This window comes from Lepisosteus oculatus, chromosome 9 (genome assembly GCF_040954835.1).
Source record: "Lepisosteus oculatus isolate fLepOcu1 chromosome 9, fLepOcu1.hap2, whole genome shotgun sequence".
Classification (NCBI taxonomy): Eukaryota; Metazoa; Chordata; class Actinopteri; order Semionotiformes; family Lepisosteidae; genus Lepisosteus; species Lepisosteus oculatus.
In genome coordinates this window covers 19,156,985-19,417,357 of record NC_090704.1, presented here as the reverse complement: position 1 = coordinate 19,417,357, position 260,373 = coordinate 19,156,985, and the positions used below count along the sequence as shown (strand labels likewise).

At 38.2% G+C, this 260,373-nt stretch overlaps 11 protein-coding genes across 18 annotated transcripts; 8 read left to right on the top strand and 3 right to left on the bottom strand.

Moving 5' to 3' along the window:
• Positions 1–8,010: 8,010 nt before the first annotated feature.
• Positions 8,011–14,809, bottom strand: serpinc1 (serpin peptidase inhibitor, clade C (antithrombin), member 1). 2 transcript variants are annotated; one of them, XM_015339303.2, is made up of 7 exons: positions 14,684–14,809; positions 12,603–12,951; positions 11,690–11,905; positions 11,153–11,290; positions 10,279–10,672; positions 9,902–9,966; positions 8,011–8,417 (listed from the first exon to the last, which is right to left on the bottom strand). In XM_015339303.2, exons 1-7 carry the CDS (start codon positions 14,761–14,763, stop codon positions 8,235–8,237), a joined length of 1,425 nt encoding a protein of 474 aa, XP_015194789.1. In that variant the 5' UTR covers positions 14,764–14,809; the 3' UTR covers positions 8,011–8,234. The 2 variants fall into 2 exon arrangements, with proteins under 2 accessions (XP_015194789.1, XP_006643149.1); XM_006643086.3 differs by having other exon boundaries at positions 14,689–14,809.
• Positions 14,810–17,419: 2,610 nt separating this feature from the next.
• Positions 17,420–76,466, bottom strand: rc3h1a (ring finger and CCCH-type domains 1a). Of its 3 annotated transcripts, none has more exons than XM_015339292.2 (20): positions 76,313–76,466; positions 62,091–62,473; positions 59,671–59,791; positions 58,142–58,381; positions 57,251–57,426; positions 55,032–55,232; positions 52,211–52,343; positions 51,339–51,457; positions 50,798–50,910; positions 49,624–49,890; positions 44,890–45,113; positions 43,295–43,656; positions 36,002–36,160; positions 35,488–35,649; positions 31,007–31,235; positions 29,389–29,479; positions 29,181–29,277; positions 27,481–27,642; positions 25,549–25,649; positions 17,420–25,021 (listed from the first exon to the last, which is right to left on the bottom strand). In XM_015339292.2, the coding sequence occupies exons 2-20, from the start codon at positions 62,319–62,321 to the stop codon at positions 24,880–24,882; spliced, it is 3,330 nt and encodes a 1,109-aa protein (XP_015194778.1). In that variant the 5' UTR covers positions 62,322–62,473; positions 76,313–76,466; the 3' UTR covers positions 17,420–24,879. The 3 variants fall into 3 exon arrangements, with proteins under 3 accessions (XP_015194778.1, XP_006643142.1, XP_015194781.1); XM_006643079.3 differs by having other exon boundaries at positions 35,488–35,646; XM_015339295.2 differs by lacking the exon at positions 27,481–27,642.
• Positions 76,467–82,139: 5,673 nt separating this feature from the next.
• Positions 82,140–96,739, top strand: dbt (dihydrolipoamide branched chain transacylase E2). Its single transcript, XM_015339299.2, has 11 exons — positions 82,140–82,248; positions 82,978–83,104; positions 83,229–83,304; positions 86,135–86,316; positions 87,402–87,529; positions 89,650–89,893; positions 90,179–90,345; positions 91,980–92,057; positions 93,004–93,195; positions 93,406–93,477; positions 95,554–96,739. Exons 1-11 carry the CDS (start codon positions 82,198–82,200, stop codon positions 95,719–95,721), a joined length of 1,485 nt encoding a protein of 494 aa, XP_015194785.1. The 5' UTR covers positions 82,140–82,197; the 3' UTR covers positions 95,722–96,739.
• A 100-nt stretch (positions 96,740–96,839) lies between these two features.
• Positions 96,840–107,322, top strand: lrrc39 (leucine rich repeat containing 39). The gene is made up of 10 exons (XM_069194257.1): positions 96,840–97,476; positions 97,922–99,950; positions 100,769–100,951; positions 102,004–102,109; positions 102,291–102,447; positions 102,854–102,990; positions 104,093–104,238; positions 104,822–104,974; positions 105,425–105,564; positions 107,235–107,322. The coding sequence occupies exons 3-10, from the start codon at positions 100,824–100,826 to the stop codon at positions 107,306–107,308; spliced, it is 1,041 nt and encodes a 346-aa protein (XP_069050358.1). The 5' UTR covers positions 96,840–97,476; positions 97,922–99,950; positions 100,769–100,823; the 3' UTR covers positions 107,309–107,322.
• On the bottom strand, positions 106,930–121,582 carry trmt13 (tRNA methyltransferase 13 homolog). The gene is made up of 11 exons (XM_006643089.3): positions 121,273–121,582; positions 120,821–120,870; positions 120,219–120,285; positions 119,845–119,907; positions 119,688–119,757; positions 118,674–118,780; positions 117,523–117,690; positions 117,268–117,340; positions 116,238–116,312; positions 115,285–115,687; positions 106,930–107,637 (listed from the first exon to the last, which is right to left on the bottom strand). The coding sequence occupies exons 1-11, from the start codon at positions 121,405–121,407 to the stop codon at positions 107,460–107,462; spliced, it is 1,389 nt and encodes a 462-aa protein (XP_006643152.2). The 5' UTR covers positions 121,408–121,582; the 3' UTR covers positions 106,930–107,459.
• A 1,084-nt stretch (positions 121,583–122,666) lies between these two features.
• On the top strand, positions 122,667–145,705 carry sass6 (SAS-6 centriolar assembly protein). Of its 2 annotated transcripts, XM_015339297.2 has the most exons (17): positions 122,669–123,013; positions 124,255–124,315; positions 124,808–124,887; positions 125,299–125,403; positions 125,770–125,941; positions 126,603–126,680; positions 127,713–127,832; positions 129,358–129,549; positions 129,981–130,175; positions 131,716–131,805; positions 131,922–132,101; positions 132,334–132,415; positions 134,853–134,989; positions 136,778–136,915; positions 138,932–139,029; positions 139,110–139,204; positions 144,403–145,705. In XM_015339297.2, exons 1-17 carry the CDS (start codon positions 122,949–122,951, stop codon positions 144,477–144,479), a joined length of 1,965 nt encoding a protein of 654 aa, XP_015194783.2. In that variant the 5' UTR covers positions 122,669–122,948; the 3' UTR covers positions 144,480–145,705. The 2 variants fall into 2 exon arrangements, with proteins under 2 accessions (XP_015194784.2, XP_015194783.2); XM_015339298.2 differs by lacking the exon at positions 136,778–136,915 and having other exon boundaries at positions 122,667–123,013.
• An 11,317-nt stretch (positions 145,706–157,022) lies between these two features.
• Positions 157,023–162,475, top strand: LOC138241204 (galectin-1-like). Its single transcript, XM_069194255.1, has 5 exons — positions 157,023–157,089; positions 157,411–157,457; positions 158,711–158,790; positions 159,444–159,609; positions 162,164–162,475. The coding sequence occupies exons 1-5, from the start codon at positions 157,038–157,040 to the stop codon at positions 162,308–162,310; spliced, it is 492 nt and encodes a 163-aa protein (XP_069050356.1). The 5' UTR covers positions 157,023–157,037; the 3' UTR covers positions 162,311–162,475.
• Positions 162,476–179,767: 17,292 nt separating this feature from the next.
• Positions 179,768–186,719, top strand: LOC138241205 (galectin-1-like). Its single transcript, XM_069194256.1, has 5 exons — positions 179,768–179,818; positions 181,731–181,781; positions 184,135–184,214; positions 184,647–184,818; positions 186,409–186,719. Exons 2-5 carry the CDS (start codon positions 181,776–181,778, stop codon positions 186,553–186,555), a joined length of 405 nt encoding a protein of 134 aa, XP_069050357.1. The 5' UTR covers positions 179,768–179,818; positions 181,731–181,775; the 3' UTR covers positions 186,556–186,719.
• Positions 186,720–204,824: 18,105 nt separating this feature from the next.
• On the top strand, positions 204,825–213,737 carry LOC138241203 (galectin-1-like). Of its 2 annotated transcripts, none has more exons than XM_069194253.1 (5): positions 204,825–204,887; positions 208,677–208,723; positions 209,973–210,052; positions 210,706–210,871; positions 213,426–213,737. In XM_069194253.1, exons 2-5 carry the CDS (start codon positions 208,718–208,720, stop codon positions 213,570–213,572), a joined length of 399 nt encoding a protein of 132 aa, XP_069050354.1. In that variant the 5' UTR covers positions 204,825–204,887; positions 208,677–208,717; the 3' UTR covers positions 213,573–213,737. The 2 variants fall into 2 exon arrangements, with proteins under 2 accessions (XP_069050354.1, XP_069050355.1); XM_069194254.1 differs by having other exon boundaries at positions 204,842–204,907; positions 208,679–208,723.
• A 20,545-nt stretch (positions 213,738–234,282) lies between these two features.
• LOC138241202 (galectin-1-like) lies at positions 234,283–241,249 on the top strand. Of its 2 annotated transcripts, none has more exons than XM_069194251.1 (5): positions 234,283–234,348; positions 236,261–236,311; positions 238,665–238,744; positions 239,177–239,348; positions 240,939–241,249. In XM_069194251.1, exons 2-5 carry the CDS (start codon positions 236,306–236,308, stop codon positions 241,083–241,085), a joined length of 405 nt encoding a protein of 134 aa, XP_069050352.1. In that variant the 5' UTR covers positions 234,283–234,348; positions 236,261–236,305; the 3' UTR covers positions 241,086–241,249. The 2 variants fall into 2 exon arrangements, with proteins under 2 accessions (XP_069050352.1, XP_069050353.1); XM_069194252.1 differs by having other exon boundaries at positions 234,290–234,348; positions 236,264–236,311.
• A 9,920-nt stretch (positions 241,250–251,169) lies between these two features.
• Positions 251,170–260,101, top strand: LOC138241201 (galectin-1-like). 2 transcript variants are annotated; one of them, XM_069194249.1, is made up of 5 exons: positions 251,170–251,240; positions 255,024–255,068; positions 256,321–256,400; positions 257,068–257,233; positions 259,790–260,101. In XM_069194249.1, exons 2-5 carry the CDS (start codon positions 255,063–255,065, stop codon positions 259,934–259,936), a joined length of 399 nt encoding a protein of 132 aa, XP_069050350.1. In that variant the 5' UTR covers positions 251,170–251,240; positions 255,024–255,062; the 3' UTR covers positions 259,937–260,101. The 2 variants fall into 2 exon arrangements, with proteins under 2 accessions (XP_069050350.1, XP_069050351.1); XM_069194250.1 differs by having other exon boundaries at positions 251,180–251,220.
• The last annotated feature ends 272 nt before the right edge of the window (positions 260,102–260,373 follow it).

Below are 260,373 nucleotides of genomic sequence, written 5' to 3'. Positions count from 1 at the left end.
AAGAGAAATGAGCTTCAGAGCCTCAGCCAGGACTTCATGGCTTATCTCTGTCCCAGTCCAGATATGCCAGTGCTGCTGTGTGGCCTCTGCTCAAAGGTGGGGCCTTCTTAAGGTGAGTGACAGTTTCACTTTAAAGTCCTAAAAGGACATTTGCCAAAACCTTAAGCACCAAGGAGCTTACCACTAAAGTAAACATAAAAAGAAGATTGGAAATAAACCATTCTTTTTTGTAACCTTGACTTTTATATAATCCTGATTTAAATGGATTTTTTAATTTAGTAAATACAAAAACAAGTATTTATTAATTTAAGTTGACCTCACCTTTTGCCTTGAGACAATCTTGTTGAGATTGCCAGAAATACGTTCAGTTTCAAACGGACGTGCTGCTGGAATATTTCAATATATTAACGGCGTACTTTTTTAAAGCTTGAAAACACTGACGCAGTTATTGTAGGGTCAGGTTTAACACAACAGCTGTTAAGCTGGATAAAATGAAAGTAGTTGGCTACATAAAGAAACTGAGGTGCAGTTTGCAGTGGGGATGATAAAATGACTGAGACCATTAGCTGCTGATCTTGCAGCTCTGAAGTCAGATAGGAGAGCCATCTGCTAAGTTTTCTGAACACCAGCTTACTTATGGTTGCTTCTGATACGCTGTAATCCTTCTGGCTCCTCCTGTTTCCTAGGATCCCACATTAAATGAGTGAATTAATTTTCTTTGCTCACCACTGGGCATTTCCATCTATTTGAGCATCTGATCACATTTCTTAAGACTATTTTTACTGCGGAACCTGCACTGAGGCCTTCCCTAGCCTACAGCCTAAGATCCAAGTGTCCCCCTCCAATCCAAATCTCTGACAGAGCACAGAGGATAAGCTCCAGATCCAGTGTATTTGGAGGAACCTGGATCACAAGATCTTCCACAGGAATCAGGATTAATTCCCGGTGCTGACTTTGTGCATTGTCTTTCATTACAGTCCGTTCTCATTGGGCAGTTTTGCAGCAGTGAATGCATGCACCACAGTCTCTGCTGAAATGATCTCCCACAGACAATAACAAGACATTGCTATGAAAGCAACAATGATAACACCACTCCTTTAGAATTCCACAAATGTTATGATATTTCTTGGTCCATTTAATTTCTTGTTAAATCAGCTGCTCATTTGCTATATTCAGCACAGTCAATAAGCTCATGGAGTTGCTACAGGAGCCCTGGCTTCAGTTCCCTCCTTTCAGTTTTTTTCCAGTTTTTAAAAGGTTGGGATCATGCCGGATGCTATGTGACTTTTTTTATTTTCTGTCAAAATCGTCCTCGGTTTGCGGCTGCCCGAGTAGGGCAGCTGATCTTCGCTCATCCTACAGACAGAGCCAAACTACAGGATGGGTTTAATCGTGCCAATTGGAGGAAGATGCTCTTAAGAACGTTTAGTTCTCTTTTGCGTTGACAAAATAAAGGAAGCACACTTGAACCAAAAAAGAGACCCTACAAATCCTAAAGCAATGAATTCTTTTTGCATAAAGAAATACTACAACTGTTACGCCATTGAAACCTCCACTGATGTTTTTTTAAGACTGTATAGACTTTTGATTAATGTCCAGGCGGGTTGTGCAGGAAGATTTCTCAACACGAGTGGGTAAGCAAAGGAGACTTTCTGCACTTGATAGAGCTCTAGTACAGATACACTGCCGGGAAATATGGGGGTGTGAGAGCTGTGCTCCCAGAGTGCACACAGCCACTGCGTCATTTCCCTGAACAAAAACTAAGGAATGAAGGGTCTTTTCATTTTTCCTCCATCATGGAAGTAAGATCACGACAACGAGCACTTATAAAAGAAAATGGGACTATGAAACACTAGCTACTTTAACAAAAGGTTTTTATTTCTATAAATATATACAAATATATTTAAGCTAAATTCTATTTGTACAGCAAATAAGCCTATATTATCTAAAAAGCTAAATTTAGCAAAGTGAGAAATGCTTATTTGGACTGTTAGCAGGATTTCATTTACTTTGGCAATGGGCTGTGAATTATAAATGGGTGTGCGCCAGGTTTTACATGGTGTGTGTTCAGACGGCTACTGATTTTTTTTTTTGTTCTGTGTTTGTTGTCTTCTCCATTTTTACATTAATGTAAGAGTCAGAGCCTCAAATCAGTAAGAAACCTTGTTCCCATATCAAATGAATATTTGTGAGTGAGAGCGAGCAGACAGCTGCTGCAGGTTTTGGTCTATTTTTAGACATCCTGGGAGAGATTTGAGCTGGTTTCCAAGCTGCTGTTACATGCTGGGGGATCCGGAATTATGTGGGAGAGCTTCCGTGTTCTAGTCCAGTGCATCTGCCCATGAGCTGCGGAGCAGCTTGGAAGATGATTCTTAGTGCTAGATTTCTTTCAGAGAAGCAGGCGGCTGCTGCAGTGTGAGAAAAAGAAAACTGAATGCCTTCCACGCGGCGGTAGTGTCAATCAAAAGTGACCAGACTGCTGGCAACTGTGCTTGGGTCTGTGTTCCACTTGTGTGGAAGGGTGAGCAGTGATAGCTTTGTTACACATTACTGTCACATTAATAGCACTTTCTGCACCATGTTTTAGCCATCCTGCTGTTGATTTACACAATGACTTCACTGTGAAGGGCAGCCCTTCTTAAAGGTATCTTCATGTTCCGTTTTACTACATGTGCAAAGCATTGATCTGAAATACTATAATGACACCCTGGAAAGCAGAAAAATATAAACTGTAAGCATTTATATTTATTGTAAATCTGCAGATGCTTCATCATTATCTATGCTGGGTGTGTTTGATACAGATTTAGACTGCTTTTTAAAAGCTTTAATAGGAAATGTGAGAGCCAAATTTCTATTTACTGTGTAAATAATGAAAAGTAGTTTTAATGCAGAAGAGAATTGTGTTAACAACTTTTTAGAGAACATCGTGCACCTTTTACAAATTATAGCACATGGAGACTTTTGTCAATAAAACGCAAATAGCTAAAATTCCCATTTTTATTGTTGATTTTCATTTTAGTTCACATATCTCCATTGGTATCTCATTGGAATCAGGACATTTGCCACTATTTTTTTTTTCTGAGTGCAGGTATATTGGTACCTGCTATATTATTAAACCATTTAAAATAGAAGTTTTAGTTATTCACCGTTTAGGGCAGGGTGAAATAATGCAACTGTCCTTTAATTGTTATTTTGGAGGTTACCAGGTTTATTTTAACAAAGATGATACATCCAGGCATAATACTAGGTAGTCATTAAACGATGACTACACAGTGATATGATATCTTCATCTGCCTTGTGCCTGTGACCAGTACTGGCTTGCTTGAAGAGTGTAATGTTGCACTTGCCACTTCTTTCAGTTAAGAACAGTTTCAGGATGAATCCCACATTCATAGTGGCTGTAGGAGAGATTGAAATAGAATTGTTTTTAAAGAGAACAGAGCCCTGTTTTAAGTGATATCTTCCCCAAAGTCTATGTTAAGTTTTTCCTCCTGTGTAAAGTTGGATTACAAAGAGCAGTCAAGCTTTTCTTTTGAGGGTGAAAATTGTGCATGTAGATATTTTGCTTTGTTTGTTTGGTCACTACAGGATTTTAACAGCATGAAATAATCAAGGCAGATGCTCCAGTCCAAGATTTTCAAAAAAGAAAACATGGGAACTCATACAGCAACTAAATTGCTGTATAGTGACAGGGACACTGTACTGTAAACAGGCACCATTCTTCGGATGAGACGTAAAACCAAGATCCTGACTGTCTGTGGTCATTAAAAATCCCAGGGCGTTTCACGAAAAGAGTAGGGGTGTAACCCTGGCGTCCTGGCCAAATTTCCCATTGGCCTTTACCAATCATGGTCTCCTAATAATCCCCAATTGGCTTAATTACTCTGCTCTCCTCCCCACTGATAGCTGATGTGTGGTGAAAGTTCTCACGCACTATGGCTGCCGTCGCATCATCCAGGTGGATGCTGCACATTGGTGGTGGTGGAGGGGAGTCCCCATTACCTGTAAAGCGCTTCGAGTGGAGTGTCCAGAAAAGCGCTATATAAGTGTAAGCAATTATTATTATTAAGAGAAGCAAAAGTCCGTATATTGCAGCCTTGAGCCCCTAGACACATGGAATACAAAAAGACAGGTATATTTGAGTAACTTTCAAGTATGCTAACAGCAGTTTTCTGTTGTGTGCTTTGGGGACTTGCATGGGTGCACCTAATTTAAATGACAGGATTCAGGGACGACCTTAAATGCTGTACATTATAAATATTTACATAGCAGTTTTCTTTATAGTGGTCTGTAGTAAGTACACTTTCAGTTTACTGTACTTCAAAACATAGCCTTCTGTAACACACTTTTTGTTTACTTTTACACTCTGGAAACCATTGATGGAATTCTTTAAACAAGAATCACTTGAAATCTTCATAGAAGAACGTCTTTTGTGGGGTAGTATAGTAAGCATTGCTGCTTCACAGCTGTTGGGTCCTTGCTTCATTTTCGCACTGAAAACGCATGTTTTCCCCATTCTTGCATGAGTTTTTGCTGAGTGTTCTAATTTTCTTAACTTCCAAAGCTTTACTGGATAGGTTAATCGAAACCTCTAAGAGGTGCCTGTATTTGTGTACCCTGTAATTGACTGGTGACCCTCATATCCTTACAGGAAAGACTGAGTTAACACATGAAACTGAAATTTTTTAACTTAAATTCTGGTAAGTTTATGGAGGTGTGATTAATAGAACATTTTATTTTCTCTGCTTGTTCCTATTCATTATTGTTTTCAATAATGTTTTTTAGATAGATGTGTTTCTCTTTACACTAATGTGTAAGATATCTGCTTTCTGCTATAGGTTTTGGTAGCTTAACCTACCCTTAAACAGCACAGTTTCAAAAATAGTGTTATACTAGATTACAAAATACTGCAGCTCTTTATGCAACATGCCAGTATTTCTTAGTAAAAGATTGATCTCCGTTCTACTCCATTTTCAACGTTATTACATGTGTCTGCTCTCTCAGTATGCCATTCACCCTCTTTTGCAATAACAAAATACAACTTGTTTTTTCCTGTGGAATCATAATTTTTAGCAGTTCATTTGGGCAGCAATAACAGCTAAAACAGTTGTAAACCTTTTGTTGTGAGAGATGGTGTGAGAATGTGAAAATGGAAAACCTAGTCACTGGTATTGTTTTTGAAGTCCATATCTGCCTGTGAGTAAAATATGAGACTCTGAACCCTGTGTAGCCCTTATATTCCTCCCCTTCACTTCCTGTCAATAAGAGAGTTCTTTCAGATGGTGTGTCTGGAATAAACTAGTATGACCATTTCACTCAATGTGAAAAACCCACAACTGCTTGCTATTGAAGATGAATGTTGTTGTATGGATTTGCTAGGCTCTCTTTACAAAAAAATGCACCAGTAGAGCAAATTAAATCTAATTTGGAGTCTCATTTGTCAGTTTTTTCTGTTGCATTTTAGCACTCAACTATGTATTTGCAGATATTTGCATCTTTTACTATAGAATATTTTCATCCACACTAAACTTGTGTAACAGGAGCAGTAAATTCCTTAATGTTATGAAAACTTGAAGAAAAAGAACTGTAGAGACTCTTAAATGACCCTAACATGTAATAGGTTATTTTCTGTGTTATCTTTAATAAGGTGGAACAGATTAATAGCAGTGTGGTGGGGGAGGCTTTATCAACACAGCCTTGTGGAACCTGCTTCAGTTGTGATTCTTCGCAAACCCTGAGCTGCCCAGTCAATGATAATTTATAAACAGTAGGCTATTTTCATTTTGTATTAACATAGTTAATAGAAAAAATTGTTGCTTCAGTACGAAAAGGCATATAAGCCTATTCCTCTGGTTCCACAGCAGAACATTTTTCCAAACATATCTTTCTGTCAGTCTGTCTGTTCATTGTGTGGATGCTGTATTCCTGTGTGTCATCAGATTGCATTGGGATCTTCCACAAGGAAAGGTTAATTTGGAATCCTTGTAAATATGTATCAACACAACAACCTATACTACCACTACATCAGCATCAATAGCTACAATTACAGTATTTCAACTCATTTTAACACCTCAGTCAGTTTATTTACAAAACCAAGCACTTTAAGTGTTACTGTGAAGGATAGGTTATATAATTATTTTTATTCACGTTTTCACAGAAGGCCAAAGGCTTTCCTAATAATGCTGATTCTGGGCACTCCTTGTGTGAAATATATCTTGCGGTTTTTAGCCAGTGAAACGCCCCACTGTTGCCCTGGGACACTCGTGGGATTGATTTTTAAATAAATGCATGGGTTATTAAGCTTTAATTCTACTAAAATATAATAATAGTAAGGGGGTGGCCCTGATCAGTGCAATCAGACTGTATTATTAACCTCATTAAAGGAAGGCTTTGTTTTAGCGGTAGAGAATTAAAGACATGCATGTGATCCTGTAGGTGTTCGACTGTGTCTGAACTGAAGGGGGACAGTAAAATCCCACTCCAGGTCCCACTGACTTGAACCCTGTCCCTTTGTATTTTGTGTTCAGAGTGAATACATATTTACCTGTTACAGGGTTTTTCTAAAGCTTTTAACAAGCCCCTTTCCCTGATATATTTTTTAGCTGTGTATTTAACTCAGTGGTGCTGAAACACGTAAGAATGCTGTATGGTGTTCATGTTTTTTTTCCTTTGTTACTAAAGTTGTGCATTTTTTATTTAAACACTGAATATAAAATAAAAACAGAAAACCCTTACTACATCCTGAGTTTTCTGTGGTTTTATTGAATACAAAACTTGTGAATAAGGTGAAATTTGATTTATGATTTAACAAATTAGTGCCCTCTGTTCCTTCCTCTACTATGAAGTTTCTGTCCAGCCCATTCACTGCTGCACGTTTGACAATAGTGAATACTATTTGTGCATTGACAGGATAGGCCTTTTAGCCCATAAAGCCCAGAGTACTGGCAAGAACTAAAACAGGCCTCTCTCACCTCCCTTACTCACAAGTTCCCAGGCTGCAGTATAGTGACAAGGACTTCTGCCTCCATACCAGAGCTTCCTGAACAGCTTTGCACTGCCCTGTTTAAGCGTCCAATGATCAGACTGTCACGCAGTTGTCTTCTACGCTTAACCTGGAAAACCCCAGTCTTATTTTAAGTCATGGATTTAATTCACTGAGAACAGAGCTCAGTTACAGAGAACAGATGTCTTCTTGTAGCTCTCCAGGGCCAAAACAGGATGCACCTTCTCCACTTGAGCCAGAAAGGAACAATAGACCTATCCATACTGCAAAAAAGACCTTTTCATCCCTAAGAAAAAGCAGAGTTCTCAGATCATTATATAGAAACATATCATTAGAGTTTAAGCTCATATCCATGGTAACAGTGGTATCAGGTATTGTCTAGAGCTGCACTGTAGCTTTATCTAGTTTATAACAGTATCTCCACATACATTGTATCCTGTCAAACAGACTACAGTCACCGGTTAATTGTTTAGGATTCTCAAAACCTTTAAACAAGTGCCAAACAGGCAAATGAGAAAACTCGCAAGAGATTGTGGTGTGGTAAAGAATGTATTTAATCCAAAGCAACTGGATTTCATTTGGTGCAGAAATAGAGCAAATAGTGCACAAGGGCAAAAGTTACTGAAAGTCACCCCACTGTTGCAGGGATCCCTGACACTAGTTCAGGAGAGCTCATGATCCAGCAGGTATTATAGGTCACTGTTAAATCATCACTTTCTGAAGACTGATCAATTTGTGATCAATTAAATGTGATTTAAAATACAAAGATTAAACTTTATTAGACATTGTGTAATTGACTGACTACACAGATACTGTGCAAAAGCCATGTGGGGCCAAAGGATCTTGCAGTCTTTTCAGAAGGATGCCAGCATTTCTTGGGTTTAGAAGTATTTTCTAATGAGGTTTTTGTCTTCTGTAAAAATTTCACAAAGGAACAGCTATGTGAAATACATCCCTTTACCATCACATTCAAAATAGTAATAAAATATTAACCTACATAATAGAAATCTGGGAACAGTAAAACTTTAATTCACAATGTGGTACATTCACAATGTGGTTAAGAAAACTGGGGTGCGTGGGCTCTCTTTTTGAGTGTAAAAGATAACAAAACTTCAACACAGCAGGCAGAAAAGCCCTCCACAGATGAAGATTGTTGTGTGTGGACTTCAGATGGTGTACAGTCACTGTTTGCGATAGCCATAGACTGGGATCAAGGGCTCCGCTATGAGTTTTATTCGCTGCTCCCGCAAGGGTCTGCTACACGACCCATGAAGATCATGGCATTGATGGAGGCCTCCCGGATCATCAGCAGGAAGGGCTTGTTGGCAATGAACACCTCCCGGTTCAGGTTGATGGAACGGCCCATAGCAATGAGTACTGTGCTGGCTGCAGCCTCGCTGCCTTCCTCATTCACCTGCAGCACAGAAACAGCCTGTTAGGATCACAACCCAGAGAGGCACAGCCCGGAGAGACACAGTGCCTCTTTGAGGTCACAACCCAGAAAGACACAGCACCTCCTTGAGGTCACAACCCAGAGAGAAACAGGACTTTCTTGTGGTCACAACCCAGAGAGACACAGCACCTGTCAAAACCTAGAGAGAAACACCACCTCCTTGAGGTCAGGCCACAGAACAGCACAGCACCTCAATCAGTGCCCCAGTAATCAAGGAACACTTCAAGTAATTCTCCATCAGAAGTCATTCCAAATTTTTTAACCACATACTGAACAAATAGCCCTTTTTTTTTGTCTGAGATATTCATCTCAACTCATTACTTAATAAGAACACTAAAAGAATGATCCTTACAATATTCAAGACCTACAAACTGAAATCAAAGTCACAATTACATCAACATGAATATAACTAATTATTAATTACATTAATATAATTTAAATTAGTCAGTTGCAGATTTTCCATACAAATTCATAATACCACATCAACTGCCTGGGTTTTATTTTTTTAGGTTTGAGGTTGACTGAGAATTCTAAAGGGAATTTCTATCATTTTTTGGTGATTACCCATGCTGAATGTTGAATAATGTTGGTTAGTGATTAAGGAACAATGAGCTTTTAAATCAAATTAGTACAGATATAGGTGTAATTGAGTAATTTGAAACAAAACTGGACTATAGCTTATGAGCTTTGGTGTTCTCAGCTGGCAAATTTGCTTGAATCTTTTGGAGGTCATTCACTTAGCATTTGGTGAAATGAAGACTTCATATTTTTAAAATACTATTTTTCTAAAGGCTGTTTCACATATGCAGTGGAATTCTCTGTTTTAAAGCAATTTTAAATCGGAACCTCCTCCTTGAAGAACTGGATGGCACAACAGTCCTGAATATTTGCTGCCTGTACTTTCAGAATCAGGATTGTTCTGTTTGGAACTCTGCTCATCCAGTACATAGGTCAAACATGGTCATAACCCCCTCTGAGCATGTACAGATTCTGCATCAGGAATGAACAGGAATCCCACACACAGAATATTATTAACCTGGAACTTACTTGTATAAAGTAAAGGACACTTAAAATGTTATCTACCTTTCCCAACATGCATGTCTTTTAACTTCTGACTATTTTCATGTACAAATGTCTGCTTTCATTCAAAGACTATGACTATATTTGATAATCAAGTACCAGCACATGAATGGACATGCAAACAGTGAATGGAGCTCCTCTGTCTGCAACCAGAGTGTTCATCACTGGTGTTGAATATTAAGATATTAGCTCTAAACATTCAGCAAACCTTTAATTTAATTTAACCTTTAAAATGCTTTACTTTTATGAAGGAGATAAAAAAGGAATTTTCAGTTATTTTATTGAAAAGAATTATGTAATAAAATTACAGAAGTTTATGTTATCTGTTACTAGAGTGTCTTAAGGAAAAATCCTAGTTTACTTACTTCTAAGAAGGCTTTATGGAAAGCTTCTGAGATGAACAGTTCATCCCTTCCATTTTCAAGAATACCTGAAAAACAGAACATATGAGATAAAGACACAAATATATAAGGCAATCATATAACAAACTAATTGTTATTAGTTCCAACACCTATTTGATGCATTTTTTATGTCTTTCAGTATAGATATGTAATTGACTTGCTTAACAGATACAGTTTAAAAAGACTAAGGTTCAGAATGACTTGTAAAAAATGCATTTTGTTTTTCAATACGTGTTGAATATATATTGGAGGATCTCAGGGATATTCTGCAGGTAATCATGGACCCCTGGTGATCCAACCTCATTTGACTTAGACGTGGGATATTCTCATAGCCACCATACCTGGTAAGCTGGCCTTGTTACTGTCAAACAGGTCAACCAGGCCCATTTTCTGGAGCTTCTCCTTCAGACTGAAGCTGTCCTCGATGCGGAAGCGAGGGATCTGTGTGGCCACTGTGATCTCCTTCATGGTGTCCAGCCAACCCATGAGCCTCTTCAGACTCAGATCCTTCTCCACCTCGGCCAGGGAGGTGCCCGTCATGGGGAGGATGAGCACCATTGTGATTGCGTTGCCCTTATAGGGCAGCTCCAGCACTTTGACCTTGTCTTTCTGGAACTTTCCATAGCGGAACTTATTCTCCTGGTACATCATTGACACAGAGCAGGATTCCTTATCGGTCTTGTGGAAGTCGGCCTTGAAGACGCTTTCCTTTTCAAACTTGTTCATCCATTGCCCCTGCCAGGAAGGGAAGAAGACAAAACACAAAAGCAAAAGAAATGAGAACAGAAGGAGAAGAAAAAAAAGTAAATAGACAAGAACTCGGGAAGAGCTGAACCTAAGTGGATACAACAGAGTGCAGGTCCTGGTGTGATGTGAAAAAAGAGAAAGAAAAATGTGGTAATATCCTTCCATTATCAGAAGACAGCTTATTCAAGGACCATGGTGACCTTGAACTGCAGTATAGGGCTCAAAGAGATCACCACCAGGTCCCAAAAGCTGTGCAGCCCACATGACGTCATTTATTACATTAAACCTGTCATCCTTGAAGAAGCTGAAGTCACGTGTAGAAGCAAAGCAAGACTGATACAGTTAGTAAGGAATGGAACAACAGTAAAGAATAAAAGTCAAGACAATTATCTGACCCAAAGAACATATTGTTCACTCGCAGGATTCTCACTCTGCAAATCTATCACTATAGCTTGCACTTCATCTCACCTTGAAGTAGATGGTATTGACGAGCACAAGAACTGTGTTTTCATTCAGAACCCCCTCAGGAATAACATCTGTGATCCTGTTCTCAGTTTTGTTGGAAACCCAGTCATTGATGGTCTTCCGGGACAATTCAGGTTTCTCCTAGAAGTTAACACAAAGACTGTATTGGATTTATTGCTTTTAAGACATGCAAACAAGTCACTTTTGTTGTTAAAATATTTATTTTTGAGAAATGCTACAACAATATTAAGAAATTTGGTTATTTGGATTTTTCAACCAATAGAAACAACACACATTTTAATTTCGATGTATTTGCTGGCTCTATGCCCTTATGACACTCAAGATGACTTGGGCCTGAAAGAACAGCATTCTCTATTTCCTCAACCAGTTTTTTTAAACCATCTTTAGGTATAAAAATATATAAATTGTACCATTTATATGTAGAGTGCAGAAGATTAAAACTCATCAATTGAAGTCGTTTTTTTTTGTTCAATCGAAGGGGATACAGGTAAGCTCAGTGCTGTGAGAGACATAACTTACTTTGAAATTGAGGGGCATGAGTTTGGCACCATAGACCACTTCACTGATGTTCTGGTAGGTCTGGTTAAAGGCCAAAGATTTTTCCCCAAAGAGTCGGTTGGCAGAAACCAGTTCGGCAGTCGTGTCGGCTTTACGGTACAGTCTACAGTTAAGCTTGGCAAAGAAGAAGTGCACCTGGTCAGAGGTCTTCTCCTTGATGGAGTCAAACTGGAACACCTGCAAGAACGGAGCTGGAGTGAGTTTGAACCACAAAGCTGGAGAAAGTTACACACAGCATGGGTAATGGTATTCCCTTAATGATAGCAGGGAACAGAGATTCAAAAGGCACTGAACAAATGTAAATATAAAACTCCAAATGGTTATGCATATGTAAAAATAGCTATTTTCATACTAGGTCTAGAACATTAGGGTTCTATGCAATCAATCAATTGGAACTCTATTTTTGAGAAAACAAGAAAGCATGTTAAAATCTCACAGGAGGCAATGCTCCATTTGGGTTCAAACAGAATCCTCTTTTGTGCTGAATTGTATTAATCCTGTACACAGCTGATGGACAAATTAACAGAAACCATTATTCTGAATAGAAAAAAAACATTGCAGTCTGCAGTGTAAGTCTGTCTTCTTAAAAACATAGCAAACATCAGCAAGACATGTTACAAACATGGGGGAAGAACAAAATGTGGGAAGCTGCAAAATGACCACAAGAACGTACCTTGCTAAATGTTTGTAAATGAACGGCAATATAATTCTACACATCATACTAACTTTTGCCATCACCTCTCTTTTTTTTAGCTTGACAGGTACTTCTGCCATTAAAATGCAGGAACTGAACTCTGATGGAGATGCTGTGTATAAGATCCTGAGAGTCTGGAAGCCCCGATGCAGGAGCTTATGCCCCATTTCAGACACACACCTGCATGATCTCCGCAAGCGTCTTGTTGCAGGCGCCCAGCTTGGTCATTGCGAAGGCAGTGGAGATGCTGATTGGGGACATAAAGATATTGCTGGTAGCTGACTTGGAGTCAGCCATGTTTTTGTACAGGGCCAGGGCAAAGCGGCTGTTGGCCTTTGACAGCTCCCACACACGGGGATTGGTGAGTTCTGGGATCTTGTCTGGTTCTGCAGCTTCATCTCCTGCTGTGTCTTGGCTGCGGTAGATGCACATGGGCTCCAGTGGAAGGTCCTTGGGCTTTGCTGTGCAGATATCATCCACAGCCAGAACGCCACACAGGCACGTAGCCAAGACAGCCAAGAGCCTCATCCTGGGGGCAAAATGCACGTCAGGGCCCAGGTTGGGTCAGTCACTAAAGCAGATAGTCTATATGTTCATGCATGTCACGACCATCAAGACTAGGTACAGCAACATCTTGACACAGTCACAGTGAGTGTAGACAAAACCCCATTATCTAAAGGCTGTCACACCAGATACAACTTGTATTTATACCAGTTATAACATTTCTAAAGGGCAACACTGAATGTTTTCCATAGGAAACTCAGATTCCTTAACATAGAAAGAACTATTTCAACACTTTGCTACAACCTTTTATTGAAAGTGTTTTAACATACTGTCTCTCTGGTTCATTCAGCAACATCAGTGCTGTTAATAGTAATAGGTTGGGAAAAATGAAGAAGGTAATATCAAAATCATTGGGGTAAACCATCTAAATGCCCTCTACAAACTGACATAGATGTCTAAGAGCATTATGTAGAGTTGTGTGGCCCAACCTTTGCATGGTAAATTAACAGTACTCCCATCTGAGAGACACCTCTTGTTTCTGCAGGTATAATGGACTCAATACATCTTTCATCCACTCTGCAATCTCCCTCTCAAACAATGTAAAATAAGTTTCTGATCTCCTGAAACACTGTTGTTCTGAATTCTTTGCTTGTGATGCTTGTTTTTTCTGTTGTTGTTATTTTGGAGCATTCTTTGACATTACTTAGACATTGTAGAGCTCACATATCATTGTTTCCAATGAAACAACTTCTACAACTTTCTACAACTGGCCACCTCAGACTGGATCGAATGTCCACAACTTGAATTGAAAATCAGGAAGCAGATGTTACTCAAACAAAAGGGCTAAAAACTGAATGGATCAAGACTAGGAATTTCACCCTAGTGAAGAAACCCAGGAGTTTCTAGATAAAATTCCCCAGTGGCCTTAGCAATGATTAAGGAAAAAGAGACCTATGAAGGGCATTGCTATTGGACATTGTTTCTCAATAGAAAATATTTGTAAAAGACACCTATTGATTTCTGTCCATGTTATTTGCTGGTGTGCAAAAAAATGTTGGATTGCCCAATGTTGCCTGCGATTGCACAGTGCAGTGTATTCCAACGTCACTGAAATGTTCCACACCTTATTTCCAAGCTGGCAGAGGAAAAGCAGAATCAGATCAAAGGATCTACCTTACCTGTAGTGTTCATGTAATTTGAGGTTAATCAATGAAAGATCATATTTTGATGCAAAATATATGAAACAAAAAATATCAGAAATTGATATGCAGTTTAGAATTCCACAATCTACTTTATGTGTGAACATCTCAATTTCAATTAAAGTGATCTACAAGCCAACAACAGAAACAGAGCAATTTTAAACTGGCAATTTAAGGGGCCCCAGCTGATAAATTGAAGCATGACCAACATATTTAGCCAGGATTAAAAATATGAACACTGATTCAAGAAAGTGTTAGGTTAAACTGAAATAAGAAAACAAACTTTCTTAAGATAATTAGAATGCTGCCATTAAAAAATATTTTAATTAAATATAAGAATGGCTTTGTATAAAAACTTTTAAAAATTCAAGATTTGAAGAGCACAGAGACCCCATAGCATAATTGTTTAGTCCTAGAAGCAAAACGTAGAGGAACGTAGGGTTTCTGTTGAAAAAGGACTTTTGGTTACCTTATACAACTTTACTGAAAAATTCCACATATTTGCAGCAACACTTAAGATTTTAGGTTGCCCAAAGAAAAGCAGCAGTGAGATCCTACCTTACCTGTAGTGTCCGTCTTCCTTCAGTTAACAAGCCAAGCTGGAGCAGCAGTGAGACAGAATGTGGACGGGAGACCATAAACTCGATAAAACGCACTATGATGAACACAGCGAGGAGTTCACTGGCCGCCAGTGCAGAGACAATCAATCAGATCATCGTTTACACAGGATAACTGGTTTGGTTAATCTTTGAACTTTTGGGATTAAACACGGAGAAAAAAGATTTTTTGCATTACTAATGTGGTTCTTTAACATTGTGAAATGAGCAGCCTTGCCTTCTCACACATAGAAAATACACTCACAAATCCCGAAACACCTTCGGGAGCAACCAACCCAAGAATATTTTTCATCTGCCATTAAATTTCCATACTTTAAAGACAATTTAGCTCCTATTTCAATATCAACAGTTTGCTCACATACTAATAAAATTAGGGTGCTGCTGCGATCTACTTTTCTGCAGGGAAGTAGCAGTAAGAAGCAAGACGTTTACTGCTGCACTGTCCTTGGCATTACTGTGCTTGGCTGCGGTAATTAGTCTGTACCAGGGTTCACAGTTGAAATGATTAAAGCAACAACTGCACAGGTGTGGCCAGAGAAGCTGAATGCTGGGAAAATGGGGGTTTACTTCACAAAGTTTCAGGGGCAGCAGACCTGTGAGCGATCAGGTGTCTAATCTGTATAATTTAATCTCTAATAAATAAATCGATTCTTCTCAAGCTGTGTTTCTGGTGCATATTTATGTTCTCAGAATGACCCCATAAATTAAAGCTTGGCTGCTAAAGGAAAATCAGAGAAGTCTGGTTCTGGCATTCCTCTATTATCTCAGTGTTTTGCTAGGAATAAACAGTTTTAGATATATTAAAAACAGTACTGATCTAATGAATTTGCTTTTCAGCATGGAATAAACCTCTACTTGTTCACATGCAGCTTATGCATGCTGCACAGCTACCTAACAAACCTCTGTAAAGCATGGCACTTTATTAGCAAGACTGTGGAAGCCAACTATCCAACCCACTGAGCACAGAACATGAGGTTTCCGTTGTTCTATTTAAAAATCTAAATCCTGAGACAATCATTGGATATGTCCAAAAAGTTGAGCCAGAAGACATTCTTGGGAAGAGTTGGGTTATCCATTTTAGAAACCCTTAGCTCATGTTCAATGAAAAAATGGCATTCAGAAAGAGACTGACTGGTCGGAAACCGTGAAAACCCTTTAATTGAGCAATGTAAGAGGAGCTCAGTATCACTTGGATGTCAGTCACCAATGCTCTAGATCTAATACATTTAGAAGCTTTTGTAAAGTGATGCTTGGAATGGGGAGACTGAAGAGTACAGATCCCTCCTAAAAATGTATACAACATCAGAACATTAATCCCACATTTAGCTTCAGAAGGTCTGCAATCTAGACCCAAATATTAAGGGCTGAAACTGGCACTCCCTGGGTCTGCAGTCTTAGCGAACATTTCATGTAGCATCACATTACAACAAATGGCAATGTTGTGCATCACACGTGATAACATCCCAAATAATATGAGGAAGCTAAGGTGAATTCCTCTATTTGGCAGTGTGACCCATGGCTAGCGCAGTCAGCACAAGCCTGAGTAATCTGTGCCATTTCCTTACAAAAGCAGGGTGCTATCTGTGTGGAGTTATGTTCTCCCCACGTTTGCATTGGTTTCCTCCCATGGAAAGTTCAAAGACATCCAAGTAGGTCAAACAGCTTTTGCGAAAACTGGTCCTGGTGTAAGTGTGTGTATATGCATGCCTTGCGATGGCTAGCATCCAATCCAGGAAGTATTCTTTCTTGTATCCATTGCTTGCTGGGATAGGGCTCTGGCTCCCCCACAACCCTATATTGGATTAAATGGTTAGAAAATGGATGGTATTGGCTTCAACAACATGGCATCTTGTTCTAAACACCCACCACCATTTTTTAAGACAATGGACTCGACTTTTGTTTTTCTATGCGCCCCCTGGTTCGCATTTCATTGTTGTAGTGCATCCCTTTTCTATCAAACTGAATGCAGGAGTATTAAACCCATCGATGCAGAGAATTCCTGTAAGGTTAGTAATGTTCATAACCCAAGTGTTATTACTCTATTCCCGGAAAGAACCACTTCAGCAGATATCATAGGCCACCATTAAATACTTAAGACTTGGAACATCTTCATTGTAAGTTCTCTTACTTGAACACATGACTTGCTGAATTTATCAACAGCTTTAAGGTGATCCCAATCTTTAGTTTAGGTAGCTTATAAGACTTAACAGATTTGAGGTTCTCTTTAATGATAGGAGTCCCTTTACCTAATAACTCTTAACTTCCCCTACTCATTTTAGCACAACTGAAAAAAAAAAACAGATCTGCAATTTTAAGATCTGCTACTGCCTTTAACAATTCTGAAGCTTTGTCATTCATGAAGCAGTTTCTGACCATGCAAATCCCTCCATGAAAATCTGCCTGAAACAGCACAGTGCACAATGGGACTATCAACACTTTCTCTCAGGATCACTATAATACCATGTGGAATTTAATACTGAACTCCATGGCACCAGACAGATGTCTGCCTGACAAGCAGCTCACCAGTCTGCCAGTGTACGTGTTGTTCCAAATATGAACCCGTACCAGTTAAATCCCCGATTGCTCAAATGGATAGTCTTAAAAGAGAAAGGAAAAAATGTTGTGTGGTAGCATGCAGAGGTTTATCATTGGAAATGAATGCAAATGAGACAGAAGATTTACAATATTATTTAATCACAGTCCCTGCCAGTAAAGAATCACTGTTGCACATAAGTTACATTAATTTCACAGGTTTTTTTTGTTTTTTCTTCTTCAAACTTCCAGTTACTCCCTCCTGACTCAAGGAAAAAAGAAGCGGATTGTATTATACAAAAATGCAAACCAATTTTCACACAGTGAATTCTTTTTATATGAAGAAAAAAGTATAACAGCTACATCCATATTGGAGAAAGATAATTCTAAACATTCCTTAATGGAGTATAATATAAAAACAAACAATTTTTGAAGTTAAACTTGTACCTTAATTTAAGCAATCTATTACAAGACAATTTGGGAGTAATCATCGAAAGCAATTACGTTCCCAATGTTAGGAATAAAATCAAAACAATGCAGCAAGAGCAGCCCAGTCTTGTTACAATAAATGCAGTTTGTATGGAGGCAGGGGAACATTCCTGGTGCCCCTCAAGAGTGCTGCCAGTGCTCCATTTGGGAGGCAAATTTCACTCAAGACCCTGTCACTATGTTTCAAACTACAAGCTGAGTAACTGTTGTGTTGCTAAGAGCTGTCATCTCCCCAAACTGAACAGAACACACTGTACTACTGATACAGTGACCAACACAGATCTTACAAAGATCAAAAAAAAAAATAACCCATCACTTTTCAAGGACCAAGAGACCGGCAATGCTTTCATAGCAAAATAAGTGGTCAAATACAGCTAGAATCAATGCTTCCTCTTTTATTTTTCCCTTCTAGAATACACTGGTAAAGTTTTATCTACCTCACATCAAAAACAGTAACAGCAGTGTGACAGGTCTCAGATCTCTGTTAGAACCAACAACAGTAAATATTTAGTCTAAAATGGAAACGTATTTGAAATTGCAAAACCATTGGAGTTACAAAATGTGTTTTCCTTCCTGCTTTCCAGTGTCTCCCAATTTGAGCAAAAACAGACACTCTATACGAAGCTCTCAGTCAGGGACTTGGGGGTAAAGACAAACTTGTTGTACTGTCATCAGTTAAGGAATCCAGTTGCAAACTGACGGCAAAAGGTAAACAGTAAATGCTCCACTATATACCTACCCTGATTTCCCTTCGTTTTCTAGAGTGTGAAGGGGTAGATGAGGATATGCTGAATGAAAAGAAAAATGGCCATTATAGCTACAAAGTAAAATGAACAATTCTATAATTTTTTAAGAATCTGGGTTAAAGAATAATACCTAGTCACAAGAAGAGGAGAAATATGGCTGCACTATTATTCTGTTGTCCTATGGTGACTTGTAACCTTTCAGGCCATACAGTGAGAAGGCAACGTGACAGCCTGTCAAATACAGCACACTGTACTTTCTGAGCTTGAAATAAGGTTTGGTTTATTCTTTGTCTAGATTTGCCTAAATGTTTTGAAAGGTGAGCTGGATTTTCATTCTATTTCTGCCAATTGTCAATACTGTTTACCCAATGCATGCATTTTTATCATTTCAGCATGAAGTTTAAACAATCAAAACTAAACAATGTAAAAGACAATGTGTATGTTTTTACCCACAAACCCACCCCTGAGTGAACTGCAAGCTTGGTGAAAACACACAAACATGTCCTCGGCCATAGCATGGTTTATCAGAAACAGTGTAGCCACGGCGAGTCCCCATCAATACCTGAAAACACAGAACATTCAATACAGTACAACCTTACATTAAGCTAATTTTTTTGGACATTGTTTTTCTTTGAACAGACACAAAATGGCTAAGTAAACAAATGTTACAAGTCTGGCACTGAACTCCTTTGACTAAGAAAGGATAAGAGTTGTTCAGTTGTGCATTGGCAACCAGATACAGATCATTGCATTACTGATTTGTAGAGATCATTTAATATAAATGCTGACTCCAAGCGAGTGTATTAACAGTTGCACATTATATCTTTATTTACAGGTGTTATGTACCCAAACCTTAAATATATTCAAGAACCCGCCAAAAGGCACATTTATCAGGGGTGATCGTCTGGTGTGTGACACCAGGATCTGTCATAGTCCAGCCTGACTGGGTTGGCTTTGCTGATTATTACTGCCTGAAATGCCTGAAGTGAAACACGCATGGACACAGCATCCAATTACCATGCAAAGCTGCTATTGCTATTAAAGAACACCACTGCTATAGAAGAATAATGCAAAGTCTTTTAAAAGGATTCTTCACACAACAGCCAAAACCATTCTTGAACATTCACACACTTGAACCCAGGAGTTCCTGTGGCTCCAGCCCTCAAGAGCTACAATCCAGAAGGGATTAAGGCTGAACCAGACAAAGTTTACTCTTTTAGATTTTACACACTTAAAACAATCGCCCAGTGGTGACACTTGAGGAACAAGACAAGAGACCCCCGGTGTCTGCAGATTACACAACTCCACTTGGGGTGAATTTTCGTACAAGTGACATGCTGTATTAAGGTCACTTTATATGTAGAGACCTTGGCAAGTCTGGTGCATTCCACACGATCACCCCTGCGGTGCAGCGTGCGGCTCAAAACACGAGCCTCTTCAAACCCAAGGAAGGAGAGGCATTCTTCTCAACTGTGTCTTAGCAAGGTTCTTTCATAGCCAATCTTGACGATTGCTTAAGTGTCAATAGCTCTGTCTCAAGCAATAATAATCATAACAATATTAATAATTATCAGAATATTACATAGAGATTAGACGTTAAAAGAAGTTTCACCAAAAACGGTGCTTTAAGATCGCACACTGTCTCGAGAGACCAGTATATGTCGGTCTACAAAAAGTACAAACGCGTCAGAAAGAAGCAGAACTGGAAAATGTACCGATAACGTACATTTGGTTTTAATGTCTACTCAGTCTATCAAAGCTCTTTAAGTCACAGGTCATCTCAGTATATAGTGACGTTTGGGGAAAAGTATTTGGAACTAGGCAAACTCTTTTAATGCTACATCACAAGGACTCCACTGTGACTTCAAAAGCTCTGGTGTCTCTTTCCTAATGTGCAGGCACATCTCTCAAGAGTTCTGTGATGATAATCAGCCTGTGTGTCACAAACAGCTGGATGAGCACAATGGTCAACTTCACCAAGACCAAGTGCAAGGGAGGAAACCTATTTTGTTTTGTTTGATGTTGACTAAAATCCAATGGCATCTCAATCCTCAAAAGACAAAATCCTCAAAATATAGTACTGTATCTTCAAAAGGTGGCACTGTCCACAGTTTTACAACTTTATTCTCTTGCTCAACTAAAACAAAATCTGCCAGGTGTTGCAGTGCATACCTGCTTACCTGGTTAGCTGTTATAACTAGCAGGGAATTTCAGACCTTTTGGACACATTAGGGTGTCAAAACCAATTGCAAAGCAGCTGCACAGCACCAGGCAAAGGAAACATAGAACTGAAACAGAGCAAGGAGAAATAGTAAAGCCCTTATCTTTTTCTACATGACAAATGAATCTGATGTCTTCTTGAATTTGGGGTTGCAGAAACAGAACACACACTTTATGCCGTATACAGAACAAATGATGCTTGCACATTTCTGACAGTACAGTCTTTCAGTTCTGCAATGGATCTGAATGTCAGTTCTTAATGGTGCAACAGACCACGAATTTGTGTCATTCCCTGAACCATCACTTCTTAGGCAGAAGAAAAAACAGCACTGGAAGTAATAGAGGAGGTACACTTAACCTGCTAGATGGGACATTTTTGTCCAAATACCCTTTATCAAATAAGAAAAGCCAGTATCACAAGGAATGCAGGAGCTGTATAATTGTTCAATGCACAGTGCATCACAATCTAGGTTTTGTAAATGAAAATCTCCAAATTTAATTTTCAGGCTTTCCAGTTAGCCTACTGAATAAAATATTCCTTTTCTTACTGTCCCATTGTTAACTGTTCGTAACTCCCATTTCACAAAATGAGACCTCTGTGACAATTATACAGGTATTCATAGATATTGTATGAATTTGCACCGTTCAGTAGAGCAGATATTCCCAAGGGCCAAACTTTCAAGGATTTTAAATGGTATGTGCAAACCTCAAGAAATTACATTTACTTTTCTTTGATTTAGCAGTCTGAAATACACACATAAAAACTGCATCTCAAAATTGACGCTTAAGAACTAAAAGGCCAAGATTATGCATTTAAATAATGTTGATCTTGATAAAAATTATTTTAGTTCTTGAAGAGGAATAAAAAGGGGATTAAGCCATACTTTCACAAAATCTAAAACTTTTGGGCCTCATTTACCGTAGAAGTGATATTCCTGCTTTTTTTTCTGGAAAAGACACAAAGTCCATATCTTTAGCCACCACCTGTTTTATACTCTGTATAAAACAGAAGTATTGTATTTAGTACTGGAAACCCTCATGCTCACAGCTGCCAGCTAATAGATTGCTCATCCTCTAAAACTCCCAAAACAAATGATAACCAAATCTGTAAAAACATGGCAAAAATCATCATGCAACTTCACAGAAGTTATCAAAAAAAAATTCATTCCGATTAAGAGCTCAGTGCAAAAGGCAGCTATCAGTGTACTGTGATCACAGGCTCAAAAATGTTCTGAGGAATAAAACATTTCCACTATACTATAGTGCTTCCAAAAAATATAATTTGGTTTTAAATTGCAAGACTCCAGCATTTCCTATAAGAAGTCATTGCTTCTAAGAATTTAGCGAGTTTAGCTAATTCAAACTACGCATAATACATAACCAATAGAATCCAATGTATTGATACTCAAGCACAGGTGCTAGATGATTTGTGTGGAGGTCGGGTGTATGCCAGTGCTGTAACTATGCTGCATCGTGTGAGACAGAGCACACAGTGTGCTTTGTGCCCCTTATGGGTGACGAAACCTTGTATATCTGAGAACAGAACCAGAGGTTGTTCACCTGCATGCATGCCACTGAACTGGACTGGAGGATTTGTTACAGTATTTTTCTAGATTTTTTGTAGATGTTGAGCTCCCCCCCATTTGCTGTAAAATAGAGAAATCATTTAATGGCACCAATCCCCTGCTTCACCAGAAGGTGATTAGAAAACTAATTGAAGTTCCACCTATAAAACAATTGTTCCAGATTTTTATTTTCTGTTTAAATAGAAATAAAAATGAAGTTAAGATAAATGGCTGGCAGAACATTCCACAACTCAAATTCCCAGATAAGATATTTTACTGAACTTCTTTGGCATCAGTGTCAGCCTGTCTATGGTTTGCAAGTACTGGAGTAGGATACTGTTTAACTGGAAGTCCTTTGTCCCGTTTCTCAGTACTACATGAGCAGATCATTCTATTAATTAGAAGTCGATGTTCAATGGGGAAACAATCCCACCTGGTACTCAGTGGGTTTTCAGAGCCTGCACTATAGTTTTACACATTCTCCATGTGGTTTTGAAGATACATTTTAAACATATGATCACAGTATTACTAATAGCATAGTTTTTTTAAATGGTTTTAAGGCCAATATTTTTAATGAAAAAACAAACAAACAAAAAAGCTCGAATTCCAAGCCAATACATACTGCAAATGTGCAGATCAGCCAGGCCTGTTATATCTAATTCAATGTGAAACAGTATTTTGCCCTGCCTGGTCAGTATATACTTTAGAGGAGACTTTACTCAACGTAGAGCCCTACCAGCTGGCAGACTGCTTCACTACTGAGGGACATCTGCACTGTGCGCAAGTCACTTAACTAGGATGGGTTCAGTTCTCTGCAAACTTACAGGTACCACAGACTACTTCAGCCAGTTTATACAACACAAGTCATTATAGCCACATTAAGAGCTATTATAAACATTCTGCCAGGTGTTAAAGAACTTGCAACAATCCAACATCAGACTAATATCCGCTTGCCACCAGTGTCCGTGCGGTCAGAGAGAGATTTCTGTACTGCTTAACAACTGGATGCCTGAGATTCTAGACTCTCACATCCTTGTGTATCAGTTACTGCAAAAACGCAGTACACACAGGAGCCAATTAGGAGACAGTAATAGTCACTCAAAGTAGCTGGGCTCTGTCTAGTTCATGTTTTGTGCACAGTGCAGTAGATAACAAAGGCTCGTTAAATTCAACCAGACTAGATTAAAAAAAAGCCACATATAGCAGTTACTTATTATATGCCTTCTTGTTTTCTGGCAAGAGCTTCCTTCCATTATCAGGTGTGTCTGTGTAGTAACAGGCCACTAAACCAGTAGGATACTTCCAGTTGGCTGGCTGCCCTTTGATCTCACATTTGATGTGGCTGCTCAGACTCTTATGACAAGTTGCTAATGAACATGACGATGTTCTTTCTGTAGTTCAATTCAATTTTTGCACATTTTCAGATCATTCCGAGAGCCCCACATCACATTCACAGCTTTTTCACATGATCAAAATAACAAACTGAGATGTCAATATTGATCAAAATTGGAAAAAGTACTGAGAATTGAAAGGTAATTTGCTCATTAAGGGGCCTAATGATATTCCCCATCAACTTCATGATACCTAATGTGAGATTCCTAGGGTTAACATGAAAAACACTGAAAAGATTAAGTGGAAGGTTTCAGTGAATTGTCAGTATATTGAAATGGAATCACAATACAACTCTGCAACTCCAAGAAATAATGCCACCCACTAGTTTAATTACTCTAAACAGTATTAAGGTTTGAGTCTGATAGCACTTTGGACTATAGGTTTCATATACCCAAAGTCAATGCATAATGCTTCATAAAAAATTACTTTTCTGAGACACTCGAGAAACTGCTGTTGTTTTGCTTAGTGCACACAAAAAGTACAGAAAATAATCCTAAGCGTTTTCCTAAGTATTTAAATTTAACAGCAAACAGTCAATACAGGCAACCAGTTCCCATTTTGTTTTCCCACCAGGAAGCAGACCTGTTAGGTTTTTAGAAAACTGAAGTGGCTTGAAGTACAGCAACACACTGTTTCTAGTGCAACACCTCTCAGCTCAGGCATATAATAAAGTAACCTTGGAAATTGTTTAATCATGGTTTTCCTAGATTTCATTGCATCAATCAACTAAACAGTGTGGTATCAATTGCCCTGGCACCCAAAGCATTTAATGTTATATTTAAAAAAAAATTTAAAGTTCATTCACAGAACAAAAAAAGAAAAATATTAAATTCACTGCAGATACTGCTCATCTCTAAATAAAACATGGAACAGGATGGTGAGTGATTTGTGTACTGTACTGTCAACACATTCCACCCATATAAAAAAACTGGAGCAACTGAATCCTCATGCAAAGACCTCTTGGCTTAGTAACTCAGAAGCCATTACAAAGACTTTGAAGGCAGGGCTTCTTTAATGCAAGCACACTGCTGGGAGGCTCCCAGTTCAGTTAATCAAGGTGGATTGTATTGGGCTTTGTGTACATGACCAGAAAGCCTGCTGCTCCAGTGGCCCTGCTCCAAGAGGGCTGGCTGGGGATTTTCTCTCCAGCTGCAGGAATATGTGCTACCCCACTCTGGTGCTTCTGGGGTGGTCTAGGAACAGGAGTGAACCACCCCATTCTTCTGTAGATCAGTGGTGCTCCCCGAGTCGGCAGACAGGCTGAGGGAGGAGGTCTTGCTGGCCAAAGAGGAGATGCTGTTCTCCTGGACCAGGCTGGATCCATTTGGCCCTTCACTGTAGACAGCAGTAAAATGCTTGGTCAGCAACAGCTCCAGGATGGGGGGGTTTGTGTTACTGTCCCCTCCCTCTTCAGCTAATCCTCTAATCAATCACCTCTGTCACAAAAAGATCACACCACTTTACACATTACAATAGGACACAAATATTGCACTGCAGGAAGGCCACGCTAAACACAAATAATAGTGCTTTAAAATAAGAGGTACATGTAGGAAAATTACAAATCCCAAAACATTGGGTAGAAGGTAACTACTGACCCTCACAGGGTCCAAACCTAGCATAGTGAACTGGTTAACAAACTCATAAATAAGGGACAGCAATGTAAAACACTGACTGGACTGATTTAAGACACTATGCAATTTCCAGTGTGCATGAGTTAATGCCAGAGAGTATCATATGTACACAATTAGCAATCACTCACTGCACAGGCTCTGAAGTCCCCAACCCTGTGAGGGAATGTGGGTGACTGATTATGACCTTGCAGACAGATAAACAACTATCAGATCTTTTTGTTTTGCACACACCTGAGGGCGAGAGAGAGGTCCTCCAGAGGTACCTTGTGATCAGGCTGTCCATTTTCAGACGTCTTCATTTTAAACTGCACATCATGAGGTCCTTGACTCTCCTGCCAGGAACAAAGGAACAAATTCTTGGCCTGAACATCAGAGCCTACATGAAACACTATTAGGTTTTCACCAGAGCCTGCAGCAACACTGATTGCTGAACACTTTCAATAACAGTAACTTCTCTTTTGGTTTGAGAATATCAAATGGACACACAGTTATCAAAGTAAGTTTGCAAGATTGTTAGGAGTTTAAATAGTTTGAAGCAAGAACTGACTGCATAAGCAAAAAGACAAAAACAGCGGGAATCTAGGGACAGGTATATTAGTGAAAATAACATTACTGTGACACCACAGCAAGTGGGCTGAATTTTAACCTCTCTGTTCTGATCTTCATCTATCACTGCATTAGTTCATCTACCAAAGCAGCACCACACAGCAGCCACAAGGATGCCGGTGAGTGACCAAGCACTGCAAGGGTAGAAAAAGTGTACCCCCTCACTAGAACCTAACAGCAGAGGTAGCCATTGCAATAGCAGCAGTTCCACCAGAATTCATGATATGAAGTTAATTGGGGGTGTAACAGAAGATTTGTACAGCCAGAAGCAATCAAATGGATTGAATGAATATGCAATTGGACACTTACAAATTTGATTTTGAGTAAACAATAGAATATCAATTTTCTACTTTTTTTTACCCAATTACTGTTTCATTACAATAATAACATATTAAGGTGACTGGTTTCATGACGTGCAGCCTTTGAGATGTATCGCTTATAAGATGCAGGAAAACTGCAGGAAACATCTACCAGCTGTTACTTAGTCAGCAATTAACCATATAGGACTCCCAAAGGCTGCTGTTCCTTACAAACCAAGGCTATATACAGGTAGTGCCAAAAACCTGAAAGTCAGAATACTGACAAAATCCTTTGAAAACAATAGTACCGATACAGAGGAAGCCAGGGTACAACTAGACATTCATTCACTTACAAATATGAAAGCCCAAACACTTTAGCCATCTCTTAACAACCATCTAATGGAGCATAACCTAACCGTTATATTTCAAACCTAAACAGATCATAAAAGATGGCCTGATTGGAAACTTCACTCACCTAAAGCATTCAAAATCAATATAGGGAAAACTATGACCAACATTATAGGAAATACACCAGGCCAGAGAACTTAAATCTTTCAATCTTACTCCTAAACAGCATTCCACATAGGAAGATTCTATGTGAAATTAATCAAGCCTATTAACAGGACTGATCTCAAAATTTCTGAAGACTATCAAACTAATAATACAGTTGTCTTTACATCCACAAGGTTTAGCTTGAATATTGACCTTGTAAAGAAAAGAGACAACAAACCCTGTTTCACTGGTATTGGTAAATATCCAAAATTCAGTATAGGGGACAGATTAAACTCCCCCCCCCCCCCCCCCAAGTTTAAAATTGTCAAATGTGTTTGTCTCAGCTCACAACTATGGTCCCCAACGCCTCATGCAGGGGAGAATGTGGAAGTGTAAGCACACTCCTCACTTGCCTCTAAGCCACTTGTATTTTAATCACGGTCAGTTAGTGAAATGTGCCCTGGCCTGGGACCTGTGATCATATTGCTCAACCTGGTTAGGCGAGCAGCTGTATCAGTTGAGTCACTCAAGAGGCTCATTAGCTTCAACTGTTTCTGACTACTTCCAGTTCATACAGCTCTCCTTGAAACTGACCATCACCATAATATCTTGCTTTTTCATAACATCTTTCTGAATAAAAAGGCCTGAGATGTGCTTTAATGATGGATGACATACTGGGCATCGTGCAACGTTTTTGGGATCTGCATGTCAAGATTATGGCTGAGACACTGTTTACCTCTCCTCCTACTGCAACCTCACAACTCACCATGGCTATCTCCCGTGTTCTCTTGCCAATCTCCCGCTCCACCTGGTGCAGCTCTAGGCTCAGCTGCTCACTGGACAGGGGTCCGGCTGCCCACTTTGCCGGGATGGGCTGAGTGGCCAAGGTGCTCGGCTCTCTTTGCAGCAGCATGGTGTTACTAGCAGCCTAAAGCAGGGGAGCCAACCACACATGATACCTCATGGCATCTCACTCAGGGACACAGTGCCAGATTAGATGGGACCACAGCAGCAGCACTACAGTTCCAACACACACACACCTCAGCAGGACAGGGCAGGCCAAAAATCAACACGGCCACTGGCTTCCACAAGATGTTTGCAGCTTGACAGAAACCGTGAACTAGAAGATGAAGCATAGCTTCTTGTTCACAATGCAATAATGTAATTGCTTTTCTATAACACTGTAAACTAGGAACCTGTCACAGGTGACCAAGAATGATGGGACTGGAGCAGAATTCCCTTTGCAATAATGGACACCCGCTACCAGCACACATTGAAAAAGTACCTGGCCTTTTAGTGGATCTTAAAATTGGAAAGTCTGCTATGCTGCATGAATGATTAGTCTTTAGTTTTACTCCTAAATGAGCTGGGAATCTTCAGACTCTATTATGTTTTGGTGTGAAATACTAAACATTTATTTCCAAATCTCTAGCCAGCACTGGTGTTGAAGAAACTCAGGAAACTTATACAACTGTAGCTTTCCTGAACTAGGACTGGATAACACTATGGTGATGCTGGAATATCCCAAAGAGTTCCTGGGAAGAAGATGTAGAGATTTTATGGAGAAAACACGCTAATTGGTTTGCTGTGAGACTTTGGGTGCATCAGTTCCTTGAGGATAAAAGATGGTCACACATCATAAAAGAAACTCAGTCGGAAACAACTAACACTTTAAAACTGATGCCTTGCCCTTTTATATAATTTCTTGTGTAAACTGAAGTAAAGAAGGCTGTGGTTCCCTGTCAATGAAACGGAGACTGTGGCAGTGTTAATCATCGGGCCATTTAACACAGCAACATTCTTCAGCTTTAGGATCAGGTTGCATAGCAAATATATACAGCATGAGGCATGATCTAAACTTAAAAAGATTTGCAATCGATAAAAGTGAAAACGAAGATGAAGTCATTTGCTCATCTTTACACAAAGAATTTAGGGAGTTTGTAAGCCACTGTTCAGCCATGCTGCTGTGACTGTCAAGGACTTTTCAACAGTTAGAAATTGATCAGATATCAGCAATAGAAAATGACCTTTTTCATGGAGCTTTTGCAGTATTTTTATATTACTGATTTTCAACCTTTTCAACTGCTGAATATATATTGTTGATCTGTGCTGTCTATAACTGTTAAACAATCATTTTTTCATGTGTTCACTTCTAATAGTACTATACTCACTGTGGTTCCAAAAACTCTCAAAAACTGCTAGTAAGAATTTTAAATTTGGGGAAATGAGAATGTGCCAGAAACGTTTGTAGACTGCAATTCTTAGAATTTCAGAAAAGGACCCCTCGAGAAGGTGCAATACAGAGATGACTGATGTGTGTCGGTTAGAAGTAATGGGCCCAATTGTGACATGGTAATATCAAAGGAGGGCAAAATATCTACTTCAACTTTTCACCTACAGTCTTGAAAGTCATTTTAAGAAAGCAAAAGTAGCTGGGCTTTCAGCGACTTCTGCACGAGTATATACCTCCAGTCCACGGATCTGCGTCTGCTGGCTGATCTGCTGGTTGACTTGCTGGAGCTCCATCTTCAGCTGCTCCCTGTCAGGTGGAGGCATTGGTGGCCTGATAATCACACACAAGAATAATGACTTCTTCAAGTACAGATAGCAACTCAGAGTCTAAGGGTTTCTTGTCTCAGACAGGACTGGTGCTAAGGAAATATTGCTCCCCTACCTTTCACTGAAGTGTCCCTGAGACGTCACGGTTTGGTGTTGTTGGTAAGAGGCTCCTCCCCACCCTCTGTGGTTCTCATACGTGTAGTCAGCTGTAGGAGAGATGCAGTGACACCTCAGTGACAAACATGGCAGTGTGAGTGCATACTGGTGCTCAGGCCATTTCCTCTGTATTCCTGCTGATTCCACTGAAGTCCATCTGTCCCTCAAATATACAGTTAACATCTTCCACTACTCTTCTTCTTTTAGACATCAACTTCTCCATTAACTACCCCCAACTCTCTACTTCAGTCTATTACAAACCCACTGATTCACACAACTATCTCCTGTATAGTTAATTTCACCCCAAACACTAAAAACTCTCTCCCTTTTTCACAGTTCCTTCAGCTACGGTGACTCTGCAGCGACGACATCGATTTCCTGAACCAAGGCCTCAAAATGTACTTTTTCCATCAACAGAGGATACCCTAGCAGTATTACTGACAGGGCCCTTGCCTGAGCCAAAAACAGCCCTCGGACAATCAACTTGAGCAGGAACTCCCGCCATAAGAACCGCATTCCTTTGGTGCTTCCATACCACCCCATCACACTTTCTATACTCAGGACTATTAACTACACCTTTTCCATCCTACAGGATGATCCCTTCATTGGGGCCCTCTTTTCTGACCACCTAATCTGCATAACCTTCTTGTTCACAGCTCGCCCATCATCCACACCAGGCACTTTCCCCTATAACAGAACTCGCTGCATCACCTGTAAATATATATATCTAACATCACGCTCATTCAAGGCGCCTCAGGACAATTTCGGATCACTCAGATGGCATCTTGTACCTCTAGCAACCTTATTTACTGGAACTCGTGCAAAAAAAGCCAAGCTCTACATTGGTGAAACAGGAAGGAGACTCGGAGACCACTTCAGAGAACATGTTCGGAATGTGAAGATTAAAGATTTCTAAAAGCCTGTTGTCACTCATTTTACCTCTGACGGTCATGATCACGCTAATCTCTCCGTCTGTGTTCTCAAAGATGGTTTGCCTAACTCCTACATCAGAAAGACTACATAAATTAAAATTACCCTGCAGCTAGGATCACACCTTTCCCCTTCTCTCAACAACAAGACTAATTTTCTTCTAAATTCTCTCTATTCATGGTAGGTTTCATTTCACATCTCACCTCACCTTTCCTGACTTCACACTACCCGATTGGCCACTCTGTCTGTCCCCTGCTCCTGCCTTTCGCTCCTCTTCTCTCCCAGCTTTTGTTCTCCTGCTACATTACCTTTGCTTACTGCCCTGTCTTTCTCACACCTGAAGAAGACTCCATGGCCAAAACGTGTTTTTTTTCTTGTCTTTTCAGCATGGAATAAACCTATTACTCGTTCCTTTGCAGACTGAAATTAGGCATTATATACAATGGCTGAGTTATAAAAGCTATCCTTGACATGATGTGACAGAGCTGTTCAAGCAAGACTATTTGGAATTACATGGCCTGGCTTGCCTTCTTAAACTGAAACTTAGTCATTTACTCAAGAGGGGCAAAAGGATCCCGCTTGCCTCTGTGAGCAGAAATTACATGCGTAGTGAAACAGTCAGCAGGGGAAGGTGGTCTCAGGCCTACCTGCCACAGGGACGTGTTTGGTAGCTGCGCTACCATGGGCCTGGGTAGAGGTCATGGCTTGTACTGGCCCGGTGGTCTGGTAGCCTGTTTTGGAGGTGCGTGAGATAGCCCCAAAGCGAGAGACGGTTGGCAGGGGGCCAAACGGAATGATGGGGTCATCGTCTTTGGCCTCAGCTGACCTTCGCTGCATGTCCAACTGCTGCTCTCTCAAACCCTTGCTGTCCACATTCTGCAGGAAGACAGGATAGATAGGAGGTTGTGAAGTCAGTTCCATTATTCTCCTTTTTTTCCCCAAGCACAAATACCAATAGCTGAATAAAATAAACTTTCTTTTCTAGAATGATCCTTAAACTAAAGGTGGACTTTCATTCATAAAATAAAAAAAAACATTTAAATACAAAAAGAAAGTGCAGCTCAATGGAAAAGTAGATACAGATACTGCACAGAATTAAGTATTAATGAGCAACTACATGTTAGAAATGTAGTATGTTGGAATTTTGAATTGTGTACTAGTTGGAGCATGATGTCCATTACATACAATGAAAACATCTGACCTTCATATGACAATTGGTTCAAAAGACAGCAGAGGACCTGCATCTGGGTTCACCAAATCTCCTTCCATCTCTAGGTATTTTCATGGCTGGTAAGGTGGATTCAGAATTCTTCCCCTGGCAGAAACTAAACCCCTAGGTTCCTAGCACTCTGCTGGTTCACACCATCACCATAGGCCTACCATGCTGTTCCTCTGGCTTTCCCTACAATGATAGCACTTCTTGGCCTGCAACAGGCATCTGAGACTTCTTCAGTTCTAATACAGCTGGAAGCCTGGGGCTAGGTTCAGTTAAAATTCTTCTCATTAAAAAGATTCTGACATCATCAACAATGTAATTGATATTAATATAAAAATTAACTTATTATTGGCCTTCTTCAGAGTATTTAAATTAGCTCAGATTGTTAGGCACAGATGTGTGCATCATAATTAAGTTTAGGAATGAATATTCTTGACTCAGTGACAGAAACCAAAAACATAATTTGCAGTAATATTAAGATTTCTCAGTATTTCTCCTGAAGTTACTAATGGAGACATGCATCAGTAATCACTTTGTGAGATGATGAGCCCAAAAGATTAAAATGGAGAATGTGGGCTAAATATACCTCTTTTTCTGTCCCAACTTACCTCCCATTACATTCAAAGGCAAAATTAAGAAAGGATAGGGCAGTCTAAAGTCTGTAAAAGGCCCAGATAGTCAAAAAGAGAAAAAGAATACACCAAGGAACAGGCAGAACTAAAAACAAATCACAGCTACAGGGAGAGAGAAAAACTGCAGCAGAAAAAAAATCAACAGTGGAATGGCAGTAGTATTGTAAAGATTTGAGTTAACAGGTTTTGCAGAAGAAAAAAGTAAAATGTACTTAAAGGTTATCAGCAATGCAATGCAACAAAACATCTGGTAATGTGGCCTCATTACATTGTAAAGAAGCAGGTTTGTTAATACATTTCTTTACATCTAGTAGAAATATTGCTTTCAACTTCGAGAATGTTTTGCCAACAAATACTACTTAACTGGATTGCAGATCATGTTGGAACATTTCTGGAGTGAAATGTCTGCTGTAAAACCTGTACTTATTTGCTCTTGCATTGCATTACATTGGTCATTACAGTGACTAGTGAACGGGAAGGGCCACACCGCGTTGCAATTCATGGGAGCTTGAACGCGACATTACAACATATAGTACTTTCACAAAGTTCATGATATTGTGCTGAATTCGAAATTTGTAATTTTTTTCTATAACAAATTAATTTTATAGAGATTTAATAACCGGTCTAAGAAACTGGGACTGCAATTCCCCCATTAAGGAATATTTCAGGTTTTTACAAAAGATATTGACATCCATGCCCCACTTTTAAAAAGGAGCTCTACAAGTATTAAGTAATTTTAGCATACCTGATACTTGGAATTACAGTGACTAAGGATGAGTTAGAACTCAGATCGTCAAAGGCTGACAGGATTTTTTCCTAGTTCTACCTAAGGAGACTGAAAGATGTTATTCACAGAACTTAAAACAAGGGTACTTCAATGGCCATGAGGAATGGAATATCACAAGGAATACAACACCAGTTCACAGAAGTAAAGTCTGCACACAGGTCAAAAACTCATTATGAACAAGAACTAATTAGGCCTCCTAAGGGGCATAATCGGGTATGCAGCTCCTCCAGACAAACTGTATATTCCCCAACACTAAGCAAACTAAATACGCAGATGACGGACAAAAAGTGTGAAAAGTGTGCAAGTTAAATTCTTGGAAGTTATGCTTTATCAAGTTAAGCTTTAGAAAATTTAGCTTTGGTAACCATAGCACGAAAAAGTTAGTCTACAAGCTGTAACTATTGCAACAAGGTTCCCATTGCAATAGGTTCCCTCCAAGGTCTTGGAGGATTTTCCCTTGGCCAGATTAAGAAAGCTAAGTCTAATCTAGAGAAGAAATCTGATTCAAGAATATACCATTCATGGAGAATCCCCAGGGAACTGTTTCCATTTGTGACCCCATGTCCTTATTCTGCTACTACGTCTGAAGCAAAGACGGAATTAATTTAGCACGTTTTCTTCCTCATGCTCTAATTGAGATGAACTTTTGAAGCAGGGTCTCCTCTAAGATTTACCTTTACTGCAGTCTATCCTTTTTCAATCGGGACAGATTTTTGGAGTTTCTTTTGAAGTAAGCTAATGGCTTCCTTCCATAAAGGCCAGCTGTGACTCATGCATATTTGTCCCTTATTAGCCATGATACCCCGTAGCTCTTAAGGTTTCTTTGCAGTTCTAATGAAATTCAACATGTTCCACACCGTTGTTTAAGCATTACAATTTAGATTTGAAATATTAACTTTATAAAATGTGTATGCATTATTTGTAATTCAACAAAATGGGACCTTACCGGAAGGGGATGAAAACAGATGCACGGTTGCTAAAAATCACAAGATAGAAATACTGTCCACCTTAGGTGAGATCACAAAATGTGAAGTGAATGATAGCACTATGCAATGGATGACACTTAAATGTACAAACTGCACTTTATTTTTTTGTCTACTTGCATCAGATGGAGCCTTTATATTTTCAAGCCTTAGAGACTAAGTTAAAAAGTAAACATATGTCTCTGAAGAAAATAAATGTGATAATTTACAAAAACTAAGAGCCAGAGAACCTTATAACCTTTTAATGACTGGAGTTGAGTGAATGTGCTGAACGCATCCCTGTTAATGGAGTTGAACAGCTACACCTCATAAGAGTATCGCTCTTGTTAGACAAGTTGTGCTACTAGTAAACGGGGATGGATTACAAATTACACGCCTGGGAGGCTGGCTACTGGCATACTGGTTTTGTTACCACAAGAGAACATCCCAAGGGAATTCTCAGCCATTGGATGGACCAGTGACAATTATTCCAATTAAATTTAGATATCACCGGAGAACACCACTGTGACCTTATGACCATCGTTTTAGTTTTCAGATCTGAGGTTAGCACTAAGTGTGTTTAAGGATGAGGGGAGAAAAAATAAATCTGTCCAAATGGAAAAATCAGGGAAACAGTCCCATGTGGTGATAGAATAATATTCAGTGAACCATCAAAATCACTGCAGTAAATCAGTGTTCACTAACAAGCAATAAAAGGCAAATATTCCACCAAATCGCTTCTGCAATTAAAGCTACAAGATGAGCATTGTTTTTACAGCAAGAATTGTGTATTTTTCACCAGACAGCAATCTTTGTCCGTATTTGTTTCCGATGTCACTGTTCTGTCTATAGTAATATGAAGAATACCACTTGTTGCTACAATTTCAGTCAAAATCTATGCTTGTGCAAAACAAATCACAGCTTGTATGGAGAGTTGTCAATCATAACATGCAATACAAAAGACTGGGATCACTAAATAAGAGGATCTCTCCCTTTCCTTTAGTAGGATCTCTACAAATTAGAAGCTGCTGTAAAAATCAAGTCAAAAGTTTTGTAGAAACATGTCTGTCAGTCTTATAATGTTGAAAATCTGCACTGACACTGTAATCTTCTCAAAGAAAGTTCAAGAGGAAAATAAATGCAGCACAGTGAAATTTAGTTTGGATTAAAAAATAAGCCACTAGTTTCTAAAAAACAAAAGGGCTGTTGGTGAATTATTTACGCTTGTCAATCAATAGTGCCAAAGGTAGTAAACAAGGAGTGAGAGTAAACAAAGATAACCTTCGGCTGATGAGCAGTTATCTGTTGTTCCCTGTAAAGTTAGAGCTGGGAAAACAGAAGTGAAATGAAATCGCCCCCACCCCCTCAGTTTCTCATGCACAACTTTTCACCACTCTTAAAACCATGTAATGTTTTTTTTCTCATTGTTGTCTTTTTGCATTAAACATACATTCATAAAGACAAGACAGGAGGTAGTATGTTGTACCAGAATTTACAGTACACAACTCAGCAATCCCAGAACCTAACTCACCATCATCTCCATGGTGCCTGATGCCATGATTTCTTTGGGCTTCAAGTCCTTGGTGCCAATGTAGGAGCCAATGGTATCGCACGACCAGGGTGAATACTGGCCAGTGAGGTCATGTTCACGTGTGCATTTCCCAAAAGCCTTGGAGTTCTCCTCCATGTACTGCTATCAGGGGAGAGAAAGTTACAGTTCTATTGTTATTTTAGGTTTTGATGCTATGCAGCGCAAAACCTTCATAAATGCACTACAGTGCTGACCAGAAGCCAGTACTGTGAGCAGACAGTGTCTCACTGACTTGGTAGTTACAAGCACATCTTAACTACCACAAGTGGGGAAGCTTAATAAACATAGGAAAGGTCTAGCAATCAGGTAAACAGATTAAACAATATCAGAAAAGTTTTACAGTTTAAATAACCTGTATAAGAAGTAAACAGCTCGGGCATGCAGTCTCAAATGTGTCTACACCACAGACTCGGAAAAGCAGCTGCTTGAAGAGCTACAGGGTTTTGTGCCGTACCTCCTGGGGGAAATCCGGGGGGAAGGAGTGGGGCAGCGTTGGTGATGGGGCAAAGGGAGGGGGAGAGATCACCTTCCTCTCTTCCAGCTGGGCCATGATCTCCTTACGGCGGCGATGCAGGTAATCGAGGCTAGGCTGGGATGTCCTGTTGTAAGGATCCTGGGAAGAAAGACAACGAATAAGAGACATCTTGTGAACAGCGTGGAGCTGCCAACTGTCACCTCTTCGCAGCAAAGGCAGAAAAAAGGAGAATGGGACAAGTATGGAATTAGTAGAAAATAGATGGCAACTTTGTGAACCAGTTTTTCTAAATATAAATGTTAAAAAAAGTATAACATTTCCTCCCATCCCTCATGTCATTTGGACACAATGACCAAGCAAAGAACCTCTAAACAAGAAGGCAAAGCAAGCAGCTCACGTGCTTGCTGGGTCAACTAACGAAATAAGAAATCTTGGAGACGGGACTTCCGGTTAGGATGCAGACGGGAATGGCAGCGTAATACGGATCACCTCCCAACAATTTTGCAATAAAGCCCTGAAAAAAGTTATTTTTGTACATTTTACAAGGGGCTGTCAGGAGAAGCAGGAGAAAACTACCGACCGTGGAAAATATTGAAACTGCAACTCCTGACTGCAGTCAGAGCAGCTCAGCGAGTTCTGAACGAGATGGTGCAGACGCCAGTCTTCAGAAAATATTATACGAACTTAGAGACTTCAGACAGGACAATAAACAGCAGCTTGCAGCTATTAAACAGGAGTTGAGCACGGTAAATAAGAGACTGAATAAGGAAGAGGGACAGGTCGAAGAAGTGGAAACAAGGGTCTTAACAACAATAGATATTTGGTGACTACGACTAGTGTGACTTATTTCTTTATTTTCTTGGTTACCCTCTTTTTTCTTTTTGGAAAAAAAGGTTTGAACTTGCCATTGCGCCACCTGCTCCAGAGAAGGAGGACTTTCCTAATGGACTTTCTTTTTTTTTTAAAGAGAAGCCCATACAGAGTTCATTTGAAAAGAACCCCACAGTTGGAAGAAAGTACTGTGAATGAGAGGGATATGGATATAGTTTTGTTTAAGATTGTTCAGTTAATTTTTTTGCTTATTGTGATTGTTTGTGATGTATTGTTAGAGAAAACTGATGGGAAGATGATGTTTAACAATGTGAAACATAGGAACAAGTAATAGGTTTATTCCATGCTGAAAAAAAGAAGAAAGAGAACACAATGTTTCGGCCGTGGAGCCTTCTTCAGGTGTGAGAGAGACTAACCCTGTCTCTCTCTCACCTGAAGAAGGCTCCACGGCCGAAACGTTGTGTTCTCTTTCTTCTTTTTTTCAGCATGGAATAAACCTATTACTTGTTCCTTTGCAGCCTACGCATGCTGACGCAGCTACCCACCTGAACTACTAATGTGAAACATATGTCTTGTGGGAAAGAGTTTGAAAGTTCTACTATTTACATCACATATGTTCAAGCAAGACCATAAAATAGTTACATTTAATGTTATTGGAATACTTAACCCTATTAAGAGAAATAAGATTGTCTAAAATGAAGAAAGAAGGGGCTCATATTGTTTTGTTTTTTTTACAAGAAACACATCTGAGTGTATTGGAGCATGAGAAATTAAGAAGGATGAGTTTATCAAAAATCTATTTTTCCTCATATAAATCTGGCCATAGGAGAGGTGTGGCTATACAGACATCTCAAAAGGCTCAATTTGAGTTGCTTACAGTTAAAGATAAGGAGGGGAGATATGTATTAGCATTGGGAAAAATGGAAGGGGAATTACTAACATTGCTTAATGTACAGTCATGTGAAAAAGAAAGAACACCCTCTGTTAATAAAATGGCTTTACATTTCAGGGCAGAAATAATCATCTGGTACCAACTTCTATAATTAGACAAATCAACTTCAGATAACAGACAACACATAACAGATTTCACTAGGTCATTATTTATTCAACAAAAAGTAAGCCAAAATACAGAAACTATGTGGGGAAAAAACAAGCACACCCCTACTGCTTCCACAGGAATTAAGAAGGTAATTAGCAGCCAGGTGCACTTGATTAGTTGATCATCGGGAAGTGTGACCACCTCTATAAAAGCAGAACTTTTGGCAGTTTGATAGTCTGGAGCATTCAGGTGTGTGTTAACACCATGCCAAGGAAAACAGACATCAGCAATTAACTCAGAGAAGCAATTGTTGCTGCTCATCAATCTGAGAAGGGCTGTAAGGCCTTTTCCAAACAATTTGAAATCCATCATTCTACAGTGCGAAGGATTATTTACAAATGGAGAACATTCAAGACAGTTGCCAATCTTCCCAGGAATGTGCGTCCCAGTAAATTCACCCCAAGGTCAGACCGTATAATGCTCAGAGAAATCGCAAAAAACCCAAGAGCTACATCTAGGGATCTACAGGCCTTCGTTAACATGTTAAATGTTCAGGACAGTATGATCAGAAAAAGACTGAACAAGTATGGCTTTTATGGAAGGGTAGCCAGGAGAAAGCCCTTTCTCTCCAAAAAGAACAGCACGGCTGCATGGCACTTTTTCCAAAGTTGCATCTAAGCAAACCACAAGATTTCTGGACCTATGTCCTTTGGACAAACGAGACCAAAGTGGAGATGTTTGGTCATTATACACAATGCCATGTTTGGCCAAACCAAACACAGCGTATCACCACAAACACCTCATACCAACCGTCAAGCACGGTGGTGGAGGGGTGATGATTTGGGCTTGTTTTGCAGCCACAGGACCCGGGTAACTTGCAGTCATCGAGTCGACCACAAACTCCTCTTTATACCAAAGTATTCTAGAGGCAAACGTGAGGCCATCTGTCCGACAGCTAAAGCTTGGTCATACAACAGGACAATGATCCCAAGCACACCAGCAAATCTACAACTGAATGGCTGAAAAAGAAAAGAATCAAGGTGTGGAATGGCCAAGTCAAAGTCTAGACCCCAACCACATTGAGATGCTGTGGCGGGAACTTAAGAGAGCTGTGCATAAACGAATACCCTCAAACATCAATGAACTGAAGCAATGTTGTAAAGAAAAGTGGGCAACATTTCTCCAAAACGAGTACAGAAAATGATTACATAAAGTTATTGCTGCTGAAGGTGGTTCTACAAGCTACTGAATCATGGGGTGTACTTAGTTTTTCACACATGGCTTCTGCATGATGGCTTATTTTTATTAAATAATAACATAGTGGAATCTGTTATGTGTTGTTTATCACCTGAGGTTAGATTTACCTACTTTTAGGACCTGGTAATGACCAGATGATGTTTTATGTCCTGATATATAAAACCATAGAATTGAAAGAGGGTGTACTTTCTTTTTCACATGACTGTATATGCCCCACCTGGTAGTGATTTTTGTTAAATGTTTAACTCGATGGCTAATGCACAGGGGATACTGATTTGTGGAGGTGATTGGAATGTGCGTCTTAACCCCAGGCTTGATTCTACAAATATATCTTCTCAGAGGGCTAAGTCATTGCATAAAAAGATTAATTTACTGCTGGGGGAAATGGTCATAATAGATCTTTGGAGAGATTTCTATCCAAGCGGGCGTGATTACACCCACTATTTCTTCCCTCATTCAGTATATTCAAGGATTGATTATTTTTTTATATACAAGAGAGATAGATATAGGATTCAACATTGCGATATTGGTAGAATTGATTTTTCAAACCACGCTCCTATGTCATTGTCCATACGATTAAGTAATAATCATGGAAATACAACATGGAGGATGAACTCCAGTCTTTTGAACGATCCACAATGTAAAGCACAGATAAAACAAGAAATACAAATATTTCTGGAGAAAAATGATGTTGGGGAAGTGGGACCAGAGAAGATCTGGAACAGATTAAAGGCAGTTATAAGGGTGAAAATTATTGCTCTGAGCAGTCATAAGAAGAAGGTAAAGCAATTACAATTATCTAATCTGGATATAAAGTTAGTCGTGGCCAAAATCACTAAAGCTGTTGGCAAGAAAATTAAAAAAACAGGGCAATAATACAATATATAAAATAAGGGACCAGAACTGTAATGATGTATTCTATAAATGGGAAGAAATCCAAAACACTTTTACAAATTACTGAAAACTATATACACAACCCCCTTCAGAAAGTGAAGAAAATATGTATGCTTTTTTGGAATGCCCCCATCATGGAGAGAGGCTATCATCTCAGTTATCCCTAAGGAGGGAAAAGATAGATTGGATTGTGGATCATTCAGACCAGTCTCAGTCCTTAATGTGGATTACAAAATATATACAGCAATACAGGCTAAACTAATCGAAAAGATTCTCCCTCATTTGATATATATGATCAAACAGGGTTTATTCAAGATAGATAAACCTATCATAACATTTGACGAACATTGCATATCATGAACCATATTCAACAATATAATTTAGAAGCTTCTTTAATGAAATGCCGAGAAAGCTTTTGACTCCGTTAGTTGGAAATACCTCTATAGGGTCTTAGGTAGGTTTGGTTTTTGTGAAAATATTATAAAAGGTATTCAAACTATAGATATAGATAGACCAACAGCATGGATTAAAATAAATGGTTATTTATCCGATAGCATAACTTTAGAACAAGTGACGAGACAAGGCTGCCCTTTGTCTCCATTGCTCTTTGCTCCATAGAGCCACTAGCCAGTGGATATGACAAAATAGCAAAATAAAAAGTATTTCTATACAAGAGAATGAGCACAAGATAGCACTGTACGCAGATGACGTTTTATTATATCTGGAGGATCCCAGTAGTTCACTTCCAGAACTAATGAAACTCTTAGATAGCTGTGGCTTGCTGGCAGGCTATATCTTAAATGTAAAAAAATAAGTTCTAACCTTTAATTACAACCCTCCCCATTCTTACAAAAGCAAATACCACCTTAAGTGGGACCAAAAGTTCAATACGATATCTAGGAGTCTATTTACCAAAAGATATTTCTACATTAGCAACAATTAATTATGGACCCCTTATAATTACAATTAAAGCAGATATACAGAAATGGAACCTAATCCTCTTTATGAGTTTTAGTTCTAGAATTAAACCTGAAAAATGAATCTATTGCCATGATTACTCTTCCTATTTCAAGCTCTTCCTGTAGAAGTCACTGCAAAACAACTTAAAGAATGGTATAAGATGATTTCTAGGTTTATTTGGTAGGGGAGAAAACCTGGAACAGATTCAAAACATTGCAACTTTCAAAGATAAAGGGGGGATGGCTTTATCAAATTTGAAAATTATTATTATGCATCTCAAATTAAACCTCTCATTAATTCTTGTAATCCAGAATATCAAACCAGGTGGGAAAATATTGAATTATCCCTTTTAAATAACGCCACGATTCATTTTATTAGTTAATAGGAATTTAGATAAAATTAGTGAAAAAATATTCAATCCATGGATAAAGTTTCAACTAAGGGCATGGAATAGGATTACAAAAGAGTATCACTTAGCTGAAGAAGTAAAGATACTCAGATGGTGCCTATGATACAGTTTAAACCAAATAAAGTGGATAATGATTTAAAAAGGAATAACTGCATTTTGTAATATAATGGATAAGAATCAGTTACAAAGTTTTCAGTATTTAAAGGAGAAACTATTTGGAGAATTCAGATTTTTATAGATATCTTCAAATGCGCCACTATTTTAATAAGGAGATTATAAGGGGAGATTTAGATATTGTTAATGATGGGGTATTGAAAGTAGTTACAGAAGCCTACAAATCAGAATAAAGTAAAGGCATTATATCTAGATTATATAAAGGTTTTATGGAAAAGAAATCACATTCAACAAAGTATATAAAAGATAAATGGGTGAAAGAAAGTGAAGTTAGAATTTCGAATGAAGAGGGTACTAACTTGCATTTATGGGGAGAGTTTTGCTGGAAAAACATTGTTAGGTTTTTCATTATTCCGAGTCAGAAGGTGCACCATACTGAGGAAAACTCTAAATGTTGGAGACAGTGCGGAAACCAAGGTGATCATTGGCATATATTCTGGAACTGCCCTAAAATAAAGCTATTCTGGAAGGAGTTACATGAGGCCCTGGAAACTAAATTTGAAAGCAATGTACCCTTTACATTTGAGGCTTTATATTTTGGCAAACTGGATTTTGATTGGAGGGGAACTGATGAATATTTGTTGGGAATCCTTTTATCAGCAGGGAAGAAAGCTATAACAAGAAAGTGGCTTCTCCCAGATTTACCAACAATGAATGACTGGATTGAATTAATAAATGAAATATATATAAAATGGAAAAATCAACACTTTCACTAAAATTACCAATGAATACATTTGTCAAATATTGGTCCAGAAGGGTTCAGTACATTAAACCTTTAAGGTTTGAATATGTTGAGATACAAAATAAACTTAAGGTACATTTATATAGTCTCCTCCCTTTTCATATTCATAAAAGTATACATCTTCCTCATTTGGAATGTATATGCTTTTGTGTAAAAGTTATAATTGTAAATACTAAGGGAACAAACAGGGATAGACAATTTTTGCTTGTGATGTATAGTTGAAAGTGTATTGTAAAAGTAAGGCTAAGTAATGGAAGTATGGTTTTGCTTTCTCTAAAATAAAAATAAAAATCTTGGGAGACAAAAAAAGCATATAAAAATGGATGAAAATATCCAGATAGGAAAACAGTAACACATAATGAAATCTAAATTAAAGAAATATTAAAAAGGCCCAGAAACAGAAAAGAGAATTATCTCAAAGATAATGAGAAACATTTAGATGTTGAAGGGAAAATGAGATTTTACCAATGAGAAGACATGTCTGAAGCTGAGAAAAGATCAAGCTGTATATTAAATAGCATAAGAGAAGAGTCAAGTTTAATCACTACAGAAACATCAAGATAAACCAAGAGCCTAATGGTATTCTACCAACTGCACATACATCAACTAAATATATTTAAAGATTTGTGAAAATCTTATTACTCACTGAACACAGGAGCAGTACCCAGGGACTGGGGAATTGCTCAAATATTACCCATGTAAAGAATATATGGGCAGAATTACCTCTCCTTTGTAAACGTTAAGTTATTGCATCCTCCAACACCCATTTGAGACAAATTAACTGATTTTACTTAAAGCAACACTCGCTAACTCAGTCCACAATACCCCTAAAGCTGCTTGTCAGTTTTTTTCACAGATTTGGTCTTTAGTCTTCATGGTGGTCTGGGCTACTTTGAAGAAGGATTGTTTGAATACTACATAGCAAGTGAAATTTGTTTGTCATAATCCAAACTGTGCAATACTCACCCTAGGATAGGACCTCATCTGGCCTGGGTGCGGGCCCACTGGACAGTAGCCTTCGGGGAGGTACCGCTCTCGGGAATCAGTCAAGTATGGTGAGCCAGCAGCAGGAGGGGGCATGTCCACAGGCACAGGGCTGTGCCTCACCATGTCGTCACGCTGGTAGGACTGTGTGGATGCGTAGGGGCGGCGGCTATCATAGTGCGTCTGGTACACTGGCTGGGCTGGGTACTGGGCAGGAGGGCTGGGGTACTGCCTTTCTGGCACATAGGGGTAGGGATCTTGGTAGGGCATGCCCGGCTCACTCTGTCCAGGCTGCACATAGCGTGGCTGAACATACTGTGGAGGCTGGTATGTGTACGGATTACCTGGGGACAGAGGAAAACCACCTCATGTCAGCAAACAGGGAAGCATCTGTGCCATAGCTGGCCACTCTAAGCAAATACAAATTACACTCCTGGAAGAGGCAGAAAGAAGGCAGTGTAGCTGCTCCAAGGAAGAACGTTTTTTTTACTAATCTTTTCTTTACTTAAATAGTTTTTTTTAATTAGCAAAGACTAGTTAAATTGCTAGTAGAAAAATAGAGATTTTTCCTCTACCTACTACTACTTTGGGACCAACAATGGAACAAAACCCTCCAGGAACTGGTTTTCCACCAGTTGCAGATTTTCTTAAATTAACAACACTCTTGCAGCAGTCACTCCAGATATGGACAACACCCAATTACTGGGAAATTAATGTAGCACCCATCACTAAAAATGAAAACAAAACCAAATCAAGTCATTACACACTGATGTCTATTACATGCAAAGTGTGATTAGAACTAAATGATCTTCTGTGCGGAAACAGGATTCTTTTGAGTAGTCAGGACAGATTTACATTAAGTCTTTTTAACAAAGTTCTTTGAAAAGCAGCAATTGATACAAAAAGATTATACAACATTTAGATTTTTAGAGGCCTTTGGAAAAAAATATACTCCTAAAATATTATTTCTCATACTGCACAAATATATCTATATATGATATAGATTCTGATATAGTTAATAAACAAGTTAAAGATGATACCATGGCAGGAGAATCAACAATTCCTATTAAAAACTGCAAGAGAACTGCACACTCACCAGAACAATTAAAGCATCAATAAAAACTTAATCAGTTATAACTGGAACAATACAAAAAAAGAAATCTAACACACAGCTCTAGCATGCTATTTCAGTTCCCACCCCTGCCCTCCTCTTGTTACACCTTTGAAAATGTATGTGTAAACGTTTAATGTCTACATAGAGCCTAGAAAGTATTTTAAAAAATAGGCATGAGCACAACGGAAACTCCTGTGCATTTAACAGCATTTTTCATCTACATAAAATGACAATTTACAGATCCACAGCATGGTGAAGATATGTTTTATCCTTGTTATAGGACTCTGTCATTTTGGGAGAGCCACCCAGATATTTTGTGTGCATTCATAACCACCAACCTCTGGTATGTGGATTGTTTTGGTCATGCAAGCACTTTTTCTGAACAAGGCTGTTCATCTGAACACTGGAAGAGGCAGAGTGAGCAGGTAACTCCCAGGGATGGCTGACGTGTCAATACTCTCACCTGTGCGGTACTGTGCAGTGGTTTCGTACTGGGACGAGGAGGGAGGTGGCCGAGGCTCTTGGTAGAAAATTTCAGGTTGCTGCTGTGGGTACATCTGAGGGGCCCTGGGCACTACGGACACTTGCTTGTGCATTGAGGGGTGGTCTGTGGGCATCCGGGCATGCGTCATGTGCTGAGGATTCATAGGTAGGGTCGACAGAGTATTCTTGGGGACAGAGTCCAACCTGAAAAATACCAGGGTCCTACTTTCATTACAAAATAAAATGAAAACTAAAGGCTTTGGTTTTGCCCCATTCCGGCCCTTCAGGATGTAGGCTGCTGCTCTGAAATACAGATGTGGCCATTCAAAATGCACAATAACACCCCGCACCCTGGCAAATAATCTGTGGCCTACTGCGGTATGTGATTGACTGGCCAAAATAACAGACAGGTGGCACTTGTGGTGCATTAGTTCTTAGTGAAACGATTGCTTCTCTTTACTGTGCATGTTTAAATCCACTTAATATGGAATATCAATATGGAATTGTACAACTTAAGGGAAATTTTAGCAGCTGAGCATAAAAATAAGAGGACCAGAAGTCTATGAAAGTCATAAACTATATTAATTTAGGAATATATACAATATTATACAAATATATGGGTGGTACTGATAGTTTAAATAAAAATACACAACAGTATTCCGCTCTGAACCTTATTGTGGTTATTTAGGAACTGTTTTGATGTACTCATTCTGACTATATTAAGTTTATATGCTTTATAAAAAGCTATATGTTTTAACCTTTTCTATGAATACTTGCACTCGTTGCAGTAAAAAAAACTGTAAATTTTAGAATCCACTTAATTGGGAACATAATCTGGAACAGCACATCTAAAGACATTAATAATATTTAATTATCTAAATATAATATAGCGCTCAAAGTATTATCATATTCCACTTTCTTTATAAACATCTGCATCAACTTCTTTGATTCATTTGCTAGTGATTACTTTGGAAACATTTTACTTGTCTGTTTCGGCACTAAATGACTATCTACAAATGACAGTTTGGTATAGCGGATTAGGCGCTTGACTTTCAAAAGGGAGGTCAGTGTTTGAATCCCGGTCAAGGCATGTGTTTTTCTTGCACCAAAAAAGACTAATTGTTTAACAAAGTAGTGAATAGTATGTACATTATATTGACATCTCATTTTATATATCACAATGAGCTCAATTGAAAATATGAATGAGCAAATGTGAATACTGTTAGCAGTGGGAGTAAAAAAATAGTTAAACTCGTTTAATTCAATTAAAAAATACTCCATCCCAATGGGGCGATTCAAGACAAGCTTTTACAACAAGGCTTAAAATAAGAGTATATATTACAATTATAATCAAGAATAAAGCGATATTAAAAACTCCACTGCGACCGAACTATAATAACATATCTGATCACTATCAACAATATTAAATTATTAATAATTACAAACTGTTTGCATTTTACTCAGGGTCATTTGTCGCCGTTTCTACAACCTTTGCTTTCTTATTGAAACTCCAATTTTTAAGACAGGATGCTTCAGATGTCAATAACTCCACCAACAAATGACAGATCCTTCAAACCACAGGCATTTTAAAGATCGCAATTTGTGAAACCTTTCACAGCTTTTATTTAAACAATATCTAGTACCTGGTTGCATTTTTTGAAACCTTAGTTTGAATAAAGCTGATCCCAGGTGTAAAATTATTTAGCATTATACTACATTTTTATGCATCAGTCAAAGCATTCTGAAGTCTCTTAAAAACATAAAAACGTAACATAATATTGAATGGCACGATGGGAAACTGATTCTTTTTATTTTAAAGAAAAACAAAAATAAGAAACAATAGCGTGTCCCTGCCTAGATTAGACATAGCATGACCTTAAAATCCATGAAAAAACGGGTTTAGATAGCACAACAAAACGGGTGCATTTTCTTCCTTGCGATCAGCTAAGAATCTTTGAATAAGATGCACATTTTTTACTTTAAACATTTTAAACACTTTGATTTTGTAAATGCAAAACACATATCGCACAGATTAAATCACATTCATTCTCCACTCTTCTTATAGTGTGAAGAAAATCAGCAGGTCACTGAGGAAACAGCACACTGCCCGCTGATCTCCATTAGAGAAGAGGGGCACTGAGAGGAGGCTTGGAGCTCAGCAATACATTATAGATCCTTCTGCAGCTTGCAGTGGCACTGAGCATGTCTGCCTTTAAAATTTAAGAATGGAACATAAATAATTTCTTTTAACTTGAAGTCTTTTAATTATCATTTAACATAGCTTTTTCACCAGTTTTATATTTGAAACCATCATCAAAGCAGGTGCTTACTGCACTTCAAAATGACATTACATGTGGAAATACATTTTAACCATTTTTTTAATTTATACTTCAGAAAAGTTTCATCTATACAAACACCACAGACTTTTCTTGATTGTATGATACCGTATGGTTTCAAAGTATGTGGGAAATATTTTTTCTTAATCCATTAATCCAATCTATTTGTAATCATCCGGCTATGTAAAAATATAGGCAAAATGATCGTTCAAAAAGTTAAATTCAAACTGAAAAGACAAGACTCAACGTGTCTTCTCTAACTCTTCAGTTTACAACTCATCCAGGGTCATTTATTATTAATATTATCAATGATATATTACGTACTGCATTTAAATTGGAACATTTTTACAAATATAAAAAGAGGCGATACACAACATCAAAATATAGTTAACAACTGTGGCTGGCTCATTTAAAGGCTCAACATTAAAAAGCTGTTCTCCAGTTACTGGCAATTGTAAAAATAACCTTCTTCCCTCCTTTGTTTAACTTAATTCCACAAAAAGAAATCCTTAATCAATAAATTATCACTTATAATTCATCCAGATACACACGCTCACACCTGAGTCGACAAGCTAGAATAGTGGACTACTTTTATGTAAGAAACAAACCGAAGTAATTCTCTGAACAGGCTTTGAATTCCTACAAAGACTAAGTTTTTTTAAATGTCAAAATGTTTCCAAAATGTTCACTTGTGATATTTTAGCTGCTTAGTTACACGATTCCATATTAATATTACTATCAAGTGGGATTAAACTTTTTTTTACGATAACAGCAAGAGCTGTTCTTACTACTTAGTCTTAGAAAAGGTTAAAACATTATAACTTTTTATGAAGTACAGTATATAAACTTCTATAATGCTAGAATGAGCATGTTAAAACCACAACCCACTATAAATTACCAAATTAAAGACTTTGATGCATAAAACATTTCTAAAGACGGTGGAATACTGTTGTTTACTTCTGTCCAACTGAGCAATCTTGCTTTTATAAAATATACCTACTTTTTAACCAGTTTAACATATAACATGCTGCAATACCGCTTAAAATTATTAAAAGTCTAAACAGTATACAACTTAAATTCTATAATTGGAAAAAGATTGTCCCTCAGCATTGACTGGGATTCAAAACCAGGTGGTTTCTGGCAACAGCCCAAATGCTGCATTTTCCCAGCTCCACCTGGCAGTTTTACAAGGTATTTAAAAAAACATGCGGTACCCTGGGGACGGTGCACTGTGAATTACCACAGCATCCCTTGTGCTTTTTGAATGGCTTGATCTGTATAAAACCCAATATATCAATCCCAGACAACTGCAGTGTAGTGCTTCAAAAGCGCAAACTTTTTTTTACTTTAAAATAAATTTGCTGTCCTAACTTCATGGTTCCTTAATTACCAACTATGGTACTAAGCTATCAATTAATAAAAGGACAAGCCATTATATTATTTGCATTTCAAAACAAGTAAAACCAAAATTAATTTAAAGACCAAAAGGGCAAGATGCACTGAATAGCCTACTTTCTTTTACATTCTAAAATGTCCCATTAAAACAAGCTTGTCATCGGGCCATTGGGAATTTGGAATGTTTCAAGGAAACTTGATTTAGCCTGAAAGAAGATACTCTTTGAATTTGTGAAGGAAAAAAATAAATCATGTTTAACACTAATGTACCATAATTCCATGCACACTAATCTTGTTTTATTTAAATGCAGAAAATACATGACAGATTAGTGAATTAGTGAAAAATAGTGAATTCCAAATGGAATTAAATTAATTTAGCTGAGAGAATTGTTAATTCTACTTCTAGTTTCTGTTTAATAATGAAAACTTGTGTTAAAATAACAGATGACCATTCCCTAGTGTGACTGGAACAGAACCCCCTCTGTCCCAGGCTGAGCTGGAGAAAATATTTGGTCTTTATTTAACCTTAAGTGTGTACATTTGGCACACTTTTTTGTCTCAATAACGTTTAAAATAAGTTCAGCAAAAAAACACTTCACAGCTTCAATGCATATTTGGAATAAATGGCGTAACATAATGCAGGCAGAAGTTTATTCTGTATAAGCTCAAGTCGATTTTACCCACCTGAAAAGATAAAAATGAATCAAGACAAAAAAACAAGTTTGCTTCATTAATAATAGTACTCTGAAAATGTAGTGTAGATCTGACATGGAGACAGCATGCTTCTGAGAAAAGGACATTTTTCTCAAAGGGCAGAGGTTCAAGTAACAGAAAAGAGGTCTTAAAAGAAGATGCCAAGAGCTTATAAAATTTAAAAAGGTCCTCTTTTTTGTAGGATACACAGGGTTCTGAATTTTCTGAAGAAAATCCACACCCAGTTCCCTTTCTGCTGCTACAATTTGCAAAAAAGGAGACAGTCTTACGAGTCAGGGGGGGATCCTGGGGCACTGAGACTGTCCATCTTTCCTGGCTTGCGCCCAGGGTCATAGGGAGGCTCTGTGCCACGGGAGATGAGCTGTGTGAGGGTGCTGCCTGAGCCCACTGCTATGATGCCGTTGGCCATAGGTGAGGATTTCCGCACACTGCCGTCTAACCCCCCATCGTCGGGCAGTAGGGATGAATCGTTCAGCTGGGTGAGCGACTGGCTGATGTTCCGCCGTGCAGCCAGACGCTTGTTCATCTTCCGATACCTGCAGGACCCGAGCACAGAGCTGCTAAACTCGCCACACTGTGTCACATGTATGTGACATCTGAGCAGGCACAAAGCAGTCTTTAGCCTGTTCGCACTGCATCTTTTCCCTTATACGAACAGGTACAGAGCTCTTTTAAGTCTTTTCTTTGAATTTATACCCTGAACTAGGTCTGTAGTGTCAATACTTTCCAAAATCATGCCAGATATTTAAGGGCACACCTTTCCAGGTGGAAATGGCCTGTGAAGGGCTCGGATATTAACATTTTTTACTACACTGGGTCAATTTCTCATCCGAACAGACACAGAGCTGTCTTAAAAGTGACCATACTGTGTCCAGGTGACTATGTTCTCACCTGAGAGGACAGAGAGCTGTCTTAAACTTGGCCACACTGTGTCCAAATAATAAGTCTCATTTGACCCAATCTTCAAAAACAAGGCTAATTTGACAAGTACTTCAATTGTAACAGGTTTATTCTTGGAGGATTTTTACCATGATTTCTGAGACAGGCAATTTTAGTCAGAGCTAAATTTGGATCTCACTGCTTTTGCAGCTCCTCCAGAAACTTAAATGTAAACAATTACAAAAAAGGATTTTAAGTTCTCTATTTCAAACAAAAAAGGAAAGCGTTCCATTTTGAGAAATGAATTTTAAACTGAAAGTCAAAATGTTACCTAGTCTACCGTCCAGATCTTTCAATGGCTGACCAGGATGGCTCAACTTGACACCTCTTCTCTTTTGTATCACATACCTGTCACTATGCGGTCCTCAGGGACTGGTTACAGCAGGACTAAAGGTCAACAGATGCTTAGCAGATACTCTTGAAAGGGAAGACTACAGTACATCATTTCTGTACCCCTTGGGTGAGCGGCTCAACTAAACAATAACTTCTTTCTGACTGACTTACTTTTCCAGCTCCTCCTGAGAATGTGCGAAAGTGCAGCTTGCTCCACGAGGGCACCCCCCTTTCTGCTTCATATCTCGGCACATATAGGTCTTGTATTTACTGTGCTGAGGCGGCTAGACAACAGGAAGATGACAAAAATCAATGCTACAGCCCTGAAACAGGGCTCACTGGATTGCAATTCAATAAATAAACTGCTTGCAAGATAAACATAAAAAAGTACTGAAATCAACTCTGAAGTTACTACACAAAAATAAGCTTGAGGACAGGACAAAATGTAGTACAACTGGTGGAGTGCAGTCAAGGATTGGGATTAGTTGTCCAGGTTTCCTCAGCTTTCAACAACACAACAACCTCTATGGCCTCGCAAGCACATGCAGACTCACGAGGGTGTTGGGAGCAGTTAGTCTGTAAGTCTACACCTCACCATTCTCTGTGTGTGTGATCCTGGGACTTGTTGCTAAGAGCCAAGTTATGAAAAATACATAATGGGTGATTTCAATCCCAGCTTTTGATGTCAGAGATCAAAGAAAGCATGGGATACCTGCTGCTGGTCAGTGCCTTTCTTGCTGTGGTTCTGGATGAAGTCCACTAGCCCATGTACCACTGTCTTCACAGCCACCAGACCCTTCTCCAGTTGCTCCCATGTTGGAGGAGGTGCATCTATAGAAGAGACACAGAATGTGATTCTCAAAGTCACTGTAGTTGACAGTCAAAACAAAAAAGTTTGTATTACACAAGAAAAGTCTCAATCATAATTTACAATTACAAGTTAAATAATCTAGTTTACTATAAGGCTTCCAAGAGGATCACGAGGAGATAGTTAATGACAAGACATTCTTTAACAGCCAAGAGATCACCAACTCCACTCCAACCTGGAATCCAGTCAGAAGCAGTACAGACATGAGTGGATGCTGGCATGACTAGATGGAGAGCAGTCAACTGATAAATCATAGGCTTAGTGCTGACCACTAAGTACTACAGCTGGAAAGGCATCTATTTACAGTTTTCAGAAAAGGCTATTTACCAGGCTGACCACCACACATTACAGATGGTGTATGTTTACAGTCCTTAACTCCCTTGGCTGACAAAAGAGATATAAAGTCCAGGCAGATTAAATATTAAGTTTTAGGTCCTTGCCGACTCCAGACACAGCATACAGTGATCCTGGCGGAGTCCAGACAAGCTGGGCGCACATGTATATGTAGCTCCTGGCAGAATCCAGACTCTCTCTCTCTACTAATAATAGTAATAGTGATATTTAAAAATAATAGTGTGTGTGTGTGTGTGTGTCCTGGCAGACTCCGACCACAAGATGTGTGCGCATCTATACAGCGATCCTGGCAGAATCTGGACAAAGGTTGTGTGTACACATGATTAATCATCCTGGCACACCGTGGTCACAGCCTCACTTACCTGGGCTCGGATCAATATTAGCCAGCAGTTCCAGGTGTGGTCTGAGGCGGTTGAGGTTAGCAGGGTCCCCAGTCCGCTGCAGTGCAATGGTCAGCTCCTGAACACTCTGAGCAAATGATGCTGGCGTCTGCAACTTAATCACAAGCATTTCCGGTAAAATAGGGAAACATCTGTCTAGTCCCATTAAAGGCAAACTTCAAAATAAGAAAAAAAAACATTTGATGGCCTGAAAGCTAAATTTAACAGTTTTTACCATAGTTAAAAATAGACCTTTACAAAGTTCTTATCATGGCAGAAAAATATCACAGAAGAAAAACAATGTATCAGCACAAACTACAAGACTGAAGTGAAATGCACATTTTGTTCATGTTCATTTTAAAAATATAGGCAGCACTGAATCAAGACACTCTGGGAATGGACAATGCTAAATCTTTATACTGCAATGTGTAAACAGAAGTAAATGGCAGTGTCAGTTCCAAAGGAGAGGTGTCGGGGTCACTCGAAGGGAGAAATGGTGGCATTCACTGTCCACAGAGCTTCTTTTAGCATTGCAAGCTAACAAATTAATTTGCATAAGATGTGTGTTGCATGCCTACCAGTCTTGTAAAGGCAGTATCAGAAAGCTTACAAAAGGGTCTTACTACAAGTGATTGAAATTATGGACTCTGTAAAAGTAAGACCTATCTCCTTCAGCACCACAGTAGAGAGTTCTCCTTGATTAGTTTAAGAAGTGCAATACCAGGCAGAGTATATTGTTACGCAACACTCAACTTAAACTGTAAATTAGACTTTACATAAAAACCTCTTATGGGTCTTATAATAAAAATTTAGAGTTAAGGAGAGGTTACGTTACATCCATAAAGAGTTAACATAATGAGATCACTGCCAGCATCCACTCCACTCTTGCTTTGCTTTCACATGTGCATGTGAACCTCTGAATATTTTCTAACACTATTCAAATCAAAATCGTAACTGATAGTACAGTTAGAGAATACAAATCATTTTATTATTTCGATTTACTGTTTGTGTTTTTAATTGATGAACATTGCAGGGTCAGTAACGAAATGTACAGTATTCATGAATTTGTTCAAATGGCTTAATTTATAGTATTGTATATTTTCAAGCAGATTTTATATTTTAATTATTCTGATAAGATTTTAAAATGTTTTTATTCATTTCCATTTAATTTCTATCCCCAGGTATAAATGAAGTTTCTCCTAGCAGCAGCTAGCAGAAACCTCACTATATATGGGGATACTACAATCTCTTGCTCTCTACACCCTTTGGAATACTTATTATCCATTAAAGGACAATGAACACTGGTGAGCCTGCAATTCTCCTCTCCTGTTCCACCTTCCCCACTCACCCACACAGCTAGGGGCAATAAGTGAGGATTACCACAATATCCATCCATTTTCAAACTGCTTTATCTGGTATAGGGACACAGGTGGAACTGGAATGTTTCTAGAACCCTTACATAGCCCAGGGGGTCTGCATATGTTGCGTATTTAATACCAAGACTACAGCAATCCTGCATTATTCTAATTATTTTAAAAAGACTTTAGGCTGCAATACCAGAGAACAACTTTTTACGTTTGTTATCCATTATACATGGTACACTGCAATAATGCTTTTGCAGATATTCTATAGTAGAAATGTCTGTGGGCCACACTTCCATGACAGTTCACATATAGCCGAGATGTCACTCCTGTGAGCAGTGATAATTACCAGTTAATCAGTGTACTTTGATAACCAGCATTTTAAATTTGATTTATATTGCAGCTGAAGGTGCTTCTGTGGACAGGTTTGACCACGGAACAGCTACACAACCTTCACTGAAAAGCCCTTAAAAACTAAGACACTACAGAGGCTAACACAAAGCTGATCAATGAAGAGTGGTCCTGAGCAAGGATATGTGGACTGAAGAATGTCAGGCATCAGTACTGTGACGTACTACTGACAATACACTCACTGTAGAACTAGGTATGAAAGTTTGGAACTTGCAGACTTTTGTATGCAGTTTTTGTGTCATATGAAATACAGCTTTCACATTATTTTTACAGATTTATTTTGGTCAGATAGCCTATTTATCTGACATCGTTTGGTCACTCCGTCTTGGTATATATATATAAAATATAAATATTACAATGTGATCTATACAGTATTTTCATTGCTATTGCACATTAGTTGATAATAATGAATTTATTTTTAAGACTATTATGGGTTAATTTCTGTTCACTGTAATATTAACTACTGAAGAGGTGGATCTACACAACTAGAAAATATTCCAATAGATCTAAAAATGTGTAATTGCCTGACAAATTTAAAGCATGTCCCAGATGTCCTTAAGAATTCTTGCCAACATGGAACCTTTTTTGAAAGAAACTGTCATTGTTTATTCTTCTGTACAAGTCTTTCATACCTTGAAAGGAGAACCAAAGAGCTTTTGCACCACCTAGTGAGTGTAAGTTTTTTTCTTGTTTCTAATGCAAAAGGGAACATCTCTTTTGGTTATTTAACCCCACCTTGGAGCACAAAGATAAAAATCCAAAAATTACTCTACCCATTGCTAAAACTGCCTTTCTCTAGTGTCCTGTTTCATGTGTACAGGAAGGTCATATTCCTTAATGTTTTTTATTGTCCCAACATGCATGTAAGTGTAATTGTGTTACACCTTCTGAAGAAGGAAGAAAAATGGTCTAATTTCTATGTTTACTTAAGAGAAGACTGCCCAGTTGTGATGGACAGTCTCAGAACTCCAGAGAGTTTAAACAGAGACAATACAGGACAGCCTAGAGCCACTTTATCACAGTCCTCCTACCTTGTCTATGATAGACTGCATGTGGGATTTATGGGACTGGTCCCCATATAGCAGTGAAGACCACTGGTCTGGGGCGATGCGCAGTCCACCTTCCATGGCTATCTGGACGATCTGGGAGTCATGCTCGCGCCGAAGGGCCTCATACGTCCTGAACTCCTCCTTCAGCTGCATCAGTGAGGAGTCTTCATCTCTCTTGGTTACCTGTGGGTGACAGGAAAGGTGCTCAGGAGCTGCCACAGGAGTCACAGAATTAAAAGGTCCTGAATCATTAAATGATTCTGAGAGATGAGGCAGAATATTCACCTAGACAAAAAGCAATATTGGTGTTTTCATGAGATAATTGAGTAAGTGAGCTTCTGCATGGGGATGTGAATATAAATGCAGATGTCCGGGATCAAATCCTGCAGATAAAATAGCTAAAGAAAGCTGGAAATGCTGTCAGCCAGGAGACTCAAGTATGGTCAAGTATGATTGGTAAAGAAATGAAGTAAGAAATGATTGGTAAAGCTCCACAAAAACAACCTACCACATACTGAAGCATTGTGCCAATTCAAAGGTTCTGTCAGTTCAGCTAGTTTTCTAAAAAGACGTAGTGTAGATGTGGTTTACATTCTCAACCAGTAACTGCAAGGTTGTGGGTTCAAATTCCAGGTGGGGTAAGGCTGCTGTACCCTTGAGCAAAGCACTACATTTAAGAGTTCTTCACTCACTACAAATGGATACATTTACATCATATGAAGGCTGCCCGATTAACATTGAGCACACTGACTAATGCATTATTACACATTTAAAAACATAAAAAGATTTAGACAAAGGTATGCTATGTGTTTCAATTTCACAGTATTTACCATGCGGCCTTTAATAAGTGAATAGACTATTTTTGTGTTACAAAAAATAAAATGTGAAAACTTGATAATTTAGCTAGTTATTGACTACATGTATGTACTAGGATACCTGTACTGAAAACCAGAAAGGCCTACGATTTTGCAGGAGCAAGGTGAGGACCCCTGTCTAAAAATCTCCTGCAGTTGTCAACAAATTCTCAAACATACAAGAAAAACTCACAAAATACAGAAGAGCAGATTCAAAGGTTTGTCATTCTGTCCAGGCCATTCCCACAGAGCTCCATTACTGTGAAAATGCAATCCTGGCATTTTCCACCAAAAAGAACCCTACTGCGAATCAAATCCCGATTAGCCAGAAGGGTCCTCATGACAAGTCTTTAATGTGGACTGCAAAGTCTGGACTAAACTCACAGTGTAGAATTTTTCAATTCAATCAAATGTAAGTTGTTTCTTGTGAATTCTTTGTGCTCTGCTCCCTTCTTGTCATATTAGAAATGAAATGCATTTAACTTTTGAAAAAGAATGAGAAATTCTTTAAACACGATAAGGGTTAAACTTGAACAAGGAATACAAATTGCAAACTGTTGGGCTCATAACAGGGATTCATCCATAGGAAACAATTAAATAATCCAGACTTTGCAACCAGAAAAAAATCCTAAACAGCCAACACCACTCGGATATTCACCTCTTTGCACTACTTTTAACAAATGAATTTTTACATGTAGCTGACACTCAGCACTTGAAATATTTGTTCCACAATGCTCTGAACCCATGTTGCAGGGATGTGGTAATTGTGAGACGATAAAAACATTGCACATGTTCACCAATAACTGAGAAGCGCACTAAGAGAGTACTGGAGACAGGCAATGGTGCAGGGGATCCAGGGCGGATCTGTAAGATGACAGAGTACGTGGGAACTTCCCATATTCTACTGCAACTTACAACACACAATACATGCCTGTACAGTTCACACATGCAAACAATTAAAACAGTACGATAGTACTGTATATGACAAGGCTAAATTTATTTTATTACAAAGGACATTTACAAGAATTTTAGCAATTTTTTTGTTCTTTTCAATGCTCATTTTTGTGAGAATTTTGCATCCAGAGCACTTTGTAGGATGTATTGTTTCCGTTCCAGTTAACAAAAATCAATGGTGTAACTGCAAGGACAATTGCATAGTGGGGATAGTTATAATGGGGGCTGTCTGTATATACCACCCTATCTGTAAACGGTTTGCTGGCATTCATTGCCACAATACAACACTGATAAGAGAAACATTAAAATTGTACCTGAAATGTAACAAACAAATGCTGCAAAATCCAGAATACATCTTCTCTAGACTTTGCTAGACTGTAACTTTGCCCTTACTTTGAAACAGGACGCCCGATAAAGGAGCTGCACAACATGGCCAATGCTCGTCTTTGAGGCCTGAGGGAAGCGTGGCTCTAGCCTCTGAACCACAAACAGAACCAGGACCTTCCGGGACAGAGCTGAGCCGTCTTCCAGGGCGAGCAGAACCAGCTTCAGGGCCTCTTCCTGCATTGCTGCAGGAGGACACAAGATTTACTGAGTATTATTAAGCGATACAGCAGTTGCATGCAGGACTATACAGATAATGTACATGACAAATACAAAAGCAGGTCAGACATTGCTTGCTTAAGTACTTGAAACTGTAACCCATCTTGGAGTTTTTGGTTTACCTATACATGTAGTTATGCCACGTCTGACCCTTTTAGTGAGAGCTAGCACAGGCGTCAGTTTGCTTGTAGAGATGCATACAATTCTTCAAATGATGCTTTCTCTCTAATGTGACAATATATCTTGAGTATATAACACTTGATATAATAGCACTGAATGAAAAGGTACCTAACAATGGCAAAATCTGTAGACTCTGAGCTCGACCCACCCCCATATCGATACTTAAAGTGTGTTAATAGGTGCCACACTTCAGAGATTATAACCAGTGACTATTCCAAGGTTACATTTATTTGCAGCTTTCACTAATGCTAGTGATAAGTGAATGTCTGGCATTCAAAACAAGGCTTACTGGTATAGATACATTTTCAGTTCTCCCTACCGCTTAACTGATATGTTTAGTTAGTACAGTCAATATGAAGGAGAATATAGTTCCTAAAGAAGTTTCAGCTTGTGTTATTCAAAAATGGACAATCTGGTGTAGGCTCTATATGTGCATTCTAGAACCTGCAGAATGCAGACCAGGTCTGACAGAACATCATGTTTTGGACAGGTGCACTTTACCAGGCCCGAGGAACTGGCAGCCCCTTGCACGGACAGCTGCCCACAGGTTGGAAGATAGCTGCTGTGGATTTTGGTGCTGCAGGATGAGCTCTGTTACTGTCCTCTCGCCAAGGGAACGGGCAGCCCGCATGGCTCTGATGCGCCCCTCCTCCTCCACCAGCTGGCAGTGCACTAGCGTCACCAGTTTCCTCTGCATGGGGCGGCTCAGCATGCTCTGAGTGGTGCTGTTCAGCCCGACACCTGTGAGGCACGCAGTGCTCATCAACACAGAGCCAAAGTTCAAAAAACCACTGTGCATACAACACATTAATGCAAAGAGTTGCTTAACTACATTTAAACAGTAAGGGAAAGGGAACCCACAAATCGTAAAATCCTTAAGATGTGCTCCCCCTTAGCTCATAGAATCGGTGTTCAGGAGAAACAAGACTGTAGGTACTTACCCCAAAAGACTAACAGCTGTAATTGCTACAAAAGGTGCTTCCACCAAATATTTGATAACCTCTTACCCTTAGTAGTCTTCAGTTGAGCTTTCATATTTTAAATAACTAAATTTAAAGTTTCAAAAAGCTGATACAGCTGAAACTCATTTGAACAAGTCTGATTGCAGATTTGGTATAACACATTACAAGGTGATTTTGCTCATCATTCTATACAGATATATACCTTTATAAGTATTTAATGTCCTGCAATCACTATCTCATCCGTTAACTATAACTTTAATGATTCTATTGCTCTATTAGGGTATAGAACTGGTCCAGGAGAGCATAACAGCCATTAAATTTTGCAATGATGACAGCAGGCCAACATCTGACTCTGCTGCTTGTGAAGCATTTCAGATATCATGGTATTGATATTTCCTCTTCTTTACACACTATCACAGTGAACAACTTTAATTCCTTTATATCCCTTAATAATTCTAGAAACCTCCTCTAGATCTGAGTATTTTTAACAGAAATTGGGATTGCTATTATATTAATTACATAAACTTCAAACATTCCTTGTTCTTAAACTAACTTTTTGATCAGTTTTTATGAAGGACACTATCTTATCTCCACAAATAAGGAAGAAAAATTAAAACAACCTTACATACCCAATTCAAAAACATCAAAGGTCTCTTTGGAAATAAGTATGGCATAACAGGTGCACTTTCTTTTTCAATATATCATACTTATCTAAAATAGTAATTTTTGTTCTTAGCAATATTTCTCTTCCTTGAAATTCCTGTATTTCACACACATCAATGTCTGAGGCAGACTGAACTGTCTCCTTGTCATATGAAATAATTATCCTCTTGTAGGTAGTAAAAGAAACATGAGGCGAAATTCACCAGACACAGGTCATTTCTGTTGCCACTTCCAGTGGCCTGCTGACATTAATATCAAATCCCTACTGCAGCAGCAAGAGCTTATTTTAAGGGTGGTATGGAAGGAAACAACTGGGGTGTCCACAACGAAATCTCAGTTGACAAGGTGACCACAATGACATGGCTAGAAAAGAGCTTATGTCTAGAAACCAGCAGCATGTCTTACCTCGGGTGCTGCTGAGAGGTTTGAGGTAGAGAGCGAGCTCCTCCACACACTTCCGTGCTTCATCATAGTGTTTGGTGTCTTCTGCTCCTGTTAACAGCGTGATGGGCTGCTGTTTGGGCACCTGTTGAAGGAAAAAGAGAAAGACATTAAATCAGAGCTAGGTGATCAGAGCAAGGCTTACTCGGCTGCACAGTGCTGCACATTAATCAGCACATCTCCCTGATGGAAAACAAGGATTTGAGGTTTAACAAAGCCAAATCAGAATTTCAAGAATCAACCTGATTGTAACTGAAAAGTGTTGGACCTTGATTCAAAGAAACATGGGTCATAATAGCCACAAATATTTTTTGCAGTGCTGAAGAAAAACTATTTAAAAGCATCCTTATTACAGAGATGTGGATCTTACTACTGCTTGCCCAGCAGATTACTACTGCTCTTTAAATTTCATTTAATTAAAGACTTGTATAACAATTATTAGTATTTTATAATATTTTCTGAGTACATTTACTGAGAAACACTTTGCTGTAAATACCTGTTTTTAGATATGTTTTCCAGAGAAAAAGAACTAGGTTGCACTGAGGTGGCTCTATCTGAAATCCTAGTCATTTTCTGCCTTCCAATCGCACAGAGAATTGTAAAAAACACTGACCAACTTGATATTTTAAAGCCACCCATGCTCCAATGAATTTCAATCCCATTTTAACACTGCAAGTCAGAGCAGGAACAACAAAGTGTAAATCAGAAACAGAACACTTCTAATGAACACCTTGTATACACTGTGGAACTCTCACGGTGTGGTAAACTTTGACACCTAGCTCAAGTTATTTTGTGCAGGATCTGGATCCAAGACTTTGGGCCTGACAAGCACTCTGCATTGTATTGAAAAAGTCCTTCAGCAACTACTGCTACTATAAACTACTGTCTGTGCTGTAACTCTGCCTGGCAACTCAAGGTTTCAGCTGCCATTGTCTTCAGCCCTGAGATACCAGCTCATAACATCTACACTCAGAAAAATACCAAATTCACTTTTATTACTGAAAACAATCCAGAAACATCACAGCTATCAAATATAATTGTATTCACATATCTACTATAAATCACATGGATATTTTATCTTTCAACCTTGAACTCTTATTCCTTGCTTTCTACCTGTATGTTAACACAGGCATCCTTCATGTTCCATACCGTCAGCTGCGTACAGCAGTTACATACTAGATATAGACAGCCTTCCACTGTGTTTTGTGATTATTACAATTGCTAAATAAAGGATTTCATCTGTAAAAATAATCTGCCAGAAAATGAAAATGTTTCTACTCTGCAAGGAAAAAGCTGAAAGGAACTAACAGACCTTGCTAACTGATTCAATTTTTAACAGGGATTTACATCTATCTTGTTAGCTTAATCCAAGCAAGCACATGGTGAAACAACTCAGTATAATTTAAGTCACACTTCATCAGAGACAATTTTATTGTCTCTGATTAGCAAGAGCTAATATGAATCCCCAAATTATCCTAACCCAATCTTCCCTGAGACTTAGAGCCACAGGGCTGCAAGCCAACACAAGATCTTCCACATGTGAGGTTGTTCTTGCTGGAACTCCAGGGGAATGCAACCTGGGCTGGCTACTGTCCATCATAGCAAATAATGACTCAGCGTTCCACTATGGCCTAGTCTGTTGGGTGACATGACTCAGCATGCCTGGACTCAGCACTAGAGGTGCAAGGAATGACCAAAGAAGGACAAAGGCGCAGGCTGCAGAGACCGAGTGTCAGCTTGGCTGGAACAGAAACTATGCAGACAGACCTCCTCACACTACTTGCTCCAGCAGCTTCAGTCATTTCTTGTTCATGACTGTGCAGATTTGAACAGTTTAACAGATTATAGACTAGCACTGCTTATATTAACTGGTGATGAGGTCATCTTTAAAACTTTTGTGATTAACAAAATGCTTTTCAAATGAAAATATCTGGATTTCTACAGGCATATCGCTCTGAAGCAATTTCAGCTTTTCAAGAGAAAAAAAAGATGCCGACAGAGCTAGAAACCCCCCTCGATCCCCATTTTAACAAAGTTGTTTGGCAACAGAAGTTCAACACAAAGGAGATTGGACAAGCTGTATAAGTAAAACCTGGAAAAACCCACAGCTGTAACTTTCTGCAATACTATGTTAAAGCAACTTAAATTATAGAAAAAGAGTGAGAAAAAAGTTTTAAAACTAAAATGGTACAAACAGTATTTTATATTGACATAAGAACCAGCCACTTATTAATTTTTACACCACGGCATTTAAATGCTACAAATGAACTGCATGTATTGCTGATGGAAATCATGCCTGAATTATCATTTCAAAATGTTAAATGATAACAGTAGACGCAGCCTGTGTTAGAAACACATTAGCAGCACCTCAATGTGCCCCCTACCTGTCCGCCCACCAGCTGCAGCAACGCAGAGTTGACAGGCAGCTGCTCGATGTCGGTGTTGATAGTGGTCTGGTCGAAGGGACAGGCTTTGCGGTGCAGCTTGTTCAAACACATCTTGCAGACCGTGTGGCCGCAGCCCAGACTGATGGGCTTGCGGATGGTTTCCTCAAAGGTCTGCGTGCAGATGGGGCACAAAAGAAATTCCGTCCATTGTGGAGCTTGTACGGGCATTGTAGCAGAGTACAATTTTCTTTAATTTTCTTAAAAACAAAAACAAAAAAGCCTACAGATTCCACTGGAATCAAAAAACTCTTCCAATCATCAATATTCTTAAATATTTTCAGACATCATGGACATTCAGCACATAGTGTGAAATACATAACCTGAAAGAGAAAAGGAGAGAGAGAGAAAAAAAAAAGATTTAGTATTTTTGTCAATTCAAAGCCAGTAACAGTGGTTTCAGAGACAGTATCAGTGGATGCTGCGTAAGAGACTCCTAGGGACATCTGCTGCTTCTCTGCGACTACCGATACCAGTACTGCAGTGTCCCCACAATATTTTTTTTTAATAAGACACCAAAATACTTGGTTGCAAAAAGGTTTCTTTAATTAAATGGAAGATACCATTTAATACCATGGTTGAGGGGAAACAGAAAGGATCTGGAAAGTCAACACAATCAAGAGAACATGGGTCAGAAACAAGATTTGTGTTTGGACGTGTATCCTGGGCCCCGAACCAGCAGCTCCTCTGGAAGAAACGGAAAAGTGGTTTCTATTTAAACTGAACATGTTGTTAATTCTGAAAAGAACCATTACAAAATTCAAACAACAGCCTCATGCTGTACCAGAACAGCCTGAAGAAGGAAACTCCGACATTTAGAGACAGAAGCTAAGTTGCCACTGCAAAAAAAACCCATGGCAACCCACTGAAGCTAAGCAGGTCAGTACCTGGATGGGAGACCTCCTGGGAAAACCTAAGGTTGCTGCTGGAAGAGGTGTTCGTGGGGCCAGCAGGGGGCGCTCACCCCGCAGTCCATGTGAGTCCTAATGCCCCAGTATAGGGATGGGGACACTATACTGTAAACAGGCTCCGTCCTTTAAATCAGACGTAAAACCAAGGTCCTGAATCTGTGGTCATTAAAAATCCCAGGGCGTTTCTCGAAAAGAGTAGGGGTGTAACCCCGTCGTCCTGGCCAAATTTCCCATTGGCCCTTACCAATCATGGCCTCCTAATAATCCCCATCTATGAATTGGCTTCATTACTCTGCTCTCCTCCCCACTGATTGCTGATGTGTGGTGAGCGTTCTGGTGCACTATGGGTGCCGTCACATCATCCAGGCGGATGCTGCACATTGGTGGTGGTGGAGGCGAGTCCCCATTACCTGTAAAGCGCTTGGAGTGGGGTGTCCAGAAAAAGCACTATATAAGTGTAGGCAATTATTATTATTAAAACATACACTAGAGACTGTACAAAACCAGAGATCTCACTTCGAGATGAGGACTGTAATCACATTTTAATACAAAAGAAATATACCCAACTGGTTTTTGCTCTTAGGGGAAAAACACCAGAAGCCACTGCTGAACTGATGGAAGCACTAGAAGTTGCTTCTGTTCGCTTAAATTACCAGTGGGAAGCTGGCACCTTTTACAACTACAGCACAGCATTAAGCCTCAACACCTCATGGAGTAAAACCAGAATAAAACCCCTCTTCTCTGAAGGGTTTATTCCTAATTGCCTGCTATCCAATTTCCTTATCAGTCTCACTCAGACTGCACCAGTTGTACCCATCTCCCACCTTGGCTTGAACAACAAAAACTTCTACACCACCAACTTCATAAGCAACACAAAATCCACAGAGCCGATATGAACAGTCAGACAGACTCAAGTTGACACGCGAGTCCTCCTTAAAAAGTGAAAAAAAAAACCCATTATACAGCAGTAGTGTGGCGAAGTAGTTACAGCTCAGATTGCCTAGGGGAACCTGAAGGCTGGAGGTTCAAATCCCAGGTAGAGCACTGCTATTTTACCCAACTGCGCTCCGATGAATGCACTAAAATGCCCAATAATATAAAAAGGTCCATAATAGACACTTTAAATAAGCATTAGTGAAATTAAGAATATACGGTTTTCGGAAAGTAACAAGCTATGTCCACCAACTCCAACAGCTCTGACTAGAAAAGACTTTAATGACTCAAAGGGAAAAACAATTTAACAAGGCAGCACTCGCCGTCCCTGATCTAGGAAGCTAAGCAGACAGAATAAACGTGGGTCGTTCTTCCCCCACTCCCTCCAGCCCTCACAGGAGAGCACTCGGCCAGCCCGTACAATACAGAGGGCTGAAAGCGCAGCAGCCAGACAGGGAAGTCTGCGGTTCTTTAAAGAGCCAAACGTTTGATTAAAACCACCACGTACATCCCCGATTAATATTGACACAAGCACCCAATAGAGTACAAATGCAATAATCAAAGTGTGATTATCTCCCCGCTCCACACGGCACAGCTATTCATTTCTTCAACACAGTGACTCTTTGACATAGCCACACCCCCATGCAGGGCCCGACTGTCAAAACACATTCCGGTTCCAGTTAGCTAAATATAGCCTGCAGACTACGCACAAAGCGTCTTATTCCTGGGGACTGTCCAAAGACGGTACAAAGCCATCCTCCCGAGATCAAACCAGGAAGCACACTGGGCCCAGCACTTTATCAGAGTGCAGTGTTCTGACAACATGAGAAGAGAAAGAATAAGCTGCTACTCTGCACATTTCACTTGGTGCTGTAGGCGCAAAGAAAATCAGACTTCTTCTAAAGGAAGGATTCTCCATTTTGCAATTATGAGAATGGTTTCTTCTCTATGTTACGGAGCCATGCAGACAAGAGGACACCAGAAACTGATGTAATCTGGTTCCAATGTGTGGAAAGTATATGGCTAGACAGTTAAAATAGTCACAATTTATACAGCAATACATTTTATCACAATCACAGGAGAATGGCCAAACCAAAGGCTAAAATCTAGAACATAAAGGAAAGTGTGACTGTGTATCTTCTGGGGGAAAAAAGTGCTAAGATACGTTTTTTCACTTGCACAGCATCTACTTCATGGAAGTGCATTTAAAACACAAGAACAGGAAAGACTTCTTTACACAAAGGGTTAGAGAAGTATGGAGCAAGCTAACCAAACATGTTGCTGAAGTTAATACCCAGGCTTTTTTCAAAATATGGCTAGATAAGATCTGAGGATCAATTAGACTAGACACTAACTAGCAAATGGACTAGATAGGCCAACTAGCCTCCTCTTGTTCAAGAAAGCTAGTTCACAATGATACAACACTTTTCACTCACAGTACTGAAATTACATACTGCCCAAAACTACTCAGAAATTGAGATCAAGGGGACAATATTTAAATTGTACTTGAACCATATACCTAAGTATCCTCTTCACAATTTCTAATATGAACCTTTTTTTTAGTTCTGATGAGAGGCTTGCATTTTGCGGTGTATCCATTGTAATTCTCCTGTTGCAGTCTTCTGCACATAAGTGTACTGAAATACTTTCACCTGAACCCTAGATAGTCTGTAATTTCTTTGGTTGTTATTGTATGTTTTTTCTTCACAACTCTCATTATTTTTCTGTCACCAATTGCTGCTGTTTTCCTTTTTCAAGACGTTCCTTATTGATGATTTGTAATGCTCAAACTATCTGCAACAGTTCTAACACTCGTCAGACATTTGTCCCAATACTTACATATGCTCACCTGAAATGGGGGGATTGAATACACTTTGCACTCTACAAAAGGCAAAAGGCTGAAAAGATTTACCTGGTAGTAAACCCTAACAAATCCTGAGAGAAACCACACTGTCAGAGGATTATCTGTATTCACATTATAGTGTCTAAGCTGGTGGTAGGGTTCATTAAGTTACAGTGCATTAAAAACAGACCTTTAAAATTAGGCATTAATCCTTCTTTCTACTCAATGATATCACTACTTTTGGAATTTCAAGCTGTGAAAACTTTTGCATTTCCAAGCAATCTGAACACAGGATGGTCATTCTAGTCACACTGGCACTCCAGGCACCAGATACCTTAAACACAGGCAGCACATTCTAGTTGTTACACACCTGTAGAAGAATTAACAAAACAATGCATGAGTGCTGTCATGTTTACTTGAAGGGCAGAATACCTGTTCATGTCACATTAACAACTGTTTTGATATGGGGCTTATTTTGTAGACCATCCAATAAACAAAGTCAACCACTAGGTTTATATTTACCATCTGCTTTCTAGCAGGTTGCTAGCCCAGACTGTTACTTAAATCCACCACACACTCTGTTCACAAAGGGTCCTGGCTTTAACAGAAGGTGTGTTCTGCGCTATTTCAATCCAGTCAGGGCTACAAGAACAAAAAATCATGGTTTGTGGTTGAATTTGGACACCTGTCCATTTGCAAGACCAAAATGCTCTTTAGAACTAAAACATGCAGCTAGTTTGTTCCACAATCAAGTGGGCTCCTGTGAAAGATAGATAACATATCACATCCCATAGAAGGCTTTAATGATAGGACTGATTACTGAGATTGGCACTGTGGCATTATTGAGATGGTTAGGAGAAAGTGACAATTATTTAATTTATTCTTATTAAATATTTTTTTTTGTTGTTTTGGAGCTCCCCTATTCAGCAAACATTTCTAATAGTGAAATATGCACAAGGAAGTGTGGTACCTCACTCAGGATGACACAGTGAGCCAGTGACAGACAGATCTGGCACCAATCCGCATCAAACTACATAGCTGAATGACTTTGTAAAATGGTGGCAAATGTTTTTAACAGTCCAAGGAGGTCTGACGAAGACTAAATTTCCACTCTGCCAATCGAGCCTTGTCCACCACACTGAAATCACAGAATAACCAAACATGAAATGCTTTTTTCAAAATATAGGCCTTATTTTCTTAATTAGTAAAGACAAACATGACAGAATGTTTTAAACCTAAACAGGAAACTGAAAATTGATTGTGCTTACAGCAGCCATATCACCCTGCAACTCACAACTGGTAACCCACTGAAGCTAAGCAGGTGTGAGCCTGGTCAGTACCTGGATGGGAGACCTCCTGGGAAAAACTAAGGTTGCTGCTGGAAGAGGTGTTCGTGGGGCCAGCAGGGGGCGCTCACCCTGAGGTCCATGTGGGTCCTAATGCCCCAGTATAGTGATGGGGACACTATACTGTAAACAGGCGCTGTCCTTCGGATGGGACGTAAAACCGAGGTCCTGACTCTCTGTGGTCATCCCAGGGCGTTTCTTGAAAAGAGTTGGGGTGTAACCACGGTGTCCTGGCCAAATTTCCCATTGGCCCTTACCAATCATGGCCAATCATGGCCTCCTAATAACCCATTACTCTGCTGATAGCTGATTTGTGGTGAGCGTTCTGGTGCACTATGGGTGCAGTCGCATCATCCAGGTGGATACTGCACATTGGTGGTGGTGGAGGGGAGTCCCCATTACCTGTAAAGCGCTTTGAGTGGAGTGTCCAGAAAAGCACTATATAAGTGTAAGCAATTATTATTATTACAGGTGTAGGTGCAAGCAAATAAATTCATACAACAAGACACCCAGTTAAAAGCCCTTCCCTTATACAGGACAAAATTAAAATCATGTTAACTACACAAGTTAAAATCAAAATGAAATTTAATCCTCCTGAAATAGATTCAATCCATCTCAATACAGTGACATAATATTCAAGATTCAAATACATGTTGCTGAAATGCACAGAAGTCAAACTGTGCTTTAGAGCTGCCTTCACAAAACACTCATACTGTGATCTGATAAAAAAGGACAGCATCACTGAATACATATGCCAAAACATAGAAGCATGTATGTACACTGGCTTTTCCATTATTGAGAATTACACACAAGAAATAATTTTGAAAAGCAAAACTGCCTTGCTCCTTTAAAAAATGTTCTGTCATTGATTAACAGACCATAAGAACAGTAACAAAGAAGATAGTGTTGTCTATGCAGTCTTGATTGGTTTCTTACAGCTAACTGTATGCATCACACCCAGCCATTTCTTAAGAGTTAGGGCATCCTGACTATGCCTCTTATGTTTTACATACCTGGTCTCACAACTAGAAAATAAAAGAAAGTGTGCTTAAGACAGAGAACAAAAGGCATTTTTCCATCTTTATTTCTTTTCAGTACTTCTACTGCCACTTCCATTGTGATTTTTTAACCTTGATTAGATCTGCACCCAGGCCAAGACATCACTACTGTACTTGTGAGGGCAATTTACCATCTGATGAAATTTTTCAGTTTGAGAACCACTGGTTTAACTTATTTCACACAACTCCTCCATCCATAAACACCCATCTACTGCACCCCAGTGCCCACATTTACCCCTCATGGAGAAGGAGCCTAATCTGAATCATATTCCAGAAAGACATCATATAAGAGGATATGTATAGAACTTCAGACTTTCCCGGGAAACAGCACATATATTTGTGAGCTCAAATCAATTTTTGAAAGCTGATGCTCTGTTGAAGGGAAATATGATAGTTGAGATTCCTCCTCAGTTGTCAGGTCCTAATTTTCAAACCGTTCTTCAGATTTAAAAACTATGAAACAGCTACTGCTGTATAAAGTGACCTCATTTGACTGCAAAAAATGTTTTGGGTCTTTTAAAAAGTACAACGATCAAAACGCAAGTTAACCACTTCATCCTGTTTTGATTCTTATATTTCAAGAGTTATTTTTAATCTTCACGGGTGGTTAAGACAAGCAGCTTCATTCAGTTCCAGGTACCGTCTTTCACACTTATTGTTTTTAAACTGTTCAATCAAGTGCTTAAGAATTAAAAAGGGAGTTTCCAGTATTTCAGAGGTGACGCAGTCCTGCTTTTTCCATTCAGAATTTATGATTTAATTGAGTGGTTTCAAATCTCTGAGTCACTTTTCCTACAGCATGACCAACTGGTAAATTCTTGCACTTATTTTAAAAAAATTAAGGTTTGGATAAGTGTGAGATTTTCTGATAATGTGACTGAACAAACAAGATAAATTTCTCTCTTGCTAGAAACAAAAATGATACCTCAACATATTGGAACATAGATAGATAGAGCACTTTATTAGCCATATACAATTTCTTGCATTAGGAATTTGTCTATTTCGCATACCCCAGCTTGCTCTCCATGAGACACACAGACAGAGAGACAGAGAGAAGCTTGGGGTCAGAGTACAGGGTCAGCCACTGTACAGCGCCCCTGGAGCACTTGGGACTAAGAGCCTATCTCAGGGGCCCAACGGAGTAGGATTCCTCTGTTGGCTGCAGGATTTGAACTGGCAACCTTCCAGCCACAGGTGCAGATCCTATGCTACAGAGCCACTGCTCTGCCCTCTGCATAAAGCCACCACGAATATTAAGATTTCAGGAATATTAAGGCCAAAATTAATGCTATAATTCCTATTTTACTGTAATTTCTTTATCAAGCAACAATAATAGATAAAACTAAAGCACTTAACACAATTTAGATTTCCAAAAATGATTTGATAAGGTCCTTCATAAGATTCTGAAATTGTTAACTGTGGAAAAAAACTGCTTTATTCACCCTACCACAAAAGAAAACTTAATCCTTAGAATTTGAAACAACAAGAATAATTGCAATTCTCAGGAGATTCCTGCATATGGACAGGGAGATCAATCTCTTCAGTTTGGAACAAAGGTGATTGAGAGTAGATTTCATTCATGTAAAATCTTAATGGAAAGAATAGCAAAAATCAAAAGATGACACAAATTCATAGTAGACAAGGATTTTCACTTGAGTATTAGCAAGGATGGCAACTAGCTTCTAGTGCATAAAGCTGAATGACAAAGTATTATGTTTGGTATATTCTGTTCCTTTATCAGGGGACTTGAAATGGGCAAATGAAAACATACAGATGGATAACTCCTACAATTTTTTGGCTGGGAATGTACAAAGACGTGGTGAAACATTGTAGCCCGTGCATCGCTTATCAGTTCGCTTCTTTTCGTAAGGGTTTGGATAGAACAACATAGCCCACTGTTGATGTCCGGTTTGCAACTTCTGCCATGGATGTCTTTAGTCCCTTAGAGTGGTGCAGTACAAACAATTGCTTTATTTTAATCATGTGAGCTACTGCTATGTTAACCAGAAACATTTCCACTGTGCACAATCACAGCTAGAAAGCAATGAAAATATTTATATTGATGTCAATGTAACCATTTTAAACAGTTTGGGGTTCATTTGATGACAGTAGGAGCAGTAAAGAATCTATGATGCAGGGCTAAGCACTGACTGTCTCATATAAACCATGCTCTAGTTTCATGCATGTGTCCTATTATTGCCATGACACAGGTATGTGCAAAGGCAATTCAGTTAGTTCCAGAGAATGAAGCTGCATTAAAAGACATCTGATAAATCTAAAATGCAGCTAATTGAAAAGGCTCTGGGAACTCTGCTTTATACATACAATATTCATACCCCATTTGCTGAAGCACAGAAGGCTGAATAAACCTTAACACCATCTTTTCAATTAGCACATGAGAAAGAAACATTCAATAAAATAGTGAACTACAGTTTTTCCAAGGAATTTCCTACTAGCAGTTTCAAAGCAAGAGGCCTACAAAAACCATTTAAAAAGAAGGCGAGTCGGGGTCTATAACCCAAAACAAGATGGTGGAACATACGACAAGGACAACACTGTGGATTTACAAAAGGTTAAGTCAAAAATATAAACCATAATCACCATATTAAATGACCATAATTAAAAAATAAAGATGCATAAACTAAGGACATACCAGCAGGAAAGCAAATATGAATTAGGTAACCAGAAAGTTTATGAGACACCTAGACAGAGGTCATGTGACAAGCCTATCATCACACGCTAGATAGGGTTAAACCTGGGTACTGTCTTATTTGTTTTGTTTTATTATTTTAATTTGGACATAGAATAAAAAACCCTTCTTTACACAAAGAGCTGTGGGTGTCAGAAATAGGTTTCTCAGCTAGGTGGTTCAAATAGTCACTACACCGGCATGTCAGAGTAATAACCTCGCTTTGAATCACACAGAACTAACAGTATCTGCTCACACCACAATACAAAAACAGAACTCAATCTTTTTAACACTGGAACCCCTCTAATCTGTCTGCTCACTATCCGTTTGCAGCGAGCTAAGATTGTACATTTGGAAACAAAAACACTGTATTAATCTTTAATTTAAGGCTAAGAGCAGTCATGGAAAAAACAAGACCCACATGTCAGGTGCATTTGGAAATTAAGTTTTGAATCCTGTTTCACTGTATACAACACATCACTGTGGTGGAGAAAAGCTGAACCGTTGAGTAGGGTTGCTTGTGTTCTTCAGGTTTCATTGGCTTTTATTTTGGAAGCTTTTGGCAAAAGTATTGTTATACTATTTACTGAATCAACAGCCCTGTCAGGAAAAATAATAAAATCTCAGACTACATCGAAAATGAGAACATACAATGACTAGCTGAAAAATCAGGGTCAGAAAACGTTGAGAAGAGCCTTCTGAAACTGGAACAAGGGTAACATTTACATAACACTGAGGTTTTGACATGTCAAACTCACATAATACAAATACACAAAGTATCCATGTTCACTGATATTAAACCTCATTGTAATTTATTTCGTGGTACTGATTCTGGACTGATTACTATATATAATTATTTAATTAATAATTGCTTACACTTATACAGCACTTTTCTGGACACTCCACTCAAAGCGCTTTACAGGTATTGGGGACTCCCCTCCACCACCACCAATGTGCAGCACCCACCTGCATACATTTGTTTGTTTAAGCACAAAGAGAAATCAACAAGATCTGATCAGATATATAACCTTTCCATTGTTCAGTTTTCACAGTTCTTAGTGTGGGTCTCATCCCTGTGCTTGTCTGAATGCATCAGTTCTCTTAATAGTATTTTTTTTTACATTGTTAAATTCAGTTTCACTGTCATTTTTGTAACCCATCATTCCAAATAGCATCTTTCTTTCCCATTCTCACCCCATGGATCAGCAGCTTAAAACTTATCTGGGACCAAAACTATATTCCAACATCAAGCAAGCAGGTGCTCCCTGTGTTCCTGGCAAAGGCCTCTATCGTCCTTAAAGGCCACTTGAATGAGAGTGGGGGACTAGCGGCCCTAACTTCAAAGCTGCACAGTGAACAATCAATCAGTTAAACATCCGTGCCCAAGATGAGGATGTTCTCACCCGCAAGAAAGCAGAACACAGAGCACGTCACAGGAAAGAGAAGCCTGAAGATCTCGGCTCTTATTATCGCTCAGACCTGACGTTGAACAATTGCAGTTAGGTCTGTAAGTGATGAGCACACTGCTGACGTTTACAGTGCAGTGGCTGTGGCTCTTCTGAAATTGGTTTACAGCTGAGGAAGTGCGAATGAGAGAAAATTCTGTTAGTGAGAAATATGACCCTGAAATTCTATTTATGCAGTACAACTAGCAAGGCTGGAAAAAAAACAGTGAGACTAGGGGGTGAACATCATGGCTCACATGAGAGACATTCTGCTGAATATCCTCCAATCTAACAATGGGGAAAGCCATAAATCCATTAACCAATAACTGTTTGGAAATACTGTACATTAAGTTTTCATTTGTTTGAAAGGTTCCAAAGCTAGCCACTGCAGAGAACAGCAGTGCCTAGAAAATGCCCCAGAGTGCTGAAAAAGTGCAAAGTTTGGTGACGTGACAGTCATTCAGCATGTACATACAAGACGAGCACAAGAACTGATTTGCCACAGAGCTTCTTCTCATCAATAACTCTACACATTCTGTGATGTTAAAGTTGGAACAGCTACATCATGTGCCTTCAGTGCTTCCAGACAAGTTTTTAGGGGCAGAACATTTTCCATCAGTGATAAGTTCTCAATATCACAAAAACGGAGGTTAGTTCACAACTGTATTCATAGTCAGATTTGTCATCTCTAACTGAAACTTGGGGTAGAGTGCCACCTGATAAATCAACCCATTAGACACATTGATGAATTGCCCTGATATTGTTTTTATATTTGTTAAGAAATGAGTAGAGCACTTACTGTACATTGTATTCCAAAATGTAGCTGGCCAATCAGTGCCAAAAAACGAGCCATTAGAGCTTACAGTATGAGACAGCTTCCTCACCAATGACTATTTTTGGCACAGAAAAGGTTTTATAAATCTATTTAAAGCTGCCAGTGCCCAGTGAATTGCAGGAAAGAAGATTTCAGCCATCCTTGCCTTTCATCAGCAAAATTCTAGCACTAAGCATATTGTTTCTGTTTATAAAAATGTGACAAAATGAAAACTGACCAAATCCTAGGGCAAAGAACAACAGTGTTGATTAGCATGTAAAACCACAATCAGGCCAGCAAGAATGGAAATAACTTCATTTACGTCTTATAAACACTATTAAAGACAATGTTTAACTGAAAACTAGGACAAAATCCAAAGGTAAAATAATGAATAATGTTAATGTTAATAATGTTAATGTTGCTTTATGAGCCCTATACAATCTCTTGCATTAGGAATTCGTCTTTTTGCATACCACGGCTTGCTCTCCATGAAACACACAGACAGGGAGAGAAGCTTGGGGTCAGAGCGCAGGGTCAGCCATTTTAAGGGCCTTGCTCGGGGGCCCAACGGAATAGGATTCCTCTGCCAGCTGCCGGATTTGAACCGGCAACCTTCCAGTCACAGGCACAGATCCTTAGCCACAGAGCCCTAATGTGCTAATGATTGTGCAAATATAAAATGTAAATATGATTAAGCAGGTACAGAAGTCCACGATCTAACTGCTAACATTGGCACTGACTGAATGTACTCATTTCTAAACATGGAACCTCAGGTTTAACTAGTTGTTCACACTAAGAAATGTTAGACCCCAAAGTTTACAAAAGAGACATGTTGAGCTACCTGTGCCAGAGCAGTGGACTACATTAGTATTATTTGGCTCTCTGGCACAACAATCTCTACAGGCTTGCGGTCTACTTCCCGAGATTCCAGGGATGGGATTGAAAAGGAAGGGAAGGAAAAGCCTCACCTTTTCAGCTATATTCCTTAACTTTTACATTCTTGTTTTTCTAACTTCAGGTGGAAAGAAAGCCACCTGGGTAACAGGGGTTCCTCAGGACCAGGTCTGAAAACTACATTTGTAGAGAAACCTGGAAAAGGTTAATCCACGCTTACAAACAATGCATTTCTGTGGCAGACTCTGCTATGTCATTGAAGAAAGCAAAAGAAGGCAGTTTGACAGTCATCACAGGCAGTAGTGGCACTACAGGCCCGACCTTGGTGTTGGAGAACAAGCCTAGGCAAACACTTTTACAACTAGATCAGAATGCTTTTCTGACCTATTATAGGGAAATTGAGGGAAAACAAGTACACCAAATGAAAAGTAACTGATACTGCACAATCTTATTCACTCTGTCAAGTGACAACAGTTTAGGACACTCCTAATACTACAAACTGTTCACGAATAAAAGCTCTGCACATGCCTAATTCCGCTTTCACACAAAAAACGTTCTAGGTGAATATGCTTACAGAAATGCACGCATAATTTTTAAAAACACAAAACAGTGGAAAATCAAACCCCACTCAGGAATAACTCTGAGATGGAAGGACTCCTGTCTTTTCGTGCCGTAGACTCAGAGATTTTGCAAAACAAACACTCGATTACGGGGAAAAAACAACGTGTTACTTTTAACTGCTGAAAGCTCCCACTCCACGTATATTCGTCAAACAAAACCGATTTCGAGAGACTTCACATGTCGTACTTATAGGAAGCTTTAGCGAAAGCATAATAAAAACGCCAATGAGCTCTATGTTGGCAAATTTATTGAGTTAAATTCGGAATCTGAAGGGAACACCGTCTGAAAAGCAGTACGAGAGCGATCAAAACCGTGAGTTGACCAGATTCAAATCTGATTTTATATTCACGCACTCCGGATCTAAAAAGCGTTAAGAAACTGTCACCTTTTAAGTTTACTGCTGTTTTACATTAATTATTCTCTACTGAAATCAAACTTCCTTCATCAGAGTTAAAATACATGCTGTGATTTCCTCAGCAACAGCAGTCAATTGCGTAAATTTCGACAGTCACGGCGCAAGAGGTTCCGTGGCCATTTCTCACAAGACGGGACACAGAAGCTGCGACTCCGGACATTGGGGCGTCGACAAGATGTACTTTTTCGGTGAATATCGAGGTCAAAAACACTATTACAAGAGGAATAAATGAAACAGAGCACTAGGCATAGGAAGACAAACTGCAAATTTGAAAACAACACGACGGCGGCAGAGCCTACTCAACCCAGATATTCCTAAAATAAGCCAACAATGTGCATTTAAAAATCCCCAAATTCAAACCAGTAGGGCTCCCTAATTCAAAAGTACGCGAAGACCTGTTCGGTAGGAGTTTTTTTTTTTAAAACAAGACCAAAAACGATTCTACATTATGCCCAACGAGAGTCACATCCACACGGCCAACTCCGAAATTTAACCCGCTAGAAGCCTGAGGCCTACAATATTATAAATACATCAGTAACTTACCTTCCCTCTCCGTATAATCCGACCAGAACATGTGAAAGATATTCCAGCCGCTGCGAGAAACTGATTTATCTTATGTTCGCATTTTTTAAAAAGTCAGTTACGTCCTAACTAGGCCACAACCTTAAGCCTGGGACTCACTTTGATGATAAAGGCTTTTTCTAAAACGGCCACAACATAACATGAAACACACAGAACACTACTCTATCCTGATAAACTGCTTTAACTCCACAAATCATAACCTAAACGGAAAATATTTTAAATTTTTCGACAGTTTCTTGCGTCCTGATGTCCTAGTACGTACGCGACTGTGCTCCTATACAAAAACAACACGGCTCATTGACCCCCGAGAAACTACCAAATAATAATATAGCAGCATTAAACCCTAAAAGAGAAGACGGCAACATTATAAAACGTGACTTGACGTTAATCCATCCAAAATCCGTCACTAAAGCCCTGTTAAGTCTCGGCCTCCAACCCTGAACCAAGCCCGGGCGGCACAACAGCAGGGCGGCCTCCTCTCCTGGACAAAGCGGAGCCGAGACTCTCACAATACCGCCGGGCCAAGGCTGCCATCAGGCCTCCCGAAAGCCTAGGGCTTGTCGAGGTCGCCCGGGCGAGTCACACATCACAACAAGCTTCGACGAACTCACAATCTGCGATTGATCCTGGTCAATCTTCAGCTGTTCTTTGAAAAGTCAGCCTGTATCTCCTCGGTCGCCATTTTCCTGTTGCTGGCAGCCCAAGTTCTGAAGCAAGACTGCAACAAAATTGACACTAACTCTGACGAGGAGGCGCCGAGATGCTACCCGGAATCCCGGTTTGTGCAGAGCGCCCCCTGTCTGTCAGCCGAGCGCTACCATTCTGTGACTGATGAAATTTTCAAGCAACTCTCATTGAACTATCATTTCGTGTTTTAGTATTGTATTGTGATTAAAATCGCCATATAGAGATAGCTCAAGCTGTTATTGCCTTTGAATTCATAACCTGAAGTCTCATTGAGTAACAATACTTATTGTTCTAACTTTTGAAGGAACTATAAGTTTAAAAATAAATCTAACTGAATGGCAAAACACTTTCTTTTAAGCAATGCAAACTCAAAAACGGTGTGAAAATACAATTTGAATGAGATAATTTCTGTGTTTTTAACACATAGCACATAATGTAGTTCAGATGGGTAGCTGCGTCAGCATGTGTAGGCTGCAAAGGAACAAGTAATAGGTTTATTCCATGCTGAAAAAAAGAAGAAAGAGAACACAACGTTTCGGCCGTGGAGCCTTCTTCAGGTGTCACCTGAAGCTTGACACCTGAAGAAGGCTCCACAGCCGAAATGTTGTGTTCTCTTTCTTCTTTTTTCAGCACGGAATAAACCTATTACTTGTTCCATAGCACACAATGTTTTGAATTGGAAAATGGTCTGTTAATAACATTGTTAGACAAGTACATGGAATTGTGTTGTTTACACAGAAATGTTTAAACTCATAGTGGTATTTTCAAACTGGGCCTGCCAATTTATTAAGAACAATCCTGATTTACATCTTGTTCCTTTAAAATTAGTATAGTTTTTTTATTCGTATAAAATTGTTTAAAAGAAATGCCAGAAAAAAAAATATTGTTCCTATATTATCTCAGAGAAACAAAACATACCAACGAGAAACATAACGTTTTGGCTTTGGAGCCACCCGAAGAAGGCTCCACAGCTGAAACGTTGTGTCTTTTCTTCTCTTTTCAGCATGGAATAAACCTTTAATTGTTCCTCTGCAGCCTACACATGCCGACTCAGCTACCTACTTGAACTTTTTATAATAATAATAATAATAATAATAATAGCTTACACTTATATAGCGCTTTTATGGACACTCCACTCAAAGCGCTTTACAGGTAATGGGGACTCTCCTCCACCACCACCAATGTGCAGCATCCACCTGGATGATGCGACGGCAGCCATAGTGCGCCAGAACGCTTTCCACACATCAGCTATCAGTGGGAAGGAGAACAGAGTAATGTAGCCAATTCATAGATGGGGGTTATTAGGAGGCCATGATTGGTAAAGGCCAATGGGAAATTTGGCCAGGATGCCGGGGTTACACCCTACTCTTTTCGAGAAACGCCCTGGGATTTTTAATGACCACAGAGAGTCAGGATCTCGGTTTTACGTCTTTACGCTGCTCCAGGTGAGGTAGGCTATTTCAGCCTACTTCTGTTGCAACCCACCATGACTTCTGCTAAATCTTTTTCTAGATCTCTTCATCATTCCTTCTCCTCCTCCCTCGGCTACTTGTCCTCTTCTCTCACCGAACCAGCATTCCGTCTCTTCGCAGCGATCTGTTCCAAGACCAGGCTTTCTAACCACCTCCTATTCCTTTACAGATGTCATCGACATAATGTCATTCCTAAAGGATTTCATCTGAAATGTAACACTTTTTTTCTTTGATTCTGACACCACCCAGAGTAACACGCAAAGACTTCTAATAGTCTTCTAATTCTACAACAGTTTTTGAGGAAACTTATGCTTTCTATTATTTTCTCCTTCAAACAGATAACCCTTTCTGACACACCCGAAGAAGGCTCCACCCCCAAAACATTGTGTTTCTTTTCTTCTCTTTTCAGCATGGAATAAACCTTTACTTGTTCCGCAGCTGCCTACTTGAACTAAAATGTACCAACTGTAATCAAGGTAACAGGAGATGTTATTCAGAAACCATTGACAAAACACTCAAGACAGGGGTCATACTCAGGAAGTATTTCTACAGTATTGCTGCATATTTAGTCATACATTTGCAGATTATACCAAATTAGGAGGACTACTAAACACTGTACATTTGGGAACCCTAAAACATTTGCCAGAAAGAAGAAGTTGATATTCAGAGTTGAGGATGTGGGAAATGATCTGATAAAAATTTTCCTGCCTGTTTGATTATGTATTTTTCAAAGATTGTCTGCAGGGAGGGGTGCTGTTTCACCCCCATGACCTTCAAAGCTGTCTGGATGAGGTGGGTAATTTGCGATTTAAAATGAACTGATAGATTACCAAACCACACTGAAATACCATATCTGATAATGCACTTGATTACAGCATGGTAAAGGAGTAGCATTACTTCCTGTCGAACCCCAAACACTCTTAGTCTTCGCAGGAAATATAAGCGCTGCTGAACTTTGGAGCAAACACTCTCAACATGAGTAGACCAGCACAGGTTACGGTCTATGTGTACACCTAAGTACTTGTATGAATCAACCTGAGTGATACTTTAAGTTCGTTGTGGATTACTACCTGTGAGTGATCACCAACTGTTCTGGGATCGAAAACTATTTCTTTTGTTTTTTTAGCATTCAAAATTAAGCTATTGTTGTCACACCATTGCACAAATCTTTGGATTTCTGACATGTATACAGGTGAGCTGCTACCTCTATGCATTAAGCCAAGAACAGCTGTATCATCTGAGAATTTGAAAATGAAGTTGTTTTGACTACAATCATTTGTATAAAGCGTGAAAAGAACTAGAGAGCTAACACAGCCCTCAGGGGCACCTGTGCTAATAGATCGTGACTCAGAAAGAGTTTTGTTGACCCTGACATACTGTCTGCGATTTGTTAACGGACATTTGCTTCAACTTACTTATCAATAGATGGAGCTGCAGCATTTTAAATGCAGAGCTGAAGTCCACAAACAGCATCCGAGCATAGGCATTGGGGTCCTCTAGGTGTTTTAGAACAAGATGCATAATTGTTGATTGCATCATTGGTGCCCCGCCGGTGTTTATATGCAAACTGATATTGGTCCAGTACAGTGTTCACTTCTGAGCACAGCATGGATACTATAAACCTCTCAAAGCATTTCATCACAACAGACATCAGTGTTACCGGCCTGTGGTCATTGTTATCTGAGGGACAGGGCTTTTTGGGCATAGGCACGATTATTGCTTTTTTCCACAGCGCTGGAAGAGCAAAGAGAAGAGCAAACAGAAACATTCTGGGGCTGAAGGGGATGTCCTCTCCTGACAGGCTCAAAGGCTCAACAGAAAAGACTATGAGGAGACCTAATACAAGAATTGAGTATATAGCACAATCCTCAAAGGCACTGAGTGTCAAGCATTTGAATTTCTTCAAACCTGGGGTTAGAAGTGGAAGTCAAATGAAAGTTTATAACCAAGAAGGGGAGGCACATCTTTAACCCAAGGGGTGTGACAGTTTGGACCAAGATACCCATCCATGTTGTTGAAGCTGATACCTTGGTGTCTTTCAAGAAATGGTTGGATGAGATCCATGGAGAAATGAGCTACTACCAAATACACAAGGAGAACACACTAGCTCCACAAATTAATTAAGATTTAATTATCGTATTAATACTCTCCTGAAGTAATTTAATTGGTTGGACACATCTTAAATCTGACTTCACCGAGATTAGAACTACACTTCTATCAGAGCAATGGAACGATCATGTATTTTTATAAGGGCAAGCCTGCAGACCTACTGCTCCACCTAGAGGAATTAAATTGTTCACCTAGTTCATACCCAAACCCATTCACAGTATACAATATTATTCATAAATAGCTGTAACAGGAAATTAATACTAATTTCTTTTAACTAACTAAAATAACAAAAGAAACAATATTGCTACCCCCTTTTTATCATTTAAACTTATACTTATATACTTAAACTTATACTTATAACTAAGTATAATAAGATAGTATTATGTGTAGAATATATAGTGCTCTTCATTCCACAGGATCTCAAAGTGCTCCACACACAGGAGGGGACCCACTTCACTCCCCAGACAGACCCACTGGGTGACACAGCTGCCTCACTGCAGAGTAGAGAGAGAGTAGAGTAGAGGTAGAGAGAGAAAGAAATTGCATCAATGGTTGCATTAAAGAGGAATTTTGGGCAGGCCAAATTAGTTCAAGGCCAGAATGTAATTTAGAGAGGACACCAGGTCACAACCTTGCGCTTTCCAACAGTGCCTTGGAATCTTTAATTAAAGGTCAGGATGCCTGTTTAACATGTTATCTGACAGTGTCTCTGGTAAACATACTGGTCACTGGTATTATGAGGATATTGTAAGAAACCTTCATTTCATGTTTAACCTGAAGTGGAATTAATGAAGTAATTTAATAAATCAATGTAATAAACCTTTGGATGTTCTGGTCCCAGAGGAAGTAGCACAACCTACTGGGCCACTAACACTATTTACAGCAGCAGACTGGTATTCAATAGAGGCCCGCCTTCCTTGTACTGACCAGTCCCAGTCTGTCTTAACTTCTGAGGGTTGGGCAGATCAGGGTAGAAGGCGGTAACACTGCTATCAAAGTCTATGTTCATATTGAAATAAGAATAGATTTTATTGACAACTTCTGGAAGTTTAAATCAAATTTCAGAACTTGTAGAAATACAACATTTATATTCAGAAAAATCAGAAGCTACAATAGAAATTAAAAGCTTTTCATAGAGGTCCTCTAAAAAACCTTTTTTTTAGATTTTTATGATCTACCACTAGAGTTAATAACAATCCTCAATTAGTACTTTAATATATCAAAACTAGAAATATAAACATAAGAGAGCTTAAAAATGAGAAGACACTTCTCTGAGTTGATTTTGTCAATATCTTTCAGGATTGATATTTACAGTATATAAAGTCTCACTGCAGTTTTCCTTTTCAAGACTAAAAAGGCTCAGTTCCTTTATTGTCTCAATATAACATGTCTTTGGGAAAATGAATTAGCCTAGATACTATTCCTTTTAAATTTTTCCAGAGCAATAGTATTTGTTTCTGGTGGGGTGGCCGATATTTCATGCAAAAATCTAAATTAGTTCTTGTGGGTTTTGATATAGTTTTGATATATGGAGTGGCTGCAATACCCTCTATATAACTATAGAAGGCATTATCATGAGGATGATGTGTAAATATGTTAATTTAATTACATTTTATTTGGATTTGACACAAAATGTATACAGCTGGGATTTTTAGTGAAGCAATCTAAGTAAAGTACCTTCCTCAACAGTACAACAGCAGTGTCCTCTCAGTATTTACTTTTAAAATATAATTTCAAGGGCAAAGTGTTAGGGGAAGGTATAGCCCACCAAATTCAGATATGAATTATAATATAATGCAAATTTACAAGATGAAATCCAGGACAGATGTGATTTTAAGGTAACTTTATATAATGACAGTGATAATCTTATCTGAATTTGTAACATACAGGCGGTGGTAGTTTTACATTCCTGAGTGTTTCAAAAATGGCATCTCTACTCATTGAGAGCATGTAAATCAATAATCCTCAACAATAATTTATGTAATCTTACTTGACATGAGAACAGTATATAAAATGGTACCACGTGAGTCACTGAGTCATTGAAACATCTTGTTCTAAAACGATGTAGTGTATTTTCAAGGGTTTCCTTCACCAACATGACCACCCTCCTACTTCAATCGAGTGCCGTCGCAAGCCCCGGCCCCTGAAACGTGCTTTTTGGTTGGCCCTTGCAGAGGGGCGTGATACTAGTCGTCAGTTCCGAGAGAGCCTCGGGTTTGGGGGTAAAAATGGCGGCGGTGACAACGATGAGAGCCTCATTCAGGTTTATGAGAAACTTGGTAAGGTTGCATTCGACTTTAGCCATTTTTAATAGTGGGCAGGTTGCGTGTCTGTTTCTTTCTTAGGCAGACAAGCCGAGTCTCTATCAGCAGTTGCATACTGGTTAATAATGCTGGAGTAGCGCTCAGTCACCTAAGCTGGACAGAACCAATTGCAGCGGAGATATCTCAGCTGTGCTCCCTTATCTGCTTTTTCAGTATCAAAAAGCACAAATCTCATTAATGTTTCTTGAACACGTAAAGACATGTCTCGTAAGACTCGTTGAAAAAAATGTTTTCAACACTTACCAGGTATCCAGTAAAGGAGGTTATATCATCCTTAAGTGTTTTCAAACAACTTTTTTCGACAAAAAAACTAAAACATTGACTGTCTCCTGTAATAAGGTTTCTCCCGGTTTACGTGTGCATGATAATACCGAACACGGAAATTACTTTGATTTTGGTACCCTTGACTAGTCCCGTGGTCCGATTTTAAAATTTGAATTGCTGTTGAGCTGTTATTGGACGTAAAATGCCAAAGGCCCAGTTATAATTCTGCAATTTCCCTCACGGGATCAATAAAGTATCTATCTATAAATGTCCTTGGCGGTCACGCTGGGCACTGCCCAGAAGTATGAAGAAGTATGACCAGTTCTTCAGCTGATAACTTACTGGTGCACCCACTGGTTTCAGACCACAATACAAATGTCTTAAATGTTTGCATGTATAATTCTAATGTTTGTTTTCCAGCGGTGTGCACACCAGTACAGATCTTGCTGTTCAAAATTTCAGTCTGTTAGACCAGAGTACAAATACAAGTTGCCTCACCTCTCGGTCGCTGTCAGCACGCAGCACCGGTACTTCAGAACCTGCAGTGGTAAGTACCGTTTAAATTTGCTGTTGTTTATATAGGCGTTAAATTTAGTCTTCTTGTACATTTTTTTTCATATTAATATGTGTTTTATTGAGAGATTTCATTCTCTTATCTTCCCCTTGTGCAGTTGTTTCTGGACCAATTGTACAGTTTAAGCTGTCAGATATAGGAGAAGGTATTACAGAGGTCACCGTCAAGGAATGGTAGGTGGATCTTTCTTTGTCTTGCAACTGTTTGCAGCAGCCTCTAAATAGCATTTTTTCTTTCCTGATTTAAGCAGCAACAGTTATTCATGTAATTACCTGTATTAAGCAATTATCTGTTGGAAATCGTGTGTTTATTAATTTCACTTATCTTATACACAGCAATTTTTGAGCCCTTTTAACCTGAATGTTGTGGGTCTTGTGTTGGTGTGATGAGTGCTGCTGTTTTGGCTCCTCTGCTGTGGCACAGTTGTACACCATCTAATTTTTTTGGGGGTGACGTTACATCTGTGACTGTCTCAGAATTATTGAATGCTGCACTAATTAGATGCTTCTTAAATGAGCGTCGGAGAGTTTGTGAGGCATGTAAAATCAGCATTAGTTGAGTTGAATGGTTTGTGCCAGGCAGTGTTTTTAATATTTTAACATTGGCATCATCTAGATATTCAGGTGGGTAGCTACGTCAGCATGCGTAGGCTGCAAAGGAACAAGTTTGGCCATGTGACACCTGATGAAGGCTCCTCGGCCGAAACGTTGTGTTTTCTTTCTTCTTTTTTTCAGCATGGAATAAACCTATGACTTGTTCCTTATCATCTAGATATTAACAGTTGGCTTGTATGTGGGCATTCATGTTGATATTTCCACTCCCCTGGCTTGGTGTATACTAGTAAGAAAAGATAGATGCTTCAAGGGGCCTGCCTCAAAGATTAATCCCAGTTTATATCTTATCAACTCTTAGCAGTTAAGAAAGCCTAGGCCTGGTTAGCACTGGCATGGAAGTCGCTTCCGAGTTAATACTCCTTGAATTGCCCCTGAACTGGTTATATATAGTAGCCAATCACATTGCACTTAGGCAAAAGCCCAAATGAGCATGAGAGCATACAAACACCACACAGATAGGTGCCCCTAAATGGGATTGAGCTCTGGCTCCTGGTGAGGTTGTAGGGTTAATTTCCAAACCAACAATTGTCCAAAACCACTGTACTCAAGGCCCTTCTTGAAGATGTTTTTATGTGTGCAGAATCCATAGCAGGTGTACATTGTGAATCATGAGGGAGCTACCTCCTACCTGTATTTTGGGATCTGGCAAGGTTAAAAAACATTGTATAACTAAGTCACAGTGCTTAAAACATTAACAGTACAAGGACATCAAATGGAGCTTGCTTGCCTCTAAATCAGGAGCATAGTGATCCGGGGTCGGTGATTGTGGGTTATTCTAATATCTAGGGATGTTCTTTTAAATTAGTACACTTCACGACAAGAAAAGTAAAGAACCCCAAAACAGTTCTCACACACAAGAGGTATACCTTTGCACTGTTGTTTTTACTATTGTTCTGTTTCTGTTTTAGTATTGTTTAGTATTGTACAGAACTATTGTTCTGTTTCTATCTTAGTGGTGAAAGCCAGCCCCTAGGCCACACCATGTAACCCAGAGACAGCACATCAGTAGTTTAGGAGTGCTCCCTTACAGTAAAACGTCATCTCTTTTCTTATGTAAATTGGATATTGTTGCCATGCACTTGGTAGTTTTATTGTGGTTTGAAATGCCCTCATTATTGGCGGTTCATTATAACCCCAAAATGTAAAATTAGCGTTGCAGTTCCCCTTTAAGCCAATTGTGTCCAATTTTCACTCACAGAGGAGGCCTTGGCTGAAGCCTTGGCTTGCACTTTCATAATCTTATGAATATTGAGTTTGAAATGTTAGTAATGTTTTTATTCTGTTGAAATAAAGACTTTGCAAATCTTCATATATATGTATAAAATCTTCATAAGGGAGCATTCCCTTAAGAGCTAGAGATGTAGTTGACAGTGGAAGCATTATGAAGCCATAATATAAACAGTCACCAGATGGCGCTGTGATCAGTAATGTAAATGTATTACTGACTGTCAATACACATTGACTCCCCAGGCCACCCTTTATTAAAATACATTCTGTTTTCTCTGAAATGTATGCTTCATTATTAGTATTTTCCAAGGCTATCACTGTTTTGGAATAATTTGAGGAGGCAATTATATGATTATTAATCCTTACACATATAGCACTTTTCTGGACACCCTTCTCAAAGAGATTAATGGGTAATGGTGACTCTCCTCCAACATCACCAATGTGTAGGTCCCACCTGGATGATAAAGTGCGCCAATTTGCTCACCACACATCAGGTGTCATTGTGGAGGAGAACAGAATAATGAAGGCAATTAATAGATGGGGATTATTAGTAGACCATGTTTGGTAAAGGCCAGGGGGAAATTTGGCCAGGGTGCCCTGCTCTTTTTGAGAAATGGCCTGGGATTTTTAGTTGCTAGTTATGAGTTGCAGGCTGATATAGCTGCTATATAAGACCATGCTCTCTGAATTTCTGTTATTCAGAGATGGACTTTTTTCATGTTAAAAGCAGAATGCATGTTTTTTTACTTAGTTATATATTCAAAATCAATTAAAATAATAACGTTGGACAACTGGCAGAAATGTACATATTTTCATTGAAGTGCTGGGTCAAAATAAAACATTTTACAGATCTCTAGCTTTGCAAGTCACAAACACAGACTATTATTTAAAACAGTTTATGTTCGTGAATGTAGAGCATGCATTTGAGAGCTGCACTGCTCATCAAAACCTATAAAATAACAGTGACTTATCAGAAAGTCATATATATATCAATGTCATTGTTATATTATGTCATAAAGTCACCTGTTTTAAAATAACTGCTAGGGATATTTGAGGTCCAGAAAAGATGTAAATGGCACATTTGTGTCAACAGTGTTTTATGGGTTCATGGGTCATACTTAATGAAGGAACAATGGAGCAACTCCCATTTGTCTCCCTGCAGGTACGTCAAAGAGGGTGACACGGTATCTCAGTTCGACAGCATATGTGAAGTCCAGAGTGACAAGGCCTCTGTCACCATCACCAGTCGCTACGATGGCGTCATTCGGAAACTCTACTATGATGTGGACTCCATTGCCCATGTTGGCAAGCCACTGGTGGACATCGAAACACAGGATGTGAAGGGTAGGAGTGACCAGCTGGTCTTGTTTTCTGAAGGGAGTAGTAATATTTGAACAGGTATTAATAACACCAGTTTACAATGTCGGCAGAGGTATCAAAGATTAAACAAGGTTAGAAAAGACAGAAGGAGAGTTGCAGGGCTCAGAAGCAAGTGGTGGCCCTGTGGCTAAGGATCTGTGCTTGTGGCTGGAAGGTTGCCTGTTCAAATCCCACGGCCGGTAGAGGAATCCTACTCTGTTGGGCCCCTGATCAAGGCCCTTAACCCCAGCTGCTCCAGGAGCACCGTATAAATAGCTGACCCTGCGCTCTGACCCCAGCCTTCTCTCCCTGTCTGTGTTTCTCATGGAGAGCAAGCTGTGGTATGTGAAAAGAAAAATGCCTAATGCAAGAATTTGTATAGAGCTAATTAAGTGATCTTATCTTATCTCTTATAAGTACTTGTATTCAACTCACTTCAGGTGAGTTAACACTCAGTTCCAAACATAAAATATGAAATCTGTTGTCTCTGCATCTCCTGGAAGCTTTATTGAATAGAGCAATAGAGTTTATTGAATGGTGATTTATTGAAAACAGTTGCTGAAGTTCTTCCACAGTCACTCCATCTGTAATTAATGTTAATTCGAGAGTCGGGCTTGGCTTTTTTGTTCAGATGTCTCCTGGCATTCTAAATCGAAACGAAATCTGGATCGGAATGAGACTTCAAATGTTGTATAAATTCCTCTGGGTGCCCCCTGTGGGTGTCTGTTATGGTTCAGTAAATGAAGGAAGGGGATGGAACAGGGGACAGTGTGTGGTGTGGAAGCCAAATACATCTTCAGGTTCTTGGGTTTCATTCCGGCCTCAGATGTCTGTCTGAGTGGGGTTTGCCTGAATGTGAAGTTTGTAACCCCTCAGCTACACCACTTTCACCTCTGCACTGCTCAGATCTGGAACCCTTACTGTCCAGTTTTATTTGGAGTCAGTGCAGCCAAGTGACAAAAAGAATGTCTTGTTTCTAGGCAAGTTGACGCACGCTCTCTCCCCCTTTCTCTATCTAAACCTTACCTGTTTATCTCCCCATCTCCCTCTCTGTCTCCCTGCCATTGCAGAAGGAGCTCTGGAGGAGGATGTAGTGGAGGCCCCAGCAGTGTCTCATGACGAACACACACACCAGGAAATCAAGGGCCAGAAGACCCAGGCCACCCCTGCAGTGCGGCGCCTTGCCATGGAAAACAATGTAGGCCAACAGCACGAGACACCACGGGGTTACGTGACATTACTGTGAGACCACTGATTTTTAGTTTTGTACCAAATAATTGCAGAATTATACAAGTTTGGATTTCTACAAAGACAAATATGTACATGGTTTACATGCAATATGGTGTGTTTGGGTAGTGATTTATCTGTTTTTAATACTGGGTTTATTCTAATTATGAAGTCAGGTGCCAAAAATGGACTACAGTTTAAAGTGGAGCTGTAGTGCTATTTTAATATTTCAGGGGTTAAAAAGAATCGGCATTAAGGTGTGCATTTCAAACCACAATGAAAGTAAAATGTACATAGTAACATGCAAAACTCCAATTTACTTGAAAAAATAAGCTACATTTCCAGGTATGTATAGCGCTTTATTCTGCGATTCAGAACGAGGCAAGAAACATTGTAAATAAGTAGGATTGTGAATATCTCTCTGTTAATCCAACAGTAATATTGCTCTTGACTTCAAGACAGTTTTTCCTACAAATACTGCTTGCTTGTTAATTCTGCGTGCAGATCACTTGGAACAGTTCTGCGGTGAAATGTCTGTTGCACAACTTGTACATTACATTACATTAGTCATTACAGTGACTAATGAGCAAGAAGGGCCAAAATTCATGTCAAAATTTGTACAAACTCTTGCCCTTGCCCGTGGCATGACCAGGGGTTTCCGACAATATGGTGACTATCCAGTACTCTCACAAAGTTCACGATTTTGTGCTTAATTCCGAATTTGAAAAATGTTGCGAAATTGTCCGTTAATTTATTTTGTTACTGAGATTTAATAACCAGTCTGAGAATCTGGAAGTGCATTTCCCCTTTAATCTTTGATTAAAAAATGTTGTGGTTAAGACATACAAGCATGAAGATTTTCATGTGAAGAACAATCTTACCCTCTTGCCATGTGATTCAGTTTGCACAGTTTTGTTTTATCTGTCTATTCTCTCCTAAGGAGACCATTTCGATTGTCAGTTTGTGCAGCTTTAATATTTGTGGTCATGCAAGCATTTAGTAGACTTTAGTAGCTCTTTTTATTCTTGGTGAAGGATATGGTCTTCCTGCACTGAGAAGAAAATGAAGTGAGTGCTTGTTTTTCTCTTAACACTTGTTGAAATGGGTGGTTCTTGTTAGTGATCTGCTGGACCTCTTACTGTTAGCTTGGAGAAGTCTTGCAGAAGTACGGCCCACCAACCCTGCTGCTGGTGAATGGAGGGAATGTACAGCTCAGCTAAGGGCCAGTCTGTTTCTCTCTGAGAGGAGGGCGGCTGCAGTGTAGTTTTGAGGCAAAGGGTTATAAGACGCACAACTGTTAGTCAGCAACAGTGGGCGTAGCTGTGACAGATGACACTCCTCTGCAAGGCTAATTAAGCACAAGAGGGGCTCAATATTTAGCGTGCCAGCTCTGTTGCTATGGGTGCCCGGGGGTAGGGTGGCTTTTGAACTGCTCCCATCGAGCAGCAGGATCCCAAGTTCCTAGGAGGAGCCAGGGAATAAGCCCTGGAATGCTCTTCATGGAAGCAGTGTTTTTTTACCCTGGCTGGCTCCTCCCACCACAGGGAAATGTCACAAACAGCTTCTCATTGTGCAGGAGCCGCATGCTGAGCATTCCTGTGAGACTTCTTTACAGGTTGTCAAAAGAGACTTGATTATAATTAATGTAGTGTACAATGTGCTACAAAAGTATTGGCACAGCAAAATCAAACCTTTACCATCTTTGATTTGTATTTGTGATCATGAGATTAATATGAATAAAATGTAAAATATGTTTGGGTCTGTGCAGCGAAAAGGTCCCTGTGCAGATGTGTGTTTCAGTTATCTTTTCTTCATAGAGATGACTTGGGACCCTGCAGAAAGAGTAGATGAAATGTGAATAATTTTAAACTATTTGAAATGATTTCTGAGTGTTTATATTCTGTGTGTTAAAGTGTGATTTCTAAGCATGTAAGGCTCTGAGAAAGAAGAAGAGTTCATGAGTTTGAATCTGTGCAGTTTGTTGGTAAGAAAAGCTGAGTCTTCCTGCAGCCCAGTGGCAGTCTTAGGTGAAAGAGGGGTGGATGAGGACTTCGTCAGATTTTCAAATGTCCTGGTTTGTTTCTTCCTCAGATCAAGCTGAGTGAAGTGGTGGGTACAGGGAAGGATGGCCGCATCCTGAAAGAAGACATCCTTAACTACCTGTCCAAGCAGACTGGTGCTATCTTGCCTCTGTCCCCTTCCCCTGAAATCATTCCACCTCCACCCAAACCACAGGCTGCTCCCACCAGGCCCAAAGACACCACACCCAGTGTGCGCCAACAGGTGTCCCCAAAGCCTGTGTTCACAGGCAAGGATCGCACAGAGCCCCTCAAAGGTCAGTCCTATAGGCAGTCTCATTCCGCCTGAACAGAGGGGCTGCAGGCCGCACTAGGCCAGTTATTACATTCATCATCAGCTGTCTGGCCAATGCCTTCGCTGAAATGTGTTTCTGCTATTCTGAAGATCTTCAAACCACAGAAACATGCTGAATGCACACTTCCAGTCCCCAGTTGAGAATGTGGCTCAGCTGAAGGCTGTTCTTTTGTATGTAATGTAACTGTAAATGATTAAAGAGCCCTGTGCATGTCTGTCCCAAATGTATACATTGTCTGTGTTGCAGGTTTTCATAAAGCAATGGTGAAAACCATGACTGCTGCCTTGAAGATCCCCCACTTTGGTTATTGCGATGAGGTGGACCTGAGCCAGCTGGTAAAGTTGCGGTTGGAGCTGAAGGCTGTGTCAGAGTCGCGTGGGGTGAAGCTCAGCTACATGCCCTTCTTTATCAAGGTAACGGAAATAGCTGGGACCCCCAGCAGGTTTACTCCGTCAGCCCATCTAACTTATTTGATAGTCAGTAGCTAATTAATCCAAGGACCTCATCCAACTGTTTCTTTACAGAAGGCAGGGTCTTGGCTTTAATAACATGGCTGGGGTAGCTTGTCTCTTACCCCAACAGCTCTTCATTTAAAGAAGTACCTCCTGTTCTCAGTTTAGGAGGGAAAGGAAATTTGATCCCAACAGATAAGATTCATTTCACTGTCTCAGTGCTTTTCATTGCATCTTGAGAAACTTAGATTGCAAAAGGTATATGTTTGATTTTTTTATTCAATTCTGATACACAGCTTCGTTTTAAAGAAGCCTCACTTTTAATTTATTAGCACATATTACATGTCAACAGATATCAGGAGCTCTATAGAATCCTTATTAATGTGATTATTGTTGTGTAACATTCGTAGTAGTGTAATCAGTATTAATGTTTTTTTTTCTAGATTGTATACTTTTACTTACATGCAGTTTATACTTTTTGCCTGGAAATGAAACACAAGGCTTGGTTACCTGTACATTTACCTTTGCAGGAGAAACCAGTCAGTCACATCATAGCTGTAAATTCCTCTCCTGAACATTAGAACATCCTGACTTTCCACTTAGTAGATGTAAGAATAGAAGGACACAATCTGGAATTTCTGATGTGTGCTTTTTAGTTGTGGACATATTATAAGAAGTATGTTCTAGTGTTTTCAATCATTTTTGCATTTAAAATAGTTTTAAAAAGGGTAAAGTTACAAATACATTTTCTTAAAGTGCCTTACTGCTTTACAGTAGCTTATAACAGCTACTGAAAATAGTTTTTTAATACTGTAAGTAGAACAAATATTTGGTGTGATTAGAGTAGTAGTAGAATAGTTTATTGTCATATGTACACATACACTGGAATTCTTAATCGTATTGATCTTTCGGGTCATACACAGTGTAACAGACAATACCACAAAATGTAGACAGCAGGAACGATAAATGTTATGGAACAATAAATATGTAGTAGTGACAAAACAAAACATGGTAAACCATGCAAAACGTGTGTAGTGCAGATGAGTATTGAGGCACTACAGATAGCTGTTGCGGATGCATACTGCAGTGGGATAGAAGCTGTTCTTGAGTTTAGTGGTCCTTGCTTTAATAGTGCGGTACTGCTTGCCAGAGTGCAGGGGGGAGAACGGTTTGTGGCCGGGATGGTTGGGATCCTGAATGATGGATTGGGCTTTATTGCGACAGCTGATGGTGTGGATCTCACGGATTGATGGTAAATCACATCCTATAACCCTCTGTGCCATTGCCATAACTGTCTGTAGTGCATCTTAAATGTGGATTCATGTGGAAAAAAGACAAACTCTGCATTAATTAACCTGTGTTTGTAAATAAATGTTACTATATTATGCTGACAGTAGATTTAAGATTTTTTCTTCAGGCTTAGCATGTGAAAATTTTGGCAGTACTTCTCAGAGATGTCTGATCAGATTCCCATTCAGACTTTGTCAGGCTGTACAAGACTTGAAAATAATCGGGCTCGTGAAATCACTTTAGGCCAGAAGCCCAGATTACAGTTTCCATGGTTTCCTGTGATTCACTGTCTTCTTTTCTATCAGGCAGCATCTCTGGGATTACTCCACTTCCCCATCCTCAATGCCTCAGTGGATGACAATTGTCAAAACATCACTTACAAGGTAAGTGTAGGGGTGTCAATCTCTTTGTCCAGGCTAAATTCCACTCGGGTCATACTCAGTATGGCCTGCCCAACATTTTCCCTTAACTGGCAGAGCAGTCTTTTCACTTCTCCACCTGGTCTGCTGTGTACTGGAGCTGCTGATTAAATCTGATTTGTGTACCTCTGTTCATTTTTAGTAATCACCTGTGTTGACTTTGTCAGTGCCTGAGAGGATTTTGGTAACTGTACTTGACTTATTTCCCCTCAAATTCTTCTCTGTTTTAAAAGTTCAGTTTGTTCAGCCCATCAGTAAAGGAAGTCCTCTTAAACCCCAAAAGCTATCTGGGTGTTTTTCTCTGAATTGATGTCAGAGCAGCAGTATCTTTTTTAAAACTACACCTTTAATTATAGATCTTTACTTTTTTAGTGCCTCCTCATATTATCTATTAGATGTAAGTGATGTGTCATCCTTAACACCTAAGTATTTTTCATAAGCATCCTCTTCTATCTTGGCATTTTACGTTTTGTATTTATATTTCATTTTTACTACCTACATGCATTACCCTGCATTTCGTCTAAATTAACATAATCTGCTAGGTGTTTACCCACATTTTACCCCTTTTTAATTGTATTTCCTGCTTCAGCGTTTACCAGTCCTCCTAATTAGGTATCATTGGCCAACTTGACTAGTATACTAACTTTAGGAGACTCTAGATCACTGAAATAAATGAGGAAGAACAGTGGTCCTAGTATATTCACTACATATAATGAATATTCACTGCAGGTGGAGGCAGCACTTCAGTAGTAGGTCCTTTTCTAAATTGCTCCACAAATGTGAAAAAAAATATTTATTATATATAGTAAGATAAAACTGCAACTGTGAGCTCAGGAGGAACTGGACTGAGCTGGAGTGGATGAGAAATACAGAATGTTTGACTGCTTTTTTTCTTGTTTGGGGGGGTTAGGCAGCTCACAACATTGGCCTGGCCATGGACACACAACAAGGCCTTATTGTGCCCAATGTGAAGAATGTGCAGGTTCTGAGCATCTATGATATCGCTGCTGAATTGAACCGCCTGCAGACGCTGGGGGCCACAGGCCAGCTGGGGGCTAGTGACCTGACCGGGGGAACCTTCACCCTCTCCAACATTGGATCAGTAAGTGTCCTGTGTGTTTGATCCGTTCAATGAAAGCAAAGATGTTTCATTAAAATGTGTAAAATAGGCAATCATGATACTTTTCACTTCCTCTATATCAGCATTGTTCTCTATTTATTCACTTAAGATATGATTGTACTCATTACAGCGTAGTTATGTTACATTAAGGCTGTGAGTAGTTATCACTATGTCCTTTGTCTTGTTTTCCAGATTGGAGGAACATATGCCAAGCCAGTCATCCTGCCCCCTGAGGTGGCGATTGGGGCTCTAGGAACGATACAGGTTTGTACACAGCTAACTCCTCAGTGAACAGTGAAATGCACACAGTACAGAGGAGAAAATGTCCAGTTCTCGTGGATGTAATGTAGCTTTTCTTCATTCCTGTAACCGATGTGAAACAGGTCACTTGTCTGATATGGAGCGCCTTTGTTCAAAAGATGTTTAATTGACTGCTGAAAATCACATAAACTGTGACAAGTGTAGTTTTTCAAGTTATATTGAATGCCTTTTTATACTAATGTTTTTCTTGTGATCTCCTCAGATCAAACCAAAGCATCCAAGTACCACCTACAAGTCACCTTCTTATAGGAACCCCAGAAAATCTCAATGACCAACATGAGTGGTGCAGACACACTCACACACATGTATAATAAATATAATAATCAACTTTATTTGATATAGCACCTTTAAAGTGGCTTCTCAAAGCGCTTTACAGAATGACAACAGGAAAAACAATTAAAAAGCACCATTTCAGTGAGAGCGGTGAGCCTGTTTAGTCAAGCAAAACAGATGTGAATTCATTGGTCGAGCCTTGATATAATTCACAAAATAGTCTAACAGATTTAAAATCAGGCATTTTCTTGATGTTAAAGGCCTTGCGGTGGATACTGCAATGCGTCCACTTCATATCTGGAGCAAACTCTCTAATTCCTGCAACTACACCGCTGTGTTGACTTGTCATCGCTCTAGCACCGTCTGTACAAACTATGACGCATTTTATCCATTCTGTGCCATTCTCTTCGATAAATTCATTCAGAAGCTGAAATATGTGCTCTCCTGTAGTTCTTGTTGGTAGTGGCTTACAGAACAGAAAGTCCTGATGGGACATACCCTCAAACTCGTATCTAACGTAAACAAGCAAATTGGCCAAATCAAAGGCATCTACAGACTCATCTAATTGCAGTGAAAAGCATCTGTTCATCTTAATGCGCTCTATCAGTGTACTTTTGACATCTGCTATATCAATAATTCTACGAGTGACTGTGTCGTTCGAAGGGGGCAGCAGGTTGAGCTATTTAGCAGCTTTTTCTCCACACATAATACGTGTATGCTCTTTTGTCAATGGTAAACAAAGTTCTTACAATCCGCAAACTTGCATTTTCCTGTTTCCGTTTCAGGAGTCCATCTCAGAAGTTAAAAGAAATCTTTATTTCATGCGCATGGGAGCGAAACACAGAGTGTATTTTTCTCAAATTAACCTAGTACAGTCCTTAAATATTTTTCTGTTATCCATCATGCTTTTATGTGTTCACAAGATTGCCAGTGTTCTAAAACCATGCACATTCTCCTACCTCCCTATTTGCTGGAGATAACTTTTTAAAATACAATTGCCTACTTATGTTCGTAGCACACATTCCTATACAGTGGTATAGAGTATCAAAGTAGCTATGGTGTCCACTCAAGTATTAGCGTGCGCTGTATCGTAGTATGTAGGCTGCGTATTTGACACATAAACTACTTTTATTAAAGTAGTAAATATGCAAACCTGTCCCAATTTTTCAGCACATACAACAATTTTCTGCGGTCATCTGATGTACCACCTGGGGGCACTCCATAGTACCATAGTTTGAGAACCGTAGGGCTAGAGTATGTATTCAGCAGTTTGCCAAATCCAGTTGTTTTAGTGCCATGTAGACTGAGCTTGTTGTGACTGGATAGAACCCATATGTAAGCAGAAGTTCTTGTTGTTCAACAAACAGTTAATTCTATAAATGCAAACATATTTTTAGCCATTCTGGCCTGTGATTGTATCCCCAAGTTTTGGAAAACCTTCTCTGGACCAGGAGAGACAGAGATCCCACAAGGCCAACACGACAGTAGATACACAAGAAGAATACAGTTCAATATATTTATAGTTGAAGTTTATACAGTACAAGTCAATATGGTGGCATCATAAATGTTCAGAGTCATGATAAGGAATGATTTGTACTAAAAGGAGCTACAAAGGTTAAGGATGAGCTACACCCAATATGAATGTGTTTAGTTCATCTGTGAACAGGAAGAGTGTTTGAAATCTTTGGATTGTGGTTTTGTCATTGTGGTGTGACCTGTTGTTGTCTTGTCTGTGCTTGTGTTCAGATCCTGCCCAGGTTCAGTGCCCAAGGGGAGGTGGTGAAAGCCCACATCATGAATGTGAGCTGGTCAGCTGATCATAGGATCATCGATGGAGCCACAATGTGCCGCTTCTCCAATCTCTGGAAGTCCTACTTGGAAAATCCAGCTTCTATGCTCATGGACCTGAAGTGAACCAGAACAGAGCCTCCTTTGTTCTGAATCCTCCTCTGTCAGTGTAGTGATGGTGTAACTGACATGGTTGCTACAGTACATATGCTACGTTAATTCCCCCGCTATTCTCTTGTAGTTATGGACCACAGAGCACAAGTACACTGAAAGGAACAGTAACCTCCTCATTTCATGGACTAAAGTGTAACAGCAGTCTGCTGCATGTTCATGTTTAGAAAGTGCACAGCCTAAAAGAATGAGGTGGTTATAAAACTGCTCCACTATGACAATTGTAAATTGACATTAGAAATACAGAGCTTCTACCTGATCTGTTTATTAGATCCTAATACCTTCAAAGGGCTGTTTTAAGTACAAGGCTGTTTTTTAAATGCTGATTTTCGTTCTGTCAGTGAAGTGTGCCATGGCAGAGTAATCCCTTTTAAAACTGGTTCATCCTATGTACTTCAACTCGGGTGTGCCAAGGCTGAAGACTGCCAGAATTTTTAGGTCTCTCTGTTTCATCACCTGCCATGTATCTGTGAAAAAGGTCAAATTGTTTCAAAGATACTATAGCTAAGAGCACAGATTGAACAAAAACCAGCTAGCCTTGTGGGCCTGAAGGAGTGAGTTTGGAGCTGACTGATTTTAAGGCTGTAGATTGTCAGGGCAATAGTATATCACTTCCTGTAACAGCTCTGCTTCTCTGTGGTTTTGTAATCACCTCTTCCCACTCTGAAGGTGCTTCTGGGTGTTACTGAACAGTGTTGTACTGTAGATAAATCTTGAATTCTCTGTGACTGTCCATGTCAGGATAGGTCAGTGTGTTTGAAGGAAAATCTGATCAACAGTGCATTTAGTATCTAGATTATTGGGTAATAAAGGGTGTTTTATGTTTTAAAAGGGAGCAAGGTTATGCTGCGTACAGAGACACTTACAGAGCTTCTAATATTTAAAGACTACAGTTCCATTTCTCCTAACAAAGCAATGTTTGCTGGTGTTAGCCTAAGAGAATGGTTTTAATAAACGGATGTTGTGTGGGTGATTGCCTGAGTTTTGTTTTTCATGCAGTTACTAAACAGTTGCCTGTTTCCCAGATTTAAAGTGTATAAAACCTTGGATATTGTCACACATATCTGAAGAAGTCTTCACAATAGGAATTTAATTAACTTTATGATTTTGAGCTAGAAATTAACTTGTTAAAATTGTTAAATTGTTCCTGAACGATTTGGTGGGTTTGTTTTAGGGGTGATTCACAGAATCGTTCAGTCTGCACTGCTCCTGCCCAGTCTAGACAAGTAGGGTGATGGTACAAAGACTAGTAGAAAGGAATGAGATTGCAGTAAGGCTGAGAATGAAAATTTATGGAGCGGTCACGCCTCCACAGGGACTGTGATGTATAAGTGAGGTTTGCAAAAGAAACTCGCTTGTGATCAAAAGATCTTCGGCACTGGAAGTATTTCACTCCAGAACAGGTTGTGCGACACATCATGTGAGTTTTAAGAAATTTAATTTAAACAAAAGTGAAAAATATTAAGATAACAACTGACAGTCTGCCACCGAGTACCAGCCAGAATGAGTTTGTAATTTATCGTTTTAAGCGGCTGCCGATTGGTCGACTGCGAGCGTAGAAGAGAGGGTTGTGACGTGAGAGGGTCGGAGCGCAGCGCAACAGGAGGGACTGAGAATCCGGTACATCGAGATGCAGGACAGCAAGAATTTCTGACACGTACGGTTTGGAGAAAGTACTATTTGTGGAGCTTGAGTTTGGTTAAAAAAACGGTAAGTTACTTTATTACTGCAATATAATATTTTTATTTAATAAAATTTCCTTTTGTTAACTGGATTGCCAACAATACAGTTTACTTTAGATTTTGTCAATAGCTTCAGACAAAGGGTTGCTCTGTTACTAGTGAGAAAACTAGTGAGATTTCTTCCCAGTTAAAGCCATTTCGATTTTTTACACCATGGTAGCAGAAGCGTCACTGTCTATATATGACAGGGTAACATAACTGGTATCATAAAATGATACGCTTTAACTGGGGATCCGGAATGGTTCCAAATAGATTCGAAATGAAAATAAGACATTTTCTGTTTGTACAAAGGAATGTAGCCGATGTAACGAATATCCACATGACTGGCGTGTTTCAATTGATAATAATTGTCCGTAATTTTTAGTAGAGGTTGAATCATATTTTGAAATTAATAACGAGTTTGTGCTGCACAGGTGGTCTGGGAATGGAGCGAGTAGAAGAGATGGAGAAACTGCGGAAAACGGTCTCTTCACGGGGTCCTCTTTATCCGCCAGGAATTAAGGCGAGAGAAGTGCAACAGAGTAGCGCCAACTGTACGAGGAACGAGCTTTGCAAAAAACGGGAATCCTGGGCAGCAAAGAAGGGGTTCGACGGCCACAGCATGCGTACTTCGCCTTCAAAAACCCTCTCAGCCTGTAAGCCATCCAGGCCCAAGTGTCTGGGAACTACTGCCCTAGAAAACGTTTACCAGCCACAGGCTGAGAGGCGCTTCTCGGCCGTGGACGTCCGGGCGTTGATGCGCACGGTTCTGGAGGAGGGGCTGCGGGATGTGCAGTATGGTGGAGACAGGTGTTCAGCGCTCGCAGTCGAGCTCGCAGAGCAAGTGAAAAAAGCGGCAAAGGGATTGTATTGCGAGCGATATAAAATTATCTGTTTCGTGGTTTTAGGACCAGTCAAGCAAACAGAGGTCTCTTGTTGCAGCAGAAGTGTGTGGTGCCCAGCTGCTGACACCTACGTCGAATACTGCTTCAAGAACAGCTCCCTGTTCGCTCTCTGCCTGCTGTTCGCCGTTTATCTCGAGTGAAATGTCAGGATTGCTCAGGTCCATGTCGCATAGATTGTACTAATTTGAAAAATTCGTACGTACAAGAATCCGTTTTCACATTATGCATTTTCATAGTCAAACAGAAATACAAAAGAAGATTTGTTGTTGGGATATAAATAATCGCTATTGTCTTCCGAAAGGATCCCAAAGCGCTTCACATGCAGGTGGGAACCCACTTCACTCACCACTGAAGTGCAACTAAGTGACACGCTGCGCGAGCAGATCGGACTGAGGGGAGAGAAATGACCTCTCCAGTTCAATTAAGGGGAAACATAACCAAAACTGTAAAAGAGTGTAATTTAGTCAATACAATACGGGTATTGTAGGATAGTAAGAGCTGTAAACACGTATGTTTTGCAACTGTAACCTTATCGCGGAAAGTGGATTATCGATATTTCATTATTATTTCAAGGAAAACAGAAATCTGTCATTGTAAACATTTTGGTGTTAAAATGTTAATACGACTGATTCATATTGTAATAACTGTATCAAATTACCCAGATGGTCACTTGTTGCTTCCTGCGCCATATAGACAAGTGAACAGTTTGTGCGCAGTTTTGTCCTGTATCTCGCATATTTTCCTAATTAATGAAAAGCAAAGCACAATCATTTTAGTTTTTGGAATACAAAATTATACGTTCCAACAATAATGCTGAGCTCACGTATTGTTGCATAGGTCAGAAACTGCGAAACCTTTCATGTATCTCCAACAAGGCAGCAATAAGAGACCGCACAGATGGAGGATTAACACTCGCTTTTTTACTTGACTTTCCTACTGTAATATATTATAGTACTATTGTTTATTGGGATTATGGCGTGTTCAATGATTAATAAATCCAACAGGAAATCCGGACTGGCTGTTCAAAACACACAAACCTGTCCGTCGAATGGAATGTTACAACAGGCATTAAAACTGTTGAAATCATTTAGACTGCAAGACTGCTTATCAAGTCTCCTGTCGTTGGCCGTACTTAAATGTTCCTCATATGGCACCATTAATTCAGGTATACACTATACAGTATTATGGAAATATTTTAACTTAAGATGTTTATAATAATTCTGAATTTTAAATCCGGTCCCAGTGTTTAGGTGCGTGTCAAGTGATAACTGTCTGAAAGCCAGGCTTCAGTTCCCATGTGATCGCAGCTATTCCCAGTCTCTTCAGACTAAAATTAGACACGCTCTGCGGCTGCTCTCCTTGAACAGCAGTAGCGAGGACGACTGAAATCAAATTAGGAGCAGTGTGAATGTATTAAATCTTTCAACACTTCGCACTGGAAAAGTAGTGTCCGTGGGACCTGTGTTCTTGAAGACGAGCACGTTTTGGGCGCACCGGATTTTTTTCCTGAGGGCACGAAAAGTACACCAGTTGCATAGCGATTGATTGGCACCGGGAGGTGAGCGGTCAATAGGAGACAATGCGGATTCCGAATTTAGTTCTGCGAATATGTCAGTAATTTTACAGGCTTCCTGAAAATTGGCAAAAGTCCTCACAAGAATGCTATGAAATCCGGGTCTGAAATTTACAACACAGATTTATGTAGTATTAACACAAAACGTGAAGAGAGCAAATAGCAGACACGGCTGCTTTTAACAGTCTGCTACAATACAGTTTGACGCTCTTTTCTATTTTTGTTTGGCTTTATTTCTTTCGTTGTACACACTAATACTCTGCATTTTTGCCTAAGCTCTCTTGTTTGTGTAAATGGGTGTTTGCCAAGCTCATGAATCATGTCAACAAAATCTGCTTGTGAGTGGGGTATTTCTTGAAGTTGACAACTTGAGAATACCATGGAGAAAAGAAGTAATAACCTAAATAAAATCTGCACAACACACATCTCCAGGGGGCAGCATGGTGGCACAGTAGTTAGCATTGCTGCCTTGCAGCACTGTGGTCCTAGATTCAATTCTGTGCTATCTATCTGGAGTTTGTATGTTCCCTCGTGTTTGTGTGAGTTTCCTTCCACACTCCAAAAACATACTGGTAGGTGGCTTCTAGGGAAATTGGCCCTGGTGTGAGTGTGCGCATGTTTGTATCTGTGAGCCCTGCAATAGAATGGCATCTCACATAGGGTGTATCACACCTTGTGCCCATTGCTAGCCAGGATAGGCTCCATCTCCCCCATGACCCTGTATTGGATAAAGTGGTTAGAAGATTGAATGAAAATGCACAGCAGCCTCTTCAGTAAGGCTGTCCTATCCTGCCCTGATACAGAGGTAGCCATGCGATAGAGCCCAGTGACCTCTGTGTGACTGCTGAGTGAAGAGCTATGACGGGCATAGCAGTGTGTGTTGGGACAGTGAGCTCCATCAAACACCTGTGGGAGACCAAGATCAAGAAGGCCAGAGATGACCTGCAAAGGCAGAAGGAGCTGAGGGACAGGGCTTCTGTTGGCAGGTAGGTGGGACACTATCCTTTGTTGCCTGGCTGACAGTAGTCTGTTCCATGTATCAAGCCTTTTTCCACGTCTTGCTCCCAAGAAAACTTAGATAAAGACAGTAATATGACTCATTTCTCTCCTCTAACCTGTTTGATAGTTAGAAGTTAATTGTTCCCAGAATCTCACCCAGCCATGTCTTGAAGGAAGTCAGGGTATTAGTTTCATCAAAACGGCTGGGTAGCTTGTTTCTAACTCCACCACCTTTTGTGTTAAGATATGGCTCCTGTCACTTTTGGAGGATCTTATCCAACTGTTTCTTGAAAGAAGCCAAGGTATCAGCTTCAACAACACGGCCGGGTAGTTAGTTCTACACTCCAACAATTAAAGATAACAATTCTGCCCTTTACTTTGAAATATCTTGGTGGGCTGCGCTCTCCTCACTTGTGGCATTGTGCCACATTGCTGTGGTATTGCTGTAAACCACAGCTTTCTGTGCCTTCTCTACCTCAGACTTTAGCTGTACTGATAATTTGCAATCTTTAAAAACAACTTAGTTTGAATTGTTTCAGCTCCCAAGTTGTATGATATTTCACCATGCCTTAAAACATATTAAAAAATCGAACTTGCAGCTTTTTAGTAACTGAAAATAAGGTCTGATTCAGATAGACCAAGGCCTCAGGGCTGTAGTGAACAAATCTCAGTTGGGAGAATGCTGCTGGTCCTGGGGCAGGTGCTGGGTGAGCCTCACTACACCTATTCTGAGTGGAAGCCCTTCTAGACTTTTCTGTGGCACTCTTCTGCTTGGTACTGGTGTTCCACTGCTGTTCTGGAACAGGGATGTGTGTGGACCAGAGGTGAGCCACAGCAGTGAGGCTAATGGAATGACAGAAAGTGATTCCAAACTATGGCATGATAGTTACAGCAGTAGTAGTAGTAGTAGTAGCTGTTTGTCAGCACTTAATAAAAATGAATAGATTCTCCTGGCCGACCAGGAGGTGAGACTGTATTGCAGAGGTCTATCCTGGTCAAACCAATAACAGGTTTTTTTAACCGTGACCTCCCACCCCAGGCTGGCCCATGTCTGGGAGGATCGTATCACTCTGGCCAGACTGAAGCAGAAGGTGGTAACAGAGGAAGGACGGATCATTCTGAGGATTGAGAAGGAGGAATGGAAGGTACAGACCTAATGTCATACATGGCCGTGTTCTGAAACAATATGTGCAGCAGAAAACCTAGATCAAACCAGAATTATAACAAAATAGTTCAATTCTTTTTCTTCCTGTTGAAATTGTGATGTCTTCTTTGCTCCACTTGCCATGCTCAGTTTGGGCTGTCAGTGCCTCCTTTGTCTTTCAGACTCTTCCAACAGCGCTGCTGCAGCTGGCCAACCTTCAAGAGTGGCAGCTCCACAGGACAGGCCTGCAGAGTATCCCCCGGTTCATAGGGAGCTTCATGAATCTCATTGTGCTGGACCTGTCTCGGAATGCCATCAGGGAAATCCCCAAGGAAATAGGTTTGTGCATTCCACTGGCTATCTCCAGATCTCCCAATCTTACTTACTGGACAAAATACAACATTGTTGAGAACTGCAAGTGTGCTTGTTCAAATATTAAAACTGCAGCAGGCAGGAGAATCATTAGATAGCCAGTGTTATTTTGCATAATTGAAAGTAATGGGATTATAGAGGAACTCATAGTCAGCTAAGATGTAGGTATGAATTTTTCAATCAGATGTATTTGCTCCAGATACTTTAAAAAACATTAAAACATTTACCCTCTCCATATTTAATCTTGTCTCCTGCTAAATTTGCACAAGTATTTTTCCATTTAATGCGTGAAAACTTTGCAAGGTAATTATCCGAGCACCATAAGGTGTCAGGTGTTAAGGTGAGACAAAATAGGGATGGGTGACCCCTGCAGGCCAGCTGACCAGGCTGAGGGAGCTGCTACTGAGCTACAACAGAGTGAAGAGCATCCCGGAGGACCTGAGTGCCTGCGAGAGTCTGGAGAAGCTGGAGCTGGCCGTTAACCGTGACCTCTGTGAGCTTCCGATACAGGTAATGCCACTCACACACCGCAAAAATACTGAAGGTTCTCTTTAAAACTTCACATTCAGAAGAAACCGTAGTGATCAGCATGCATACAAAGTCTGTCAACATAACAAGATAACAATAGTTAAAACCAAGAGGGAGGATTTCAGACCATGTAGCCCATTTGGTAGTTGTTTATCCAATGATCGCATCCAGCCTTTCTTAAAAGGGTGTCATCTTCAACAATATGGCTGATTAGCTAATTCCACACTCCTACCACTTTTTGTGCAAAGACGTGCCTCTTGTTCCCAGCACTTACCTGTGCTTTCCACTTGTGTTCTCTGGTCATATTTCACTGTTCCACAGACAAATATTTATTAACACTATGGTAACACAACTAAACAAGATATTACAACAAATACAACATTACACTGTAAGCAAAACAAGCTTTCTCAGAGGCTTACGTTCTCCAGACCCAGAACTCCAGAATGCCCTGTAACTTGAAATCCTATACAACGCCTTGACAGGGCAACAAGAGAAGTACCCGGACCCTAAAGAAAAGAGTGTGACCCAACACTAAATTTCCCTTCTTACTACTGTACATGCCCAAAAGTGAATGGGAATCTATCTCCCTATTCTAATGATGTATTTCCAAACTAGGATAAAATGTTTTTAGCCTTAGGATTCCACAATAAACTAAATCATGTTATATCTAAAATCAGAAGCAAGCTCTGTATAACGAGGTTCAAATTACTTTGCCAGAATCTTGTCTGCTATTGGCTGATCAGAACAAAGTCCTCTCAAAGGGCACACAACTTAGAGGAAGAAGACAGTGATGGTGTTCTTTCTTCTGTTTGCTTCCATTTTCTTCTTTTCCTCCTCCTTATTTGCTGTCTTTGTCTTTTCATGCTATATTCTGTCTGTCAAAGCCTCTAATTATTTACCATGAAGTTTAAATTAATCAGAGTAAACCACCTGAAACCCCCCAATTGATCATTTGTGTTCATTTGTATGACAATATCTGCATAACCTGATTGTAACAATACCATTGATGGTTCCTGTTTAAAGATTCAATTAGCTGATCTGCACTGGATTTTCAATAAAGACACTGGAGATTGTTTTCTTCCAGTTAAGCAGGCTGAAGAACCTTTCCCACCTGGATCTATCCATGAACCAGTACACTGCGATCCCTGACGCAGTGATCAGCATGCCTGCGCTGGAGTGGCTGGACATGGGGGGAAACAGGCTTCAGGATCTGCCAGAGGATATTCACAGGTAGCGTGACCATGCATCCTGTGGCCCTATGATGATTTAGGAAAAATAACGGAAGACACTACATTCCATTTCCAGTCACCTCAGGCTTTCATTAAAGCAACTAAAACAAGGTAAAGAACTGATCAGAAAGAATACTGAAGCTTTACAAAATGTGATCAACAATGTGTAATAAATAATTTAAATGTTACCAGCTTAAAATAGGAATGGTTTATGAAAAGTAGGCTTGTCTGCAATATACTTTATTTTCAGTGTTTATTTTCTATCTGACAATCATGTTTTGCATGGGTATTAGCAATCTTCATTAATTAGTTTATTGAAAAGTGATCATTGTTCCATTGATTATTTTAAACAGTGTAGTAGTGCTTATTGTACTCTTCGTAGATCTCTATCCTCTTAAAAAGAATGTTAGTTTTTTCCTTACTTATTTTGAGTTTTTATGTTTTAAATTGGGAAACAGAATAGGCCACTTTACTTTATAGGGACACTACACAATTCGTAATAGGCATTGAAACAAAAAGCCCTCAAAGTGTCATTTTCACTGCCTATGAATGTTCCTTGTAGTAATTCTGTTTTTTTTTCACAGAATGGAAAATCTGCACACTCTGTGGCTACAGAGGAATGAAATCAGGTTTCTTCCAGACAGTATCAGTAAGATGACAAATCTGGGAACATTGGTACTCAGCAGTAACCAGCTCCAGGACATCCCAGTCTGCATGGAGAACATGGTGAACCTGAGGTACCCACATGAGGAGCTTTAATATCAGAAGTTCTCTATGAAAGACAGAACTGCTGTGTATAAAAACATATTCAAAGCACTTCCATTTCATAACTGCGTTGTGAATCCTATTAGAAGAGGGACTGCATATGTTGGATGAAAGTTTTTGTGGAATCTTTTTACACGAGAGACCATGGTTCTGAGATTAAAAAAAAACTGGTATGCAGCGGAATTCCATCATTTAATCTTTGGCTCCAGTCACGTGTCTTTGACTGGTCACCGACTAGAATACTAGCTTACTGTAGTAAGCTTTTAGGGACTCCCTCTCCATTTGGGAATGGCTGACAATGATAGCTTTTTAAGTGCTTCATTACGCCACTTATTCGAAAGAATGGTTTGCTTTCCATCTGAACTTTCAAACTAGTTGCTGTACCTTCCCCAAATAACTTATAATATACCCTGTTCTCCTAGGTTTGTCAACTTCAGAGACAATCCTCTCAAGCTAAAGGTGACTCTGCCAAGGATGGTCATGTCTGAGGAAGACGAGGACGATAGAGAGATGTTTGGGAGGGAATTCATGCAGGCCTACATCCAGGAATCAAAAAGCAGAGGTTAATTATTTATCTTATGACAGTATCAAACGTGTGGCAGCTAATTAAAATTTCACACTCCTGGTTTATTGTGTCAGCACTGATGGCTGTATACTAATGAGTCACCTCTTTATCTCGTCTTTCCAAGGAATGGTGGATTCTGTTTACTGTGCCTCATCTCTCACTTCGGAGGTTTACAAGGGCAAACGACACATTACGGTCTCATGCATCATGTAGTGGTAGAATAGATGCTATAGTATAAAAAAAGACAAAGAACTGTTTGCAATTTGATATATTACAAAACTGTGAATATATAACATGTTTAGAGCATAATGAAAAAAGTAGTTTTGTATCAATAGGCAAAGCACAAAAAAAGGAGTAATGCAATCCAAAATGCCCTGATGGGCACGCTTGAGGTTTTTTTTCATATGGACGGCAAGACTTGTAGTTGCAACAGCAGTGACAGCAGATGAACAGGTCGAATTTATACAGACACTTAAAAAACAGGATTCCTATAGACAATCACAGACAATCGAGGACCAAACCAAGTGATTATTTAAAGGGATAAGGCTTCATAATAGTGCCATACTCAGTCTGTGCTAAATTTGGCTGTGCTGCATTTATATTTTATATAACATTTCTATTATAAATAACATTTACATATTATATACTATAAAAACTTTACTCAGGCTGTATAAATCGTACTTAAGCAAAAATCCTACTGTTTACTTAACACCTTAAGACATACTGTATGCAAGTTTTTTTGTTCCCTGAAAGAGTAGCAAGGTTGATTTAGACTTCGTCATACAACACCCCAAAAATGATCTGAAGCACTGTGTTTTAAACAATGATAAGAGCAGTACATATACACTTAGCCTCAAAGGTTATCGGAAACAAGGACTTTGTATAAGGGGCAATTCTGTAACAAAGGTAACTCCATAACAATAAAATAATTGTTCTGGCATCGCTCTCTTCCCTGCCACGTAGTACCGTGATGCCATAACAGCATGTAAAAACATGTGGTGCTCAGTACAGAGACATCAGGCACAGCACCATGTGTTTCAATGGGGTGTTCATTGTGTCATACAATTTATGGAGTACAACAGCCCATTTTCTGAGATACTGGCATACACTGATGCTTGATAAAATAGTTCTATTACTTTCAACCTCGATTCTCTGTGCAAACTCGCTTATAGACACTATTTCACTCATAATGCTGAAATTAAAAAACTGAGGACTCAAATTATTGCATAATGTGAAAAAGGTAAAGGTTCAGTCACAAATTAAAGACCAGCGAATCAAATCTTATGCTCCAATAAAAGGAATGTGGAAAGGAAAATTTATTTTTAAGACTGAATTAAAAAACAATGTTATGAGACAGAGACATTTCCAGGGTATTCCAGGACTTCATTTTATTATAGCAATTTTCTAGGACATCCAGGGGGTTTCAAAGTTTCATATGAACCCTGGGAAATGTCACCAGGGGCATTCTCTCTGATGTAAAACTCACAAAATTAAATCCTTCTGAGCAAGTAACAGGTACAGACCAACATCTTCAGGGGTCCTACACATACATCTAACAAGCTAAAAAAATCATATAGAGAAGAAAATACTTCCATAAGGACAGATAATAAGAACATTTTGTTAATACAACATGTGTATCCAAGTAAACAATTCTCTTTCTTTTTCAGATACCAAAATTAATTTCAAATCCGTATTAAATGTTGCAATTGAGGCCGTTCAGGAAGATTCACTGGGACTGTGATTGAAGTGGCTGGACTCTCACTTAGGACTTTTCTCTCCAAGCTTTCTGTCAAGCACTCTGTCTTTCACTGACCAAGGATATTCGCCTTCAGCTCCACAGACAGGATATACTTATTCCAGTCACAGCTGCGCAGAACAGATTACCTGTTCTATTAGGGAGTCTTGACAGGTACAGCAGTGAGGAGTACATTTTCTAAGGAAATGTCTGGACTGGTGTAGTATTGTAACTCAGCAGCGTAGCCTTTCCGCCGCAGGTAATCGACCCTGCCTTCATCTATCAGAAGCTTACAGAGACGGCCAATGCTTTCCCGATCTTCAGCAGGAAGAATCCTGGAAAACAGGAGACAAGAAGCACACATGTAGAGGATATAGCAACTTTGATTTAAGGTATAATAAGTAGTCCTAATATACCAGATAGAAAATATGTAGGCTTAAATCATGATTTATGCTAAGACAACAGCTTCCAGCAATCATGTATTGCTAATACTGACAATAAAGAGTTTTTTGTCTCCCTCTTTAACATGTCAGACAGGCTGTAAACTGTACATCAATGTTTATTCCGGTAACAGAACTTTTTTGTACCCGTTAGCTAACAACTTATTACATGTTATGTTACAGGGTGACACTTTTAGTTTAGTTCTTTAGAAGTCAGATTTTTAAAACTAAAGATAATTACATATTTAAATAACTACATGCCTGATGTAGATGTCAATGACAGGTAAAATCAAGAGTAAGAAGCAGATTTATATTTTTGATTAAAGTGCTTCAGATCAGTGAGTAGGTGTTGATGGGCCAATCTGGCTGTAGTTTCAACAAGCTCCTGGACAGCTCAGTTCTACAACCTTCATCCTTATGCAACTCATCACAGCTCATTTTTAAATTTTAAGACTTTAGTTAAAATTATGTAACAAAAGACAGGATCTGCCTTGCACAATATGAAAAAAAAACCTTTACAAATCTGTTTTTCTACTTTGCTGTGGTCAGTGCTGAATGTAGTACAGTACCAGACCTATATAGTGCTCACAGAGGCTGGGGTCAGCTCCAACTTGTCACACAGAGCAGCTGCAAACAGGTGGGGTAGTAAAATAATTTACCTCCAACTAATGTACTCAGGCAATTTAGTTACTTTTTCAAGAGAATCAGAATAATGGCAAAGAATGGGTGGTTTTCATTGATGTCACTAATTTATGTGATGCCCATACTGCCATTTTCCTTCATTAGGTCATACAAAGAGTTCTGCCCTGGAGTGTCCATGCCTAATTACTGCCACAGCTTCCAGACTTGGGGCACTGCAATATCATATGCCAATTAGCATTTCCTAGAACATTTATCCACTGACACTTGTAAGAGACAGACCATAAAGATTTCAGACATTGAAGAGATTCATAAAAAATTCCAGTATAAGCAATTTTCCTTGGACAGGGCCAGCAGTGACTTATACAGACACAGTAAATTACTCAGTATTCAATTTTTCTAGCTACAGTAATTTTAATAATAATAAACATTTGAGTTTTAATTGTGATGTGATTCCCAGAGATCTCTATTTTCAGTTTGTTCAAGAAAGCTAATTTCGTAGAGACACCTATCCATCGCAAGGCACACACAGACACAAATATTCACACACTCACACCAGGGCCAGTCTTCCCAGAAGCCAATTAACATACCAGTATGTCTTTAGATGGTACGAGGAAATGGGTGGTAATCCCAAAGATGACAGATGATAATACTATTGACATTCTATTTTAGAAAATATTCTATACAGAAAATGTGATAGTAAATTTAATATACAGTGTCGTGAAAATGTCCCTGTTTCCTGATTTCCTCTATTATTGCATTTTTTTTCCACTGAATGTTTTTAGGTTTTCAACCAAAATCTAATATGAGATAAAGGGAACCTGAGTGAACAAATAACACATTTCATTTTTACTTATTTCATTTATTTAATGAACAAAGTTATCTAATACCAACTGGCACTGTGTGAAAAAGTAATTGTCCCCTAGTTAAATCAACCTAATTAAAGGAATAATTAGAGTCAGCTGATTGAACACCACCAGGCTTGATTACAGCCAGCCCTGCTCAATATAAACCTCACTTTCTGTATTTTGACCCTTACCATCAGAGTCACATTACCAGCTCAAAGATTCAGCAAGCACATTATGCCTCGATCAAAGGAAATTCCTGAAGAGATCAGAAAAAAAGTTGTTGATATCCATCAGTCTGGAAAGGGTCCACCGAACCACAGTAAATCTTCCCAGGAGTGGCCGGCCTGCCAAAATTTCTCCAAGGGCGCAGCATAAAATCATCCAGGAAGTCACAAAGGATCCTAAAAAAACATCCAAAGAACTGCAGGCTTCCCTTGCATCAGCTGAGGTCAGTGTTCATGACTCCACAATCAGAAAGAGACTGGGCTTCATAGGGGAGAAGCAAGGTGGAAACCACTGATAACCAAGAAGAACATAAATGCTCATCTCTCATTTGCCAAGAAGCACCCCAAGATGATCCCCAAGCCTTTTGGGAGAATATTCTATGGACAGATTAATCAAAAGTGGAACTTTTTGGACGACATGGGTCCTATCATGTCTGGCGTAAACATAGTATTCCACAGTAAGAACAAACATGGTGATGGTAGTGTGATGGTGTGGTGATGCTTTGCTGCCTCAGGACCTGGGCGACTTGCCATAATTGAAGGAACCATGAATTCTGCTCTGTGTCAGAAATTCTTAAGGAGAATGTCCGGTCATCTGTCTGTGAGCTGAAGCTGAAGCGTAGTTGGGTCATGCAGCAAGACAATGATTCAAAACACAAAAGCAAGTCCACATCAGAATGGCTGAAAAGAAGCAAAATTAAAGTTTTGGAGTGGCCTAGTCAAAATCCAGACCTAACGCCAATAGAAATACTACTGAAACGACCAGTTCATGCTCAAAAAACCTACCAATGTTTCTGAATTAAAGCAGTTCTGTCAGGAAGAGTGGGCTAAAATTCCTTCATAGCAATGTGAAAGACTGATGTTGAAGTCTAAAGGTGTTGCAGCTAAAGGTGGCACAACCAGTTACAAAGTGTAAGAGGGCAATTACTTTTTCACACAGGGGATGTGGGTGTTGGATACCTTTGTTTATTAAATAAATGAAATAATAATTAAAAAAGTGTTATGTGTTCACTCAAGTTCCCATTATCTAATATTAGATTTTGTCTAAAGATCTGACAACATCCGGTGTGACAAATACTGTATGCAATAATAGTGGAAATCAGGATGTGTAAAACCAGTGTTTCATACAGGCAAAAATCGAGAGCTCCCTCAGAATGACTGACTCATAAATGAAAAAATAACAATGAACTGATTTGTCATTTTATAATGAAATAAAAAATATGATTGCAGTCCTGCAGGCACACAAAGAAATGTCCAATCCAATCAGTCATTTAAGGGACATGCACCCATGGTTAAAAAGAAAAAAACAACAACAATATTCTCTATTGGAAACGGCATACTGTAGTGCTGGAGTCTGACAGTTGGTTAAAATGTTGACGGAGGTATACAGTCAAATAACTGTTGTGGTTTTACCTCAGAATTGAATGAGGAAAACCACAAGTCTCAGCTGACTGTATCTGGTATCCTGGGTCTTTATTTTCCCTCATTTAACAATAACATTACCTGCTACTTGTGTCTCTACCTAAGACTTGCAACAGAAATTTGGGTGCCCGTCCAAGGATCAGCATCTGATGTCTGAAGAAGCTGATCTGGTGATTTAAGAACCCAGGGCAAACAGATCAGAGCAGTCTGAAGTGTTCTATGAGGCAGGTGCAGAGAAGCAAAGTAGCCAGATTAGTAGAACTTCAATGTGGAAGGGGATCCTGAGGCTGAAGACACTACACTGTTCAAGATGACAAGATGAAGACTTACAGCAGACTGGGATCTGTCTGATTTAGATAAAAATGTTGAAGAAAGTTGTTTTGACTCTGCGTGTACTTACAGTATGTCTGTGGTAATGAATTGTTAGACTTAGAGGATCAGGATTCAGGGAGTGGCACAGGGTTGTCCTTACTAAGGCAGCTGATACATGATGTGTGATACTTGATCCAAAAATGTAATGACGAGTCAAATAATTTCCAAAACAAAAATGAGGATGAGGAGGGAGAACCACCAAAAATGGCCTTCTTGTCAGCTGATTTAGCAAGAGCTGAATTTAAAAAAGTTAGCTCTTTAAAAGGAGCTAAGTAAAAAATTGCTGCAGTACACAACCACTGCCACTCTCCTGACAGCTTGGTGCCTATCAGAAATTCCATTTCTACAATGCACGGAGATTCAGTTTAAGATTCTGTATCGTAATTGGAAAGAACAATTGCCCCACCACAAAAGAAGATCATACCTTCTGATGAATGGTATAGTATCCGAGTTCTACCGTAAGAAAGGCAAGCTTATGGCTGACTATGCCCGTGTAGACTCCATAATAAACTTCACAAGGTTTAAAAATTAAACATGTTTTATTCACATTCACTTTGGTTTGGTCAACAAACAAAAAAAGGAGTTTTCCACAATACCAAAACTGGTCCTCAAAACTCAAGTAAACAAAACACGCACCTACACAAGCACGTCAGAACCACTGCGCTCTAATTTCCTCTCTGTTTTTTGAAACCTGAAACTTGAAATTAATGAACATCGGTGATTGGCCGTCTTAATGGGGACATTACGCACAATTTACAAACCAATGTGGTTTTCAAATAGTAGAACATTAACATATTTATAGGATTGTTTTTAAACGAATATAACCAAATTAAACATCACATGGCTCCTACAGATGGCTTGGTGTATAGGTAATTACTACAAGTTATTGATGACCCCAGTCCTTCCACCCACATGGCCTTCTTTGCAAATCCCATGACTCTAGAGAGGCTAATTTTAGGCTTTAATGTAACTAAAAATGAAGGGGGAACACAGAAAACTTTGTCGGCATTGACCAGTTGTCTTAGTAAAGCAATGGAGTTTCAAGAAGAAAAAGCTACTGCAATAGTGAGCACTGTATAAAGTCAAAATACTGAGAAGGAGTCTGGCTTTGTGCAAGTAAGAGCACAGGATGTCTTTATTCCCCATAGTCAGAATGTGTATATAAAATACAGACTGCCTTTTGTACCTGAAATGACTGAAACAGTTGTGGTCTTTGAGCCTAATGAAGAAAATAACCTTCAGGAACGATTAGATATTGTGGATGGGTTAGTTGGAAGCGTCACATTTGCTCCCTATATCAAGGTACTCATCCGTAATTTTACAAGGCATGAAATAATACTGCCTCACTGAACCGCTATAGTATGCATTCACCTCATAGAGACAGCACTTCAAGCTACAGTATAGTGTAGTGGATATCATAACAAATTCAAATGATTACATCACATACACTGCAACAGCTTTGAGGCATCCTCCTGTAGATCTAAGCCACCTGAAAGATTAATATTGAGAACCCTGTATGAAGAGTATGTAGCTTTTGTATGTGATGAGGATGAAACAGGGTGTTACTTGAGTCTAAAAATGGAAATTATTTTAAAGATAACATCCCGGTCAAGAAAATCATGTATGTATGGCAATATATAATTACCAAAACCACTTCAGTGGTTTACCCTCTTCAAAACTTTAATTCTGTACATTAACGTTAGCAAGCTTTTCAAAATGGCGGAACCAAAGAAACTAAAAATTGACAGCGAATGCCGGAGATTCCAGCCACGCTGGCAAAATGACTTACTTTATACTTTTTCACCGAGTTCAGTGGCAAGTATGTCTATGATGTGCTCTGAATCTCCACAACACTAACACCTGACTTGACAGCTGTTCTTCAGTCCAAGGCACAGCATCACTGTTCCCATTACTAGTCATCACTAGTGAGTAAAATTTGTGAAATCTCACAGGTATATTAAAATTAGATATCATTATTTATATAGGTCATTTCAAGCTTACTGTATAAAATGCTTAAAACTCACTTATTAGGGTAGTCCCCTAAATTACAAGGCAATTTGGTTATTGGAATGCACTTATCTCTGGTATTATTTGTTTGTTTTTATATTAGAGGTGGCCCACTGCTCCATATTTTTTTCTCCATGTGGCCCCCAATAAAAAAAAGTTTGGACACCCCTGATTTAGAGCTACTTGTACTATGCCTACACTGTCTACACAGAAAATAACCCTCAAACGTACATTCTAAGTAATAATAATATTATTATTATTATTATTATTAATAATAATAATAATAATAATAATAATAATAATAATAATAATAATTGCTTACACTTATATAGCGCGTTTCTGGACACTCCACTCAAAGCGCTTTACAGGTTATGGGGACTCCCCTCCACCACCACCAATGTGCAGCATCCACCTGGATGATGCGACAGCAGCCATAGTGCGCCAGAACGCTCACCATACATCAGCTATCATTGGGGAGGAGAGCAGAGTAATGAAGCCAATTCTTAGATAGGGATTATTATTAAAAATGGGAAATTTGGCCAGGACACTGGGGTTACACCCCTACTCTTTTCGAGAAACACCTTGGGATTTTTATTGACCACAGAGAGTCAGGACCTTGGTTTTATGTCTCATCCGAAGGACGGTGCCTGTTTACAGTATAGTGTCCCCGTCACTATACTGGGGGATTAGGACCCACATAAACTGCAGTGTGAGCGCCCACTGCTGGCCCCACTAACACCTCTTCCAGCAGCAACCTTAAGTTAGTACTGCAAAACTTAATGCTGTAGGCATTAACAGATTTCAAGTTTCAACATTACATATCGACCTGGAAAAGTCGAAGCAGGCATGCATTCTCGATGCTCCCTAGACATAAATAAGTATGTCACAAAGTTTACAGAGGAGCTGCCAGCTGATGTGGTCCAAGCAGTACGGATAGGAAGCCATGTGAAATGAAGCCACTAAAATGAAGGAAATCTCTTGGATTGCAGATATTTATATGTTATCACAAAGTAGAACTGAAGAGCACTTCACTCTTCAGTTCACTCTAGCTGGTGACAGCAATCAACTCAGTAGATTTGAGAACAGCCCAAAGAGAAGATCCTACTATTTGGGAAAGAATTCAGGTGAAATAGATAAATAGAATATTGACCAGCGAAGCAAGAAAAAGAGTGAATGCCACTTCTAAAAAACAAGCATGGCTAACAAGCTCACTTCATCTATGACATCAATTCCTAACATGAAACATCAACAATGTTAACATCAATGAAAGGGGAGCTGGGGGAGCTGGGTATAGAAACTGGCTATGAACTACATCTGAGGGCAGATGGGGTCTCCTAAATGGCATAAATGGATAAGGCACCTGCCTTAGTTCAGGCTGAGCTCTGTGACCAGGATTCCCCAAGCAGGGGCACACAATGTGCCGAGTGCTTTCAAGGGTAGGGTGGGATTACTGTGCCATGGCTCTTGCAGCAACACAGAGACCCCCTGAGGCCTAAGGGACCCGTCTCTCCCCCAGCTGGCTTTGATTCTCTGTTACAGGGTCGGAGCTGCCCGTTAATGTTCCAACTGGCTGGAAGGTGGGTGGGAGGAGCAGTCTGCCTGCACTTCCTCATTTTTCTTTCCGTTACCTTGAACCTGGAATGAGCCTGTATCTGTTCCTTTGCAGCCTATACATGCTGACACAGCTTCCTACTTGACAGTCTTCTGTTAAGAGTTTACTACAGCAAAGCTACACATTGCCAAACAGTGGTATGATAAGTAGCAAGATACTTCAACAGTGTTAACAATGGCTAGAAGAAAAACAATTTTCTCTGCTCTACTTAAATTCTACAGAAATTGGTTAATCAAGATATCAGCAACTTTATACCCTGTTCTGACAATAACAGACGGTACTTCTTGAGTGACACAAGTCACTAAAAAGGAGCAGAGAGTAACAAATCTAGAGATTATTGGTGGGATAGTAAAATGGCCTGAATACATCACACAAGTTAGCTTGTAAGGTCACATGAAAACCACTCCTGAGTACTCACCCCTCAAACTTGTCCCCTGTTGTCTCCCCTGCATACTCATGTTGCTTCTCCAGGTTCTCATCCTGCTCGCTGCTGCCCTCCTTCGATAGAGGCCCGTCACTGCCAAGCTTCTTCAAACCACACGTGGCCCAGCTAGACATACGCTGGAAGGCTCTGAAATCCTGGGCACTCAGCCCCAAACCTATGAAAAACTCCCTGCCAACATAGTGCCTCCAGTTGCATCGATGATGGCAGCACAGAGCTATGGCCAGCCCTGAGACCTGAAGCGGTGTGCTGCTTTCTGAGCTTCCTCCCACACTCTCTGCATCTGACGGATCAGACTTCAGGCGCTTCTGTGGTGGCCCTGCCTCCTCCAAGTCCCCACTGGAGCAACAGCTCTCTACCAGACACCTCAAAGCCAGGTCTGCAGAGAGCAGAGCAGACAGCACTGTGTGAGACTTTAAAGAGAACATGAGTAGGAAAATTAGAATTTTTTGTTTCACAGCAGAATTTCCTTTACATTTTCTGAACACTTTTCACCTAAAAACAGTTTTGAAAAATAAGCAGTAGTTTACTTGTATCCAGTTTTGCACTAAAGCAACAAGATTTGACAGTTCTCGTGTCCAGATCTGTATTGGAGCCACAGTAAAGAGAACCTTGAACAGCCATGAGACTCCTTGCGTACACAGACTCGGTGAACACATGCTACAACATCTACACAGTCTGCCACTCAAATACATGCCAATATGAATTACTTTTTATTATTTCTAGTTTGTATCCTGTTTGACAAAAATAATTTATTAAAGATTCTGTCAGCACTGCAAAATGGATTAGAAAATGAATTCTCTCATTACTGTGATTATAACAGCTTTTCTTAAAAACATCAGTTTGAATAGGAGAAAAAACAAGAACGTTCCTTCTGTAACAGCTGGTCAAAGCCCAAAGAGATGACTAACAAGGTTTTAGTCTGTTACCTGTAGCCACTCCACACAGGTGTTTTCCTACTCCAACCACAGGGAGTTTCTTCTCTTGGAGGAAGGGAACTTTATCTGAAAAGCAAAGATACATAGATCATTTTGTTGTAGGACATGACATTGCAAAGCAGACCTTTCCTTTAAACAGGTAAAAAACAGGGGGAAACAGAAGATGCAGTCTCAGACTGAAAACAGGAGGCAAGGTTTTATAGTGTAGGGTGTGTGAAAATGCCCAGTCTTGTTGAGTTGAGGGGGGGTCATTCATAACATCGTAATGGAGAATCACAGGGTCACTGACTACTAAATGGACTAAAAGAGAATGGTCATTAGCTTTTCTTAAGACTCTTATTACACGATGTTTTGTATTATTATTATTATTATTGATATTACAAAATGGATAACAATTACAACCTTCATTTCCGTTACCTCAAAGGTGGATTTATAGGATCAAAAGTGAACGTTTTCAATTTTAGTGAAGTTGACTTGGACATGCAGTTTGTTAATTAAAGGGAAACTGCAATGCTATATTTATATTTCTTTTTGCGTAGAAAGAATTTGCATTGATGATGGCATTTCAAATCATAATGAAAATAAAAATTACACAGTAACTTGTAAAACTTCCAATTTACATTAAAAAATGGACAAAATGTCCAGGTATGCGCAGCACCATATTGTCTGCTGTACAGAACAAGACAACAAACTTCCAGTGAGGTGAATTGGATCTATTACATTTTAAACAAGCAGGCTTGTGATGCATCTCTTTAATCCAATAGAAATACTGCTCTTGACTTAGAAACCGTCTTTGCTGACAAATACTACTTGTTAGTAGTAGACTAGAGAACTCTTGGCAACATGGCAACTATACAGTAGTTTTACAAAGCTCACAAGTTTGTCCAAGTCAGAATTTCACACATTTTGAGATATTGTCAACCAATTTATTTTGTTACTAAGATTTAATAACCCATCTGAGAAATTGGGACTGCAGTTTCCCTTTAGTGACTGGACACTCCAATCTGTAAAATCAACTTACTTAGACACAGGTGCTGAATGTCCACTTGAAGCCTATCAAACACGGAGTGAGGGCTTTTGTGCTTCCCATCAACCTGCAAACCCAACCATAAAATCTCTCAGCAAAATGCCAGATATGTTTCAGCTGAGTAAAAGACACACTGACCTGCCACACAAGGACTGAGTAATTTAGGGGATGTGTTTTAGTCAGTTTGCACTGTGCTGAAGTATTGAAAAGCCTGAGTGTTTCCCCAAGCAAGAATCACAAACAGCACACCTTAAAGCGAGTGGTAGCCCTCTCTACCAACAGAAAATGGACATTTTTGGCTGCTTGCAAAGCGATGTCAATCCAGTGGGATAGTTTGCCTTTCCCTGCACCAAATTCCACAAAGCATCTGTCTGGACCCAGCAACCTCAAAGATTCCAGGTTACCTAGGAGAGACGCCTGCAAAATAAACATTTGTTGTTTACACTGCACAGTTAAAAGGACTTCTACAATGCACATTCTTTACTGGCTTAAACATTCTCAACAAAAAGAGTTACAAACCAACACTATATTCCTCATTCACTCAAGAAACTCATAATCATTCTGACACCCGACTTGAGTACAGTTCTCTGTTCTAGGAAAGTCAGAGAATCTGACATGCAGTGAGATTCAGATGATACTCTTTTACCTATCCATCCATTTTCTAAACACTTCATCCAATTTATGATTGCGTGGGAGCCAAAGCCTATTGTGGCAAGCAACGGTTGCAAGGCAGGATACACTCTGGATGGGACACCACTCCATCACAGGGAACAAACAGACACAGACAAACACACACACCAGGGAACAATTTTCCTAAAAGTCATTTAACCTACCAATATCTTTGTGAGGAAACCAGAGCACCTATGGAAAAGCTATGCAAATAAGGGAAAACATACAAACTTCAAGCAGAAAGCACCACAGGTCTGGAATTAAATCCAAGGCCCCATCACTGCAAGGCAGGAATGCTAACCACTGCAAATCTGTGCCACTTTTGTCTAACATCTGTTTGTGGAATTGATTTTTTCCGTGAGGATCTTCGTATAGGGGATGAGAAGGTTTTAAATGTCTTTGGTCTTACAATGGGAAGACGCCTCTATAGGGATATGGCTGTTCAAGAGTTATCCTTCATTTGCTCTCTATACTGTACCCTTACCTTCAACTCATGTTTCTTTGTACTATGCAGATCGCCCTGGATACAGGCGTTTGCTAAACAAATGGATGCTCTGACATTTGAATATTTTTTTTCATTCACACAAACTAAACTTTAATTTTCAAGTCAAGTGTCAAGATAATCCTGAGACACTTAAAATAATGTTCATCAATTGCCACCTATACTGTATTTGCAAAGCACAGAAATTACCACACAGAACCATCAAAGTGCAGAAGAAAATAATCCACACCTGTTGTTTGAGGTGTTTCACTGCAAAGTCTCCATTCTTTGGATCGTTCAGAGCTTCAAGCAAAGCAGGGTGAGAAAGAATCTTTTCTGTATGCTTACAGTTTATCTCTGAAAGATCATGTGCAAAAACAGATTCAATATTATGAATCACATAAAAGTTCTCTGTAATTCGAATAGCTGTGTTTTACAAAAGACAAAGAAGTATTGTTCAGGAGAATCCCAGAAACCCACTAGTTTCTGAATGCATGACTGCTGGATAGGTGCAGTGAATTAGATGTGCATTGGTATAGCACGTACAATAAGCAAGTGCTGATGTAGTCCCACATTTTATGTTCAATTTGTTTATCTGTTTTGCAGAGAAAAGAAAGTATAGTATATGGTACCATATACAATAATGACCAAATGTGAACAATCATCATGGCATGAAAGACTTGGTACCTAAACAAACTGTGTAAATACAACAATAATATAACATAGAAACGGGAATAAATTAGTAGAAAAAAGGAAGCCAAAGATTTGGAAAAGATAAGCAAAGGAAAAAGAGAAAAGAAAGAAAAAAAGTTAGGGAAAGAACAGAAGGGAGAAGCCACAGTTTTCAAGATCTTTCATATGTCTGGGTCAAGCTGCAAGTTCTTGAACAATCTTAAAAAGAGCTGCAAGGCAAGTAAATAAACTTATATTATAAATATATAATAAAAGTTTGCAATTGAAGCACAGAGGGAAGAAAATGTTACACTGCCTGATTTTTAACATTTTTACAACAAAAGACACAGTAATATGCCTAAAACCTTCTCCTGTCAATATGCTGTAAGACATAAATAAGAAAATAATGTGGAGTGTGAATATGTTGGAAGCAGGGCTTGGATAACTAACACCCAATCTGTACTGTAAGCTAAAATAGTCAAAACTACTACACAGACACTGCAACATCTATTTACAGTGAATGATATTAGTCCTGCAGACTGTGGTGGTGAAGTGCTCACATTTCCTCCTACTACAATATATTGGGACTCACCACCGACTGCTGCTCTCAGCCTCATGATAAGAGAGTCTAGCTCTTCGCTGGATCGAGAGGACAAGGCTATCTAAAAAAATGGACCAGAAAGGTACTGAAAGACATTTCCTTGAAATACATATCTAATCCAACATCTGATTGGCATTAGGTGTTTTACCTCTTTTTCATGCATATCCATATCCTCTTCCACACCAGCGTTAATGTCGTGGACATAGTACACCTAGAGCAGCAGAAATAACAAATGTTACAACAACCCACGCAACAGTCTAGTGGCAAAAAGGACCTCTGGCACAATATAGACACTTCTAGCCTTTTCACCCAGATTCACTAGGAATTAGCCTTTTCCATCACGCAAATTAAATACTAAGCGATTCAAGTATTTGTAGTAATCATTTTATATGAATGCAATACTCCTAGAAGATGTTCCTACTGTGTCAAATATTCATACTCGGAAAGGGCATCATAGTTTTATTGCACATGGTAGCACCTCTTCTTTCAAACCTATTACCACCAATCAGACTAATCACTTACAGGTTTGGGCTTCTCTCTGGAATTGCACTTTTTAAGATGCTTTGCCAGGTTATCTTCAAATACAGTGCTGGAAAATCAAAGAAAAAAGCTGTGAAAAGCAAAACTAACCATTAAAGTGAATAGTCTTGTCTCTGCTAACTGACATTCTACAAAAAATAAGAAAGTGTTGTTCTATTCTATTTTTTTCTTTTTAATTTAGATTAACCTACTTTCTGTGAGTGCAAGTTACTTAGTGACTGCTGTCACCAAACTTAAATGTGTCACCAACTCAACAATGATGTACCACTGTTTCTGGTCCTGCTCCCATTAAAATAAACTTGAATTTGTGCATCTGCTAAAAGAGACATTCATTTTGCGAGACGTCCGGTAGCGATACATGGATTCTACCTCTTCAAAAGAATACCGTACTAGATAATTTAAAAAGGCTACCATAAATATTCATTTATTTTAATCACCAGTCATAAACGTAAAAGCTTGAAGTAAATGGGCTAATTTCTGTAACACTCTGCTAACCTATTCGTCTAAAAAGAGTTTAAGGTACAGGTCTACTGCCCACTGACTGTTACCCTTGTATACTGCTCTGGGAAAGCTTAATAACTTACTGTTTCGGATCCAAAGGACATGGAATTCTTTTTCTGCCATCTTCCTTCTCCTATAAAAAATAAATTCAAACAAATGTTCTGCCCTTGCCCAATGTAGGAAAACAACACACATCAAAGTGTGCTGACATAATCCCAAATCATACAAAGACACTGACTACTTAAGATATGATACTTAATAAATTGCATTTAATAGTTGATCTTTTTTTTATTTAGCTAAACGACATACACATTTCTCCAAATAAAACATTTTCTGCAATACGACATTATGGCTCAAGAACTGCTTATGGACATATGAATACAACTCCTGTTAATGTGGAACAAAAGTAAAACATGCTTGGAAATAACACATGGTTTGTATTTGAATAGCTGAAAGTCAAAATCTTGAACCGGGGTCTGTCCGTTACAAATCTGTCAAAGCATGTTTGCTTGCCAAAGAGAACTGTTCAACCTACGGCAATTGCATGCTCCCCACAGAAAGTTTTTCCACTCGCAACAACCATTTTGCAATATCTCTTCTTTTTGTCTACGAAAAAGCCACATCGCCCAGGCAGAGGCGCAGACACACCATCCCCACAGCTTTCCGACATCTTTCATGCAGCGAAAGTGCCGATTCTACCACTCCCTTAATATCAAACGATTTTTCAATTAAACAGCTTATTTTAATAGCATGACATATTCTATAAGTAATTTCATTTGTATAATTAAAATTAGATCTACTGCGAGGTTTAACTGTAAGACACAAACTACAAAAAGAAGCACCCACAACTCCCCGCAATTTGAGCCGAGTTAGTACTGCCCGCCTGACGTCACAGCTCAGTTGCTGGTACTGCTTAATCTCCTTGATCTATTTGATGTTTATGATGTTTTAATAAAGTTTGGAACCAAAAATAATAATAAAAAAATCTCCTTGATCTGGCGTTTTTACAGACCGTGCTGCATCGGATTAATTTGGTCACCCCAAACAGATGTGCAGTCAGGCGTAACATTAAAAGTACATCCAAAATAGCTTTACAAGTAAATACATTCTATACATTTGTTATACAATATACGTCATTCAACATATTACCAACATCTTTAGTGACAGATATTGTCTTGGGCTGGACTGCTGTAACACATCAATTTCCCTACGGGATTAATAAAGTATTATCTATCTATAGGTCTGACACCTAAATCACATTTTTCCAACATCAAAAACAAAATATTAGGTAAAACGAGCCACCTAATTTCAGATCACTCTCACTTCAATTATGTTTTACAAAACAGAAAAACGATTTCAGAACTTTATATCGGTTCAATCTGTCTGTGAAAACTGGGTAACTATTTCTGTAAAATGATTGACAACTTCTTAAAAATGAAAGACCGAAATATAAGAACAGCTTCGGTTTGCACCTTTTGTTGTTTCCATTTAAATCAGGAATGTTTTGACTTTTCATCTATCCGAAGGCTAGCAATGTATTTATTGCACATTTGTTCTGTGACCAAAAGGCATGTACTGTACATTTTATGTGGATATCCCATGTAGTAAAACGTAAAGCTAAAATACTTAACTATGCGAAAGGGTGGTGTTCCTCAGTAATTTATTATTTTACATACCTTTAGATCATAGAACATTTTAGCATACAATGCATATGCTAAAATAGATACGGAAAATGTCATTACGTACTTGAATTTCGTATGCTAAACGCTAGAGCGCCCATTTCAATCAAACGAGGCTCAGAGATCGCTGACTGAGAGACACGACCAGCCAGCGAATTTCGTGCTACTGGAGCTTGCTGTAACTTTGTCCTCGGAGAGAGCTTCCTGGAGAGTCACTTCCGGTCCCCGTGTTACCTGCGTCCCTCCCGCCCAGAATCTGTTGGCTACAGTTACGGCTACTGGATGCACGCGCATTCTTCACAGAAAAGTGTGCGGTTGCTAAGATCACCATGACAACAGTCCGCGCTCCTCCCCAGTAGAAGGAGAACGCTTCCGGTTTCCGCTTTCATGCTGTAACGGCTATCCGCGCGTCCGAAGCGCCAAACTTAAACTTTAAACTTGGCATGAATATTACATTATAATTGTTAATATTACCTTTAATTTAAAAAAAAAACGTTTTTTTAACTTATTGCAATAGGAATATGAACCAGCCATGATGGAATTACTTTTCGACCAGAAGTTGCAAGTCCAGGTGAAGTGCAAAGACTGTGAGGACAGGTACGATTCAGGCATTGTCTGGTGACTGGCGTTCAACTAGGCTGTGGTCAGATTGAGGCTTTTCACTGTAGTGATCGAGCCGTTTCGTTCAACCCTATGCATGTTCAACTGCTTTACTAATCCTTTTTTAAAATGGCTTTTCACAGCCGTCGGTCGTATCCGTAACAGTACGTGCTTCATCTGTCTGATCTGAGTCCCGCCTCTGTGGTTGTTCGTGTGTATAGAGAGCAGCCCTATTTTGATTAGAAATAAAAATATAGTTGAGCTGAAGCCACAAGTTTATACCGAAGGAAATATGGAAGAATGTACATCTTTGCCCTCCCTCCAAGACCTCACGCGAACACGCGCGTGCATGCTTGTGCTGTGAGCACCGAGAGCGGGTCCAGAGGTATTCCAAACGCTTTATTGTAAATTCGGATATTTACAATAAAAACGCAGTTTATTTCGTACATTTTTTGTTTCGTTAAAGCAGTCTGAAACCGTCACACGTATCATCAGATATTGTACAGTGTTACAGCAACGATGTTACCATGTCTGCTGGGTATTCAAAGGTGAAGTAATTCCATAAGTAATTATTTCACACGTCCCATTAAAACGTGCTAATCGCACTACATATCCGCAGCATAGCACATTGTTTCTGTGTGATCCATCTCAGGTGTAAAGTGAACACTTCTGGTTTCGCACGGGATTAAAACACTGAAGCTTGCTGCTACAAAAACATAGTATTCCCGAGTAACCAGATGGGAATAGGTGAACTTTTGCGAATGCTTGCGTTTATATTCGGAGATTAAATACTATTAGAACAAATCTTATTAAAATGCTGATGTTGCTTCTTCTGTTATTGTATGTTGTGTGTCCTATGCCTGTGCAAAACGGGCTCCTTACACATATTTAAGAGAATATTCTACAGGTATCCAAATCATTATGTACCATAATTTCAGTGTTATTTCTACAAATAACAGTGTTACTGAACATTTGAGCTGTAGTTTAATTATTTTAGGAACCCAATAAAACTCATCCTGGAAGAGTGAAACTACTGTACAGTATATTGAGCTACAAGACAAAGGTCTCTTAGACAGCAACTGTGTATCTTTAATGAAACAAGTAATAGGTTTATTCCATGCTGAAGAGAGAAAACAACGTTTCGGCTGTGAAGTCTTCTTCAGGTGCGCACTTTAGGTGTACAGACTACGCATGCTGACCCAGCTACCCACCTGAACTACGTGTATCTTTAATTGCAGGAGGACCAGTATCCGAATCAGTATTGAGCTGCAGTCAACATCAAGTCCAGTGCACAAAAGAGTGAGTTTTAAATAACATTATATTTCCCATAGACATCAAGAAACAATAATCATCCTCTCTTTCTGCTTTTCAAGGGCCTTTGTGTGAAAGGGTTTAAAATGTAGATATAGTGGTGCCAAATGGTAGTGAGAGTCTAGAGCTCGCTACCCAGTCATGTTGTTGAAGCTACTGCCCTGGTTTCTTTAGAAAAACAGCTGGATAAGATCCTTGGATCGGTTAGCTAGTAATTACCGAACAGGCTAGCCAAATGGCCTCCTCTAGGTTGTAACCCCTATGTCCTTTCTGTGATCAGTGAAACGTCTTCATGGTAGGAAAGGGGTGCGTTTAACACAGAAACAAGTAATAGTTTTACAAGATGTCTTGCCTTTCGAGCAGGAGTCTGATAGGAGTCAGTTGCTGTTGCAAAGAACAACAGATAAAGTCTGATGAGAAATGGAAGTCTATTATTTTATCCTTTATTTTGTCCTTTAATTCCTGTTTTTTTGTTTCCAGGATCTGGCAGTACGGTTGACAGATGATGCTGACGCATATTTCCTTTACAACCTTGTTATATCAGAAGAAGATTTCCAAAGGTTTGTTGTATTATCAAAGTCTTCATAGTGTAGGACTTCACTGATCTGCTTCACTCTTCACTCTTCTGGTGGTGGTTGTGGAAAAATTGGCATTCAGTGTGACAGGAGAAAATAATGGACTGACCGAACAGAATGTGTAGAATTGAGATAATTTCAACATTATTTTTTTTAATGGAAAAACTAAGTAATACATAACAAAACATTTCATTTTAAAACAAAGTTCTGTTTAATATAAAATGTTTTTTTCTGTCTATTGCCTGTAAGTATGATGTAGCCACAACAGTATTTATTGCTCAATATCCTGTAGTGTGCCTCTCTAAATTGGTAGTTTTCACAGGTTAGATTGTTAATGTTTGTGTTTAGCTAAACACATTGTCAATAAAACCAATAATTTTCTTTCTTAATTTATAGTTTAAAAGTACAACAGGGCCTGCTCGTAGAGTTTTCAGCCTTCCCACAGAAGTTCATAGACCTGCTGAATCAGTGTATCGAAGAACAGGACAAAGACAACCCGAGGTGACTGTCCAGTCTCTTTTCTCATTAATAAAATAGTTCCGCTGAGAGTGTATGAACAGGAACAGGATATATCAGACCTCAGAATATATCAGATATCAAGCTATCTTAATACAGTATCATGTCTTTTGCAAGATGACTCTCATACCATCTTTTTAAACATAATTCTTTCCAGCAAGGGTATGAAATCAAAACATAAGCTTAGTCTTATAGTCCAAGAGTGTGAAACCAGCAAATGTGAAAAAGCTGCAAACTATTCTGATAATTTTCAAGTGTACTGGTACCACATATCTGTTGTTTGGATGGTATATTTAATATTGCACAACGTAAATGTTTTACACATTTCTATTGTTTTGTTTCTCAAACTAGGTTTTTACTGCAGTTGGTATCTTCATCACCAGTATTAGACAACAGTTGTGCCAGTTTAAACATTGTGGAGACAAATGCCTTTAAACACCTCACACACCTCTGTCTTAAACTCATACATGGCACAGATGTAGAAATAAAGAAGTATCTGGCAACCTGTTTATCCTGTCTAAAGGTATGTTCATTTATATTAGATTAATTAATTATTAATAGTATTCAAGAATCAGACAAAAATTAAGTCAATTCACAGAAGAGGAGAGGGACCTGTGTTACCCATGTGTTTTGAGGAAGTAGCAAAATGTTCTGTATAAATTGAATACTTTCTGTCAGAGCATTATCAGTGGTCATTTGATACTGTAAATTTTATAAAAAGTGATTATTTTGTCTCATTGTCTAAACCTGTTCATGGACAACTTTTTTCGGAAAAGCTCACAGGGTTTCACTGATGCTGAGGGCTCTAAACAGTTTTATTTAAACAGACAGGAGGTCACATGGGCATTGTACCAACAAGCTTTAAAGGCTCTGACAAAGTTAAGTTTCAGCTTCAGAATTGGCAGCAAAACACAAATCAGAGAACACAACTGAAACAATGTGGAAAAAATCTAAATCTGAGAACAGGAGGCATAGCTTTATGAAATGGCTTGTGGGAGTATGGAACAAGCTACCCAGCCTTGTTGTTGAAGCCCACACAGTATGCTGACTTCTGTCATGTAATGGCTGGATGAAATCCTTGGATCAGTTATTTAGTAAATTGACTACATGGTCCAAATCATTAAATTTCGTTTGAAATCATTTTAAGTTCTTACTTGAAAAATACTGTTTCTTTAACTCAACAGGAGGAAAAACAGTTGTTGGAACAGAAGCTTAAGAGAACTGAGGAAGATCTCTCCAGGCAACTTAGCTATACACAGCAGGTAGCTGTTGATTTGATTGTTTAAATGTTTTAAACATTGCAGTGTTCTAATTAGGGGAGAACAAAAATAATGTAATATGAATTTTGACAATTGACAGATAATCATTCAACTGGGAAATATAGCTGTTATTGTACTTGCACAATTGCAAGTGGTTAGCTTGCTGCCTGGAACTGTGCGTGTTTAAAAAGAAAGTCAGAAGGCTTATAAACATTTCCTTCGATCAGGCAAATATTTTGTTTCACAAAAATATCTATGGTGAATAAAAAATATGATATTAGAAGTCTTAATTTGTTTAACAATTGTCATTTTTAATAATACTCAATAATATTTGTTGAGTTTATCTGACCAAAAAGTTTGTCCAATCTCCTGCAGTCTAAGTTGTATAACCTCAAGTAAACACCCTTCCATGTTAAGGAGGGAGTAAAAAGCTGCAGTTGATGCGATTTATAGTTATGTATATAAATTAGTTCTTTGTTCAGTCACAGTGCTACAATAGACAGAACTGTCTTACAACTTGTTCTGTAAGTTTGCACATACTTAAAGGTACGTAAGACTGTTCTACTGCCCTTAGAAGGGCTTATAAGCATTAAACGCCTAACTCTGACCAGTGACACTGATATTTTAAAGTTAACTTACCACCAAGGTTAAGGTGGGAGCTGGAGTTGAATTGAATTGTATGACCTATTGGCTGAGGTCTTCTTGCGTTTTGTGCACAGATATCCATTGGTTAATTCTAAAGTTAAATCCTTTATGTCTGTCTTAATGTGAATTTACCTTATCTGTTGGTTATTTTAATATGTGTTATTGGTAAATTGAGAGCTCTGTAAATCCCTCTTACAGTTTATCGCAGTTATCAATGCCTTTCTTCACAAATAATTGTTTAAGATCTGAACCCACTAGTTACAATTCCAGAGCCCTAACCACTCCCTAATACTCTGTTCAGTGTAGTGTTAAGGCTTTTGAACCAGCATGGCTATAAACATGATCCAGGTACTTATGGAAAACAAATGGTTTCTTATCCTCTCCAATCAGACTTTGTCAGAAAAGAGCAGAGAACTGGACAGGATAAGGAGTGAATGGACATCCCAAACAGCAGCCCTGACCAACCAACACTCCCAGGAGCTGACCACAGAGAGGGAGAAAACACTTGAGGTACAGAAACTCAAGAATTACTTTCACCTTACTTTCACTAGGGCTGGATAAATTCTTGTTTGGAAAAATGTTATAGTCAAATGGCTTACAGCACTGCATCAGTTATTATGAAACAGAGCTAAATATATTTTACTTTGCAGTTCATTTCACAAATGAACTTCTGTTTTGAAATCCAGCTTGATAAATTTAACTTACAAAATTATAGAACTGCAATAAATAGCACAAATTACCCAATCAAAAGTTTGTAAATCTAAACCACTGAGTCAGCTGTCTTGTTAGCAAAAAGGCAATGAGTCAGATTGTAGAGATCATATTGATGAGTGTGATTAGGCTCACCTATAACCTATCTCATAGCACAATAAAATAATGCTTTTTAATAGTGCATGTTATAATGCATCAGACTCCCAAAGAACTACGTTATTTTGTTGTTTTGTAGTACAGAACTAGCATTTAGAGGAATGTGTGAAATGGGATTTATTGTGGTAGACAAAGTCTATTACTTAATTTAAGCTACTTTTTATCTGATTGATTATCATTTAATATTTATCAGTGTGAGTTTAAAATGTTAAAGCAGTCTAGCAAAAAAGTATTTTCTGTTCCTTGATCCAGAGTAATTTTGCTTAGGATAAGAAGTTTGTAGTTATTAATGAATTACTCCTATAATTATTAAATCATATGACTCTTTGAACCTATTAGGCTACAGAAATAATTAACAAGCAGTTAAATTGATTTTTTAATTTATGTTCTGGGTTTGGAAGTGTCACAGTTTTGAACCATGTAATACATCTTAACATAAATCAAGTTTGTGCATGTTTTACAGATGACTAATCTTTATATTTATATACATTTTATACATAGTTTTTATAGACCTTTGAGACTTTGGGTCATTTAAGTATTTTGATTAAGTTGTGCTTTATTGGTTCAAATATTTTACTTGGCATTGGAATTATTAAAAATCCAACACAGTGCCTAAGAATTGGTCAGATGTGTTTCACAATCTGTGTTACAAAAGAAGTTCCTCGGGGTTCTGTATTGGACCCTACTTTTTTCCAACTACATCAACAGTGTTGTTCAAGGTATTGTGATAAATGACACTTTTTTGCTCCTGTCTGACCGTCTATGATAGTGTGGTTACTCCAATTGGCATTTACTCTCCTGTAAGGCACTGTGAAGCTCACAGCATGTTGAAAGATCAATTGGTTTGATACCGGGGCAGATCAGATAACTTTGCTTGTAAATCCAGTACAACAGGATGAGTCTTAAATAATTGCTGGTTGTAAATTATTTAAAAACATTAAAATACATTAAAATCATCTGTAAGAGTTCAGATTAAAAATGAATAGGAATGTAAGAAAAAGTTACTCCTCGCAAAGCTTATTACTGTGAAATGAGAATTTCTCAGGCAATGAGCTACTGTATGTACACAGTTACTAAAGATTAGCATTCTTTTTTAGGAGTTTTTGTTCTTTGACATTTTCTGCTCAATTAAGTGTCTCTGGTTTGTACTCTGTGTACCACTGTCCAGGCCCAGATGAAATACCAGCAGCAGTCTGAGCAGCAACGCAGAGAGTTGGAAAGTCTGCATCAGAAAAGCATCCAGCAGCTCCAATGCAGGCTGGCAGAGCTGGAGGTCTCTAACAAAGATCTGATGGAGAGGAAATATAAATCAGAATCTGCCATCAGGGACCTTAAAGCCAAGCTGGTGGGGCTGGAAGATGTAAGAGGAACGCATTTATGCACACTTGACTTGTTAGACTTTGTTTAAAATTAGGGCTTCACATAATTGGTAGCCAGGATAGGTTTTGAATAGATGCCTTATTTTACGTAATAAAAGTTTTACGTCTCATTCGAAGGACAATGCCTTTTTATAGTGTAGTGTTTCCATCACTATATTGGGGTATTAGGACCCGCGCACACTGCGGGGTGAGTGCCCCTACAGGCCCCACTAACACCTCTTCCAACAGCAACCTTAGCTTTTCCAGAAGGTCTCCCATCCAAGTACAGGCCAGGCTAACACCTGCTTAACAGTGGGTTGCCAGTTGTGAGTTGCAGGGTGATATAGCTTTTGTCAGGGTCCTCTCACTTTTGTGAAAATACTGTGATTTTGTTTTCTCACACTTTTCTGTATTTTCTGTCTGCTGACTGCAGGAGTCCCACAGAGCAAAGCAGGAGGTGTTATCTTTAAGGAGAGAGAACAGCACACTGGACTCGGAGTGCCATGAAAAGGAGAAGCAAGTGAACCAGCTGCAGACCCGAGTAGCTGTTCTAGAGCAGGAGATCAAAGACAAAGACCAGCTGGTGCTTCGAACTAAAGAAGTGTTGGAAGCAACTCAGCAGCAAAAGGTGACCTTTAATCCTAACAGTGATGTCATATTAACTAAAATGATCGATTAAGCATTAGTGCTGGGAAAAATGACCAGATAATAAAACGGGATGTTTTTTTTTTAGTATTCAAACATGAAATGTTAGTTTCTCAAAATTACAGTTGAATGATTATTGGTTTATCTGTGTTATGTGGGGATAAAAATTTCATGTAATATTATTACTCTAAGGAGACTCACTTTAGGTAAATTACAGAGTTTAGAAGTATTTGTTTTCATATTTTTCTGAGGCAATACATGCATTAAGTTTGATGAGCTTAATAGGTAGCAAACTATGAGTATTATTTAAGATAATAATAATAATAATTGTTTACACTTTATATATACTATAGCGCTTTTCTGGACAATCCACTCAAAGCGCTTTACAGGTAATGGGGACTCCCCTCCACCACCACCAATGTGCAGCATCCACCTGGATGATGCAACGGCAGCCATCCAGAACGCTCACCACACATCAGCTATCAGTGGGGAGGAGAGCAGAGTAATGTAGCCAATTCATAGATGGGGATTATTAGGAGGCCATGCTTGGTAAGGGCCAATGGGAAATTTGGCCAGGCCACCGGGGTTACACCCCTACTCTTTTCGAGAAATGCCCTGGGATTTTTAATGACTATAGAGAGTCAGGACCTCGGTTTTACGTCTTATCCAAAGGACGGCACCTGTTTACAGTATAGTGTCCCCGTCATCTGTAATCCAAGATGCTTTGCCAAACTTTTCCTGCTACCACTTTGAGATCTTGGGGTTTCCCAGGTTAGATTTTTTATTCTGCATGTAAATATACATTTTATATTTGGATTGATATTAGGAGATTAAGTTGGCCTGTTTTAGATTTTCCACTATTTCCTCCTGATAAACTCCTTGATTACATTGCACTTGTGATTTGAGTCAATCGTGTGATGCATTGCCTTCAACACAAGCAGAAAAATGTTTCTGTAAACATCTGATTTTCTGATGTAGTCTTATTACATTGTAAAGAAGCAGGCTTGTGAATACATCTCTTTTAATACAATAGAAATATTGCTCCAAACTTCATGACCATTTTGCAAACAAATACTACTTGTTTACTCTGCATTTGGATTACTGTACGTTGGAACATTTCTTGGTGAAATGTCTGCTGTGTAACCTTAACTTATTGGCTCATATATTGCATTACATTGGTCATTATAGTGACTAGTGAACATGAAGGGCGTGGTTTTTACAATTCTTGCAAACTCTCACTCTCACCCATGGCAAGATCAGCGGTTTGTGACAACATAGCGACCATATAGTATTTTTGAATTTGTACAATTTGTCAGTGCAGTCAATTAATTTATTTTGTTAACAAGATTTATTAATAAATATCTGACTATATGGTCAGATTGACTATTTAATAATAATGAGTAATAGTCCATACTAACTATTCCCTTTAGATCTTATTTCTTTAGAGATGGGTCCTCCAGTTTGTTTTTTTAAATTGATCTTGCCTACTTAGTAAACAAATTTCTGAACGGTTGTTTTTAAAGATGATCATTGAAGAAAATGCAGAAGAAAGACAACATCATATTGGGAAACTTGAAACAACACTGAAGTCTTTATCAGAGGAGTTAATAAAGGTTTGTGGTGGGCTTGTTTCTTATCTTTTCATGGTTATTTGTCCCAGATTTACATTCTTCTATAAGAGCTATTCAAGTCTCTAATATTATAGGATTTTATTACATTTTTCCTTCAGGCAAATGAAATCATTAAGAAATTACAAGATGATGTGAAGATGCTGGTGGGGAAGTTAAAACTGAAGAACTCAGTAACTGTGCAGCAGGAGAAAGTGCTGTCTGAGACAGAACAGCTCCTGCAGAAGGAACAGAGAGAGGTGCAGGAGGCACGGCAGGCATTGAAGCAGAGAGACGAAGAGGTGAGCAGGAATCCAAGCTAATGTAACACCTTAGATCTTAAGATCTTAAGAAAGTGGAGTGGAGGGGCATTCTGGGGATTGGCTAGTCCACAGCTAACAGTGGATGAAAGTCTCAGACTTTGATTGTAACCTGTGACGAGATGTTTTGAATGCTCTTTTTCTCCTGCCTATACCTTAGATGACCTGCAAGATGAATTGCCAGCTTAAAGGACTAACCTCTTTTATTTTTCAGGTATCAAAACTACAAGAGCAATTGGAAGCAACAGTTCAAAAACTAGCTGAAAGCAAAGAACTGCTAAAAACGAATGAAAATGGTATGTGCTCTGTTATATTTATATATAGCACAACATGCTGTTTTAGACAACATTTACACACTGTGCTATTGCTTCAGTTTATTCTGGCATTACTGCAACTGAAAGTTGTAGTTATGTAGATGACGTCAGTTAATCACTTTCTTGCATTACAGCAGTTAAAAATGTCTACAATGACTGCCTGTGATAAGGATTAAATTCTGCCCATCTAACCCATTTTGTGCAAGTAACTAGTCACTTACTGACGCAAGGTTTTCATTCAACTGTTTCCTGAAAGAAGAAAGAATATCAGGCTCAAAAACATGGCTGGGTAGCTTGTTTAATATTCTGAGCTTTTAACTTTATAGTTTAACATTCTGTTTACCTATTTTAATGCTTTCCCACACTGTGTATAAAAACATTTTTTTCATTAATATTTCCAGAATTTCTTCAAGCTCCTTATTTCCCAAGTTATATATATCGTTTGTTCTTGCTACCTGCATGTAAAATGCTGCATGTTTACATGTGGCGTAAACATCATCTGCCAGGTGTTTGCCCAGTCTTCAGTTTTATATATTTTTTATTATCCTTTGCAGTTACTTATAGTGTTTAGTAATCTTCTGCTATTTTGGTACCTGAAAAGTCACATCAGTCTAGGTCTTTGATATGTATGAAGAAAAACAGTGGTGCTAATATAAATCCCTGTGATACTCTACTAATTACATCACAAAATGCATTCATGACTTGTGTTCTCAGTTTTCAATTCATTAGCCATTGTGTAAAATTAGATGCTGAAGTTAATGGTATAATCCAGTAGTTCTCAAACTTTTTGGACCAAGTGCCACCCCTGATCAAACCAAAGCATCAAAGTACCACCTTCAAGTCATCTTCTCATAGGAACCCCAGAAAATCTCAATGACCAACATGAGCACACGTGTGTGCACACACTCACACACACACGTATAATAAATATAATAATAAAATTTATTTGATATAGCACCTTTAAAGGTGGCTTCTCAAAGCGCTTTACAGAATGACAACAGGAACAGCAACAACAATTAAAAACAAACAATACAAAAGCACCATTTCAGTGAGAGTGGTGAGCCTGTTTAAAAACAGAGGTGAATTAATTGGTCGAGCCTTGATACAATTCACAACAGACTCCTAACAGATTTGAAATCAGCCATTTTCTTGACAGCAAAGGCCTCGATGTGGATGCTGCAGTTCATATCTGGAGCAACCTCTCTAATTCGTGGAACTACACCGCTGTGTCGGCTTGTCATCGCTCTAGCGCCGTCTGTACAAACTCTGATGCATTTTATCTAGTCGATGCCATTCTCTGCGATAAATTCATTCAGAAACTGAAATATGTGCTCTCCTGTAGTTCCTGTTGGTAGCGGCTTACAGAACAGAAAGTCCACAAAGTCCTCATGGGACATGCCCTCAATGTATCTAACGTAAACGAGCAAATTTGCCAAATCGACAACATTTACAGACTCATCTAATTGCAGTGAAATAATCTGCTCATCTTAACGTGCTCTATCAGAGTACTTCTGACATCATCCGCCATATCAATAATTCTATGAGTGACTGTGTCTTTCGGAGGGGGCAGCAGGTCAAGCTGTTTAGCAGCTTTTTCTCCACACAATACATCTCAGCTCTTTTGCCAAAGGTAAACAAAGCTCTGCACAAGCAGTGTGGGGCTTACCTGCTTTAGCAAGCTTGCATTTTTCCCCGTTTCCATTTCGGGAGTACACCTCAGAAGTTAAAACAAGTTTTTATTTCATGCGCATGGGAGCGAACCACAAAGACGCTCTGTGTATTTTTCTCAAATTAACCTAGATAAGTTTTTAAATATTTTTCTGTTATCTATCATGCTTTCCTGTGCTCACAAGATTGCTAGCGTTCATAGTACGCATTTCTATGCTTTCCTGTGCTTACAACATTGGCCTTGTTCCAAAGTCACACACATTCTCCTACCTCCCTATTTGCTGGAGATAATTTTTTAAAATACAATTGGCCGCTTTCGTTTGTAGCATGCATTCCTATACAATGGCATAGAATTACATTGTAGCTCTTGTGTTCACTCAAGTATTAGTGTGCGCTGTATCGTAGTACGTAGGCTGCGTATTCGACACAAACTAATTTTATTAAAATAGAAAAACCCGTCCAAATTTTTCAGTGCACACAACAAAGTTCCAGGGTCATATGGTGTACCACTTGGCGGCGCTCCATACCATAGTTTGAGAATAACCAAATTCTTTTCTTTTCCTTTATGCTGCTTTATTGTATTTTGTAATGGCTTTTTAGTAGTTTAAACAAATGTAAGCAAAAAATGCCAAATGTTCATAACATTTTGTTTTCAAAAGTGGTTGAGATATATTTAACATTCTTAAATTTTGCCTTCATTTTTAGTTTTTTTTACAAAATGTTCACAGTGCTTGCTAATTATTTTTTCTAGTTATCACCTGGCTAAACAAGCAGCTGAATGAAAATCAAATTACAAGAAAGCATGAAAATTTAGGGATGTTTGAAACACCGCCTGGAATGACGTCCTCTGGAGGTTTCAGAGCAGGAATTTCATCTCAGAATGTGATGGTAAGCTAAATGACCACAACCACTGATATTTCTTTGAAACTGAAGGTGGAGCTAGAGTCTGATACTTGTGGTTTCCTGTTTTCTCAAAGTCTTATGAAGAATATTAACTATACAGAATTATTTTTGAGGAACTAGACATCTTCAACTCATTCCATTAAAAAAAAAATTCTTTTTACTTAGAAATCTCGGAGCTTAACCAGTGAAACAAACTTTTTCAGTTACCAAAACGTGTCTCTGTGACAATGTGTTGAATTGAAGCTCTAAAGACTTTTGGGCCACATGTAAGAAGACCTTGCCTTTAACAAAGTGTTCTTGCCTAGGTGCTTTTTAACAATATACAATAACAATATATATAATATATACTGGTGGAAAAAAGAAACTCAACATTTTCTGGAATGAGAATACTATAGTTATAGCTTATGTACTTTAACAACAAGTTGTACGTTTTGTTTTAAGCCCTCTGACCAGCAATACAGCTTGTGCAGTGAGGCATTGCAACTTGCTAGTCACACGAAAGCTTGTTAGGTGCACTTTTACCCAACGAGGTCCAGGTGGAAAATGCCCGATCAGGTCATCTTTGAAAAGGCCTTAATTCAAAGCTTAGGTCACTGCAAGAAAAAGGCCACAGTTGGTCAGTTTATTGTGCATTCCATAATGCCTTAGATGTCACCAGAAGCAATGCAGAGGGCCATTGGCATGCTGCAGGCAGGCACGTCATGTGCCAGTGTTGCCAGACAGTATGGAGTAAGCCCCTCCATCGTGTCCCGACTGCAGAGGTTTCAGCAGATCGGCAGGACAGATGACTGTCCGAGGATCCGGTTGCCCTCGAGTGACCACACCAGAGCAGGACCGACACATCAAACTGGTCCATCTGAGAGATTGTTTCAGATCCGCCACCTGTACTGCTGCTGATACTGCCAGCAGACACAATGCCCATATCAGTGACAAGACAGTGAGGCCTCATGCAGCTGGCCTTAGAGCATGGCGACCTGTCAAAGGCCCTCTGCTCACAACTCCTAGACGTCACATGCGACTGGCTTGGGCCAGACAGAGGACTTGTCAGCAATGTCATCAGGTCCTCTTCACGGATGAGTCACTCTTCAGCGTGTTCCATGCAGATGAGAGGAGGTGTTGTGTTTCATTTTTCCATCAGTATACATGAAAGTAATAGTATTTAAACATAAATTCTCAGAATTGTTAGTTTCTGATTGTTGATCTTAACTAGCACAGTCTGAAATAGAAAAGTGCTTAAAATTAGAAGCCGGAAAGTAACAAATTTACATAATTTTTCTTATCAAAATAGGAAACTGATTTTATATTTTTAGTTTTAGCTGTACAGAACTATAGCGCCTTGTAGAGCTAAATCTATTTTATTCTGGCATCATTTATTTATTCATTGACCTTATTATAGATATAAAGTCAAATTCATTACTAAAGGTAGCTCTACATTGTTTCTCAGTTCTGTTTTCTCTGTAGTTTTAAAATTTAAATGCTAAATGATAAGTATATTGCAATTATTTGGAAGATTACAAGCAGTGTATTGTATAGGAATGTTATTTGAAGTAGTTCATGTAGGTAGCTGAGTCAGTATGTATAGACTGCAAAGGAGCAAATTAAGGTTTATTCCATGCTGAAAAGAGAAGAAAAGACAACGTTTCAACTCTGGAGCCGCCTTTGGGTGTGGGAATGTTATTTGTATTTGTTGTACTGTTCCATTGTGGGGAAAAAATAAGTTATTTTTTAAAAAGAAACCTCTCCTACTTTAATTTTTCCTGTTCTTTCTTCCAGTTTGGCAATCAACCCTTTAACTCTGCCTCAGGAATCAACTACCCTGTTACCTCTACATTAAATTCAAAGCTTTCTTTTCCTGTTAGCACAGGCAGTCGCCCAGCTTTGGCACACCTTAATCAGGCCCCAGGAACAAAGGCAGGCATTTATTTAATTTGTTTGGTTTCCTTGAATTCTCCATTTTACTTAAAGCCTTTTGTTACTTTCAGTGATGTGAAAAGGGAAGAATACGATTCTATGGTTTTACATATTAAGACATATCTGACGTTTATCTAGTTCTCACCAAGTCTTAACAACAGGTAAAATCGAACTTCATGTGACAAATAACACACACAAATTTTACTTTTTTCATTATTTAATAAACAAAACAAGCAGCCAAAATTCATTAGTGTTGTGTGAAAAAGTAAAAAATATACAATTCAATAAGATGTGGAACCCCCTTTAGCAGCAATAATTTATTAAGTAAATGTTTCCTGTAAGAGTTTCTGTTTCTCACATCACCGGGGAGAAATTCTGGCCCACTCTTCCTTACAAAACTGCCTCCGCTTGGTGATGTTTAAGGGCATGCGTTTATGCAAAGCTCTCTTTAGGTCCCACCACAAAATCTCAATGGGGTTGAGATCTGGACTTTGACTGGCCTCTTTCTTTACTTTTTCATCCATTCAGTCATAGCTTTATTGGTTTGTTTGGGTCATTATCATGTTGCATTATACACTTTCTGCTGAGATTTTGCTGTTGTACAAATAGTCTCACATTTTCTCTAGAATGCACTGGTATAGAGAAGAATACATGGTGGATTCAACAATTGTGAGGCATCCAGGTCCTGTGGCTGCAAAACAAGCCCAAGTCATCAACTGTACCCAAGCACGCATGACAGTTGGTATGAAGTTCTGGTGGCGATATGCAGTGCTTGGTTTTCACCAAACATGTTGTTTTGCATTACAGCCAAACAACTCCACTCTGGTCTCTTTTGTCCAGAGGTCATTGTTCCAGAGCTCTTGTGGAGCGGTGTTCTTTTTGACAAGAAGGGGTTTTCTCCTGGCTACCCTTGCATGAAATCAGTTCTTGTTCAGTCTTTTCGTAATTGTAAAATCATAAACTCTATAGTTCACCATACTGGCAGAGGCCTGTAGATCCCTGGCTTTGGAGTTCTTTGTGATTCTGGGTAGATTGGCAACCATCGTGAACTTTCTCTGTTTGTTAATTATCTTCCTCATTGTGGAATGATGGACTTCATATTGTTTGGAAATGGCTTCATAACCCTCTTTCTCTGAGTCTGTCACTGATATCCTTTGACCTAGGCATGCTTTGTTACCACAAACCTGAATGCCCCGGACCAAACTTTTTTCCAGTTCAAGAAAAAAAATCAAGACAGTTTCAGATTTGATATAGAGTTGGAAGCACTTTCTAAAGATCAACTAAACTTGTTTAGCAGCACCTGATTCTAATTACCTTCTTAACAGATATGGAAACATTAAGGGTGCATTTTTCACACAAGGCTTCTGAATGGTGGCTGATATTTTTAAATAAAATAATAGAAAAGTAAAATTTGTGTGTGTTATATGCCACATGAGGTTGGAGTTATCAACTGTTAGGACTTGGTGAGGACTAGGTAAAGGTTGGATATTTCTTAATATGTAAAATCATAGAATCTTAAGAGGGTGTACTTTTTTCACTGCATGTCTTGCAAAGGTTTAAAGGTTTGAGTGATTTAAATTAATGATCTTTTGTTTCTGCTGTCTTTCATGTTGGGAGATGTTGCTCTTTGTGTATTCATGCAGCATCTTAATTCATAATATCTTAGCCGAACAGGAATTACAAAGTAATGTAATTAGGGATACACATGTGAACATGTTTTACGGCAGAACAGTAAGCATTCTAAACTGAATTTGAGGTGTATTTGTGACATGCATTCAGCAGAAATGTAGCAACACTTCTATTGCATGATGAGTGTACTAGAGATGTCTCTTGCTTTAAACTACTAATTCAATATGTCAAGAGGTCTATCAGAAATATCGCATAGTTCAAATCTAGCTCACTTGAGTTCATTTTTGTTTTATTACTGCTAGTTTTTATGGAAAAATATCTTTTTTAAAACAGGAAACTGGTGTTTTCTCTTTTTTAATTGTTGTTTTTCAAACATTTATTTACCAGGTCCAGTTTAATCCAGTGATCTCTAAACCCATCGTGTCACCAGTGGACATGAATTGTGGTAGTCATTCCTTACAGCATGGTTCATCAAATAAAGAAAAGTAAGTGGCACTATGTATTCACAGCATAGATAACAACACAAAATAAAAAACCTTACACTGTTTTTTTTTGTTTTCTACAGTGGGGAACTCCTCGGTTTGGAGTCAAAGTATTTAGAGAGACGTGATGATTCTATTCCTTTACGTGGAATTGTCCCCAAAAAGCACCTCAACAAAGGTATGTTACATCCTTTCTTGTGTAGAGCAGATTTCCGTATTTATTTTAAATTCAACATTTTCAAAAATCCTTATGACCTATGTGCAGACATTTTGGGAACTGCTGTCTCCCCAAAAAATCATTGCCACATAACAGTTTCACTTATACGCATGGGACTGAACAGAACAATCTCTGTGTTTGTTTCCTGTCACTGGGTTGTCCACTCATTTGGTTAGGAATAGTATGTTTTCCATATACCACAAACCTCATTGAAAACTGCTGAAACTAGTTATTTGTATCTCTGTCAAGAATTAAAAGGAGCTTTTCCCATCATTGTGAGTCTCAGTTCCATTTAGAAAAGACTTTGAGTGTTGAGAAGGATGCCTTTTTTTGCCTCACACCTAATTAAAACGCTTTATTTACAGTAATTTAAAACATTTTAATAACGGGGGCTTCCGGTGACGTCATGTAAGCAATGGCTGCTTAATTTTTTCGCTCTGTGGGTTATCTTTAAAAAAAAACAACAACTTTGTTAAAATTGTGTCTTAAATAATATAAAACAAACACTAAGTGTTGGGTGACAATGGAAAAACAAGGAAGAGGATGTGAAAACACTCAAAACTACTCAAAAAAGGATTTTGAAAAGGAACGGGGAGACCGCAATACTTCGCAGTTTGAATACAGTAGGGCGTAAGGAGCCAGTCCGGACTCTTTTTTAACAAACTGAGAGATTTCAGAAGGGATATTAACATAACGTTGATGGACCTTACTGAAGAAGTACAGTAAACAGAACGAATAAGAGGATAAGCGAAATGGAGGAATGCATTGAGCAAACCGAGGCGTGGGGTGAAAAAACAGATGGCGTGCTTGTAGACCTGTTCCAGAAACGGAAGCAGTTAGAGGCCAAAATAACGGATTTGAAGGGCAGGTTGAGGAGACGGAACCTGAGGATATATGGAATCCCGGAGCAGAACGAAGGAGCGCCATAACCACGTTTGTTGAAAAGTTTATTAGAGAATGACTTGAATTCCCCAATTCAAGATCGATTTAGAGATTGGAAGAGCTCACAGAGCCCTTGCCCCTAAAACGGTGAACCCCCAGTCCAGACCAAGATCTATTGTCATCAGGTTTCGAAGATTTAGAACCAAAAGATCCTGGGGGGGAAAGGAGCTGTTCTATGAAAACAAAAGGGTGTACTTTGATCACGATTATGCACCTGATGTTCTTCAGAAATGGCTGGAGTAAAAAGAAATCAAAAAGACATTGAAAGAAAAGAACAAAATTTAAACACCTTTTCCAGCCAAAGTAAAGTTTTTTTTTACTTGGGTGTAATAGTTTAAGATGCCAGCATGGTTGAGAGTCTGGGAGGTTTATATGCAGAATTCTTCATGTAAATAATGTCTTCACAAGATATTAAAATAATTTATTTTAATATAAATGGTCTACGTAATCCGATAAAAAGTAGAACACTAATAAAAGTTAAGCAAGATAAGGCCTAGGTAGTGTTTCTCTAGGAGACTCATCTATCTGACACAGAACATTCTAAATTGAAAAGGATGGGTTTTGATAGTGTTCTACTCATCTCATAAAACCGGATGTAAAAGGGGAGAAGCTATACTCATACCATCAACAGTTAACTTTGAGTATTTATCAGTGATCAAAGACAAAGAGGGAAGATAGAAGACTCTTTAATTACATTGTTAAATATCACCACCAGGAAGTGATAAGTCTTTTTTTTAAGTGATTTAATAGCTGCAGAAACGGTAGGAGTGCTGATATTTGGAGGAGATTTTAATCTCAATTGAAATCCATAATTAGATACCTCTAAGAATTGTACAAGGAAACTTAAAACTTTAGAGAAGTATGTAAATAGATCTATAGAAGATATAGGCCTAGTTGAAGTATGGAGGGATTTTTACCCTACAGGAAGGGATTATACACATTTTTCTGCACCTCATAATTCATACAGTAGGATAGACTGCTTTCTTATGTAAAAATTAGACAGGTCAAGAGTAAAGGACTGTGAAATTGGAACCTTGGATTTGACCATGCACCAGTTTATCTGACTTTAGACTTAAGTCTGGTAAAAAGAATACTGCTTGGAAGATGAACTGTAGTGTATTGTATGATAATTATGTTATGTTAAGAGCAATTTACGCATGAGATTGAACAGTTTTTGCAGAATAATGATCCAGGAGAGGTTTCTCCAGCAATATTATGGGATACAGTTAAAACTGGACTTAGAGGAAAACTTACTTCCATTTGTTCATATAAAAAGAAAATAAGATAAGCCAAATTAAAATAATTACAGTCTGAATTAAAAATTATAAAACAAAAACATCAACACCCACTCGTACACTTTGTAAACAATTACTGAAAATTAGGGAAGAATTATAGAGGTAGAAACAAAACTAAAATTTCTAAAACAAAGTTATGAATCGGGAGCAAAATCAAATTTCGTAAACAACAATCTAAATCAATAATCTCCAAAATAGTTAATCCAGTAACCAACCAAATACAATCCAAATTAAAAAAAATACAATCAATCTTTACAGAATACTTTAAATATTTATATTCCAATTCTGAAACTCAGAACAAACAAGATATAGTTATTTTATTAGAGTCACTTAGCCTGCCAATTTTAAGTGAGGAACAAAACATATTACCTAGAGTAATAAATGAGATGAAAATGAATAATATTATTTCAGATCTTAAATCTAATAAAGCACCAGAGACAGATGGCTTTCCAAGTGAATTTTATAAGACATTCAAAAAACAGTTGCTCCTGTCCACTTGCAATTGGATAAGAGGTGGAGGAGATTTACCACCCTCTTGGAATGAAGCTATCATTTTTGTTATCCCAAAAGGAGGAAAAGATCAAACTACAGTATGTGGGTCTTTTCGCCCATTTTCCTTACTTGATGTAGATGATAACATTTATACTTCAATAATGGCTAAAGAATTCGACAAAATAATTACCTCGGATTATAAATTTAGATCAAACTGGTTTCATTCAAAACAGACAAACAGAAGACAACATTAGACGTACCCTTCATGTTATGAGGCATATTAATGATCAAAGGAGGGAAGCAATTTTAGGCAGCCTAGATGCAGAAAAAGCCTTTGATCGGGTTAATTGGGAATTTTTATATCAGACATTGGAGAGATTTGGATTTGCTGACGAATTTATCAACATCATAAAAACTAATAATTTAAATCCTATAGCACAAAATCAATGGACATCTGTCTAAGAGATTTTGTTTGAAAAGAGGTACAAGACAGGGATGTCCCCTCTCACCACTTTTGTTTTCTCTATAGAACCCTTAGCAGAGTGGATTAGACAAGACCCAAAAATTAAAAGTATAGAAATTAAAGGACAAGAACATACAATTGCATTGTATGCAGATGATGTCCTGGTACATTTAGATGACCCCAATGAATCATGTATCAGAGTGATGGATCTTCTGGAAAAATTTGGTCAGCTATCAGGGTACAAATTAAATATAGAAAAAAGATGTTCTATGTTATGATTATAACCCCATAGATCAAATAAAAGAAAAAAAAGTTAAATTAGTTATCAACCTCTATTAAGTACTTGGGAGTATATTTGCCAAAGGATTTATCAAAATTATTCAGTTTAAATTTCAGTCCTCTAATATGTAAAATAAATGATGATCTGGCTGGCTGGAGTCTGCTACCTCTTTCAATGGGATCTAGAGTAGAAGTAATTGAAATTAATATTTTGCCACGATTACTATATCTTTTTCAGTCGCTTCCAGTGGAAATTTCATCAGAACAGTTTAGTGAATGGGAGAAAATGATTTCAAGATTCATATGGAAAGAAACCAAGAATTAGGTTTACAACACTACAGTTGTCCATGGAGAAGGGTGGATTAGCCCTACGTATGTCTAAAGTCATACTACCAAACAGTTCAACTTAAAACACTAATATGTTGGTGCGATGGATATTATACTGCAAAATGAAAAGAGATGGAGCCTTTGATTATAGATGAATTCCCAATACAGATGGTCCTGGGAGATAGATTTTAGGCAAACATTATACATAAAACAGCTATACCTTGGATAACTTTACCAATTAAAATTTGGTTTAAGATAATAAAAACCTGTGACTTGGAGAGAGAGAGGTAAAACTATTAAGATGGATAGTTTCTGATTCAGACTTTCCCTCTGGGAAATATGACATGATTTAAGATTTGGGCTATGAAAGGGATTACGGCAATATGTACTATGATGAAACGACCATCAGAAAAGCTCTATCACAACAATATAATCTGGAAAAAAGATTTTTATAGATCCTCAAATTAGACATTACATCAATAGCTGGAAAAAGCAGCCACATATAAAGGAAAGTAATAAATTGCTTGATCATTTTATAGCAAGGTAATTTGAAAAAAATAATATCCAAGCTGTACTGTAGTATTGAATATATGAAAAAAAGATTCAACAGAATATATTGACATAAAATGGGAAAAAGAAACCAACAACAATTTCTATGGATCTGTGGAATTATATGTGTAGATGTCAGCAAGGTTCTTCAAGTTCACAGACTTGGAGAGAGTTTTGTTGGAAGAATTTGACCCGTTTTTTTATCAACCCTAAAATTCAAGCCAAACAAAAAGGCTGTAGTTCACAATGTTGGAGATTATGTGGAGTGCAAGCTGCAATGCATTCACACATATTTTGGTTGTGCCCAAAAATACACCAATTCTGTAAATCGATACATATAACACTTAATAATTTAGTAAATGTGAATATACCATTTGAATTTTATTCAGATTATGTACTTGGGCAATTTCGACTATGATGATATTGAAGTAAAGGATAGTTATACTGTACATTAAGGGTTCTTCTAGCATCTAGTAAATAAGTAATTGCACGAAAATGGCTTATAAAAGAACCTCCAACACATGAACAACGGGTTAATGTTGTGAATGAGATCTATATAATGGAAAAAATAACCTTTTCTCTCTGATTGCAGGCAGAGAGGTTTAGCAAATACTGGGAAACATGGATTAAATTTTTCTTCCTACAGGAACCTAATTCTAGTTGATGAGAAAATATGCAGAGATATCTATGTGTAGACTTTTTCCTTTCCTTTTCAGGATTATACAACATGGCTTCTTATACTGCATATATTTTTCCTTTAGCAGTTGCAGACATGCATTATTATGTTAATACCCTTTTATTCTGAATTGTAGAAGCCCAGAAGCCATCAGTTAATGTCTCCCAGCTGCCTCCTACACCTGGATTCTCTGCTTACTTTCCGGGACAGTGAGCCTGCCTTCTGTGTGAGCAGTGTGCAGTTCAGTTTCTCCGCCACATCCCGACCAGCATGAACATGACCCAAAACCTCCTTATTTTCCAGAAAATAAACCTTTCCTGACCACCTGACACCTTCATGAGTTTAGTGATTCCTCTTGAATTTAGATGTTGTGTTTTCTGTGAAGTACTATATTTGATTTATTACCATTAGCATGATCATGGCATGAGTTTATCCCCAGCAACTTTGATTTTTGTATTATTTGTTTGGAAAGCATAGGATTGCCCCCTATTCCTGCAAACATCCTACTCTTTGATACAAGCTGTTTTTTAAACTAGGCCTAAACTGAAACCATCTATCATGATTTTTTTTCCCTCTACACACACAGACCCTCTCTTGGTTATTATAGAAGAGATTATGATGGTAACACTTTGCACGAGCTTTAACAGTGATTTAATTTCTAATAGTCGTCTCAATTGTTATGGAAATTTAAGGGTTCAGGAATTATCTCCTCTTAACCAACCATATAATTAATGCCTCTTGATACATTTTTTGGATTTGTTGGTTTTTCCTAACATTGGTGGTAATTTATTTTTTTCAGTATTTAATCCATATTGCATTTTAATTAGGTTTAATTAGGTATGATTTTTGTTCATCTGCATTAGGTTGTCATGATATATCTTGTTTCACATTTAATCCTACACTGACTCAGTGTTCTCTTAGAAGCACCAGTAACCTAAACAGGAAAGGTGCTTTTTGAAGGAATAATTATACCTTCACAAGATGCTAATCTATAAAAGCTGCCTCAATTGTTCTATATACAACTACAAGTACAGTAATTGTTTCCTGAAATATGCAATTCAAAATGTAATCATTGTAAAAGATTTAAATTTGAAGACATATGGGAACACATCATATTTTGAATAGTTGACTTGTCTACATATTGGAATTGGAAGTGAACCTGAGTTTTACATTGTTAGCCTACATAGAATCCGTACATAAAACTAAATGCCAAACTCAACTGCTGCTTCTTAAAAGAGGAGCATTGACCTGTGTGACTTGTGGTTGGTTTAATCCTCTACTTTGATGTTTTGGAATCAGATATTTAAAATGTTTTGCAGTGTAAAAATTGTATATATTATTGAGTGAAGTTCATGAAAAAACAACTGTAGACGAGCAAATGTTTATATTTTCAGAGCTATATCAGACCTTTTTGAAATTAAAACTTTTTATGAAGACAATTACTGGCATTGAATTCTTTCAAACTGCAAATATGGGAATCATTATTCTTCCATTTTGATTCATGTACATTATGGGGCAAGACTGGGTTAAAACCAGAGGACTATTTATTTGGAATTGGAAACTAAAGGGGAATTATTTTTGGATGGAAAGTAGGAAACGCTTCTTTAGAGAAACAGTGGTGGGTGTCTTGAACAGGCTTCCCAGCCAAGTGGTTGAGACCCAACTCTAGGCACCTTTAATAATCGACTGACTTTTCACTCATCTAATAAACCACCAGCTTTTGCACTACTTTTGCATCCCTTCTTCTGTATCATATATATATAAATTTAAATAGCAGAAGTCCCTGTGCTACTTCATAACTGGAGAATTCACAATTCTTGAATTCTATTTTCTGTCCATGAATTACAAAAATACACACCACCATTTTACTGTCTGAAACTTGAGAATTAATCATTTATGAGAACTATCCAAATCATTCTGAAAATCTAAATACCCTGTAGACATTGCAGTGGTTCCCAAACTTTGCCTTTAATTTAATAAATTGAATTTAATAATTGACTTCACTATGTTCAAGGGGATATTAAGTGACCTTCTCCTGATACTTGTATACCTTACAATTTTTTGTGATTGTGATCTAAAACTTTATCCCTGAGTTGTTCTTTTCTGGTAATTTACAATCTGGCCTCACTGAGACAGATGTTTTTTTTTGTTTGAACCACTATTATTGCACACAGGGACCACTCCATTAATAGTGTGACTTGTCAAAGTAATTTTGTGTACCTGGATGAAATAAGGTTCACCCATAGCAAAGGTGTAAATACAAAATCACAAATAAATGTGTTCAGTTTGAGCATTAAATATATGAACAGTTTCACTTTCTGTAAGGTGTTGCTTTGATTTCAGGCAGTAAAAATGGTTCACCACGGTGATGTAGAGTTCCCCCTGGCACTGGCAGGTCAGCAGTCTCATTTTGATTCTGGATTGTGATAGCTGTATCAACTTGATCATAAGTCCCAGGATCAGATAACTATGGTATACTAACCTGGCATTATTTTTTTACCTGTCCTACTGAGGTTTCTCTTTTCTTTTGTGGAGAGTTCCATTCTCCTCAGCCAATAAAGAGCACATTATATGCATCACTTGTTTTTACTGAACTACTACTATAGCCATTACTAGAACTACCACAGCTGATTTGATATTTTATTTATTGTTTATGGTTATGGTAACTAATTAGGCTGATTTGTATCAGTTTTGAGGGGGTAGGATGGCTTCCAATGGTATTGATTCCACACACATCTAGACATGTACACTCAGAACCATAAACTCTTCTTCTGAACATTCATCTGTCCTATACCCGGTAGACAGACAATTATCTGAACCCTCTGACTTAACTATCCTTAACTCACCATTTCCATCTCAGTTTCATCATACAGCTGCGTCTATGCATAGAAAGTGATATCTTAAACTTGACTAGCCAAAAAAGTTCCTACACTTAACAGTTCTACTATAATCTCTGAACACTGATTGTACAGTGTGAAGTTTTCTCTGCCTAATCTTTAAATCTACTACTCTCTGTAAGCTTTTCCTTATTATCTATGCGCTGTCCTCCTGCCCTGTGTATTGTTAACCCCTGATCATTCCTCACAAGTTCTTTGTATTTGTAAAATATTTGTTTAATTCTGTATTTCAGAGCATGGAGCAACAGTGAATTGATAAGCAATATGCAGAGGATATAGGATTTGCTGTTGTACATATTAGAGACTTTTGAATTATGTGTCAATTATACAAATTTAAAATGTGTTTTGAGATCTCCTAACCCATCATCCCCAGAATCCTTGAAACACTATTTGATCTTTATCTGTGTGACCTTTAGAATTCAAATATTCCCACCCTGAAGCCTCACTTAGCAGTGTTGTAGGTGCTGACTTAGCAAGGTGAATGCAAAGGCTACATTCTACACAGCGATGCAAAACAGAGGCCCATTTGTTCTGTCACTTTGAAATTCAAACAATCATGCCTCAAAACCTCAATATTAAAATTTACAGCAAAAAGTAGCTGTAATTGCATGACAAGGTAACAAAAGTATTGCCAGAGCACTAGCACAAGTGCAGCAGGACAGGACAGTGCTTTGAACAGCATGCATTAAATACAAAGCAGCATCACAAGATGGCAACATGGTGGCATAGGTCCATGTATGTGGAGCTTGCATGTTCTTCCCAGGTTAATGTGGGTTTCCTCCAGGTCATAACAATGTGTACTCCTCCAAAGTAAAATGGTTGGTCAGGTGCAGTCTGGATGAGAATCATGAAGATTCACAGATGGCAGGTGTTGTTTGGAGCATCTGCAGCTCCATTACTTTTCCACCACTTTGCTAAATGTTTATTTTGGTCTCATTTGATCATAAAAATCCAATTTAAAAATGTCAATAATGGTATAAAATATACAAACACTGCTAAAATGCTTACATAAACATACAATGAATTACAGGCATGTGTAAAACAGAATTGAAACACCAGTAAGGAAAGGAAGATTGCAATGGTAGTAAAATAAACATTTTTTTCAGGCTCATAACAGCAAAAGCATGATAAAGGATACAGTTTATGTCAAGGTTAATGAAATGGGACAATGAAATGGCTGCTATATTAAATAGCTCATTCAGGCTGAATACTGAGGTAAAAACACTATTACAAAAGAAGAGCGTTTGGGAAAAGCAAAGGTTCTAGAAACATGTAAGAGAAACTTATTTCCGTGGTGTGATTTGAATCTATTTTAACAAAATGGTAGTTAAACAAGTGATCATTCCTAGACTGTTAACACTTACAATGTCCACTCAAGGCAGTGATGAAGCCAACTACAAAATTCTAGTGTAGAGCACATCCACTTATGCACTAATAAGTCTAACTTATTTACCAACAACCAACAAATGAAAACCGATTATCATGCATATTATTTTTTCTTATGTGTTATGCTTTACTTTAAGGCTCATCTATAAAATATGAGCGAAGCTCCATGTTCCTGACCCTTGCTAGCATGAGGGATGGAAAATTAGGTTATTTCAGAGGGATTTGGGGGCTGCAGTGCAAAATACCTAACCACCTTGCATGACTTTGGATATTTATTAACATATAGCTCTATTATAAAAATAGTAATATTAGGTTTCATTTTCACTTGTATGCTCCCCCCATGTTTGTGTGTAATTCCTCAGGGTGCTCTGGGTACCTCCCACAGTTTGCTCATCAGTGGTATGTTAATTGGCTTCTGGGAGAATTGACCCTGGTGTGAGTGTTTGTGTACTTGATCTATAAGGACAGTGATGCATCTGTGATTTTTTCAAAAGCCATATCATTGAATGCTTTTAAAGCTGCTGTGACAAATCCGTGCCCAGAATGAGAAACCTTCTCAGCTGATAAAATATTTCAGCTGTCTGGGGCAGAGCGGTGACTCTGTGGCTAGGGATCTGTGCCTGTGGCTGGAAGGTTCCTGGTTAAAATCCTGAAGCCAGCAGAGGCATCCTACTCTGTTGGGCCCCTGAGCAAAGCCCTTGACCCCAAGTTTCTATCCCTGTCTGTGTCTCATGGAGAGCAAGCTGGGGTATGTGAAAAGAAAAATTCCTAATGCAAGAAATTGTACAGGGCTAATAAAGTGATGTTATGTTATGTTAAAAAAAGCTAGCATAGCATTGGTAACTAGCATAAGATTGGTTAGCTGTTTTTTCTATGATCTCAGAGAGTCAAGCCAAAATAAATGCAGATCCATAGCAGACGAATTATGATTTATCATCCCCATTGCAAGATGGACTGTTCCCTGCTGGGACTTCAAAAAGAGATTGAATAAATGTAATGGTGGAAAGGATATAAATTAGTTTAATACAGCTGTGAGCAGCCATATGCTGAACTTGAACTTGAACTTTATTGCCATATGTAACTGGTACTGGTACAATGGAATTCTTACTTACAGAAAGTCTCTCGATTGTAAAACAAGTGTAAAAAACAAAACAAAGTGCAAACAGTGCATCAAGACAATATACAAACAAACAGTAGACAGTGTGCAAGTAAACATGTAGACAGTTTGAATATAAACAATACAGACGTGTAAACAATGACTAGAGATGTGCAATAGATAAGAAATCATAAAGAGGTAGCTGGTGATGGTGTAGGTGTGGTCCGAGGGGGATGGCTAAATGTGTTCGCCAATCTCACTGCTTGTGGATAGAAGCTATTGAAGAATCTAGTGGTAAGTGTCCGTATGCTCTTATATCTCTTGCCTGAGGGCAGTGGGGTGAAGAGCTCATGCCCGGGGTGGTGACTGTCCTCTGTGATGGCCAGAATTCTACCACAGCAGTGGTCCTCATAGAGCTGTTTAATCTCAGTGAGACCGCAGCCGATGATCTTCTGGGCCATATTGACCATTCTCTGCAGTGCCTCTTTCTCGCGAAGAGGTGTTGCCATACCACACGGTGATCCCGTTGGTGAGGATGCTCTTGATGGTGCAGCGGTAGAAGTTCACCAACACATGTATTGGCATCCCCCATCGCTTGAGGCACCTCAAGAAATAAAGGCGCTGCTGAGCCTTCTTCATGATAGAGTCAGTGTTCACAGTCCAGGTTAGATCTTTAGAGATGTGAATTCCCAAAAACCTAAAGCTGGTGACTGTTTCCAGTTCCGTTCCATCAATACTGAGTGGGCTGTGAGTGTGTGGCCTGTGTCTCCGAATGTCCACTGTTAGCTCTTTTGTTTTCTTTACGTTCAAGTCCAGGTTATTGCTATGACACCACCTAAGCAGCTGTACGACTTCATCCCTGTAAGTGGACTCGTCATCATCACTGATCAGTCCTATTATAGTGGTGTCATCTGCAAACTTAATGATGCGGGTCTTGCTGTGCAGTCGTGAGTAAACAGGGAGTACAACCTTGGACTCAGACAGCAGCCTTGTGGGGTTCCAGTGCTCAGGGTGAGTGGTGTTGATGTTTTATTGCCTATCCGCACCACCTGTGGTCTCTCGATAAGAAAGTCCAGCAGCCAGTTGCAGACAGAGTTGCACAGACCTAATCCCCTGAGCTTTGTCACCAGTTGACTGGGTATGATGGAATTGAATGCTGAACTGTAGTCCACAAACAGCATTCTCACATACAAGTTCTTAGTGTCCAGGTGTTCCAAAGCTGTATGCAGAGCCAGGGAGACAGCATCATCCACTGATCTGTTGTTCTGGTAGGCGAACTGCAAGGGGTCCAGGGACTCTGTGATGGAGGAGTTGATGTGTGACAACACCAGCTTCTCCAGGCATTTCATCACCACAGATGTTAATGCTACTGGGCGGTAATCATTCAGGCATGTCACTTTTGCCTTTTTGGGGGTTGGAACAATAGTGGTTTTTTTAAAGCAGGTGGGGACCATGGACTGTGACAGGGAGGAGTTAAAGATGTCCATAAACACTGTGGTCAGCTGGGCTGCATATGTCCTCAGGACGCGAGGTGGTATCCCATCAGGCCCTGCAGCCTTACGAATTTTCACCCTGCTCAGAGTCTTCTGCACATCCTGCTCTGAGAATTTCAAACTCGCCCTGCACACTTGGGGTCTTCTTAGCATTGCCCGTGTTCAGAGCATCAAAGCGGGCATAGAAATGGTTCAGCTCGTCAGGCAGGGATGCTGCTACTGTATGTCAAACCTAAAAACAAAAACAATGTTACAAAAATACATTTTGTTAGCACTGTTTTAGTTATTTTAGGCATGTTTTGCTAGCAGAAGTCAAAACTACTAAACTGCATTGTGTTTCTGTGAAATACCTTAACATTATCCAAACATTCATAGAGCATTTAAATCACTTCATTAACAAGAATGGTCATCACAAACATCTCAGCTTAAATACATTATGTCTCACTGTTGCTTTCTGGATGAAATCATCTGTGAAATCATGTGTTGTTACCCTCATGTTCTCTAGCTTTTCTGAGGTTGGAGAATGAACATTCAGCGTGAATGAACATTCTGTGCAAAACAACACAGGTGCAGTGAGAAGGATTCTTATAACTCTACAATATTCTGTCATGATAGTGTACAAATGTTTATTCTCTTATGCTATTAAAAATGACACAATTTTTTCTACTCTGGAGACTTTTGTACATGTCACTGTGTACGTTCAAGCTGGTCTTCAGCCTTGTCACTAACAATTGCAAACTTATAAATTTGTGTCAGATACTCTCTTGCGTTTGACTCAGATCTTAACCCCAGACTAATCATGATGTAATTGAAAATCTTTGTTGAGTACATTTTTATATACTGTATATATCCACCTCTGTGAAGAAAATAATGGGCACTTTATAATTCACCTTAATCAGTTCCTCACTTTCTATAGATCCTCAGGCCCATTGATTCTCAATTTAACTGATTTGCTCACTCAAGAATTGTTAGACCCAGATGAATGTCATAAGTTTAAGATTTTCAAAGCTATGTTCTTGTCAGAGTCAAAAAAAGCAGTGCTATTTCATACAAAAATCCTGTCAGCATACTGTAGTTCGAAGTACATTAGCTTACTGTACATAGAGTTAAGGAAAGAAGTGATTGCACCTAAGGAGTGAATACTGATTGGTGTGAAGTAATTAGTGGTGCACAATCGGTATTAGTGATCCATACAAGGAAAACTGAACTTTTTAATTTATACGAATGATCTAGGGTCCAGAGGTAAACTGTTAAAGTTTGCAGTTAATATCATATTAGGATGATGAGCAAACACTGTAGAAGTAGCAAATGGAAATCAAATAGATTTAGAGAAAATTCAAGACTGGGCAAACAGCTGGTAGATTACTTTTAATGTGCAGGTTTTTGCATTAAGTTGGTAAAATGTAAACTATAAATACACAATGGGAAGCACTGAGAAGAGGCTACCTATTCAAAACTGAGATATTTACGGTATGGTGACAAGTTACTTGCATATTTCAGACAATATGGGAAAGTAAATTATATGTTAAGATATACAGTATACTGTAATTGAAAGCACAGAATTGATATCAAGAATGGCATGATAAAATTGTATAACACACTTCAATGGCCTCACAGAAAATTCTGTAGACTATTGGTTACCGTATTATAGAAATTTTATTGCTGCTCTGGAATGAGTCCAGAGGAGAAAACCAGTTAACTAAACAGTTTAAGGGAAAATCCTACACTGACAGGCTGAAGTAAATGAATGTTTTTTGTCTTGAACAGGCAATATTACAGTGCTGTTTGATACAAATATTCCAAATCCTCAAAGGCATTGACAGAGTCAACCCAACAGATTTCTAGAGGGAAGTATATTTATAACTAAAAACAGGAGACACTTCTTTATCCTAAAATTTATGGGAGGATGGAATAAGCTATTAAGCCATGTTGTTGAAACTGGTATTCTGGATTCCTTCAAAAAACAGCGGGATGAGATCAGTTATCTACCAAATGGATAGATGGAATGAATTTCCGTCTCCCATTTGTATCATTTCGCATGTTCTTTCATTCTGCCCATCAGAAGTTGTACATTAAGATGATGTACACACTCGAAGAAGGCTCCACAACCGAAACGTTGTGTTTTCTTCTTCTCTTTTCTGCATGGAATGTTCAGCATGTCCCTTTGCAGCCTTCGCATGCTGACGCAGCTACCCACCTGAACTACATTAAGATAATGTACTGTTAACCAGTTCCCCTTGTAATTCAATAATAAATTAGTCACAACTGCTTTACAAGAGAAATTAAGGGATGACAGGAGAGGTTGTGGCATGAAGAAATTGGGTGGGGCTGGAAACACAAAGTTCAGCCAATAATCACAGATGTTACCAAAAAAGGTAGAAAAAGTATTGGGATCCAGAGTTCCAGCACTGTATAAATAATGTAGAAACAGAAGTACCTGAACAACCACTTGAGGGACCTGGAACCACATTTGGAAGAAGCTTTCTGGAGCTCAGAACTGTGAGTGATTCTTCTCATAGGTAAAAGCATTAATGTTAATTATAGCAAGTAACCTCTCAATTGCAATTGAGGTGACTGCTGCCTTTTCACTGGGGGGACTTGGTTGTTAGACTTCCTGCCTGGTGTCCTGCTGGGTTTTGGTTTGACGATGTAAGGAAAGACAGAATGATTAAACTATATTCAAGTCTTCAAGTGTATTATATTATTATATTTTGATGGTGATCTTTTTAAAATAAAATAAAGAGATTAGACATTATTAAAATGACTATATAAAGATATCATAATTCTGGTTATATTATTATGTGACACCAGAAAATTCCATATATTGCAGAAGTTCTTAACAATAAGCATCTGACAGTTTAACTCTCCTGGTTCATTGAGGTAAACATAATAATATTTATTTGATTTGGTGCTTTTCATGGTACATCATATCGAGATATTTTATAATACAGCAATCCAACAAAAGAGACAGGTATACTGTGAATTAAACATGATGAAGAGACCTGTATTCCATAGTAAATTGCTAGTTGCTACTGTATGTAAAAGCTAATTATTTTAGTTATAGTCATAGTAGTGATTTACTTTTATTTACCCATGATAAAATGATAAAAATGATGATGATGGTACTTTGCATGAACATTGCATCTACTGTATACTACTTTTTTAAAAGTGATTATGTTTTATATAAGAGTATACGTCAGCAAAAACTGCAAAAAAATATCCAAAACTAACATACTGTATACTGATTGCAAAAGTATTCACAACAGAATTCATGAGCTAATACTTTGGCAGAAACACCGTTGGCAGCAATATATTGTAGAAAGAATGCTGTATTAATTCTTAATATTATGATAGTGAGTTACTTTTATTTACCTGTGATACCTGCTATGTTCTGAAAAATTACAGTGATAGTAATTTGCATGGGTCTTGTATTGAATTGCCCACATTTTCATATTTTTCTGTAGACTGTTGTAAAGTGCACCAGATGGGATACAGTCAAAAGCATGTACAATAGTGACTGTTAGCCCTTGAAATTGCAGAAGTCTTAAATAAACAGGCTTTCATTTTCACAACTTTAATTCATTGTCAGTTTTTTTCTTTTTTATCTCAATATTTTTTAACATTGTGATGAAGAGGATCATTATACTGAAGTGAAAAGAGAGACTAAAAGATAGAAGACAGAATAGTGACATTCTCGCAATGATCAAATTCAATGCTATTCTTGAAGAGTTTAGTGACGAGTGTGACAGCTTATAGTTTAAAATCCTTTCAAACTTTCTTTTACAGTAGTTGTGTATGGCTTGCCCAAAGAAGTATTGACAGTCCTCAACTGCCATCATACTGACTTCAAGAGTTCTGGAAATTAATGCTTTTTAGCAGACCATCTCCTTCCTTAATCTGAGCATGAAACGGTTTACCTGCTAAGCCAAACACAATTCTTGATTAATCTTCTTCTATAGGACCTTACAGTACTGGCCAGCTGCCTGCAACATGTGATGCCCTATCATAGTCATTTTTCTAGAGGAAAATCAAATATAAGTAGCACATCTTTTAGCAAGTTATTGAGTGCCTACTACAGTAAATAGTGTCTGATGAGTAGTAAAAACTGAAAAATATTTATCCTATATGAGGATTCTTGTTAATGCAAAAGCATGACAAAACCTTTCTTTAACACTAAATGTGATTCTGCTTCAGGGTTAACCTTAGAATTTCTTTTCAACAAAGCTTTTCGGCACTCCACGTCACCATATGTTTAAATAAACCTACCATTTTACTCATCCTGGATCCAACATTTTGGTAATATTTCTCTGTTGTCTATTTGGTAATGATAGTTACCAAATAGCAGCACAGAGTACCACCCAGACTCTATCTGTCTTAAATTACAGTGGCCACATGTTGTGTTTTCTCTGGGCATCCAGGCTTTATTGTCTGAAAACTGGTTTAAATGGCCAGTGGGATGTCAATTGCCCGCCCAGGACATCTGTCCCTTGGAAGAACTGGTTACTCAATAAGGCTAACTGATGGTAGGACTGTGAGAGCATTTCTCTCTTGCAGATAGACATGTACTTACTGTATGACAAAACCATATCTTAACTCTTTATGAAAATTCAGAAGCAAAAAAATGTACAAAATAAGTTAACAAAATATGTATTATATTTAACTTTAACAAAATAAGTTAAATATAATAATATAAATTGTTAACTTATTTAACTGTTAATAAGTTCACGGTTTAACTGTTTTTATAGTGTGCAACCTGCTCAGTGTATTTATTATATATGCTCTTGCCATATCACACTGGCCAGTACCGTTATGGCACTTAACCAGATGAATAATAGGACCCTATGTGGTGACTAATAGATCTCAAGAAAGCAAGGGGAGTTAGAAACAAAATTTGAGTGTAGTTATCCGAATCTCAGTTCAAGAGTCGTGGTCAAAGACAGGTGCACTGGTCAGGAAGCCAGAGGTTCAGAAGCCAATTAATCTCGGAACAGAGATGAGGAGCTCCACTTGGTGAAAAACCAATACTGAGCGTTGAGGTGAAGTTGTTGAGGGCTTAAGCATTCTGGGATGTAGTGGGTGCGGTGATGAAGGAAAGGTCTGATTGGTTAATTAGTTAATGCAACAGCGTTTGCAGGAATTGGAAAAGGCTGGAGTCTGATTTGGAACAATAGGGGGTTGTTTGTGTGTCTGAGGCAAACAGTCCAAGGGAGTCAGAGGCGAATTCCATGAATGTTCCAATGTCCATAATTGGGAAATCCATCCAGACACAGACAAACAGAGTTAAAAGCCGGAGCGGGATCCGGCGCAGGGTCGGGGAAATAAAAGGGGGGTCACGGGACCACACGTTCCCTAATCCAGAAGGTCAGGACGCCATGATGAAGACTGTGCCGTAGAGTCGCTTGTGGACTCGCTGATAGGCGGGCTTCCGGGCATCCATATTCCAAAGCTGAGCCTAGGTTGGCAGGAACTCTGTTTTATATAGCACGGTGGGTTAGAACCGGAGGCAGGTGTAGGAGATCAGTACAATACAAGGAAGGGATGGAGCGTCCTTAAGAGGAGGGGTTTACGAGCATGACACTGGCATCTTGGTAAAATTTCCCATTGGTCTGTGAAGTGTTTTGAGTGGAGTGTCCATTATTATTATTTAGAAGGAAGCTTATCATTTATTTTGGCCTCTGTGGGTATTATTAAAGAATTTAATACTCAGTAGCAGTCTGGGGTTTTCTAGGTGATTATGATGTTAGGCCTCTGTAATGCCTTGTCTGCATATACTACAGTATAAATATAGTACCTTGTTTGTTATCTGTTGATGTAGTGTGTAGTGTAGTGCTTGTATTGATATTGTTAATGAACATCTGTTTAACTAAGTGTGCCCAATGTATTACTCTTTTCACCAAAGATGTGCCAGAGAACCAAGAATTCTCCTGCCTCTACTTATACTAACCACTCAGGTATATTCTGGAGAAATCACTTACAAGTTGGGGCTTATGAATATTGATATCACTATTTTCGTAACCCCCTATTTCTAACAATATATTGTTATTTTTTTTGTTGTTGTCATTCTCTTAAGCTCTTTGAGAATCCAACTTTAAAGGGCTACATAAAAAACAATTAATTTTTATTTCTGGCTTCCTAAGTTAATGCAATGTTATCTTGATTTACCACAGTAAAGATAGACTTTTTAATTTGCACAAATAAGCGTCTGTAAATCCTGTATGTTTCACCTTATTATTGTTATATGAATAATCACCAAATCTCTCTTTCTCCACTAGAGGATTCCTGCTTAGTCGCCTTTTTAATCCATTACAGCAAAATGTCGGTAAGATGAGCAATATTTAAAATTTTTATAGTACATCTGTTTCATAATAAACGACAGTTCTTTACTGCCTGATCAATCCCTAATACTGTAAAACTCTTTGAGATTGGTGTTCAAATATATGTGTCCCTGCTAAATAAAACCAGGGTTCTTTAAAATACAGAATTTCACAAATGTGTCTGAACATGACATTTAATGGTTACTTCAACATTGTAGTCACTGTGTATAGTTAAAATGTATATATATTTATATATAATTATATATATTTTATATATATATATTCTTCTACTAATATTTCATCATGTAGAGAAAAAGTGCTTGTGTTATTCCAATATTTCAAAGAGTTTAAAAAAGGGCAGTAACTCTGTGCTGATTTACTGATTCAGCTGTGACCATTTCCTCACATGGGCATGAAAATATTTCTGTTATTGCAGAAACATGCAGCTAGCCTGGATTCAACTTCTGGGGTTCAACTTCAGTTTGGGTATAGGTGTGCAATGATCTATAATTATGTAGATTAAATTAGTAAACCAGGTAAATTTGTAGATGATGCAAAAATAGTAGTGAAAAATAGAAGTTACTGAGAGACAAAATCATTTAGATAGCTGTGTATGCTTCACTGTTCTTCTTTACACTGAGAGTTATGATTGTATGGAATAGGATTCCCAATGCAATTATTGACATGAGACCAAAACTCTGGGCAAGTTTAAGACATAGTTAGATGAAGTTTTAGTTCAGTTAAGTAATTAATTTACTAAGTGACCAAGATAGGCTGAATGATCTCCTCTCATTTGCTTCTTTTATTATGTTCTTCTTCAAAGGAATCAATTTGTCTTGTACACATTTTATAATGCTGGGGGATAACAGAATACCTAGATAAGTTTATGTCTAATTTAAAAAATATTTGATTTTCTATCTTGTATATCTGGTTAAAAAACACAGGGTCTCATTTGGGGTAAAAATTTGAACATAACCCTTTAGGATACTTTACATTTTATAAGATTAATTATACAATTAGGGCAGCCTTGAAGCCCAAGTCACAAAAACGTTTCGGTATTACAAACAAAAGGAAAATAGATGAAGTGAAAATGAATAAACTGAAAACAATATTTCCATCATTACTTTTTATGCAAAAATTGCCTATGTTTAAAGCTCATTCTTCATACTGTATATACAAATGTGCATTAGAAGGATGAATAATTACACAGACTTAAAATCTTGATGTAGACCACTTGCTGTGTGTGATATCTTGACAGGTGTTTTCGGTGACAAATGCAGTCGTTAAAGAAGGCACCGTCATCAGAATTGAGGGGAAGATAGCTCCAGATGCTGACGCGTATGTTACTGATTCATGTTTGTTTAATTAAGTACCTAGAGCTCTGAGGGAGAAAGGGATATCTCTGATACTTCACAACAGAGTGCAGATTGCACACATTCATAAAACACCTTTAGTTCCTTTTTAAGAATATCCTGAAAGCAACTCTCAAGTGTCTCAACTAGTGAAGGTGCTTGCCTGAAAACACACTTTTTTAAAATTAGTGAATACAAAAATGGGTGGATATAACATTAAGTAACTGCTGATTCTATTTTATATTAAATAGTGTATAATGATACCAATCCTGCACTGAGAGAATTAGATTAGATCAATAATCATAATAAAAGTTAAAATGTAGCCTGAAACTCACATTAGTAACTTTCTATTAAAATTCTTGCCATCCTGTTTCTTTCAGTTCTGGGTATAAAACTCAGTGATTTCCCCAGTCCTGCCGAGCAATATTAAATGGCAGCTTAAGGATTGTTACTAAATTTCAGTAAGATATTAACAGTTTTTCACACCTAGAGATCATCAGTTATTGAATACTGAAGAGGCTCAAAGGCAGAGCTATAGTGAAAGAGGAGGGAAAGTGAAGACGTATCTTAGGAATTGGGAATAGGGAGTAATATACTGACAGATACAATGTTATTGATCTGCACTAATTTTATCCTCAGATTCAGTGTTAACCTGGGGAGTGATTCAGAGAACATTGCACTGCACTTCAATCCCCGTTTCCAAGACGATGGTGGTGTAATTGTCGTCAATTCAATGTCCAAGGGGAGCTGGCAAGCAGAGCAGATTGAAAAGGCCTTCCCTTTCAAGAAAGGAACTGTCACAGAGGTAAGAGATAGAGATACTATAAGTCAGGTTCTCTTATCACCAGTGTCTCTCTTTATCTCACTGAAGTCAGTGAAGCCCATGTTTGAGGTGTTTCCCTCCTCTCTCCTCTAACCCAGGCAAGCCCGCTTTGATATCACCCTGTCTCTATAGACAGGTGGTGACAGGCCCAGATGTGGCCATCCTACCCGAGAAAATGTGCTATAAGTATGTAGGTTGCCTGAAAAAAAATTCTAAAATTCTAAAATGTTTATTAAGCACAATTACTGCATATATTAGTTGTGCAGTAGTGCAAATTCAAAGGTTTAGTTTATATCTGTTTCTAAAAGAATATTATTTGGTATACTTCATCTACGTGCAATGGAGATGTTTTTGTAGGGTTTGTGTAAATGTGTCCAGAATTTTCTGATTTATGGTTTATGATTTTTTTAATTAAACCTTTTCTTGTCTTAATATAATTTAACAAGCAGAGACTTAAAGAAACCACTTAAAGAAAAGGTTACAACAAAGCATAGTTAAAAAAGGAAATTAGAAAGGTGAAGAAAGGAATATTGCAATGTGGGCTACAATAAATACTTTCTTCAAGTACCAGAATAGCAATTAGTATGGAATTTACTTCCATCAATGGAATCTGAATCCACCTAAAAATACAATATAGTTCAGTTTAGGCTGTTTAGAGCCAACATTAAATATACATTGAAAGATTTATTGCACTTTTTCTCCGATTTCTTGGAAAGTAGGGGTCTTCATATAGAAAAGGCATTATCCATATATATACTCATGGAAAAAAGAAACGCAGCAATTCCCCTCTTCCACACTCTGGCCCTACTGTCTGTGTGGAACAGGCTAAAGAGTGACTCATCCATGAAGAGGACCTGATGCCACTGCTGATGAGTTCATGGCAGCCTCTGTCTGGCCCAAACCAGTCGTGTGTGACATCTAGGAGGTGTGAGAAAAGTGCCTCTGGCCTTGCTCTAAGTTGACACCTTCTCTGCAATTGGGACACATTGGGGCGGCTTACTCCATAGTGGCTGGCAACGCCGGCACATGACATGCCTGCCTGCAGCATGCCAATGGCCCTCTCCCTTGTTTCTGGTGACATTCGAGGCATTATGGAATGCACAGAAAACTGACTAAGTGTGGCCTTTTTCTTGCAGTGACCTACAGTAAGCTTTGAATTAAAACCTTTTTAAAGATGTCTTGATCAGGCATTGTTACACCTCGTTGGGTAAAAGTGCACCTAACGAGCTTTCGTGTGACTGGCAAGTTGCAATGCCTCACTGCACAAGCTGTATTGCTGGTCAGAGGGCTTAAAACAAATTGAGTCCTTTTTGTGAAAGTACATACAGTAAGCTATAACTAGTATTCTCATTTCAGAAAATGTTGTGTTTCTATTTCCATCAGTATACATACTGTACAGCTGCACCTGTTGAGTTCAGTGAGTTTTAAGTTTCCATTGCAATTTGTGTTACAAAGTAAAAAAAATACGTTGTTGAGTTATGCAAATGGATTCTTCTATTACACATGCATTTTAATTAAGGCATGAGATATCCATTCACCCATTTTCTAACCACTTCATCCAATTCAGGGTCGCAAGGAGCTTGAGCCTATTATGGCAAGCAATGGGTGCGAGACAGAATACACCTTGGATGGAATGCAAGTCCATCACAGGGAACACACAGAAACAAACACAGACCTATACTCACAACAGGGCCAATTTTCCTTGAACCCTACTAGTGGGACTCTGGGAAGAAACCCAGGGCCCCAGCACTGTGAGGCAGAAATGATAACCACTACACCACCATGCTGCCTTGCATGGGATATCCTTTATATTTCAAATACAACTCCTTAAATTGCATGTTGGCCTGTTGGCATGAGGCTGGATTAACCTTAGACAGGTCTGTTGCGGCACAATTTCTAGTCTAGTCGTGGTATCTCACGACAAAAGCAGAAGTGAAGCAAAATAACACAAAAGGTGCTTGCTGTGATGTAAAAAGAATGCACAGGTTTTGCAAATTGTATGGAAAAATACATGGAATGAAACATCGTATGGTGTATTGAAAAGGCACTGCTTTTTACTGCATTTATATTTATATTCACACAGTGAACATAAACAAAAGGATTTTGAAAATGACACCACTTAGAATACTAATACAAGTACTAAAATAATACATTTTGCAACATTTCACTGCAAGGAGTTTAGTTGGGAACTGATAAATTATCTTTACCCTCATCAGAAAATGTAATGCAATAGGCACATTGTTAATAGATCTGGGTTCAACGTCGTACCGATGTTTCATTCCAGCAGGCACCGTAATCTACTATAAAATCATACATATAATTTTAAATACTGAGAGAGCGCTGTTTAACTTAGAACTAAAGTTCAGATTATCTGTTCACTTTTATTTCTGTATACAGTTTAGAATTCCTTATTTTATTTCTGTACATTTCAAGTTTTAGTTATTTGGCCTTCAACTATTTATCACTTTATTTATAAGCAAATAATTTCCTTCGTAATGAGCTGCTGACTGATTCATTTTTTTCTTTCTCTCTTTAGTTAAAAGTGAGAGTGAAGAGAGATATGTTTGTGGTGGAGGGTCCTCACAATCTGAAGGTGGAATTTCGTGACCGTCTGCATCTGCCATCAATAACCACTATCTTTATTATTGGGAAATTCAACCTCACTGCCTATGATATCCATTAACCTCCTGACAACACAATGGTGCTGTGCCCACCCTTTAATTCCTTCTGCTTCTTAATGTCACTTCTGCTTCCTTAACTTGGCCAGGTAGTCATTTCTCAACCAAAAGGGTTTTAGACACAAATGTCTTTGGAAAAATCCTGGAAAACAATAAATCACTAAAACACCTCATTGTTTCGAGAGCCTTGTTCTCCTAATATCTCTTTGGTGTTAATTCTTAAATTAGGGGAGATCCCATGATGCTGTGTGAGCTGGCTCAGTGAAGAAAACACCTGATAATTGAAAACTATGGCAGAATTAGATAAAGCTGGACTGATTGAGTCTTTAGCGTTCACAGTAAGCGGAATTCCATGTGATGGGGAAGAACTGTTATAACTTGTTGAGAAATGAAGAACTCTTCTCCTGATCTGAATTGAATCAAAAGCAGAGGTACAATTTAGTGATACAAAACCAAAATCATGCATAAAGACAACAAACGTAATAGAATATATCTGTGAAATGAACTGCTGTAATACAAAAAACTAGTCATTCACTCTTGTATTACAAAGAGTTAATACATTTAAAGAGTTAAAAAAACACGTTGACTATAACACTCTAGTTTGTACTGTAAGTTCTATCACTCTCATATATTTAAATGACATTTATTCTCTGATACAAGTAAATATGCATTTTCTACTATGAAGTAAACATCGAACATGCATTTGGAATAATCATTTTACTCTCAAGGATGTGAATAAGGAAGTTTATATTCCAAAATCTATTTTGTCCATGCATCCCTGATGAGATGATCTTTGCGATGGCAAGACGGAGATGGGATGGATTAGTCTGTGGCAGCTTGCACTGCTATGTGCTGGGAGGGTCCTGATGCAGACAGAGGAGAGAGAGCTTTTGCCTGGCACTGCCTAACTGTTGGCTTCAAGCATCTGTGCCAAAGTAGCATCTTGCTGCCTTTGGTCTTTAAAAACAGTCTGTGCATAGTTTGTCTTCTTGGGGTACGGCTACAAGGTCAACAACGGGGGAACTTAGTTTAGCCCGGCTAAGCATTATTCAGAATATTCTGTTGATCAGTGGAAAATAACAGAGGTTTTGTGAAACAAGATTCCTTCTTTTTTCACAGAGAACACCTTGGGTAGAATTCATGTTTTTTATGGACTCTCTCAGCATCTTGGAGAAACCTTTAAGTTTTGACTTAGATTGATTTCAGTAATGTGATTGAAAAAGTTTATAGAATTTGTAGAAAAATGTATTTCCAAGGCTAAATATCTCTGACCCGCAGAGCACGAATGCCTTGAAAATGAACCTCAACAAATGAGCAGTGCTCACATGGGAAACAATACTTGACTTAAACAAAGATCTCTGACACAAAGTGGAATGATGTCAAGCTAAGTCTAAGGAATGTTTATATATTTTTATTGACCATGGCATTGGAAATTCCAATAGCTACAAATACCTGAAAGGTGGCAATGGGTATGACTCTTACAGTATGTAGTTGGCCAGGCTTATGCCTTTGTCAATGAACTTAACAATATAGATGGAGATGCAAAGAATGAAAGCATCAGTCTTCATGTCTCTACAAAGATATTGTATTTTTTCTGAGAGGCCACACACTGTTTTGAGGACACATCCTGTTCCATTAATGACTCTGAGTCTGTGCTGAACTTACTGGGCCCTGAATACCAGCATCCCCTTATTCATTCCTTTGATGCATTCCAGTTCCAAATCAATGCATATTGGTACAAGCTGCAATATCTCCTGTGTTACAGAAGACAAGTACTCCAAAGTGTCTCACACCTATAGAGCCACCGCCTTAAGTAAGTAAGCACCAGTAATACACTCATTGGGTGCTATGGATGATTATTCATTATGATGGAAATCAGGGCAGTCAGAAGACTTTGGAGGTGTAGCGGCGAGGCTTAATAATAAGGCAGAATTAAGTGTTTCTGAGCTTTCCAAAATTAGGCCTTATTTCTCTGTTCATCTCTGTGGTGCAGCCACAGAGAAACCATTCATGCAAGGTGATTTAAGGTCCAAGGACAGCTCCCAAAGGGGGATGCACTTAGCTAAGCCTGGCTATCATGATCAATGGTCACCCATTGGCGCCTATCTGTCTAGGGAGTGCGAGTTGGACATCTGGATTGCATTCCTAAGTGTCAGGACTAAGTGACTCATATCTCACCTTGATCAACCAATCAGGGACTGGTAGGGCCGAGTAACCCACGTGGGACTCTGATGCCCATGGAACTTTCAGCCAATCAATGAGCTGAAGTTCCTCCAGGTAAAAACATGCAACACAGAGAGCCTGAGAGATTGAGATTGAGATTCAACAAGATTCAGACAAGATTCAGATTCAACAATTCTAAAGGGAATTCAAAGGAGAATCCCAAGGGCAGGACATTCTCGCAGCGCGCCTCCTGACCATCCTGAGACTCAGCCCGGACAACCACGGAACGGCCAGTGTGTCCGAGTGCGAGAACTTTCCTTTGTTCTAAGAGTCTAGAGTGGAGGTTGCCAGAGAGTAACCAGCAGCAGGCCTCGTGAACAGGTCGGAACTGTGGACAGCTGAATCACTATTCAGAACTAGCTCTTCATCAGGAACGAACCGGTCCTCTTCCTGACTTGCTGGGACCCACAGTCATCTTTTCTCCTGTGCACAAACTTTGCTAGTTAAAGCCAACAGTGAGCATCAGCAGCGCACCGTCGCAAGCCGCACAGCACAGCCTGGCACCGAGCCAGAGAGCGCGGATTGGACAGCAACAGCCTGCAACTGTTTCTTTGTGCCCGCAGGAGATCTGAATCCCCAAAAATTGGATGAGTATTCAACTTCAATGCATTACAGCTCGAGAATTCAATTGTTATCCAAACCAGTTGATATCAATTTAATTCCTAAGAGTTATGTACTTGTTTTGAGTATCTAATGTAGAAGTTGTAACCAAGTTCACTTTACGAAACGGTCTTAATGAATGATATACTGAACGTATGTCCTCTTGATGTGTAACTCTTTGTAACTGACCGAATATACCTTTTGTATTCTGATAACCCTCTCGATAAGATCTGTTAGGTTTATATGCATATTCTATGTATTAATAAATGTATCCTCGTGTATTAGTACCTGTGTGTGTGCGTTGTTTGAGTTATATCGCATGGTTGGATTCTAAAGCCACCAAAAGAATCAACTTTGTGATTTACTGCTACAATTAATATTTGTCTCAGTAAATGCCCAAACCCTACAGAACTGGTGCCTTCAGAGAGCCACTATGATTACATATTTGGCGTCCCTGAACCGGTTTTCCCTACAGAGGAAATAACATTATAATGTGGAGGGGAGTGTCAATGATACTCTAGCTGTGATGGGGGTGATGAGATTTCAGGAGGTGATGGAGATTACACAATCTATCCAGGTAAGGGGGCTGACAAGTGTGAAAAAGGCCAAACACTGACACTGTGCTCTTCAGTGGGGACGTACTGTAAGCATTAACTGGTTTTAAAGTTGAATTGCATTCAGGGTGCAGATGCAGACAATTCCACTTTCACCAGTGTGAAGAAAGTGGTTGGAACTATGATTTGATCGTAGGAGATGATGAGGACATTGAGCTCTTTGGAAAGTTTGGGACTGACACGCTTTTCCCAGATCATGGATTTAACCACCTCTTTGGGGGGCCACCTTCATCTTCTTGATCATAGCAGTGGAACAAAACATATTCACATTTTGTAGTTCAGGTGGGTAGCTGTGTCAGCATGTGTAGGCTACAAAGTAATAGGTTTATTCCATGCTGAAAAGAGAAGGAAGGAAACAATGTTTTGACTGGGGAGCTTTCTTTGGGTGTAAGAAAGATAGGGCAGTCAGAAAAGATAATATAGCATGGGAAAACAAAAGCCAGAAGAAAGGAGGAGGCATAAGCAGGGGAGAATCAGAGTGGCCAATCAAGTGGTGTGAGGTTGAGGGAGGTGAGGAGAGGTGTGAAATGAAACCTACAAATGAAAGAGAGAATTAGATGAAAACAAGTCTGTCGATGAGAGAAGGGGTAAGGTGTGAACCAAGTTTCAGGATAATTTTAGTTTCTGATGTCTTAGACTTAGTCAATATTTACGTTTCTGCTACAGACAGAGCTCTTGATTACATTGTGATTCTAAACTTTACAAAATGATGTTTTTTCTAAGATAAGGTAGTTTAATAATTTCTCTGCACTACAGTAAAACCTTTTTTATAACTAAATCAAAGAGGCTTGCTTACTATTGTCCTAGAGCAGGGGTGTCAAACTCATTTCTTTGAGGGGCAAACTAAAAACATTTAATTGTGTCGCGGGCCACACGTGCAGAGATAAATACTGATTAGAATTTTATTGTACATTTTCCAAATATGCAATTGGATGTAGCCTATACAAACAAAATATTGCTGCAGTATTCCTCTATTTAAGAATATGGGTGAGCATTTCTTAAAAGAAAATGTATTCAAGATAAAAATAAGATAAACAATTTTAGGTAGTTTTTGGCAATGTAACTATATTGCACATAATGAATTGAAATAAATAAAACAAAACAAACACAAATAAGGATAGGTCTGCATCACAAACTGTTAGCTTACTGTTGCTTTGCCAAGCCAGAAACCCAAACTCTTTTCTTTGATGCAAGAAAGTCTAATTCTTTGGCATAAAATCCTGAACGTATATGAACGGCAAGTGAATATGCAATAAATTTGGTCGCTTTCTCTGAGAGCTGCTCTTGTAGATCTTTAGCAATCTTGTCCACTCTAGTAGCCATAGTATTTCTAGTGAGACTGATGTTTGCGAAAGCAGACTCTGTCTCTGAACACACTATTTCACTGACTTTTAACAGGTACCGCTTTAGAAAATCACCCTCACAGAATGGTCTCCCTAATTTAGCTATTTCTTCAGCCACGAGAAAACTTGCCTTCACCACAGTTACGTGTTACTAGCAAGACGATAGCATTTTTTCTACTACTAGATTCACAGTGATATCTGTGTAAACATAGCCAATCTAATTAGTTCTACTCCAGAGGGGAGGGGAGGACGTTAATACTCAACTGTTGCGTGATACGAATGGAGCGAAGGGCTCATGGGAGTTGGTGTTTCTGCTGTCACAGGACTCATACAATAGACTGGGAAAAGTCTTGAAAAGGCCGGATTAAAATGGATTGCGGGCCGAATGAGTTTGCCTTAGAGAATTGGAGTGCCAATTCGTCACTTTCTGCTCATAAGTTCTCTTTCGTGTTTGGAAATGATACTGTTACGCCCTCATCCAACCAGATTCCCATAAGGAAACGCACTCACTCTAATTACACTCCAGCCCCGAGCACTTCTTCTAAATGACATTGTTCCTGTCAATCAACCAACCACGACACTCCATCTATCAACGTACCTTCCTCCACTCACAATATTTAAACCCTCTGAAAACCTCTGCTCTTCACCCAGTATTGGTTGCTCTTCGGAGCTCCTACCTTGTCGTCTATTTCTAGCCTTCTAAACCCTTCAGGGTATGAACCACGGAACTTGCCCTTGACCACGTCTCTCGCCTAGCCCTCTCATGGATCGGAAGCCTTCTCTGCGCCTTCTGGATACGAAGTATGAAACTTGCCCTTGACCAAGTCACTCACCTAGCCCTCTCTTGCTTTGGAAACTAATGAAACTATGGGTCATTTGTGACAGATATATTTACTCTTATTTCAGTAAAATAGCAGAAATCAACACCGTCTTGAAAGATCTAAACCAGTGGTTCTCAAAGTTCTATGATCTTTGGACCACTTACACCAAGTCACAGATGCGGTGGACCGACTATGCCTACGTCCACTTCTTACCTTGTAAAAATCATCACCTATTAATGTACTAAAAACAACTAATATTAAATTAAAATTGATGAAAAGTACTTATATTTTTACAAACCATGCTGCACATTTTGCAATTGTTTTTATTACTTAAAAAGTTCATGTGAAGAATGGAGTTGCTTTTGTTGAGCAATCAGAGAAGTGATATCTGGATCCAAGCTGGACAAGTCTCATGTCTGGACATGACATCACATCAAGCACACCTTCTGCTTCCTTGCACATCACATTTATCAAAGTGTTGGAATTAGAATTACAGCATTGCTGGTATGGTTCACAAATTACCTCACTTGCATTTTCACTTTTATTCTGCATCTTACTCGCACTTGTGCTGTCACTATCATCGTTATATATGTGTTTCAGAGTCCCAGATTTGAGCAGGTGCTCCATTATAACCCTTCTGCTTCGACCGCTTCTTTAAATTGCACCTTTCAAAGTCAAAGTAAGATATTCAAAAGTAAGAACAAAACGATACGGACAATAATCAGTGCAATGGTCCAACCACACTTAAAATATAAACAGCGTAGCCACGCAATCATGACAACTGGTGATGCGCAGGTTGACTCGGGTTCAAAAAAAGATTTTAGAGCGGGTTGGGCGGGTTTGAGTTGATATATGACCAAAAGCAAAATATTTCAGAAAACTGATCGTTTGTATCTTAAGTTAAAGTGATTTTAAGGTTCGGACTTTTTACCATATTTATGTCACGGATGTAGGAAGGGACGAACTGTGGAATGGCAGGAGAGCAGAAAAGAACATGTTTAGTCAAGTGTTTGATTTAATAGCTTCAGAAACGGTAGGAGTGCTGATATTCGGAGGAGATTTTAATCTCAATTTAAATCCAAAATTAGATACCTCTAAGAATTGTAAAAGGAAACTTAAAACTTTAGAAGTATGTGAATAGATCTATCGAAGATTTAGGCCTTGTTGAAGTATGGAGGGATTTCCCTACAGGAAGGGATTATACACATTTTTCTGCACCTGTATAATTCATACAGTAGAATAGACTACTTTCTTATGTATAAATTAGACAGGTCAAGAGTAAAGGACTGTGAAATTGGAACCTTGGATTTGTCTGACCATGCACCAGTTTATCTGACTTAAATCTGGTAAAAATGATGTTAAAGAGCAATATCTGTATGAGATTGATCAGTTTTTGCAGAATAATGATACGGGAGAGGTTTCCCCAGCAATATTATGGGATACGGTTAAACCTGTACTTAGAGGGAAACTTATTTCCATTTGTTCATATGAAAAGAAAATAAAACAAGCCAAATTAAAATAATTACAACCCGAATTAAAAATGATAGAACACAAACATAAAAAACACCCACTCGCACAATACGTAAACAATTACTGAGAATTAGGGAAGAAATAAATAAATTACAAATTATAGAGGTAGAAACAAATCTAAAATTTCTTAAACAAAGTTATTATGAATCAGAAGCCAAATCAATGAAAATATTAGCAAGAAGATTCTGTGAACAACAATCTAACAATAATCTCCAAAACAGTTAATCCAGAAACCAACCAAATACAATCCAAATCAAAAGAAATACAATCAATCTTTACAGAATACTTTAAAAACTTCTAATTCTAGTTCTAATTTTGAAACTCAGATATAAACAGGATATAGTTCTTTTATTAGAGTCACTTAGCCTGCCAATTTTAAGTGAGGAACAAAATAACATATTATCTAGAGTAATAAATGAGATGAATAATATTGTTTCAGATCTTAAATCTAATAAAGCACCAGGGACAGATGGCTTTCCAAGTGACTTTTATAAGACATTCAAAAAACAGTTGGCTCCCCTTCTCCTGTCCACTTGCAATTGGATAAGAGGTGGAGGGGATTTACCAATCTCTTGGAATGAAGCTATTATTTCTGTTATCCCAAAAGGAGGAAAAGATCTAAATAAATGTGTTTTTTTTTCCAAATTTCCTTACTTAATGTAGACTATAAGATTTATGCTTCAATAATGGCTAAAAGATTAGAAAAAATATTACTTAGATCAAACTGGTTTCATTCAGAACAGACAAATACAAGACAACATTAGACGTACCCTTCATATTATGAGGCATATTAATGATCAAAGGAGGGAAGCAATTTTAGTCAGCCTAGATGCAGAAGAAGCCTTTGATAAGTGTTAATTGGGAATTGGGAATCAGACATTGGAGAGATTTGGATTTGCTGATGAATTTATCAACATCATAAAAACTAATTATTTAAATCCTATAGCACAAATTAAAATCAATGGACATCTGTCTAAGAGATTTTGTTTGAAAAGTGGTACAAGAAATGGATGTCCCCTGTCACCTCTTTTGCTTTCTCTATATATAGAACCCTTAACAGAGTGGATAAGACAAGACCCAAAAATTAAAGGTATAGAAATTAAAGGACAAGAACATAAGGTTGCATTGTATGCAGATGATGTCCTGCTACATTTGGATGACCCCAATGAATCAGAGTGATGTATCTTTTGGAAAAATGTGGTCAGCTATCAGGGTACAAATTAAATAGAAAAAAACAGACGTTCTATGTTATAATTATAGCCCCATAGATCAAGTAAAAGAAAAATGTAAGTTAAATTGGTTATCATTATTTTCTATTAAGTATTTGTGAGTATATTTGCCAAAGGATTTATCAAAATTATTCAATTTAAATCTTAGTCCTCTCTTATGTAAAATAAAAGATGATTCGGTTGGCTCTTTCATTGGGATCTAGAGTAGAAGTTATTGAAATTAACATTTTGCCACGATTACTATATCTTTTTCAGTCTCTTCCTGTGGAAATTTCATCAGAATAGTTTAGCGAATGGGATAAAATGATTTCAAGATTCATATGGAATGGAAATAAACCAAGAATTAGGTTTAAAACACATACAGTTGTCCAGGGAGAAGCGTAAATTTGCCCTGCCATGTCTAAAGTCATACTACCAAGCAGCTCAGCTTAGAACATTAATATGCTGGTGCGATGGATATTATACTGCAAAATTGAAAGATATGGAGTCTTTGATTATACGTAAATTCCCAATACAGACAGTCCTGGGAGATAGATTTTAAGCAAAAATTATATATATATAACAGCTATACCTTGGATAATTTTACCAATTAAAATTTGGTTTGCGATAAAAAGAGGTGGAGCGGTGGCACAGTAGCTAAGGATCTGTGCTTATGGCTGGTTTGAATCCCATGGCTGGCTGAGGAATCCAGCTCTGTTGGGCCTCTGAGCAAAGCCTTTGACCTCAACTGCTCTAGGGGTGCTGTACAATGACTGACCCTTAGCTTCTCTCTCTGTCTGGGTCTAGTGGAGAGCAAGATGGGGTAGGTGAAAGTTGAATTCCTAATGCAGGAAATTGTATATGGCTAATAAAGTGATCTTATCTTAAAAACCTGTATCTTGGGGAGAGAGGAAAATTCAAATATTCTTTACTCAGCAGCTTATTAAAAACAGCTCCCATAATGTTCAAACCGATTTTTTACACAGAAGACTGACACAGCTTTGCATTCTGAATCTCTTTTTCTCTGGTTTTATTGAATGTGACACTATGCACTGGGATAGGGGAATGCTGTTCACAAGCCAATAGCATTTAAACCACAGCACCCACAATGCTGTAAGTAAGTGTTTTACACACTAAGCAGGTACTCTAACCTTTCCAAGCCTTGCTTTGTGTTGTGAAACCACTTTTTAATGATTTTTTCAATAAGGCACCATTAGACATGCAAGACATTGGGACAGGGGGGTCTTCTTCATGACTCAATAGCTTTTGAAATACAACATTCACAATGCTGCAACCAAGTGTTTTACACACCAGACAGCCCCCTCAACTTATACAACCTTGCTTTGGGTTGTAAATACTCTTGATACATTTTTTTGATTGGTTGGTTTTCGCTAACATTGATGTTAATGTAAAATTTTCAGTATTTAATCCATATTGCATTTGTTTAATTAGGTATAATTTTTGTTTATCTGCATTAGGCTGTCATGATATATCTTGTTTCACATTTAATCCTACACTGACTTAGTGTTCTCTTACAGGCACCAGTAACCTAAACAGGAAAGGTGCTATTTGAAGGAATAATTATACCTTTTCTTTACAACCTCAAGATTCACTGTACATTTTCACAAGATACTAATCTATAAAAGCTGCCTAAATTGTTCTATATACAACTGCAGGCGGAGCAGTGGCTCTGTGGCTAAGGATCTGCGCCTGTGGCTGGAAGGTTGCCGGTTCAAATCCTGCAGCTGGCAGAGGAATCCTACTCCGTTGGGCCCCTGAGCAAGGCCCTTAACCCTAACAGCTCCAGGGGTGCCGTACAATGGCAGACCCTCTGCTCTGACCCCAAGCTTCTCTTCCTGTCTCTGTGTCTCCATGGAGAAAAGCTGGGGTATGTGAAAAGATGCATTCCTTATGCAAGAAATTGTGTAAGGCTAATAAAGAAACATTAAAGTACAGTAATTGTTTCCCTAAATATGCAATTCAAAATGTAATCATTGTAAAGAATTTAAATTTGAAGACATATGGGAACACATCATATTTTGAATATTTGACTTGTCTACATATTGGAATTGTAAGTGAACCTGAGTTTTACACTGTAAGCCTACATAGAATCCGTACATAAAACTAAATGCCAAACTCAACTGCTGCTTCTTAGCAGAGGAGCATTGACCAGTGTGACTATTACTTGGTTTAATCCTCTACTTTGATGTGTTGGAATCAGATATCAGAAATGTTATGCAGTGTAAAAATTGTATATATTATTGAGTGAAGGTCATGAAAAAACAAATGTAGATGAGCAAATGTTTATATTTTCAGAGTTATATCAGACCTTTTTGAAATTAAAACTTTTTATGAAGACAATTTTTTTTTTCAGTAGTGAAACAAAGTCACAATTGGAAACTAAAGGGGAATTCTTTTTGGATGGAAAGTAGGAAACTCTTCTTTAGAGAAACAGTGGTGGGTGTCTTGAACAGGCTTCCAGGCCAAGTGGTTGAGACCCAACTCTAGGCACCTTCAATAATCGACTGAATAAATATTTTACACTCATCGAATAAACCACCAACTTTTGCACTACTTTTGCATCCCTTCTTCTGTATCATATACATATATACATTTAAATAGCAGAAGTCTTAATCCAGATCCCTGTGGTACTTCATAACTGGAGAAATCACAATCCTTTAATTCTGTTTTCTGTCCATTAATTACTTCTCATTTCAAAAAAACACACCACATTTTTACTGTCTGCAACTTAAAAATTAATCATTTATGAGAACTATCCAAATCATTCTGAAAATCTAAATACTCTGTAGACATTGCAGTGGTTCCCAAATGTATCCTTTAATTTAATAAATTGAATTTAATAATTAACTTCACTATATTCAAGGGGATATTTAGTGACCTTATCCTTGTATACCAATTTTTGTGATTGTAAATTTCCAGAAAAGAACAACTCGGGGATAAAGTTTTAGTTTCTGGCCTCACTGAGACATGTTTTTTTTTGTTTGAACCAATATTATTGCACACAGGGACCATTCCATTAATAGTGTGACTTGACAAAGTAATTTTGTGTACCTGAACGAAATAAGGTTCACCCATAGCAAAGCTGTAAACACTTACAAAATCACAAATGAATGTGTTCAGTTTGAGCATTAAACATATGAACAGTTTCACTTTCTGTAAGGAGTTGCTTTGATTTCAGGCAGTAAAAATGGTTCACCACAGTGATGTAGAGTTCCCCCTGGCACTGGCAGGTCAGCAGTCTGATTTTGATTCTGGATTGTGATAGCTGTATCAACTTGATCATAAGTCCCAGGATCAGATAACTATGGTATACTAACTTGGCATTTGTTTTTTACCTGTCCTATGGAGGTTTTCTTTTGTGGAGAGTTCCGTTCTCCTCAGCCAATAAAGCGCTTACTTGTTTTTGCTGTTTTAAAGCGTCACTTGTTTTTACTGAACTACTACTATAGCCAGTTCTGGATCAACCACAGCTGATTTTATATTTTATTTATTGTTTATGGTTATGGTAACTAATTAGGCTGATTTGTATCAGTTTTGAGGGGGTAGGATGTCTTCCAATGGTATTGATTCCACACACATCTAGACATGTACACTCAGAACCATAAACTCTTCTTCTGCACGTTCACCTGTCCTACACCCGGTAGACAGACAATTATGTGAACCCTCTGACTCCCCCTTAACTCACCATTTCCATCTCAGTTTCATCAGTCAGCTGTTTCTATGCATAGCAAGTGATATCTTAAACTTGACTAGCCAAAAATGTTCCCGATCTTAAAAGTTCTACTATAATCTCTGAACACTGATTGTACAGTGTGAAGTTTTCTCTGCTCAATCTTTAAAGCTACTACTCTCTGTAAGCTTTTCCTTATTTCTATGTGCTGTCCTCCTGCCCTGTGTATTGTTAACCCCTGATCATTCCTCACAAGTTCTTTGTATTTGTAAAATATTTGTTTAATTCTGTATTTCAGAGTATGGAGCAACAGTGAATTGATAAGCAATATGCAGAGGATATAGGATTTGCTGTTGTACATATTAGAGACTTTTGAATTATGTGTCAATTATACAAATTTAAAATGTGTTTTGAGATCTCCTAACCCATCATCACCAGAATCCTTGAAACACTATTTGATCTTTATCTGTGTGACCTTTAGAATTCAAATATTCCCACCCTGAAGCCTCACTTAGCAGTGTTGTAGGTGCTGACTTAGCAAGGTGAATGCAAAGGCTACATTCTATACAGCGATGCAAGACAGAGGCCCATTTGTTCTGTCACTTTGAAATTCAAACAATCATGCCTCGAAACCTCAATATTAAAATTTACAGCAAAAAGTAGCTGTAATTGCATGACAAGGTAACAAACGTATTGCCAGAGCACTAGCACAAGTGCAGCAGGACAGGACAGTGCTTTGAACAGCATGCATTAAATACAAAGCAGCATCACGATATGGCAACGTGGTGGCATAGGTCTATGTGTGTGGAGCTTGCATGTTCTTCCCAGGTTTATGTGGGTTTCCTCCAGGTCATAACAATGTGTACTCCTCCAAAGTAAAATGGTTGGTCAGGTGCAGTCTGGACGAGAATTACGAAGATTCACAGATGACAGGTGTTGTTTGGAGCATCTTCAGCTCCATTACTTTTCCACCACTTTGCTAAATGTTTATCTTGGTCTCATTTGTTCATAAAAATCCAATTTAAAAATGGCTGTATTGGTATAAAATATTATACAAACACTGCTAAAACGCTTACATAAACATACAATGAATTACAGGCATGTGTAAAACAGAATTGAAACACCAGTAAGGAAAGGAAGATTGCAATGGTAGTAAAATAAACATTTTTTTCAGGCTTATAACAGCAAAAGCATGATAAAGAATACAACAGTGTATGTCAAGGTTAATGAAATGGGACAATGAAATGGCTACTATACTAAATAGCTCATTCAGGCTGAATACTGAGGTAAAAACACTATTACAAAAGAAGAAGGTGTGGGAAAAGCAAAGGTTCTAGAAACATGTAAGAGAAACTGATTTCCATGGTGTGATTTGAATCTCTTTTAACAAAATGATAGTTAAACAAATGATTATTCATAGACTGTTAACACTTACAATGTCCACTCAAAGCAGTGATGAAGCCAACTACAAAATTCTAGTGTAGAGCACATCCATTTGTGTACTAATAAGTCTAACTTATTTAACAACAACCAACAAATGAAATCCGATTATTATGCATATTCTTTTTTATGATGTAAGTGTTATGCTTTACTTTAAGGCTCATCTATAAAATATGAGCGAAGCTCCATGTTCCTGACCCTTGCTAGCATGAGGGATGGAAAATTGGGTTATTTCAGAGGGATTTGGTGGCTGCGGTGCAAAATACCTAACCAAAGACTTTCCATGACTTTGAATATTTATTAACGTATAGCTCTATTATAAAAATAGTAATATTAGGTTTCATTTTCACTTTGTATGCTCCCCCCATGTTTGTGTGTGTTTCCTCAGGGTGCTCTGGGTACCTCCCACAGTTTGCTCAACAGTGGTATGTTAATTGGCTTCTAGGAGAATTGACCCTGGTGCGAGTGTTTGTGTACTTGATCTATAAGGACAGTGATACAACTGTGATTTTTTCAAAAGCCATATCATTGAATGCTTTTAAAGCTGCTGTGACAAATCTGTGTCCAGAATGAGAAACCTGTACAGCTGAGCCTGTTGCTGGAAGGTTGCCAGTTCAAATCCTGTGGCTGGCAAAGGAATCCTGCTCTGTTAGGCTGCTGAGCAAGCCTTAACCCCAACTGCTGCAGGGGTACTATACAATGGCTGACCCTGTGCTCTGACCCCAAGCTTCTCTTCCTGTCTGTGTTTCATGGAGCGCAGGCTGGGGTATGGAAAAAGATTAATTCCTAATTCAAGAAATTGTATAGGGCTAATAAAGTGATGTTATGTTTAAAAAGCTAGCATAGCATTGGTAACCAGCATAGCATTGGTTAGCAGTTTTTTCCATGATCTCAGAGAGTCAAGTCAAAATAAATGCAGATCCATAGCAGATGAATTATGATTTATCATCCCCATTGCAAGATGGACTGCTCCCTGCTGGGACTTCAAAAAGAGATTGAATAAATGTAATGGTGGAGAGGATATAAATTAGTTTAATACAGCTGTGAGCGGCCATATGCTGAACTGCTACTGTATGTCAAACCTAATAACAAAAACAATGTTACAAAAATATATTTTGTTAGCACTATTTTAGGCATGTTTTTGCTAGTAGAAGTTAACAGGTGAAGGGTATGTTTAGGGAGTAGTAATTTACCATACTGATTCAAAAGCAATGTTACAAAATACATTTGTTAGCAATATTTTAGGCGTGTTTTGCTAGAAGAAGTCAAAACTACTAAACTGCATTGTGTTTCTATGAAATACCTTAACATTATCCAAACGTTCATAGAGCATTTAAATCACTGAATGGTCATCACAAACATCTCATCTTAAATACATTATGTCTCACTTTTGCTTTCTGGATGAAATCATCTGTGAAATCATGTGTTGTTTCCCTCATGTTCTCTAGCTTTTCTGAGGTTGGAGAATGAACATTCAGCATGAATGAACTTTCTGTGCAAGACAACACAGGTGCAGTGAGAAGGATTCTTATAACCCTACACTATTCTGTCATGATAGTGTACAAATGTTCATTCTCTTATGCTATTAAAAATTACACAATGTTTTCTAGTCTGGAGACTTTTGTACATGTCACTGAGTACATTCAAGCTGGTCTTCAGTCTTGTCACTAACAATTGCAAACTTGTAAATTTGTGTCAGATGCTCTCTTTATCTGACTCAGACCTTAACCCAAGACTAGTCATGATGTAATTGAAAAGCTTTGTTGAGTAATTTTTTATATATATATATCCACCTCGGTGAACAAAATAAATTGCTTACCTCATCAATTCACCTTAATCAGTTACTCACTTTCTATAGATTCTCAGGCCCATTGATTCTCAATTTAACTGATTTGCTCACTCAAGAATTGTTAGACCCAGATGAATGTCATTAAAATGTTTCAGATTTTCAAAGCTATGTTCTTTTGTGTCAAAGTCAAAACAAGCAGTGCTATTTCATACAAAACTCCTGTCAGCGTACTGTAGTTCGAAGTTACATATCTCTGGTATGTTGCCCTTAGGCACTACCTTGTGGTTCTGAAGGGCTGTAGACATTGAGTTTTTAGACTGGCTGGATTCGTTAAAAAGTATGAGGGATAAGAAGTTCTGGATAGACAGATTTTTTGCATTAAATTGTGTGCAATAAAATTAAAGAGTATATACTTTATACACAGAGTATCCAGATTCTTCATGTTTGACCCTTCCTTATACATCAGACATTAACATCACTGACATCATCGTCCATCGACAATTTTGCAGCAGCGCAGCCTTCAATCTGATAAACAGTTTATTAGCGTGAATGAGAGGGATCTTACTGAATCCCCAAAATATTCAGCAACTTAAACATTATCTTTAATGGTCCTTAAAAAAATAAATATTTGCTTGAATTCTCTTTGTAGCAGTGTTTTAAGTTTGGGAACATCCTCAGCATATAAATGAAGCAGCTGTACAAAAGGGGTCAATGTAAGGTCATTTCTTATGATGCTGAAACCTGCTATGATGATCTTTAGCGAAGAAAATTTTGTAAGCTGTATATCACTTTCTTTGCCTGCCTACATAAGACTGCCAACATGTTTTTCCATTGCCAAGGCATTATGAATTGTAACTATTTTATAGAAACCTTATAATGCTTTCTTCCATGAGCAAAACCCACAAAAGCTGCTAATGATTCTTTATCTTTACTTATAGATACCAGAGGATTTCAGCAATCAGATTTTTTTCCAGCACAGAGCAGAAAACATTATCTTTAGCTATGACTATAGTGCGTTTTGCAGAGCTCAGACAACTCATCAGTCTGTTCCATATAACTGAAGGGTCTATGGATCGTGACTTCATCAAACTCAAACACAAATGAATCAGAAAGAGCATTACTTTTAAATATAAACTTATCAAACCCAAAACTGTCATTACTGAAATACTCATTGAATTACTTAACCATTTGTTCATTATCTGTCACCATAGTAATGAGTCAAACAGTAAATGAGTGGAAAATCTTAGGATTGCGTAAAAGGTCAGAGAATTGATGTTTGTAACAGCTCACTTTGGAGCTTCTAATGGCTTGTGCGTATTTATTTCTAATTTGTCTGCAAATAAAAATGATCAATGGGACTCATAGAGGTTCTACCATTTCACCAAACTAGATTATTTTCCTTAATTATAACTGAAAGCTCAGGAGTTTAACCAAAGGGTAATACAATTTAATTCTAAATTTCATAACTGGTCTATACTTGTGGTTTAACAATAACAGTTCTAAACCTTACGGCACTCTTAATACAAATCCAACAATTATTTGATTAAAGAACAAGTAATAGGTTTATTCCATACTGAAATGAGAAGAAAGAAAACAATGTTTCGGCTGTGGAGCCCTCTTCTTCTTCACCCGAAGAAGGCTCCACAGTGGAAACATTGTGTTTTCTTTCTTCTCGTTTTAGCCTGGAATAAACCTATTACTTGTTCCTTTGCAGCCCTAGTAGATCCTAGTAAAAATTGCTGCTAGCAGATGATATACTTGCTTTATGTACTGTAAGTAAGAGCAGGAAATTAAAATCCCAAACTAATTTTTTTAATCAAGCTATCCTGTCTGTCAAAGACAGAAGTTCAAATCAAAGTAAACAGTGTAAGTGAAGTGCAAAATGCAGAAAGTGCAAAGTTTCACATCTTCAGTGCCACGAAATTTCAAATGAAACAGATCATATAGTCCTAATCTGGAGGACTGGAGACACTTATTTTTTTCTGCTGGCACTGGTAATTAAATAATAAATTAAACATAGCTGCTTTACAGTATAAATTAAGCAGCCAAAAAAGAGGGTGTGGCAGGAAGAATTCAGGTGGGGCTGGAAACACAAATTTCAGCCAATAACCACAGAATTTACCAAAAAAGGTAGAAACAGTGGTTTCATCCAGTGTGCTAACACTGTATAAATAATGTAGAAACAGAAGTACCTGCATAACCACCTGAGAGACCTGGAACAACACTTGGAAGAAGCTGTCAGGAGCGCAGAACTGTGAGTAATCCTTTTAATAAGATAAGAGCATTAATGTTAGAGATTATAGCATGTAACCTTTCAATTGCAATTGACTCGTGTGGGGGCCTGATCCCTGAGGTGACTGCTGCCTTTTCATTGGGGGACTTGGTTGTTAGACTTCCTGCCTGGTGTCCTACTGGGTTTCAGTTTGACCATGTAAGAAATGACTAAATGAGATTGATTAAATGAGTATACTCTATGATTTGAAATGACAATATATAGATAAAACTTCATTGCATTTGCAGTACATTTTCAAATTTCTGTACATTGCAAACATGCTTGACAATAGTCTCATTATTTTGGTATATTTTGTTGATACAACCAGCTATATCCAAGATAAATTATATTTGCTAATGGTCCACTGAAACAATTATTTCATTGAAAAACAAAATCTCGCTACAGTGAACAGCTATATTCAATAGTGACTGAGCCACTCCAAGCGATCATCATTAAACTAGATTTCATAGGTGTGGACCATAGCATAAAAACAGGAACAGATATGCTGAGAAAAGAAATTGAGATCAGGACAGACAGGAAGGACAGTCATCATCCTCCTCTTCATTAAAAGTATGAGAGCTACCAGAAACGGGATTCTCTTCAGGTAATCTGAATGCTGTGATAATACCAGATATTCAGCTTCAATATATAGGAGAGCTTGCTGTCTGATTAATCTGGAAATTACCCTTATTGTTGAATCCAGAAAATGAAAACGTTTCTCCTATTAAGTGTCTTTCTGCAGAAAAAGTAAATTGGTTCTTATTCATTAACGATTCTGCACTTTGTATGTCTGAAGAAGGTAGGGCTCTGATAGTCACTGACTTGCAAATATGTGTATATAGTAGTAAAATAGTAGTAGAACGTTTGTGTTGTATAGCTGTGTTATTTCTCATAATAAATATTATTTTGCTCAGTCTTAGTATTGGCTAATCACTCTCTTATTACAGCTTGCCACAGGATATAGAACAAGTATGTTGTGTAATGCTTGGTAATCCCTAAACATGGTGAAATTATTAATATTTATAATTTGCTTGTATATCAAGTTGTAATCAAGAGCTGATATTTATACTAATTTAATAATTTTATCACACACCTGATTTGTAACACTATTATTCCAGGCATGTGTTTGATAAAGTTTCATTCAAGAAAGTAATCAAATATGCCCTTGTCTGTGGATTACATGAATGTTGAATTAACATTGTATAGTATTGGTATAAACTTCTGAAATTTGCTTATTTGTGGACCATATTCACTATGCTGAACAAGCAGATAAAATCACAGCCTTCAAATCAAGATGATGATTTTGGGAAAAATATTTGAACAGGAGAATCTTTTATACGTTTGAAAATCCTATACATTTTTCTTATATTTATATTCTATATATTTTTGGGAGAAGCTGTGAGATTTTCCTAGTTAATAAGTGAGCACATTAAGTCATTGTTTGACACATTTCAGTTATATTTATCACCTTAAAAATGTCCACGAATGAGAAACGAATGTATCTCTTTGTGAATGACAATAAGAAGTTTACCTTTCCATCACCGCAAGAGGATGGGATAATTGATCTATGGAAACATGGAAATAGTATTGTCTCCCAGGTCTATGGGAAAACTAGTTGTAGGAGTATCATGTGTTCACCTTAAAGGAGGACCTCCTGCTGAAAGAGATGGCAAGGGATATTTAAACAGAAAAACATAGTCTTTTCTTAATTCCTGTAGGTTTGAAGTCTGCTACTATCACACCTGTTACAAAATGTGGCTAGGACTTAAAATCTACCATCCTATTAGTAATTTGCATTTTTTTTGCAAAAAACCCTCTAATGAGTGCTGACAGCTCGATCTTCTAATGGATAATGTATCTGTTTCAACAATCACTTATTCCTTCCTTTTTCTAGCAGAAGATTTTCTGCTCAGTTCCCACCTTAATCTGCTACCACAACATGGCGGTAAGACCAGCTAATTTTTTCTTCTGTTTCACTTGTTTACAAATTACTCTTCTTCTACAGTATCTCTTGATGTAAAATGCTTTGTGATGGAATTTCAAATATTGAAGTATTCGCCTTGTAATCACTTTTTTGAGCATAGCAATGATTGATTGGGTTTCTTTACAACAACTCCATGTAGCAGCAGCAGCTTCAGCCACTACATGGGCTGAAATGTATGAAAGTTATGAAAGTTAATGTTAGATGTCTTTTTTCCATTACAATTAAAAAAAAAGTAATAAACTGTTACTTTTCAATATCATGCTGAAAGTATGAAAATGTCCAAATATATGATTGAATATTGACTGAATATGAAATAAACTTTTCCCTACTGTAACATTTGTAACATTTATGACATCATAATAATAATTGTTAGTTAAACAGAAGTAGCCAGAAATAGGAAAGGAGCTAATTTATAATATAGTTACTCCTGGAGTAGTAATGTGCTTGGCTATAAATGCGTCTTACATCTGGGAACCCACTGAATTTAAGCAGGTGTGAGACTGGTCAGTACCTGGATGGGAGGTCTCTTGGGAAATAACTAATGTTGCTGCTGGAAGAGGTGTGGGTGGGGCCAGCAGGGGGTGCTCATTCTGCGTGGGTGCTGATGCCTCAGTGTAGTGACAGGGACACTATAAAATAAAAAGTAAAACTGAGGTCCTGACTCTCTGTGGTCATTAAAAATCCCACGGCATTTCTTGAAAAGAGTAGGGGTTGTGACCCCAGCGTCCTGGCTAAATTTCCCATTGGCCTTGGCCAATCATGGTCTCCTAATAATCCCCATCTATGAATTGTCTTCATCACTCTGTTCTCCTCCCTACTGGTAACTGTTGTGTGGTGTGTGTTCTGGCACACTATGGCTGCCGTCACATCATCTAGGTGGGTGCTCCACATTGATGGTGGTGGAGGAGAGTCCCCATTTTCTCTAAAGAGTTTTGAGTGTCCAGAAAAGCACCTTATAAGTATAAGCAATTTTTATTCATTATTATCATTATTATTATAAAGTGGGCTTTGCAGTATTATTCTCTGGAAAGGAAGTTTATCTTGGTCACAGTTCATGCCCCATTCACCTGGAAGCACTTGGAAAAGGCAAATAAATGCCTGAATGGGGTTTTGGTTCACGGTGCTCCAGCCCTACAATTTTGATGTATTCTACAGGGGCTGGTTGTCTGTACGGCAATGCTACTGCTATTTCCAAAATCCACAGCCTCAGATATAGGTTCCAAGAGAGAGCATTAGGATTGTCATGCAGCCAACCATATACAGTATCTGTGCAGATATAGGTTCACTCTGTGAGAAATGGGTGAACACTGGTTGTAAAGGAGCAGTCTCAGAGTAGTTTCCATAGCTTAAACATAAATGACAGGGCTCAAGTGTCATGGAGTGGACTTGAGTTTGTATTGCTGGCAGTGCTTCTCCAGCACATTCAATGGGTCTGTTCCTATTAACAGTTCTACACTATCAGTTCACATTGCCTGTTCTAATTAGAGTCTTCAGGTTCATGTCTGTTTTTCTCTCTTAGACTAACATTTTCTAACTGGCTTGGGTCAGTTCCCTTCTGGCGCACAATTCACCAATAGAAAGGCACATTTGGAAATTTTAAGATGAAACCCCAGACCTATTTTCTTGCAACCACTTCTGTGCTGTCACATGAGTAATACCTATTAAATCCAGCATAACATTTTAAACAGTTACCACAGTAGATGGCACTGGGACAGCTTTTTCAAATTAATTCCCCAGCATGGTGACAGCACTGTAAGACAGACCATTCTTTGTACGAGACATTAAATTGAAGGTTTTATTACTTGTGATTGGTAGCAATATTGTAATTCTCCTAATTTTATCCATGTGGTACTCCACTGATTACACCCCACCACCCTATGTGAGTGACCATTCAAACCTTATTTATACCCCCATTCGTTTTCTGTTACTCACTTATCAATCCAAGCACATGCCTGACATTTAATAACCTGTATTTTGACACTGATATTTTAGTCCTTTATACATATATTTAATTGATTCATTTTGATCATTATATCATGAGTTTTGGTTGAAACTCAAAGATGATGACCAGTTTGAAGAATGCAAAATGTAAATGCAATTTTCAGTTGACTTTTTAGAATATAGATCAGACAACTCTATAGTATTACAGGATATTCCTAATGAACTGGCAGCTATGGGGGATCTCCAGATGTGCTGATGGATATCACTCCAGCAATGTTTAGAGGTCACTCTTCAGGTAAGGCGGTGTGTTAGTACGATGCATCATTTCAGGTCTTCTTTCCTTAATGTACACCTGTCTGTGTTATGGTGACAGGAACTAACACTGACGAATGCAGTCCTGAAAGATGGCAGCATCATCAAAATCAAAGGGAATATACCCCAAGATGCCGACAGGTATGTCACTGTTTTGTATTTGTTTTATTTAATATCCAGGTCTGAGGGACAATCTCCTTGATATCTCAACATTAACAGCAGGCAACATCAGATTTGTAAATCACCTTCTTATATAATTGTATATCCAGAGAATTTTACATGGTTATTTCACATTTACATTGCATTTTGAATCACCTCCTTTTGCTCTGCTCTCCTTTTGCTCTGCTTTATGATTATGTTACCATTCCTTCACTGGATTACCATAAATAATCATAGTTAAGTGTTGAGATTTAGCCTGCAAATCTCTCGTGTGAGATCATCATTGCTTGGGAGATCAGAGGAAGAACTACAGTGAAATATGAGGGAAAGGGAAGATGTGTCTTTGGAATTGTCAATAGAGAGAAACATATTGCCCCATAAATAGGGATTTACCCACACTAATGTTATCCTCAGATTCAGTATTAACCTGGGGAGTGATTCGCAGAACCTGGCATTTCACTTCAACCCCCGTTTCCAAGACAACCCTGATGGAGGTGTAATTGTCTGCAACTCAATGTCAAAAGGGAGCTGGCAAGCAGAAGGCGTTATTCCAGTTTTCCCCTTCAAAAAGGGAACTGACACTGAGGTAAGAGCCAGAGATAAATCAAGTTCTCTGTATCATCAGTGTCTCTTTCAAGTCCCTGTTTCAGTTTTTGTCTTTTGTTTGCTACCTCTCTCTTTATCTCACTCTTTGCAGGTCAGTGAAGCCTGTTTGAGGTGTTACCCACCTCTCTCGCCTATCCTAGACATGCCCGCTTTTATATCACTGTGAGCACAGGCCATCATGGCAACCCCTACAACAAGTATATAAGAAAGTTTACTAAAAGTGATGGTTGTTCGGCCCATCTAGCCAGTCTGTTAGGTAGTCAGTAGCTAAGTGACTCCAAGCTTTTTCTCAGCTGTTTCTTCTAAGAAGCCAGGGTATCAGCTTTGATAAATAACTTCCTTAAATTGCTATTATGGGGGCTTATTAGTATAAGTAGTTGAGCCACTGTAAATATTATTTAAATAGTATCTGATGTTTGCTTTTATAGCGATTTGCTTTTATAATGTGTGAGCATTTTAACTCACACATGCTATGTTATAAGTTACAAGTTATAACACATGATGTGGTGTTATGCGTGGTGTGTGCAGTGTAAAGGTGGAGCCCTTGCAACCATAGCTGAAGGGATTGAGTAGGAGTGAGCCACAGGTGTGGTGTGGTTTAAGACCGTGCTGAACACTTCCCTGAGGGGGAGCGAGCAGGATTCAGTCCTGAGTTGACTACAGGTGAGAGAAAGGATGTGAGAGCTTTAATGGGTGATGTTTTTACCCAGGTGGTTAGTCTCATCAGACCCTTGCTGTGATGACATAGAGTGAGGGGTGGTTATGTGCTGTATGTAATCTTGCAGGTACATGTCTTTATCGTGTTGGAACTCACAAATGTTTGATTTGTTTTTGGAAGAGTTCTTTGGAGGACTAAACGTTTCATTTTAAAGTTTTTTTTGTTTTGTTTTGTGTATCTTATGTGGGCTGATGAAGTGCTTGACCTGCAAGCTGTTGTGAAAAGGAAGGAAAATGTTTTTTCTTTTGTTTTTCTGCAATATACCTCTCACAGTAATAACAAATATTCATGTTTAAATTAGAATTACTGAAAATTATTGCTCTTTTGTATTTGCTTGGTTCTTCCTCGCTTTCTTTGGTACTTTGGACTTCTTGACAACCCAAGTACAGTATTTTCTCCAAATTGAGTTTTTTGGGGGCCTAGTCTCTAGGGATATAGATTTAAGCAAATCAGCTTAAGTCAAATCTCACTGTACCTAAATACTCAGTAAATATACTCAAAGTATTTAACTTTACCATGTAGCATAACATTTGATCATGAGAGCAAAGATAATTCAATAGGCAGTGTTAGTAGTTCTGTGTTCAACACTTCCAGCAACAAGCACCTAATCTACTATAAAACCACATCCATTATTTTAAACACTGAATAGAGCCATGTTTACTATAACTAAAGTTTGGAAATTCTGTTAACTGCTGTTTCTGAATGCAGTTTGAATGGAGTTACATTCAATCAATTGTTACAATCAATAGTTCTTTAACACTATAACGCTTTCTTTAATTTACAAACAGACCACACATATTCCTCACAAATGCGGAACCAACTGATTGATCTCTCCTTTTTCCTCCTCTGCAGTTAACTGTAAGAGTGAAGAGCAGTATGTTTGAAGTGGAATGCCCTGAAAATGTGAAGGTGGAATTTCCTGACCGCTTGCATCTACCATCACTGACCTATGTATTTGTTTATGGGAACTTCAATGTCACCTTCTTTGAGATCCATTAATCTCCTGGCAATTCAGTGGCCTAAACCTGTGCTTTAAGTCCCTCTGCTGCTTAATGTCTATTCTACTGATTTGTGACCAGGATGTTATTTCTCAGCCAGGAAGGTTTTAGACCCAAGCTTGTTTGGAAACATCTTGGAAAACATTAAACTACTAAAACATCTCATGGAGTGTCAGCTTCTCCTGGTATACTCTCAGTGATGATTCATTAGGTAGAGGAAATCCTAAATAAAAAGACACAAACAACAAACTGCATTAAATGATCTTTGTATAAATAGTAAAAAGCTTTTCTAGAGGCAGTTACATCTTGCTCACAGTTATTATAGCGTCATTTAACATTTGTGACATTTAAACTTTTCAGTTTGTGTGTTTATAACTTGTCCTATTTCTATCTATTAAATATCCTGACAAAGCAGACACATGGAGATGAAAATGAGATGCTTTGAAAAGTTAGTCAGATCCTTACACAGTTTTCACATTTTGTTGATTTAAAACTTACGGCCATGACACTTTTAAGTATAAATGAGTATTTATTATATGTGTAACAGTTCTTGGGGTTTCTGACCTTGCCAATGCTGCCCTGCCAGTTCATCCCTCACTGCCTGGACACGAACCCTGGTCTCCGGCATCACACAACAGGGAACTTGCCAGCTGAGCTAAAGGAGAACTCCCTCAGCCCAGCCAACTGAGATCCTTATTATACGCAGGGGCATATGGGTTACATATGCAAAACCTACTCCTCACATTAAAGCAAAAAAAAAAAAGAAGAAAGCACTGTAGATAATTCATCTGAAACAAAAATAGAAATGTCATTATGCCCTGAATATTTCACTCTTTGCTGTGGAAACAATTAATTTAGGTGTACAAAATTTCCTTAACCAGTGACAATACATTGAGTGGCCTCTATGTGTGTGCAGTAATAGTGATTTTCTAAATGTCAGAATAAAGACACCCGTTTCTGCTGTTTCTGTGAGATCCATTGGTCAGGTAGTACATTTCAAGAAAATAATCAACTATTAAGACCAAAGAACATTCAAATCACCTGAATAAAGTCACAGATTAGTAGAATGGCAAAAAAACATTTCAAAGAGCCTTAACATCTCTTTGAGTCTGGTGAAATAAATCATTAAGTGGAAGTAAATCATTAAGTGGAAGAAATAGATAATGAATAGTGTATGAATGTGTATCGGCAATGCTTATTAATAAGACAGAATTAAGTGTTGCTGTGCTTTCCTAAATGAGGCCCCATCTCTCTTTCTCATCTCTGTGGTGCAGCCAGAGAAGCTATTCATGCGGTTCTGATTTAGGGTGTTTTCTCTTAGGTAAGGAGCAGATCCCAAGTGGGGCCATGCTTGGTTATCATGATCAATGGTCATTACTGGCATCTATCTGTCTGTGAGATTCTTGAGAACATCTGGATTGCAGTCCTAGATGTCAGAGGTCATTGTGACTCATCTCTCACCTTGACCAACCAATCAGGAACTTGCAGGTTGTGATAACTTGGGTCTGAAATGCCCGCTAAACTTTCGACCAATCATGACCTGTCTTGGTCCTGGTTTAAAAGACATTGCACAGCTCAGAAACTTTGCTTCTCCGGCCACTTTTCACACCCAGAGAGACAATCATGTGACAGCCGGTGTTGTCTGTATAGGGACTGGAACCTTGTTTCAGCAAAGCGTCGGTCCGGGGAATGCCCGTACGTAACTTGCTAGCCAACGCCAACGTGGACGCTTCGCTTGATCACCGGAGTATAGGTTTGGACTGTTGTCGACAACCTGAATAAGTTTATTTTCAGCAACAGTGCTACACCAGAAGCAAACCGAATTTCTTCCCCCTAAAGAGTGACTTGCTTGGACCCACGGTCACCCTCTGTGCATAGGGACTTTTTACTAGTCAGCTGGACTACTAGTAGGTCCCTGAGAGAGACACTGTCGGGCATGTTGCCACAGCAGAAATCTCTCCACCTAATTCGTCTGACTCCGAGCTGCAACCCGACTGGTTTGCAAGGAGCCAGAGGACGCCGGGACAATGCCTATTGAACGCCGCAGCAATTGGACACAGCTGCTAGCTGGTCTTGGTGCCCGTGCCAGGAAATACGAATCCATATCTGGATAAGTAAACCCAATGTACTACATTGCATCTCGAGAATTCAATTATTTCCTCAACACAAGTTGATATCAATTCAATTCACATGAGTTTATTTACTATTGAGTAGCTACCTGATCCAGGCAGGCTGTAACATGTTTTATGCACATTTTATGTATTAATAAATGTATCTCGTTTATTGAATCTGTGTGTGTTCATTATTGATCGACTGATTTTCTAATAGCCATAACGAACCACCTCGTGATTGCTGCTACAATTAACAAATTGTCCTAGTAAATTCACAAAACCCCTACGAATGTATGGAATGAATAAAATTGCTCACATATAAACTTGAACTAAATGCTTACTCCAAGAACATTTAAGATGAAGACATGAAAAGGATATACAAAGAGTTAACAATAGTTTCTAGTTTTACTAGAAAAAAGTATGCACTGACAAGCCAGTTTACCAAATTTCCTTTCCTTTCTGTCTTCTGCAACACAGTTGGCTCATGCTCCAGTAATGTTCCTCAGTTCCAGATTGTAAATCTATTTGAAGAATATCATTTAGGCAAACAGATGCAGGCAATTTTTAGGAAAGCTGGGAGTATCGCTATTCGATGTAAGAATAGACCTTGCTGCCACCTACCAACAACCTGGCTCATTATATTTTGGCACATTTGCTCTCCTACTTATATACTCCAGTGATATTCTTTACAGCAGTCACAAACTGTATAGCTGATAAAAAGCAGAGCAGCTAACTAATTACGGGAGCTACATTTCTTTTAAAGAGACACATCTCTGTTTCCATCTGCAGTCAAGCAACATGCCCAACTGCATGTGGGTTACAAAAGCAGCTAAGCAGTACTGCAAACGTGGCAAAACATTTCTTGGTCAGATAAGAAAAAATTGAAACTTTTTGGTTTAAAAAGTGTTACATCTGATGTAAATCCAGCAGTGCATTGCTCTTTCAACACCATCCCTACTGTCAAGCATGGTGGTGGTAGCATTATGTTACAGTTCTGCTTCTGATCAACAGAAAAACTGAAAACTACTATCCACAAGACATCACCAAGCAAATCGAGAGATCCTGAGTAAATCTGCCAAGAGGAGTGGACAGAAATTGCATCAGACCTGTATATACTGTAAAGCTGGTACTTACCTGTGGCTGTTACTGCTGCTAATGGTGGTTATTTCAGCATATTTCAGTTTTATGTAACATTTACTGTAAGTTAACTAACACTTAAAAATCTTTAGTCTGAACGTTGACGTTTTGAATTAATCTTAATTTAAAAATAATGCATATACTGTACAACCTTTTGTAATTTCATAAAACTGGACACTATAGTCACAATGATCTGAGTAATTTTTGAAGGCAATGTATACATATGTATACTGTTATTTCCATTTTATTCATTTATTCAAGTTCTGAAGTATTTTCAGTCAAACACAACTGAATCAGGAAATTATCGGAAAACAGTCTGTAATTATATTGTTTTAACACCTTATACATTATTCTTACTATTTCTTATGGAAGCCCGTTTCCGCCAGGGAGTAAAAAAAAAACGCGCTATGGTATCTCAGAATTACGACTTAGTAAGTCAGAATTCCGACTTAGTATCTCAGAATTGCGACTTAGTAACTCAGAATTACGACTTAGTAAGTCAGAATTCCGACTTAGTATCTCAGAATTGCGACTTAGCAAGTCAGAATTCCGACTTAGTATCTCAGAATTGCGACTTAGTAAGTCAGAATTCCGACTTAGTATCTCAGAATTGCGACTTAGTAAATCAGAATTCCGACTTAGCATCTCAGAATTGCAACTTAGTAAGTCAGAATTCTGACTTAGTATCTCAGAATTCCGACTTAGTAACTCAGAATTGCGACTTAGCATCTCAGAATTCCGACTTAGTAAGTCAGAATTCTGACTTAGTATCTCAGAATTGCGACTTAGTAAGTCAGAATTCCGACATAGTATCTCAGAATTGCGACTTAGCAACTCAGAATTCCGACTTAGTATCTCAGAATTCCGACTTAGTATCTCAGAATTGCGACTTAGCAACTCAGAATTCCGACTTAGTATCTCAGAATTCCGACTTAGTAACTCAGAATTGCGACTTAAAATCATTCATAAATCGTACAAGATCTAAAGGCATGGAGAGTTGTATTGTCAAGTGCCCTGATAAAAATCAAATTTATGCAGGTCTACAATAGTTTTGCTCGTTATAATCCCTACACGGTTTGCAAGATGGACACCATTATAGAGGACTTATTTTGTCGTGGTTACACAAACCATGAAATTTTGGTGTTATTGGAGGAATCACACAATGTAAAACTGAGTCTTCGGACCTTGGAAAGAATGCTGTGTAAGAATCAGCTCTGGCGAAGGCGAAACAAGACAGATGAAGCGGAGGTCGCCTCATTCATACACCAACAGCTACAGACTTCTGGCAGACATCATGGCTATCGGTGGATGCACCAAAAATGCTGGATGGCAGGGATAATAACGGATAGAGAGACTGTCCGTCAGTTACTGCGCCTTATGGACGGGCGAGGAGTAGATCTGTGTGCGCAAAATCGCCTGAGGCGCCGGCAGTATTACAGCCGCGGACCAAACTATGTGTGGCATATTGATGGGTATGACAAATTAAAACCTTACGGGATATGCATCAACGGGTGCATTGATGGCTTCTCGAGAAAAATGATCTGGTTAGAAGCATACAAAACCAATAATGACCCACGAATTATTGCGGGTTATTTTATAGACGCTGTCTATAAAAACAACGGTCTTCCACAAAGAGTACGACTTGATCATGGAACCGAAAACACCCACGTTGCTGTAATGCAAAGGTTTCTGCGCGAAATGAATGAGGATAGCACAGAATGTGTCACTCTTGGCCCAAGCACTGGGAATCAGAGAATTGAACGCTGGTGGGCTACACTAAGAGCACAGTGCAGTCAGTTTTGGATGAACCATTTTGAACAGCTGAGAGAAGATGGGCATTTTGTTGACACCTTCATCGACAAATCACTCATTCAGTTTTGTTTCCAAAACACCATACAGGTAAATGTAACATACCTGTCATTACAGATTTTGATATGAATAGTAAAACATAACATTCTACTATGTTTCATACTATTATACTTATTAAAGATCTCTTCTTTGAGTTCCATAAAGTGATTTAACAAACCTTATTTCAAAACAATTGATTTCTATTGTGTAGGAGGAGCTCAATGAAGTGCTGACTGCCTGGAATAATCACAGAATAAGGCCAACCCACAACCCTCGCGCTCCAAGTGGACGACCTTCAGTGATGTATGCTGCCCCAAGTTTATATGGCGCACAGAACTATTTGCAGGCAGTTGACCAAATCAAAGTCGATATCTGTCGAGAAGACTGTTGTGTAAAGGACTACCCCTGTGATGAGGATGTCTTCCATCTTTGTGTTGAACTGATGGCTGAACAGAACCTTGCAATGCCAGATGATGTGTTTGAAATCACTGACCTTTACTTAAGACTACGTGAAATGGTCCTCAATGGGCTGGACCTTGAGTAGGAATAGGAGAATAGGGGACTTTGCACTCTCTGGATAAGATAAACTGCTTACAAATGTGGGATCTAGGTATAAGGGTGTTTTGTTTTTCTCAAATGCCACAGCATTTGATGTTACACATTAAAAGTGGTAAAGATGTTACCACTTTTAATGTGTTGTCTTTAGATCTGATTTAACATTGAGTGTGAAATAGGATGAAACAAGGAACAAATGAAAGTAAATGTGCCAAAAGATGCAAACAGTGTAAACAATCTTTAATGGACTATAGATAATGTTCACACATAAAAGCAACCCAACTTTGATTTGACAATAACATTATCTAACATTATATGAAATGTTTGACAATAACATTACCTCACCTCTCTCATTTCCTTTCACCAAATGCAATGTAAATATAGTACAAATAATATTCACTAAACGCAAGGCATTTGAACTCATCTGCAATCTTGATGTTTCATAAAAATGTCAGACAAAATCCACAAATAGCCAAACTAGTCAAACACAAATAAAAAAATTCAGATTCTGCAAAGTTACCGCTACCCCAAGAAACATCTAACTGAAGAGTTAATGACAAAGATTCATTCTAAATCAAGTGTTGACCAAAGTGAGCACTTAGAATTCATCTTTGCCATGAACTGTCCAGTTATTGTGACTAAATTACATAAAACGCAAAAGTTGTAACATTATTAGACACTACATGGCACCAGAGTTTATTGGCACAAAAGTGCTTGGTAGCTTAGAGAATGCACATCGCACATCGCTCAAAAAAGAACTTTTATTAAACTGCATCACCATATTTTTTTAAGGTGAAAAAACATCCATTAGTTTCTCACTCAATATACTGTATGAACAATCAGTCTAAAAGAAATTCTTGTACCAAAATGACAAAAATAAAAGTGCAATTTAACCTGAGACTTTTTAATTTCTTCAGTGAAATTATGAACATTCTATCATAAGTACACTCAAAACTCAGTATATCTTATATGCTTATATGTGTAAAGGTACAGACTTGGTCAGATGGCCTTTAAATGTGAATAAGTATACTTTACCAAAAGTTTTGAATGGTGAAAGATGCACATATTTCTAATCTGTTTAGTCTGTAGGTCGACAGACTAAAATACTAAACTATGTCCATTACCCATATATTACTTTCCAAAATTTTGTTCATTTCACACCTGAAGTCAGGATAGCTATCATAATGAATAGACACTCTCAAATAACAGCCACATGTATGTGCCATAGGTCTTCTCTCAAATCCTTGCATGTGTGTGAAGTCAACAGTTACAGTCTTGCCGAGAAAAAGATCTGAGCCTCTGCAGAACCTCAGGAACAGAGACTGTTTCCTTCCATCACACTCTCGCAGGTATGTTGTAATATGCTTTGATATTTCCTTTTCCTGTGCATTCATTGTGCAGGGAAACTTCAGTGACCGTATGATTTTCCTTGCCATTGGCTGCAAGTTTTCATACACAGTTTCAATTTCCTCAAGGGCTTTGCTGAGGGGAGCGAGTACACTTTCCCACTGTTCGATAACATAAGCAGGCTCTTGAATAAGGGTTTTGTGAGCCAGTTCTTGCAGAATTTGTTCAATGTTGTGTGCATTTGGCATTCTTCGGCAGCTGTAGTTGTCCAAGATTTCCAGTAATTCATCTTGGTCAGAACTGTTGAAGTCTCTGCGACAACATTCCAAGGTATAACGGTCAGATTCTGAGACATACTTTAGAAAATTGTCAACAAGATCACTCTTCACATATCCAAGAGCTGCCTGTTCCAAGATTACAGGAGCAAGCTTGATGGGCAAATACTTCTGTTTCTGCCAACCAAAAGAAATAATTTTACCTATACTCTGCCACTTTTTTTTGCCATAGTCATGTCGGAGAAATGGTATCTTGAAAGTGCTGCCTGTTGTACATTGTTCATAGAATTCATGCCAGAATTCAGAGAGGCAATCTCTGAGAACACCTCCATCATCGTATCCATTCTCATACTGCCCATTTGGTAGTAGAAGCTTTACTTGAATTTCTGATTGAGTATATGAAAGGCGTTCATCAGTGAAATGTTCAATAAGCTCAGATAGTATCTGGCTGCGATGGACAACAAGGATTTTTTTGTCTGGTTCCCTGAGTTCTTGTGCCAGAGGCAAAGTGTCTTCTAGACTTTGTTCTCCCATCTCAGAGAGGTCTCCATTGAAAATTGTAATAATATTGCTATCCTCCACATTTTCCCCAGTAAATATGGTAGAACTTTGCTGAGCTAAACTGGAATCGTCTGTGACATCTGCAGGATAAAATTGTGCCACGTCATCACTGCCTAAGTTCAAATCATTTCCAGTATTTCCAACATAGATGACATCTAATGTTTCTAATTCCAATGGTGGATCAATTTGTGAGTCTGTAGAGGGAAAATCCTGTGTGTTTTCCTGTGAGTGATTCTTGCTGTGTCTCCACACCACCACTGTCATGTTTCTTTTTGGTTGACAGATAGAACCTCATGATAGTTAACTTTGAGGCTTCATATAGAGCTCCCACTGTACTGTCCTCATCTAAGGAAACTTCTTGATAATTTGTCAGATCCACCTCAACCTCAAATATTTCCATGTGCATTCTTTCCATCTGGGAAAAACAAACGTATTGCCTCCGTTATGAGGTCTTTTTTTTCCAGTCCTTTGAAACACTTAACTTTCGTGTTCCACCACCCTTTTTGGTTCTCACCTGGATAAAGCCTCCTTTTCCTTCATCATACAGCATCCAGCCCAACTCCACTTTCCTTACTTTCCTCTGTGTGTTCACCTCTTGATGATGAGTGATGTTTTCTGGATGCTTACACTTTTTTCTTTTATTCAGTTTTGACTTCAGTCTATCAAAAAGCTTTGATTTCCTACTGTTGGGCTCTTTTTCGTGTCTCCTACAATATCCCATCACTGCCAATCTGTCTCCATAAAATGGCAAATAATCCCTCATCTGTTCATCTGTCATTAACATCAGGACACTGGCATCAATCTAAAAATGAATAGTGTATTATCAATTTTCAGTTTCAAAATACCATACTTAAAGCATCATTTTATGTGGTTCAATATGCTGATACTGGTTTAAGGAAATAGTCCATTCGGGATTGTGGAGGTACTGTATGCAGTGAAAAAATCTACTATACGTGAAAATATCAATATACTGTACAGTACTGTGCAGAAGTCAGAGACCACCCTTGCATTTATTTAATTCCCAGTTCAAACAGCCATTCAGTGCAAATTATTTAGTTTTTGGTGTCAGAAAATAATGCAAGAAACATATATTTGACAGAAGAGTACACTAAATATAATATCAAATCTATCAGTATTTAATTTGCCCACTCTTTACTTTTGTGCACCCTTCAGGCACTTTAAGTCTTCCATCCTTCCAATCAAACAAGTTACAACTGTGTCCTCCCAACACAAGTTGATCCCAAAACTGTCACTGACATTATATTAGAACACTTTCCATTAAAAGTGACACTAACATTCAAACAACTACCCAAACACACCGTAGCTGCCTTGCACATGTCTTTGTCATGTCCATCTGAAATGGCAAGAGGCAATATTTCTGATAAGATTAGCTATAAAGATAGTTCAGTTCAGTTGAGAACATCACCATCACATAGACAGAAGTTAACGTTTTGATCACTCTTGCATCAGATCTGAAAAAAATCCACAAGTGTTTCTGTCAATACTTCCATTGTAAGAAGACAACACAATGCTATGGGTCTGAAGGGATGCGTATCTGTCAAAAAGTCACTATTTGAAAAGGAAATAGACAAAAGAGAAGTAAATTTGCCCTAGAACACCAAAACTGGACACTTGAGATAAGTAAGGTTTTATAGATGATGAGTTACAGAGTGGATTTGGATTTGAACCAGCAGAAGCAGAAAATACAACCAACTTCTAAGACTGAACTTTGGAGGTGTTTACAAGAAGCATGAAAAAATATCCCAGTGGATTTATTTGAAAAACTCAAAGAAAGTCTCCTGTAAATAATGGAAGCTGTAATAAAGGCAAAGGGTGGACACGCTAAACAATGAAAGATCTGACATTATATTTAGTTGTGGATGCTTTTGTGTAATTTTGTGTTAAATATATGTTTCCTGGAATAATTCCTGACATTGAAAAATAAATTAATTGCACTTAATGACCGTTTTGACTGGAAATGAAATAAGCGAAAGGGTGGTCTCTGACTTTTCACAGTACTTAAAGTGCTGTTAATATCTACAGTAGGTCAGTGGGAGTTAGTTATAATAAACATGAACACATTCATTCTGTTAACTACCTTTTCTTCCTTCATTTTTTCGATAGTGGACTCTGGAATGTCCCTCTCCCTGAGGAAATCGATAAGATCTTCCATCCTGGAATTGTGGCCTAGGAAGCACACATGGGACAGTGGTGCAGCATTGATTAGTTAGCATAGTGTAATTACCTAGCCTCCTGTTTGCCCAGACTCCAACAGTATGCATTATAGTACATTTAGAAGTAGTCCAGGACAGGCAACGATGACCAACACTCGCCACACATTTGCATTCACAGGGTGCACACCCCAAGGGTATGTGAATGACAAATGTAGAGTAGGCTTTTCAATTTAATCTGACTTGTCACACACAGTATGCATTCACAGGCAGCACCTCACTCAACTAATCACTGTCTATAGAACACCCGGTTAGCTTGAGCTCAAAGATACAGATTTGATACAGTCTAAACTCTGCAGAAAGTTATATCTCTTGAAAGAGGGTTGGCCAATACTAACCTAGTGACTAGTTTTAACCTACTGTACTTTACCTTGTAATCATCTTAAGAGCAGCTAACTTATCAAAAAGTTACAGAAAGCTGAATTAAACCACAGCTGTAAAAACATGTTCTGTAAACCAAAAATTGATATAACTAAGTTTTGGAATTGTTACTAAACACACACGAATGTCTTCATTATGATAATGGTTGTTTTGTGCGTGTCACTTGGTAATTTACAGCCTTAGGAAGCCGAAAAGACCGGATGGAGGGTTTGTAAAAATTAGACCTTTGTGCCTATCAAAGTCCGGCTCCGGAGACACACGGGCCGCTCCCATGGCAAGACGTTTGCGACAGTTTAATGTAGCCTGATCATGTTTAGTAAACATAAACATGCTTATGATCCTGGTATGTTTCTGAGAGATACGCAATCACAGAATTGTATCTGAGCAATTAGACGGAGAGATACTGGGGTTTGTCCAAGTACATTATTGGAAGGATATTGAAAATAAATAAGCATATCAAATCTCTTAACGTACAAAGGGGCAGAGTAAACAAAAATAATAAAAGACGTTCCCTTTAATGTATGTCTGTATTGTTACGGGTTTCATTAATTGTATCGAAGCAAATTTATGTTTTGATCGTGAATAGGCGACCCCAGATTGACTCGCGTAGAAGCTCATAGCACCATCCTCGCTCATATGGGTCCAAAGCTAGCTATGTTACTGTGCTGAAATAGCTGCTGGTAAAGTGTTTGCAGGAGCTGCCTTGTACTAACGGACGAAACCCCCACAAGTGTATAGGCCTACTGTTAGTTTTGCCTCATTAATTAGGTCGCACTTGAAAAGGTTAAATCGATCAACCAAAACCATCCAAGTAGCTCTTGCATATGATTTTTTTTTACTTAGCTACGTTAGTCTATTTACAATTTACGCAGATGTTATTTAAGTCTGTGAATTGTATGAAGATATCAGTAGAATGTGGCACTGTACCTGGATTGAATTGTGAACAGTAGATTTCCTATGCCAGATGAGCAACCTACTGTACTTACATTGCTGGCGCCAGAAGTGACGTCAAAACTGTGAGTTGCTAAGTCGCAATTCTGAGATACTAAGTCGGAATTCTGACTTACTAAGTCGCAATTCTGAGATACTAAGTCGGAATTCTGACTTACTAAGTCGCAATTCTGAGATACTAAGTCGGAATTCTGAGTTGCTAAGTCACAATTCTGAGATACTAAGTCGGAATTCTGACTTACTAAGTCGCAATTCTGAGATACTAAGTCGGAATTCTGACTTACTAATTCGCAATTCTGAGATACTAAGTCGGAATTCTGAGTTGCTAAGTCGCAATTCTGAGATACTAAGTCGGAATTCTGACTTACTAAGTCGCAATTCTGAGATACTAAGTCGGAATTCTGAGATACCATAGCGCGTTTTTTTTTACTCCCTGGCGGAAACGGGCTTCCATAATTTCTACTTTGAAAGACAGAATAAAGAATTCCATAAATCCATGAAACAACAAATGACATTTTCTGTTGTTACATGTGAAAAAAACTCATGCAATCAAACCTACAAAGAACAGTCCATTTACAATGCAATGAAATTTACAATTGTAGAACAGGCTGACATTGAGGATACTCTGACTTATGATGTCACAAGGCTAAGGCAGTGCTGATGTCACTGCAGCACCTTCTATTGATGAGTAGCAACAGTTCCCACTAAAGTATAGTGACCAATTTGTAATATTGAGTGTTTTAAACACATATTACCACTATAGTCAAACTCCTCCCTGGAGGCTAATGTAAAGTAGAAGCTTTTGCATGTTTGGGAGCACCTGATACATACAGTATAACACAAATTGGAAGGCATCATTCAATCACCACAACATAAACCTCGGTATTTATTACATTATCATCATACAGCCTCTCAACTAATGGGCAAAGGGAGTTCACAGTCGTTCAAACAAATTAACACAACAGATGTGCGTATAAATAAATATTATGAAAAGCAGTGTGTAACTGTGTAAAATACACATAAACCTTCATTATGAAACATTTGAATTTAAATACATTATTTCTTACCTGTAAACCTCTTCAAACCCCTCCAATCTGATTTCCAACAACTTCAGTGACTGCTGTTACTGCCCTTGTTAAAGTCACTAATGATCTTCTATTGACTTCTGATTTTTGTTCTCTTTATTGTTCTTGATCTCAGTGCTGCTTTTGACACTATTAACCATGATATTTTGCTTTATCGTCTTCAGACTGTGTTTAGAATTTCTGACACTGCTCTTAAATGGTTCAAATCTTACCTCACTGATTGTTGTCACTTCGTCTCTCTTGGTAAATTTATCTCTGAAATTGTCTGGTATTCTTCAGGGCTCTATTGTATGGTCTAAACTATCATTTCTGTGCTGATGATACTCAAATCTACATCCATATTAAATTTGATAGTGATGTGGCTGTCTCTGTTCTCTCTAATCACATCTCTGACAAAAACATTGATGACCTCAGACTTCCTTAACTGTGACAAGACTGAAGTCATGCTTATTGCTCCCCCATCAACTTTGTAAAGCCAATGCAGTATCCCTGTATGTGGATGGTACTATACTTAAGCTTCAGTCAAAATTGAAAAACTAGGGGATGATATTTGATTCAGGCTTGACATTTGACCCACGTATTGTCAAAACATCATTCTTTCAACTCTATGTCCTATGTTATCACTAACTGTTGCTGGAAAGCTGGTCAACACATGTGTGTTCTCTCTAATTGACTACTGTAATGTGCTACTCACTGGGGTTTCTAAATCCTCATTGAACTAACTCCACTATGTCCAAAACTTGGCAGCCAGAATCCTGAACAGTTCTAGTGCAACTGATCACATTACTCCTGTCCTGGAGTCCTTGCACTGCCTTCCTGTTGACTTCAAAATTGTCATGCTCACTTATAAGGCTCTGCATGGCTTGGCACCTCAGTACCTGTCTGAGTTATTGTCATCCTACTCCCCACCTTGCAACCTTCACTCTGCTAATTCTGTTCTTATTCTGTCCCCTAAGCCTGTTTACACTCTGGATGACAGAGCCTCTTCCCATTATGCCCCAAAGCACCTTCTCTTACCTCTTTCAAATTTAAACTCAAAACCTTCTTTTTTAGAAGGCCCTTTACATAACTGGTTCTTTTATATACCCCTTTGCTATATGTACCCCGTGTCCCCATCTACTATCTCCTCCCTTTGGGCTGAGTATTGATTGCCTTGATTAGAATGGTGTAGGTTGTACAGTACTTACTACAGTACACATACGGCTAAGCAGTTTATTATCAGCTATTCAATAGATTGTCATTAATTCTTCACATCCTGTTGTGTTTTTATCACCTTTAGCTTTCTATTACAAATGTCCTAATTCATTCACATTCATTCACATTTTATTGATTAAATGTATTTTCCAAGCTATTTACGGAAAATAATATTGCAAAATAAGTTTTTCCTGTCAGGTACTTTTTCAGCATTTTAATTAAAGTTATCCAGCTAATTTGTGTATTCAATACATTAATTAGCTAATGCTTAGTAGCAGCCTGGGGTTTTTGGGTGACCAGAATGTTAGGCCTCTGAAATGCCTTGTCTGTAAATACTGTACCTAGCGTAACCTGTGAGTTGTATGTTTTGTGTTGTGTAGTTTAGTTTGTGTCTTGTTATTGTAATATATATTTGTTTATCCAAGTGTGTCTGGATTATTACTCCTCTCTGGTTCAATACATATTTGTGGGTCTGGTATTATTCGTTATGATCATGCTGTTAATATATATATATAACTTGACAATGAGAGTAAATATGTTTTCTGGGATCTTTTTGCCTATCTTTCTCAGAATCCTTGAAAATCCATTTTGCCTTTATTGTGTGACCTTTAAAATTCAAATAATCACACCTTTAAACCTCACTCTGCCGTGCTGTAGGTGCAGACTTAGCAAAGTGAATGCAAACTCTACACGGTGATGCATGAAGTAGGCCCATTTGTTCATAATCTGTCAATTTGAAAATAAAAAAATCATGCCTTAAAACTTCAACAGTAAAATTCAGAAGCAGCTATAATTACATAACAAGGTGACATACAATAAGTATTGCCAAAGCATTAACAGGAAATGTTGCAGGACAGTGCATTTAACAGCATGAATTAGATAAAAGGGACATATACAAATTGCATACAGTCTACAGGACAGACAGTTTTATATGTGGGAAAATGCCTTAATTTAAGTGGAAAATAAAACAAATTTCACAATATGAACAGTAGTCTATACTGAAAGACATGGTGATTTATAGTAGATCCCTTATTTTGTGAAAGATTGCTATGTGCTAGACTGCAGTTTAAGCTGTATCTTTGTGCTCCCTACGCATATTTTAATGTGCAAAGGAACAAGTAATAGGATTATTCCATGCTGAAAAGAGAAGAAACAAAACACAACATTTCGGCATTGGAGCCTTCTTCATGTGTGAGCAGGCCTTTGCTGAGGAGGGATTGCTCATCCTGTGAAAGCGAAAGGTCAGATGGTATAGTCACAACAAGGTTAGGATTGGTGAAGTTGTTACGGGTGCTGATGGCTTTCTTCTGTAGAAGATGTTTTTTTATCCTTCTCTGTAGTGAGAAACTGGTAGAGTTTGGATTGAGAGATCTAATGAGGTCAGTTATAAAGGGAAGATGACGTGGAGCTGTCAGCCATAGAAATTCTTTAGCCTCTTTGATGTTGTTGTCGGAAAGGATAATCTGTTTATTACTCTGGGTGGTATCAGAGTCAAAAGAAAAAGTGCAAAATTTCAGACAAAATCCTTTAGGAATAAATGATATTATGTCGACGACATCTGTAAAGGAATAGAAGGTGGTTAGAAAGCCTGGTCTTGGAACAGATAGCTGCAAAGAGACAGAATGCTGGTTTAGTAAGAGAGGGGGGCAAGTGACCCAGGGAGGAAGAGAAGGAATGATGAAAAGATCTAGAAAAAGATTTGGAGGAAGTCATGGTGGGTTGCAGCAGATGTAGGTTGAAGTAGTTCAGGTGGGTAGCTGCGTCAGCATGCATAGGCTGCAAAGGAACAAGTAATAGGTTTATTCCAGGCTGAAAAGAGAGGAAAGAAAACACAACATTTCAGCCGTGGAGCCTTCTTCAGGTGTATTTTAATGTGTGAGAGTGTGGGAAATCAGAAAATGTCTGTTTTTATTCTACAAAAGTTTTGTCTCAGTTTGGGGTACTTCACCACAGTCACCTATTCTGCAAGGGTGAAGTCTCATTCGAAGTCTTCAATTTCTTTGTTGTGAATTGTTTAGCTCTTAAAGAGCCTCTGCACACATTTAATGAGAAAACCTGATCATTGCTATTTTATTTTGTACTTGTCTCATTAACTGAACACATTTTAGTCATATACAGTATATTGCAGATTTTTGGATTATCTGTTGAATAATGAGTATTTTTCAAATGACAATGAGTAAAAATACATTTTCCAATATCTTGTAAAATTTCTTCCTTAAAACTCTTAAAAGATCATTTCAGCATCTCTGTGACCATTAAAATTAAAATTTTTACGTCCTGTAACATTACAATTCTGACTCAACAGTACTGTCAGTGCTGACTTAACAAAGTGAATCCAAACACTGCCGTCTACTCAAGGATAAAACACATGCACTAAAGAGGCCCATTTGTTTTTAATCTGTTTCTTAGATATTTAAATAACCATGCCTTAAACCTAAATATTCAAATTCAAAGTAGATCTTTAGGCATGACAAGTTGACACTAGTACTGTCAAATGCTTTAATAGAAAGAGTAGCAGAACGGGCACAATAGGACATCACAGGTTTTATACAAACATTTTCAGGACATTTACATTTAATTAGGACACAAAAAGCAAACAAATGACAGTACTAATTTATATTAAGTGACATAAGGACAGACACAAATGAAATGAGACCATTTGTACCATCTTGCACTCTTAGAAGCTAAATTAGATTCATATTTTGTCCAGACGTGTCCTAAAAGTTCCCAGAGTTCTGGTATTGGCCACCTGGCAGCATATCTTAAAACTCCCATTAGGGAAGTCTGTTCCAGGTATTCACTACTCTTTGAGTGAAGGAAATGGTTATTTAAAGTTGATTTCTCATCTTGTCACAGTATTATGAATCTGGGGTAGAAAGTTTCTTTGGCCTGTTTGAATACAACTCAGCCAAACTGGTCTGTGTTTATTTCTGTCATGCTGGCACATGTCTCTGGGACTCCTGCTTTCCCTGGTCTGTGACACTCTCCCCCTCCAGGCTGTGGTCAATTTTTATTTTTTCAGAGTTTGTCTCAGTTTTCTCTTTAGACATCTATTCTGCAAGACCTACTCTTGAGAATTGTAGTATTCAAGTATTATTTATGACACACTATTATTAATACTGTACTAAGAACCTCTCAAGAAATTAACCCAATAATTATAAGTATTATACCCTTGCCACCAAATTATGTCAAACAATGATCTTTGCCAGCTTATTGCAAAAGTAGAAATGCTTTGTATACTGTATTTTCATAATACCAGATTTCAGAAGATGTAACAGGATTTAAATTACCTGTACATTAGCTTACTGTACATAGAGTTAAGGAAAGTAGAGATTGCACCTAAGGAGTGAATACTGATTGGTGTGAAGTAATTAGTGGTGTACCACAATCAGTATTAGGGATTCATACAAGGAAAACTGAACTTTTTAATTTATACGAATGATCAAAGGTCCAGAGTTAAACTGTTAAAGTTTTCAGTTAATATCATATTAGGATGATGAGCAAACACTGTAGAAGTAGCAAATGGAAATCAAATAGGTTTTTGCATTAAGTTGTTAAAATGTAAACTATAAATACACAATGGGAAGCACTGAGAAGAGGCTACCTATTCAAAACTGAGATATTTACGGTATGGTGACAAGTTACTTGCATATTTCAGACAATATGGGAAAGTAAATTATATGTTAAGATATACAGTATACTGTAATTGAAAGCACAGAATTGATATCAAGAATGGCATGATAAAATTGTATAACACACTTCAATGGCCTCACAGAAAATTCTGTAGACTATTGGTTACCGTATTATAGAAATTTTATTGCTGCTCTGGAATGAGTCCAGAGGAGAAAACCAGTTAACTAAACAGTTTAAGGGAAAATCCTACACTGACAGGCTGAAGTAAATGAATGTTTTTTGTCTTGAACAGGCAATATTACAGTGCTGTTTGATACAAATATTCCAAATCCTCAAAGGCATTGACAGAGTCAACCCAACAGATTTCTAGAGGGAAGTATATTTATAACTAAAAACAGGAGACACTTCTTTATCCTAAAATTTATGGGAGGATGGAATAAGCTATTAAGCCATGTTGTTGAAACTGGTATTCTGGATTCCTTCAAAAAACAGCGGGATGAGATCAGTTATCTACCAAATGGATAGATGGAATGAATTTCCGTCTCCCATTTGTATCATTTCGCATGTTCTTTCATTCTGCCCATCAGAAGTTGTACATTAAGATGATGTACACACTCGATGAAGGCTCCACAACCGAAATGTTGTGTTTTCTTCTTCTCTTTTCTGCATGGAATGTTCAGCATGTCCCTTTGCAGCCTTCGCATGCTGACGCAGCTACCCACCTGAACTACATTAAGATAATGTACTGTTAACCAGTTCCCCTTGTAATTCAATAATAAATTAGTCACAACTGCTTTACAAGAGAAATTAAGGGATGACAGGAGAGGTTGTGGCATGAAGAAATTGGGTGGGGCTGGAAGCACAAAGTTCAGCCAATAATCACAGATGTTACCAAAAAAGGTAGAAAAAGTATTGGGATCCAGAGTTCCAGCACTGTATAAATAATGTAGAAACAGAAGTACCTGAACAACCACTTGAGGGACCTGGAACCACATTTGGAAGAAGCTTTCAGGAGCTCAGAACTGTGAGTGATTCTTCTCATAGGTAAAAGCATTAATGTTAATTATAGCAAGTAACCTCTCAATTGCAATTGAGGTGACTGCTGCCTTTTCACTGGGGGGACTTGGTTGTTAGACTTCCTGCCTGGTGTCCTGCTGGGTTTTGGTTTGACGATGTAAGGAAAGACAGAATGATTAAACTATATTCAAGTCTTCAAGTGTATTATATTATTATATTTTGATGGTGATCTTTTTAAAATAAAATAAAGAGATTAGACATTATTAAAATGACTATATAAAGATATCATAATTCTGGTTATATTATTATGTGACACCAGAAAATTCCATATATTGTAGAAGTTCTTAACAATAAGCATCTGACAGTTTAACTCTCCTGGTTCATTGAGGTAAACATTATATTATTTATTTGATTTGGTGCCTTTCATGGTACATCATATCGAGATATTGTATAATACAGCAATCCAACAAAAGAGACAGGTATACTGTGAATTAAACATGATGCAGAGACCTGTATTCCATAGTAAATTGCTAGTTGCTACTGTATGTAAAAGCTAATTATTTTAGTTTTATAGTCATAGTAGTGATTTACTTTTATTTACCCATAGTATCTAAATTTTAATAAAGTGATAAAAATGATGATGATGGTACTTTGCATGAACATTGCATCTACTGTATACTACTTTTTTAAAAGTGATTATGTTTTATATAAGAGTATACGTCAGCAAAAACTGCAAAAAAATATCCAAAACTAACATACTGTATACTGATTGCAAAAGTATTCACAACAGAATTCATGAGCTAATACTTTGGCAGAAACACCGTTGGCAGCAATATATTGTAGAAAGAATGCTGTATTAATTCTTAATATTATGATAGTGAGTTACTTTTATTTACCTGTGATACCTGCTATGTTCTGAAAAATTACAGTGATAGTAATTTGCATGGGTCTTGTATTGAATTGCCCACATTTTCATATTTTTCTGTAGACTGTTGTAAAGTGCACCAGATGGGATACAGTCAAAAGCATGTACTATAGTGACTGTTAGCCCTTGAAATTGCAGAAGTCTTAAATAAACAGGCTTTCATTTTCACAACTTTAATTCATTGTCAGTTTTTTTCTTTTTTATCTCAATATTTTTTAACATTGTGATGAAGAGGATCATTATACTGAAGTGAAAAGAGAGACTAAAAGATAGAAGACAGAATAGTGACATTCTCGCAATGATCAAATTCAATGCTATTCTTGAAGAGTTTAGTGACGAGTGTGACAGCTTATAGTTTAAAATCCTTTCAAACTTTCTTTTACAGTAGTTGTGTATGGCTTGCCCAAAGAAGTATTGACAGTCCTCAACTGCCATCATACTGACTTCAAGAGTTCTGGAAATTAATGCTTTTTAGCAGACCATCTCCTTCCTTAATCTGAGCATGAAACGGTTTACCTGCTAAGCCAAACACAATTCTTGATTTATCTTCTTCTAAAGGACCTTACAGTACTGGCCAGCTGCCTGCAACATGTGATGCCCTATCATAGTCATTTTTCTAGAGGAAAATCAAATATAAGTAGCACATCTTTTAGCAAGTTATTGAGTGCCTACTACAGTAAATAGTGTCTGATGAGTAGTAAAAACTGAAAAATATTTATCCTATATGAGGATTCTTGTTAATGCAAAAGCATGACAAAACCTTTCTTTAACACTAAATGTGATTCTGCTTCAGGGTTAACCTTAGAATTTCTTTTCAACAAAGCTTTTCGGCACTCCACGTCACCATATGTTTAAATAAACCTACCATTTTACTCATCCTGGATCCAACATTTTGGTAATATTTCTCTATTGTCTATTTGGTAATGATAGTTACCAAATAGCAGCACAGAGTACCACCCAGACTCTATCTGTCTTAAATTACAGTGGCCACATGTTGTGTTTTCTCTGGGCATCCAGGCTTTATTGTCTGAAAACTGGTTTAAATGGCCAGTGGGATGTCAATTGCCCGCCCAGGACATCTGTCCCTTGGAAGAACTGGTTACTCAATAAGGCTAACTGATGGTAGGACTGTGAGAGCATTTCTCTCTTGCAGATAGACATGTACTTACTGTATGACAAAACCATATCTTAACTCTTTATGAAAATTCAGAAGCAAAAAAATGTACAAAATAAGTCAACAAAATATGTATTATATTTAACTTTAACAAAATAAGTTAAATATAATAATATAAATTGTTAACTTATTTAACTGTTAATAAGTTCACGGTTTAACTGTTTTTATAGTGTGCAACCTGCTCAGTGTATTTATTATATATGCTCTTGCCATATCACACTGGCCAGTACCGTTATGGCACTTAACCAGATGAATAATAGGACCCTATGTGGTGACTAATAGATCTCAAGAAAGCAAGGGGAGTTAGAAACAAAATTTGAGTGTAGTTATCCGAATCTCAGTTCAAGAGTCGTGGTCAAAGACAGGTGCACTGGTCAGGAAGCCAGAGGTTCAGAAGCCAATTAATCTCGGAACAGAGATGAGGAGCTCCACTTGGTGAAAAACCAATACTGAGCGTTGAGGTGAAGGTGTTGAGGGCTTAAGCATTCTGGGATGTAGTGGGTGCGGTGATGAAGGAAAGGTCTGATTGGTTAATTAGTTAATGCAACAGCGTTTGCAGGAATTGGAAAAGGCTGGAGTCTGATTTGGAACAATAGGGGGTTGTTTGTGTGTCTGAGGCAAACAGTCCAAGGGAGTCAGAGGCGAATTCCATGAATGTTCCAATGTCCATAATTGGGAAATCCATCCAGACACAGACAAACAGAGTTAAAAGCCGGAGCGGGATCCGGCGCAGGGTCGGGGAAATAAAAGGGGGGTCACGGGACCACACGTTCCCTAATCCAGAAGGTCAGGACGCCATGATGAAGACTGTGCCGTAGAGTCGCTCCTGGACTCGCTGATAGGCGGGCTTCCGGGCATCCATATTCCAAAGCTGAGCCTAGGTTGGCAGGAACTCTGTTTTATATAGCACGGTGGGTTAGAACCGGAGGCAGGTGTAGGAGATCAGTACAATACAAGGAAGGGATGGAGCGTCCTTAAGAGGAGGGGTTTACGAGCATGACACTGGCATCTTGGTAAAATTTCCCATTGGTCTGTGAAGTGTTTTGAGTGGAGTGTCCATTATTATTATTTAGAAGGAAGCTTATCATTTATTTTGGCCTCTGTGGGTATTATTAAAGAATTTAATACTCAGTAGCAGTCTGGGGTTTTCTAGGTGATTATGATTTTAGGCCTCTGTAATGCCTTGTCTGCATATACTACAGTATAAATATAGTACCTTGTTTGTTATCTGTTGATGTAGTGTGTAGTGTAGTGCTTGTATTGATATTGTTAATGAACATCTGTTTAACTAAGTGTGCCCAATGTATTACTCTTTTCACCAAAGATGTGCCAGAGAACCAAGAATTCTCCTGCCTCTACTTATACTAACCACTCAGGTATATTCTGGAGAAATCACTTACAAGTTGGGGCTTATGAATATTGATATCACTATTTTCGTAACCCCCTATTTCTAACAATATATTGTTATTTTTTTTGTTGTTGTCATTCTCTTAAGCTCTTTGAGAATCCACCTTTAAAGGGCTACATAAAATACAATTAATTTTTATTTCTGGCTTCCTAAGTTAATGCAATGTTATCTTGATTTACCACAGTAAAGATAGACTTTTTAATTTGCACAAATAAGCGTCTGTAAATCCTGTATGTTTCACCTTATTATTGTTATATGAATAATCACCAAATCTCTCTTTCTCCACTAGAGGATTCCTGCTTAGTCGCCTTTTTAATCCATTACAGCAAAATGTCGGTAAGATGAGCAATATTTAAAATTTTTATAGTACATCTGTTTCATAATAAACGACAGTTCTTTACTGCCTGATCAATCCCTTATACTGTAAAACTCTTTGAGATTGGTGTTCAAATATATGTGTCCCTGCTAAATAAAACCAGGGTTCTTTAAAATACAGAATTTCACAAATGTGTCTGAACATGACATTTAATGGTTACTTCAACATTGTAGGCACTGTGTATAGTTAAAATGTATATATATATAATTATATATATTTTATATATATATATATTCTTCTACTAATATTTCATCATGTAGAGAAAAAGTGCTTGTGTTATTCCAATATTTCAAAGAGTTTAAAAAAGGGCAGTAACTCTGTGCTGATTTACTGATTCAGCTGTGACCATTTCCTCACATGGGCATGAAAATATTTCTGTTATTGCAGAAACATGCAGCTAGCCTGGATTCAACTTCTGGGGTTCAACTTCAGTTTGGGTATAGGTGTGCAATGATCTATAATTATGTAGATTAAATTAGTAAACCAGGTAAATTTGTAGATGATGCAAAAATAGTAGTGAAAAATAGAAGTTACTGAGAGACAAAATCATTTAGATAGCTGTGTATGCTTCACTGTTCTTCTTTACACTGAGAGTTATGATTGTCTGGAATAGGATTCCCAATGCAATTATTGACATGAGACCAAAACTCTGGGCAAGTTTAAGAAATAGTTAGATGAAGTTTTAGTTCAGTTAAGTAATTAATTTACTAAGTGACCAAGATAGGCTGAATGATCTCCTCTCATTTGCTTCTTTTATTATGTTCTTCTTCAAAGGAATCAGTTTGTCTTGTACACATTTTATAATGCTGGGGGATAACAGAATAGCTAGATAAGTTTATGTCTAATTTAAAAAATATTTGATTTTCTATCTTGTATATCTGGTTAAAAAACACAGGGTCTCATTTGGGGTAAAAATTTGAACATAACCCTTTAGGATACTTTACATTTTATAAGATTAATTATACAATTAGGGCAGCCTTGAAGCCCAAGTCACAAAAAAGTTTCGGTATTACAAACAAAAGGAAAATAGATGAAGTGAAAATGAATAAACTGAAAACAATATTTCCATCATTACTTTTTATGCAAAAATTGCCTATGTTTAAAGCTCATTCTTCATACTGTATATACAAATGTGCATTAGAAGGATGAATAATTACACAGACTTAAAATCTTGATGTAGACCACTTGCTGTGTGTGATATCTTGACAGGTGTTTTCGGTGACAAATGCAGTCGTTAAAGAAGGCACCGTCATCAGAATTGAGGGGAAGATAGCTCCAGATGCTGACGCGTATGTTACTGATTCATGTTTGTTTAATTAAGTACCTAGAGCTCTGAGGGAGAAAGGGATATCTCTGATACTTCACAACAGAGTGCAGATTGCACACATTCATAAAACACCTTTAGTTCCTTTTTAAGAATATCCTGAAAGCAACTCTCAAGTGTCTCAACTAGTGAAGGTGCTTGCCTGAAAACACACTTTTTTAAAATTAGTGAATACAAAAATGGGTGGATATAACATTAAGTAACTGCTGATTCTATTTTATATTAAATAGTGTATAATGATACCAATCCTGCACTGAGAGAATTAGATTAGATCAATAATCATAATACAAGTTAAAATGTAGCCTGAAACTCACATTAGTAACTTTCTATTAAAATTCTTGCCATCCTGTTTCTTTCAGTTCTGGGTATAAAACTCAGTGATTTCCCCAGTCCTGCCGAGCAATATTAAATGGCATCTTAAGGATTGTTACTAAATTTCAGTAAGATATTAACAGTTTTTCACACCTAGAGATCATCAGTTATTGAATACTGAAGAGGCTCAAAGGCAGAGCTATAGTGAAAGAGGAGGGAAAGTGAAGACGTATCTTAGGAATTGGGAATAGGGAGTAATATACTGACAGATACAATGTTATTGATCTGCACTAATTTTATCCTCAGATTCAGTGTTAACCTGGGGAGTGATTCAGAGAACATTGCACTGCACTTCAATCCCCGTTTCCAAGACGATGGTGGTGTAATTGTCGTCAATTCAATGTCCAAGGGGAGCTGGCAAGCAGAGCAGATTGAAAAGGCCTTCCCTTTCAAGAAAGGAACTGTCACAGAGGTAAGAGATAGAGATACTATAAGTCAGGTTCTCTTATCACCAGTGTCTCTCTTTATCTCACTGAAGTCAGTGAAGCCCATGTTTGAGGTGTTTCCCTCCTCTCTCCTCTAACCCAGGCAAGCCCGCTTTGATATCACCCTGTCTCTATAGACAGGTGGTGACAGGCCCAGATGTGGCCATCCTACCCGAGAAAATGTGCTATAAGTATGTAGGTTGCCTGAAAAAAAATTCTAAAATTCTAAAATGTTTATTAAGCACAATTACTGCATATATTAGTTGTGCAGTAGTGCAAATTCAAAGGTTTAGTTTATATCTGTTTCTAAAAGAATATTATTTGGTATACTTCATCTACGTGCAATGGAGATGTTTTTGTAGGGTTTGTGTAAATGTGTCCAGAATTTTCTGATTTATTGTTTATGATTTTTTTAATTAAACCTTTTCTTGTCTTAATATAATTTAACAAGCAGAGACTTAAAGAAACCACTTAAAGAAAAGGTTACAACAAAGCATAGTTAAAAAAGGAAATTAGAAAGGTGAAGAAAGGAATATTGCAATGTGGGCTACAATAAATACTTTCTTCAAGTACCAGAATAGCAATTAGTATGGAATTTACTTCCATCAATGGAATCTGAATCCACCTAAAAATACAATATAGTTCAGTTTAGGCTGTTTAGAGCCAACATTAAATATACATTGAAAGATTTATTGCACTTTTTCTCCGATTTCTTGGAAAGTAGGGGTCTTCATATAGAAAAGGCATTATCCATATATATACTCATGGAAAAAAGAAACGCAGCAATTCCCCTCTTCCACACTCTGGCCCTACTGTCTGTGTGGAACAGGCTAAAGAGTGACTCATCCATGAAGAGGACCTGATGCCACTGCTGATGAGTTCATGGCAGCCTCTGTCTGGCCCAAACCAGTCGTGTGTGACATCTAGGAGGTGTGAGAAAAGTGCCTCTGGCCTTGCTCTAAGTTGACACCTTCTCTGCAATTGGGACACATTGGGGCGGCTTACTCCATAGTGGCTGGCAATGCCGGCACATGACATGCCTGCCTGCAGCATGCCAATGGCCCTCTCCCTTGTTTCTGGTGACATTTGAGGCATTATGGAATGCACAGAAAACTGACTAAGTGTGGCCTTTTTCTTGCAGTGACCTACAGTAAGCTTTGAATTAAAACCTTTTTAAAGATGTCTTGATCAGGCATTGTTACACCTCGTTGGGTAAAAGTGCACCTAACGAGCTTTCGTGTGACTGGCAAGTTGCAATGCCTCACTGCACAAGCTGTATTGCTGGTCAGAGGGCTTAAAACAAATTGAGTCCTTTTTGTGAAAGTACATACAGTAAGCTATAACTAGTATTCTCATTTCAGAAAATGTTGTGTTTCTATTTCCATCAGTATACATACTGTACAGCTGCACCTGTTGAGTTCAGTGAGTTTTAAGTTTCCATTGCAATTTGTGTTACAAAGTAAAAAAAATACGTTGTTGAGTTATGCAAATGGATTCTTCTATTACACATGCATTTTAATTAAGGCATGAGATATCCATTCACCCATTTTCTAACCACTTCATCCAATTCAGGGTCGCAAGGAGCTTGAGCCTATTATGGCAAGCAATGGGTGCGAGACAGAATACACCTTGGATGGGATGCAAGTCCATCACAGGGAACACACAGAAACAAACACAGACCTATACTCACAACAGGGCCAATTTTCCTTGAACCCTACTAGTGGGACTCTGGGAAGAAACCCAGGGCCCCAGCACTGTGAGGCAGAAATGATAACCACTACACCACCATGCTGCCTTGCATGGGATATCCTTTATATTTCAAATACAACTCCTTAAATTGCATGTTGGCCTGTTGGCATGAGGCTGGATTAACCTTAGACAGGTCTGTTGCGGCACAATTTCTAGTCTAGTCGTGGTATCTCACGACAAAAGCAGAAGTGAAGCAAAATAACACAAAAGGTGCTTGCTGTGATGTAAAAAGAATGCACAGGTTTTGCAAATTGTATGGAAAAATACATGGAATGAAACATCGTATGGTGTATTGAAAAGGCACTGCTTTTTACTGCATTTATATTTATATTCACACAGTGAACATAAACAAAAGGATTTTGAAAATGACACCACTTAGAATACTAATACAAGTACTAAAATAATACATTTTGCAACATTTCACTGCAAGGAGTTTAGTTGGGAACTGATAAATTATCTTTACCCTCATCAGAAAATGTAATGCAATAGGCACATTGTTAATAGATCTGGGTTCAACGTCGTACCGATGTTTCATTCCAGCAGGCACCGTAATCTACTATAAAATCATACATATAATTTTAAATACTGAGAGAGCGCTGTTTAACTTAGAACTAAAGTTCAGATTATCTGTTCACTTTTATTTCTGTATACAGTTTAGAATTCCTTATTTTATTTCTGTACATTTCAAGTTTTAGTTATTTGGCCTTCAACTATTTATCACTTTATTTATAAGCAAATAATTTCCTTCGTAATGAGCTGCTGACTGATTCATTTTTTTCTTTCTCTCTTTAGTTAAAAGTGAGAGTGAAGAGAGATATGTTTGTGGTGGAGGGTCCTCACAATCTGAAGGTGGAATTTCGTGACCGTCTGCATCTGCCATCAATAACCACTATCTTTATTATTGGGAAATTCAACCTCACTGCCTATGATATCCATTAACCTCCTGACAACACAATGGTGCTGTGCCCACCCTTTAATTCCTTCTGCTTCTTAATGTCACTTCTGCTTCCTTAACTTGGCCAGGTAGTCATTTCTCAACCAAAAGGGTTTTAGACACAAATGTCTTTGGAAAAATCCTGGAAAACAATAAATCACTAAAACACCTCATTGTTTCGAGTGCCTTGTTCTCCTAATATCTCTTTGGTGTTAATTCTTAAATTAGGGGAGATCCCATGATGCTGTGTGAGCTGGCTCAGTGAAGAAAACACCTGATAATTGAAAACTATGGCAGAATTAGATAAAGCTGGACTGATTGAGTCTTTAGCGTTCACAGTAAGCGGAATTCCATGTGATGGGGAAGAACTGTTATAACTTGTTGAGAAATGAAGAACTCTTCTCCTGATCTGAATTGAATCAAAAGCAGAGGTACAATTTATTGATACAAAACCAAAATCATGCATAAAGACAACAAACGTAATAGAATATATCTGTGAAATGAACTGCTGTAATACAAAAAACTAGTCATTCACTCTTGTATTACAAAGAGTTAATACATTTATAGTTTGTCTTCTTGGGGTACGGCTACAAGGTCAACAACGGGGGAACTTAGTTTAGCCCGGCTAAGCATTATTCAGAATATTCTGTTGATCAGTGGAAAATAACAGAGGTTTTGTGAAACAAGATTCCTTCTTTTTTCACAGAGAACACTTTGGGTAGAATTCATGTTTTTTATGGACTCTCTCAGCATCTTGGAGAAACCTTTAAGTTTTGACTTAGATTGATTTCAGTAATGTGAGCAGTGCTCACATGGGAAACAATACTTGACTTAAACAAAGATCTCTGACACAAAGTGGAATGATGTCAAGCTAAGTCTAAGGAATGTTTATATATTTTTATTGACCATGGCATTGGAAATTCCAATAGCTACAAATACCTGAAAGGTGGCAATGGGTATGACTCTTACAGTATGTAGTTGGCCAGGCTTATGCCTTTGTCAATGAACTTAACAATATAGATGGAGATGCAAAGAATGAAAGCATCAGTCTTCATGTCTCTACAAAGATATTGTATTTTTTCTGAGAGGCCACACACTGTTTTGAGGACACATCCTGTTCCATTAATGACTCTGAGTCTGTGCTGAACTTACTGGGCCCTGAATACCAGCATCCCCTTATTCATTCCTTTGATGCATTCCAGTTCCAAATCAATGCATATTGGTACAAGCTGCAATATCTCCTGTGTTACAGAAGACAAGTACTCCAAAGTGTCTCACACCTATAGAGCCACCGCCTTAAGTAAGTAAGCACCAGTAATACACTCATTGGGTGCTATGGATGATTATTCATTATGATGGAAATCAGGGCAGTCAGAAGACTTTGGAGGTGTAGCGGCGAGGCTTAATAATAAGGCAGAATTAAGTGTTTCTGAGCTTTCCCAAATTAGGCCTCATTTCTCTGTTCATCTCTGTGGTGCAGCCACAGAGAAACCATTCATGCAAGGTGATTTAAGGTCCAAGGACAGCTCCCAAAGGGGGATGCACTTAGCTAAGCCTGGCTATCATGATCAATGGTCACCCATTGGCGCCTATCTGTCTAGGGAGTGCGAGTTGGACATCTGGATTGCATTTCTAAGTGTCAGGACTAAGTGACTCATATCTCACCTTGATCAACCAATCAGGGACTGGTAGGGCCGAGTAACCCACGTGGGACTCTGATGCCCATGGAACTTTCAGCCAATCAATGAGCTGAAGTTCCTCCAGGTAAAAACAGGCAACACAGAGAGCCTGAGAGATTGAGATTGAGATTCAACAATTCTAAAGGGAATTCAAAGGAGAATCCCAAGGGCAGGACATTCTCGCAGCGCGCCTCCTGACCATCCTGAGACTCAGCCCGGACAACCACGGAACGGCCAGTGTGTCCGAGTGCGAGAACTTTCCTTTGTTCTAAGAGTCTAGAGTGGAGGTTGCCAGAGAGTAACCAGCAGCAGGCCTCGTGAACAGGTCGGAACTGTGGACAGCTGAATCACTATTCAGAACTAGCTCTTCATCAGGAACGAACCGGTCCTCTTCCTGACTTGCTGGGACCCACAGTCATCTTTTCTCCTGTGCACAAACTTTGCTAGTTAAAGCCAACAGTGAGCATCAGCAGCGCACCGTCGCAAGCCGCACAGCACAGCCTGGCACCGAGCCAGAGAGCGCGGATTGGACAGCAACAGCCTGCAACTGTTTCTTTGTGCCCGCAGGAGATCTGAATCCCCAAAAATTGGATGAGTATTCAACTTCAATGCATTACAGCTCGAGAATTCAATTGTTATCCAAACCAGTTGATATCAATTTAATTCCTAAGAGTTATGTACTTGTTTTGAGTATCTAATGTAGAAGTTGTAACCAAGTTCACTTTACGAAACGGTCTTAATGAATGATATACTGAACGTATGTCCTCTTGATGTGTAACTCTTTGTAACTGACCGAATATACCTTTTGTATTCTGATAACCCTCTCGATAAGATCTGTTAGGTTTATATGCATATTCTATGTATTAATAAATGTATCCTCGTGTATTAGTACCTGTGTGTGTGCGTTGTTTGAGTTATATCGCATGGTTGGATTCTAAAGCCACCAAAAGAATCAACTTTGTGATTTACTGCTACAATTAATAATTGTCTCAGTAAATGCCCAAACCCTACAGAACTGGTGCCTTCAGAGAGCCACTATGATTACATATTTGGCGTCCCTGAACCGGTTTTCCCTACAGAGGAAATAACATAATAATGTGGAGGGGAGTGTCAATGATACTCTAGCTGTGATGGGGGTGATGAGATTTCAGGAGGTGATGGAGATTACACAATCTATCCAGGTAAGGGGGCTGACAAGTGTGAAAAAGGCCAAACACTGACACTGTGCTCTTCAGTGGGGACGTACTGTAAGCATTAACTGGTTTTAAAGTTGAATTGCATTCAGGGTGCAGATGCAGACAATTCCACTTTCACCAGTGTGAAGAAAGTGGTTGGAACTATGATTTGATCGTAGGAGATGATGAGGACATTGAGCTCTTTGGAAAGTTTGGGACTGACACGCTTTTCCCAGATCATGGATTTAACCACCTCTTTGGGGGGCCACCTTCATCTTCTTGATCATAGCAGTGGAACAAAACATATTCACATTTTGTAGTTCAGGTGGGTAGCTGTGTCAGCATGTGTAGGCTACAAAGTAATAGGTTTATTCCATGCTGAAAAGAGAAGGAAGGAAACAATGTTTTGACTGGGGAGCTTTCTTTGGGTGTAAGAAAGATAGGGCAGTCAGAAAAGATAATATAGCATGGGAAAACAAAAGCCAGAAGAAAGGAGGAGGCATAAGCAGGGGAGAATCAGAGTGGCCAATCAAGTGGTGCGAGGTTGAGGGAGGTGAGGAGAGGTGTGAAATGAAACCTACAAATGAAAGAGAGAATTAGATGAAAACAAGTCTGTCGATGAGAGAAGGGGTAAGGTGTGAACCAAGTTTCAGGATAATTTTAGTTTCTGATGTCTTAGACTTAGTCAATATTTACGTTTCTGCTACAGACAGAGCTCTTGATTACATTGTGATTCTAAACTTTACAAAATGATGTTTTTTCTAAGATAAGGTAGTTTAATAATTTCTCTGCACTACAGTAAAACCTTTTTTATAACTAAATCAAAGAGGCTTGCTTACTATTGTCCTAGAGCAGGGGTGTCAAACTCATTTCTTTGAGGGGCAAACTAAAAACATTTAATTGTGTCGCGGGCCACACGTGCAGAGATAAATACTGATTAGAATTTTATTGTACATTTTCCAAATATGCAATTGGATGTAGCCTATACAAACAAAATATTGCTGCAGTATTCCTTTATTTAAGAATATGGGTGAGCATTTCTTAAAAGAAAATGTATTCAAGATAAAAATAAGATAAACAATTTTAGGTAGTTTTTGGCAATGTAACTATATTGCACATAATGAATTGAAATAAATAAAACAAAACAAACACAAATAAGGATAGGTCTGCATCACAAACTGTTAGCTTACTGTTGCTTTGCCAAGCCAGAAACCCAAACTCTTTTCTTTGATGCAAGAAAGTCTAATTCTTTGGCATAAAATCCTGAACGTATATGAACGGCAAGTGAATATGCAATAAATTTGGTCGCTTTCTCTGAGAGCTGCTCTTGTAGATCTTTAGCAATCTTGTCCACTCTAGTAGCCATAGTATTTCTAGTGAGACTGATGTTTGCGAAAGCAGACTCTGTCTCTGAACACACTATTTCACTGACTTTTAACAGGTACCGCTTTAGAAAATCACCCTCACAGAATGGTCTCCCTAATTTAGCTATTTCTTCAGCCACGAGAAAACTTGCCTTCACCACAGTTACGTGTTACTAGCAAGACGATAGCATTTTTTCTACTACTAGATTCACAGTGATATCTGTGTAAACATAGCCAATCTAATTAGTTCTACTCCAGAGGGGAGGGGAGGACGTTAATACTCAACTGTTGCGTGATACGAATGGAGCGAAGGGCTCATGGGAGTTGGTGTTTCTGCTGTCACAGGACTCATACAATAGACTGGGAAAAGTCTTGAAAAGGCCGGATTAAAATGGATTGCGGGCCGAATGAGTTTGCCTTAGAGAATTGGAGTGCCAATTCGTCACTTTCTGCTCATAAGTTCTCTTTCGTGTTTGGAAATGATACTGTTACGCCCTCATCCAACCAGATTCCCATAAGGAAACGCACTCACTCTAATTACACTCCAGCCCCGAGCCCTTCTTCTAAATGACATTGTTCCTGTCAATCAACCAACCACGACACTCCATCTATCAACGTACCTTCCTCCACTCACAATATTTAAACCCTCTGAAAACCTCTGCTCTTCACCCAGTATTGGTTGCTCTTCGGAGCTCCTACCTTGTCGTCTATTTCTAGCCTTCTAAACCCTTCAGGGTATGAACCACGGAACTTGCCCTTGACCACGTCTCTCGCCTAGCCCTCTCATGGATCGGAAGCCTTCTCTGCGCCTTCTGGATACGAAGTATGAAACTTGCCCTTGACCAAGTCACTCACCTAGCCCTCTCTTGCTTTGGAAACTAATGAAACTATGGGTCATTTGTGACAGATATATTTACTCTTATTTCAGTAAAATAGCAGAAATCAACACCGTCTTGAAAGATCTAAACCAGTGGTTCTCAAAGTTCTATGATCTTTGGACCACTTACACCAAGTCACAGATGCGGTGGACCGACTATGCCTACGTCCACTTCTTACCTTGTAAAAATCATCACCTATTAATGTACTAAAAACAACTAATATTAAATTAAAATTGATGAAAAGTACTTATATTTTTACAAACCATGCTGCACATTTTGCAATTGTTTTTATTACTTAAAAAGTTCATGTGAAGAATGGAGTTGCTTTTGTTGAGCAATCAGAGAAGTGATATCTGGATCCAAGCTGGACAAGTCTCATGTCTGGACATGACATCACATCAAGCACACCTTCTGCTTCCTTGCACATCACATTTATCAAAGTGTTGGAATTAGAATTACAGCATTGCTGGTATGGTTCACAAATTACCTCACTTGCATTTTCACTTTTATTCTGCATCTTACTCGCACTTGTGCTGTCACTATCATCGCTATATATGTGTTTCAGAGTCCCAGATTTGAGCAGGTGCTCCATTATAACCCTTCTGCTTCGACCGCTTCTTTAAATTGCACCTTTCAAAGTCAAAGTAAGATATTCAAAAGTAAGAACAAAACGATACGGACAATAATCAGTGCAATGGTCCAACCACACTTAAAATATAAACAGCGTAGCCACGCAATCATGACAACTGGTGATGCGCAGGTTGACTCGGGTTCAAAAAAAGATTTTAGAGCGGGTTGGGCGGGTTTGAGTTGATATATGACCAAAAGCAAAATATTTCAGAAAACTGATCGTTTGTATCTTAAGTTAAAGTGATTTTAAGGTTTGGACTTTTTACCATATTTATGTCACGGATGTAGGAAGGGACGAACTGTGGAATGGCAGGAGAGCAGAAAAGAACATGTTTAGTCAAGTGTTTGATTTAATAGCTTCAGAAACGGTAGGAGTGCTGATATTCGGAGGAGATTTTAATCTCAATTTAAATCCAAAATTAGATACCTCTAAGAATTGTAAAAGGAAACTTAAAACTTTAGAAGTATGTGAATAGATCTATCGAAGATTTAGGCCTTGTTGAAGTATGGAGGGATTTCCCTACAGGAAGGGATTATACACATTTTTCTGCACCTGTATAATTCATACAGTAGAATAGACTACTTTCTTATGTATAAATTAGACAGGTCAAGAGTAAAGGACTGTGAAATTGGAACCTTGGATTTGTCTGACCATGCACCAGTTTATCTGACTTAAATCTGGTAAAAATGATGTTAAAGAGCAATATCTGTATGAGATTGATCAGTTTTTGCAGAATAATGATACGGGAGAGGTTTCCCCAGCAATATTATGGGATACGGTTAAACCTGTACTTAGAGGGAAACTTATTTCCATTTGTTCATATGAAAAGAAAATAAAACAAGCCAAATTAAAATAATTACAACCCGAATTAAAAATGATAGAACACAAACATAAAAAACACCCACTCGCACAATACGTAAACAATTACTGAGAATTAGGGAAGAAATAAATAAATTACAAATTATAGAGGTAGAAACAAATCTAAAATTTCTTAAACAAAGTTATTATGAATCAGAAGCCAAATCAATGAAAATATTAGCAAGAAGATTCTGTGAACAACAATCTAACAATAATCTCCAAAACAGTTAATCCAGAAACCAACCAAATACAATCCAAATCAAAAGAAATACAATCAATCTTTACAGAATACTTTAAAAACTTCTAATTCTAGTTCTAATTTTGAAACTCAGATATAAACAGGATATAGTTCTTTTATTAGAGTCACTTAGCCTGCCAATTTTAAGTGAGGAACAAAATAACATATTATCTAGAGTAATAAATGAGATGAATAATATTGTTTCAGATCTTAAATCTAATAAAGCACCAGGGACAGATGGCTTTCCAAGTGACTTTTATAAGACATTCAAAAAACAGTTGGCTCCCCTTCTCCTGTCCACTTGCAATTGGATAAGAGGTGGAGGGGATTTACCAATCTCTTGGAATGAAGCTATTATTTCTGTTATCCCAAAAGGAGGAAAAGATCTAAATAAATGTGTTTTTTTTTCCAAATTTCCTTACTTAATGTAGACTATAAGATTTATGCTTCAATAATGGCTAAAAGATTAGAAAAAATATTACTTAGATCAAACTGGTTTCATTCAGAACAGACAAATACAAGACAACATTAGACGTACCCTTCATATTATGAGGCATATTAATGATCAAAGGAGGGAAGCAATTTTAGTCAGCCTAGATGCAGAAGAAGCCTTTGATAAGTGTTAATTGGGAATTGGGAATCAGACATTGGAGAGATTTGGATTTGCTGATGAATTTATCAACATCATAAAAACTAATTATTTAAATCCTATAGCACAAATTAAAATCAATGGACATCTGTCTAAGAGATTTTGTTTGAAAAGTGGTACAAGAAATGGATGTCCCCTGTCACCTCTTTTGCTTTCTCTATATATAGAACCCTTAACAGAGTGGATAAGACAAGACCCAAAAATTAAAGGTATAGAAATTAAAGGACAAGAACATAAGGTTGCATTGTATGCAGATGATGTCCTGCTACATTTGGATGACCCCAATGAATCAGAGTGATGTATCTTTTGGAAAAATGTGGTCAGCTATCAGGGTACAAATTAAATAGAAAAAAACAGACGTTCTATTAGAAAGTCTAATTCTTTGGCATAAAATCCTGAACGTATATGAACGGCAAGTGAATATGCAATAAATTTGGTCGCTTTCTCTGAGAGCTGCTCTTGTAGATCTTTAGCAATCTTGTCCACTCTAGTAGCCATAGTATTTCTAGTGAGACTGATGTTTGCGAAAGCAGACTCTGTCTCTGAACACACTATTTCACTGACTTTTAACAGGTACCGCTTTAGAAAATCACCCTCACAGAATGGTCTCCCTAATTTAGCTATTTCTTCAGCCACGAGAAAACTTGCCTTCACCACAGTTACGTGTTACTAGCAAGACGATAGCATTTTTTCTACTACTAGATTCACAGTGATATCTGTGTAAACATAGCCAATCTAATTAGTTCTACTCCAGAGGGGAGGGGAGGACGTTAATACTCAACTGTTGCGTGATACGAATGGAGCGAAGGGCTCATGGGAGTTGGTGTTTCTGCTGTCACAGGACTCATACAATAGACTGGGAAAAGTCTTGAAAAGGCCGGATTAAAATGGATTGCGGGCCGAATGAGTTTGCCTTAGAGAATTGGAGTGCCAATTCGTCACTTTCTGCTCATAAGTTCTCTTTCGTGTTTGGAAATGATACTGTTACGCCCTCATCCAACCAGATTCCCATAAGGAAACGCACTCACTCTAATTACACTCCAGCCCCGAGCACTTCTTCTAAATGACATTGTTCCTGTCAATCAACCAACCACGACACTCCATCTATCAACGTACCTTCCTCCACTCACAATATTTAAACCCTCTGAAAACCTCTGCTCTTCACCCAGTATTGGTTGCTCTTCGGAGCTCCTACCTTGTCGTCTATTTCTAGCCTTCTAAACCCTTCAGGGTATGAACCACGGAACTTGCCCTTGACCACGTCTCTCGCCTAGCCCTCTCATGGATCGGAAGCCTTCTCTGCGCCTTCTGGATACGAAGTATGAAACTTGCCCTTGACCAAGTCACTCACCTAGCCCTCTCTTGCTTTGGAAACTAATGAAACTATGGGTCATTTGTGACAGATATATTTACTCTTATTTCAGTAAAATAGCAGAAATCAACACCGTCTTGAAAGATCTAAACCAGTGGTTCTCAAAGTTCTATGATCTTTGGACCACTTACACCAAGTCACAGATGCGGTGGACCGACTATGCCTACGTCCACTTCTTACCTTGTAAAAATCATCACCTATTAATGTACTAAAAACAACTAATATTAAATTAAAATTGATGAAAAGTACTTATATTTTTACAAACCATGCTGCACATTTTGCAATTGTTTTTATTACTTAAAAAGTTCATGTGAAGAATGGAGTTGCTTTTGTTGAGCAATCAGAGAAGTGATATCTGGATCCAAGCTGGACAAGTCTCATGTCTGGACATGACATCACATCAAGCACACCTTCTGCTTCCTTGCACATCACATTTATCAAAGTGTTGGAATTAGAATTACAGCATTGCTGGTATGGTTCACAAATTACCTCACTTGCATTTTCACTTTTATTCTGCATCTTACTCGCACTTGTGCTGTCACTATCATCGCTATATATGTGTTTCAGAGTCCCAGGTTTGAGCAGGTGCTCCATTATAACCCTTCTGCTTCGACCGCTTCTTTAAATTGCACCTTTCAAAGTCAAAGTAAGATATTCAAAAGTAAGAACAAAACGATACGGACAATAATCAGTGCAATGGTCCAACCACACTTAAAATATAAACAGCGTAGCCACGCAATCATGACAACTGGTGATGCGCAGGTTGACTCGGGTTCAAAAAAAGATTTTAGAGCGGGTTGGGCGGGTTTGAGTTGATATATGACCAAAAGCAAAATATTTCAGAAAACTGATCGTTTGTATCTTAAGTTAAAGTGATTTTAAGGTTTGGACTTTTTACCATATTTATGTCACGGATGTAGGAAGGGACGAACTGTGGAATGGCAGGAGAGCAGAAAAGAACATGTTTAGTCAAGTGTTTGATTTAATAGCTTCAGAAACGGTAGGAGTGCTGATATTCGGAGGAGATTTTAATCTCAATTTAAATCCAAAATTAGATACCTCTAAGAATTGTAAAAGGAAACTTAAAACTTTAGAAGTATGTGAATAGATCTATCGAAGATTTAGGCCTTGTTGAAGTATGGAGGGATTTCCCTACAGGAAGGGATTATACACATTTTTCTGCACCTGTATAATTCATACAGTAGAATAGACTACTTTCTTATGTATAAATTAGACAGGTCAAGAGTAAAGGACTGTGAAATTGGAACCTTGGATTTGTCTGACCATGCACCAGTTTATCTGACTTAAATCTGGTAAAAATGATGTTAAAGAGCAATATCTGTATGAGATTGATCAGTTTTTGCAGAATAATGATACGGGAGAGGTTTCCCCAGCAATATTATGGGATACGGTTAAACCTGTACTTAGAGGGAAACTTATTTCCATTTGTTCATATGAAAAGAAAATAAAACAAGCCAAATTAAAATAATTACAACCCGAATTAAAAATGATAGAACACAAACATAAAAAACACCCACTCGCACAATACGTAAACAATTACTGAGAATTAGGGAAGAAATAAATAAATTACAAATTATAGAGGTAGAAACAAATCTAAAATTTCTTAAACAAAGTTATTATGAATCAGAAGCCAAATCAATGAAAATATTAGCAAGAAGATTCTGTGAACAACAATCTAACAATAATCTCCAAAACAGTTAATCCAGAAACCAACCAAATACAATCCAAATCAAAAGAAATACAATCAATCTTTACAGAATACTTTAAAAACTTCTAATTCTAGTTCTAATTTTGAAACTCAGATATAAACAGGATATAGTTCTTTTATTAGAGTCACTTAGCCTGCCAATTTTAAGTGAGGAACAAAATAACATATTATCTAGAGTAATAAATGAGATGAATAATATTGTTTCAGATCTTAAATCTAATAAAGCACCAGGGACAGATGGCTTTCCAAGTGACTTTTATAAGACATTCAAAAAACAGTTGGCTCCCCTTCTCCTGTCCACTTGCAATTGGATAAGAGGTGGAGGGGATTTACCAATCTCTTGGAATGAAGCTATTATTTCTGTTATCCCAAAAGGAGGAAAAGATCTAAATAAATGTGTTTTTTTTTCCAAATTTCCTTACTTAATGTAGACTATAAGATTTATGCTTCAATAATGGCTAAAAGATTAGAAAAAATATTACTTAGATCAAACTGGTTTCATTCAGAACAGACAAATACAAGACAACATTAGACGTACCCTTCATATTATGAGGCATATTAATGATCAAAGGAGGGAAGCAATTTTAGTCAGCCTAGATGCAGAAGAAGCCTTTGATAAGTGTTAATTGGGAATTGGGAATCAGACATTGGAGAGATTTGGATTTGCTGATGAATTTATCAACATCATAAAAACTAATTATTTAAATCCTATAGCACAAATTAAAATCAATGGACATCTGTCTAAGAGATTTTGTTTGAAAAGTGGTACAAGAAATGGATGTCCCCTGTCACCTCTTTTGCTTTCTCTATATATAGAACCCTTAACAGAGTGGATAAGACAAGACCCAAAAATTAAAGGTATAGAAATTAAAGGACAAGAACATAAGGTTGCATTGTATGCAGATGATGTCCTGCTACATTTGGATGACCCCAATGAATCAGAGTGATGTATCTTTTGGAAAAATGTGGTCAGCTATCAGGGTACAAATTAAATAGAAAAAAACAGACGTTCTATGTTATAATTATAGCCCCATAGATCAAGTAAAAGAAAAATGTAAGTTAAATTGGTTATCATTATTTTCTATTAAGTATTTGTGAGTATATTTGCCAAAGGATTTATCAAAATTATTCAATTTAAATCTTAGTCCTCTCTTATGTAAAATAAAAGATGATTCGGTTGGCTCTTTCATTGGGATCTAGAGTAGAAGTTATTGAAATTAACATTTTGCCACGATTACTATATCTTTTTCAGTCTCTTCCTGTGGAAATTTCATCAGAATAGTTTAGCGAATGGGATAAAATGATTTCAAGATTCATATGGAATGGAAATAAACCAAGAATTAGGTTTAAAACACATACAGTTGTCCAGGGAGAAGCGTAAATTTGCCCTGCCATGTCTAAAGTCATACTACCAAGCAGCTCAGCTTAGAACATTAATATGCTGGTGCGATGGATATTATACTGCAAAATTGAAAGATATGGAGTCTTTGATTATACGTAAATTCCCAATACAGACAGTCCTGGGAGATAGATTTTAAGCAAAAATTATATATATATAACAGCTATACCTTGGATAATTTTACCAATTAAAATTTGGTTTGCGATAAAAAGAGGTGGAGCGGTGGCACAGTAGCTAAGGATCTGTGCTTATGGCTGGAAGGTTGCTGGTTTGAATCCCATGGCTGGCTGAGGAATCCAGCTCTGTTGGGCCTCTAAGCAAAGCCTTTGACCTCAACTGCTCTAGGGGTGCTGTACAATGACTGACCCTTAGCTTCTCTCTCTGTCTGGGTCTAGTGGAGAGCAAGATGGGGTAGGTGAAAAGATGAATTCCTAATGCAGGAAATTGTATATGGCTAATAAAGTGATCTTATCTTAAAAACCTGTATCTTGGGGAGAGAGGAAAATTCAAATATTCTTTACTCAGCAGCTTATTAAAAACAGCTCCCATAATGTTCAAACCGATTTTTTACACAGAAGACTGACACAGCTTTGCATTCTGAATCTCTTTTTCTCTGGTTTTATTGAATGTGACACTATGCACTGGGATAGGGGAATGCTGTTCACAAGCCAATAGCATTTAAACCACAGCACCCACAATGCTGTAAGTAAGTGTTTTACACACTAAGCAGGTACTCTAACCTTTCCAAGCCTTGCTTTGTGTTGTGAAACCACTTTTTAATGATTTTTTCAATAAGGCACCATTAGACATGCAACACATTGGGACAGGGGGGTCTTCTTCATGACTCAATAGCTTTTGAAATACAACATTCACAATGCTGCAACCAAGTGTTTTACACACCAGACAGCCCCCTCAACTTATACAACCTTGCTTTGGGTTGTAAATACTCTTGATACATTTTTTTGATTGGTTGGTTTTCGCTAACATTGATGTTAATGTAAAATTTTCAGTATTTAATCCATATTGCATTTGTTTAATTAGGTATAATTTTTGTTTATCTGCATTAGGCTGTCATGATATATCTTGTTTCACATTTAATCCTACACTGACTTAGTGTTCTCTTACAGGCACCAGTAACCTAAACAGGAAAGGTGCTATTTGAAGGAATAATTATACCTTTTCTTTACAACCTCAAGATTCACTGTACATTTTCACAAGATACTAATCTATAAAAGCTGCCTAAATTGTTCTATATACAACTGCAGGCGGAGCAGTGGCTCTGTGGCTAAGGATCTACGCCTGTGGCTGGAAGGTTGCTGGTTCAAATCCTGCAGCTGGCAGAGGAATCCTACTCCGTTGGGCCCCTGAGCAAGGCCCTTAACCCTAACAGCTCCAGGGGTGCCATACAATGGCAGACCCTCTGCTCTGACCCCAAGCTTCTCTTCCTGTCTCTGTCTCTTTGTCTGTGTCTCCATGGAGAAAAGCTGGGGTATGTGAAAAGATGCATTCCTTATGCAAGAAATTGTGTAAGGCTAATAAAGAAACATTAAAGTACAGTAATTGTTTCCCTAAATATGCAATTCAAAATGTAATCATTGTAAAGAATTTAAATTTGAAGACATATGGGAACACATCATATTTTGAATATTTGACTTGTCTACATATTGGAATTGTAAGTGAACCTGAGTTTTACACTGTAAGCCTACATAGAATCCGTACATAAAACTAAATGCCAAACTCAACTGCTGCTTCTTAGCAGAGGAGCATTGACCAGTGTGACTATTACTTGGTTTAATCCTCTACTTTGATGTGTTGGAATCAGATATCAGAAATGTTATGCAGTGTAAAAATTGTATATATTATTGAGTGAAGGTCATGAAAAAACAAATGTAGATGAGCAAATGTTTATATTTTCAGAGTTATATCAGACCTTTTTGAAATTAAAACTTTTTATGAAGACAATTTTTTTTTTCAGTAGTGAAACAAAGTCACAATTGGAAACTAAAGGGGAATTCTTTTTGGATGGAAAGTAGGAAACTCTTCTTTAGAGAAACAGTGGTGGGTGTCTTGAACAGGCTTCCAGGCCAAGTGGTTGAGACCCAACTCTAGGCACCTTCAATAATCGACTGAATAAATATTTTACACTCATCGAATAAACCACCAACTTTTGCACTACTTTTGCATCCCTTCTTCTGTATCATATACATATATACATTTAAATAGCAGAAGTCTTAATCCAGATCCCTGTGGTACTTCATAACTGGAGAAATCACAATCCTTTAATTCTGTTTTCTGTCCATTAATTACTTCTCATTTCAAAAAAACACACCACATTTTTACTGTCTGCAACTTAAAAATTAATCATTTATGAGAACTATCCAAATCATTCTGAAAATCTAAATACTCTGTAGACATTGCAGTGGTTCCCAAATGTATCCTTTAATTTAATAAATTGAATTTAATAATTAACTTCACTATATTCAAGGGGATATTTAGTGACCTTATCCTTGTATACCAATTTTTGTGATTGTAAATTTCCAGAAAAGAACAACTCGGGGATAAAGTTTTAGTTTCTGGCCTCACTGAGACATGTTTTTTTTTGTTTGAACCAATATTATTGCACACAGGGTCCATTCCATTAATAGTGTGACTTGACAAAGTAATTTTGTGTACCTGAACGAAATAAGGTTCACCCATAGCAAAGCTGTAAACACTTACAAAATCACAAATGAATGTGTTCAGTTTGAGCATTAAACATATGAACAGTTTCACTTTCTGTAAGGAGTTGCTTTGATTTCAGGCAGTAAAAATGGTTCACCACAGTGATGTAGAGTTCCCCCTGGCACTGGCAGGTCAGCAGTCTGATTTTGATTCTGGATTGTGATAGCTGTATCAACTTGATCATAAGTCCCAGGATCAGATAACTATGGTATACTAACTTGGCATTTGTTTTTTACCTGTCCTATAGTGGTTTTCTTTTGTGGAGAGTTCCGTTCTCCTCAGCCAATAAAGCGCTTACTTGTTTTTGCTGTTTTAAAGCGTCACTTGTTTTTACTGAACTACTACTATAGCCAGTACTGGAACAACCACAGCTGATTTTATATTTTATTTATTGTTTATGGTTATGGTAACTAATTAGGCTGATTTGTATCAGTTTTGAGGGGGTAGGATGTCTTCCAATGGTATTGATTCCACACACATCTAGACATGTACACTCAGAACCATAAACTCTTCTTCTGCACGTTCACCTGTCCTACACCCGGTAGACAGACAATTATGTGAACCCTCTGACTCCCCCTTAACTCAACATTTCCATCTCAGTTTCATCAGTCAGCTGTTTCTATGCATAGCAAGTGATATCTTAAACTTGACTAGCCAAAAATGTTCCCGATCTTAAAAGTTCTACTATAATCTCTGAACACTGATTGTACAGTGTGAAGTTTTCTCTGCTCAATCTTTAAAGCTACTACTCTCTGTAAGCTTTTCCTTATTTCTATGTGCTGTCCTCCTGCCCTGTGTATTGTTAACCCCTGATCATTCCTCACAAGTTCTTTGTATTTGTAAAATATTTGTTTAATTCTGTATTTCAGAGTATGGAGCAACAGTGAATTGATAAGCAATATGCAGAGGATATAGGATTTGCTGTTGTACATATTAGAGACTTTTGAATTATGTGTCAATTATACAAATTTAAAATGTGTTTTGAGATCTCCTAACCCATCATCACCAGAATCCTTGAAACACTATTTGATCTTTATCTGTGTGACCTTTAGAATTCAAATATTCCCACCCTGAAGCCTCACTTAGCAGTGTTGTAGGTGCTGACTTAGCAAGGTGAATGCAAAGGCTACATTCTATACAGCGATGCAAGACAGAGGCCCATTTGTTCTGTCACTTTGAAATTCAAACAATCATGCCTCGAAACCTCAATATTAAAATTTACAGCAAAAAGTAGCTGTAATTGCATGACAAGGTAACAAACGTATTGCCAGAGCACTAGCACAAGTGCAGCAGGACAGGACAGTGCTTTGAACAGCATGCATTAAATACAAAGCAGCATCACGATATGGCAACGTGGTGGCATAGGTCTATGTGTGTGGAGCTTGCATGTTCTTCCCAGGTTTATGTGGGTTTCCTCCAGGTCATAACAATGTGTACTCCTCCAAAGTAAAATGGTTGGTCAGGTGCAGTCTGGACGAGAATTACGAAGATTCACAGATGACAGGTGTTGTTTGGAGCATCTTCAGCTCCATTACTTTTCCACCACTTTGCTAAATGTTTATCTTGGTCTCATTTGTTCATAAAAATCCAATTTAAAAATGGCTGTATTGGTATAAAATATTATACAAACACTGCTAAAACGCTTACATAAACATACAATGAATTACAGGCATGTGTAAAACAGAATTGAAACACCAGTAAGGAAAGGAAGATTGCAATGGTAGTAAAATAAACATTTTTTTCAGGCTTATAACAGCAAAAGCATGATAAAGAATACAACAGTGTATGTCAAGGTTAATGAAATGGGACAATGAAATGGCTACTATACTAAATAGCTCATTCAGGCTGAATACTGAGGTAAAAACACTATTACAAAAGAAGAACGTGTGGGAAAAGCAAAGGTTCTAGAAACATGTAAGAGAAACTGATTTCCATGGTGTGATTTGAATCTCTTTTAACAAAATGATAGTTAAACAAATGATTATTCATAGACTGTTAACACTTACAATGTCCACTCAAAGCAGTGATGAAGCCAACTACAAAATTCTAGTGTAGAGCACATCCATTTGTGTACTAATAAGTCTAACTTATTTAACAACAACCAACAAATGAAATCCGATTATTATGCATATTCTTTTTTATGATGTAAGTGTTATGCTTTACTTTAAGGCTCATCTATAAAATATGAGCGAAGCTCCATGTTCCTGACCCTTGCTAGCATGAGGGATGGAAAATTGGGTTATTTCAGAGGGATTTGGTGGCTGCGGTGCAAAATACCTAACCAAAGACTTTCCATGACTTTGAATATTTATTAACGTTTATTTATTTATTTATTTATATTAATAAATTTATTTATTTATTAACGTATAGCTCTATTATAAAAATAGTAATATTAGGTTTCATTTTCACTTTGTATTCTCCCCCCGTTTCCTCAGGGTGCTCTGGGTACCTCCCACAGTTTGCTCAACAGTGGTATGTTAATTGGCTTCTAGGAGAATTGACCCTGGTGCGAGTGTTTGTGTACTTGATCTATAAGGACAGTGATACATCTGTGATTTTTTCAAAAGCCATATCATTGAATGCTTTTAAAGCTGCTGTGACAAATCTGTGTCCAGAATGAGAAACCTGTACAGCTGAGCCTGTTGCTGGAAGGTTGCCAGTTCAAATCCTGTGGCTGGCAAAGGAATCCTGCTCTGTTAGGCTGCTGAGCAAGCCTTAACCCCAACTGCTGCAGGGGTACTATACAATGGCTGACCCTGTGCTCTGACCCCAAGCTTCTCTTCCTGTCTGTGTTTCATGGAGCGCAGGCTGGGGTATGGAAAAAGATTAATTCCTAATTCAAGAAATTGTATAGGGCTAATAAAGTGATGTTATGTTTAAAAAGCTAGCATAGCATTGGTAACCAGCATAGCATTGGTTAGCAGTTTTTTCCATGATCTCAGAGAGTCAAGTCAAAATAAATGCAGATCCATAGCAGATGAATTATGATTTGTCATCCCCATTGCAAGATGGACTGCTCCCTGCTGGGACTTCAAAAAGAGATTGAATAAATGTAATGGTGGAGAGGATATAAATTAGTTTAATACAGCTGTGAGCGGCCATATGCTGAACTGCTACTGTATGTCAAACCTAATAACAAAAACAATGTTACAAAAAATATATTTTGTTAGCACTATTTTAGGCATGTTTTTGCTAGTAGAAGTTAACAGGTGAAGGGTATGTTTAGGGAGTAGTAATTTACCATACTGATTCAAAAACAATGTTACAAAATACATTTGTTAGCAGTATTTTAGGCGTGTTTTGCTAGAAGAAGTCAAAACTACTAAACTGCATTGTGTTTCTATGAAATACCTTAACATTATCCAAACGTTCATAGAGCATTTAAATCACTGAATGGTCATCACAAACATCTCATCTTAAATACATTATGTCTCACTTTTGCTTTCTGGATGAAATCATCTGTGAAATCATGTGTTGTTTCCGTCATGTTCTCTAGCTTTTCTGAGGTTGGAGAATGAACATTCAGCATGAATGAACTTTCTGTGCAAGACAACACAGGTGCAGTGAGAAGGATTCTTATAACCCTACACTATTCTGTCATGATAGTGTACAAATGTTCATTCTCTTATGCTATTAAAAATTACACAATGTTTTCTAGTCTGGAGACTTTTGTACATGTCACTGAGTACATTCAAGCTGGTCTTCAGCCTTGTCACTAACAATTGCAAACTTGTAAATTTGTGTCAGATGCTCTCTTTATCTGACTCAGACCTTAACCGAAGACTAGTCATGATGTAATTGAAAAGCTTTGTTGAGTAATTTTTTATATATATATATCCACCTCGGTGAACAAAATAAATTGCTTACCTCATCAATTCACCTTAATCAGTTACTCACTTTCTATAGATTCTCAGGCCCATTGATTCTCAATTTAACTGATTTGCTCACTCAAGAATTGTTAGACCCAGATGAATGTCATTAAAATGTTTCAGATTTTCAAAGCTATGTTCTTTTGTGTCAAAGTCAAAACAAGCAGTGCTATTTCATACAAAACTCCTGTCAGCGTACTGTAGTTCGAAGTTACATATCTCTGGTATGTTGCCCTTAGGCACTACCTTGTGGTTCTGAAAGGCTGTAGACATTGAGTTTTTAGACTGGCTCGATTCGTTAAAAAGTATGAGGGATAAGAAGTTCTGGATAGACAGATTTTTTGCATTAAATTGTGTGCAATAAAATTAAAGAGTATATACTTTATACACAGAGTATCCAGATTCTTCATGTTTGACCCTTCCTTATACATCAGACATTAACATCACTGACATCATCGTCCATCGACAATTTTGCAGCAGCGCAGCCTTCAATCTGATAAACAGTTTATTAGCGTGAATGAGAGGGATCTTACTGAATCCCCAAAATATTCAGCAACTTAAACATTATCTTTAATGGTCCTTAAAAAAATAAATATTTGCTTGAATTCTCTTTGTAGCAGTGTTTTAAGTTTGGGAACATCCTCAGCATATAAATGAAGCAGCTGTACAAAAGGGGTCAATGTAAGGTCATTTCTTATGATGCTGAAACCTGCTATGATGATCTTTAGCGAAGAAAATTTTGTAAGCTGTATATCACTTTCTTTGCCTGCCTACATAAGACTGCCAACATGTTTTTCCATTGCCAAGGCATTATGAATTGTAACTATTTTATAGAAACCTTATAATGCTTTCTTCCATGAGCAAAACCCACAAAAGCTGCTAATGATTCTTTATCTTTACTTATAGATACCAGAGGATTCCAGCAATCAGATTTTTTTCCAGCACAGAGCAGAAAACATTATCTTTAGCTATGACTATAGTGCGTTTTGCCGAGCTCAGACAACTCATCAGTCTGTTCCATATAACTGAAGGGTCTATGGATCGTGACTTCATCAAACTCAAACACAAATGAATCAGAAAGAGCATTACTTTTAAATATAAACTTATCAAACCCAAAACTGTCATTACTGAAATACTCATTGAATTACTTAACCATTTGTTCATTATCTGTCACCATAGTAATGAGTCAAACAGTAAATGAGTGGAAAATCTTAGGATTGCGTAAGAGGTCAGAGAATTGATGTTTGTAACAGCTCACTTTGGAGCTTCTAATGGCTTGTGCGTATTTATTTCTAATTTGTCTGCAAAAAATGATCATTGGGACTCATAGAGGTTCTACCATTTCACCAAACTAGATTATTTTCCTTAATTATAACTGAAAGCTCAGGAGTTTAACCAAAGGGTAATACAATTTAATTCTAAATTTCATAACTGGTCTATACTTGTGGTTTAACAATAACAGTTCTAAACCTTACGGCACTCTTAATACAAATCCAACAATTATTTGATTAAAGAACAAGTAATAGGTTTATTCCATACTGAAATGAGAAGAAAGAAAACAATGTTTCGGCTGTGGAGCCCTCTTCTTCTTCACCCGAAGAAGGCTCCACAGTGGAAACATTGTGTTTTCTTTCTTCTCGTTTTAGCCTGGAATAAACCTATTACTTGTTCCTTTGCAGCCCTAGTAGATCCTAGTAAAAATTGCTGCTAGCAGATGATATACTTGCTTTATGTACTGTAAGTAAGAGCAGGAAATTAAAATCCCAAACTAATTTTTTTAATCAAGCTATCCTGTCTGTCAAAGACAGAAGTTCAAATCAAAGTAAACAGTGTAAGTGAAGTGCAAAATGCAGAAAGTGCAAAGTTTCACATCTTCAGTGCCACGAAATTTCAAATGAAACAGATCATATAGTCCTAATCTGGAGGACTGGAGACACTTATTTTTTTCTGCTGGCACTGGTAATTAAATAATAAATTAAACATAGCTGCTTTACAGTATAAATTAAGCAGCCAAAAAAGAGGGTGTGGCAGGAAGAATTCAGGTGGGGCTGGAAACACAAATTTCAGCCAATAACCACAGAATTTACCAAAAAAGGTAGAAACAGTGGTTTCATCCAGTGTGCTAACACTGTATAAATAATGTAGAAACAGAAGTACCTGCATAACCACCTGAGAGACCTGGAACAACACTTGGAAGAAGCTGTCAGGAGCTCAGAACTGTGAGTAATCCTTTTAATAAGATAAGAGCATTAATGTTAGAGATTATAGCATGTAACCTTTCAATTGCAATTGACTCGTGTGGGGGCCTGATCCCTGAGGTGACTGCTGCCTTTTCATTGGGGGACTTGGTTGTTAGACTTCCTGCCTGGTGTCCTACTGGGTTTCAGTTTGACCATGTAAGAAATGACTAAATGAGATTGATTAAATGAGTATACTCTATGATTTGAAATGACAATATATAGATAAAACTTCATTGCATTTGCAGTACATTTTCAAATTTCTGTACATTGCAAACATGCTTGACAATAGTCTCATTATTTTGGTATATTTTGTTGATACAACCAGCTATATCCAAGATAAATTATATTTGCTAATGGTCCACTGAAACAATTATTTCATTGAAAAACAAAATCTCGCTACAGTGAACAGCTATATTCAATAGTGACTGAGCCACTCCAAGCGATCATCATTAAACTAGATTTCATAGGTGTGGACCATAGCATAAAAACAGGAACAGATATGCTGAGAAAAGAAATTGAGATCAGGACAGACAGGAAGGACAGTCATCATCCTCCTCTTCATTAAAAGTATGAGAGCTACCAGAAACGGGATTCTCTTCAGGTAATCTGAATGCTGTGATAATACCAGATATTCAGCTTCAATATATAGGAGAGCTTGCTGTCTGATTAATCTGGAAATTACCCTTATTGTTGAATCCAGAAAATGAAAACGTTTCTCCTATTAAGTGTCTTTCTGCAGAAAAAGTAAATTGGTTCTTATTCATTAACGATTCTGCACTTTGTATGTCTGAAGAAGGTAGGGCTCTGATAGTCACTGACTTGCAAATATGTGTATATAGTAGTAAAATAGTAGTAGAACGTTTGTGTTGTATAGCTGTGTTATTTCTCATAATAAATATTATTTTGCTCAGTCTTAGTATTGGCTAATCACTCTCTTATTACAGCTTGCCACAGGATATAGAACAAGTATGTTGTGTAATGCTTGGTAATCCCTAAACATGGTGAAATTATTAATATTTATAATTTGCTTGTATATCAAGTTGTAATCAAGAGCTGATATTTATACTAATTTAATAATTTTATCACACACCTGATTTGTAACACTATTATTCCAGGCATGTGTTTGATAAAGTTTCATTCAAGAAAGTAATCAAATATGCCCTTGTCTGTGGATTACATGAATGTTGAATTAACATTGTATAGTATTGGTATAAACTTCTGAAATTTGCTTATTTGTGGACCATATTCACTATGCTGAACAAGCAGATAAAATCACAGCCTTCAAATCAAGATGATGATTTTGGGAAAAATATTTGAACAGGAGAATCTTTTATACGTTTGAAAATCCTATACATTTTTCTTATATTTATATTCTATATATTTTTGGGAGAAGCTGTGAGATTTTCCTAGTTAATAAGTGAGCACATTAAGTCATTGTTTGACACATTTCAGTTATATTTATCACCTTAAAAATGTCCACGAATGAGAAACGAATGTATCTCTTTGTGAATGACAATAAGAAGTTTACCTTTCCATCACCGCAAGAGGATGGGATAATTGATCTATGGAAACATGGAAATAGTATTGTCTCCCAGGTCTATGGGAAAACTAGTTGTAGGAGTATCATGTGTTCACCTTAAAGGAGGACCTCCTGCTGAAAGAGATGGCAAGGGATATTTAAACAGAAAAACATAGTCTTTTCTTAATTCCTGTAGGTTTGAAGTCTGCTACTATCACACCTGTTACAAAATGTGGCTAGGACTTAAAATCTACCATCCTATTAGTAATTTGCATTTTTTTTGCAAAAAACCCTCTAATGAGTGCTGACAGCTCGATCTTCTAATGGATAATGTATCTGTTTCAACAATCACTTATTCCTTCCTTTTTCTAGCAGAAGATTTTCTGCTCAGTTCCCACCTTAATCTGCTACCACAACATGGCGGTAAGACCAGCTAATTTTTTCTTCTGTTTCACTTGTTTACAAATTACTCTTCTTCTACAGTATCTCTTGATGTAAAATGCTTTGTGATGGAATTTCAAATATTGAAGTATTCGCCTTGTAATCACTTTTTTGAGCATAGCAATGATTGATTGGGTTTCTTTACAACAACTCCATGTAGCAGCAGCAGCTTCAGCCACTACATGGGCTGAAATGTATGAAAGTTATGAAAGTTAATGTTAGATGTCTTTTTTCCATTACAATTAAAAAAAAAGTAATAAACTGTTACTTTTCAATATCATGCTGAAAGTATGAAAATGTCCAAATATATGATTGAATATTGACTGAATATGAAATAAACTTTTCCCTACTGTAACATTTGTAACATTTATGACATCATAATAATAATTGTTAGTTAAACAGAAGTAGCCAGAAATAGGAAAGGAGCTAATTTATAATATAGTTACTCCTGGAGTAGTAATGTGCTTGGCTATAAATGCGTCTTACATCTGGGAACCCACTGAATTTAAGCAGGTGTGAGACTGGTCAGTACCTGGATGGGAGGTCTCTTGGGAAATAACTAATGTTGCTGCTGGAAGAGGTGTGGGTGGGGCCAGCAGGGGGTGCTCATTCTGCGTGGGTGCTGATGCCTCAGTGTAGTGACAGGGACACTATAAAATAAAAAGTAAAACTGAGGTCCTGACTCTCTGTGGTCATTAAAAATCCCACGGCATTTCTTGAAAAGAGTAGGGGTTGTGACCCCAGCGTCCTGGCTAAATTTCCCATTGGCCTTGGCCAATCATGGTCTCCTAATAATCCCCATCTATGAATTGTCTTCATCACTCTGTTCTCCTCCCTACTGGTAACTGTTGTGTGGTGTGTGTTCTGGCACACTATGGCTGCCGTCACATCATCTAGGTGGGTGCTCCACATTGATGGTGGTGGAGGAGAGTCCCCATTTTCTCTAAAGAGTTTTGAGTGTCCAGAAAAGCACCTTATAAGTATAAGCAATTTTTATTCATTATTATCATTATTATTATAAAGTGGGCTTTGCAGTATTATTCTCTGGAAAGGAAGTTTATCTTGGTCACAGTTCATGCCCCATTCACCTGGAAGCACTTGGAAAAGGCAAATAAATGCCTGAATGGGGTTTTGGTTCACGGTGCTCCAGCCCTACAATTTTGATGTATTCTACAGGGGCTGGTTGTCTGTACGGCAATGCTACTGCTATTTCCAAAATCCACAGCCTCAGATATAGGTTCCAAGAGAGAGCATTAGGATTGTCATGCAGCCAACCATATACAGTATCTGTGCAGATATAGGTTCACTCTGTGAGAAATGGGTGAACACTGGTTGTAAAGGAGCAGTCTCAGAGTAGTTTCCATAGCTTAAACATAAATGACAGGGCTCAAGTGTCATGGAGTGGACTTGAGTTTGTATTGCTGGCAGTGCTTCTCCAGCACATTCAATGGGTCTGTTCCTATTAACAGTTCTACACTATCAGTTCACATTGCCTGTTCTAATTAGAGTCTTCAGGTTCATGTCTGTTTTTCTCTCTTAGACTAACATTTTCTAACTGGCTTGGGTCAGTTCCCTTCTGGCGCACAATTCACCAATAGAAAGGCACATTTGGAAATTTTAAGATGAAACCCCAGACCTATTTTCTTGCAACCACTTCTGTGCTGTCACATGAGTAATACCTATTAAATCCAGCATAACATTTTAAACAGTTACCACAGTAGATGGCACTGGGACAGCTTTTTCAAATTAATTCCCCAGCATGGTGACAGCACTGTAAGACAGACCATTCTTTGTACGAGACATTAAATTGAAGGTTTTATTACTTGTGATTGGTAGCAATATTGTAATTCTCCTAATTTTATCCATGTGGTACTCCACTGATTACACCCCACCACCCTATGTGAGTGACCATTCAAACCTTATTTATACCCCCATTCGTTTTCTGTTACTCACTTATCAATCCAAGCACATGCCTGACATTTAATAACCTGTATTTTGACACTGATATTTTAGTCCTTTACACATATATTTAATTGATTCATTTTGATCATTATATCATGAGTTTTGGTTGAAACTCAAAGATGATGACCAGTTTGAAGAATGCAAAATGTAAATGCAATTTTCAGTTGACTTTTTAGAATATAGATCAGACAACTCTATAGTATTACAGGATATTCCTAATGAACTGGCAGCTATGGGGGATCTCCAGATGTGCTGATGGATATCACTCCAGCAATGTTTAGAGGTCACTCTTCAGGTAAGGCGGTGTGTTAGTACGATGCATCATTTCAGGTCTTCTTTCCTTAATGTACACCTGTCTGTGTTATGGTGACAGGAACTAACACTGACGAATGCAGTCCTGAAAGATGGCAGCATCATCAAAATCAAAGGGAATATACCCCAAGATGCCGACAGGTATGTCACTGTTTTGTATTTGTTTTATTTAATATCCAGGTCTGAGGGACAATCTCCTTTATATCTCAACATTAACAGCAGGCAACATCAGATTTGTAAATCACCTTCTTATATAATTGTATATCCAGAGAATTTTACATGGTTATTTCACATTTACATTGCATTTTGAATCACCTCCTTTTGCTCAGCTCTCCTTTTGCTCTGCTTTATGATTATGTTACCATTCCTTCACTGGATTACCATAAATAATCATAGTTAAGTGTTGAGATTTAGCCTGCAAATCTCTCGTGTGAGATCATCATTGCTTGGGAGATCAGAGGAAGAACTACAGTGAAATATGAGGGAAAGGGAAGATGTGTCTTTGGAATTGTCAATAGAGAGAAACATATTGCCCCATAAATAGGGATTTACCCACACTAATGTTATCCTCAGATTCAGTATTAACCTGGGGAGTGATTCGCAGAACCTGGCATTTCACTTCAACCCCCGTTTCCAAGACAACCCTGATGGAGGTGTAATTGTCTGCAACTCAATGTCAAAAGGGAGCTGGCAAGCAGAAGGCGTTATTCCAGTTTTCCCCTTCAAAAAGGGAACTGACACTGAGGTAAGAGCCAGAGATAAATCAAGTTCTCTGTATCATCAGTGTCTCTTTCAAGTCCCTGTTTCAGTTTTTGTCTTTTGTTTGCTACCTCTCTCTTTATCTCACTCTTTGCAGGTCAGTGAAGCCTGTTTGAGGTGTTACCCACCTCTCTCGCCTATCCTAGACATGCCCGCTTTTATATCACTGTGAGCACAGGCCATCATGGCAACCCCTACAACAAGTATATAAGAAAGTTTACTAAAAGTGATGGTTGTTCGGCCCATCTAGCCAGTCTGTTAGGTAGTCAGTAGCTAAGTGACTCCAAGCTTTTTCTCAGCTGTTTCTTCTAAGAAGCCAGGGTATCAGCTTTGATAAATAACTTCCTTAAATTGCTATTATGGGGGCTTATTAGTATAAGTAGTTGAGCCACTGTAAATATTATTTAAATAGTATCTGATGTTTGCTTTTATAGCGATTTGCTTTTATAATGTGTGAGCATTTTAACTCACACATGCTATGTTATAAGTTACAAGTTATAACACATGATGTGGTGTTATGCGTGGTGTGTGCAGTGTGAAGGTGGAGCCCTTGCAACCATAGCTGAAGGGATTGAGTAGGAGTGAGCCACAGGTGTGGTGTGGTTTAAGACCGTGCTGAACACTTCCCTGAGGGGGAGCGAGCAGGATTCAGTCCTGAGTTGACTACAGGTGAGAGAAAGGATGTGAGAGCTTTAATGGGTGATGTTTTTACCCAGGTGGTTAGTCTCATCAGACCCTTGCTGTGATGACATAGAGTGAGGAGTGGTTATGTGCTGTATGTAATCTTGCAGGTACATGTCTTTATCGTGTTGGAACTCACAAATGTTTGATTTGTTTTTGGAAGAGTTCTTTGGAGGACTAAACGTTTCATTTTAAAGTTTTTTTTGTTTTGTTTTGTGTATCTTATGTGGGCTGATGAAGTGCTTGACCTGCAAGCTGTTGTGAAAAGGAAGGAAAATGTTTTTTCTTTTGTTTTTCTGCAATATACCTCTCACAGTAATAACAAATATTCATGTTTAAATTAGAATTACTGAAAATTATTGCTCTTTTGTATTTGCTTGGTTCTTCCTCGCTTTCTTTGGTACTTTGGACTTCTTGACAACCCAAGTACAGTATTTTCTCCAAATTGAGTTTTTTGGGGGCCTAGTCTCTAGGGATATAGATTTAAGCAAATCAGCTTAAGTCAAATCTCACTGTACCTAAATACTCAGTAAATATACTCAAAGTATTTAACTTTACCATGTAGCATAACATTTGATCATGAGAGCAAAGATAATTCAATAGGCAGTGTTAGTAGTTCTGTGTTCAACACTTCCAGCAACAAGCACCTAATCTACTATAAAACCACATCCATTATTTTAAACACTGAATAGAGCCATGTTTACTATAACTAAAGTTTGGAAATTCTGTTAACTGCTGTTTCTGAATGCAGTTTGAATGGAGTTACATTCAATCAATTGTTACAATCAATAGTTCTTTAACACTATAACGCTTTCTTTAATTTACAAACAGACCACACATATTCCTCACAAATGCGGAACCAACTGATTGATCTCTCCTTTTTCCTCCTCTGCAGTTAACTGTAAGAGTGAAGAGCAGTATGTTTGAAGTGGAATGCCCTGAAAATGTGAAGGTGGAATTTCCTGACCGCTTGCATCTACCATCACTGACCTATGTATTTGTTTATGGGAACTTCAATGTCACCTTCTTTGAGATCCATTAATCTCCTGGCAATTCAGTGGCCTAAACCTGTGCTTTAAGTCCCTCTGCTGCTTAATGTCTATTCTACTGATTTGTGACCAGGATGTTATTTCTCAGCCAGGAAGGTTTTAGACCCAAGCTTGTTTGGAAACATCTTGGAAAACATTAAACTACTAAAACATCTCATGGAGTGTCAGCTTCTCCTGGTATACTCTCAGTGATGATTCATTAGGTAGAGGAAATCCTAAATAAAAAGACACAAACAACAAACTGCATTAAATGATCTTTGTATAAATAGTAAAAAGCTTTTCTAGAGGCAGTTACATCTTGCTCACAGTTATTATAGCGTCATTTAACATTTGTGACATTTAAACTTTTCAGTTTGTGTGTTTATAACTTGTCCTATTTCTATCTATTAAATATCCTGACAAAGCAGACACATGGAGATGAAAATGAGATGCTTTGAAAAGTTAGTCAGATCCTTACACAGTTTTCACATTTTGTTGATTTAAAACTTACGGCCATGACACTTTTAAGTATAAATGAGTATTTATTATATGTGTAACAGTTCTTGGGGTTTCTGACCTTGCCAATCCTGCCCTGCCAGTTCATCCCTCACTGCCTGGACACGAACCCTGGTCTCCGGCATCACACAACAGGGAACTTGCCAGCTGAGCTAAAGGAGAACTCCCTCAGCCCAGCCAACTGAGATCCTTATTATACGCAGGGGCATATGGGTTACATATGCAAAACCTACTCCTCACATTAAAGCAAAAAAAAAAAAGAAGAAAGCACTGTAGATAATTCATCTGAAACAAAAATAGAAATGTCATTATGCCCTGAATATTTCACTCTTTGCTGTGGAAACAATTAATTTAGGTGTACAAAATTTCCTTAACCAGTGACAATACATTGAGTGGCCTCTATGTGTGTGCAGTAATAGTGATTTTCTAAATGTCAGAATAAAGACACCCGTTTCTGCTGTTTCTGTGAGATCCATTGGTCAGGTAGTACATTTCAAGAAAATAATCAACTATTAAGACCAAAGAACATTCAAATCACCTGAATAAAGTCACAGATTAGTAGAATGGCAAAAAAACATTTCAAAGAGCCTTAACATCTCTTTGAGTCTGGTGAAATAAATCATTAAGTGGAAGTAAATCATTAAGTGGAAGAAATAGATAATGAATAGTGTATGAATGTGTATCGGCAATGCTTATTAATAAGACAGAATTAAGTGTTGCTGTGCTTTCCTAAATGAGGCCCCATCTCTCTTTCTCATCTCTGTGGTGCAGCCAGAGAAGCTATTCATGCGGTTCTGATTTAGGGTGTTTTCTCTTAGGTAAGGAGCAGATCCCAAGTGGGGCCATGCTTGGTTATCATGATCAATGGTCATTACTGGCATCTATCTGTCTGTGAGATTCTTGAGAACATCTGGATTGCAGTCCTAGATGTCAGAGGTCATTGTGACTCATCTCTCACCTTGACCAACCAATCAGGAACTTGCAGGTTGTGGTAACTTGGGTCTGAAATGCCCGCTAAACTTTCGACCAATCATGACCTGTCTTGGTCCTGGTTTAAAAGACATTGCACAGCTCAGAAACTTTGCTTCTCCGGCCACTTTTCACACCCAGAGAGACAATCATGTGACAGCCGGTGTTGTCTGTATAGGGACTGGAACCTTGTTTCAGCAAAGCGTCGGTCCGGGGAATGCCCGTACGTAACTTGCTAGCCAACGCCAACGTGGACGCTTCGCTTGATCACCGGAGTATAGGTTTGGACTGTTGTCGACAACCTGAATAAGTTTATTTTCAGCAACAGTGCTACACCAGAAGCAAACCGAATTTCTTCCCCCTAAAGAGTGACTTGCTTGGACCCACGGTCACCCTCTGTGCATAGGGACTTTTTACTAGTCAGCTGGACTACTAGTAGGTCCCTGAGAGAGACACTGTCGGGCATGTTGCCACAGCAGAAATCTCTCCACCTAATTCGTCTGACTCCGAGCTGCAACCCGACTGGTTTGCAAGGAGCCAGAGGACGCCGGGACAATGCCTATTGAACGCCGCAGCAATTGGACACAGCTGCTAGCTGGTCTTGGTGCCCGTGCCGGGAAATACGAATCCATATCTGGATAAGTAAACCCAATGTACTACATTGCATCTCGAGAATTCAATTATTTCCTCAACACAAGTTGATATCAATTCAATTCACATGAGTTTATTTACTATTGAGTAGCTACCTGATCCAGGCAGGCTGTAACATGTTTTATGCACATTTTATGTATTAATAAATGTATCTCGTTTATTGAATCTGTGTGTGTTCATTATTGATCGACTGATTTTCTAATAGCCATAACGAACCACCTCGTGATTGCTGCTACAATTAACAAATTGTCCTAGTAAATTCACAAAACCCCTACGAATGTATGGAATGAATAAAATTGCTCACATATAAACTTGAACTAAATGCTTACTCCAAGAACATTTAAGATGAAGACATGAAAAGGATATACAAAGAGTTAACAATAGTTTCTAGTTTTACTAGAAAAAAGTATGCACTGACAAGCCAGTTTACCAAATTTCCTTTCCTTTCTGTCTTCTGCAACACAGTTGGCTCATGCTCCAGTAATGTTCCTCAGTTCCAGATTGTAAATCTATTTGAAGAATATCATTTAGGCAAACAGATGCAGGCAATTTTTAGGAAAGCTGGGAGTATCGCTATTCGATGTAAGAATAGACCTTGCTGCCACCTACCAACAACCTGGCTCATTATATTTTGGCACATTTGCTCTCCTACTTATATACTCCAGTGATATTCTTTACAGCAGTCACAAACTGTATAGCTGATAAAAAGCAGAGCAGCTAACTAATTACGGGAGCTACATTTCTTTTAAAGAGACACATCTCTGTTTCCATCTGCAGTCAAGCAACATGCCCAACTGCATGTGGGTTACAAAAGCAGCTAAGCAGTACTGCAAACGTGGCAAAACATTTCTTGGTCAGATAAGAAAAAATTGAAACTTTTTGGTTTAAAAAGTGTTACATCTGATGTAAATCCAGCAGTGCATTGCTCTTTCAACACCATCCCTACTGTCAAGCATGGTGGTGGTAGCATTATGTTACAGTTCTGCTTCTGATCAACAGAAAAACTGAAAACTACTATCCACAAGACATCACCAAGCAAATTGAGAGATCCTGAGTAAATCTGCCAAGAGGAGTGGACAGAAATTGCATCAGACCTGTATATACTGTAAAGCTGGTACTTACCTGTGGCTGTTACTGCTGCTAATGGTGGTTATTTCAGCATATTTCAGTTTTATGTAACATTTACTGTAAGTTAACTAACACTTAAAAATCTTTAGTCTGAACGTTGACGTTTTGAATTAATCTTAATTTAAAAATAATGCATATACTGTACAACCTTTTGTAATTTCATAAAACTGGACACTATAGTCACAATGATCTGAGTAATTTTTGAAGGCAATGTATACATATGTATACTGTTATTTCCATTTTATTCATTTATTCAAGTTCTGAAGTATTTTCAGTCAAACACAACTGAATCAGGAAATTATCGGAAAACAGTCTGTAATTATATTGTTTTAACACCTTATACATTATTCTTACTATTTCTACTTTGAAAGACAGAATAAAGAATTCCATAAATCCATGAAACAACAAATGACATTTTCTGTTGTTACATGTGAAAAAACCACATGCAATCAAACCTACAAAGAACAGTCCATTTACAATGCAATGAAATTTACAATTGTAGAACAGGCTGACATTGAGGATACTCTGACTTATGATGTCACAAGGCTAAGGCAGTGCTGATGTCACTGCAGCACCTTCTATTGATGAGTAGCAACAGTTCTCACTAAAGTATAGTGACAAATTTGTAATATTGAGTGTTTTAAACACATATTACCACTATAGTCAAACTCCTCACTGGAGGCTAATGTAAAGTAGAAGCTTTTGCATGTTTGGGAGCACCTGATACATACAGTATAACACAAATTGGAAGGCATCATTCAATCACCACAACATAAACCTCGGTATTTATTACATTATCATCATACAGCCTCTCAACTAATGGGCAAAGGGAGTTCACAGTCGTTCAAACAAATTAACACAACAGATGTGCGTATAAATAAATATTATGAAAAGCAGTGTGTAACTGTGTAAAATACACATAAACCTTCATTATGAAACATTTGAATTTAAATACATTATTTATTACCTGTAAACCTCTTCAAACCCCTCCAATCTGATTTCCAACAACTTCAGTGACTGCTGTTACTGCCCTTGTTAAAGTCACTAATGATCTTCTATTGACTTCTGATTTTTGTTCTCTTTATTGTTCTTGATCTCAGTGCTGCTTTTGACACTATTAACCATGATATTTTGCTTTATCGTCTTCAGACTGTGTTTAGAATTTCTGACACTGCTCTTAAATGGTTCAAATCTTACCTCACTGATTGTTGTCACTTCGTCTCTCTTGGTAGATTTATCTCTGAAATTGTCTGGTATTCTTCAGGGCTCTATTGTATGGTCTAAACTATCATTTCTATGCTGATGATACTCAAATCTACATCCATATTAAACTTGATAGTGATGTGGCTGTCTCTGTTCTCTCTAATCACATCTCTGACAAAAACATTGATGACCTCAGACTTCCTTAACTGTGACAAGACTGAAGTCATGCTTATTGCTCCCCCATCAACTTTGTAAAGCCAATGCAGTATCCCTGTCTGTGGATGGTACAATACTTAAGCTTCAGTCAAAATTGAAAAACTAGGGGATGATATTTGATTCAGGCTTGACATTTGACCCACGTATTGTCAAAACATCATTCTTTCAACTCTATGTCCTATGTTATCACTAACTGTTGCTGGAAAGCTGGTCAACACATGTGTGTTCTCTCTAATTGACTACTGTAATGTGCTACTCACTGGGGTTTCTAAATCCTCATTGAACTAACTCCACTATGTCCAAAACTTGGCAGCCAGAATCCTGAACAGTTCTAGTGCAACTGATCACATTACTCCTGTCCTGGAGTCCTTGCACTGCCTTCCTGTTGACTTCAAAATTGTCATGCTCACTTATAAGGCTCTGCATGGCTTGGCACCTCAGTACCTGTCTGAGTTATTGTCATCCTACTCCCCACCTTGCAACCTTCACTCTTCTAATTCTGTTCTTATTCTGTCCCCTAAGCCTGTCTACACTCTGGATGACAGAGCCTCTTCCCATTATGCCCCAAAGCACCTTCTCTTACCTCTTTCAAATTTAAACTCAAAACCTTCTTTTTTAGAAGGCCCTTTACATAACTGGTTCTTTTATATACCCCTTTGCTATATGTACCCCGTGTCCCCATCTACTATCTCCTCCCTTTGGGCTGAGTATTGATTGCCTTGATTAGAATGGTGTAGGTTGTACAGTACTTACTACAGTACACATCCGGCTAAGCAGTTTATTATCAGCTATTCAATAGATTGTCATTAATTCTTCACATCCTGTTGTGTTTTTATCACCTTTAGCTTTCTATTACAAATGTCCTAATTCATTCACATTCATTCACATTTTATTGATTAAATGTATTTTCCAAGCTATTTACGGAAAATAATATTGCAAAATAAGTTTTTCCTGTCAGGTACTTTTTCAGCATTTTAATTAAAGTTATCCAGCTAATTTGTGTATTCAATACATTAATTAGCTAATGCTTAGTAGCAGCCTGGGGTTTTTGGGTGACCAGAATGTTAGGCCTCTGAAATGCCTTGTCTGTAAATACTGTACCTAGCGTAACCTGTGAGTTGTATGTTTTGTGTTGTGTAGTTTAGTTTGTGTCTTGTTATTGTAATATATATTTGTTTATCCAAGTGTGTCTGGATTATTACTCCTCTCTGGTTCAATACATATTTGTGGGTCTGGTATTATTCGTTATGATCATGCTGTTAATATATATATATAACTTGACAATGAGAGTAAATATGTTTTCTTGGATCTTTTTGCCTATCTTTCTCAGAATCCTTGAAAATCCATTTTGCCTTTATTGTGTGACCTTTAAAATTCAAATAATCACACCTTTAAACCTCACTCTGCCGTGCTGTAGGTGCAGACTTAGCAAAGTGAATGCAAACTCTACACGGTGATGCATGAAGTAGGCCCATTTGTTCATAATCTGTCAATTTGAAAATAAAAAAATCATGCCTTAAAACTTCAACAGTAAAATTCAGAAGCAGCTATAATTACATAACAAGGTGACATACAATAAGTATTGCCAAAGCATTAACAGGAAATGTTGCAGGACAGTGCATTTAACAGCATGAATTAGATAAAAGGGACATATACAAATTGCATACAGTCTACAGGACAGACAGTTTTATATGTGGGAAAATGCCTTAATTTAAGTGGAAAATAAAACAAATTTCACAATATGAACAGTAGTCTATACTGAAAGACATGGTGATTTATAGTAGATCCCTTATTTTGTGAAAGATTGCTATGTGCTAGACTGCAGTTTAAGCTGTATCTTTGTGCTCCCTACGCATATTTTAATGTGCAAAGGAACAAGTAATAGGATTATTCCATGCTGAAAAGAGAAGAAACAAAACACAACATTTCGGCATTGGAGCCTTCTTCATGTGTGAGCAGGCCTTTGCTGAGGAGGGATTGCTCATCCTGTGAAAGCGAAAGGTCAGATGGTATAGTCACAACAAGGTTAGGATTGGTGAAGTTGTTACGGGTGCTGATGGCTTTCTTCTGTAGAAGATGTTTTTTTATCCTTCTCTGTAGTGAGAAACTGGTAGAGTTTGGATTGAGAGATCTAATGAGGTCAGTTATAAAGGGAAGATGACGTGAAGCTGTCAGCCATAGAAATTCTTTAGCCTCTTTGATGTTGTTGTCGGAAAGGATAATCTGTTTATTACTCTGGGTGGTATCAGAGTCAAAAGAAAAAGTGCAAAATTTCAGACAAAATCCTTTAGGAATAAATGATATTATGTCGACGACATCTGTAAAGGAATAGAAGGTGGTTAGAAAGCCTGGTCTTGGAACAGATAGCTGCAAAGAGACAGAATGCTGGTTTAGTAAGAGAGGGGGGCAAGTGACCCAGGGAGGAAGAGAAGGAATGATGAAAAGATCTAGAAAAAGATTTGGAGGAAGTCATGGTGGGTTGCAGCAGATGTAGGTTGAAGTAGTTCAGGTGGGTAGCTGCGTCAGCATGCATAGGCTGCAAAGGAACAAGTAATAGGTTTATTCCAGGCTGAAAAGAGAGGAAAGAAAACACAACATTTCAGCCGTGGAGCCTTCTTCAGGTGTATTTTAATGTGTGAGAGTGTGGGAAATCAGAAAATGTCTGTTTTTATTCTACAAAAGTTTTGTCTCAGTTTGGGGTACTTCACCACAGTCACCTATTCTGCAAGGGTGAAGTCTCATTCGAAGTCTTCAATTTCTTTGTTGTGAATTGTTTAGCTCTTAAAGAGCCTCTGCACACATTTAATGAGAAAACCTGATCATTGCTATTTTATTTTGTACTTGTCTCATTAACTGAACACATTTTAGTCATATACAGTATATTGCAGATTTTTGGATTATCTGTTGAATAATGAGTATTTTTCAAATGACAATGAGTAAAAATACATTTTCCAATATCTTGTAAAATTTCTTCCTTAAAACTCTTAAAAGATCATTTCAGCATCTCTGTGACCATTAAAATTAAAATTTTTACGTCCTGTAACATTACAATTCTGACTCAACAGTACTGTCAGTGCTGACTTAACAAAGTGAATCCAAACACTGCCGTCTACTCAAGGATAAAACACATGCACTAAAGAGGCCCATTTGTTTTTAATCTGTTTCTTAGATATTTAAATAACCATGCCTTAAACCTAAATATTCAAATTCAAAAGTAGATCTTTAGGCATGACAAGTTGACACTAGTACTGTCAAATGCTTTAATAGAAAGAGTAGCAGAACGGGCACAATAGGACATCACAGGTTTTATACAAACATTTTCAGGACATTTACATTTAATTAGGACACAAAAAGCAAACAAATGACAGTACTAATTTATATTAAGTGACATAAGGACAGACACAAATGAAATGAGACCATTTGTACCATCTTGCCCTCTTAGAAGCTAAATTAGATTCATATTTTGTCCAGACATGTCCTAAAAGTTCCCAGAATTCTGGTATTGGCCACCTGGCAGCATATCTTAAAAGTGCCATTGGGGAAGTCTGTTCCAGGTATTCACTACTCTTTGAGTGAAGGAAATGGTTATTTAAAGTTGATTTCTCATCTTGTCACAGTATTATAAATTTAATGCGTGAGAGTATCCGTGCGAAGGCAGGAATCCTGCCGATGAATCTGGGGTAGAAAGTATCTTTGGCCTGTTTGAATACAACTCAGCCAGACTGGTCTGTGTTTATTTCTGTCATGCTGGCACATGTCTCTGGGACTCCTGCTTTCCCTGGTCTGTGACACTCTCCCCCTCCAGGCTGTGGTCAATTTTTATTTTTTCAGAGTTTGTCTCAGTTTTCTCTTTAGACATCTATTCTGCAAGACCTACTCTTGAGAATTGTAGTATTCAAGTATTATTTATGACACATTATTATTAATACTGTACTAAGAACCTCTCAAGAAATTAACCCAATAATTATAAGTATTATACCCTTGCCACCAAATTATGTCAAACAATGATCTTTGCCAGCTTATTGCAAAAGTAGAAGTGCTTTGTATACTGTATTTTCATAATACCAGATTTCAGAAGATGTAACAGGATTTAAATTACCTGTACATTAGCTTACTGTACATAGAGTTAAGGAAAGTAGAGATTGCACCTAAGGAGTGAATACTGATTGGTGTGAAGTAATTAGTGGTGTACCACAATCAGTATTAGGGATTCATACAAGGAAAACTGAACTTTTTAATTTATACGAATGATCAAAGGTCCAGAGTTAAACTGTTAAAGTTTTCAGTTAATATCATATTAGGATGATGAGCAAACACTGTAGAAGTAGCAAATGGAAATCAAATAGGTTTTTGCATTAAGTTGGTAAAATGTAAACTATAAATACACAATGGGAAGCACTGAGAAGAGGCTACCTATTCAAAACTGAGATATTTACGGTATGGTGACAAGTTACTTGCATATTTCAGACAATATGGGAAAGTAAATTATATGTTAAGATATACAGTATACTGTAATTGAAAGCACAGAATTGATATCAAGAATGGCATGATAAAATTGTATAACACACTTCAATGGCCTCACAGAAAATTCTGTAGACTATTGGTTACCGTATTATAGAAATTTTATTGCTGCTCTGGAATGAGTCCAGAGGAGAAAACCAGTTAACTAAACAATTTAAGGGAAAATCCTACACTGACAGGCTGAAGTAAATGAATGTTTTTTGTCTTGAACAGGCAATATTACAGTGCTGTTTGATACAAATATTCCTAATCCTCAAAGGCATTGACAGAGTCAACCCAACAGATTTCTAGAGGGAAGTATATTTATAACTAAAAACAGGAGACACTTCTTTATCCTAAAATTTATGGGAGGATGGAATAAGCTATTAAGCCATGTTGTTGAAACTGGTATTCTGGATTCCTTCAAAAAACAGCGGGATGAGATCAGTTATCTACCAAATGGATAGATGGAATGAATTTCCGTCTCCCATTTGTATCATTTCGCATGTTCTTTCATTCTGCCCATCAGAAGTTGTACATTAAGATGATGTACACACTCGAAGAAGGCTCCACAACCGAAACGTTGTGTTTTCTTCTTCTCTTTTCTGCATGGAATGTTCAGCATGTCCCTTTGCAGCCTTCGCATGCTGACGCAGCTACCCACCTGAACTACATTAAGATAATGTACTGTTAACCAGTTCCCCTTGTAATTCAATAATAAATTAGTCACAACTGCTTTACAAGAAAAATTAAGGGATGACAGGAGAGGTTGTGGCATGAAGAAATTGGGTAGGGCTGGAAGCACAAAGTTCAGCCAATAATCACAGATGTTACCAAAAAAGGTAGAAAAAGTATTGGGATCCAGAGTTCCAGCACTGTATAAATAATGTAGAAACAGAAGTACCTGAACAACCACTTGAGGGACCTGGAACCACATTTGGAAGAAGCTTTCAGGAGCTCAGAACTGTGAGTGATTCTTCTCATAGGTAAAAGCATTAATGTTAATTATAGTAAGTAACCTCTCTCTTGCAATTGACTCGTGTGGGGGCCTGATCCCTGAGGTGACTGCTGCCTTTTCACTGGGGGGACTTGGTTGTTAGGCTTCCTGCCTGGTGTCCTGCTGGGTTTTGGTTTGACGATGTAAGGAAAGACAGAATGATTAAACTATATTCAAGTCTTCAAGTGTATTATATTATTATATTTTGATGGTGATCTTTTTAAAATAAAATAAAGAGATTAGACATTATTAAAATGACTATATAAAGATATCATAATTCTGGTTATATTATTATGTGACACCAGAAAATTCCATATATTGCAGAAGTTCTTAACAATAAGCATCTGACAGTTTAACTCTCCTGGTTCATTGAGGTAAACATAATATTATTTATTTGATTTGGTGCCTTTCATGGTACATCATATCGAGATATTGTATAATACAGCAATCCAACAAAAGAGACAGGTATACTGTGAATTAAACATGATGCAGAGACCTGTATTCCATAGTAAATTGCTAGTTGCTACTGTATGTAAAAGCTAATTATTTTAGTTTTATAGTCATAGTAGTGATTTACTTTTATTTACCCATAGTATCTAAATTTTAATAAAGTGATAAAAATGATGATGATGGTACTTTGCATGAACATTGCATCTACTGTATACTACTTTTTTAAAAGTGATTATGTTTTATATAAGAGTATACGTCAGCAAAAACTGCAAAAAAATATCCAAAACTAACATACTGTATACTGATTGCAAAAGTATTCACAACAGAATTCATGAGCTAATACTTTGGCAGAAACACCGTTGGCAGCAATATATTGTAGAAAGAATGCTGTATTAATTCTTAATATTATGATAGTGAGTTACTTTTATTTACCTGTGATACCTGCTATGTTCTGAAAAATTACAGTGATAGTAATTTGCATGGGTCTTGTATTGAATTGCCCACATTTTCATATTTTTCTGTAGACTGTTGTAAAGTGCACCAGATGGGATACGGTCAAAAGCATGTACTATAGTGACTGTTAGCCCTTGAAATTGCAGAAGTCTTAAATAAACAGGCTTTCATTTTCACAACTTTAATTCATTGTCAGTTTTTTTCTTTTTTATCTCAATATTTTTTAACATTGTGATGAAGAGGATCATTATACTGAAGTGAAAAGAGAGACTAAAAGATAGAAGACAGAATAGTGACATTCTCGCAATGATCAAATTCAATGCTATTCTTGAAGAGTTTAGTGAAGAGTGTGACAGCTTATAGTTTGAAATCCTTCCAAACTTTCTTTTACAGTAGTTGTGTATGGCTTGCCCAAAGAAGTATTGACAGTCCTCAACTGCCATCATACTGTCTTCAAGAGTTCTGGAAATTAATGCTTTTTAGCAGACCATCTCCTTCCTTAATCTGAGCATGAAACGGTTTACCTGCTAAGCCAAACACAATTCTTGATTTATCTTCTTCTAAAGGACCTTACAGTACTGGCCAGCTGCCTGCAACATGTGATGCCCTATCATAGTCATTTTTCTAGAGGAAAATCAAATATAAGTAGCACATCTTTTAGCAAGTTATTGAGTGCCTACTACAGTAAATAGTGTCTGATGAATAGTAAAAGCTGAAAAATATTTATCCTATATGAGGATTCTTGTTAATGCAAAAGCATGACAAAACCTTTCTTTAACACTAAATGTGATTCTGCTTCAGGGTTAACCTTAGAATTTCTTTTCAACAAAGCTTTTCGGCACTCCACGTCACCATATGTTTAAATAAACCTACCATTTTACTCATCCTGGATCCAACATTTTGGTAATATCTCTCTATTGTCTATTTGGTAATGATAGTTACCAAATAGCAGCACAGAGTACCACCCAGACTCTATCTGTCTTAAATTACAGTGGCCACATGTTGTGTTTTCTCTGGGCATCCAGGCTTTATTGTCTGAAAACTGGTTTAAATGGCCAGTGGGATGTCAATTGCCCGCCCAGGACATCTGTCCCTTGGAAGAACTGGTTACTCAATAAGGCTAACTGATGGTAGGACTGTGAGAGCATTTCTCTCTTGCAGATAGACATGTACTTACTGTATTACAAAACCATTTCTTAACTCTTTATGAAAATTCAGAAGCAAAAAAATGTACAAAATAAGTTAACAAAATATGTATTATATTTAACTTTAACAAAATAAGTTAAATATAATAATATAAATTGTTAACTTATTTAACTGTTAATAAGTTCACGGTTTAACTGTTTTTATAGTGTGCAACCTGCTCAGTGTATTTATTATATATGCTCTTGCCATATCACACTGGCCAGTACCGTTATGGCACTTAACCAGATGAATAATAGGACCCTATGTGGTGACTAATAGATCTCAAGAAAGCAAGGGGAGTTAGAAACAAAATTTGAGTGTAGTTGAGTGCAGTTCAAGAGTCGTGGTCAAAGACAGCTGCGCTGGTCAGGAAGCCAGAGGTTCAGAAGCCAATTAATCTCGGAACAGAGATGAGGAGCTCCACTTGGTGAAAAACCAATACTGAGCGTTGAGGTGAAGGTGTTGAGGGCTTAAGCATTCTGGGATGTAGTGGGTGCGGTGATGAAGGAAAGATCTGATTGGTTTATTAGTTAATGCAACAGCGTTTGCAGGAATTGGAAAAGGCTGGAGTCTGATTTGGAACAATAGGGGGTTGTTTGTGTGTCTGAGGCAAACAGTCCAAGGGAGTCAGAGGCGAATTCCATGAATGTTCCAATGTCCATAATTGGGAAATCCATCCAGACACAGACAAACAGAGTTAAAAGCCGGAGCGGGATCCGGCGCAGGGTCGGGGAAATAAAAGGGGGGTCACGGGACCACACGTTCCCTAATCCAGAAGGTCAGGACGCCATGATGAAGACTGTGCCGTAGAGTCGCTCCTGGACTCGCTGATAGGCGGGCTTCCGGGCATCCATATTCCAAAGCTGAGCCTAGGTTGGCAGGAACTCTGGCTTATATAGCACGGTGGGTTAGAACCGGAGGCAGGTGTAGGAGATCAGTACAATACAAGGAAGGGATGAAGCGTCCTTAAGAGGAGGGGTTTACGAGCATGACACTGGCATCTTGGTCAAATTTCCCATTGGTCTGTGAAGTGTTTTGAGTGGAGTGTCCATTATTATTATTTAGAAGGCAGCTTATCATTTATTTTGGCCTCTGTGGGTATTATTTAAGAGTTTAATACTCAGTAGCAGTCTGGGGTTTTCTAGGTGATTATGATGTTAGGCCTCTGTAATGCCTTGTCTGCATATACTACAGTATAAATATAGTACCTTGTTTGTTATCTGTTGATGTAGTGTGTAGTGTAGTGCTTGTATTGATATTGTTAATGAACATCTGTTTAACTAAGTGTGCCCAATGTATTACTCTTTTCACCAAAGATGTGCCAGAGAACCAAGAATTCTCCTGCCTCTACTTATACTAACCACTCGGGTATATTCTGGAGAAATCACTTACAAGTTGGGGGTTATGAATATTGATATCACTATTTTTGTAACCCCCTATTTGTAACAATTGATTGTTTTTTTTTGTTGTCATTCTCTAAAGCTTTTTGAGAATCCACCTTTAAAGGGCTACATAAAACAAGTTATTATTATTTCTGGCTTCCTGAGTTAATGCAATGTTATCTTGATTTACCACAGTAAAGATAGACTTTTTAATTTGCAAAAATAAAGGTCTGTAAATCCTGTATGTTTCGCCTTATTATTGTTATATGAATAATCACCAAATCTCTCTTTCTCCACTAGAGGATTCCTGCTTAGTCGCCTTTTTAATCCATTACAGCAAAATGTCGGTAAGATGAGCAATATTTAAAATTTTTATAGTACATCTGTTTCATAATAAACGACAGTTCTTTACTGCCTGATCAATCCCTAATACTGTAAAACTCTTTGAGATTGGTGTTCAAATATATGTGTCCCTGCTAAATAAAACCAGGGTTCTTTAAAATACAGAATTTCACAGATGTGTCTGAACATGACATTTAATGGTTACTTCAACATTGTAGTCACTGTGTATAGTTAAAATGTATATATATATAATTATATATATTATATATATATATATTCTTCTACTAATATTTCATCATGTAGAGAAAAAGTGCTTGTGTTATTCCAATATTTCAAAGAGTTTAAAAAAGGGCAGTAACTCTGTGCTGATTTACTGATTCAGCTGTGACCATTTCCTCACGTGGGCATAAAAATATTTCTGTTATTGCAGAAACATGCAGCTAGCCTGGATTCAACTTCTGGGGTTCAACTTCAGTTTGGGTATAGGTGTGCAATGATCTATAATTATGTAGATTAAATTAGTAAACCAGGTAAATTTGTAGATGATGCAAAAATAGTAGTGAAAAATAGAAGTTACTGAGAGACAAAATCATTTAGATAGCTGTGTATGCTTCACTGTTCTTCTTTACACTGAGAGTTACTGTATGATTGTCTGGAATAGGATTCCCAATGCAATTATTGACATGAGACCAAAACTCTGGGCAAGTTTAAGACATAGTTAGATGAAGTTTTAGTTCAGTTAAGTAATTAATTTACTAAGTGACCAAGATAGGCTGAATGATCTCCTCTCATTTGCTTCTTTTATTATGTTCTTCTTCAAAGGAATCAATTTGTCTTGTACACATTTTATAATGCTGGGGGATAACAGAATACCTAGATAAGTTTATGTCTAATTTAAAAAATATTTGATTTTCTATCTTGTATATCTGGTTAAAAAACACAGGGTCTCATTTGGGGTAAAAATTTGAACATAACCCTTTAGGATACTTTACATTTTATAAGATTAATTATACAATTAGGGCAGCCTTGAAGCCCAAGTCACAAAAAAGTTTCGGTATTACAAACAAAAGGAAAATAGATGAAGTGAAAATGAATAAACTGAAAACAATATTTCCATCATTACTTTTTATGCAAAAATTGCCTATGTTTAAAGCTCATTCTTCATACTGTATATACAAATGTGCATTAGAAGGATGAATAATTACACAGACATAAAATCTTGATGTAGACCACTTGCTGTGTGTGATATCTTGACAGGTGTTTTCGGTGACAAATGCAGTCGTTAAAGAAGGCACCGTCATCAGAATTGAGGGGAAGATAGCTCCAGATGCTGACGCGTATGTTACTGATTCATGTTTGTTTAATTAAGTACCTAGAGCTCTGAGGGAGAAAGGGATATCTCTGATACTTCACAACAGAGTGCAGATTGCACACATTCATAAAACACCTTTAGTTCCTTTTTAAGAATATCCTGAAAGCAACTCTCAAGTGTCTCAACTAGTGAAGGTGCTTGCCTGAAAACACACTTTTTTAAAATTAGTGAATACAAAAATGGGTGGATATAACATTAAGTAACTGCTGATTCTATTTTATATTAAATAGTGTATAATGATACCAATCCTGCACTGAGAGAATTAGATTAGATCACTGCTGCACCCTTAATAATCATAATAAAAGTTAAAATGTAGCCTGAAACTCACATTAGTAACTTTCTATTAAAATTCTTGCCATCCTTTTTGTTTTAGTTCTGGGTATAAAACTCAGTGATTTCCCCAGTCCTGCCGAGCAATATTAAATGGCAGCTTAAGGATTGTTACTAAATTTCAGTAAGATATTAACAGTTTTTCACACCTAGAGATCATCAGTTATTGAATACTGAAGAGGCTCAAAGGCAGAGCTATAGTGAAAGAGGAGGAAAAGTGAAGACGTATCTTAGGAATTGGGAATAGGGAGTAATATACTGACAGATACAATGTTATTGATCTGCACTAATTTTATCCTCAGATTCAGTGTTAACCTGGGGAGTGATTCAGAGAACATTGCACTGCACTTCAATCCCCGTTTCCAAGACGATGGTGGTGTAATTGTCGTCAATTCAATGTCCAAGGGGAGCTGGCAAGCAGAGCAGATTGAAAAGGCCTTCCCTTTCAAGAAAGGAACTGTCACAGAGGTAAGAGATAGAGATACTATAAGTCAGGTTCTCTTATCACCAGTGTCTCTCTTTATCTCACTGAAGTCAGTGAAGCCCATGTTTGAGGTGTTTCCCTCCTCTCTCCTCTAACCCAGGCAAGCCCGCTTTGATATCACCCTGTCTCTATAGACAGGTGGTGACAGGCCCAGATGTGGCCATCCTACCCGAGAAAATGTGCTATAAGTATGTAGGTTGCCTGAAAAAAAATTCTAAAATTCTAAAATGTTTATTAAGCACAATTACTGCATATATTAGTTGTGCAGTAGTGCAAATTCAAAGGTTTAGTTTATATCTGTTTCTAAAAGAATATTATTTGGTATACTTCATCTACGTGCAATGGAGATGTTTTTGTAGGGTTTGTGTAAATGTGTCCAGAATTTTCTGATTTATGGTTTATGATTTTTTTAATTAAACCTTTTCTTGTCTCAATATAATTTAACAAGCAGAGACTTAAAGAAACCATTTAAAGAAAAGGTTACAACAAAGCATAGTTAAAAAAGGAAATTTAGAAAGGTGAAGAAAGGAATATTGCAATGTGGGCTACAATAAATACTTTCTTCAAGTACCAGAATAGCAATTAGTATGGAATTTACTTCCATCAATGGAATCTGAATCCACCTAAAAAATACAATATAGTTCAGTTTAGGCTGTTTAGAGCCAACATTAAATATACATTGAAAGATTTATTGCACTTTTTCTCCGATTTCTTGGAAAGTAGGGGTCTTCATATAGAAAAGGCATTATCCATATATATACTCATGGAAAAAAGAAACGCAGCAATTCCCCTCTTCCACACTCTGGCCCTACTGTCTGTGTGGAACAGGCTAAAGAGTGACTCATCCATGAAGAGGACCTGATGCCACTGCTGATGAGTTCATGGCAGCCTCTGTCTGGCCCAAACCAGTCGTGTGTGACATCTAGGAGGTGTGAGAAAAGTGCCTCTGGCCTTGCTCTAAGTTGACACCTTCTCTGCAATTGGGACACATTGGGGCGGCTTACTCCATAGTGGCTGGCAACGCCGGCACATGACATGCCTGCCTGCAGCATGCCAATGGCCCTCTCCCTTGTTTCTGGTGACATTCGAGGCATTATGGAATGCACAGAAAACTGACTAAGTGTGGCCTTTTTCTTGCAGTGACCTACAGTAAGCTTTGAATTAAAACCTTTTTAAAGATGTCTTGATCAGGCATTGTTACACCTCGTTGGGTAAAAGTGCACCTAACGAGCTTTCGTGTGACTGGCAAGTTGCAATGCCTCACTGCACAAGCTGTATTGCTGGTCAGAGGGCTTAAAACAAATTGAGTCCTTTTTGTGAAAGTACATACAGTAAGCTATAACTAGTATTCTCATTTCAGAAAATGTTGTGTTTCTATTTCCATCAGTATACATACTGTACAGCTGCACCTGTTGAGTTCAGTGAGTTTTAAGTTTCCATTGCAATTTGTGTTACAAAGTAAAAAAAATACGTTGTTGAGTTATGCAAATGGATTCTTCTATTACACATGCATTTTAATTAAGGCATGAGATATCCATTCACCCATTTTCTAACCACTTCATCCAATTCAGGGTCGCAAGGAGCTTGAGCCTATTATGGCAAGCAATGGGTGCGAGACAGAATACACCTTGAATGGGATGCAAGTCCATCACAGGGAACACACAGAAACAAACACAGACCTATACTCACAACAGGGCCAATTTTCCTTGAACCCTACTAGTGGGACTCTGGGAAGAAACCCAGGGCCCCAGCACTGTGAGGCAGAAATGATAACCACTACACCACCATGCTGCCTTGCATGGGATATCCTTTATATTTCAAATACAACTCCTTAAATTGCATGTTGGCCTGTTGGCATGAGGCTGGATTAACCTTAGACAGGTCTGTTGCGGCACAATTTCTAGTCTAGTCGTGGTATCTCACGACAAAAGCAGAAGTGAAGCAAAATAACACAAAAGGTGCTTGCTGTGATGTAAAAAGAATGCACAGGTTTTGCAAATTGTATGGAAAAATACATGGAATGAAACATCGTATGGTGTATTGAAAAGGCACTGCTTTTTACTGCATTTATATTTATATTCACACAGTGAACATAAACAAAAGGATTTTGAAAATGACACCACTTAGAATACTAATACAAGTACTAAAATAATACATTTTGCAACATTTCACTGCAAGGAGTTTAGTTGGGAACTGATAAATTATCTTTACCCTCATCAGAAAATGTAATGCAATAGGCACATTGTTAATAGATCTGGGTTCAACGTCGTACCGATGTTTCATTCCAGCAGGCACCGTAATCTACTATAAAATCATACATATAATTTTAAATACTGAGAGAGCGCTGTTTAACTTAGAACTAAAGTTCAGATTATCTGTTCACTTTTATTTCTGTATACAGTTTAGAATTCCTTATTTTATTTCTGTACATTTCAAGTTTTAGTTATTTGGCCTTCAACTATTTATCACTTTATTTATAAGCAAATAATTTCCTTCGTAATGAGCTGCTGACTGATTTCTATTTTTCTTTCTCTCTTTAGTTAAAAGTGAGAGTGAAGAGAGATATGTTTGTGGTGGAGGGTCCTCACAATCTGAAGGTGGAATTTCGTGACCGTCTGCATCTGCCATCAATAACCACTATCTTTATTATTGGGAAATTCAACCTCACTGCCTATGATATCCATTAACCTCCTGACAACACAATGGTCCTGTGCCCACCCTTTAATTCCTTCTGCTTCTTAATGTCACTTCTGCTTCCTTAACTTGGCCAGGTAGTCATTTCTCAACCAAAAGGGTTTTAGACACAAATGTCTTTGGAAAAATCCTGGAAAACAATAAATCACTAAAACACCTCATTGTTTCGAGTGCCTTGTTCTCCTAATATCTCTTTGGTGTTAATTCTTAAATTAGGGGAGATCCCATGATGCTGTGTGAGCTGGCTCAGTGAAGAAAACACCTGATTATTGAAAACTATGGCAGAATTAGATATAGCTGGACTGATTGAGTCTTTAGCGTTCACAGTAAGTGGAATTCCATGTGATGGGGAAGAACTGTTATAACTTGTTGAGAAATGAAGAACTCTTCTCCTGATCTGAATTGAATCAAAAGCAGAGGTACAATTTAT

Excerpts from the sequence above, each read along its gene's own strand:
- serpinc1 (XM_015339303.2), bottom strand. The coding sequence starts at position 14,763 with ATGGTCTCCCGTCCACATTCTGTCTCACTGCTGCTCCAGCTTGGCTTG. Across the intron at positions 11,906-12,602 it reads CGCTTGCGGAGATCATGCAG|GTGTTCCAGTTTGACTCCAT; the intron begins GTGTGTGTCTGA and ends CCGTTCTTGCAG. Across the intron at positions 10,673-11,152 it reads TCAATACCATCTACTTCAAG|GGGCAATGGATGAACAAGTT; the intron begins GTGAGATGAAGT and ends CCTTCCTGGCAG.
- rc3h1a (XM_015339292.2), bottom strand. The coding sequence starts at position 62,321 with ATGCCCGTACAAGCTCCACAATGGACGGAATTTCTTTTGTGCCCCATC. Across the intron at positions 50,911-51,338 it reads AAGGCACTGACCAGCAGCAG|CCGCCTCAGCACAGTAAATA; the intron begins GTATCCCATGCT and ends CCTGTTGTCTAG. Across the intron at positions 25,022-25,548 it reads GACCTCTCTCTCGCCCTCAG|TGAAGGGCCAAATGGATCCA; the intron begins GTGTGTGCAAAA and ends TGCTGTCTACAG.
- dbt (XM_015339299.2), top strand. The coding sequence starts at position 82,198 with ATGGCGGCGGTGACAACGATGAGAGCCTCATTCAGGTTTATGAGAAAC. Across the intron at positions 83,305-86,134 it reads GAGGTCACCGTCAAGGAATG|GTACGTCAAAGAGGGTGACA; the intron begins GTAGGTGGATCT and ends GTCTCCCTGCAG. Across the intron at positions 90,346-91,979 it reads ACATGCCCTTCTTTATCAAG|GCAGCATCTCTGGGATTACT; the intron begins GTAACGGAAATA and ends CTTTTCTATCAG.
- lrrc39 (XM_069194257.1), top strand. The coding sequence starts at position 100,824 with ATGACGGGCATAGCAGTGTGTGTTGGGACAGTGAGCTCCATCAAACAC. Across the intron at positions 102,991-104,092 it reads TCTGTGAGCTTCCGATACAG|TTAAGCAGGCTGAAGAACCT; the intron begins GTAATGCCACTC and ends GTTTTCTTCCAG. Across the intron at positions 104,975-105,424 it reads GAGAACATGGTGAACCTGAG|GTTTGTCAACTTCAGAGACA; the intron begins GTACCCACATGA and ends CTGTTCTCCTAG.
- trmt13 (XM_006643089.3), bottom strand. The coding sequence starts at position 121,407 with ATGTCGGAAAGCTGTGGGGATGGTGTGTCTGCGCCTCTGCCTGGGCGA. Across the intron at positions 118,781-119,687 it reads GCTGAGAGCAGCAGTCGGTG|AGATAAACTGTAAGCATACA; the intron begins GTGAGTCCCAAT and ends ATGATCTTTCAG. Across the intron at positions 117,691-118,673 it reads TGAAACACCTCAAACAACAG|GCGTCTCTCCTAGGTAACCT; the intron begins GTGTGGATTATT and ends TTTATTTTGCAG.
- sass6 (XM_015339297.2), top strand. The coding sequence starts at position 122,949 with ATGATGGAATTACTTTTCGACCAGAAGTTGCAAGTCCAGGTGAAGTGC. Across the intron at positions 131,806-131,921 it reads TATCAGAGGAGTTAATAAAG|GCAAATGAAATCATTAAGAA; the intron begins GTTTGTGGTGGG and ends TTTTTCCTTCAG. Across the intron at positions 139,030-139,109 it reads GGTTCATCAAATAAAGAAAA|TGGGGAACTCCTCGGTTTGG; the intron begins GTAAGTGGCACT and ends TGTTTTCTACAG.
- LOC138241204 (XM_069194255.1), top strand. The coding sequence starts at position 157,038 with ATGTGCCAGAGAACCAAGAATTCTCCTGCCTCTACTTATACTAACCAC. Across the intron at positions 157,458-158,710 it reads TCCATTACAGCAAAATGTCG|GTGTTTTCGGTGACAAATGC; the intron begins GTAAGATGAGCA and ends ATATCTTGACAG. Across the intron at positions 158,791-159,443 it reads ATAGCTCCAGATGCTGACGC|ATTCAGTGTTAACCTGGGGA; the intron begins GTATGTTACTGA and ends TTTTATCCTCAG.
- LOC138241205 (XM_069194256.1), top strand. Across the intron at positions 184,215-184,646 it reads ATACCCCAAGATGCCGACAG|ATTCAGTATTAACCTGGGGA; the intron begins GTATGTCACTGT and ends TGTTATCCTCAG. Across the intron at positions 184,819-186,408 it reads AAAAGGGAACTGACACTGAG|TTAACTGTAAGAGTGAAGAG; the intron begins GTAAGAGCCAGA and ends CCTCCTCTGCAG.
- LOC138241203 (XM_069194253.1), top strand. Across the intron at positions 210,053-210,705 it reads ATAGCTCCAGATGCTGACGC|ATTCAGTGTTAACCTGGGGA; the intron begins GTATGTTACTGA and ends TTTTATCCTCAG. Across the intron at positions 210,872-213,425 it reads AGAAAGGAACTGTCACAGAG|TTAAAAGTGAGAGTGAAGAG; the intron begins GTAAGAGATAGA and ends TTCTCTCTTTAG.
- LOC138241202 (XM_069194251.1), top strand. Across the intron at positions 238,745-239,176 it reads ATACCCCAAGATGCCGACAG|ATTCAGTATTAACCTGGGGA; the intron begins GTATGTCACTGT and ends TGTTATCCTCAG. Across the intron at positions 239,349-240,938 it reads AAAAGGGAACTGACACTGAG|TTAACTGTAAGAGTGAAGAG; the intron begins GTAAGAGCCAGA and ends CCTCCTCTGCAG.
- LOC138241201 (XM_069194249.1), top strand. Across the intron at positions 256,401-257,067 it reads ATAGCTCCAGATGCTGACGC|ATTCAGTGTTAACCTGGGGA; the intron begins GTATGTTACTGA and ends TTTTATCCTCAG. Across the intron at positions 257,234-259,789 it reads AGAAAGGAACTGTCACAGAG|TTAAAAGTGAGAGTGAAGAG; the intron begins GTAAGAGATAGA and ends TTCTCTCTTTAG.